Source organism: Armigeres subalbatus, chromosome 2 (genome assembly GCF_024139115.2).
Source record: "Armigeres subalbatus isolate Guangzhou_Male chromosome 2, GZ_Asu_2, whole genome shotgun sequence".
Taxonomy (NCBI): Eukaryota; Metazoa; Arthropoda; class Insecta; order Diptera; family Culicidae; genus Armigeres; species Armigeres subalbatus.
The window spans coordinates 219,093,131-219,381,488 of NC_085140.1; the positions used below are offsets into that span (position 1 = coordinate 219,093,131).

The 288,358-nt window shown below is 39.1% G+C and overlaps 7 protein-coding genes and 4 long non-coding RNA genes across 18 annotated transcripts; 5 read left to right on the forward strand and 6 right to left on the reverse strand.

Moving 5' to 3' along the window:
* Window positions 1–2,491: 2,491 nt before the first annotated feature.
* Window positions 2,492–4,479, reverse strand: LOC134215907 (uncharacterized). Its single transcript, XR_009980356.1, has 3 exons — window positions 4,073–4,479; window positions 3,776–4,010; window positions 2,492–3,318 (listed from the first exon to the last, which is right to left on the reverse strand). It is a non-coding gene; the product is annotated as an uncharacterized LOC134215907 (long non-coding RNA).
* A 1,821-nt stretch (window positions 4,480–6,300) lies between these two features.
* LOC134211677 (lysM and putative peptidoglycan-binding domain-containing protein 3) lies at window positions 6,301–33,919 on the forward strand. 4 transcript variants are annotated; one of them, XM_062688797.1, is made up of 6 exons: window positions 6,301–6,326; window positions 11,711–11,740; window positions 11,816–11,863; window positions 11,925–12,090; window positions 12,416–13,027; window positions 23,808–24,062. In XM_062688797.1, exons 3-6 carry the CDS (start codon window positions 11,850–11,852, stop codon window positions 23,913–23,915), a joined length of 900 nt encoding a protein of 299 aa, XP_062544781.1. In that variant the 5' UTR covers window positions 6,301–6,326; window positions 11,711–11,740; window positions 11,816–11,849; the 3' UTR covers window positions 23,916–24,062. The 4 variants fall into 4 exon arrangements, with proteins under 4 accessions (XP_062544781.1, XP_062544782.1, XP_062544780.1 ...); XM_062688798.1 differs by lacking the exons at window positions 6,301–6,326; window positions 23,808–24,062 and adding an exon at window positions 33,836–33,919 and having other exon boundaries at window positions 11,717–11,863; XM_062688796.1 differs by lacking the exon at window positions 6,301–6,326 and having other exon boundaries at window positions 11,717–11,863.
* On the reverse strand, window positions 33,920–36,660 carry LOC134211676 (protein inturned). 2 transcript variants are annotated; one of them, XM_062688795.1, is made up of 3 exons: window positions 36,591–36,646; window positions 36,410–36,512; window positions 33,920–36,351 (listed from the first exon to the last, which is right to left on the reverse strand). In XM_062688795.1, the coding sequence occupies exons 2-3, from the start codon at window positions 36,494–36,496 to the stop codon at window positions 33,991–33,993; spliced, it is 2,448 nt and encodes an 815-aa protein (XP_062544779.1). In that variant the 5' UTR covers window positions 36,497–36,512; window positions 36,591–36,646; the 3' UTR covers window positions 33,920–33,990. The 2 variants fall into 2 exon arrangements, with proteins under 2 accessions (XP_062544779.1, XP_062544778.1); XM_062688794.1 differs by having other exon boundaries at window positions 36,410–36,660.
* Window positions 36,661–37,969: 1,309 nt separating this feature from the next.
* On the reverse strand, window positions 37,970–39,161 carry LOC134215908 (uncharacterized). Its single transcript, XR_009980357.1, has 3 exons — window positions 38,924–39,161; window positions 38,522–38,864; window positions 37,970–38,447 (listed from the first exon to the last, which is right to left on the reverse strand). It is a non-coding gene; the product is annotated as an uncharacterized LOC134215908 (long non-coding RNA).
* A 2,606-nt stretch (window positions 39,162–41,767) lies between these two features.
* On the reverse strand, window positions 41,768–42,318 carry LOC134215909 (uncharacterized). Its single transcript, XR_009980358.1, has 3 exons — window positions 42,200–42,318; window positions 42,000–42,140; window positions 41,768–41,928 (listed from the first exon to the last, which is right to left on the reverse strand). It is a non-coding gene; the product is annotated as an uncharacterized LOC134215909 (long non-coding RNA).
* A 223-nt stretch (window positions 42,319–42,541) lies between these two features.
* LOC134209554 (uncharacterized) lies at window positions 42,542–46,250 on the forward strand. The gene is made up of 2 exons (XM_062685540.1): window positions 42,542–43,147; window positions 44,117–46,250. Exon 2 carries the CDS (start codon window positions 44,160–44,162, stop codon window positions 46,248–46,250), a length of 2,091 nt encoding a protein of 696 aa, XP_062541524.1. The 5' UTR covers window positions 42,542–43,147; window positions 44,117–44,159.
* Window positions 46,251–57,379: 11,129 nt separating this feature from the next.
* On the forward strand, window positions 57,380–98,820 carry LOC134209555 (uncharacterized). Its single transcript, XM_062685541.1, has 2 exons — window positions 57,380–57,409; window positions 97,462–98,820. Exons 1-2 carry the CDS (start codon window positions 57,380–57,382, stop codon window positions 98,818–98,820), a joined length of 1,389 nt encoding a protein of 462 aa, XP_062541525.1.
* Window positions 57,911–136,321, forward strand: LOC134211681 (heterogeneous nuclear ribonucleoprotein K). Of its 4 annotated transcripts, none has more exons than XM_062688807.1 (10): window positions 57,911–58,068; window positions 109,798–109,945; window positions 110,049–110,105; window positions 111,237–111,280; window positions 112,380–112,452; window positions 113,212–113,310; window positions 130,655–131,046; window positions 131,112–131,388; window positions 131,450–131,619; window positions 135,415–136,321. In XM_062688807.1, the coding sequence occupies exons 2-10, from the start codon at window positions 109,805–109,807 to the stop codon at window positions 135,473–135,475; spliced, it is 1,314 nt and encodes a 437-aa protein (XP_062544791.1). In that variant the 5' UTR covers window positions 57,911–58,068; window positions 109,798–109,804; the 3' UTR covers window positions 135,476–136,321. The 4 variants fall into 4 exon arrangements, with proteins under 4 accessions (XP_062544791.1, XP_062544792.1, XP_062544793.1 ...); XM_062688808.1 differs by having other exon boundaries at window positions 131,115–131,388; XM_062688809.1 differs by lacking the exon at window positions 135,415–136,321 and having other exon boundaries at window positions 131,450–131,623.
* A 4,949-nt stretch (window positions 136,322–141,270) lies between these two features.
* On the reverse strand, window positions 141,271–152,109 carry LOC134215910 (uncharacterized). The gene is made up of 4 exons (XR_009980359.1): window positions 152,050–152,109; window positions 151,660–151,991; window positions 151,459–151,599; window positions 141,271–141,543 (listed from the first exon to the last, which is right to left on the reverse strand). It is a non-coding gene; the product is annotated as an uncharacterized LOC134215910 (long non-coding RNA).
* A 7,833-nt stretch (window positions 152,110–159,942) lies between these two features.
* Window positions 159,943–191,428, forward strand: LOC134211679 (RNA polymerase II-associated protein 3). Its single transcript, XM_062688800.1, has 6 exons — window positions 159,943–160,203; window positions 163,645–164,625; window positions 164,686–165,141; window positions 190,250–190,495; window positions 190,593–190,785; window positions 190,850–191,428. The coding sequence occupies exons 1-6, from the start codon at window positions 160,072–160,074 to the stop codon at window positions 190,933–190,935; spliced, it is 2,094 nt and encodes a 697-aa protein (XP_062544784.1). The 5' UTR covers window positions 159,943–160,071; the 3' UTR covers window positions 190,936–191,428.
* Window positions 191,429–196,989: 5,561 nt separating this feature from the next.
* On the reverse strand, window positions 196,990–202,914 carry LOC134215912 (N-acetylgalactosamine kinase). Its single transcript, XM_062694994.1, has 7 exons — window positions 202,452–202,914; window positions 201,539–201,706; window positions 198,398–198,599; window positions 198,072–198,337; window positions 197,762–198,018; window positions 197,500–197,692; window positions 196,990–197,271 (listed from the first exon to the last, which is right to left on the reverse strand). Exons 1-7 carry the CDS (start codon window positions 202,583–202,585, stop codon window positions 197,076–197,078), a joined length of 1,416 nt encoding a protein of 471 aa, XP_062550978.1. The 5' UTR covers window positions 202,586–202,914; the 3' UTR covers window positions 196,990–197,075.
* Between the last annotated feature and the right edge of the window lie 85,444 nt (window positions 202,915–288,358).

The window sequence follows — 288,358 nt, forward strand, 5'->3', positions numbered from 1 at the left end:
GCAAATACGTGATCCAATTTAAAGGTCACTCGATCATTTTTGATCATAAATGTTCGCTGCTGAGGTAACGATTTCCTGTTCTTAGATAATTGGTAGTAATCACGATAACTTCCCATGACAAAAAATAACTGCTGCCTGCTTTCGGAAGTTCGGAGCGCTTCCCGTGCATTTGCGATAGCTTCTCACAATCCGCTGAAAACATGTTCCTTGGCCCATTTTCACAGTGGAATAATACTGTAAAATGAAAAAGACTTGAAATATTCGCCTGAGTTATATGTAATTATTTAAACTTACATGTGTTTCGGCAGTTTTCACTTCTAGTCTAACAGAAGAAATATTTAGCCTCGAGTAGAGCGCGCGGCGCCATGTTTTTCAACATGAAGAATGCAAAGCTAAATAAATTAACACAATTCCGTTATAGTATAAATTATTATTATTGATAGTATAATTTTTAAACTATGCTCCGTATAACATGGAGAAATGTCAAAAAAGTTTAATTTCAATACTATTTTAGTTTTGTTCTACTTCTGAGTGTACACGACTATTGCGGTTTCAAACAAAACTTCTGGTTTGACTCTGGGTGCTGCGGATAGAACCGCTTTTCTGCGCTCAAGCGAGTAGAGGGATATTTTGAAATCACTCCCATAAACAAAATTATTTTGCAGTTACTCGGCTGTCAAACATTTCCCGCTCTTCGAATTTCTCTTTCCACGCTAAATGAGGGCGCACAAATGCGCTAGACTCTACATGACTTAACGATTGTTTACATACATTCATGCTACAATCAGCTGCTGAATCTCAAGAAATTTCGTAACGAGTGCTTTTTAGTTGCATTCCTACTTATTTTCCACTCGAAATATAATGTGAGAATATATTTTTATTTTTTCACCAAATAATAACAATACTTCTCAATATTAGATCAGAAACGAACATAACCACAATCTTCAATGTTTGGCTCCGGCACAATAGCAAATTTTGGCTTCAGTTTGACAACCAAATCGATTCTATCCGCACCACCCAGGTTTGACTACCCTTTTAAATCTTACATAATAACCAACCTAACAGATAATTCGGATAACTTTGTAGAAGATGGCCACTTTTCAACTCTAACGGATTCAGAAATATTTAACCTAACAGGTAATTTCTCATACACTAGCGCCGCTATGCGTATGAATTCCAAACTAAACTAGTCATAAATGTTATGGATACCCGAACAACTTTGTAGGAGACAAAATCTTTCTAAGTTTTATAGATCTCGAGATATCCACCTCACTAAATTATTGCATATAAGCTAGCGCCACCTAGCAGATGTGTGTCTAGCTAATCTGATAATCACAAAATGCATTACGCACATATTTATATCACCGACGAACCGACGTGTCACTAGCGCTCTCTGATTGTCCCACACTTTTTAACGGCCATTCGCTTTTGCGGGCGATCGCTCCTGTCAAATGAGCTAAGACACAACTCCGCTGCAATGCTAATACACGAAGGTTGGTGGCTGAGCTACGAAAACTTCGCGAGGTATTACGGGGATTGTGGTAGTGTTCGATGATTTTTCATCATGGCGTCGTGGGCAGCAAATTTGAATTATTTTCCATGGGGTGACACGTCGGTTCGTCGGTGTTTATATTACAAAAGTTGGAGCGCGTTCTGAAAGATTTGAAAATAAATAATATTTTTTTCCTGATTTTATTTATTTCCGTGTTTGCCTCAATAGCAACCGGATATTCACCACCGGTTCGAAGAATGATTGCATTTCAACAACCTTGATAGAAACAACCGGTGCGAGAACAAGTGCATAAATAAAATATGAACGCATTTCGTTCCTATACTAGACACTCATTTGGATACACATCGGTGGGGATCGTCTTAGTATAAATATATTTCTGAGTGTAGACTAACGCAAAATGAACTCCCCCAAGAAATTATGACGTTTGAGCGGGTCGCATAATGAACGCAAAATGAACTTTTGTTCGAGAAGACCGCTCAAATGTCAAAATCCATCGGGTGAGTGAATTTCATGAACTCCTGCACAGGTCTATATTAAGAGATGTGCGAATACTTTTCCAGACGATTTAGCAACGCTGTTACTTTCGTAAACAAACGCTGCCAGCACTTGCCGTGGCGCAAAATGTTGGAGCTCGAACATGACTTTGCGTATAATGGCATTTTCAGATTTCGTTAACTCACGTCCAACAGTGCATTATCACTAAAATAAAAGTGCAATACAAATGAACAAAGTACCATGCATACACTGCCAAAAATATCTATACACTGGATTTTGTTTTTACACGATTTATATTTTCTCAATTTTCCACTCATCCTAAATGTTTAAAGCATATCAATTATCATGTGATTTTTCTTTGATTTATTCTGGATTTTTTGAAACATGTTGCGAAGAGTTTGGTGGTAAATTGAAGTCACACGATCAAAAATACGAGCTAAAAAAAATCGTGTAAAAACAAAATCCTGTGTATAAGATATATGTGTCGCCGTTATAAATTTTTGCAATAGCTCCACCCTAATATAATCGATATAGAACCACACATAAATTAAATAATTGCTAATTCGAGACCACACATAAAGTTTATTTGGATATATATTTTATTAGTAGTTCGCGTGGAGAATGGTTATGTGTGCACTGATATACATCATAAGTTAAATCTATGGATTTTTGCCAATAAATATGTGTGGATTTTTAGTAGTGTAAACTAGACTACTTCAACTTGCTAATGTAAAACAAATTGTTTATTCGACAAAACTTTTCGTAAAATCTTTTTCATTACAATCGCAATACCTTTCAATCCGCAACAATAACAATGCTCATTTGGCTCAGATTCTGACAGCTCTCAATGCTCGATTGGCTCAAGATGGCCGCTTTCGCATATCTCTGAATGTAGGATCCCTTGGGATGATGGGACATATGAGGGATGATGGTTGTTGTAAACTCTATTATAGAATAGGTCTCGTCTCTTCGTTCCGAATTAGACATTATAATATCTTATCACACCGGGATAGTTCTGCTTGATGATGAAATGATTCCGGTAAGCATCTTGGAGCATCCCGGACCTTCTCTATTCTCTCTTTCAACACTTTATCGGACTAGGCGGCTGTGTCCACCGTTCCAGCAACTGTTCGGTGTATTTTTTGCCATACAGTTCTTAGTAACGCGCCCTTCCGAGTTTTTTTTTTCGTACGATACTGGAAACGTTCCTTCCACTCATTCTGTTCGTCTGTTCCGTGAGGTTCTCCAGGTAATTTTCACACAATGCATATAATTCCGCCGTGGAGGTGCACGTTATTTCTAATCACGTTCTGTCGATAAAAAAAGAAACGTTTAGGTATTAAGGCCAGTATCGACTTAAAAAGTAGAGAGGTTACGGAATTTTGTTCAATATTACCAAGAGGAATTTTGACAACTGATTTGCATGGAGCAAATTGTCACTTTTACTTACGGAATAATCGAGCAGAATATTTTTCCGAAAGTAAAGTGACAGCTCCCATTACTTTGCGTAGGAACCTTACAAATGCCAATTTTGTTTTTTGTTCTTTTCATGTGGATACTGCTGTAAGAATTTTGTTTCGATTCTTTACTTTTCCGATTCAGTGAACGGAATTTAACATGTGATTGAGATAGAAAAAGAAATTTCTTTTGAACACGATACCAACCTTTAGGTAGGAATCGAAGTATTATAGAGTTAAATCAATCCGATTCAATTATTTTCAAAGGCACATTTAAAACAAAAACAAAAACATATTTAAATTAACGTACCTTCATCCGACATAATAATGTTCTGATGGCTTTCCGTTTGGCAATGTTTTGCATCTCCGAAAGGAATCCACAGGATTCCTTTGATGTGTCTTCATTGTCGCTTCGGTTACTTTGGACGCTATTGTTGATGTCGTCACTGCCATAGCTGGGCTTGTTTTCCACCATGTCATTTCCATCCTCAGATGCAGGTTCTTTCTCACTGGGGTGGATGTCCCTAGACTCAAATGAGTCAATTCTACAAAGAGTGGCTACATATAAGAAAATCACCCTAATAAGCTGGATAAGCCGTTTCCTTACCTTTTTTGTTGTAGCGGTTGGATTATTTTGCGTTGGAGAACTAGACGAAGCCGGTGACACGATCTGTACTCTTCAGCAGTCTTAGCAGCGACGAGCGATGCGACGCGACAGTGCAATTTGACAGCCTTTTGATAATGATTGTTATTCTTTTACGTGAGTCGCGTCGCGTCGCATCGCTCGTCGCGTTTACTCTGGCTTCGCCCTTAGTAGACGATGGCAATCTTCCGCGACGACGTCGTACTACTTAAGTTCTCCGCTCCGGATCAGCACAAGCACGCTATTTTTGAAAATATTCCTGCTAATGGAACGCACAACACGAAAACACGCGATTTTTATTCCGCAAAATTGTGCTCTGTATTTTTCCTTTGTTTTTTTTTTTAATATTTACTGCAAACCTCGCTGTGCCATTTTCGTTATGTGAAACGAAAAGAACTGGAAGAGAAAAAAAACAAAGAAACATTATCAGCATAAAAGCATGAAAATGGCTATCCAGCATTTTACGTGCGGTAATGGCCGCAAAAATTTAGCTCATTTTCTGGTAGGGTGCAATCGATTTGACGTTTGGCTTGTGTCGTTTGACATCGTAGCGATCATCATCATCATGAATTAATCATCATGATGATGGAAACTTATCGTTTTTGTGTCAGTCGACACAACCCAAACTTCAAACTGCGTCCACCCTACCAAAAACTGAGCTTGATTGTGGCGGCCATTAAGGCTGCCTTACACCTCGGGAAAATTTTCCTCTGCACACTTAAAATTATGACCGAACTCGGTTCACATTTCTACACTGAGAAAATTCTTTATATTGGATATATTTGTCGTACACATAAATTTTTGCAATTTGGCGTCCCAAAGATATGCAATTTGTACCCACACATAAATTCAATAACTGCATATTAGAGACCACACATACATTTTATTTGATTATAGATTATATTTGTACTTCGCGTGGGGAGTGGTTATGTGTGCACTAATGAGAATCATGAATTAAATTAATGGATTTTTGCCAATAAAAACGTGTGGAATTTTTGCAGTGTACCGAAACCACTCGGTTATTATTAAAGAACCGAATAGTTCGTTTTAAAATAATTATTAAGTCTCATGTTTCCACATCTAAACCGAACAATCGGTTACACCAGAAAATATTTGACAGAGAACATGTCAAATGAACCGAAATATTCGGTAAACTATTTTTGTGTACTTATTCGGTACGAGATAACCGAGAAAACTCGGTACAATAAACCAATACCGACCAATCCTAGCATTTTTTTTGTAAGCAATGAGGTAACGGATACAGTTAGCCATTTTTGATCGCAAAGTTTCACATATTTCTGAGTTATTCGAATAGTGCAACATATTAATTTATGAACATTGTGTGTAAAAAAATCACGAGAAATGAACAACTAGTTTCATTAAACGATCATTGTTTTTATTTTCAGATTGACAAACCTCGTGAAATCCTCCAGAATACATCCAGTTTATTATTTCATTTGGATAAGAGCTCTTGTAAAACTTCTTGCAACGGATTGGAATAATCGCAAGCCGCTTTAATTTTCTCCTTCCTATTTGAAATAGAACAATGATTCTCGCATAAAAGTTAGTTATCAGTTTTATTTTTCCTCATAAAAAACCTTTTCATGGAGAATGATCGATTTTGAAAAATCGAACCGAACTACGTAATTGTTTTACAGTATGTTCGGTTCATTTGACAGCTCCCGGTAACACTATATAACCGAACTTCGGTTATCCTAGGAAAAGCTAACCGAGTTATTTCGGTTACTTTTGACAGCTGGAGCTTGACAGAATGGTTACCGAGCGCTCGGTTGTTCTTTAATGAACCGAACAGAGAACCGAGCGTTCAGCAGATAAAAACTCGGTTCAAATTCAACCGAGTTCGGTATTTTATTTTAAGTGTGTGGATTTTGGTCCCCGTGCATTTTAAATAGGGCCGGGATTTTGATTTTCCGTACCCAAATCCCGAAAACATCCCATATGTAAAAATACATGAGGAAAAAATCCGCGGACCAAATTCCCGAGGTGTGAGGCTACCTTTAGCCTTCGTAAAATGCTGGATGTTTTTGAATGGTAGCATATCTAACAAATCTAACCGGAGTCTAACATCTCACAAATTGTTTGCTGGGAACTTAGCAGAAGTACTAAATCTGAGAACGTGATACATGCAGTTCTAATTTTCTGTAGTACTAAAACTTTAGTGACGTCGGTCGTTGTCAAAAGCGATGTCACGATCCGAATAGACCAGTGCATGATGACGTAGGATGACAGTTCACAGAGCTTTTTCTCCGGGACTTAAGGGGGAAACGCAATGGAGTGCGGCAACGGAACGGCAACGGCAAGCGGTTTGTCGACGGTTTGTACTAAAAAAATTCCGCATCATTGCCGCAGTTGCAAAACGCAATGCATGCGGATTTGCCGGACAGATTTTATATGACGTTTCAAGTTTTAAAGGAATGCTGATTTTTTCAAAGATGATTTTAATTCTTTCTAGAGACGATGCAATTTAAATTATTTAAATAAACTTTTAATTAAATTCTACTTGATTCAGTGACTGCTTTAAATATATCAGAACTGCTATAAATATATCAGGTATACTATTTTTTGATGTCTTGAACCGCCGGAAGCTCCTGCAGGAATTCCTCCGGAAGCTCAGAAGTGTTGTACATAATTCCGGTATGGAAGCTTCATCACCAATTTCTCCAGAAGATCCACCACAAATCCCTTCGAAAGTTTCTTCAGGAATTGCAACGGAAGCGAGGTCAGAAATTCATCAAGAAACTATTTCGGAAGTTTTAGATGAAATCACCCCGTATGTTCCTCCGGAGAAACCTCCAGGAATTCCTTCGGAAGTTCCTACATGAAGATTCTCCAGAAATTTCTTCGGAAGTTCCTTCAGGAATTCCCCAGGAAGTTTGTCTAGGAATTGCTCCGGAAAATCCTCTAAAAAGTTCTCAGGAAGCTCCGTTTGTTGTACTTAATTGCGATGAAAAAAAAACACTAATTAAAGTACTCCGGAAGGTCCTTCATATTCTACAGAAAGTTCCTCCAGAAATTAATTTGGAAATTTCTCCAGCAATTCCTTCGGAAGTGCCTCCACAAATTCCTTCGGGGTTCCTCCAGCGCTTCTTCCGAAAGTTTCTTCGGAAGTGGCTCCAGAAATTGTTCGAGGAATTCCTACGGAAGTTCCTCCAGAAATTCCTCCATAAGTTCTTCCAAGAATTCCTCTGAAGCTCCTCCATGAATTTCCCAGAAGCTCCTCCAGGAATTCCTTAAGTTTCTTCAGAAATTCCTTCAGAAGCTCCTGCAAAATTCCTTCGGAAGTTCCTCCACGAATTCCTCCGGTAGTTCCTCCAAGAGTTCCTCAAGAAATTCCGCATGGACTTCCACCAGGAATTCCTCCGAAAGCTCCTCCACGAATTCCTACAGGAATTCCACCGGATGTTCCTCAATATTCTGTCGAAAGTTTTTCCAAAACTTCCTTCGGAAATTCCTTTAGGAAATCCTTCGGAAATTCCTCCAAGAGTTTCTCTGGAAATTTCTACAGAAGTTCTTCCGGAAGTTCCTCCAGGAGTTCCTCCGGAAGTTCCTCCAGGAGTTCATCCGGAAATTTCTCCAGGAATTTCTCCGCAAATTCCTGCAAAAATTCCTTCGGAAGTTCCTCCGTAAATTCTTCCAAAAGTTCTTTCGAAAGTTCCTCCAAAAGATCCTCCGGAAGTTCCTCTACCAATTCCTTCGAATGCTTCTCCACGAATTTCTCCAGGAATTCCTCCACAAACTCCTCAAGATTCCTTCGGAAGTTCCTCCAGTAATTCCATCGAACATTCCTTCGAAAGTTCCTCCAGTAATTTCTTCGGAAGTTCCTCCAGTAATTTGTTCGGAAGTTCCTTAAGAAGCTCCTTCAGGAATTCCTTCAGAAGTTCCTGCGAAAATTCCTTCGAAAGTTCCTTCGTAAGTTTCCCCAAGAGTTCCTTTGAAAGTTGCTCCAAGAGTTCCTCTAAGAGTTCTTCGGGAAATTCCTCCAAAAGTTCTTCAAGAAATTCCTAATGGAGTTCCACCAGGACTTCCTCCGAATGCTGCTCCACAAATTTCTCCGCAAGTTGCTCATGATTCCTTCGGAAGTTCCTCCAGTAAATCCTCCAAGAGTTCCTCCGGAAATTCCTACAGAAGTTCTTTCAGAAATTCCTCTGGAAGTTCCTATAGATTCCTTCGCAAGTTCAGGAATTCCTTAAGAAGTTCATCCAGGAATTCCTTCGGAAGTTCCTCCAGAAATTCCCCGAAAAGTTCCTCCTGGATTTCCACCGAAAGTTCCTCCAGGAATTAAGGTAGCCTCACACCTCGGGAATTTGGTTCGCGGATTTTTTCCCCATGCATTTTTGCATATGCGATGTTTTCGGAATTTGGACACGGAAAATCAAAATCCCGGCCCCATTTAAAATACACGGGGCTCAAAATCCGCTGGAAAATTTTCCCGAGGTGTGAGGCAGCCTTTAGCCGGAATTGGTCCTGAAGTTCCTCCCGTAATTCCTCCTGAAGTTCTCCCGTATTTCCTCCGGAAGTTCCTCCAGGAATTTTCCGGAAGTTCCTCCAGGAATTCCCAGAAGTTCCTCCAGGAAATCCCCGGAAGTTCCTCCAGGAATCTTACGAAAGTTCTCCAGGAGTTCCTCCGAAAATTCCTCCAAGATTTAACCTGGAAGGACCTTCCGATATTCCCCCGGAAGCTACTCCTATATATCTTTGGAACGGAAGTTCTCCTTGGAATTCCTGGAGGAACTTCGAGAAGAATTCTAGAGGAACTTCCGGAAAAAACCCTGGAGGAACTTCCGGAGAAACTTCAGGTGAAACTTTCGAAATCCTAGAGAAACTGCCGGATGAATACCTGTAGGTTCTCCCGGAGGAACTCCTGAAATCCTGGGGGAACTTCCGAAAGAATTCCTGGGGGAACTTCCGAGGGAATTCAGGGGGAACTTCCGGAGGAATTCCTGGAGAAACTTCCGGAGGAATTCATGGAGGAACTTCCGGAGGAATTCCTGGAGGAACTTCTGGTGGAAATCCTGGAGGAACTTCCGGAGGAATTCTCGGAGGAATTCCTGGAGAAACTTCCGGAGGAATTCATGGAGGAACTTCCGGAGGAATTCCTGGAGGAACTTCTGGTGGAAATCCTGGAGGAACTTCCGGAGGAATTCTCGGAGGAATTCCCGGAGAAACTTCCGGAGGAATTCATGGAGGAACTTCCGGAGGAATTCCTGGAGGAACTTCCGGAGGAATTCCTGGAGGAACTTCCGGAGGAATTCTCGGAGGAATTTCTGGAGAAACTTCCGGAGGAATTCATGGTGGAACTTCCGGAGGAATTCCTGGAGGAACTTCTGGAGGAATTCCTGGAGGAACTTCCGGAGGAATTCTTAGAGGAACTTCCGGAGGAATTCCTGGAGGAACTTCCGGAGGAATTCCTGGAGGAACTTCCGGAGAAATTCCTGGAGGAACTTCCGGAGAAATTCCTGGAGGAACTTCCGGAGAAATTCCTGGAGGAACTTCCGGAGAAATTCCTGGAGGAACTTCCGGAGAAATTCCTGGAAAAACTTCCGGAGGAATTCCTGGAGGAACTTCCGGAGGAATTCCTGGAGGAACTTCCGGAGGAATTCCTGGAGGAACTTCCGGAGGAATTCCTGGAGGAACTTCCGGAGGAATTCCTGGAGGAACTTCCGGAGGAATTCCTGGAGGAACTTCCGGAGGAATTCCTGGAGGAACTTCCGGAGGAATTCCTGGAGGAACTTCCGGAGGAATTCCTGGAGGAACTTCCGGAGGAATTCCTGGAGGAACTTCCGGAGGAATTCCTGGAGGAACTTCCGGAGGAATTCCTGGAGGAACTTCCGGAGGAATTCCTGGAGGAACTTCCGGAGGAATTCCTGGAGGAACTTCCGGAGGAATTCCTGGAGGAACTTCCGGAGGAATTTCTGGAAGAACTTCCGGAGGAATTCCTGGAGGTATTTCCGAAGGAATTTCTGGAAAAACTTCGGAGGAATTCATGGAGGTACTTCCTGATGAATTCCTGGAGGAACTTCCGGAGGAATTCCTGGAGGAACTTCCGGAGGAATTCCTGGAGGAACTTCCGGAGGAATTCCTGGAGGAACTTCCGGAGGAATTCCTGGAGGAACTTCCGGAGGAATTCCTGGAGGAACTTCCGGAGGAATTCCTGGAGGAACTTCCGAAGGAATTCCTGGAGGAACTTTCGGAGGAATTCCTGGAGGAACTTTCGGAGGAATTCCTGGAGGAACTTCCGGAGGAATTCCTGGAGGAACTTCCGGAGGAATTCCTGGAGGAACTTCCGGAGGAATTCCTGGAGGAACTTCCGGAGGAATTCCTGGAGGAACTTCCGGAGGAATTGCTGGAGGAACTTACTGGAGGAACTTCCGGAGGAATTCCTGGAGAAACTTCCGGAGGAATTCCTGGAGGAACTTCCGGAGGAATTGCTGGAGGAACTTCCGGAGGAATTCCTGGAGGAACTTCGGGAGGATTTCCTGGAGGAACTTTCGGAGGAATTCCTGGAAGAATTTTCGAAGACATTTCTGGAGGAACTTCAGAAGGAATTTCTGGAAAAACTTCCAAAACAATTCCTGTAGGAACTTCCGAAAGAATTCCGGAACTGCCTAATTTATTAGAAACTTTTTTTTCAAATTAATTTGTTTAATTTTCGATTTTCATTTCCATTCAGAGTAAATTCCTTCGGAGTTTCAGGAATATTTGAGAGGAATTCTCTTGGTATTTTTTTGGAATTTCATAGGAATTTTTCATTAAAAATCAGTGGAAATCCCTTGTAGATTCAGAATAATTATCCAACAAAGCTCAAGTTAATTTTCATGGTAAATTAAGAGAAAATTTTACATGCAATTTTTCTCGGAAATACAAAGGATCTGGGAACTCAATCTCACAATTTCAGGGATTTAATTTGGATGAATAGTGGATGTTCTATTGAAATTGGATTTACTTGTTGGATAAAGACAAGTAGAACGACGATTTTATGATTAATAATATAATCATTATTGTTTCTTCGAGGTTTTCACGATTTCCATAAATAATTTTATTCATTTTCAGCAATCCAGTTTAATCAAGTGGTCCTGATTATGCTTTCTCTGAAGTTCTCTGCTACTGAAAATAATACAAATTTGAATAAAATCACTTCATGCTAAAAGTAAACAAATCTTTTCACAATACCGCTGCCGCATTGTGTGTGAAATTTTCAAAAAATATGCGATTTTAGTACATTCCGCATTTGCCGTTCCGCATCATTGCGTGCCGTTCCATATACTGCCGTGTATTCGAAAGTGACAGCTGCCGCATCCTGCCGTTGCCGTTCCGTTGCCGCACTCCATTGCGTTTCCCCCTTTAGCCTCCGGCGCAGCTTCCGATAAAATTGTTTCGTCATTTTATTCGCATGTAGATGTCCATCGCGATTGATTTCATGCTGAATGCAAAGAATAACACTAAAATATACGGATCACAGCAATTTTAAACTTAAAATATGAATTTCAATTTTCTCATCGTCGATTTTTCTTCTAACACCTTGTAAACAAGCTCTGTGAACTGTCAAAATAAGTGAGGTTAAGTTAGAGTTTGCATTGGTCTATAAAGAAAGTGAAAAGCAATCTAAACAGAGTATGAACAGAAATTATTAAACATTTCATTTCCTTATTTAAACTGACTGAAATTCATAATTTTTGCATGTTAAAGGATTTATGTAGATAGTCAAATAGTAGCAGATATAATGAAGCGTCAAAGGTTTGTTGTCAGAACTGTGGTTATGTGGATTTGTAACGTTTCGTTTCTCGCCAATTTTCAGGGTCAAAAATGTTTCTAATCATGTTTACGTGGACCATGAATTTAACTCTCTGGATCCGGGTATCGCTTTAAATGAAACCAAACCCACTTCGCTCGAAAAATGGATGGAAGCAAACATTTTGCCGGGAGATACTCTGCAAGCCATAGCTCTCAGGTTCAACTGCACGGTGAGTTCACGGTTGTGAAAGTGTGATCAAGATTGGAATTTTCCAACAAACTGCAAAAAACACAAAGGAATAACAATGAGAATGTGATGTCAGCTGCGATTTGTTGATTTTTTCCTATCATTGAGGCAGAGGCAAATATGTATAGGTATTTGTTATTATTCCGTTACCAAAAATCGTGTACCTCTGATTTGGATTGCAGGATTATTAAAAATATTTCACATCATTTTTATATGGTGGAAATTGTTTAGCCTTGTGTATTTCTGCTATATTTGATAGGCAGTAAAAAATAAACAATGTTAATTCACACTCTTCTCCATAATTTCAGATTGCGGAATTGAAAAAAATTAACAAGATAGACAAAGATAATGAAATATTTGCCCGGAGGATAATCAGAGTGCCAATTACGCCCCACTCAATTTTATTAGAAACGCTGCCAAAAGTCCACAGTAGTGGCAACAGTAGTCCAAAAAGCGTTCCAAGCTCTTTGCAAAATCCCATTTCCGTTCTAGAGACACAAGCAAATCTGGATGAAAAATTAATTGTAGCTGCCGTCAGCAGTGCTTCTTATAAAGATGACAAAGCGAATCACATTGTTGTGACTACGCCAAACGTAATCAATCACGACCCCCTGGAGGGATCTAGCCGAAGATACGCCGACGTCGACGACTCCAAGCAGCCTTTGCTCAGCGGGGAGTACGACGAGAGTTTGCCGCAGCCCCGGCCGGTTCGACTGCCCGCCAGCGACTTTTCCTGCAATGGCTCCGACTGTGATATTTCCTGGATATGTCTTCTGGTGTGCATCCTGGCGCTCTGTTTCGCCATTCCGCTGATATACGTCGTGTACGTTGCGGAGCATCCTGAAAAATTCCATCACACCTACGACGCGGACCACAGGACAGTGGATTTGAGGAGAGGCAATATTCTCAATGGAAGTAATGTAAGTTCCAGTATGTAGGAATATTTTAGTTTGTTGTTTTGAGTATGTCAAACCATACACGCCACTGCTCAAATATCAGAAACATCACCTACGTAATTTATATGCTAGAGATGGGTGAAAATACCCAATTCGAGCAATAAACTAAAAAAGGATATGACTGTCAGTTGAATGAGAAGAATTATGTTTTTGCAGGATCGTTTATCCTGAAAAGGTATTATTTTAAGAACAAAGTATATACAATTTAGTAGAAACTTTTTGACCTTTTTCAATGCAAACGTTAGAACTCTCTCAAAGACCTGCTAGTGAAGAGCACTTTATTTACAAAACTACGATAAGTAATCTGACGGGCAAGATAACTATATCCCTAAAGCTGGATCATGTGGAACTCTTCTGAAAATGTATTGAATATTTGGTTTTGATTTTTCTTTTAGTCTTTTTGTAAACTTGTATATAAGCTTTTGGGTCGCCATTCGCTATGTATTTCTGCCGGTCATAAATGTACACAACGAGGGAGTGAAGAGTGTGCGCCGAAGTCTGTCTGAGCCTTTTTACATGTTCCCCGCTGAACATTTAATGCTGAGCTGTGATCCGACATGTATCTTATGTCGAACGCAATGCAGTCTTTTTTGCTGTATTCATAAGCCTACACATCAGTGCGAAAAAACTATTTGAAAATTGAAAAATGGAGAAAACACCCAACTTACTAGTGGAACAAAATCCAAATGTTGTTATTCTTCGCATATCGCGGTTCAAATGCATTGAACAGATATCTCTCAATTGTCTTCAAAAATAATTCACTACAGTTTATGAGGCATTGTCTTTATGGTTTAAGTGGTTTAATGGTTAAAGCAATATTGTTTTATCAAATAATCTTTTGTAAATTTTTTATAGTTTGTTTTTCATCGTAATGTTTATCGATTTAAATCTCTACCGACGCTCGAGTCAAGTACGAGACACTGAAGACGGCCTTACTTTTGAGGCCGAAATACGTATCTGTCAAGATACAATTAAGTCAGGGCTGCCCAACGTACGGCCCGCGGGCCGGATGCGGCCCTTGACTCCATTTTTTGTGGCCCGCGGCGTGTAAGAAAATATGCTTCATAACCGGCCCGAAAGCTTTTCTACCTGGCTCAAGAAGCTTCTTCTTATTATTTATTAATAAATACTGTTACAGTAGGTTATTACTGAATAAAAAATAAAATCTGGACAAGCACGGAGTCGAATAATGCAGCACGAGCCAGTTTTGCTGTTAATAAGATTTTGACAATACGGATGAAACCTTTTCCGAATAGAACTTGTTAAAAAACTATAATTGGCTGTTGGTGATATCGTGTGCTTTAAAGAAAAATACTCTTTCAGTAGTATTAGTTTCTTGTAAAGCATGGTGAAGAATTAAAGTTCTTACAGAAGATTTGAAAACTACGTTACGCGAAAAGCGACTTGCTTCTGATTCTAACTGCTCGCAATAGTTGAAAATACTCAATGTAAAAAATAAGGCACATGTACTGCCCATGATCGCATATTTGTAACATTTGCATTTTGGTTGATTTTGTAAATCGTTTGTCAATCCTCCCCACAAACTCAATCATTTCCAGCTTACCACAGATAAGCAAGATAGTAAAGCCTATTTTACTGTTGTGGGATTAGATGCAGTAAATTGAACTTTCTGAACGATTCACAGGCTTTCTACACAATGGACAAAAATGCGAGTGTCACAAATATGCGATCATGGGCAGTGTAGCTGTCTTCATAAGGAGAATTTGTGATCAGCTTCAAATCACAGAGGAATTAGCAGCTTTGATCCCAATGAAGGAAACGACTACCGGTATCGACGTGGGGAAAACTGTTAATACCTGTATGAAGGAGTTTGAACTCTTCTTTGAAAACATAAGGTCTAACAACTGGTGCATCATGATGTAGCTCCTGCAATGGCGGGAAAGAACAATAGCGCTGTGACACTTGACAATAAAATAAATTTGTATTTTCTTTAATCAATTGTTAATCAGCAACAAAAGTTAATTTGTGATATTTATCTGCACTTTGCAGATAAAATTGTGTGTCGAAAACTGATACATTTCTCTAATCCGATAGAAAACAGTTCTGGCAAATCTGTTGAACATGCTGATGAACTCGAAGCTATTCGACACCAGTTTTCAAGCCTATTTGCAGAACACCGTTTACTGATGTAAATAATGCAGCTGGAATGTTTCAAATGGAGCTAAGTGACCTCAAATACAACAACGAGCTCAAATCTAAATTTCAGAAAGACACATCTCTTGTTTTCTTTCTTCAGAAATATATATCTTGGTGAACAACCCTTATCAAGAATGAAAGCAGTAAAAAGTAATTGTTGATCTTCATTATCTGCTTGCAAAATTCGATCACCGATTGTGAAACCAATATGCGCCGAGTATTGGAAAGAAGTCAACAATTCCATGTCCCGTAAAAAGAAAATAAGCACACACAAAAATATTGTTCAAACGCAATAATATCGTGAGACGTTCTGTAAAACTAAATGTCATTCTAAAAAAAAGTATTTTATTTTAGTTATTTTGAAAATGCTTAAAACTATGTACCGAATATTTTCTGGCCCGCCAACAAGTGGTCAATCTGAAAATTGGCCCGTGGCTTGAAAAGGTTGGGCAGGCCTGAATTAAGTGGTGGAATTCAATGGGATTGTATAAACTCGTCTTATGACAGGTGAAAACATTCCACTAAAAAGCTCAACATAATTTTCTTATCTAAATGTTTGTGTTTGGTTCATGAGTTGCGTTTTTGACGTAGGACTGTGGCTGTATTTCCTATACTGGGGTAATGGGTATTCCATTTTTTTACCATTCGATCAAGGAAGAGTCAATGCTTCTTTGTATTGTTCGAAAAATAATGATTTTCAGCTATTTATTATCGTTAGATTGGTGAAACATATTAAAAATAGGCAAATTAATTAATCTCTTAACATGCACCGCAAGCACAGACATCAAAATCAAGCGGATTTGGATCTAATACTAAGTACGAACAAGATTTCATGCAAAACGGGTGCAGTGGAGCGTTCACAGCAGCACGATGGCGCTGGTAGTAGTCTCAACGGAAAACCATCGCATCATTGAAGGTCATCGCAATGGCTGCTGCAGATCATACAACTTCAACGATGGCAGATATTGGTCTTTAATCAGTAGCAGCGTGGTCCATCCAGCAGCACAAAATGAAACTTTAACACAAGGTTCGGACAAATGTTTGGTTGTTGTTAGTAATTAGAAAAGTCCATTGTGGAAAGAGAATTGAATGTTGGAGAAAATTGCTCTCAAATCAACACAAAATCATAACAAATATCATATTTAGAGAACTACCTGTTAGAAACAGTTTTCGGGTCCTTTAAGGGCTTTAAGGACTTGTGAAAAAAGTTATTAGCAAATTAGTCCCTTGACATCGATATCACATTTCCCGTCACTGCTCCAGATACTCGGCTTCGTGGAGATAGCGACAGCATCTGTGATGGGTGTCGGCCCTCAATAGAATATCGAGCATAATCGACGCGTGCACTTGCTAATATCCAATAACATATGCCCGTTAGCCCCGCAGACATGATAAGTGAGAGATTGTCTCACTCTCCTTTGGATTCAAAACCTGACCAAGAGAAATGTTCTGCGAAGGTTTGTCAAACATCGAAAAATCCCGCTCAAACGCCATTACGTCACACTCAACCGTGAGTACAAGAGAATCAGCAACCGATGCTTTCATATTTATCTTTTTTTATTTTTTATTGGTTCAGTGTTTTATTGTCAAATTTTTAACCTAATTGTACATTTTATAAAACTTATAATTTTCAACACTTTGTTGTTCTTTTGGTGTTTCATATATGTATTCAAAGAAAGTACTGATTGCTTTGATATGCATATTTTTTTGCTGTCCTGTACACTGTTTCAACGTTGGGAAAATCCAATCCATTGACTCTAGAACTTGTAACCGCCTGTCTTCATGGATGAACAATTGTCGCTGAAAATGCCATATCCTCCTGCTGGTTGAACACTTGAAGATTTTGTGCTCTATGTCATCGATTTCCATGTTACATTCTTCACAATACGGATCAGGTCTTCGCTGTTGGTTGAAAAGCATGCTGTTGGTCATTATTTTCCCGTGCATTATACGATACCACGTTGAACGTGATTTAGAACTGAGGTTTTTATTATGCAGATTTTTAAATATTATTTTCCATTCTCGCTGTGGATTTTCCAGCATAATTTTCGGGTTTTTCAATCTCTCAATGAAGACACGGTATAGTGATGTCGAGGAAAGGATTTCCATTACTGTTTCAGGCAAGAAAGCTGATTCCTGTACCGTAGTCCTTATGTGAGCAAACTTTTTAGGCACACCAAGAATGAAAGGAGGATTAGCATTGGTTTTGTAGAAGCTGTCGAAAAAGGGTAAACTATCGACTAGTCCTATCATCTTGTTTACCAGCAAGGCTTTTGCTTTCACGGTAGGGGAGTGAAGATTGAGTCCTCCTCTGTTCTTAGGTAATATCAAAGTCTCGAAAGACACTCTCGATGAGTTCTGGCCGAACCAGAGAAATGATCCAATTTTTGATATGAATTTACCACCAAACTTGTTCGGAAGAGGGATAACCGATGCCAGATACCATATTTTTGAGCAAATATATGTATTCAGAAGTATGGTTTTCTGAATCAGATTTAAAGCTCGAGCGTTATTCATCCACAATGCACGTTGAAATTTCAGATAAGCTGAAGACCAATTAATTTCTATTGTTCTTGTGAAGTTGTCGGTGAAGAGTATCCCTAAAATTTTTATCTCATTCTCTATCGCTAACCACTCAGTATCGGCCGTAAGATTGATATCTCCGATCATGATCGCAACAGTCTTAGTAGTATTTAGAGCCGCTCCAGAAATGTTTGTAAAGGCAGCAAAAATTTCTGTTATCGCTATCAATTCTCTCTCAGTTTGCACGAACATTGAAACATCATCCGCGTATGCATTTATTATTGCATTCGGGAAAGCATTTGATAATTTGTCCAAAAGAGGCTGAAGGTAGATTACAAACAAAAACATTGCAAGTGGATCTCCTTGTCTAACAGAACGTTGGATTCGTATTTCTCTTGATAAGGATCCGTTAACAAGTACCCTAGAGAAACAATTTCCCATTATGTTGCTTATAAGCTGAACGAAATTCGGATTAAACTGCATCTCTAACATGGTTTGTTTCAGAAAAGCATGATCCACTCTGTCAAATGCATGGTCAAGGTCGAATGATACAAGTAGCGAACTACCTCGTTTGTCTTCCAGCTCACAGAGTCTATCTACAATTCTAGATGTTGCCTCAAAAATATTTTTCTTGCCGTTGGAACATTTTTGTTTACTGCATAGAACTAGTGGAAGGAGGACTGCCATTCTCTGCTTGAGAATACGAGCCATGATTTTATAATCTACATTGAGTAGAGATATGGGTCGAAATCCGGAAGCATCGTTTTTACCATTTTTCTTCTTAACGAGTATTATAACACCATCCGTGAATTGTTTCGGTATCGTACCATTGATAGCGTCATTTATCACATCCGTTAATTCTTTAGAAATGATTTGCCATGCTTTTGAGTAGAACTCTTTTGGGAGTCCATCCAATCCAGGGGACTTACCCGGCGCGCTTGTCTTGATAGCATTGAATACTTCATCAGTTGTAACCACATCCATAAGCATTCTATTCCAGTAATTGTTGTCCGTAATCTTCCGCGTTGGCTTGAACGTTTCACTGGAATCCAACTCAGCTGCAGCATAGAGGCCCTCGAAGTAGCTTGTAACGTGTTCTCTGATGTCCAGTGGGTCATTTATATTTCGTCCTTCTTCTACTAATTCCGTTATTACCGTTCCTGCTTTTCGCCTTTTCCTCTCAGCAACATGGTATATCGTTGTATTTTCCCCTCCAATAAAAAACTCAGATTGACCGCATTGCTTCGCAGTATGGTTCCGTTGGAGATTTAGCATTTGGGCTTTAATTTTGTTTATATTTTGCAGATGCTCAGGATGTCCAAAGAAGTTATCGTATGCAGATTTCAGTGCGATGTAGTACATTTCCATTGTGTCACTGAAATCTCTTCGAAAAATTGATGATTTCCACTTTAAAAATGAAATTAGTTTCGGCTTTGCGTAAGAAATCCACCAGTTAATCGACGAGGGATAATTTCTGCGTGCTCTTGTCCAGTATGACCATTTACAGTTAGCTCTTGCATTACATCTGGAGCATCGAGGATTTGTGGCTGGAAGCGCCAAATTCCGCGTCCTGTATTAGCTCCAGTTATTGGTAATGACATACGGATTACAAATGCTTTGTGATCAGTGAAAGAAAGAGCTACGAAATGACTGGTGTGCATCCATGGAACCATTGCTTTGCTTATATAAATACGATCGATTCTCGATGATGAATCATGCCTTACAAGAGAGTATTCCACGTTTCGCCCATTGAGTACTTCCCACACGTCTACTATATTTGCTCCTTGAACTAATCTTTTCAGCATGGGGCTATGTGAGTTTGAACCTATTGCATCCTTCTTGTCGATCACCGAGTTGAAATCCCCTCCTACCACAACTGTGTCAGTTGCCTGGTAGAAGTAGCTGGCAAGAGTGCTGTTGAAAAACGTCTCACGGTTGCTCCGTTGGTTTGCTCCGGATGGTGCGTACACGTTGATAAATGTAACTTTTTCCACTCGAAGACATATTAACCGGGCGTCCAAACTTCGACGAACATCGTGGCATTTGAATTCGTTTTTTACTGCTATTGCTGTACCTCTCTTCCTCTCGTCTATATTGAAAAACAATTGATATCCTATTAGATGTAAACTTGGGCTGGCCACTTCTTGAAGAAATACAACATCCAGTTCAGCAGCACGGCAGAATGTTCGCAGAGCTTCCACTTTAGTTGGGCTTGTAATAGCGTTCAGGTTGATAGTTGCTATCTTAAAGTTTCTTAGTTCCATCAGTCGACAAATAATGTGTGAACCTTGACAATGATGATCAAACTTCAGACGGATATTGGATGATTTTCCGAAACTTGGCGGTTGGCAGGATCCATGTGGCGTGTGGAGGATGGAGAGAATATGGTTGAGTGTGGTAGAATCTAATGTAGCTTTGGCTGGACATATACAAGCTCTTACCTATAACAAACAGCATTTTATTTGTAGCGATTTCTTGGACGTGATGGTCGTTTGGGTTCAATTTTTGATGTTTCTGCCAATTTCGGAGATCCCATCCTTTTTGGACGAACTTCTCGCTGTTGATCTACCATGGTCTCACGAATATCCATACTGCTAGCAACACTGCCATCTGTTCTCTCGGTTCTCTCATCTGCAACACGTTGGTTTGAGATTGGTGGGTGCACTTGTGGTAGTCCATGTAAACTGTTATAATTTTCGCCGTTGTCGCTGTCCGAAATGTCAAAGTTTTCCTGAGTTAGAGTTTTCCTCCCCGGCGCAGCAGTTTTATTGTTTCCAGTGTATATCTCAGTATCGGCAAGCATCGAGTCATCTTCCAACAATAGGTTCGTCGTGGACCCGAGAGGTGTACTGTTTCTCTTTAGTGATGCCCCGCGGATGGGAGCTTCATCGAGTGCTGAGGTATTTGTTTCTGTTGATGCTGGTATTTTTGGATTGACCCCTTGAACAATACTTGCCAGAGACAATCGTTCATTGACGCTTTCGGCTAGCGCTTTTCTCACGTCCGCACATTTCGAACCCACATGAAGATTTCGGGAGCAATATCTGCAGGTGGGTACCTGATTACGGTAGCGAATGTATGCAGTTTCGTCTTCGATCGACAGATATGATGGAATTGCTTTTTGAATTCGCATACGAACAGTTCTGTTTCCATTTGGCAGTCCTGGAAAATAATCTCGCCAGACATCATTCTTGATAGATATGACTTCGCCGTAGATGGTCAATTGTTTGACGATAGTAGCGTTGGGCATATGAGGTGGTAAGTCGTGAACTTTAACTTCCACCCCGCCGTCCACGATGAACATCGGAATATCGTATTCACCTTCTTCTGTTTTGATGGAAAATTTCCGATTGTTTTCTGCAACTAGTTTTTCCGCTAGAGCTGCCGACTCCATTTCCAGGTAGGCATAGGATTTCGTGATGCTAAGTTGTATGCTCTTGATGGAAGCCATTGTTATTTTGAGGCATTCGAACACGAAATTATGGATTTCTGAAACTGTCGGTCGAGTTGGAACTACGCTGAAGTCGATGATCATCGAATTTTTCCGATAATCAGGCATCTTGTCTTGCTTTGTATTTCCACCAAACGGTGAAAAGAGTGCCTGCCGGACGAGTCCGTAGGCTAAACAATTTAATTTTTAACAGACTTTACTTCACACGTCTTATACGACCGAAAGCTTGACGTCAACTAAAGTAGAATATTCACCGTAAATTTCGATCGCAACCTACGCAGTTTTGGAAATATTTGTGATGGAACAGCGTAAGGAGTCTAGACACACTCCGCGTCTGGGTCAACCACTCAGCATTATAAATGTCGATGGAATGTTAATAGTCAGAGTCTCTCCAAAGCGAAAATCGGACGTCTTTCAACCCAGATGCTGACAGTTTTCCCTCCGTTTTCCTAAGACACATTGATTATTCATCCGCTGTGTATTCTTCGTGGGTCTATGACAAGTGACATTTTTCCTTTCTGTTGAAAGTCAGCGAACATGTTTCGGATCTACAAGCGCTGTTTCGAAACTATTCGAACTTGTAGTCATGGCGCCACTACATGCCCATTGTAAGCAAAAGCAGTGGCCAAAATCCTATAAAACGGAAAGTAAGGTCAGTCATGCTCAAACTGACGTCATTTACAGCGACCTGTCAGCTGCTTTCGACATGGTAAACCACGATTTTATAGCAATTTCAAAAATGGAAATAATGGTTTTGTCCGTACATGTCAGGTCAATAGCTAAGTGTTATCATTGGAGATGATCAAGCATCTCCCGTTCATTTCCATATCAGGTATTCCGCAAGGCAGCCATTTGAGACCTTCGGATTTTTCTCCTGTATTTCAACGATGTGCACCTCCTTCTTAGAACGCCACGACTATGTTACGCTGATGGCCAGAAGTTTGACTCAATCGAAGACAATCTTGCTTCAGCGACAGCTACTATTTTCTGGCGAATGACCCGAATCAACCCGAAAAAAGCTCGATGATCTCTTTCTTACAGAAGAAAGATTAGATCCCAACCAATTCAGCTACCGACCTAGGAGTAACGTTTAACGTTAAAACAACATATCTCCTATATTGTGGACAAGGCTTCCCTTACGTATGGGTGTATCCCGAGCAAAGCTTCACACATTTCTGAACAAAAAAAATTATGTTTTTGCCAGAATACGTATTTTTGGACAAATCTCATTTTGGCCAAAAATGTTACATATGCAGTTTCTCAAACAAACGGTTCATATGCTTTCATTATATTTTCAGACTTTGCTCGGGTACTGCCAGAAATCGTTGTACTGCTCGCTATTCCGATCGATCTTAGAATATTGCTTGAAAGTATGGAGTCCGAACTATAACAATGGTATTGAGAGAATTGAATCTGTGCAGCGACTTTTTTCATGCATTGCAGTCCGTAGATTCCCATGAAGAAATCCTTTCCGACTTCCATTTTACGTTATGCTCTACGTACGAAGGAACGGGACAACGGCTTCGTTTGTTGTCGATGTTCAAGGTTGCGTAGACTGCCCAAGAATCCTGGACCAAATTACAATAAATGTCGCACCTCGAGCGTTACGCAACATCATAATGCTTCGTCTACAGTTTCGATGCATAAACTATAGCCTACACGAAGCTGTTACGGGTCTGCAGAGGGTTTTTAAACGGGAGGACTTAACATTTCTCGTAAAACGCTTTGTCGAAGATTCTCCAGTTGTGTATCGATTTAATTTGACAAATAAAATAGAGATAATCGAACAAAGACCAGCTTCTGGATCTGGCTGGTGAACTTCTGGTTCCAACACCGCGGCGATTGCTTCAGCCCATACAGCGACTTCTGCAGCTTGCACACCGTCCCCGGTGCTGCCGTTACACCGTCCGGGGCACTGATGTAGATGGTTTCCTTCAGCTCGCCGTGAAGGAAAGCGGTCTTCACGTCCATCTGGTGGAAGAAGAATCTCTCGTGAACGCCTACCGCCAGGATGATTCTGATTGTCGCTAGTTTGGCCACCGGAGCGTATGTTTCTTCGTAGTCCAGCCCCGGTCTCTGCAGGAAACCTTTCGCTACGAGTCGAGCCTTGCGTCGCACGGCACGTCCGTTCTCGTCCTCCTTGATCCGAAAGACCCATTTCGTTTTCAACGGCTTCACATTGGCAGGACATGGCATTAGCCGCTACACCTGGTTCATGGATTGCAGCTCGTCTTGAATGATTTTTAGCCACTCGTCACGATCGTCTCGATCCAAGACTTCCTGGTAGCTTTCAGGAACATCTAGTGTGGGGGAACATGCGGCAGAGGTTGCTCGGAAACCAGTAAAATAATCAAGCAACTTACCCGGTAGCCTACGCTCCCGTTTGCTGCGCCTCGACGGCTCGCCATGAGCATCGCGTCTATCTGTTGGCGAAGGTTGTTGGTTCGGTTGGCTCGTCCACTTCCGGATCCTCGAAGTCTTCTTCATCGTTGTCCGAACTTTCTTCATCTCCGGCAGGCTCTGGAATCGCAGGCTCGCCAGTGACTTCTTCTTTTTCTGCCTCTTGCTTGTACGATGGTAGCATTACTAACGGTTTCTCATCTCTGCTTTCAGAAGCGAACGGAAAACATGTTTCGTCGCAACGGACATCACGAGCAATCGCCACCTTCCTGCTTTTCTTGTTCCAGAGGCGGTATCCATTGGGAGCGTAGCCGATCATGACACTGCACGGTCGAACCATACTCACGGCCTTGGTCTACGGTAAGCTTCGAGATGCGCAAACCAAAATGCGCGGTCACCAGTGCTTCATACTCTTGGAACTTTTCGAAGACTTCCGACTTCCGCTTCATCATGGCGAAATGCGTCTTGTCGTCGATAAACGATACAAAATATCTTGATCCTTCATAAGCTGGTGGATCGATGGGGCCGCAAACGTCCGAGTGAACTCGCTCGTTAACGAGTTCCATCGAATGGGTCCCGCCCCTGCTTCCCCAGGCGACGATGCCACAGCTCGTTTCGTTCCACCTGGCAAAGGTTAGCAATTGAGCTACTCACCTTAATATCAAGCTCGTACATGTTGCCCTTTATCGGAGCGGTAGCGATGATATTGCCATCCTTCTTTAGCACCGCTTTGCGCTTGAGGAACAGCACTTCAACGCCAGCAGTTGCCAGTTTTTTAACCGAGAGCAGATTGTTGCGAAGGTCCGCGATGTACAGCACCTTTTGCATATTCAAGAGTACGCCGTGGTTGCTGTAACCATTTATCTCGCCCTGTTCCTTTCCCACCAGATCCGCCTCATCGTTGGCCACTTTTTTGACCACCGGGCATGGCAGCCTTTCGACCGAATGGAAAAACGTTTTCTCGTTCACCAAATGGTCACTTGCGCCCGAATCCAGCTTGAAATGGATGACGTCAACGTTTGACGTGGAAGGCTGGTCACGGTTTACCATAAAACTCACCCCTTTCTGGCTCATGGCAGTATGCACTTCCTTGTCCTTCTTCTTTAATGTTTTCCAGCGCCGTTACAAGGGGATCGTACGAGTCCGGTAAACTTAGGAACAGCTGTTACACTAGATCTCCGTCCTTAAGCTTCGCACCGGCCGTTTTGAGTTGTCTTACCAAATCGTCGAACACCAAAAGGTGGGACCGCATCGATGCTCCCTCCTTCATCCGTAGGCGACCAAGCTGTTTCCACAGGAGCGTTTAACTGGCCATAGACTTCTTTGCGAAAACGTTGCTCAAGCTTGACAACATATCCTTCGCGCTGCCTTTGTCCCGGATGACTTCCAGAACCTCATCCGCCAAGAATCCAACGATCATGCTTTTCGCTTTTCGATCTTCGTTGTCGAACTTCACCTCGTCCTCTTCATCTTCTGGCAAATCTTCCGTCAGGATCCGCAGCACTCCAGCCGAATCCAGGAACACCTTCACGCGAAAATACCAGTTTTTAAAACCAGGTCCACCGGAATATTGGGGAATTCAGTGCGCAGTTTCCTTCGGTGTGCGCATAACCTCTTGTAGGTATGACTTGTAGCAGAGAAACACGGATTTAACACGATTAGAACTAGGTTTATTAGGAATAACTTATTACTTGGTTGATATAGAACTGTATTAGCATGGGTGAAAATTTTCCTTCAATACCCTTTGGTTGTTTATTTGTTGATATGGCTACCTTGACGACGACGCTCGGTTGTTTGTTGATATCCTGACAACGACGGTTAACGCGGGTCTCGGTAGTCCCGGGTTACTTTGTTTTTCACATGTTTTCAGAACTGAACCTGAGTTGCGTGCTCTTGCCTACACTGAGGAAAATGGACGTATGGTTTTCAATCAAACGCCTTATGAAAATTTGCCACAAGAAATCGTTATGAATTTCAATATGTTGCTTTATGAATGATGATTTTCATTTGAAAAAAAGTGAAGTGCGGCAGACTGGGTTCGAACCATGGACGTCGGGGTTGGGAGGCCGGTATGTAGACCACACGCCCATCGACGCTTGATTACTCGGGAAGGTAACTGCGTATAAGAAGCACTGCTGGTGGAATAATCAGTCGAAGATTCATAAGGCACCAGTTATGAATTTCGATAGTCCAGTTCGCTGAGTGTACGCAATGTGGTCGGGTATGAGCTTGACGACCGGACCGGCAAATTGCTCACACAACCTCATTTGATCAGTACAGTTGCTGATGAAGAATGTGTGTAGCCGCCAGACATTCTAAATACTCACGCTCCTCTAATGTGCACGTGTACTATACACATGTGGAAGTGATGGCTTGACAAATGGATTGCGAGTGATTTGACTATTGGTCCAATTTGGGAATCTCGAACCCATTCAGTTGCCGCTAGATTGCGAAGGCCGACGGAGGTGAAAGCGCCAGTCTAGCGTACTGAGGGTCGTGGGTTTGAGTCGCATCGAAGGGAATGTGGTTACCTCCAATACATTTTTCAAATGATTATCTTCCACATAATGTACATATTCACATATGAGTTTTCAGAACATTGTAAATAAAAAATGGCAAAGTCGTGCCTCGCGTGAGCGCTCAGTGGTTTCCGATGGTTGTTTCGGCGGCATCGGTGGTTGGCGTGTTAGCGTGGTTGTTGTTAATAATTGAAAAGGCGATTCAGTGGTTAATCATCGAGTGGCATTTCAAAGCGCGAGCAGACCATTTGTTAAATTTTTGCGCATTATTCGGAGTATCGCTTGGTTGCTGTCAGTGATTGGAAAAGCGCTTTGTTAAAATTAAATCGGTTCTTTTCAGAACCACCATTGAATAGAGGAGAAGGATGAACCAAAAGCAAGAGTGCCGATCCCGAGCAACGCAAGATCCGATCTGCTAGCAACAAATCCATTACATACAGCTACGTAGTCCTGCGTCACCTTTGCGCACATTCCCATTGAGCTGGAGCTTTGAGTTTTGTCATATATGCATCACTGATAGGGGTAACGGCTCAAACCTTGGCCCATTATGCCACGGCTGAGCACATTTATCGCTATAAATCTTCATATATTGCATTTCCAACCATAATTATTCCACCAGCCGGCTTGCTTACATTTGGTTTTGATGCCAAATAGCAAAAAACGACGATGAATGTCCGCAATATCTCATTTAAACCAGCGAAAGTCTCGAGAGAAATGGCCAAAATATCGGCATCCGTGTCCCTATCATGTGGATAATTTTTCAGCCCACTTGGGACGACTGATTGTTGATTTCGAACATACGAAAGATAAAGATGGGTTGCTGTTTATAGTGCCAATCATTTTGCTTGCGTTGAATAAAGGCAGCATGCAAACAAATAGAGAAAATCAAATCATCTTATTGAGCGTGAATTCTAATTGGTTGCATGTAAAATACTACTACACTGATTGTGAGAGTGCGTTTTAGATTCCCCCAAAAGCACGATTACCAAGGACATGCTAACGAAAATACTATTATATGTATCATTTATTTCTCAAATATTTACCATATTTGCAAGTGAATAAGTTTAGAAAAATGAAAACTGTATTAAAAACGAACAGTGGATAATGTCTGTGACATAACCGCGAAGTGGACGTAGGACTTGACTTGACCATGCATTTGAAGATGTATAATATATCCAAATCTCTCACGTCACCTAATTTGTATAAAAAATCGGCGATAACAGCCCAAACATTATTATAACAATTTCATGAGCAATATAGGAAAAAATATCTTAAAAAGAAAAGATCTCAATCGATTTTTCATCTAATAGTGGAATTTTTTGTGATTTATTTCATTATATGTCACAGTTCTTGTTATGTAACGGTTATGAAAAAATCTTGAAAATCTGCTATTCGCGTATAACATTTTATCTCTAGAGTATTTTAGAATTTTTAAGAACTCTTTAGTAAGTCTATCAATGGCTCTCAGAAGAACCGTATGCTTTGAAAATAAACATTTTCTATGTCCATGTGTTGCGTCATGTTGCAGTGGATTGTAAAACCAATGTTGGGTGCTCCGGGTGGAGCGCGAAACCAAAGCTGTCTTCATGCAGTGTAGGTATGTGCCGACGTGTGTTGTTTCTCGAAACCAAAACAAACACACGGTTTCTTCAAAAGCATCGCAATTCTTTCTCTTGCTTTTCTTCAGCCTGTCTCGGATCGATTCTGATGCCGGTCGGCCTCGGCTCGACTCTGCTGCTGTTGCCGGTATCTGCTCGGCAATGCTGCGGTGTCGGGTCTGTGGGGTGGACTGCTTCTGGAACTTCTTCTACTGCTGTACTGATGACTATGCTTCGGCTGATGTTGGCCTCGACTCTGCCGGGCCGAAAAAGTGGATAGTATGGACGATGCTGCCTTGGCAGAAGGTGTGAATGCTGTCGAATCGATATTACTGTTACTTGGCTTGTCCCGGTCAGAATGAAAGGACAAAAAATCACGTTGCGCTATGTTATGCCTTCTCGTCAGACCCCAGCAGCAGCTCATTCGCAGCTTCGACTGAAGGGCCTCCGAGTCCATGCGATATCGACTGAATAAGGAAATTATTTAAATCTTTTAGCCTTGAAAAAGGCTGTTTGTTTCGGCTTGGTCCAACTAATAAGAAGGACTGAATGCTCTGTAAGCGAATGCACTTTTCTTTTATACTTAATTTTGAATCGTCTCTGCTTCCCGATTGGTCGGCCAATCAGTGATCGTCTTGTATCCCGTTCCTTTGTCAGCCAAAGCGTTATCATCATCGACGCGTTCGTGATGGGCTTCTTCTTCTTTCTTTTGTTGTTCACTGTTGGCGTCTATTTCCTAACGGGACTTTTCGCACGGTACAGGCCACAAGCCAGGCAATCGAGCTAAGAATTGCTGTTCAGGTGGGAAGTGCGGAAAATTTAGGATTGGTAGCTTGGGAGAACATTCAGTCACGTTGTTTGTGCGCGGACAGTATCAAACAATGTTTTTCTATATAAATCGATTGATAGCTTTTCATTTTGAGATATCTTTTTTAAATTGCTCACGAAAACTGTTATAATGTTTGGGCTGTTATCACCGATTTATTTATCTAAATTAGATTATGTAAGAAATTTGGACATATCAAGTGTCTTTAAAGGCATGGTCAAGTCTAGTTTTTCGTCCACTTCGCGGTCACAGTTCTTGTTATGTCACGGTTATAAAAAATCTTGAAAATCTGCACACTTAATTTTTTTACCGGGATCTCAGCAAAATATTGAACTTTTACCGAGATTCGCACAGCCGTGCCCCAGCAAACATGTTTTTTGCCGAGATTTCTGCTGAGAATCAGTAAATATTTTGCCGAAAATCAGCTAACAAACGCCATTTTTGCTGAAATATCAGTTTTTTATTTTGCTGGCGCACGGCTGTGCGGATTTTTGCCGAGATGCAGAAATAAAAACTGAGTGTGTGCTATTCGCGTATAAGATTTTATCTCTAGAATATTGGATTTGACACCCAAGTACATTTTATAACGCGGAGGGTATTTAAAACTTTGATATTATATATATCAGTGGCTCTCAGAAGAATCGTTTGCTTCAAAGAAATACATTTTCTATCTCCATCTGTTACATCATGTTGCAGCGGACTGTAAGGCTGATGCTGGGTGCTCCTGGGTGGAGCGCAAAACCAAAGCTGTCTTCATGCAGCGTATCCGCTTGACGTGTGCTGTTTCTTCAATGGAACCAGTGGGATGCGAAGTGCCTTAATGCAGCATGCGTCGAACCAGTAACGAATGCCACCCAATTGCGAAAATTATTATTAACTCTCTTGGCCCTGATAAGGGCCGAAAATTAACTCCTTTCGGGGAACTGGTTGACCGAGGGGTTTTTTTTACTCGAAACCAAAACACACACACGCGATTTCTTCAAGAACATTGCAGTTCTTTCTCTTGATTTTCTTCAACTTGTTTCGGCTCGATACCAATGCCGGCCGGTCTCGGCTCAACACTGATGCTGGTCGGCCTCAGCTCTTCATTGATGCCGGCTAGTTTCGGCTCGACTCTGCTGCTGCTGCCGGTATCTCCTCGGCATTGCTGCGGTGTCGGGTCTGTAGAATGGGCTACTTCTGGAACATTTTCTGCGGCTGTACTGGCATGCTTTGGCTGATGCTGGAGAAGAAAAAATTGCGTCACCCTCTTTTATGGCTTATTTTGGTGCGCAGTTGCAGCTTAACCGATAGCGTCTGCACCCATCAAAATCAAGCGAACAAATAACACGAGGAACAAGCGGCACCCATATTTATAGGTTTCAGTGCAGTCAATGTTTTGCTTCGAAAACAGTTTTGGGCCTATTGAAACAAGTTTTTCGGGTCATATCAAGTATGAATATGAAAGGCATACTTAAGATCTGTCGATTAAGGGGTTTTCCGGAAAGATCCGTTCACTGGGACAAACGCTATTATCAGTCAAAATCTTTCAATACAGCGTAACGCGGTCGATATAGAAATATTAAAATTACACCCGGTATAGTGAAGAGAGACGTAAGTCCTACGTCAAAACTGCAATTGCGAAAAGGCTACATGTTCTAGCCCTCATGTTGTGCCTTCAAACAAATTACATACGTTAATTATTGGCTGCCGCATAATTTTGAGATTTACTGCTAGTTGAAACCATGGAAGTTGTGTTGCTCTCGCTCTCGCGATACTCTCAAAGAAACTTTTTTCCAAAACGTAAACAATGCTTTAGGTGGGGATGATGCATAACGCACTACTGAAGAAAGCCAATTGTAAAACTTATTCTAGGCAACTCCTTGCTTTGTACTGTGCATAAACAGTTATAACTGTGCCAACTACCTGATATTATTACACAATTATTCATAAATAGAATTATTGGATGCTTGTTTTTAACTCTGCCTGCATTGAAGTTTCATGATTGGTACGTGCGTTTGATTCCACTCCTCTCTATATCGAACAGCTGTTGTGAATCCTCTCAAAACTCTCACGTGTTTCAACTTCCCGAGTTGAAAGAATACTTCATCGGTATCATTTTACAGATCAAAATACTTTTTGCAAGCAATAATAGATCTAAATTATGATGAAGGTACTTGTCAAGTAATTTGACTTGAAATTATTCACATGAAATGACGTTGAAAGTTTATCTAATGAAACATACGATACATTGTATCTTTCCATTATTAAGTGAAAAAATGTTTGTGGGATTCGTGCGCAAGACGATAAAACTAAATATTCATACACTAATTGAATAATTTATTTGCAAAATTATGAAGAAAATGGTGTATCGAACCTCGAAAGGTTGATGCTTGAATCGCTTTTGCTTGAATCGTGTTTGGAAGCCGTAAGGTAGGCAATTATTTTTGGTATGTTCTGCGAATGAAAGCGATTATATCGTGATTCGAGAAAAGCATCATGAGGGCCCATTCACAAACTACATGACGTTTTAGGTTGTGGGAGGGTACTTGTCTGAGCGTTAAGGACTTTATAAATTTTAGAACTCTACCATATATGAAGCGTTACTAGGGGCTGGGTGTGGGTTGACAATAGTTTAGCGTTATGTAATTTGCGAAAGAAACTTAACGGTTGAGTGGATTAACCTGTTTTTACAAAAATTCTCAGCAACCTAATCGCAAGCATCGGATATTCTATCTGCAGCTTTCGGTTATTTTCTCCAGTACGGGTTATTGGTGAGAATGTTTTGATTTTAGAGTTTCACCTATACTAGCGTAGTGCTACAAATCGAAAGCGCATGCCACCATTTGGCTATGGGTGCCCGCAGTATTGTCCAAAAAAGTTTTGGTTAATTCTGTCGCTATACTAATGGAAATTGTGAAATAAAAATGATGGCTGACATAGTGTGGTTGTTATCCATTCATCTGATGTGCGAAAGCAGGTATGTTCATTCAGAAAACTCTTTTATTTGGTAAATGAAACACTCTAGCACGGCCTGCCTGCATAAGTCAACGAAACATGGTTGCTAAAAACCGAGTCAAAATGATTTTTCACGCCAGATAATTGCTTTTAATAGTTTAAGAAGTGTATAAATCTAGAGTTATGAAGCAGCTATATGTTTGATACACTTTTCTAAAGAAGCAGTGGTTAATATCTCCCTACAAATCGACGTATTATCGCTGAAATTTTGATTTATTTGCCTGATGAGCCAATGTTACATCCAGGGCCAACATTACCGCCGGTTACCTTATTTAAAATCTTGCTCTTTTCTGTAGGAGGGTTTGATGATTGAGATTTGAGAATGGTTTTACCAACACTAGTCGTCGACGTCGACACTACTATTTCGACGAATTCAGGTGATGTTAATCTCATTCATTTTCAGCTACTGAATCAATTTGCTTGCTAGTAACAAGTTCTCAATGAGAAATCCCGCCCATTGTTTCCTATTGACATTTTTTACATTTTTAGTACGCAAAACGCGTTCGGGAAACTCACTTTAATTCACTTATGCTTAACCGATTTTCTTGCAACAAGTTGCATTCGACGTGGGATCCTATTATTTATTATTGGTCAGAACGGACAATGGGCTCAAAACTGATGACCAAAATACTATTTTTTATAATTCACAAGAGAAGCATTATGATTTCTTGGTGAATTTTTTATACAACAATCGCAAGGCAGCAGCCAACCGTCGTTAATGTTCAACGTCACATCAATCAAGCGCAAGCAATCATCGAATATAGAGTTAATTTGGCTTTACATAATAAATTTAAATTAATATCTCTAAACTCATTCCATTTGATTATACGCGTTATAGGTGATTGTTCTCGTGTGAAAATTACACAAAACAAGTTGTTTTAAATGTTCCAGGAAATGGGTCATTCTGTTTTTATTTTTGGAAATGGTGCCGAAAACGTTTCTCTGGAGAACGAGTTTTTTTTAAAGAATTCAATTATGGGAAATTTCATTCTGCGAATTGACTGTCTGGCAAATAGTGTTCAAAGAGGTCAACAGCTCTAAGCTCTTCTAAGTATTGGTCCTAGTAGAAGCAAAACTTCCGTTCGGGTTCAGTCTTTATATAATTTAAGCTACCAGCTAGCTCCAGCTCCTCATGAATCCATTCTGCGGATATATTGTCTGGCCAATTATTCGTAAAATTCGTGTGAAATAAATGTGTAGCACCGACGAATGTGTAGTTCAGCTTATTTTATGAGTCAACTATTTCCTTTTCTTTACTTTTCACGCTTTCGTCCCAACTTCTAGCTATAAATTACTTGAAAGACTTCCATAAGATAATACATTTTTTTAAGGTCTATATTTCTATTATCGTCGAAGCAATGATATTATGGTGGATATGCAATCAATGCAATAATTAGTCTGCTTTTCGATGATAATTGAATGAATGTGCCCAAATCATCAGTTATCCTATAATTAATTGATATTGGCATACAATTTGTGATTACAGATTACCTATAAGGTGTTTCCAAGTTTATTTTTTATTTTGTTGTTTCATATAGTCAGGCATAACTTTAAGTGTAAATGAAGTATAGCATTGCAACAGAATCTGCCGAATAAAAAAATTAAAATAAGATTCTGATTCAAATGTTTTCAAAGAGCTGATTTGGATCTGGCCACAAATAACGTAACGCTGAGTTTTGCATTTTGAAAACTCTCCTCTCATTACAGTTTGTATGAGCCATTACGTTCGGGTTATCCCAAACCACCATGCAAACCGCTATCTACAGCGTTACGTAATTTGTGAGTAGAGCCTTTCTCGATTGTCTTGGTTATTGAAAGTATATGCTGCTTTGATCAATCTTAGATTTTTCTCAATCATCATAGCAGGAATCGTAGGCAAAGCACTGACTAATGTTACAGGTCTTATATACTACTGAGCATTCGTGCCTTTATACCGTTAAAGAATGTAAATTATGCGTGGATTTCTCTACCAACGCTTGAGCCTTAATCCAGGTTATAGAAGCAACTGTAAGTATCGCGTAAGAAGAATTAAACCTCAAAGTGGCTAGGTTTCGAAGCTGTTGTAATTTTCAATAAGACATCGATCCCAAAATAATACAGATATTATTTTTTTAACTTTTGGCCTTCGATTGTTTTACCTCGGTTTTAAGAGTAAGGCGATGGTTGAGAAATTTGGTATTATGTGAAATAAATCTAACTAATAATGTTATAATTCTCAGATACACATCAGATTTACCTATCCGAAATGCCTTGAACAAAATTTAATTTTGAACTAAATGAATCTACAATCTATTGTTTCAGAAGTTATATCGTCAAAAGCATGTACGACCTGTTCGCAAAGCACTTCAGAATTATTTGAAAAGGAGGTGATAACACATTGAAAACTTGTATTAGGAGCTTGTAAAAATATATATTTTCTCATATGCTTGTTTCGTCGTTCCATCAGTCATATCCATTCATCCAGCACACGTAAGACAAATGCGGAATGCCAACTCGACCATATTCTGCGGGGCATCCGCCCGGTGACAGACATACAGTTCTCGGGGTGGGGAATTGAACAGCCGACCAAGAACCCAAAATTCCACTCGTTCACCATTTGGACTCTCCTTCGGGACGGACATTAGCATGCCTTGCTCTTTGACGGCCACCAAAGAGCGATGCGTGTTGGCAATCTTGTTCGCTTCGTTCGCCAGTATATCGCGAAACTTTTTCGTATTCTGCAACGTGTTGTGGATAATGGTGCAAGTTTTCCGAAATGTGTTCAAAATTAAATCGTGCTTTGAGTTTGAAAAATTCATGGCCGGTGCCAAAAAGATTCCATCGCCCATCTCCAGCTGCACAAAGTAGTACAAAAGGTTTTCGCTCCCAAATGTGAGCGTACTGGGAATTAATTCAGAGAATTCTTTGCAACGGTTTTCTGACAGCTCGGTAATATCAAAAGTGCTACTCCTCTGACTACTATCCAGGCTTTGGCCCCAATCTGAATCGTCATCGTCGTCATGTTCGTTAGCCCCATCATCTTTGAGTGCGTGATTTTTGATCGAACTTGATGCGTTGGATTCCTCGTCATGATTTCTAGTCGCAATGGGACGTTGTTCATCCATCGAAGATTCTTGCTTGGTGATTGATGTTGAAATACACTGAGGGCGCCGATTTGAATCGATCCATATTCTCACGAGATTTTCGATTCCCGTGGATTTGAAGTAATCCAACATATCTTGTATTTCCTCGATGTAACGCGAGAGGCTTTTATTATGATTTGTATCAACTGGGGCCTCCAGAATGACTACCAACAGAAGGTGTCCAATTGAAACCAGCATAAGATAAACATCGTTATTTTTATGTAAATTGAGGTCGCAATACTCTTCAGGGTAAATTTTCTTCCAAAAGGCAAGATTCTTTATGTTGGTGGTCGAAATGACTTCAAATATTCCTAAATTTTTCAAAATAGCTTCAATTTCAATCAAATATGAGCCACCCAAATGTGAGCACACCAAGTACTGATTATAATACAAACAACACCCAATTATCGTCAAATCACAAAACAGATCCACCAGCTCGTCATTCCAATTCCGGTAGTCCATTGCTTCCAGTTCTCCCAAGGCATCGTCTATTCGCAGTTGTATTTCCTTCGGTAGAGGCACGAAATGAGGCTGATGGAATGTCTTTTCAAATTTATCCATACTTCTGTTGGTTTTGATGGAGTGGCGAATCAGTTCGCATAGCTGCATCAATTCAGTTTGCTGTTCAATCGGCTTGTTGAACATGGAAGAACAGTCAAAATAAAGACTACGCAGCAGTCGACAGATCTGGTCACTTTTTTGCTTCACTGAAAACAATGCAGAATACTTTGAGTTGAATCCTAGCAAAAGTATGCCATCCTCAAAGAAATTATAAGTGGTGTAATAGATGATGTTCCGTATTTTCAAATTTGTCATGAGAGCTTTTGTCTTAAAAGAAGAGCTAAAAATGGAATGTAGCGTTACAAAGCTGCCCTTCGAGTTGTAAATTATATTGTTTTCCTTCGTGGGGTAGCAAAATTTGATGTCCAGTTCATCGTTTTGTGTATATTCCTTGGATATGTAAATCATGCTGAAAACCAGATCGTTGCTACTCATAGTTTGAATATCATCCTTGTTGAACAACGTTTCCTGGCTTTGAATGAGATCCATCAAATTGGTTATTTTAATTTCTATAGAATTTGAAATGTCGTGTTCAATCATTTCAAAAAAAGTTATCCTTATTATGGTTGGAATCTTCGTACACCCCTCCAATAGGGACTCCAAGTTGTCGACAGTTACCGTCTCCGAATCAATAGATTTAATCCAATCCTTTGATTTGACTAACTTTCCTTTGTTAAACATGGAATAGTCCTTGACCTTATCTACCATAAGCTTCCTTCCATCCGGAAACAGTGAGGTTGTTATTCCAAGTATTGTTTCTGTCAGTGGAATGACATCCTTTAAGATAATATTTTTTTTCGGAGCGATGCTAATGATAACTTCCTTGTTGATTCCATTCAAATGCTCCTTCTTTGAAGAATCTATGATATTCACCTTAAAAAGCTTATGCTTGTTCTTGTCGCGCTGGCCAAATTTTGAAAGAATATTTTCCTTCTTACGTATCGACAGTCTTTTGTACTCATTGCGGAAAAACAAATCATCGTCGAATATAATTGGCTTTGCATTGTAAACCAAATCAAATTTCATATAAAACAAAAAGTTGTCTATTATATATGGACTCCATTCGTGTGTTCTCGAGTCACAACTGCTGTGACTGCAGTCAGATGAGATGTTAGATTGGTCATCGGTCCAGACCTTGAAAATAGATTAGAATAAAGCGAAAAACGTTTATTGTGAGAATGATTTCACTAACCTGATCATCTCGATCGTCTTGCTCCGGAGTTCGATTAGAAGGATTTGCCATCGTACTATTGTAGATCGTACGTTGATTGGCATTCATTTTTCTACCAAAGAAACTATTCTTCAATGGCGCAATTATGACATGTTTAACAGATTATCTGAGGATTGTTCATTTCAATATTCTATAAAAATACCTTATAAAAAATGTGGAAATTGTAAATAAAAACTTAAGACTTAAGTTAACATTAAACCAGCCCGGTGGCATCCCTATCTTACACAATAGGTTTGTTTTGCAACCAACATTGCGCGGCCGTATCCCACTGACAGTTCTGTATCCTAATGAGAATCAAATGTGATGTTTGTAAACAAAACACATACTATCATACTATCAATTTAACACTGTGATGTTCACGGTTAGATCAGACAACCCAAAATGAAGTTCAAACAACTCAAAATTAAGTTCATTTCACTTAATTTGGACCGTTGGTGGGGGAAGCCAATTTTGAGTTGGATGGCTCAACTTGGATTTGAGTAGTTTGCGTTTGATCCCGTGTGAAAATATTAAGTTATTTCCACCTAATGTTCAAATAGGTTTAAACAACCTAAATTTGAGTTCAACCCCTTTAACCTATAGATAGTGGAATATATAGATGAGCGAAGATAAATCCTCTGTCTCCAAACGAACTGTCAAACGTGTCTCCAAACGAGCATGACGTCACGATTTCAATGGAAACGTTAAGGGCTGTGACGTCATATGCGCGTGTGCACGGGCAAAAAAATTGACTCAGCCATGCTTTCGCTCATCTATAGATTCTACTATCTATACTTTAACCTAGCGTTGGCTTCCCCCATCGAACTGCTATCGTTGGGTGGTTTTCTTTCTCTGTTTTTGACATCAAAGGATGGAATGAAAGAGATGCCAGATCGAAAACAACTCAAAATTTGGGTTGTTTGATCTACCCGTGTTGGCTGCAAAAACATGGCGTCGTGCCACCCACCTGGTTTTTTGGCTTGGGGAGCATGTGTTTGTGTGGTGTGGATGATGCATCCGCCCTTGTAGCATTTTTAAATTTCAAGCAGTTTCGAACACGCTAACCTGAATCTACCCAGAATAAGGCACCTTTACACGTATCAATAAAACTGATCAATCCAAATCCATCAGTTCCCCGCATAATCAAAAACGATCTGCGTATAGATAGTAGAATCTATAGATGAGCGAAAGCATGGCTGAGTCGATTTTTTTGCCCGTGCACACGCGCATATGACGTCACAGCCCTTAACGTTTCCATTGAAATCGTGACGTCATGCTCGTTTGGAGACACGTTTGACAGTTCGTTTGGAGACAGTGGATTTATCTTCGCTCATCTATATATTCCACTATCTATAGATCTGCGGTATTGTTGTTACTGATCAGATGGAATAAGTATTACACTCAGAAATAAATTTATACCAAATAGGTTAAAAGTCATACTAAATGGCTATTCGCCTGGTTGACCCCAAACTCGTTTTCGATGCAACAATACCGGGATAGTATAAATTCAAGAAATCATGAAATAGTATAAGTGGGCTTTATTATTTTTTAGATTATACTTCCGTGTAAATTATGATCCAAAATATTTAGGTTATGTTGTTTTTTTCTTTTTTCGTTTTCAAAATGATATAAATAAAAGAATACTTATTTAAAAAAATCTCATTATTATATAATCTTGGTGGAGTAATATACAATCAAAAGTGCGATAGAATAACAGGCGGTAGTTATTTTTTGTGGTTCGAATCGTCCTGGTCACATCACCATCAAGCACTGCACTTTCCTCGGCACTTCCTAGGAACCGTATTTCGTTTCGCAGATCCTTATGAATTCGTCTTCACTGCCGAGGGTAGCCATGAAAAGTGTCTCGACGCCGAATCGGCAGCGATGAAATTCCAAAGCGGGATGTAATTCTTCACTGGGAAACAGCTCTCGCACATCCGACACATTCGAAGAAACGTCGCTGTGAAGAAAAATCACTGAAATGGAGACCGGCGTTGGTCGGTTTGACTCTGCCGTAGAGCTGAAAACAATTTTGACGATTTAACGTTAGATATCTATTTTCATTCAAAGATAGCACTTCGATTCATTACTTACATAGAATCATTTGTAGTACGTAGTCCAGAGATAAATTGCGTCAACCCAAATCTTCATTATTTGAGAACGCCGGAGGGGGCAGCGAGACTTGATTTGGTACTCGCTTCTGACGCGTTTGATAAACGGTGTAGCTGGGCGGCTAAGGAAGAGGTATTGTGCTAGTTTCAGAATTGGTTTGGTTTGGTTCGATGGAAGAAGTTTTTTTACATTCCGGTTGACAGGGGCAACCAGGCAACCAAGATGGCAAAGATCAATGTCGAGCGCTGTGATTTTCCTCCGGAAAGGCGTGCTTTTACACATTGCACAACAATTTAACTTATATGCATATAAACGAATAGCGGATCTAGAAAAAGAAAATTAATATGAATCTCGACGTTTTTAACCATATGCTCAGTTTCTTACTTTTAAGTCGTCTTTAGTCGGTTTATTGAGAAAAGTATTAAATTGATCGAAATCACCACGCGTATGAAGAAAATATCAAAATCTGCAAAAGACAGAATGCTAACAAACATATTTTAACGTTATTCTTGCTTAGTATAAATCATAATGACAGGTAGTATACATTTTAATCTGAAGCAAGTATAATTCATAGAAATGACAAATAAGTATAATTTCAAAACATTCTTGGATTAATATTATTTCTGAGTGTACTTTTATTATTTACATTGCTGTCGGTTTACAATCTTATTGTATGTTGACCTCAAATCAATATTATACAACATCTTTAATCTACGGTACCATATGCATTAATTTCAAACTTTATTGCTTATTATGTTTATTGTTTATTATGTCTAACGTTTAGCAGAGAAGAGCACTCAGCGAACTGGACTAGCGAAATTCATAACTGGCGCCTTATGAAGCTTCGACTGAACATTCCACCAACAGTGCTTTTTATACGCAGTTACCTTCACAAGTCTTCAAGTGTCCATGGGCGTGTGGTCTACATACCGGCTTCCCGGTCCCGACGTCCTTGGTTCGAACCCAGTCTGCCGAACTTTAATTTTTTTTAAATGTAAATCATCATTCATAAGGCAACATATTGAAATTCATACCGATTCCTTGTGGCAAATTTTCATAAGGCGTTTGATTGGAAACCATACGCCCAGTTTCCTCAGTGAGGATTTTTGATTATTGAACGGATATCCTATCGTAAAAAGGTCACCCCAAATTACTATTTAGTAATTTGCATAGGGCACCCGTAACCTGAAGGGTTCTTATTGATACTTCCCATTATTATACACATATGTGTCTACTAGTTTGGATGTAATTATGCAATTATACCAATATAAATTTGCATTGACTTTCTCGAATCAATAGTGAATCTACTTTTATCTCAATTGGGTCCTAAAACCCTTCCTTGTTTATGGCTGCAAACGATAGTGCATCGGTCAAGAATACTTGTACCGTTGTTATAAAAATTCTGATAAAATTCTAAGGGTCTGTCTCAATTGGATAATTAAACTGAAATTAAACTTAAAAGTGACATTTCAATAATTATCGAATAACCCTAGATATGATTAATGATTAATGATAATGAATAATCAAATTAAATGATTTGCATTGTGATCAATAATAAAGTATCCTTTCTACCAAACTGTGTTATTGAAAGGTATAAAAATGTTATGATTATGATTAAAGATTAATGAATAAAAGCGATGTATGCAATGATTAAAATAAATGATTAATGAATAAACTCAAAACAATCATGAATAAGATTAGTGATTAATGATTAAATGTGAAAATCTATGATTAACGATTAGTGATTAATGATTGAATCGTATTTTTTGTATGATTATGATTAATGAATAATTATTAAATCAACCATTATTCATTAATCATGATTAAATCTATGATTAATCACTAATGCATCGCGCTACCAAATTTGATCACCTGTCCGCTGCGCTATAGCTGTTTTAGCAGCGCGTTTAGTAGTGACCGGAAAAGTGTCAAGTAATGATACTACACTGCCAAATGGCTTATACTCACCACCGGCAATCTTGCTCTAAGCTAATGTATTGAAACTGTATATTTTAATAACCAACGAGAAAAACTAATATTTTCTTTTCTCAATCCATTAATACTTCCAGTATAGGAATCGGTACCCTAGCAGGATAAACTCTGATGCTTATAGAGGCAATGAATATATGCCCAATTCGATGATTTATAATTGTATGTATCTTGTCACATGCTATGTGTATTGATGGTGCTGTGGTGTAGTAGCCGCTTCCCGTTCCAGAGATCACAAGTTTGAATCCAGGTTGGAGCATTTTGCTTTTTTTTTTGCACGTATAAACAGTTTTTTGGCCATAATTCCGAAACGCAAAGTTCGATCGATTCGATAATGGGACTGCATTCCGCGTCGAATGCAACTTGTTGCGAGCAAATCGGATAATGATAAATACCCAAAAACGTGTCTCACATTTTTGTACACATACACACACATAGATACACACATACAGACATCACCTCAATTTGTCGAGCTGAGTCGATTGGTATAGGGAAAAAACACCCAATAGTGGACCCCCTAGTAGTGGAATTTCGTTCTTCCTCTCATAAGGAGTAGAAATTTTCAACATAATAATTCTGCTTGATATCTAATAACAAGTTCTACATCTCCTCTTCACGATACATACATAAAACACTCTAATACATAACGTTATTCGTTGAAATTAACATTTTAAAGTCTGACTGAATTCGCCCTATAGTAGACCGGGGGTCCATAATAGGAAATTGCTTCCCTATAGTCGACACTTCTTTTGATTTTCATGTTTCGTTTCGGGACGTTCTTCTTCCATATTGTGGACCCCCCAAAATATTCCTATAATGGACACTCTTGTGTTTATTTTTTTATGGAGTTGTAAAAAATCATCTCATTTTACTTTCCAAAGCATTTCCACACTGAACGAAAGGTTCTGCCAGTATCTGTATGATTTTTGCTTTACCCCAGCCCCATGCCTTAAATCAGATGATTTCTGAAACACCATCATTCGATTGACTACATGCCGAATTTGAAACAAGTTGTATGAATATCATACTTGAACCGATGCATAATCATTCAAATGATAATAAAAACAAATTTGTTAGGAGATGATCATCATTCAAACATTAACCGAATAAACAGACATTAGCGAAATGAATGTTATTTAAAATGCGATTGCATTTGATATAGTTAATGGGACTTTTCTCACTCAAAACATGTATGAGAAATGAAGCAGATAACCAACCGTTTTTGTTTTAGGTGAATTTTATTGTACCATCGTCCCACACAGTAATAACAGATATTCAGGAATGGAATTGATTAATCTGGAAGTCAATTGCATCACGATTCCGTCACTTCCTTTAGCTGCCAGATACCGCAAATCCTGTATCGGGTTTCGATCCATCAGTGGATCGTTTCCGGTGACTGCCTAGGAAAGGACAACATGTGTAATTCCTTGGCTTAAAGCTGTGGATTCAATTTCAATAGTCATGAACTTACCATCTGTATGAACAAAATAATCGAATCTTCATCATTGAAATAGAACAACAGTATGTTACGTTTCTGCAAAAGATGTTTGACATGCCATCATGACGGTTTCGTAGAAAAATGGTTAACAATGGTAATGTAACGGCGATAAACCTGCAAAGATAAATGTTACTTTAGTTGAGACGGAACCCTTTTTAAACTACATATATCACCTGCATAATTTATGGAAAACGTAGTCACTTACCATTGGATTATTGATTGCGATGCCGCGAGCTTGCCACCTTTACAAATAGCACAACATGACCTATGAATATCTACTAGATGATTTTCCGTATAATGAGGATTCAACGCAGTATCATGCTGTTTGTGAATGATATTTGTTATGGGATGGGAGTGAATAGAAACAGGGTTATTATTATTGTATATTGTAAATACATTTCTGATTAGTTTAAACTAAGAGTGCATAACAGCAGTGAGCGCTGCGCGCAACACTGCTGTCAGCTTTTGATTAACGAATAAACATGACCAGAAGGTCTTTCCATTCGATCACTCAACGAAGATACACGCATTTCTTATTTCTCCCGCGAAAACCCCCAATAGTGATCTGGTGCTTTTCGGCAGTACTTTCTTGTATTTAATAGTGGCGACGAGGAAAATATTGGTTACGGTGCAATAGCATCAATTAAAGTGATTTTTACACGAATTACCGTCGGAGACACCATTCGCTACCAACATCGGTTAGGCAGCCTCGCGTTCCGGAAGAAAAAGGTGTAATTAAAGTGCTAATTGGTTGGCGTCATATCGGTGGTGGCAAGAGTTCTTTTGCCAGCCGAACTGCCATTTGGGTTTTGGCGTGGTTTTTCCCGCAACAAAAGAAAACAAAAGCTATATAAAACATTTTCATTCTTCAGGAATTGTGTGGAATATTACAGTTGTCCGATAAGCTGTTAAGAGTGTTTCTTTTCTACTTCAAACAGAAATTTTTCTTCATTCTACACGGCGGAAGAATTGTGCCGAAAAAATTCAATTCTATTACGGGTGCGCTCCCTTCATTGGACGCACTACGGACAGCGAGAGAAGTTGGACAGCAGCCAAACCATTGTTGCTGCAGTTTTTGTTTCGCCCCGTCCGGAAGGTTAGATTTTTGTTCGTGGCATCAGGTAAGAGTAGCGGATCAAAAGGGTGAGTGAAAATTTGTTTTGGTTTGTGCCAAGATTATAGTAATTGAAATTAATTGAGAAAAGTATTTCCGTGATGTTTTGATGATCGAATTTTTATTATTCATTATTTTGGTTATTGCTGATTTTACTTTTCGCTATTGCCAAAGAATAAGCGCGTAATCAAAGTACAAAAGAAAAAAGTAATTTTATTAAATGGTTGATTGGTGATTTTATTTTTCGCTATTGTCAAAACAGGCGCGTAATCAAAGCTAATGAAAAAAATAAAAAAATTGACGAAAGCGAAGTGGCGTGTCAATTGATAAAATTTAATGAATTTTGCTTAAGTGATTCTATCGTTTGCTTTTAAAAGAAAAGTTGAGCAATTGCATTAAAACTAAAGAAATTCATGTTCATTCATGTTGAAGCATAGTGCGTGAACAATACATTGCTGGCTTTATATCCTAATACCTTGGAAAAAAAAAAGAAGACTCGACAATAGAACAATAATCCCCATTTTAGTATTTAGTTTGCAACATCAATTGTGTTGTGTGTGTTTGTTCCTATTGCAAGCGCAATTGTGTATTATTTTTGCTTCAACGATTTGACAAATATGTCTTACATGATAACTCCCAATATTGAACCCTACCGTAAGAGTCAATCATTTGCTTCTTGGATTAAACGTTTATCGTGCCATTTCCGAGTAAACAAAATCCAGCATAATGAAAGAAAGTACCAGATGTTTATTTTGGGAGGTGACTTTTTATTCAATATTGCAAATGAGCTTTTCCCTACAGATAAATTGTTGGATAACGTTTCTTATGAAATATTAGTTCAAAAACTCAAGGAAAGACTTGATAAAAACAATGTTGACTTTATGGCTTCAATAAAAACCAAATATCCATTTTTTGATTCGGCAAATAATGATTATCCACATAATACGCAAAGTTGTTTTCTTTCTCAACAATTTAGGTACCAAGACGCATCTGCTTGTTCATCGCATCGACAATTTGGAATGGACAGCAACCAAAGGACGGTAGACCAGCGTACCTGTGACTACTGCGGACAACAAGGACACGTGCGAAAAAGGTGCCGTGAACTAAATCCTAGAAGGAGCGATGAAGTTGAGCATGTCGACATGCAAGAATCTTCTCTGGCTCCAGATAACTTGTCCGAGCGTCTGGATAATTTAAAAGAAATTAGTTGTGAATTGGATAACAATGAGCCAAGTGATTCCGTATTGGAGTGTATGGATGTTTCTTCCATCGATAATTTTAGTAGTTCTTGTTTGTTGAATGTCTCTATTGAGAATAATTTGACAAAATTGGAGATTGACAGTGGATTTAGGACAGCTGCTCCAAATTTCAACCAAACATTAAGTAAGAGGTATAATAAATTATTTGAGATAAATAGTTCCAGGGTGACAATTTCTGGTCAACATGATGTTACGGTTGAATTGAATAGGACAAAAGCAATATTTAATCTGCTAGTGCTTGATTGCTATTATCACTTTACTCCATTACAGGGAAAAACGTGGTTGGATGAATTCTTTCCCAACTTTAGAATTTTTTTTGGCGTTTCTTTGCCAGGAAATAATATTCGCCCAAAACAACATAAAGCACTTACTGCAAATATTAAGATTAAATGTGCTGATGTATTGGTCAGAAATTCATGTAATTCTATAGCTAATTGTGAAGCAGATGTGGTTTTAAAAAGTAATTTACCAATTTCAAAACAAGACAATGACTTTCCTTATGATATGAGGCAGAATAATTTTAAAATTTTTGTATTCAATTTCAAAACTCCTAATATATTTTCGTCACAATCTTTATTTGCGAGTTTTATTTCGCAGTTGGTTTTGAATGTGTCAGTTCCAATACAATGTGATAAATTTGTGAAAAGTAATATTATAACTGATGATTCTTTGGTAATTTCCATAGAGACTATAAATGATATATTTCAAAAAAACAGAATTTATTTTACACGCTATTTGTGGCCTAAGAAAACTGACAAACATGGTTTTAAAATGTTTAGAACTAAACCAGATCTCTATGATCTTGACGTGTGTTTATTATTCCAGGACGAAGTGAACATTACGCAGAAATTTCAAGGAGAAATGATTAAACTTGAACGTGTCATTCACAATGGCATCATTGATATGATAAAATCTGTAGAACAAGCGGTTCACTTGTTTGGTTTTGACACGAATTTTGTTGCTGTTTGTGGCGTCTGTTCCAATTTGGCAATCATTCCAAAACATAATATTAATTCAAAATTTTCAAACAGTATACCTACTAAGAAACCATCGGTAGGAAATGATTTCTCTAAAAGGGTGGAGGTAAAGCGAATGTTTAAAATTGACAACTATTTGGTAGTTATAGCTAAATTGGTTATACATTTTGCGAGTTTTTTATTGGACAACGCCACAATGTATGACAATGGTTTCTTACATAAAAGTTGTAAGTTGTACTTGGAAATCCAGATTAGTTTACGTTTAAGCTTTAATGATACGACAATGGTTGGAAATTTTCCTTCTGAAAAAGTCTTCACTTATACATTTAAGGCGTTAATATATTTACTCAAAACGAGAAAGTATAATAAGCATAAATATGGAAAATTGATCGAAGCATATTTTCTAAAAAGTTTTTCTATAAATATTTCACAGATCATGGTTGGAAACGAGGTGACAACCGCTCATTCCACTCAGATCAGAGTCTCCAAAGACGGACACGGAGTTAAGGGTCTGTCGAAGCGGGTAATGCGAGTGGTCGAGACTGGTCGTCCGCTATCGACTGTCAAGATTCCCGAGAATGGTCGACCGTTGCAGACTGCAGCTAAACGCATGATGGAACCCGAACTGAATGAGAGCGATATCTGGCAATTACCGGATCATAGCAACAGTAGCGCCTCGAATCAATACAAGTTAATGAAGAATAAGAATAAGAAAAGAAAATTCTCGTCAGAGCCGGTAGAGCTTTCTGGCCTACCTAGGCGTTCAATAGGATTTGAAAAAGCTAAAGCTGCAAGTGAAATTTATTGTTACTTTATTATTGAATATTTGTTCATTCTGAACTTCTGTTCTTTCCTAAGGGGGAAGAGCTATTGAGATTCTCACGTCCGAATGTGTGAGTGGCGATAAAAGGAAAACAAACACTCCTAGATGGTGCTACTCAGCGAAGTTTGGGTAAAAATGAGTATATTTTCATATATTTTTTGACTCCTTCGCAACCATCGTGATGACTCGATCAATTTTGAGGTTATGAGCAGAAGGAAAACAAACATGTATTTACACATGCCGAATTGCACATCAGTGTGCGAGCGTTAAACGTCACTCATCTCTATTGTATATTGTAAATACATTTCTGATTAGTTTAAACTAAGAGTGCATAACAGCAGTGAGCGCTGCGCGCAACACTGCTGTCAGCTTTCGATTAACGAATAAACATGACCAGAAGGTCTTTCCATTCGATCACTCAACGAAGATACACGCATTTCTTATTTCTCCCGCGAAAACCCCCAATAGTGATCTGGTGCTTTTCGGCAGTACTTTCTTGTATTTAATAATTATTTGGCATGTTAACATTTAACAACTGCATTAAAATACATCAGGTTGAGGTAGAGAATCATCCAAATGGATATTTCATTCAATATTAGGAAACATGAAAATGATAGATCCATGAATGATTTTTCATTCATTACATGGCGGGTGATTTGGCTCAGTGCAATGCCTGTAATCAATAATCATAGGACTGTAAGGTAGGTTCTCCCAATGGAATTTCATAGCAAAATATTTACATTGTGCTGTAATAATGCAAAAACGGCTGGAGGGTCCACTATTGGTTGGGGGTCCACTATTGGGCATTTTACCCTATAACACTATATGGGTCTCCGAGCCTCCTATAAAAAGTTCGGTTTTGGAGCAGTTCTATAGCCTTTCCGTATACTTAGTATACGAGAAATGCAAAACCCAGTTGGAAAATCTCGCTTAACTTTTCAAAAGAACCTAAGCAACATTTTTTTCATCATTTAATTTGAGTATTGCAATTAAAAGCTTTCATGCTGTTCTGTTGATTGCGCTATTCAAATTAATTCATGAAATCAATGTTACTTAGGTCCTTTTGAAAAGTTAAGCGAGAAATGTTTACAACACTCAGGAAAATCGACACATACTTTATGGCAAAAATCCATGTATTTTGAAATATGCATATCATGCGTCGACACATACTTATTTGCATACAAATTCACACATGGATACTATGACCCACATGGAAAGTATGTGTGAACGTACATGCAATGCATGTGGGCACATGGAATATATGTGTCGAAAATATGGAATTCATTTCGCTACCCCCATTGCAAAAATCCATGTGTAAACTCATGAATATAATGCGGAGTTTTTTGTGAGTGAACTGTTTTTTCACCAATGAATGGGTGGAAAAATACACAATTTTTATCCCCAAATAAAATTTGAACATGGGTATTTTTTCACCCATTTGTCAATTTAAAAAGTTACTCCTTTTTGGACAGATCAATAGAACCATAAAACAAGACAACATTTTCAAAACGACTTATCTGCTTTTGTAAACAAAGATTCAAACGACGATTTGACGAATCTGATAGCTCTCCCACGCAAACCAACACCATCAATAGTTAGGTGAAGGATTCCGCTTCCTATTGATGGTGCTGGTTTGCGTGGGAAAGCTATTAGATTCGTCAAATGGTCGTTTGAATCTGTGACCGTTCATTTTCGGGTCACAATAGAATACTTGGTGGCAAGGCCAGTTAGTGGTTTAGCCCAAATAAAACATTGTTATGAATGTCTTGTGTTGTTGTAAATGTCTGAATATTCAATAAATGTCTGTCTCCACTTTTTGTAGTGTTTGAGTGATATTTATTTTGTGTTCAGTAGCTTTTGGTTGATGTCTTCAGATTTGTTATTTATTTTGTTCGTTTCTTTTACTACGACTTTAGTTTATTTATTTATTTAATCAGTTATTTATTCATTTATTTATTTATTTTATTTATTTATATATCAATTTTTCTGTTCACATAGTTTTCTTTATTTACTTATTTTGTGCATTTAATTATTTCTTTACTTATTTATTCATCCATATTTTGTTTATTTTTATTAATTATTGTGCGGAAACAAGTGTTAGGTATTTTAAATTGTTAAGGCTTAGCATGCAGCCAGTGTCAGAGTAAACATGTAAATTAGTATAGGATATCAACCAAAATATTTTGTAGTGTAAGGTTCCTGTTAGTGTTCGTGCATTCATCATCGCAACTACAACCATGATCTATTTCGTGGCCGCCATCATCGTCGTCTGGGGATTGCCTAGTCATCGAATGATAATGAGTAATCGGGAAGGATATAAAAGGATTCCCAGATAGGGATGGTCTCTAGTAAATTTGGTCCGGAGGAGCGAAGAGTGAGTGTCGGTAGACGTGTTAATCCGTTACCATATTAACCGTCTTAAGTTCCGTGTAAGTGAGTAGGACTATCACACAGTGAACAATTAAATCTACTGTAAATCTTACAATAATTGTTAATTATTTAAGAGGTGTATGACTTAAATTAAACCGCAGCCAAGAAAACCGTTGAAATTTAAAACACACCGAAGTTGATAAAAAGTGCATGTCATATGGGAAAATTACCACGAACGGTTAGATTAGTGCACCATTAGTTATCTCTAACTGAACCAATCTCCCGTTTTGGATATACGCATTCGAACAAGTATCAATTGGCGCTCAACGTTAAAATTTATGAGTAAAAAAAGTGTTTTCTTTCAAGGCCTGAAATAAAACCCTTTTTTTAATCGGTCTCCCGGAGAATTTCAATTAATTAAATTAATTTCAATAATCGCGTGGTCGTCAGGTGAAATAAGTGGACAAAAATTTGTTCTCAAAGATTGAAAAATTGAGGATTGTTGCGAGTGATGATAACCAAATACGTAAATGCTGCATGTTTCAAGTGTTGAGTTGAGTTGCAAATTAAAAATTCAAGCCACTTTATTGTTGAGTACTTTATCTGGAACTTCGTCAATTTCAAGTGTTACAAGTTGTCAATTAGCAATAAATTCTTATTTTTTCTATTTTCAATGTAAATAGTGTGTTAAATCATATTATTTTCGTATTTATCAAAAGGAAACAACAGTGTTAGTCTACTTTATTTTTGTTTTTTTTTGTGTGTTTCCTGTGATATATTTATTCAGATGCTTTTATTTAATTATTTATTATAGTGTAAACATATTTCTGCATATTTATTTTTGTTGTTTATAGATTTATTTATTTATTAGATACGTTTATTTTCAACTTATTTATTTATTTATTACAGATTTATTTATTTACACTTATTATATATTGCAAAATTTATTTTTTCATATTTAATAAATAAAGCAAAATGGCTTTTGCTTGTCCTACTTTTGACCAAGCTAGCGAACTACTAATTGGATGGTATCATACCATGCGAGTAGACTTTCTTGAAGTTGATGAACTCGATTGGGAGCTTGAATCACGATCAATTGCAATAGACGACAATCTGAGTTTGACTCAGAAAAGAAAATGGCTACGAGACAGTCTCAAGAAAGAGAAGGAAACGTCAGGTACTAGTACAGTAGGTGTTGTAAAAAGGAGGTGAAACAGGAAATCAAGACATGCATGAAGAAATTCACCGAACTGAAAACAAAATGGGGAATGATTAGCAGTGAAAATGATAGGGAGTTGTATCTTGCTCGTTTACTCCACGTGGGAGCTCGTATAGTAGTGATTTTGAGCTCAGCTAAAGACTCACCAAATCTCCATAGCAATCTACAAAATGTGCTGGTAGAGTTGGTGAGTATTCTTCAGCCAGAGTGCACTAAATCACTTCACAATAAGTCAACGATAGTAACTGAGAATTTAGAAGGGAGTGAGGAATGTTTTGATACAACGCAGGTGGGTGAAAAAGATCCAGACGAAACACAAAACACATCGACTCGTCGTATGACTGTTTTAAGTCAAGACGATCTAGACTGGATTCACTCCCTGCAGGCCAGAATCGCAGATCTTGAATTTGAGCTACAGCGCAGGAACGGAAGGGATGTGGGAACTCAAACGTCGCTTGAGAGTGATATGCCTTTAGAACATTCCAGAGGAAATAACCCAAATCCCATCCACCATCTTAGTTCATTCTCCTGGCCTCATTCACACCCTCAAATTCCTTTTCCATCAGTTAATCATTGTGGTCAAAATCATAGGACAGCATCGCTAGAAACTAGCTCTGCCAATACTTTTAACCATGCTCCTATGAACACAACATTCCCGATTTCCAATAATCCAGATCCCAACAGACCAGCAATTAGTTCCTTTCACCCCCAGTTTGCACAAACAACACAAGCTGTTCCTAGCCAACCTCGATTTCCTAATCCCTATCCTGTGCATCAATATTCAGGGCCATACCAAACTCGCCACACTCTGCCAGTTTCCAAGTGGAACATAGCGAAGTACAGTGGGGATGACCAAGGTCTGAAATTGAATGAGTTCCTGGAGCATGTTCAGGCATTATCGCAAGCGGAGTGTATTTCGAGTCTGTTGTTCGAGTCTGCGGTACACTTGTTCACTGGATCAGCGTTGAAATGGTACATGTCCCAGCGTTCCACTGGTCGGCTCATGAACTGGAAACATCTCGTTTTCGAACTACGTAGAACGTACATGCATCCTGATCTTGACGCTCTGATTAAGATGAAAGTCTATCAGAGACGTCAACAGAAATACGAGTCGTTCCACGAATTCTATTTCGAGATGGAGAAGCTATTTCGCACGATGAGTGGGCAAATTTCGGACGTGGAAAAGATGCAAATTCTTCAACAAAATATGAGGATGGATTACAAGCGACAGATGACCTTCCTCCCTATCGCTGACTTGGAGACCCTAGTAGCGGCTGGTCAGAAACTCGACGCTTTGAACTTTTCCGCTTACAACAAAGTCTTCGGCACGGAGAAAACCGTTCAAGCGGTAAGCAACAAAGAAACAGGAGGGAAAAAGAAACAAAAGAGCGTGTCCGGCCAGCCTGAATCTCATGGATCCAGTCAGACAGCGAGCGTCGGGTCTTCGGTACCGTTTAACCCAAACAGGAACAATCGCGGTTCATCCAATCCTCCATATATCTCTACCACCAAGCCCCAACGTCCAAACAATCAGCACGCTGAGTCTTCAAATGCTCAAATGCGGAATATCGCTTCTAGCTCCCCCGTAGCAGGATCGTCCAGGGCACAGCAACGTCCATCACTTACTCTGGAGGAGGTAGTGAATAACCATTCTCCTCCACCGGATAACACCTGCTACAATTGTGGTAGATTCGGCCATCATACGGTTATGTGTAGACAACCCCGTGGAACTTTCTGTAGTACGTGTGGTCTTCGAGGTTTCCCTACGGACTTCTGCCCGTATTGTTTAAAAAACGGGCCGGCCGCGAACCAAAATCGCCGTCCGCAAGGTCCACAAGCGTAAATCTTCCCCATTCTAACCATGCGCGTACTCCACCGTTTTTCTGGGAGCCCGCTCCACCCAATCTGTACGCAGATTCCACCGATGTTTGCCAAATCACATACCCATACGAAGGCGATAGCCGTCCGCATGTGTCAGTCAGAATCTATGGTCTCCACATCCACGCACTGCTTGATAGCGGTAGCAATTTCACGATAATAAGTGAGAAAGTCTACACGAAATTGAATGTCAAGCGTCTTCATAAACCCCCTCGCAGCATTTCGCTTCGATCCGCAAGCGGAGACCAACTGCAAATCCTCGGTCAAGTGAACCTCCCATTTTTTGTTCATGGAAAGACCCGGATTGTCCCTACCCTCGTGGTCGCAAATCTTTCCGTCGACTGCATATGTGGAATGGACTTCTGGAGGAAGTTCCATATCCAACCCACCATGCTGTCGAACGAACAAGATGCGATTGTTTCCACCCTTGAACATTGTTCAGATGACCCCATTCTGTCTAATGAGGAGAAGAGGTTAATCGAAGAAGTAAAGATGAAATTTCTCCCTGCTCGAGAAGGCAGTCTAACTCTCACTCCACTAGCTCAACACACAATAGTTCTGAAAGAGGAATGGAAAAATCAACCACCCGTTCGGCAGTTTCCATATTGCATGTCGCCTAAAACCCAAGAGCTGGTGGCGGTCGAACTGCAAAGGCTGCTAGACATTGGGATCCTCGAGAGGAGCAATTCGGATTGGTCCCTCAATTGCGTTCCAGTAATCAAACCAAACAAGGTAAGGCTTTGCTTAGACGCGCGCAGAATCAATGAGCGAACTGTGCGTGATGCATACCCTTTGCCCCACCCTGGACGTATTCTTGGCCAACTCCCAAAAGCGAAATTCCTTTCGACGATCGATCTTTCCGAGGCCTTTCTACAAGTCCCTCTCGATCCACAATCGAGAAAATACACGGCGTTCAGTGTGCAGGGCAAAGGGTTGTTCCAGTATACCAGAATGCCATTTGGTCTCATAAACAGTCCCGCCACTCTGGCTAGACTAATGGATAGCGTTCTTGGCCATGGTATACTGGAACCTTACGTTTTTGTGTACCTCGACGATATCGTCGTGGTCACAGAAACGTTTGAGCATCACGTACAGCTCCTCACTGAAATTGCACGTCGTCTAAGCCAAGCCAACCTAAGCATCAATCTGGAGAAGTCTCGCTTCGTAGTCTCTGAGGTCCCATTCCTAGGATATCTGTTGAGCACTAACGGTCTGCGAACTAATCCAGACAAAATACGCCCCATTGTCGAATATGAGCGGCCAACAACAATCACTAAGCTCCGGAGATTCCTAGGAATGGTGAACTACTACCGGAGATTCATCGCGGACTTCAGCGGAGTAACTTCTCCATTGAGTGATTTACTCAAAACCAAATCAAAGGTGATTCATTGGAACGAGGCCGCCGAAGAAGCCTTTTGCAAAATCAAAGAGCTCCTTATCTCCTCACCGATTCTGGGAAGTCCGGATTTTACGAAGGAGTTTGTTATACAAACCGACGCAAGTGACGTCGCTGTAGCGGGAATTCTTACGCAGCAACATGACGGCAGCGAGCGAGTCATCGCATACTTCTCGCACAAACTCACAACGCCGCAAAAGAATTACCATGCCGCCGAAAAGGAAGCACTTGCCGCGATCCTGGCAATTGATGCGTTCCGCGGCTATATCGAGGGGTACCATTTCACCTTAGTCACGGATTCTTCTGCGCTGACTCACATTTTGAAAACCAAATGGAAAGTAGGGTCCAGATGCAGTCGATGGTCGTTGAATCTGCAACAGTTCGATATGACTGTAATACATCGCAAAGGCAAAGACAATGTCGTTGCTGACGCGTTATCCAGAAGTCTAATTGCCGCAGTAGATTCCATCGATTCGCTCTGGTACTCCACCATGGTGGACAAAGTGTTGAGTCAGCCAGAAGATTACGTGGACTTCAAGGTTGAAAACGATCGTTTATTTAAGTTCGTCTCCGTGTGCGATTACCCGTGCGATTCCTGTTTCGAGTGGAAAATAGTTCCCCAAAAGTCGGAAATTCCCGGAATACTAAACGACTGCCACGACTCTTGTTTTCATCCAGGATATGAGCGCACCCTTTCCAGAATCCGTCAAAGGTACTATTGGCCAAAGATGGCTGGAGAAATTCGTTCCTACGTCCAGCAGTGCGGGATTTGCAAGGAGGTAAAACCCTCTTCACGACCGCTTGCACCCGAGATGGGCAATATGAGAATGGCTAGTCGTCCGTGGCAGATCATTTCCGCTGATTATGTCGGTCCACTCCCGCGAAGTCGCAAAGGAAATCAGCACATCCTTGTAGTGGCCGACTATTTTTCAAAGTGGGTGCTGATCCAACCAGTCCGAAGCATCAGCAGTTCGAGTCTCTGCACTATCCTCAAAGAGCAGTGGATCCTCCGAAACTCGGCGCCGGAGATAATAATCACCGATAACGGTAGCTGTTTTACCTCTAAGGAGTTCAAAGAGCTCCTGGACCAGTTCCAAATCACGCATTGGCTCAATTCCAGGTACCATTCCCAGGCGAACCCTGTGGAAAGAGTCAACCGCACGATTAACGGGGCCATTCGCACCTACGTGAAAGAGGACCAACGGCTCTGGGATACTCGAACTGCTGAAATAGAGATGCTGCTCAACACAAGTGTGCATGCTTCGACTGGGTTCACACCTTTCTTCGTAACGCACGGACACGAACTTTCGGAGTCTGGAATGGATCATAAAAGGACACGACACGAAAACAATCTCACGTCCGACGAGCATGACGAACGCAGAAAAAAAGTTCTCTAGAATCTACGAATTAGTCTGCAAAAATTTAGAAAAAGCTCATAAAACGTCTCAACAACACTATAATTTACGTCATCGTTCGTTTGCAAAGTCGTTCGTGGATGGTCAACTCGTGTACCGCCGAAACATGAAAAACTCCAATGCTGCAGAGCACTACAACTCGAAATACGGACCACAATTTCTTCCTTGCCGTGTTAAGAAAAAGATTGGCTCGTCCTCATACGAATTAGAGGATGCGAATGGCAAAAGTCTTGGAGTCTGGCCTGCAGTCCATCTGAAACCCGGATAAATAGTCGCTGTTGTGTAGAGTAAATAAACCCTCCCATTCACCAAATTGTGTCCTGTTTGTTATGAGCACTAAAAGTGAGTCAAACGATTATCGTTTTGTGGTCTGCATTATTCGATTTACACTAGTCATTTCCAAATAACCATGTCAAAGTACCTAAAATAGAAAAGGAAAGCAATTAATAGATAAATAAAAAACCAAAAAAAATAGAAAAATATCCATAAGCATTAGTGTCGTCTCGTCAGTTGTCTCGTTTGTCTAGCCATCGTCATAGTTATTGAGTTCATCGACAATAGTCAAACGTAAACACACGAACAATAGGTATATACGGTAAATGCGTATAAGCCGGTATCCATGTCGGACTTTTTCAGTGGATACACCTTAATAGGAATTATACCATTCTTCGTAATTTCTACCCTTTATCACTTGCGGAAGCAAGCGAGTACTCAGAAATTACGATTTGAGTGGGTATAATTCCTTTCCAAATAAGTAGTCATAGTCACTCTATCCTAGGAGAGTGACGATATGACAAACTAATTATAGGGCGCCCTACCATCGTAAGATAGTTTATAATGCTAGATAATAAGGCAAGCTTGAATGAAAACTTGAGTGAATGAATGAGAGAGTGTGAATGAGTTGGTGGAGTATGAATGGGATGACTGAATGAATTTGAATGAATGAGGTAGTGTAATAAGTGTTTATTGTCCAAGGCGAAGCTTGTGACGGAAAATTTTGAAAGAGACGTTGCTGAAAGTTTGGTCTCTACAGTAATTTAAAATCAGCAAAAAGTTGAGGTGAGAATGTTTAGTTTGTAGTTGAACTCAACAACTGGGACGGTAGCCTATAAACGCATTTAATCTGACGCACAATAGAACAATCACTCCATTCAATCGAAGCAACTCAAATCCACTTTTCCTCTGACTTTGACAATTCCCTGGTGCTACCCGCGAAAACGGTGGACAGACTCACTCTACTAGATTCATGCAATTTTGTTGAAAAGAGTTCCTCTGGATTCCACGACAAATCATTCAACTAATTGAATCTGAATCTGGTAGAGCAGTAGTCGCATCCGATGGACAGGCTCACTGTACTAGAATCAAATAATTCATCGAACAGAGCTCCTCTGCCCCGCACGAAAAATCATTCGATGAATTGTAACTGATTCTGGTAGAGCAGTAGTCGCATCTCGTGAGGATAGCCCAGGAAGAAAAAAAAACACTTTGTTTTTTTTTTACCCCGACTCCGGGAAGATTGTGACCGTTCATTTTCGGGTCACAATAGAATACTTGGTGGCAAGGCCAGTTAGTGGTTTAGCCCAAATAAAACATTGTTATGAATGTCTTGTGTTGTTGTAAATGTCTGAATATTCAATAAATGTCTGTCTCCACTTTTTGTAGTGTTTGAGTGATATTTATTTTGTGTTCAGTAGCTTTTGGTTGATGTCTTCAGATTTGTTATTTATTTTGTTCGTTTCTTTTACTCCGACTTTAGTTTATTTATTTATTTATTTATTTATTTATTTTTTCATTAATTTATTTATTTATTTTTATTTATTTATATATCAATTTTTCTGTTCACATAGTTTTCTTTATTTACTTATTTTGTGCATTTAATTATTTCTTTACTTATTTATTCATCCATATTTTGTTTATTTTTATTAATTATTGTGCGGAAACAAGTGTTAGGGTATTTTAAATTGTTAAGGCTTAGCATGCAGCCAGTGTCGGAGTAAACATGTAAATTAGTATAGGATATCAACCAAAATATTTTGTAGTGTAAGGTTCCTGTTAGTGTTCGTGCATTCATCATCGCAACTACAACCATGATCTATTTCGTGGCCGCCATCATCGTCGTCTGGGGATTGCCTAGTCATCGAATGATAATGAGTAATCGGCAAGGATATAAAAAGGGATTCCCCAGATAGGGATGGTCTCTAGTAAATTTGGTCCGGAGGAGCGAAGAGTGAGTGTCGGTAGACGTGTTAATCCGTTACCATATTAACCGTCTTAAGTTCCGTGTAAGTGAGTAGGACTATCACACAGTGAACAATTAAATCTACTGTAAATCTTACAATAATTGTTAATTATTTAAGAGGTGTATGACTTAAATTAAACCGCAGCCAAGAAAACCGTTGAAATTTAAAACACACCGAAGTTGATAAAAAGTGCATGTCATATGGGAAAATTACCACGAACGGTTAGATTAGTGCACCATTAGTTATCTCTAACTGAACCAATCTCCCGTTTTGACTATACGCATTCGAACAATGATCAAGCGAGCAACGTGGTATTCTAAAAAACTGCGGTGAAAGAACATTAAGTAACAGTGGTCGAGCAGACACAAAAATTAGCTAGAAGTGCTGAAAACAAATGTTTTAGTGGAGTCTGTGGCTATATAGTCCGTGTCCGTGCATGCTCGCTTGAAGGACCACTCGTAATCGCGCGTGTTAGTGTACCGCTCCCCGGACCTGGAACAATGGCCCACGTTACTATGGCCTTACCGACTGAAGAACAAATTTGCTGGTGAATTGTTAGTAAAGCTAAAGCCCTTCCCAGTGAAAAGAAGAGAAAGAAGGAGAAATGCCCAAGTGTCCCAAGTTCCCCGAGATCCAGATATCGACGACATCAACCTGCAAGCATGCCAACGGTTCCTGCATCGGCCGCAACGGTGAGCTCCCTATGAAGAAAATTTAATGAAATAAAAACCTAAAGTGAAATCGTTGAAATTAGCTTTAATAAAACTGTATGGCCTACTAAACCCTATCTGTTTATTTGTTCCTAAATTTTATTATAAAGAAATCTTGTTCTCCGCCATTTTGTTTTGTATCTTCCGCCTTGCCACCAATTATTAGAAGAAATATCCGGGAGAATCGAGTTGGAAAACGACCCTGAAGTGAAACCGTGTTGAGGACCACTGCTCCTATGGTGATACCATTACAGGGGTTCTCAACCGGTTTCCACAAAGTTTCACTTAGTATCAAATCTTTGCTTACAAAAGCAGATAAGTCGTTTTGAAAGTTTTGTCTTGAAAAAATATATATATTTTTACTCATTAATGGGGCTTAGCCAGTAACCGTGTATATACATGGTGGCACCCTGTAGTAAATTTTACTTCGAATTTAATCATAAACTGAGACGTAAATAACTTGCTAGACCGGCTACATGCGCAGTGCTTGAAATCGTTTGACTGACCGCCGAATTCGAGTAATCACTGATCTAGAGTTGAAGTTCATTGTGTTTGGAAGCCACGCCAAGTTTTGTTTGTCGCGAAAAAGTTATAAAACAGTGCAAAATAATCTAATAAACAGTTTCGGCTACTATCAATTGGTAAGTACATTATTTTACTAAATGTAGTCGGCGGGAATTTCAACCCGAAATTGGGTATTAAGCGAGAAAAGCTTACACCGGTTGGAATACAAAATTGCTTCTTCATCGTCACGATTATGAATGGCGAAATCGCAAAAAAAAAAACGTGCACTTGAGAAAGGTCGCTTCGAAATTGGGCGGTCTGGTTTGAGTAATATATAGTTTGAAAGTTTGCGGCTCGATATAGTAACCGAATAAGACAAATTAAAATATTAGAATAAGCATTGCAAACAAAAACATACAAAACCCGATTGAGTTAGCTGACCGTGCGGCGTTTGCCTGTTTTAAAATGGCGTATTGCATACATAGTTGGATTAACTGCTTAGAACTTGAAGGTCAGTGATAATGGTAGCTCCTGTGGGATATGTAACACGAGTGAGCCTTACAATATTTTATTCATATTTTTTTTGTTTGCGTACAAGTTATATAATATAGTAATGTTTTAGAGCGTATTTACTTAAACCAAACAGTGTTGCCGTATAAGAATTAACATATACAAAATACAGGTGTACTCAAATTTTATAAACGTAGCAAACTTGATGACTAATACTGCAGCGTACGTTCGCTTATTGGGTTTTCTTTAGTTGGGGACCGCTTCTCGACTATTCATCACATTCAAAGTAATTGTTACTTTATTTTCACTAATGAATTTAAAATTAGGCATTTTCATCGGCCGTACTCGATTCGTATTTTTACCCTAACTTTTGAGTCCATAGTCCGCACAGCCAAGTTTCAATATGAAATGTGATGGAATGATAAGAAACGATTCCCATTTGAATGCAACCAATTTGGTTGAGAATAGGTGCCAAAAAATAGCTAGACTATTTACGCGCTTTTTGTATAAAATATAGTATTTTGACCATAATTTGTGAACCCAAAGTTTAATGTCACGTGTGTTTGGGGGAGCATTAATAGGATTTTCCATTAAATGCAGCTACCGTGGAGGCACCATATTTGACGCAGTTAAGAAAATTTTAAAAAGAATCATTATTTAAAAAATAATTCCAATATGGATTCGCTTAATATTCTGCATAACGAGCTTACTACTATTATAGAATGTGTAGAAATAATGAAACTTCGAAATATAAGTTTATTTTTTAGTTTTTTAATCTGTTTTTATGTAGTACTTGAGGTACCCAACTTGACGCACTAATTTTACTATGTTCCTTATTTGACGCAAAGTTGTTCCTAATTTGACGCACTTTAAAACTATGTTAAAACTCAATCAATTAAATGCCTTTTTTTTTATTATATAAAAACAGTGACAGACAGTGTAATAGAATTTGGTACGATATAAAATAAAAAGTTTATTAATTATACAAAGAGGCATTTTTTTTAATTGTTCAGTTGTTCTGCAAGTTATATGCTCTGTGGCATGTAAGTGTTTTGTTAGTTTCATGAACCCTGCACATCATTCAAAATGCTTCTTATTTAGGTGTTAGAATCATGTCAAAATATATATTTACGGGAAAATTAACTTTTACATTTCATTACATAACCAGCCTACCATGGTCTGTTGTATTTATAATAAAAACATAACTTTCTTTGGTAATCTGCAATTTTGAATCTATAAACTGAGAAGTTCATATAGCTTCTGTCTAAACTGAGAAGGATACAGAAATCGCAACTTGTATATGAACGCTTTTAGAACCACATTGAAGCTACCAATCTGCAAGTGTTACGTGACCGGCAGATATATCTAAAAACATATGAGCTGCCCATCTATATACATTTTTTCAATAAACTATTAACATAAACTGAAGCTTATATGAGAAAGGCAGCCATATTTTTGTTTGATTTCATATTCAGGGTTGCACGACTAGTAGCGACAGGAAAGCGACAGAGTAACAAATTGAAAATGTGTTCATTGTTTTGGTTTGTTAGAATTTCGTACAAAGGAAGTAAATTGAATTATATGATACTAATTTATATTAAAATATTGTTTTCCCGCAAGAATTCTAGCATATAAAAACAGCATAATTACCAAATACCTGTAAGAAACGAGTCAAATAAACGCATCAAAATCGAAGGCAGCATAAGGCATACTATCATGGGCTGGACACTTAGTGGAATGATCCATTGTTGATATTTAAAGTAGTTGAGAGTTAGTTAAAACTTAATGAATACATATTGCTTTTCCTAATACTATTATTGAGGTTTATTAGCACTGCCTTGTCTATTCGTATGATAAAATTAATTAGGAACATCACAATGCATTGTGAGCCTAATTTGACGCAGAACATTTTGGGTTGAAAAATGCGTTCGAATGTTGCAATGTTCAACGTAAAAGGTAAAGCTTACTCATAATGCTCAGCTGTTTGTAGGTAGTGGTAAAAGATTCTCACAAAAGTTATTTTGCGTGGAAAAATGATCATTCGATCCTTAGCATTGTGGCTAAGAAAGAAAAAAATTGACGCATTTTGAGTATGACTTCCATATATTTTATTCGGGTACGTGGATTCTTCATCAATAATATGCTTTTTATGCCATATATGCAAAGAAGAAGAGCAAATAAAGCCATCTAGCTTGATTCGTTGATATATTTTTGGCGAAAATAGGTTTTCTGCATCATTTGATTTGAGAGTGCGCCAAGTTTGGACCTGCGTCAAATATGGTGCTTCCACGGTAGTTGCGAACAAATTGGATAAGGATAAGTGCCAAAAATGAGTTAGATTTTGTGCACTCAAACACATATACAGCACCCCAATTTGCCGACCATAGACGATCGGTATATAATAATATGGACCTCTGAGCCATCTTAAATATGTTTGTTTTTGGAGCGAACATATAGCCTTTCGGTACACTTCGTGTCCGATAGAGACAAAAAGACAAACGGACTTCCACGGAAAAGTTCTTGAAGCGAGAAGTTTGTGAACATGTTCTAGTAAAAATAATTGATTCCCCCGTAACGCTGGGTAGACACCTTTGCGTGGTGTGTTACGGTGTAAGATCTACCACGGTCACATTGTCAGCTACAGGCAAATCCTGACCCAACGAATACCTTCCCCAATATCCAACTCCGCGGTACTTATGAGGGTGTCGCTGAGTCGGGGGCCTCTCGTTAAGTAAGTACTACACAAACACTTCCTTCCCCTCCCAAGTTACGGTGAAGATGAGCGTGGCCTGGAGTAGTAATCCTCATGCTTTTGTGATTTTAATCCTAGATTGAAATCAAGGACCACACCCACCTTTATTTCTGATAGCAATCTGAATAAGGATTTCAAAAGAAAAACATGAGTATCACTAGTATCCAATCTACGAACTGCCGTTATACGCATAACTGTCCCATGTAAATAGGGAAACCCAGCAAACATGGGACAAATATGCGTATGACGGCAGCGAAGTACACCGTAACTATGCTATGCTATGCTATGTTCTAGAGAAAATAATTGACACATGGAAATAAGATTGAATATATAGTACAACCCTATTTCAGTCCTTCCCATTCCAGGTACGTTCATGTTTCTCCAAATAATCATATTTTGTATGAATATGACACTAATATATTAATTTGAATTCATATAAGCCTATGATAAAATTTCAATATACAAAAAAAGTAAAAGGTTGTATCAGAGACACGACCGTAAAATCAGCGTAGAATAACGTATTAGAGTGCAGTTACTCAGTACAGTAATTACAGGTTCCTTGCCTTTAATCATTTTTTGAATTTGATTTTTAACATTTATCAATTCACGCGCCAGATGACTATTAGCCTAAGTAAAGGCAATTAACTGTGTATAACAAGTTTTCAACAGTGCCTGACGAAATTTAATTTTCAATAGTTAAGCGCCTATATTCAATTGTTTTTAATACTTGTGCAAAATCTGACAGACTTGTGCAAAATCGGTTGGAAGATGGCTGAGTTTTAGCCCATACTTCCTGACCACTTTTCGTGACGGTCTCAAATTTGATTCTGCAAAATGACCCCCCTATGTTTTCCGGAACGACGTATTCTACGTCAAAAACCCATTTTAAACCCCCTCCCACAACCTAGATACGTCCCATATTGTTAAAATAATCATATTGTAAATTATATTATGCATCGAAAAAAAAATTGATGAAAAAAAAAACTCCGGATAATCGAGTCTAAAATTCCGGATAGTCGAACCCCGGATAATCGCGTCCGACCTGTAGGTAAAATTGGAGATCGACAAATTCGGATCAATACTGTATAACGTAGAAATCAAAATCTATGTACTTTTCTGGTGAATTCCACTTGAAATAAAGGTAGGGTTAGGCGGGGCAAGATGGGTCACGGGGTAAGATGGGTCACGGGGTAAGATGGGTCAGGGCCGTTTTTAAGCATCGTATACATTTTAATGTGGAGATTATGACTTTGTAGAAGGAATTATTTGGTTCTACTTTATTGCACTCGATTTGATGATAAAATTTCATTTTGGAAGAGCATGACAAGGTAAATTATTTTTCAGCATTGTTTCTTATGTGAAACACATTTTCTATAGAACGTGTAATCTCGTCGAGTAATCCAAAATTAAAACATTTTTAGTAATATAGTGAAAGTATTATAAGTAATGTAGGCGATGTTGTACTAACTGCATTGAAATACATAAATTTGATCGAAAATTAGACATTCTAACACGAACTTGCAAATGGGGCAAGATGGGTCAACACATACTAAAGGACATAGTTCGTATTCAAAACATATATTTCATTGCTGATGTAATCATTTTAAGGTTACTTTTGAGCATAATGATGTTGATTTGTTAATTAAAAATGTATATTTTTGTCTTTAAAAAAGCAATACTCGGACGGCTTGTTTTCATAAGAAATTACAGACATTTTTAAATGTAGTACCATTTCTTAATCCGAGGCTTTAGAATCCTTTTTTATTCAATGACATCATTGGCATTAAACTCATCTATCTGTGTGTAATTTAATATTGTGAATAAAGACAATATTAATTGCAGAATTTAAAGATGACCCATCTTGCCCCGCTGTTTGACCCATCTTGCCCCGGCATTTTTTGATTGACAGAAAAATAGACCTCTACTTTAATGACTCAAAATTAAATAAAAAGTAGAATTTTTGTTATTTCATAACGCTGGCTTACAGATTATGAGCTATTCTTATAGATCCACGTTGAAAAGCTACATTAAAATGTTTCTATTTTGAGCCATTGAGAGTTCGCCTTGGGTGAGCCATCTTGCCCCATCCTACCCTATGGAAAATATTATATGAGTGGGGTACTTTGCTGAGCGGATATTTATCACCACTCGCTAATGAAGAGTTATGCTCTGTTTGATGCGTTCATATGGTTCACATGCTGTTTGATTGTAATTTACCATTGACCACCTTTTTAAGAAGATTGTAATCTTTCATATAGTTATTTAAATATTTCTTATACCGTGACCTGCCCTAATTCCGCGCATTGCCTAATACCGTGGTTGTCATCCTAACTGGTGAATATGGAGACAGTGTAAAATAATCGAAATTTTTTATTGAAGTCCAATTTTCTTCATTTGTCAGTTCACTTCCGACACATTCATAGTCGGCTCTGGACAGTCAATATTCAGTTGAATATTAGTCATTGAATATTTATGCACATTTTACAATCTGATAAATTATCTGAAATCTGAACACGTTTCAAATGAGTAAAGTGATTTATCACACAGGAGTGAATCCGATTTTCATCCGCGAGGCACTTTCAGCGGTAAACATCAACATAAACAATGCTAATTATAGTGGTGTCCAATGAGCAGCTCGAAGTAGCTCGAAGTTGTTCCCGTCCTGCTCGTTCTTTTTTGTCAACAAATGCGCATGAGCAGGACAGGGATAAACTTCGAGCTACTTCAAGCTCTCATTGGACAGCATTTATGTTTTTTTCTGCACGTAGTAAACACATTCAGTGACAGTCGAATGAATGAGTTCATGGAGTAGTCGTCTGACTACGTCATTCTATGTTTTGAATATTCATGCGATGTTTGTCAAAATTCGGACCGAAGTTGCTTCATGAAGATGAATATTTTAAGCTCTGTATGGAGATACTGTCTATCATACACATCACATTATTTGATTAAATGCACAACAAATATATTGCAGAAAATGGTAGGTAAATACCGGTTTGTTTTGCTTTTTCTCCTGATGAATATAAATCAAAAACAATTCAGCATCAACAACAACAATTGTGGGCCCTCCTTAGCCGTGCGGTAAGACGCGCGGCTACAAAGCAAGACCATGCTGAGGGTGGCTGGGTTCGATTCCCGGTGCCGGTCTAGGCAATTTTCGGATTGGAAATTGTCTCGTCTTCCCTGGGCATAAAAGTATAATTGTGTTAGCCTCATGATATACGAATGCAAAAATGGTAACTTGGCTTAGAAACCATAACTGTGGAAGTGCTTACTAAGCTGCAAGGCGGCTCTGTCCCAGTGTGGGGATGTAATGCCAATAAGAAGAAGAAGAAGAAGAAGAAGAACAACAATTAATTAATGTTCGAGTTTTGAGAAGCAGTCTCTTTTCGTGATTTTTTACGAATAATCAAAATCAATCAATATTAGATATCAGCTAAACATAGAGAAAAAGGTATATTTGCCGATTGTAGGTACGACATTTCGCGGTAAAACATTCCGCGGTTAACCATTTCGCGGTGTACCAGTTCGCGGTCTACCACTTCACGTTCAGTATCATATCGCGGTATAACATTTCGCGGTTTATACAGTTTGGCGGTACACCTGATTCTTTTTTTACACGGGTGGGTTTTAGTTGATTATGACCTTTAGCGTTGATGAAACTATGAGTTAACTCCATGCAAAAATTCACAAAAAATCAAAGAAAATTCAGGTGGTATTTAAAAAGCTGTGAAAAATCAGGTTAACCGGGAAATTAAAGAATACCAACCGTGTAAAAAATATATTGGGTGTATACCATTCCGCGGTTAGTACTATTCCGCGGTGAAACTTTTCGCGGTCAATACCAATTTGCAGGTTTCATTTTACTAATGTTACGTAGTTCAATAATGTGTTTTTTAGCTTTGTAAAGCCTCAAAATTCACCTAATTATTATGTAAAGCGAATAATCATTGACAATAGACTCATATAAATTCAAATCCCAACAAAAAAATGTTTTGAAGCAAAACATATTTGCAAATACGACTACCGCCACCGCACCGGGGGTGACAATTGGTCTGGGGGTGAGAATGGGTCATCGCTTTCACCAGCAGTCTGGAAGTCGAAGAGCAAAATCATCCAAAAAGGTCTCTTATATTTTATAGTCTTCTTGCCCTCAGATGCATTCAATCCAATCTACAAGCATTCTAAGTGGTTGAAACAGTGACCCATTCTCACCCCCATTTGACCCATTGTCACCCCCGACGACGGTATGTAAAGAATGCGAAACAACACACTTCGCCTTATACCGGGCAAATGCAAACATTTAAGGAAAGCAAAACATAACATTTTGCTTTATACCAGGCAAATGCAAACATTTAAAGAAGGCAAAACAACATATTTTGCCTTATACCGGACAAATGCAAATATTTGAAGAAAACAAAACAACACATTTTGCCTTATACCTGGCAAATGCAAATATTTAAAGAAGGCAAAACATCACAATTTGCCTTATACCGGGCAAATGCGAACATTTAAAGAAGACGAAACAACACATTTTGTCTTATACCGGGAAAATGCGAACATTTGAAGAAGACAGCACATGATATTTCGCCTAATACCGGTTAACATTTAAGGAAGATACATTTTGCCTTATGAATAATTTTCAGTCATTCTATCTTCTGAGATGTACCAGAATACCATAGCCTTTTAAGGCAGCGGTTCTCAACCTTTTTCTTAAGAGGTACCCCTTCGAACTTTTGCATAAATTGAGGTACCCCATCTTAAAAGTAAGCTTCTGCCTTTCTTCATAAGAGGCTTATGAGCGTCTTGAATGCCAGCTTTCGAGCCACTTAAACGAAGGTTTTCTTTGCATATTGAAAGGACGTTTCTGAGACTCATGAAAAAATGCTTCCAAGCCTCTTGAAAGAAGAAATCCGAGCTCCTTGAAGCGAGGCTTTCGAGCTAGTTGTAAGCAGGCTTCCGAGCCTCTTAAAAGGAGACTTACGGAGCCTCTTACAAGCTTACAGGCCTCTTGGAAGAAACCTTCCGAGCCTCTTGAAAGGAGCGCTCCGAGCTTTTTGGAAGAAGACTTCCGACTCTTTTAAAAGGAGGCTGCCGAGCATCTTGAAATGAGGCTTTCGGGCCTCTTAAAATGAAGCTTCTGGGTCTCTTGAAAGCATCTTGAAAAAAGGCTTTCAAGCCTCTTGAAAGCAGACTTCCGAGCTTCTTAAAAGAAGGCTTACGATCCTCTTGAAAGAAGGCTTCCGAGCCTCTTGAAAGGAGGCTGCCGAGCCTCTTAAAAGAAGGCTTCCAATCCTCTTGAAAAGAGCTTTTCGAGCATTTTAAAAAGAACTTTCCGAGCCTCTTGAAAGGGGCCTTCCGACCTTTTTGAAAGAAGCCTTCCGACCTTTTTGAAAGAAGCCTTCCGACTCTCTTAAAAGGAGCCGTCCAAGCCTTTTGAAACAAGTCATCCAGGCCTCTTGCAAGGAGGTTTCCGAGTCTTGAAAGCAGGCTTGCAGGTTTTTTTAAAAGAGTCTTCTGAGCTTCTTAAAAGGAGCTGTTTGGAAGAAGACTTCCGAGAAGCGTAGAAGGATGCTTCTAATACTCTTGCAACGAAGCAACCGAGCTTTGTTTAAAAAAAAAAAAAATCTGCGTGCCTCTTAAACGAAGGCTTCCAAACCTTTAGATCCTAAATTTTAGTTCAGAAGCATATTCTTAGCATATTATTCATAACTTTGTTTCGATCAGGAAGATTGCATTGAAGATTTTGACGTAGGATTTACGTCTCTCTTCACCATACCGGGTGTCATTTCAATATTTCAAAATCGACCGCGTTACGCTGTGTTGAAAGATTTTGAATGATAATAGCGTTTGTCCCAGTGAACGGATCTCTTCGGAAAACCCATATTCATATTCATACTTGATATGACCCGAAAAACTTGTTTCAATAGACCTAAAACTGTTTTCGAAGCAAAACATTGACTGCACTGAAACCTATAAATATGGGTGCCGCTTGTTCCTCGCGTCATTTGTTCGCTTGATTCTGATGGGTGCAGACGCTAGCGGATAAGCTGCAACTGCGCACCAAAATAAGCCATAAAAGAGGGTGACGCAATTTTTGCTTCTCATTCTGTTCAGAACTTCCAACGGGATATTTTTCTTTCATTCTAACCGAGACAAGCAAAGCCACAGCAGCATCGATTCGACAGCACTCGCAACTTTTTGAAAAACAGCATCGTCCGCATCATCCGCTTTTCGGCCCGGCAGCGCTGTGGCCACCATCAGCCAAAGTATGCCAGTACAGCCGCAGAAAATGTTCCAGAAGCAGCCCATTCTACAGACCCGACACCGCAGCAATGCCGAGGAGATACCGGCAGCAGCAGCAGAGTCGAGCCGACACTAGCCGGCATTAATGAAGAGCTGAGGCCGACCGGCATCAGTGTTGAGCCGAGACCGGCCGGCATTGGTATCGAGCCGGAACAAGTTGAAGAAAATCAAGAGAAAGAACTGCAATGTTCTTGAAGAAATCGCGTGTGTGTGTGTTTTGGTTTCGAGTAAAGAAACCCCCTCGGTCAACCAGTTCCCCGAAAGGAGTTAATTTTCGGCCCTTATCAGGGCCAAGAGAGTTAATAATAATTTTCGCAATTGGGTGGCATTCATCCCTGGTTCGTCGCATGCTCCATTAAGGCAATTTGCATCCCGCTGGTTCCATTGAAGAAACAGCACACGTCAAGCGGATACGCTGCAAGAAGACAGCTTATACAACTTGCGCTCCACCCAGGAGCACCCAGCATCAGCCTTACAGTCCGCTGCAACTTGACGCAACAGATGGAGATAGAAAATGTATTTCTTTGAAGCAAACGGTTCTTCTGAGAGCCACTGATATATATAATATCAAAGTTTTAAATACCCTCCGCGTTAGAAAATGTACTTGGGTGTCAAATCCAATATTCCAGAGATAAAATGTTATATACGAATAGCAGATTTTCAAGATTTTTTATAACAGTGACATAACAAGAACTGTGACCGCGAAGTGGACGAAAAACTAGATTTGACCATGCCTTTAAAGACACATAATATGTCCAAATTTCTCACATAATCTAATTTAGATAAATAAATCGGTGATAACAGCCCAAACATTATTATATAACAGTTTTCGTGAGCAATTTAAAAAAGATATCTCAAAATGAAAAGCTATCAATCGATTTATATAGAAAAACATTGTTTGATACTGTTCGCGCACAAAGCGAACGTGACTGAATGTTCTCCCAAGCTACCGAATGTTCTCCCACGCTAGCAATTCTTAGCTCGATTGCCTGGCTTGTGGCCTGTACCGTGCGAAAAGTCCCGTTAGGAAATAGACGCCAGCAGCGAGCAACAAAAGAAAGAAGAAGAAGCCCATCACGAACGCGTCGATGATGATGACGCTTTGGCTGACAAAGGAACGGGATACAAGACGCTCACTGATTGGCCGACCAATCGGGAAGCAGAGACGATTCAAAATTAAATATAAAAGAAAAGTGCATTCGCTTACAGAACATTCAGTCCTTCTTATTAGTTGGACCAAGCCGAAACAAACAGCCTTTTTCAAGGCTATAAGAGTTAAATAATTTCCTTATTCAGTCGATATCGCATGGACTCGGAGGCTCTTCAGTCGAAGCTGCGAATGAGCTGCTGCTGGGTCTGACGAGAAGGCATAAAATAGCGCAACGTGATTTTTTTTCCTTTCATTCTGAACGGGACAAGCCAAGTAACAGTAATATCGATTCGACAGCATTCACACCTTTTAGCAAGGTGGCATCGTCCATACTATCCACTTTTTCGGCCCGGCAGAGTCGAGGCCAACATCAGCCGAAGCATAGCCATCAGTACAGCAGTAGAAGAAGTTCCAGAAGCAGTCCACCCTACAGACTCGACACCGCAGCAATGCCGAGCAGATACCGGCAACAGCAGCAGAGTCGGCTGGCATCAGTATCGATCCGAGACAGGCTGAAGAAAAGCAAGAGAAAGAATTGCGATGCTTTTGAAGAAACCGTGTGTGTGTTTTGGTTTCGAACAAGAAACTCTTTCGGTCAACCAATTGTCCATGAAAAAGTTAATTTCCGGCCCTTATCAGGGCCAAGAAAGATAATGATAATGCTCGCAATTGGTCACCGGTTCATTGGTCGGTAGTTCGTACCATCTGGAGAAACAACACACGTCGGCACATACCTACACTGTAATTGTCATGTCCGCAGACTGCGTGGTTGGCGAAGTGCAGCCATGGACCGAGCTGAATGGAGAAGTCTTTTATGTGCAGCACAGGAAAAGATATTTTAGTTACTAGATAAAGATTGTCGCTTCGGTTCCCTTTGTTCTACTGTCCGAAACATGTGTGGTACATACCTGTCAAATCGTATGGATTTTCCTTCTTTGACATTTAGCTCCCCTATCCTCGCCAGCAAAAGATGTTCCGGACAGCGACGACAGCGACAATCTTTATCTAGTAACTAAAATATCTTTTAGCACAGGCCACTCCGGCCTTAGTCTGATAATAAAAATAAAAAGTATCCCGCAATGTCCTCATACGCCGATTTTTTATACAAATTTGGTGACGTGAGAGATTTGGATATATTATACATCTTCAAAGGCACGGTCAAGTCAAGTCCTACGTCCACTTCGCGGTTATGTCACAGACATTACCCACTGTTCGTTTTTTCATTCGACGTTTTGTCCGTTAGATCTTTTGTTCCGCAGCCCTTCATACATAGTGCTGGTTGTGGAAGCTATAGTTTACTGATCGCCTTGCATATTATGTACAAGACAAAGGTTTGAAATTAAAAACACACAATTAATAAAACTTCATAATTATTTATTTCAATTAGAATTGAATCATTTGTTTGATAAACTGCCTATATTCATTTTACACAATTTCAAGAAAATAACAAAAAAACTGTTTTTTAACAAATGGGCTTCAAATTTTTCAATTTCTTTGATACAGATATTTTTTTTTGTAGAACTTAACACCCTGGGTGTTCCAGTGCAAAAACTGTAACTGTAGAGTAGAGTGGGGCAAGAGTGCGCGTGGGGTAAGAGTACGTTTTCGATTTTTTGAAGTAATAAAAAAAGATAAACTAGCAGCACTGCATCAGTTTGACAGGTATTCTGGCCAACTATTATCATGTGTAATTGTAAACGATTTGAATAAACAACAAGGGAGATATGGAGTTAGATAACTTTTTGGTCATTTTGCTAAAAATAATTGGATTTCCGCAACTAGTATTTCATTGCCATATATACGTTCAATCAGGTGAACATTATACCATTTCGATAACCTATTGTATAGAGTACTTTATGGTACACAACACCAATCCGGTTGGTTTTCCAAGAAGTCAAAACCATTACTTGAATAATTTTTGGGACTGTGGGGTAAAAGTACGCAGGAACCGGTGAGGCAAGAGTACGCATATAAATCTTCAAGTTATGATGTCAAACCCGTATCTCCGGCCGAAATAAGACTTCTTCCAAAGCGCAAAAACCCACAACTAAGAAAAAAGAACAGAATTCGCAATTATCACAAGTTTTTAGGATAAGTTGAAGTAATTCGGTGTTAGAAAGGTCTTAGCGAACAAAGCACTGAAGCGAAATAATGCAATTGTATTAGGACTTGTTGTACACCTAAACATAGCACGAAAACACAATTTCATCTAAATGATAATTTCATTTAATCAAAAGGAACAAAAATTACGCAACGTTTAGCTGGGAGGGGTTATGAGATGTGTGACGATCCATATAATTTTTGTAGGATTCACACAAATAGTGTAAGATAGGGGGGGAGGGGTGATGAAATAGCCAAATTTTTCGTTACATGATTGGTGGACTTTCTTTAAGGAAAATGCCTTTGTATACGCCACGCGAAACCTGATATATATATTTTACCTCTGTAGTTTTTTGTATATATAAAAAACAATGGTTTTTCGTATGAAAGTGCACATTTTTAGGACCCCCTCCCCCTTTAAGAGTTACGTAATCTTTAAATATTCCCTAATATATGCTCATTAAACATCAATTAAATGTTATTAACTCTTATTTGTGTTAATATATACTTAAAGCACATGATTGGATAAATGCGTACTCTTACCCCACCCGATGCGCACTTTTACCCCACCGGTGGGGTAAGAGTGCGTTTTTCACTTGTCTTGCAATAAGGGTTCTACTAAAACGAATCTCAATAATTTCAATATTTTTTCCACTGGGTAACATAAAGAAAGAGTATATGAATCATCGACACTGATTTGATATGCAGAAGCTTGCTTCATACGGGCTACATGATCGATTGAAAACTAAGTGCGTACTCATGCCCCACTCTACTCTACTGTAACTGTAAAACTGTAAAAGCAGTACTTCATAATTGCTCTTTAAAGTACGTGCACATATGTAGTTTCTCGAACAAACGAAAAAAAATTATACATTCCCGAACAAATTTTTTTCTCGTAGGGGGAAAGACGGCTTTGGCAGGTTTTGTTCTATTATTGACAGGGGGGTTTTTGCCGACCAAATTTTATGAAATTTGGCCAGAATATTCTTTGATATGCAAAGGATGTTTAGGCCAAATTTGAGCCTAGTCAGTCATAAAAAAACCCCTGCCAATAATAGAACAAAACCTGCCAAAGCCGTCATTCCCCCTATTTCTTTCTTGAATATGTATATTTATGGAGGAGAATTCAGAACATATAAAATTATCATTTTGGCCAAAAATGTTACATATGCAGTTTCTCAAACAAACGGTTTAATTGTAGTACTTCCGCCATTATGCATTTTGTCCGAGGCACCCCCTAGGGCCAGCGAAGGTACCCCCAGGGGTACATGTACCCCAGGTTGAGAACCGCTGTTTTAAGGTATTAAGACAGCGACCTTTATCATATGATATAGTGTATCTTGATGACAAAGTTCACACATCTAATTATCATATTGACAATAATATATATGTCTTCTGGAAATAACATAAAATAATGCGTAAAAGAAAAGGGAACAATTCTTGAAAGGGAAACGCAATAAAAGAAACGGTCATATAAAGAAGAGAAAATTAACAGTTGGTAGAAAAGAATGGCAAACTCTTAAAAATACAAAAAAAGTTAAAATAGATAAGCTAATCTTGAATACCGCGAAACGGAGCACCGCGAAATAATATGTACCGCGAAGCGGAATACCGCCAAATCGTATAAACCGCGAAACAGATTACCGCCAAATGATACAGACCGCGAAATGGTGCACCGCGAAATGGTTTACCGCGGAATGTTTTACCGCGAAATGTCGGATTTGGGTAAGTTGTACAAATTTGGTTTGAAATCACTTAGCTTGATGTATATTTTTTTTAGCAGAATGGTGGAACAGGTGATCTAGAAATCCACGAGACGCCCTTGGACAAACATTGTTAGTTAAACCCCTGAATCCATATAAAAAATGATAAAGATCGGTGTAACAGAAAAAAAATATCCTAAAAAATAGGATGAACCTATTAATGTGGGACAGCGTGTATTGCTACGTAAAATTAATTCAGTTAGTATAAGTTGAAAACATTGTAATTCCCACGTGTTTCAATTTAACTAATGGAAAAAATCTGCCAGAGACATGTCACAAACCAGAGATATAACATGTTCAAATAGTGTTTTAATAGAAATATTGCTACCTGTTAATTTTTCCAATCTTCTCCCTATGAAGAAATCTGAAGAATTTAAATATTCACAGATATTATCGGTAGTTAATATCTGATGCACGGAGCAAATATGTTCTGAAATACAAAGTTGGCTAAAATAATATTGTGTGTGTGTGTGTGTGTGGAAATGCTTTGGCGCTTTTGCCTGGCATTACTTCATAGTCAACTGATAGAAAAAAATTATAGGTCACGTGCTTACTGATTGGATTGCGATCATCAATTTAATTTGATGGAAATGTTTAGCAGGCTTCACATATTGACAATTGAGGATGACTACAAAAGAAAACTAATCGCTCTGTTGTCCTGAATGTAATATTGATTGAGATAGGAAAGATTATTCATTTATTATTCCATTTTATTTTTTGTCGGCCTATTTCGCATCAACGCCAACAAGACGACTCATTTTATATCTGTACTCTACTGCCGCGATTCGCATAAGAGTCCCATGACGATTTTTGAAGATTTTGATTTTCTTTCAGAAATAAGCTTAAAATAAACTCATCTTTTAGAAAACTGATGAAATAATAGGATTTGTTCTATAAATTTGAAAAACAAAACCCATTTATGTTGTCCCATCTTGCTATTTATTCGCAGAACAGTCACATTCCAGATTTTGATACACTTTTGCAGAAAAAATAAATATAATTATGGTCCATTTAATAGTTCCATAGCAATGCATACAGATAAAGAATATTATGCCAAATTTTCAGATAGATTGCTGGTTTTATCGATTTATTAGAATTTTTTGAATTTCTTCATGTTAAACAAGTTTGAAAAATTCAACAACATATTTCTCAAGTTGATGAAAACTGCCATGGAACGCTTATGCGAATAGGGGCAGTCTACATATTCCAAATAACAAACTTGGAATACTTGTGATAGCTTTTTAAAGTTCTATGATGGTAATCTCCAAAACTAATATTTTGATTTTGATTTAATGTAGTTGTCATTGAGTCAAATCCGTGACAACATTGTTTCGATTTCCAATATAAAGTAGCTTGTAAAAACATGCGTCGCTATTGATTTTTTTCTACTACAAAAGTACACCGAAAAGGGTGCACTAAAAACTGTGTTGCGGTTAGCATTACCATTCTAATGATTGATAATAAAAACCCAACTTGATTCACCGAGTGGTTATACAGTTAAACCTCCATTAGTCGATGTTCTATGACTCGATATCAACTCATGGAAGCAAATTATGCCATATTAAAAAATATTATATGGGTTACTGTGATGGTCCCTTCAAACAGGTTTCCAAAGTTTTGCTATTCCTCATATCGATATTTCGATATCGATGGTCCCTTCAATATCGACTCATGGAGGTTTGACTGTACTGCCTTTCTCGCATTTAGCCAAGACACCAACCTTATATGGCGTTTATATAATTCGATTTTTTTTTTTGGGATGAACTACTGCGTCCATTACATTAAATTTTTGTAGTATACCCGTGTCATTTGTTTAGTGCATGTCTTTCTGCTCCATTTCTATTGAGAAGAAATGAAGATATTTCTCAAACTTTATGCCTCTTTAGATTGAGGTACCGCTATTTATACCCTTTGAGAGGTGGCAACTTTCAAAGGCGCGCCCCTTAGTCAGTTTCGGCTTCAACAAAAAGTGGGATAATACTGATTTGACCATGCATCGGTACTGAAGTTCAAACATATTTTCGCTTCTTCTTATGATTTTGACATTTGATTTTTGACATTTCGAAATCTCACCTTTACACAGAGCTCTAATCAGTCAGAGGGTTCATCCACCAAATTCGTATTCGCTTCTTTCCTAATTAATGAGCGCTCTGTAGCTTGGAGATTCATGTCGTCGGCTTAAAAACCAGCCTAAGATTGAGTTTCGTTTTTATAATTTACTCCATTGACTCCATCCAAAAGGAGCAAAAGGTGGGTCATCTAAAAGCAAATAGTCGTTCCATACTTTTCCGACCATCACTCATAAGTATCAACAATAATAGTAATAACTAGAGCACATTGTGGTAGATCTTACTCCGTAATGCACCACGTAAAGGTGTCTATCCAGCATTACGGGAAAGGGTAATAGCTTTTAAACGCAATGGTCGATCGTTATCAAATTCAATAGTGATCAACAAGGCTTTGTCCCCTGTCGAATGCAACTTGTTGCAGAAAATCGGTTCAGAAGTAATATATGAAAAAGTGGCTAATGTTTTTTGGTTTTCGTGTGCACAAACACATGGACAGACAGACATTTGTTCAGATCGATTGATATAAAACATCATGGGTCTCCGAGACTTCTATCTTTTTCTTCTTCTTATTGGCATTACATCCCCACACTGGGACAGAGCCGCCTCACAGCTTAGTGTTCATTATGCACTTCCACAGTTATTCACTGCGAGGTTTCTAAGCCAAGTTTACCATTTTTGCATTCGTATATCATGAGGCTAGCACGATGATACTTTTATGCCCAGGGAAGTCGAGACAATTTCCAATCCGAAAATTGCCTAGACCGGCACCGGGAATCGAACCCAGCCACCCTCAGCATGGTCTTGCTTTGTAGCCGCGCATCTTACCGCACGGCCAAGGAGGGCCGAATGTTTTTATAGAAGTCGATTTGAAAGCGAGCGGAGGGCAATATTTGTGATGGCACATATCTATAAAAACATCAAATATTACGAAGCCCTGTTTTTAAAATGACGTGCTGATTGTGATGATTCTACTGATCACAGAGTTGATTTTTTGAAAATTTTAATAGGGTTTCCTACCCCATTCCCGGCCTAACATACGTACGATTGCATTATTTAATGCAGTGGTCCCCAGCCTGCTTGCTATCGAGGGCCACACAGCAATTTTGAACTGTTGAAGCGGGCCGCGGTATATTTGCAATATATGTTTATCATTTCGAAATGAATTTTGAAGTATAATACAAAGTAATCAAAAAATCTGTTTAAAAAACGCACTTGTAAGGGCATTACATACTACAGCGTAGCTGAGTTTTAGTTCATATTGTTACACACGTCTGCGATAGTAGACTTAGCGTAAAATTTTACTTTCCTAACAAAATCTCCTCGGCTTTGTTGGCAAAACTATTTTACCAAATAAACATCTGTCGACCGATTCTAAGTGTTTTTTTTTTATCCTCGATGATTATTGTTCAATGAAAGTCGTTGCAAATAACGACAGCATGTTTGAAACGTGTTTTTGAAGCCAGGTGCCATGTACTTATTTTCTGACTTTTTCGATCTGAGATATACAAACAGGATTATACCTGCATTGCCCGACGTGTCGACTCGTTTATTTGATCTTTTTTCAAAGAAAATGCTCATCAGGAAAAAGACTCAATAACGGGCCGAAACTTCGGACTCTGCAAACATAAACCCGTTTGAATATCTCAAACTAACAAATTCAGAAAATAAGAACAATTATCCCAGTCGAACTACAACCACTTACCAGAATTATTGAATAGAACATTGAGTAAATCTTTACTCTGAACTGTTTACCGTGTTTTTTATTATTTTCAAGTAATTAAATTTTTTGGAAACCTTTTCTTCATCATCCCAACTAATCGCAGCATGACAAAATCTTGATTTCGTTGAACATTCTTCTTATTGTGAAGTACGTTAACATGACGCATTTTCAGGAATTATAAATCAAGAAATTTTCAATCGAATTTTGCCACAACTTACCTTATTTATAAGAATGAAAGAAGTCATATAAGGGTGCATTAGGGTACATTATTTTTACCTAAGAACGTTATATATTCAGCTTGGTTAAAGCGCCAAAAATACCATCAAAGTATGTTGCCATTAGACTACATAGCATGTATGAAGTGAGAAATTTATTTAATCTTGATGATAAAAAGATACTTGGTTTATATGTTTCTTGAATATCAAAATAATGTGAACTAGACATACACACTCAGTTTTTATTTCTGCAGCTCGTCAAAATCCGCACAGCCGTGTGCCCATCAAAATAAAAAAAACTGATATCTCGTCAAAAGGTGAGGTGAGGTTTGTTAGCTGGGTTTCGGCAAATTATTCGCTGATTTTAAGCAACTTTGACCGATATCTCGGCGAAAAACATGTTTGCTGGGGCTCGGCCGTGTGAATCCCGGTAAAAGTTGAACAAATTGCTGAGATCCCGGTAAAAAAATTAAGTATGTATGCCCAGCCAGAATCCAACGAAAAACTGGACACGATGAAAGCTTTTCCTGGATGTGATATTTGTCAATGGGCCACATGTAGTGTATATTCTGAAACCATTCGCGGGCCGCAGGAAAAGGCTTCGAGGGCCGCATGCGGCCCGCGGGCCGCACTTTGGGGATCACTGATTTAATGGATATTTATGACAGGAAGCAAAAAATAAAAAATAGCTATTCGTGCTAAATATCGTTCAAAAAAGCTTCAACGTATTAGACAGTTTTCCTATTAACGATGAAGGATCATTTTCATACTCCTGGCCTTTTGGCAGCACGGTGCGGCTAGAAGTTTTTGGGCCGAGGTGAATTTTTGTTCGGTTTGAGAATATTTTTTAAAATGTATTCTAATATGTTTATATAAGTTGTAGTGATACGTTCTAGTGATAAGTTTGAAGTGCGTGTGTTTAGCATTATAGTGTGGTGATTAAAAGCTTAAAGCAATGATTGTATCGAGCACTGTGACGATTTTCAGGTAGGTGTTTATTTAATGATACCGTTTTGTAAAAGTGGAAAGAATCACTCCGGCTAGTGGTGTGGCATCGGAGAGCGGAATTTTGAAATCTACATTTTTATTTTATACAATTGGATCAATTAGGAGTAAAATAAGTGATTAAAAAGTATTGAGTACTGTGAAAAATAAATGGGAGACTTTTTAAAAATTATCAATCATGAACCTATGGCTTCCAATCAGTATAAATCATTATGGAAACTCATATGTGAATATGTACGTTATGTGGAAGATATTGATTTGAAAAATGTATTGGAGGTAACCACTTTCCCTTCGATGGGACTCGAACCCATGACCCTACAGTACGCTAGACTGGTGCTTTAACCTACTAAGCTACGAAGGACCTCCGTCGGCCTTCGCAACCTAGCGGCTACTGAACGAGCTCGAGATTCCCAAATTGGACGCATAGTCAAATCACTCGCAATCCATTTCTCAAGCCAATACTTCCACATGTGTATTGTACACGTCCACATTAGAGGAGCGTGAGTATTTAGAATGTCTGGCGGCTATACACATTCTTCATCAGCAACGGTACTGATCAAGTGAGGTTGTGTAAGCATTTGCCAGTCGGTCGTCAAGCTCAGACCCGACCGCATTGCGTAGGCAAGAGCACGCAACTCAGGTTCAGTTCAATCAAAGTTAATTGCCTATTTCCGGGGATTAAACCACCCGACTTGGACGTTAATTTACAATGTTATGGAAACTCATATGTGAATATGTACGTTATGTGGAAGATATTGATTTGAAAAATGTATTGGAGGTAACCACTTTCCCTTCGATGGGACTCGAACCCATGACCCTACAGTACGCTAGACTGGTGCTTTAACCTACTAAGCTACGAAGGACCTCCGTCGGCCTTCGCAACCTAGCGGCACAATACACATGTGGAAGTATTGGCTTGAGAAATGGATTGCGAGTGATTTGACTATGCGTCCAATTTGGGAATCTCGAGCTCGTTCAGTAGCCGCTGTCATGGGTTCGAGTCCCATCGAAGGGAAAGTGGTTACCTCCAATACATTTTTCAAATCAATATCTTCCACATAACGTACATATTCACATATGAGTTTCCATAACATTGTAAATTAACGTCCAAGTCGGGTGGTTTAATCCCCGGAAATAGGCAATTAACTTTGATTGAACTGAACCTGAGTTGCGTGCTCTTGCCTACGCAATGCGGTCGGGTCTGAGCTTGACGACCGACTGGCAAATGCTTACACAACCTCACTTGATCAGTACCGTTGCTGATGAAGAATGTGTATAGCCGCAAGACATTCTAAATACTCACGCTCCTCTAATGTGGACGTGTACAATACACATGTGGAAGTATTGGCTTGAGAAATGGATTGCGAGTGATTTGACTATGCGTCCAATTTGGGAATCTCGAGCTCGTTCAGTAGCCGCTAGGTTGCGAAGGCCGACGGAGGTCCTTCGTAGCTTAGTAGGTTAAAGCACCAGTCTAGCGTACTGTAGGGTCATGGGTTCGAGTCCCATCGAAGGGAAAGTGGTTACCTCCAATACATTTTTCAAATCAATATCTTCCACATAACGTACATATTCACATATGAGTTTCCATAACATTGTAAATTAACGTCCAAGTCGGGTGGTTTAATCCCCGGAAATAGGCAATTAACTTTGATTGAACCAAAATAAATCATTAGTTTTCTGTGCAGTGAGCCGGGAACCGGGTCCATAGGCCCAAGTAGTGATTTACCCTATAAGAAGCCATTCTAATGCGAAGCATCCTTATGAACAAATCTCGCTTAACTTTTCAAAAGGACCTAAGTAACATTTTTTTCATGATTTAATTTAAGTATTGCAATCAAAAGCTTTCACGCTGTTCTGTTGATTGCGCTATTCAAATTAATTCATGAAAAAAATGTTACTTAGGTCGTTTTGAAAAGTTAAGCGAGAAATAATAGTTCAAATCAAACATAGGTCAAATCACTCCTTGGGCCTATTCGCCTATGGACCCGATTCCCGGCTCACAGCACAGAAAACTAATGATTTATACTGATTGGAAGCCGAAGGTTTATGATTGATAATTTTAAAAGGTCTCCCATTTATCTCGCATAAAATTTAATATTTTTAACCATTTATTTTACTCCTAATTGAGCTTTTACTTACTTACTTATGGATCCTGTACACCTCCGGTGGTGCAAAGGGCCATTGAGCAATTGAGCAATTGAGCCAATTATAGAAAATAAAAATGTAGATATCAAACATTCGCTCTTCGTTGCAACACCACTGAGCCGGAGTGAATCTTTCCACTTTTACAAAACGGTATCATCAAATAAACACCTACCTAAAAATCGTCACAGTGCTCGATACAATTATTGCTTGAAGTTGTTAATCACCACACAATAATGCTAAACTCACGCACTTTATTTACTTGATACTTGATGGGCTACAGCTTCTCGATGAACCTACGCCGAATGAAGTATCCTCCTCCACTGGACTCGATCCTGGGCCAATCGCTTCCAGTCGCCCTGAACATTGAGCGCCCTAAGGTCCTCTTCAACTGCAAAAAGCCATCGTGTACGCGGACTTCCACGAAGCCTGCGGCCTCTTTCGGGTTCTCTATTAAATATTATCTTCGCTTGATGCTCTTCCGGCATACGAACAACGTGATCAGCCCACCGTAGTCTGCCGTGTTGTATAAGCTTAATAATATCCACCCCTTTATACCCCTGGTACAATTCGTGATTCTGTTCTCCGCTTACCGTTCTCCGGTTTACCGCCGAGTATTGGCCGCAGCACCTTACGCTCAAACACTCCGAAAGCTCTCCGATCAGCCTCCTTTAGCGTCCATGTCTCATGGCCGTATAAAGCCACCGGAAGAATCAGAGAAGTATACAGCGCGAGTTTTGTTTTCGTTTGCAGACTACAAGACTTAAGCTGGTTACGAAGTCCGTAATAAGCCCTATTTGCACTAATGTTCCAAGATACACAAATTCTTCTACCACTTCAAATTTTTCACCATCCAGCACCATTTCGCTACCACCACCACTAATGAACCCACGTTGATTGCCAGCGACCATGTACTTCGTTTTGCTGGTATTGATCGTGAGTCCAATCCTCGCTGTCTCCCTCTTAAAAGGCATAAAAGCCTCTTCCACGGCACGGCGATCAATTCCGATAATATCGATATCGTCCGCAAATCCCAGGAGCATATACGATTTTGTGATAATGGTATCGCTTCTTTGCACAACAGCTCTCATAATCGCTCCCTCGAGCGCTATATTGAACAGTAGATTTGAGAGTGCATCACCCTGCTTTAATCCATCTAAGGTAACAAATGACGTCGATATTTCATCCGCAACCCTTACACTTGATTTCGATCCGTCCAACGTTATACGACTCAGCCGTATCAGTTTCGCCGGAAAACCATGTTCAAGCATAATTTGCCATAATTCATTCCGTTTCACTGAATCGTACGCCGCCTTGAAATCAATAAACAGATGATGTGTCTGCAAGTTGTACTCCCGGAATTTATCAAGGATTTGTCTCAGGGTAAACATTTGATCCGTCGTTGATCGGACCTCACGAAAACCTGCTTGGTATTCGCCGACGAAGGACTCTTCAAGCGGTCTCAATCTGTTGAACAGAATACAGGACCTAATTTTGTACGCCGAATTAAGGAGGGTTATTCCTCGGTAATTGGCGCACTCCAGTCTGCGCCCTTTCTTAAAGAGAGGGCAAATGAGGCCGTCCAACCAGCTGGCAGGCATTTCCTCGTCTTCCCATATTTTCGACATAATATGGTGCAAAATTTCGTAAAGCTGCTCACTGCCATGTTTGAGAAGTTTAGCCGGGAGCTGGTCCTTCCCCGCAACCTTATTGTTTTTCAGCTCTTTAACTACTTTTGTGTAGGGGACTGCACAGCTTGTTCATCGTCGATAATATTTATTCTGTTCACCGATGCACCGTCACTTCCACTATTCAACAAAGTCTCGAAGTGTTGCTTCCACCTGGCAGCCACTTCGGTTTTATCTGTCAGCAAATTCCCTTGTTGATCGTTGCACATGACGGGAGATGGCGCTGTCTTTCTCCGCACGCCATTGACAGACTCATAAAACCTCCGCATATCGTTCTGCTCCATTTTTTCCTGCGCCTCACTAATAACTCTTTTTTCTTCCTGCCTGCGGTGGGTTCGTTTTTTTGCTGCTCTTGCTTCCTTGTACCGATCTCTATTCGATCGGGTACCCGACACCAACATCCGGCTTCTGGCAATGTTCTTCTCGTTTGTCACTCTCTGACACTCCACATCGAACCAACCCGTCCTGGGTCGCCTCTGTGCAGTGCCTACCACTTTTCGTGCTGTTGTGCTCACCGCTCCATGGATCGACTCTCATAGTTCGTTGATGTTGTTGCAAGTTTCACCATTAGGGTGTCTTCAGGTGTGCTTTCGGATGTTCTTTCGTGCAAAGTAGGTGCTACTGATGGCCATCCTTCTGGCAGCAGCAAAATTTACTAGCCGTAGGCCGTTGTCATTGGTAGCGGAGTGAAGGCTCTCCCTACCGATTATGGAACGGAAAAAGTCCTCTCTACAGACCTGGGCGTTAGCGTCTCCGATAACAATTTTCACGTCATGCTTTGGGCACTCTCCCTGGGCTTTATCAAGACATTCATAAAACGTGTCCTTCACGTCGTCGGATTTATCGTTTGTCGGTGCGTAAATATTGATTAGGCTGTAATTGAAGAATTTGCCCCGTATCCTCAACACACAGATTCGTTCGCTAATGGGTTCCACCGCATCACTCGCTTCATCTGCTTGTCCATCACTACGAAACCAACTCCATGCTCTGCTTTTCCGCCGCCGCTGTGATAGATGTTATACTTGAATGCAGTGTTGGTCGTGTCGGATCTGGGCCATCGGACTTCTTGAATAGCGGCCACGTTCACTCCAGCCTTCTGCAGTTCGCGAGAAAGAAGGCTCACTCGTCCAGGTTCATTTAGGGTCCTGACATTCCAGGTACCGAGTTTCCAATCATAGTCCTTATTTCGTTGCCGGGTCGGTTGCCAAAAATAACGTTCTCTTTTTCTTCTATCTCCATTTTTCGTGGTATTTGAGAGGCTTCAGTAAGCTACCTTACCGGGGTTGCGTTACCTACATCGCGATGATGGGGCTGCCACCTTAGGTATAGCTGACGCGATACAGCATTTTGTTAATCAGCCGCTGGGTACCAGGCAAACGCTGTTTGAGCCGCACCTCCTGGTGAACAGACGCTCGAGGCGTACCTTCTCACTCTAGCTGATGTCAGAAGGACAACAGTGCCCAGGCTGCACTACCAGCTAAGTACACAACCCTTAGCTGGCGGTCTTTTGTCATCGGACGACCCGTGGAAGCGTGAGATAGGGACTTGTGGGGACCAGAGCTCTGTTGGGCGCTCCTTCCTTGATGTCAACCCACCATTTTGCAGCCCGGACGTGTACTATACACATGTGGAAGTGTTGGCTTGAGAAATGGATTGCGAGTGATTTGGCTATGCGTCCAATTTGGGAATCTCGAACTTGTTCAGTAGCCGCTAGGTTGCGAAGGCCGACGGAGGTCCTTCGTAGCTTAGTTGATTAAAGCACCAGTCTAGCGTACTGTAGGGTCATGGGTTCGAGTCCCATCGAAGGGAAAGTGGTTACCTCCAATACATTTTCCAAATCAATATCTTCCACATAATCTACATATTTACATATGAGTTTTCATAACATTGTAAATTAACGTCCAAGTCGGGTGGTTCAATCCCCGGAAATGGGCAATTAACTTTGATTGAACTGAATTTGGTATTGCCATCATGACTGCTTGTAATGTGAAAGTGGACTGTTGCAACTGTTTTTGCTTTTACATGACGGTCACGAAAACTACCAGTACCGGTGTGCCATCTCACACGGATTCGACTTTTTTTTTCAAATAGTACAGTCCGTTTTTTTGTTTTGCAAATGACTTCTACACGTAGGATCCCTAAACTATCAAAAACAATAAGTAGAGTTTTAATATAACGTATTGTTTCGGATAAATATCGATTTTGAAATCTCACCCAGATTTATCCTACATGTCAATGGTTGTTATTGCGTAATTGATCAGGTGTAAATTGCACCAAGTGAATAGAGTTTGAGATTAACCTCCTATTCTTAAAGTACGAGATATCCTCTGGATCCCCACAATACCACGGAAAGGAAGTTTTTGTTAATTGGGTAGGGTTGATAAACAGAAGCATAGATCGAGGATTTACCTAGAGAAGTGATGCTCTATGCCACATTTTTTGTATTGGAGCCAGTGTTGGTAAAAACTCAAATTCTAAAATCTCATCCACGATTTAAATCAAGCACGAAGCACACCCAACCCGACTCATGGCCCAGATAATCGTTCATAATTCGACTCGCGATTGCTTTCATTAGTTAAAACAATGGATATAAAATCCATACGTAAACATAAAATACGCTTCGATTGGGTTTTGACACTTTGCGAAACGAAGCGATTCTGCGCGAAAAACTTATGCGCGATGCTCTCCCTGCAGAATCGCAAGCGAGTCAGCTCGCGCATGAAGCTTCGGTGAGATTTGAGCATTCTATCAACACTGATTGGAGCAAGCCTGGGATTAAACCCACGACCTATTAATGGTGCAAATCATCTTTCACTATTTTTTCATAATTTTTGACTGATTTAAATCAAGGCACCTGTCGAATGTTTTACATACATTTTGTACACACATACAGACAGACGGACATTTGTTCGGTTCATCGATCTGAGTCAATTGGTATATAACACCGTAACACTATGGGTCTACGAGCATTCTATAAAAAGTTCGTTCTGGGAGTGAAATGACAGCCCTGCGGTACAACTTTGTTGATCGAGATAGCAAAAAGTGTAATTTTGTCCATAGAATGCAACCCACACATTATAATTTTTAACAACATTTTCCAACTTGGAAACTTTTGTGACGAAAGATACTTGTTGTATTCATTGCCTAATGTAAGGCGTTTTACGAAGTGGATTATTCATGTATGTACACTATTTGAAAAAGTCAAAAAACGATCAGCTTTCTGTCCGATGGTAAAATAATTTTTCGGAACAGCTTTCACATCCATTAAAATGTGTGATATGTGACAGTAGTCCTGATGCCCGTATGAAGTAATACGGGGTGTAATTTGTATTATTATATGGTTCATCATATAAGTTCGGGTGTACCAAGGATGTATGTAATGCAGTGTCCAATAAAAGCTACATACGAGGTTCATGTTTGTTCATGTATGTTTATGCATGTCCAGTCTATCTATAAACTTCCCCTTCTGTAACCACAGAAAGATACAAAAGGGTCATCAGTTGAACATATCGATAGTGGGCGACAATTTCTCCATGGCAACCATTTGTTTGGGTTTCATAGGATAAATGTCAAACATTTCAAATGATCTATTCCACAACACATGCTTATCAATTGCGTTGAGAAACACATAATGCATCGGTACATGAAAGTTTAGCTCCTATTATTATCTGTACTTTCTGCTTTTAGTGTTTCATAATACAATCGGTTCTAGGTAAAATGTCTTTCATTTGAACGCTCATGCAAATGTTGCCTCAAATTAAGAAGAAGCGGTATGCATGTAGGGAAATTATGAATATTGCACTATGGTGAAATTAACTCTTTTGCTTGCAAAGTAGATCTGTAGACTGCCTCGTACCGTGTAGAATTTGTGGCGCCTTTCGTTGTTCAATAATGCATTCCATTTTTTCGCAACAATGAAGCGCTTGGGAAATTTTGCAAATGATGCGACTATGATATGCGTCGAATGCTTTTTAAAAATTTAGATATTCGACAGGTATTGGATTGTTTATTAGGGGTATCGCAGTTTTCACATACTCTGTTAGGGAGCAATTTCGCTGTAGATTTTGCACACTCCCACCTAAAATAAAATTTTATTACTACAACGTAAATTCTCGAGACGGAAAAATAATATTGATTTTTCGACGGGTCATCCTTCTTATTTTCTGCCTTTCTCGACCGAGTTTTATACAGCAAGTTGTATTCGACTAGGGCAAAGCCAAGTTGATCATTATTAAATTTGCCTAAAATTTGGTATCCAATTAAAAACAGGTCGATGCATTGGCTAAATACGATAATTGCAGTAAATATAACAATGGGGGACCCATATAACAAACCATATAACAACATTACAAAAGCCTAATATGTATGCTACGGTATGTGTGATGGACAATTTACAACATAGTTTTATCAAAGGGTTACCTAAAATACATTACCGTTGAAATAATTGATACAAAGCCAATTTTTCTAGAATTGAGGTGTGCATATGTGTGTATGCATAAAATTATTAGCCAACTTTTCATTAATTAATCCTTAACCTATTTTTTCGCAAAAAGTTTCATTCGACAGGAGGTAAAGCTTTGCTGTTCATTAACCACTTTTCTTTGCGAAGTTTCTAAAGGCTGCCTTACACCTCGGGAAAATTTTCCGCCGGAATTTGGTCCCCGTGTATTTTAAAGGGAGCCGGGATTTTGATTTTCCGTGTCCAAATCCCGAAAACATCGCATATGCAAAAATGCATGGGGAAAAAATCCGAGGATCAAATTCCCGAGGTGTGAGGCTACCTTAAACAAGTTAAACTAAAATACGGCTTTAGCAATATGCGACTATTATTAGCAGTCCTAACAATATTTGCGTAATCTAACAAATATGCACTACCTTCGCGGATTATTATAATTCATGTAAACAACTAAAAGTAAACGCTTTCATTTATAAATGTAATATTTGATTAATTGGTTGCAAAAAATGTTCACGGTGCCTCTGTGGGAAACTATTATTTCATAAAAATAAGTTGAAATATTAACTACGCAAAAATGTGGACTCTCTTTTTTCATGTCATGGGTTAATTAAAATGTTGATTATCATGTTCTGTTCGTTGTCTTATGCTAGGTGTTTACTGTTCAGTCTGCACGACCTCTGGTCGGAGACGATGTTCCTGTACATATTTAAAAAATAACAGATTAACAAAGAAAGCTTTTTCACTCCTAACAATTGAAGTTGCATTGCTAACAGAGGAAGCTAACGTATAAGCCCGGCTTCCCCTCTTGAAGGAGGCGCATCTTATGGAACTCTCACCTCCCCGATCGGCTAGTGTAACAATAGGACCAAGCGGATATTGGTTAATCTGCGCTACTGACTAACAAATAACTTGTAGGATTGTTGTTTTGCCTTTCTCGTATACTAAGGATCATTCCAAAACCTTTTGATAGTAAGCTCGGAAACCCATAGTGTTATACACCCAGTTCTTTTTTTACACGGGTGGGTTTTAGTCGTTGACCTTTAGCATCAATGAAACTATGAGTCGACCCCACGAAAAAAATCACAATCAAAGAAAATTCAGGTGGTTTTTAAAAAGCTGTGAAAGTCCAGATTAACCGTGAAATTAATGAATACCAACCGTGTAAAAAATATTGGGTGTATACCAATCGACTCAGCTCGACGAATTGATGTGATGTCTGTATGTGTGTATGTGCAAAAATGCGAAACAAACTTTGTACACACCATTATTGCAACAAGTTGCATTCAACGTGGATTGTTGGAAAAAAAACCATGATTGATCTACCTAGCGGTGTTTGTGCCGTCCTCGTACATTAGATATATTTAATTGACTGTTTATTGACTGAGTTAATTGACTGAGAATATCTTAGCGTGTTTTTTGTATATACATCGTATTTTTGCCATAACTTTTGATCCCATAGTCCGATATGGCCAGTTTTCAATAGGAAACAATAGGTCGTATGAATAAAAAGTAGTAAGTTCAACTTTACTACATTTTCATTAGTAAATGTCACTTGTGGAACATGTTCGTATGAATAAAAGAGACTTTACTACACTACACATTTCGAACATACTACAAACAACTGATTCGGTATGAATAAAACAAGAGTTTACTACTGATTTCTTGTAGTCTGCTCAATACGTTGCTACTCATGTTTCAAATGCAGATTATTCATCAGAATCGAAGCGAATCGGCTTTGTTTTTAAAATCCAATTTAGGGAAAACAAACAAAACAAACATGTCTATTGTTGATTAGCCGCCAAAAAAAGATGAAATCATGATCGTCAACATGGGGTCTATTTTGTTTTGACGTTTCTCCGTGTACTAAATGGTAGTAAACTCAAGACAAAATTTTCAAAACGACCTATCTGCTTTTGTAAACAAAGATTCAAACGAAGATTTGACGAATCTGATAGCTCTCCCACGCAAACCAACACCATCAACAGGTAGCGGAATCCTTTACCTACCTATTGATGGTGTTGGTGTGCGTGGGAGAGCTATCAGATTCGTCAAATCGTCGTTTCAATCTTTGTTTACAAAAGCAGATAAGTCGTTTTGAAAATTTTGTCTCGAACTGTTCGAAAATGTTTTTATTCATAACAAACATGTAGTTTTCTCTGTGGACTTTATTTTTGAGTAGATACTACAAACGTTGAGTTTTGCTACTTTTTATTCATACGACCCAATGGGACAGGATTCCCCGTCGAATGCAATTTATTGCAAACAAATCGGATCAAGATAAGTGCCTAAAAGATGAGTGAGTTTTATTTTGCGCACATACATACACACACGCACACACATACACACATACATACATCATCTCAATTCGTCGAGCTGAGTCGATTGGTATATAACACTATGGGTTTCCGGACCTTCTATCACAAAATCGTCTTGGAAGTGAATATATAGCCTTTTCGTGTACGTTGGTGTATGAGAAAGGCAAAAATCATTTCATTTGCTTTCATCGTGCTGACCGTTTTATTAACTGACTATTTAATATTTTAATATTAGCCATGATTCAGCGCTTATAGCCCCTCGATTGCTAATAATAGAAAGTTTGACATGCTACTAGATTAAAATTACAAAGTAGGTCAAATAAGAGGTCAAATATTTAGTGAATGAGGAAGAAATACTGGTAGAGATGTAGGAAAATATTCAATTGACTAGATGGACATAACCTGACAGCGCTCTGAAACTTTGCTTTTTGTGGTTCAAATGTCACAATGATCTGATTGCAGGAGCGCACTCTAGATCAATTTCAATGCAATTGTTTTGGTTTTACTTCATCGTACATATATCTAGTTTTTCATATTAATTTTTTGTTGATTTTTATCGTTCAATATGACAAAGACAAAGATCTTATATTGCCAACATTTGGTATTTTCCCCTACAATTTTTGTATTAATAAGATAAATTATCTAATGCTCAGGGTTTGCAGAAATCGCTCTCAATGGATGACGAACAACGATAACAGAAAGGCAAAAACTGTTCCGAATCATAGCAAGCCAAGATAACAAATTTATCAAACTTGAATACAAGAGCGAAAAAAACAGAATCGGATAGGGAGCCTCCACAGAGAAGTGATGATTTTCGGTTTGTTTTGGCTCATTTTTTGTTGAAGACCGTGCAGCTGTGTAGAACAAGTTGAAATGCATCATCAGAACCAGTGGTCCCCGCGTCTGGAGCTTTATAAAATAAATGTATAATGAAAATCATGACAGCTTGCGAAAAAAGTTTCTCGCGGTGTGCTAAATATCTTTTGAATTCAATCCCTGCTAATGCTCAGGGAACTTTTGGATGGCGGAGCTCTGTAGCCACGTAACTTTTCGGTATGCTAAGGAAGGTGTCGCAGTTTTTTTTTATCGAAGTGGTATCCATTTCGCTATTATCGGTCATTGTCCTATGCAGTATTCTTATCTTCTTCTATATAATAAAAATGAGTTGAGATTTCCTTCCTGACGATTTAACTCGCGAACGGGTTGACCGATTTGTAAAACTTTTTCCCTAATCGATTCGTTTTGGGATCCGCAAGGTTTGTATATATAAACAGGGACATGCAAAAAAAATCATTTGAATACAATTTTGAGTCAGCTGTTGAGGAAAACAAAACAAACGCGCTGGAATTAATCTAGCGTGTGGTGCTGCAAATAGTTCATTGTGACATTTGCAACACCCGGCAAAGCTGGGTCTCTTTCTCTAGTCTATCTTCTATATAATAAAAATGAGTTGAGGTTTCCTTCCTGACGATTTAACTCGCGAACGGGTTGACCAATTTGCAAAATTTTCTACTTAATCGATTCGTTCTGGGATCCGCAAAGGTTTGTATATATAAACAGTTGGTGAACTAAACGGGGACATGCAAAAAAAATCATTTGAATACAATTTTAGGTCAGCTGTTGAGGTAAACAAAACAAACCCACCGAAATTGAGTGTGGACTGGAAACGCTGGATAACAACAAATTATTATTATTTATTTATTCAGACTAAAGGCCGAAGTATCCTGTGCGGAATAACAACAAAACACGGCAAAAATTGAGCCTAAATTTTCTGTTTTGCGAATGTTGTTGATATATGAGCATGTTATTAATAATAAAACAGATACCCTATATTTTTTAAAACTCAGTTTGCATCACTTTAAGCGTGTAATGAAAATATAGATTCTCAGAGCAAACGTCAAAACTTTAATTCTGAATACAAACAAAAAAGCGCTGACTTAAACATTTAAGGCGAGACGGAGTTCCACGAGTCAGCTACCACTACTTACATGGGAACACGGCTTTTCGAGACACTCATGCTCGCGCAGTCGCGCTATATTGGTACTTTCTAATACAGAGCGAGTCATCGAAGGTTGACAACGGAACAGATCAGCTTTATCTTATCATAATGATGCTAATATTTGGTTGCAAAAAAAAAAAAATCGTAATTTTATACGAATATCCAAATATCAATATGTATCTGAATTCTCGCAGACAATTCAATTCGATTGCCAGCCACATAGTATGTATCACAATGTATTATTTATTTATTTATCCAGACTAAGGCCGAAGTGGCCTGTGCAGTACATAAGAGTCTTCTCCACGTCTACACGTCGCCATGTATCACAATGTGCCACTATAATATTCCCAGGACACTGAGTTGTGCCCAGGCGAATGAGAGTAGCAAGAAGTCTAGGGTAGGCGCCAATCGCTCCAGGGGCGATGCCCTAGTCATCACGGCGGACGAGGCTAAGTACTCGGATGTTTTGAAGGCGATGAGGAGTGACGTCAAGCTCGGTGAACTCGGCGCCGACGTACGTCGAATAAGACGTACCCGGATGGGCGAGATGATACTCGAGCTGAAGCGGGGCGTCTCGCAAAAGGGCGCCGCCTACAAGAAGTTGGCGGAGGAGGTCCTAGGCGAGACGGTCAAGGTGAGGGCACCACGACGGAGGCAGAGATGGCATACTCCCCAGTGCGTATCAAGAGAAAGAGATTTCGCGCACAGCACACATTTACTTTCAGTGAGAGAGGGAGTGTGCGCTGTTATGTTTCTCCACTCAAACGATACGCACGATCCCGGCTATTCCACACAGTTCGCATCGAATGTGTGCGAAAGCAAAAGTGAGAAGAGCCAAAAATCCACGCACAACAGATAAAATAAAATAAGAGCACAGTTAAGCGCGCAGTGCTGAGTGCGCAGAGCAGCGTACGCAGATCACACTGCCCTTAAGTCACTGCGATAATGAAATGTTAAATGAATGGAAATCAAATAAGCTACAAAACGGTTGATTTGGTGTTACACGGTGAGAAGACTTTAACCATTAGGAGCTGTTCACAAATTACGTAACGGGGATAGGGGATAAGGGTAGAGATCACACCGAGCATGACGATTCATACAAAAAAATGAAACCACTTACACAAAAAGTATTACGAAGGGTGGTCAAAAATTGCTAAATTTAGCGTTACGTAATTTGTGGCAAACCCATACGAACCATTAGAGGTTCAAGCTCATGTCGAAAGTATAATAATATAAATTTGAGTTGATAAAACCTTGTGGTGAGCAAAGTTGGTACTTTCCGTTTTTGTGCATTTTACCTAAATTTGGCTTCTTCCATTGTGAAGGCAGATTCAAATGAAATGAACCCTTTATTGAGTTGATTTGCGGTTCCGTTAGGGAATAATAATTCCCAAAAGAATCAAGTAAATGGGGTGCAGAAAGCGTTGCGTGATATTTTGATTTTTTTTAAACTTTATTATTGTGTATTTAATTCTAGATTAAGCTCAATACCGCATGATATTTTGAGCGAATAAGACATTACCGCAGAAGTACCTTATTCTGCGCACACAGGGCCTGATTCTGTGAACTTTTTTTTATAAACTCATATAAAGGAAAATATTTCAAATACACCCAGGTTTTTATTTACACGGTTGGAATTCATTAATTTCTCGGTAAATATTTTTTTTAAATAAAGTTGGTTTTTCAAAAATGGTTGAAATATTATTTTTACGTTTTTATCAATTCGATTTTATGAAAGTAGTTAAATTTCCAATGGAAAAGGTGTATGTCAATTTTTTTCTAAGTGCAGCCGTTTCTGGGATACAACGGTTTGAAGATAAAACAAATCGATTTTTCAAATTTCCAGTCTTTTTCGAATGTTTTTGAAATCTTTTTAACATAGAAACAAATGTTACTGGAATCATCGATATTTATTGTCCAAGATGCTAGTAATGGTGCAGTGGTTGGTCATTTTCATGGTAAGAGGCCCTCCTACAAAGCAAGACCATGCTGAGGGTGACTGGGTTCGATTCCTGGTGCCAGTCTAGCCAATTTTCGGATTGGAAATTGTCTCGACTTCCCTGGGCATAAAGTATCATCGTGCTAGCCTCATGATATACGAATGCAAAAATGGTAACCTGGTTTAGAAACCTCGCAGTTAATAACTGTGGAAGTGCTTAATGAACACTAAGCTGCGAGGCGGCTCTGTCCCAGTGTGGGGATGTAATGCCAATAAGAAGAAGAAGAATAAGAATGTTATGGGAGACAATCTTAAATAATTTATTCTACGAAATACAACCTCAGGGTCAACTATTTTGGGAAAGAATCTTTCAACCATACTAATATTTGACATATGTTACAGCGGAAGGCTTTTATTCAATATTGACCATCAGGATGGACAAATATTGAAAATAAATTCAAATTTTTTTTTTACCGAACCAATAGTAGAGGACACGGTATTGGTTGTAGTATGTGAACTTGTATTTACTATGTTTTGGGCTTACATGAACTAAGAAATAAAGCCATGAGTTACAGGTTTTTAGTTCTAACAGCGAGTTTTCTTGAAAACTCCAGCCGATTTTGTTTTTCTCAAATCTAACTTTTGATTTCAACACGTCTAAAGTTTAAGGAGCAGGGGGTCTAACATTTTGTGACAGTGTGTACATAAGGTATACCTAGACATACTAGAATAAGAGATCGGCGAAGACGCCATCTTGTTTCCAATCGAACGGTTGAAAAACTTTGAAAAGTAGTAGACGTCATAGAATTACCCCTTAGCTCACAAAATTTTCAGGAGTACTGGAGTTTTTTGGAACATTTTAATTTACAATTGATGTTGATTTGAATTTTATTGTCTCCAGCCTATGATTATTCATTCTCTTCCTTTTCTATGCTACTAGCTAACTATAACACGCGATCGTTGCACGAATATTTATTTTTGGTTACAATATTACATATCATTATATGAAATCAATTTTGCTACATTAACAGCACAAACAAAATCAGCAAGATTTTGTTGGATTTCAGCAATAAAATATTAGTGTGAGGAGGTTTTTTTTAAAGTTAAGCGAAAATTGTTGAACGAAATACAGTGTCAAAGAAAATAAATGCGCGTTGTGAACAGCACATACAAAATTTCCATACGAATCAAATTTTTTTCGCAATATTGTCGGTTTTAGCCGTGATTTTCACATGATAAAATAACCTAAGAACCTAAATATCTATCGGAAGTTATAACAGAACAGAAGGAATGAAGAAAATCCATCTAGCCATTTTGCGGATACGAACGCAGATCAACTCATTTCTATATAGAAGAAAAAAGAAGATAATAATTGGGCCTCCACATTATGCTTCCAGGAAATTTAACGGCATTCAACTTTGTTGTCACGTTTGAAATTAAATTAGTTTTAACCAAAAGTCAAAATTATTATTTACGGAAAAACAGTAAAAGCGCAAAAGTTCATTTCTTCAACGTTTAGAATAATTCCCATTTCATTTCTAATTCAAGAAAACAACAAAAAAATGCAAATGTCGTTAACCTGCATTGAATTGCAAAGACATTTCTTAAACTACCCCATATGTGGGACCTTCATCTTCACGAAAATAATCCATTGGCAAGACACAAAACAAGCAAACCAACTTATTGATCGACGCTCATATACTGCACTTAGCATTAGCACGTCGATTAATTAGCTTTTTCTTTAACACTGCGAGAGCACAGAAAAGTGCACGCAGCAGTGTACGCGCAGCGCTGCGGCACTGAGCCATCAGTTGCTCCCGCTCGGATACGACGCAGAACCGAAGGCAGCCATTCGCAACGCAGCAGCTCTCACATAAAATGTTTAGTTGCTCACACAAACCTCACTCTCGCGCAGCGTCATGGAGCTTGCGAGTGAGTGGCTGGTTTTGTTCGCAGTAGTGAGAAACAGCGCTCTACACACAAATTGTTGGAAGATGTGTGCTCTGCGTGGATCGTGCGTGCGTTATGCCAACCCTGGACGGAGGTGCATCTAAGGGTGAAAGACCTGGACGAGATCACTGAAGTCGAAGAGCTCGTCACGGCACTGCGGCGACAGTGTGAAGTGGGGACGACCACCGCAGCCGATCGGCTACGGAAAGGTCCGGCAGGGACGCAGGTAGCATTGGTTCGGCTATCTGCAGCGGACGCCTCCAAGGTAGTCAAGTTAGGGAGCGTCAAGGTGGGATGGTCGGTATGCCCTGTGCGCATATACGAGCAACCCGAAGTTTGCTTCAAGTGCCTGGAACCGGGGCATAAGCAATGGGACTGCAAAGGCCCTGACAGAAGCAATCTCTGCCGACGCTGCGGATTGGAGGGACATAAGGCACAATGCTGCACGAACCCTCCCAATTGTTTGATTTGTTCCAGCAAAGCTGTGAACGGCAAGCACCCCATGGGGGGTTCGATGTGCCCGGCGTTTAAGCGTGCTGCAAAATCACAGTGCAGGTAACGCAGCTGGCTTGCTCGGCCTCGCCCGAGTGTTTGGTGTGCGCAGGTTTAGAGGAAACGGCGGAACACGTGTTGTTCGTGTGCTCACGTTTTCGCGCAATGCATGACCACATGCTTGCCTCATGTGGTCTGGACACTACCCCGGACAACCTAGTTCGGAGGATGTGTAAAGATGAAGTTGGCTGGAACGCCGTTTTATCGGCTATCGCCCAAATCGTCTCGGAGCTACACAGAAGGTGGCGCGTGGACTCAAGGATGGCTAGTTCAGGCGCAAATAAGAGGTGGTCCAAGGGATCGGAGTCGGCTTCATGGGTCATACCGGTGGTCATGCTCTGTGGTCGAACTCGATCCTTTTATCGAACAAAGGGCCGCGCGAAGAACAACATGGTATCGTCGCTTTCGCGGCGTCGGTCAACCGTCCTGTAGTCCTGCCTCCCTCGGTGATCCCTAACCCCGCACTTCCTGGTCAACCCAGGATCTCTGTTGAGCAGATTCCCCCTCCATTGTTTAGGAAGAAAAAAAAAAAAAAAAAAAGGACATTGAGTTGTAAGGACTATCGGAAAATAATTATCTACTGCAGTAGTGGTAAATCTTTAAACTAAATTAATGTGACCACACGCTGCATTTTTCAACTTTGTTTTACAAATTTATTACAATTCATACAGACTTTCTGACCCAACGAATACCTTCCTCATTATCCAACTCCTTGGTACCTTTGAGGGTGTCGCTAAGTCGGGGGCCTCTCGTTAAGACACCTTTGCGTGGTGTGTTACGGTGTAAGATCTACCTCGGTCACATTGTCAACTACAGGCAAATCCTGACCCAACGAATACCTTTCCCAATATCCAACTCCGTGGTACACCCGATTCTTTTTTTACACGTAAAAAAAGTTTTCAGTTCAAAATTTGAAAATCCGTGTAAAAAAAGTTTTATGATTTCTCGACGAATCATGCAAGATGGAGCAACTTTGCAAAAAAATGTGTATGGGATTTTTTTTACACGGTCTTGTAAAAAAAAACGTGTAAAAACAGAATCGAGTTTTCTTATGGGGGTGTCGCTGAGTAGGGGGCCTCTCGATAAGTAAGTACTACACCAACACTTCCTTCCCCTCCCAAGTTACGGTGAAGAAGGGCGTGACCAGGAGTAGTAATCCTCATGCTTTTGTGATTTTTATCCTAGATTGAAATCAAGAACCACACCCGCCTGGATTTCTGATAGCAATCTGAATAAGGGTTTCAAAAGAAAAACATAAGTATCACTAGTGTCCAATCTACGAAGTACACCGTAACTATGCTATGCTATGCTTAGCATTACCCATTGTTTGCTATTAAAAATTGGCCCAATTGGACACCGGGTGAATTTCAAAATTGCTTTTTTTTCAATAATGGTGGCAATGCATAGTAATTAATACAAAATGATAGACAAATGCGATTTATAGCATTAAGATTAACAGTGTTACGATGTAATTCGTAGATTCGACACTAGTGATACTCATGTTTTACTTTTGAGATCCTTATCTAGAATGCTATAAGAAATCAAGAAGGGGAATGGTCCTTGATTCCAGTCTTAAACAAAAATAACAAAAGCATGAGGATTACTACTCCTGGCCACGCTCATCTTCATCGTACCTAGGGAGAGGAAGGAAGTGTTGATGTGGGACTCACTTAACGAGAGGCCCCCGACTTAGCGACACCCTCATAAGTACCAAGGAGTTGGATAATGAGGAAGGTATTCGTTGGGTCAGAAAGTCTGTATGAATTCTCGCTTAACTTTTCAAAAGGACCTAAGTAACATTTTTTTCATGAATTAATTTGAATAGCGCAATCAACAGACCAACATTTAAGCTGTTGATTGCTGTATTCAAATTAATTCATGAAAAAAATGTTACTTAGGACCTTTTGAAAAGTTAAGCGAGAATTGTAATAAATTTGTAAAACAAAGTTGAAAAATGCAGCGTGTGGTCACATTAATTTAGTTTAAAGATTTACCACTACTGCAGTAGATAATTATTTTCCGATAGTCCTTACAACTCAACGTCCTTTTTTTTTTTTCATCCTGGGTTGACCAGGAAGTGCGGGGTTAGGGATCACCGAGGGAGGCAGGACTACATTCCCGACTTGCTAAACCGTTTCCATTGCCGCCAAGCCCATAATCCCTTCGGTACAACCAGAAAGTAATGCTTCAAAGGGGGGCCAGTGCACAACGCACCCTCGAGGTTAGCTGCGTGTCCTTGCAGCACCGAACATCGTAACTCGCTTTTTAGAAGAACACCATGGTATCGTGCCAGCGCGTTGCCGGCTTTTCAGGTGGCCTTACCACACCCTATGTCCTCGGAAGGTGGGCAGGGTCGACTTCGCGCCTGCTTCCCTCTGCACGACTGGTATCAAGAATGATGATGCCGCGTGCACCCCAAATTGACCTTTCTGCGATAGGGCCTATTCGCCAGCACACAGAGGGACTTGCCGACGCGGTGCCTACGCCTGCCCCAGCCTTGACGAGGACCCCTTTCCGTCCTCGGGCTCGGAACCCGCCCGGTTGACCGACGCCGCGAAAGCGACGATACCATGTTGTTATTCGCGCGGCCACTTGTTCGGTAAAAGGATCGATTTCGACCACAGAGAATGACCACCGGTATGACCCATGAAGCCGACTCCGATCCCTTGGACCACCTCTTAGTTGCGCCTGAACTAGCCATCCTTGAGTCCACGCGCCACCTTCTGTGTAGCTCCGAGACGATTTGGGCGATAGCCGATAAAACGGCGTTCCAGCCAACTTCATCTTTACACATCCTCCGAACTAGGTTGTCCGGGGTAGTGTCCAGACCACATGTGGCAAGCATGTGGTCACGCATTGCGCGAAACCGCACACACTCAACCGTGCTATATTGCAGACGCCTACCTCCCAAGCTGACCGTGTATCCATCTACTACCAGTACGTGAGGGGACTGAGGACGAAAATCAACGATTTGTTTCTGGCTGTGGCGGATTGCAACTACGACGTCATAATACTGACCGAGACCGGATTAAACGATTGCATCGATTCTCTGCAAATTTTCGGATCGTCATTCAGTGTGTTTCGCTGTGACCGAAATCGTATAAACAGCAACAAGACAAGTTTCGGCGGAGTCCTGATAGCAGTTAATCATCGTTATTCCTGTGTGCAAGTCCGCACATGTTTTGGTGAAAGACTTGAGCAGATATTTGCTGATATCACCATTGGGTGTCGTCATCTATTGGTTGGTGCCGTCTATATTCCGCCTGATCGTAGCCACAATGTGGAACTGTTTGACGAACATGTAGCCTCCGTCCGTGAACTGTGCGACATTGCTTCCTTTGATGACCATGTGCTGATTTGCGGGGATTATAACCAGCCCCGTCTACAGTGGATTCAGAATGCTGATGATAACGTGCTGATTGCTGACACTTTGTCTGTTCCTGCATCAAGTGCTGCACTGCTGGACGGAATGGATTTCATGAATATGACCCAGATTAATTACCATCGTAATCAATTAGATCGTACACTGGACCTTGTGTTCTGTTCCGATAATTATAAACCAAACGTCAACCCTGCTGTAGTTGCTTTGTTGCCCGTTGGTACGCATCATCCTCCGTTGGAAATATCTATCCCATCGCGACGTGAATTCCCGACTGATTACTCGCACGGTACAGACGATAAGCCAGGCCTGGATTTTGGTAAGGTAGATTATGAGTTACTCTGCAGTGATCTTCAAAATATCGATTGGGATTGTTTAAATGTGAGTCAGAATGTTAACGAAATGGCGAGTAAATTCTGTTTTATCGTTCAACAATGGTTGCAAGCCAATGTTCCTGCTCAGCGGCCCCCAAAGTCACCTGCTTGGAGTACCTCGTTACTTAGAAAGCTGAAACGCGAGAGAAATACCAGTCAACGAAAGCATCGTGCTCAACGGTCTCTGGAGAGCAAACTTCGTTTCCAATGTGCTAGTAATGCTTACTGCAGCTTGAATTCGGATTTGTATAAGGCCCACGTAATGAGAGTGCAAACCAATCTCAAGCGTAATCCCAAAAGCTTTTGGAAGTTCGTCAACAGTAAAAGGAAAAACTCATCTATTCCAAAGAATGTGGTATATGACAACGCTGAAGCGAAAACATCTGCGGAATGTTGTGAACTCTTTGCAAGATTTTTTGAATCCGTATTCAATCAAAGCTCTGCCACCGACGCCGAAGCTGCATCCGCCTCGTTAGACGTTCCATTGGACTTGATAGCCTAACAACATTCGTGATCACCCCGGCAATGGTCATCGCTGCTGCTAAAAAGTTGAAAAGCTCTCTGTCTCCGGGTCCAGATGGGATTCCATCTGTTATATTTTGTCGCTGCTCCACTGTTTTCGCCGAGCCTCTCGCTTCTATTTTCTCCCGCTCACTCGATGATGGCATCTTTCCGGAGATTTGGAAGCAATCCTATATGTTTCCTGTCTTCAAAAATGGTGACAGAAAGGAAGTCAGAAACTACAGGGGAATAACAAGCTTATCAGCTGCGTCCAAGCTATTCGAAATAATCGTCAGTGAGGTGATTCTTAGTAAATCGAAGAACTACATCTCAACCGATCAGCACGGTTTTATGCCAGGAAGATCGGTCACTACGAACTTGTTAGTTTTTACTAACACGTGCGTGAATGCCATGGAAAGCAAGGCTCAAGTAGATGTTATCTACACTGACTTGAAAGCAGCCTTTGATAAGATCGACCATAGTATGCTGCTGATCAAACTTTTTCGTCTCGGTATCTCCACTAAATTTGCATCATGGTTGAGCTCTTACCTAACTGGAAGAAAACTACGAGTGAAAATTGATTCCTGCGTTTCATCGTGCTTCTGCAGTGGTTCTGGTGTGCCCCAGGGAAGCAACTTGGGGCCCTTGTTGTTCACGTTGTACTTCAACGATGTCGCTGCAAAACTAGGACTTGATTGCAAAATCATCTATGCAGATGATCAGAAAATTTTTTTGGTGATACGATCGGCTGATGATTGTCACCGATTACAGAGTTTACTGGATCTGTTCGTTGCCTGGTGCCATCGGAACCGACTTATTATCAGTGTTCCGAAATGTTCCGTGATGACGTTCCATCGATTGAAGGAGCCAATATTGTTCGATTATCGGATAGACGACACGATACTTGATAGAGTTGAGATGGTTTCCGATCTAGGAGTCATGTTGGATCCAAAGCTGACATTCAATTCTCATTATACAGCGATAATCTCCAAAGCAAATCGTCAGCTGGGCTTTATTGCTAAAATTGCCAAAGACTTTACCGATCCATATTGCTTGAAGTCTCTGTATTGTGCGCTTGTACGACCTATCCTTGAGACCGCTTCTGTTATCTGGACGCCAAATGATGTATCATGGTCCTTAAGAATTGAACGTGTTCAGCGGAGGTTCATTTGGTTGGCATTACGTAGTTTGCCCTGGCGTGACCTATTGAATCTTCCAGCTTACCCTGATCGCTGTAAACTGCTTGGTATGGACACCCTTGAAAGAAGAAGAAAAATTCAGCAGGCAACATTCGTTGCCAAGGTACTGAACAACGAAATTGATTCTCCGCAGCTGCTTGCGCTTCTGGACTTCCGCGCAATTCAACGTCCTCTCCGGCAACGATCACTGCTACAGGACAGGTTCCATCGAACGGCGTTCGACTACAATGAGCCACTATCGTCGATGATCCGGACGTTCACGGTAGTTGAGGATCTATTCGATTTTAACCAAACAAGCACACGCTTCAAAAAGAAGATTTATCGTTCGTCATTGCTGTAGGTGTAATTATCGTGTGTTATGACAAGTTATGTAGAGTATTTTATTCATTAAGACATTGTAGTCAGATGGATCAGCACTAAATAAATAAATAAAAACGTGTTCCGCCGTTTCCTCTAAACCTGCGCACACCAAACACTCGGGCGAGGCCGAGCAAGCCAGCTGCGTTACCTGCATTTTGATTTTGCAGCACGCTTAATCGTCGGGCACATCGAACCCCCTATGGGGTGCTTGCTGTTCACAGCTTTGCTGGGACAAATCAAACAATTGGGAGGGTTCGTGCAGCATTGTGCCTTATGTCCCTCTAATCCGCAGCGTCGGCAGAGATTGCTTCTGTCAGGGCCTTTGCAGTCCCATTGCTTGTGCCCCGGTTCCAGGCACTTGAAGCAAACTTCGGGTTGCTCGTATATGCGCACAGGGCATACCGACCATCCCACTTTGACGCTCCCTAACTTGACTACCTTGGAGGCGTCCGCTGCAGATAGCCGAACCAATGCTACCTGCGTCCCTGCCGGACCTTTCCGTAGCCGAACGGCTGCGGTGGGCGTCTCCACTTCACACTGTCGCCGCAGTGCCGTGACGAGCTCTTCGACTTCGGTGATCTCGTCCAGGTCTTCAACCCTTAGATTCACCTCCGTCGTGAGTGCCCTCACCTTGACCGTCTCGTCTAGGACTTCCTCCGCCAACTTCTTGTAGGCGGTTGAAATTTTCACAGTAGCTTCTTGGAACAAAAAACTTTATTTTGAGAGGGTATATCTCTCATAAAATGATTTCGATTTTTTTCATATAAGTATGGTCCACCTTAATACACATATACAGACATCACCTCGGTTCGTCGAACTGAGTCGATCGGTATAAGATACTATGGGTCTCCGGGCCTTCTATCAAAAGTTCCTTTTTGCAGTAATCCTTTAGCCTTTCGGTACAACTTTGTTGTACGATGAAGGCAAAAAAATATATACCGCGAAATTTGATTATTGACGGGGAATTCAATTTTTTAGTAAAATATTGAACTTTCCTAGAAAATTCTCAAAAAATGTTAAGTTCCGAAACTCTTTCATCTTAATGATAATGTTTTTTTATTTCTTTGTCCCTAGTAAGTCCAGTTCAAAAAGAAGAAATCATAAAGGTATTGTTTTATCAAGTTTTATTTAAAACAAATCGTTTCATTTCTATTGCTCATTGCATCAATCGCAACAATGCTGTAACGTCTTTCAGTTTGGAATATTTCATAATCTACTTGCTGATACTGTTATTACGCTTCCAAATATCAATATGAATCTGAATACTCGCAGACAATTCAATTCGATTGCCAGCCACATAGTATGTATCACAATGTGTCACTTTAATATTCCCAGGACACTGAGTTGTAAGGACTATCGGAAAATAATTATCTCCAGCAGTAGTGGTAAATCTTTATACTAAATTCAAGTGTCTATACATAAACTACGCGCTTGGGCGATTTACGTGGTCCAATCGAAACGCGCTAGACACATATAGCTGATAGTGTCTGATAATAGTACATAAAAATATTACCCCCACTACTTTTTTACGTTCCCCTCTCAAACTTAGAATTTATTGATAAATAAGCCCCTGATGTCGGCGCTTTGTCAGTTCTTCATTTCCGGTGCATCCAGTTGGATGTTCCTTTCTCATCGAAGGACCTGTGTTTTGTGGTCATTGTTTAATGTGAAGATTGTCATGGAATATTGTGATTAACTTTAGCGGCATGGATCAATAAAAGAACTGTGATTCCCTGTTTTGTATGAAGCAGAAAAATTGCAACAATCTCATGTTTGATAGTTTTTGCGAAGAATAATCTGTGAACGTGTCGAGCCAAGGTATATGGAAATGCTTACAACTGTTATAATCGAGATACTAGAAGTCATGTCATAAAGTTTTGTACCCTAAATCATATGGACAAATGTGAATATTTTTGCATCTTTATTCAAAATTCGCAAATAAAACTACGTTAATGCAGCACTGTGATAAAAATAGCGATTAATGTTGGTCATTATGTTTATTATTTTTGATTAGAATTTGCAAATAAGATCGTTGCATAGAAAACGAACTGCTAAACCAGGCTTGGGCTATTCAGACAAGCTACTGATATTGATGCTTTGTATGCGCTGTACGTATAATCCTGAACAGCTTTGAGTTCATTCGCAAAATAAGTGACGCATTGCGGGAGGTACCTACATAAAATAATCGTTCATACTAAATGTGTAAAGAATAATAATATGTTGTAGAACTGAATTTTACTTCTATATATATATGAATAAAAATAGTGATCTTGACTCTATCCTTAACTCCGTGTTACTTATGAGAGTTTCGCTAAGGGTCTGTCTCAATTGGATAATTAAACTGAAATTAAACTTAAAAGTAACATTTCAATAATTATCAAATAACCCTGCTCGCAGAGCAAGATTACTTTTGACAGATATCGAATCATTTTCCATCGATGTCCTATTGGAATTGCTGGGTAGCACCAGCCATTCTTATAACGGGGTGATTTTTTAATTTTCGAACTGTCACTTTTAAGGGTCTGTCTCATTTGGAGAATTAAACTTAAAAGTGACAGTTCGAAAATTAAAAAATCACCCCGTTATAAGAATGGCTGGTGCTACCTAAAGACACTATATACAAAGACGCGAAATCTGATCCCTGAGCAAATAATTCGACAGGCAACCTTGAATGCGCAACACTGCTCATATTGCATAAAGTTTTCAAATTGGTGTAAATGATTTTTCTAATTTCAAAAAAAATATTAGTAATGCTTTTACCCACGCAAATCAGGTAGCAAATGAAATACAAACAAGTTGAGAGTCATTTTCTACCATTTGTAGGGGTTTATTAGGCTATATTGACCCAAAAATATTACAACAATAGTTTAAACATGTTTATTTTCGGAAGTTAAATTAGCCCCTACCAAATGTTGTGCGTGATTTTTTGGAATGACAGGTCTTCTGCTCGATTGGAACAGCACTGACAGTTAATGTGGAATTCCAATTGGAACATTTCCCGTCTTTGTTTATAGTGTCTTTAGTGCTACCCAGCAATTCCAATAGGACATCGATGGAAAATGATTCGATATCTCTCGGGTACTTATTCAAAAGGACGTATGTGATTTTGTAAACAAAGATCCGAACGTCGATTTGTCCAATCTGATGGCACTCCCACGCAAACCATCACCACAGGCAGGTAGGAGAAGGCTTCGGCTACCAGTTGGTGTTGTTGGTTTGCGTGGGAGTGCCATCAGATTGGACAAATCGACGTTTGAATCTTTGTTTACAAAATCACATACGTCCTTTTGAATAAGTACCCGAGATCTGTCAAAAGTAATCTTGCTCTGCGAGCAGGGTTATTCGATAATTATTGAAATGTCACTTTTAAGTTTAATTTCAGTTTAATTATCCAATTGAGACAGACCCTAAGTCGGTTGCCATTTTAGGTACCACGTCGATACTTTCTTTCTCTTTTTGCCGAATGCATTTTGTTGCGAGAAAATCGGTATATAAAAAGTTGGATAATGTTATTTTAGCTGTTGTGCACACATACATACGGGCAGATAGACATTTTGTTCAGTATGTGCTGAGTCGATTGGTATATGACAATATGTGTGTCGTAGCGGTAGCCTTCCATGAAACCCAACTTAATTTCACCGGGGACACGGCAGGTATTTTCGTCTGTTTGTCATAGTCTCGAAAACCAATAAAAGAGACGCTTTGTAAAACTCATACGTACCAAATCGTAAGCTCAGGAGAAACGTTCTGCTATAGTGGAGTTCTAGCAAATGTACGTTGCTTTCGTTGGTTTTTCTCTCATTTAGGCAGGACACCAGCCTTATATGGATTGATGCACCATTTACTTAGTAATTTTGAAACGCTACGGCCGATCGTTATCAAATTAAAAAGCGATCAACTAGGCTTTCCCCCTGCCGAATGCAACTTGTTGCGAGAAAATCAATTAAGGTGATTATACAATAAAGCCAGAAATCGGCCATTTTGTAAACCACATGCTTTTCCAATATTTTTTTCAAGAGCACGAGATGAAAGAACCATAACGCGTATGGGGCTGAAATAATGGTAGATCGTTTGCTTAGTTATGCTGAACAATCATAATTAGAGTTTCGGCACTATACGAAAACTATTACGCCAGATTTGGGCTTTTGGGCTGTTGGAATTGTATGTAGATATACGTGTGGTGAATTTGAAATTCGCCACGGGCCTCATTATATAATCACCTTAAGGATTTTTGTATGAAAGTTGATTTTTTTTCAAATTTTGTTTGCACACACATGAATGCGCTACCGCCATTTCTGGATCACCTCAAGTTCGTAAGAAGGTTTCCCTCTATATTTCTACACAAGTCACTCAGTGGGGTATGGCCCTTACTTCTTCTTCTTACTGGCATTATATCCCCACACTGGGACAGAGCCGCCTAGCAGCTTAGTGTTCATTCAGCACTTCCACAGTTATTAACTGCGAGGTTTCTAAGCCAAGTTACCATTTTTGCATTGAGGCTAACACGATGATACTTTTATGCCCAGGGAAGTCGAGACAATTTCCAATCCGAAAATTGCCTAGACCGGCACCGGGAATCGAACCCAGCCACCCTCAGCATGGTCTTGCTTTGTAGCCGCAAGTCTTACCGCACGGCAGAGGAGGGCATGGCCCTTACGTGAACAGTTTAACTTCTCATTCTACTTTCGTGCTCTTCAAGATAAGCTTCTCCGATGGAAGTGTCTTGGGCTATTCTACCATCTTGTAGACGCGGCGTTCGTAATTGATGTGTGTTGTACGAAAACCGATCGTTTCTGCTTGTAGGTAACTGAATGGCGCGTTTCCACTCTGAAAAATCTTCGTCATTTTTAACTGAAAACAAATGTGGTTCTCATCAACCATACTTTTCACGTAAGAATGACCTGAATGACATGTAACATGGACAAAATTTTGCTCCTTTGTGTTACGTGATTTATCAAGTAAATCTGACTAGATTTTCCAGTACTAATGATGTAAAGTTTTAGAGTAGTTACGTGTTTGATCAGGTGAACCTGAGGTGACATCAGGTAACCACTTTGTACATGGTTTGAAATATATTGCAATGTGATTTTGAAATGAATGAAAAATAGATCAGTGACTGCCCGTAAATAGGAGACCTCTTCGCGTTGTTGATGCATTTGATGCAAAATGATGTTTTGATCATTAGACAGGGAAAGCCGTCATTTGGCCATTGCGCTTCTGAGTTATTGCAAAAACACTGTTGGAGAAAAAATCAAAGTTACGACGAATGTTGAATAAAATTTATCAGATTTGTTAAGAAATAATGCCATTAAGGATGAGATTGAAAATTGCTACTATTTCCCCTGTTAAATCGGTGAAATCAATCTAAAAGTAGTCCACTCTTGAAAGTTGAATCATGGAATAGAAATTTTATAATAACGCTACCAAAAAACTGTAGTTCGAGATTTCATGTAGCTTCATCTTCTTCCACAATATTTTTCTTGATATTTTTTTCCAAGCATGGAACGTACAGGTTTGGAAAATCTCCGACTGGTTGCTCCTGAAATATTACTTACCTCTGCGAGGCCTAATTATGTTTAGGTTGTGTCATTCATTCATACGTAAGTGTCAAGTCATTCTTATGTGAAAAGCATGATGGATGAGAACCACATTAGTTTTCAGGTAAACCTGACGTGACCGGACTGCATGCTTTCCGCAAATGCCAAAGCTGCAATCACATTAACACAATTTTACATACATTGTTTACGTGTATGAATATGCAATCATACTCACCAAGATTTCTAGTAAAAGTTACGTGAATTCACTATACTAACATCACGTAACAATCATCGTTTGTTCAAGACAGATCAGCTGCGTGATTTTTCACGTGAATATGACATGATGATTATTTAGAGTGTCAACCTAGTAGAAAAAAAACTCTGTTATAACTTTTTTGTCGTTTGACAAAATCAATCGCGGTTCCCGGGAGCCTCTTTGTAAAAATTTAAATATTGTAAATGTCATTTATGAGCGACACTGAATGACTGCAGCGATTAAATTTGGGTAAGTGTGGTCCTCCTGCTTCGGAAGGATAGCGCATGATCTGCTTCGGTCGTATAATGTTAGAGTAGGACTACCTAAGCTGCATGTAAAAATAGCAGGGCATATAAATGCAATAAAAAAGCAGGGCATATAAATATAAAATTTCCATTAAAAAAAGTCAAAATGTTCCAAAAATTTTCACGAAAAAAATAATAAGGAGCGATAAAAAATATATGAAAATTTCCATAAAGAAATATAAAAGGCAATAAAACTGAGCACTTTTCCATAGATGACCCCTTCGTTAAAAGCGTTTAAAGTTCATAGAAAATTTTATCAATTTTATTGCTTTTTTATATCTTTGTATGGAAATTTTCTTATTTTTTTATTGCTTTTTATTGATTATTTTGTGGAAAATTTTGAAGGGGAACTGTTTCATTTTCCATCTCACTGAACATTTATTCATCTCATCGCAAAACAGAGAAATCTTTTCGCTTATTTTTGCTAACTTACTCACTGCTGAAAAAATCATAAAAATAAAAAACTAATCAAATTCCTTTTCATTGCTTTGTTTTTGATGAGATGGAAATGGGAGCTATGAGATGAAGTGCCCTAATTGTTTAATGCTAATATTGATTTATTTATGGAAATTTTGTATTTTTTTCTGTGGAACATTTTGATTTCTTTATGGAAAATTCTTCTTTTATATTTCATTTGCAATTTTTGCTTATAAAAGTACTCATTTATTTTTGTTTTGTGGAAAATTCTTGATTGTTTTTGCTTTATTTGTGGAAATTTTATATTTATTTATTGCTCATACCCTGATTTTTTTGTTGGCAATTTTCTATTTTTTATGGAAAATTTCTAATTCTTCATGGAAATTTTATTTTGTTGCCGTTTTCAGTAGGTATGTACTGAAAAAAAAATGTCGTCGAAATCGTTTTGTCGACTACTCAACTCACAATTTTACTCGGTCACTGAGTAGATGGGAGTAAGGTAAATGTAGAGGCATACACTGCACAAAAAATTTACACATAGAAGACTTTAATGTATTCTTTTTTGACTGTAAAGCATTCAATTATGACTTCAAAGTACGCTCTTTCGTGGGAGAATGGAAGTAAAAAAATATGCACAATTACCGTGAAGTAGGTTGGAAGTTGGAAGGTTCATAGAAAAACCCTGATTAATTCACCTAGCGGTGATGGTGCCTTTCTCGTGCAAATAAAAATGGTATTTTGGCCATATATTCGGACCTATAGTCCGATCCGCCCAATTTTCTATACTACACATCAAATTAAATATACACTGTCGTCATGCAACAAGTAAATTTTCAATAAGAAAAAAACAATCAACGTAGGCGCTACCTGAAAAGACTAAATTTTGTTTTGTGTGTCATTGTTGTTATATTGCCTTCGAAAATTTGCTTGCCGAGAGTTTCGTTTTCGGTTCACACTGACAACTAGATTTCGGCTCGGCTTGACACACACATTTTTCGAATCTGTTTCTCCCTCCCAGCTTAATATACGAGAAAGGCAAAACATGTAATGCTCATTTGGGAACATTTACTACTGCATCACGAATTAGAATGATTCTAGGTTTAAAAAAAAAAAGTTATTTGCAAATTTTGCTACTATAAAAAATGCGGTATAAATCTGAGACCATCGTATGTTTCTTATTTCACGCATGAATATAGGATGGTTCTTAATTTCGCTCAAAAGTGGTCCTAATTTCGCTTATGTTCGGAATTGAATATCGTTATGCATTGCATTGCTAAAAATATGCAGATGACGGTATTAGACACCCGTCAGTACCCATTATTTAGTCCGAATAACAAGCCACAAGCCCTAATATTTCGACCATGGATCTGGAATATTGCTTTGATTTTGCTTTATGATTTTTAGTTCACACAAGTCATAATTCCTAATATATCGTTTCCTTCTGTAATATGAACCATATTAGGAAAAAAGGCATTGTATGGGCAATGTTTAGCTGGTGTATTAAAAAAAACTTTCGAGACATCATGTAAGAAAGTCTTAAATTCCGCTATGTTTCACATAGGACATCTTCAAATATGTGCATAAGACATCTTCAATATTACTTACCTACATTACATATCAAAAAAGCTGCTATAGTTTTATCCTTGACTAAGATTAACATAATTTTTCACATCGGATTTGATAGCTATTATAGACACTAACCTATAAAATTTGTCAAGTCAACATGTCGGTGGTATCCTCCAGAAAATTAGATTCTAATGGAATGTACTCTTCGGGTTCTATTCAGTGTAAAACTCGATTCCTCTGCATCATATTGCTTTTGTTTTGTTAGAAAGTTGCAAATGAAACTACGATAACTACCGTGACCTGCCCTAATTCCGCGCCTCGCCTAATACCGTGGTTTTCATAAAAAATCAGAACCTGGTTATCATGGACATCACATTATTTGGTGAAATGTTCAAACATGATATGTTTGAACATTTCACCAATTAATACGATGTCTGATTGATGTTCTGATTTTTGAATGAAGACCACGGTATTAGGCGATGCGCGGAATTAGGGCAGGTCACGGTATTGTCTATCCGGAATAAACTTAGAACGCTTTTTATACCGAAGTTGGGGTTTTCACCAGATACGGGCAAATAACCCAACTTTGGAAGTAGTACGCTGGATTCGCCTAAAGATGCGCTAAACAATGCATCAATTAGTTTGACAGATAAAACTTTGGAAGAAAGTTCGGTTCGGAAGTCCCGACTTTCGAATTCCAAGTTGGTGCTACGCCGACAATACAATAAATGAAATTAGGCACCGTAATTACTCTTATATGCCTAATTTCGCGCACAAAGCTAAAGTCTAAATAAATACAAAATACGCAAAATTTCAAATATAGTAATGACAAATAAACATATCCAACAGAGCATAATGAATACATACTTTTTTTTCCAAAAAGTAGCCAATTTTGCACAGTAAAACCATTTGTTTACTTAGGTTATGTTCTTTGTTTCTGTGCTTAGCACAAGCAAATATGGCGGTCGATGGGAGGACCGAATTGAAATTATTTTATTTGGTGTACTAAACCAGGTTCGTTTTTCAAATTCTTTTGTGAAAAACATTCAACAGTAATAATTTGTAAACGTCCCGATTTTTCAATTTTGACTAATACCCAAAAATAAAAAAAAATAAAAAAAAATCATATTGCGGGAAGTTAAGGCGCGCGCGAAATTAGGGCAAATCACTTTGGCTGGCTTAACAGTCACTTCCCTGAAGTATTGATTCATTTAATTGTTTTATGCTAAGAACGCCAATTCAAGATGGAGAACACAAAAATCCTGCGATTATTGAAACGAAACAGTCAACAACTTATTAGCAAATTAAACTAATCGATTTCTATTTTTTAATTTACAGTTTCAATATGAAGCGCGAAAACGATGAAAATCAGGACAATGAACTGCATCAAGATGAAGACGACAATGATGATACAAACGACAAAAAGCCTGCAAACAAACGATCCCGGAAAGACGAGGAGGAAGTTCGTCTTTTAATTCCCAGCAAGGTACTGATCCTGTTCTTATTTTTTAAACACATTGTAGCCTGGTCAAATCAGGCTGCATTTTTAGACATTGCATATTTATAATACAAACACTTATCAATTCAAGATGGCTGGAGCTATTATCGGAAAAGCAGGACATAACATCCAAAAGCTGCGTACAGAGGTATAGTTGACTATTTATTAAGTTATTATTTTTTTGTTTTTAAATTTAATTTAATACGCTTTAAAAACTTGATTAATCCTAAATTTTATAACATTTGCCATATGAATCCATAATCCAAGTTTATTACACCTAAATCAAGTCAGTTTCTTATAGAGTCGTGTCCTTTGTTATGATTCCTTCTATGTATCTTCACAAATAAATTAATACTAAGTTGTCGATAAAATCCCTCCCTTTCTGGTATCTACATTTGATAGACTCCAATTACCGCGTGCCCAAGATACGTCTAAGTTTAGTTTTGCCGGAAATTAAATTAAATTTAAAAAGATACATTCAACGTACAAACAAGCACATCTCCATGTCTACAGAAACTTAACGAATGTTTTTTCTTCTTTTCCCCGTCTCGGTTGATAAATGTTGCAAACGATGCAATCAACTCCATCTACACACTACGAACCACAAATTGTTTGAACTGACCCGTTGCTACTGTCAATCCAATTAAAAAAAATCACTCCTACGATTTGCGGGTCTGGTCCAATCTCTGTATGCTGAACCTGATGTCGGTCGGTATTGACAATCATCTCTCGGGTAAACTTCAACCTTTTTCAACACATGTGTGCCGCTGACCAAACGAAATCTCCATACACCAAATCTCGATTTAACCTGATTTCGTCTACGATATTTCCATCTGCTTGGAACTTGGATTACAACTCCCACATGAAATTGGTCAATCGGGGATAAAACTAACAATCGATACACCATCTAAAATACCTGCACTTGCGTTCAATCCCAATCTACGCAACCGCTCCTGTCTTACTGTGCCATCACAAATAATCTGGTTATATCGTTGTTTGCACTTGATGCAATTTATAATGTACTGAATTATCTATCAATTTGTCTTCGGATTATCTCAACCAATCTCCAAATGAACTGTGTGCTCTAAAAATCCCATAACAAACAATCAACGTACCATCGATGAATCATAACCCGTATGTATCTATGTGCGTGACTCTGACCCGCTCGGACTATCAACTCCACCCTGGCCCAATCGTCGTTTCTGGCAATACAATCCTCCCATGATGCCCAACCACATCGACACTCCAAACATCGTCGAACACTCGATCCCATGAGCAGTACCAAGCCCAAGTGAATGTAGGCGATTGTACAGGCCCCGAACGGTAAACACCTTTATTTCTTTAATTTAATCCTTTACTATACAACCGAATCTTAAGAGTCTACTAGTAATTAAGTTCTTCGACCGTAAGTGTTACTCGCAGTACATCCACATGCAAATTTGTAACCAACTTATCTTAGACGGTGCCCCACAGTTTGACCATACTTTCAGTAAAAATACGATAGTCATAACACTGCGTGACTGTCGCTGTGTGTAATCGTTACTATTGTTTGCGCCTCAGTGAAGCCGTCTCCTACTAATAGTAATATTCTATGTCCCCGTTAAAGTGTTCGCTCTTCATCTGATACTACAAAAAATCTCTAATTAGATTTCGCAAATTCATTCTTAGTTTCTACTTCCAATAAAATCTAATTATCATCTTTACTCGTTTTGTCATACTTGCAAGCCAGCAGTATTCAAAGCCTTTTGTTGTCTCCTCAGAACGTTTTGCTAATGTACGAACATACCAGTTTTGTTTTGCAAAAATCATCGTCCACCTGACACGTGTTTTGTTGTATCTATTCTTTGAGTGCGTGATTCACATTAATATACCTAATTCCTATTATACTTCTAATAGATGTCAAAAGTTAGTAAAAATAATATTACCGTAAATGATAATTTTAATGTTAAAATACACAATCCTCACAAGCAACAATTAAAAAAAACTTATTTGTGTTAACGCTTTTATTGAAATAAAACACGCTGCACTGAATGAAATAGAAAATTTCTAGTAGGTAGTTTTACAGAAGCAATATATTTTGTGAGCAAACGCAAAACATGATTCGGTATGACACTCAAAAGCTCCATTTCCATTCCCGGTAGAGGAAAATTCTTAGTTAATGACTATTTTGATCTCGCGCCAACTTTTCTCTATCACCTTCCCTTTGTTGGTTGAATTCGTCCAATAAAAAGTGCTGCTGGTGGCGCAAGTCAGAACTGGAACAAACTAACATCATAATTTAAAGTCAACTAGAATGTTATTTCTGGAAACTGGGAAATTTAATTTGTTCAAGGCAATAAAAGAAAAACAGTTCTCGCGTAGAGTAACCCAGTGTTGTTTGTCATTCTTGTCGTTAATGGAAGTGTTGGTTGTATTTTTACAGTGTTCTCACCATCGGCGGCGACATGGAAACAATTACCAAGGTGGTTAAGGACGTCATGAAGCATCTGGATAAGGTAGGTGTTTACTTCAAAACTGTATTGTGTTGCATGATTTTGAGCATTCGACTAGCTTGGCAGTAAATAAATTTTCCATGTTCAATACTCCCCAAACGGTATATAAAGAGCACAAATATAGGAGCGTGAATCGCCATCTATTGATATCGCGTGCTTCGTAATTACCAGTTGAAATTTTCATAAAGTGCATGCTGATGATGGCGACTGTATGTCTGTACACATGTGCTATTGTTACGCCCGTTCCACCGTTCATGTTCTTTGCGCTTGTTCTATGCGACGAAGTTTTGTTCATTTCCATGATTTTTTCATGACTTTTCACGATAAAATGTGTAGCTCTAGCGTGCGACAATCAAGCAGCACTATCGTAGCGCCTAGAGTCCTAGGTCAGCTATCATTTGTGTCTGCCTCAGTTGCTCCATATGTGGCTGTTTTTATTCGTAGGCATATTTCTTTGTACTTCTATTAGTAATTTAATACTGACCATCATTATTGATGGAGTCACATATGTGTACAATATGATATATAGAAATAAATATTAGTTTATTATGTGTTTGTATCCTTCAATTTACTAATGATATATGCCCCTATTATGGGCATTAATTTTTAATTAACGCATTTTTTTCAAAGCTGAAAACTGATATATAATAGCTCTCTATAAAATTAAAAATTATTTCAAGAATATAGTTGAATGCCTTTTTGGTAAAAACGCACTGATGAATTAAAAGATTAATAATGTTGAATTTATGTTTTTATTCACAGCCTGGAGAAAATGAGTACGAACTGCGAATTTTGGTTCACCAGAGTTTGGCGGGATGCGTTATCGGTCGAGGTGGCACCAAAATCAAGGAACTGAAAGACGTAAGTATTGCCTTATTTCAATATCGAATCATGGTTTAAACTAATGCCAAATACGTATTAGATATGTTTAACCCATTTTGATATCAATATTTGTGGTTGAAAAAACACTTGAACCGTGACTAGCATACATGTCGCCATTTAATATAAAGTGGTTCACGATGTCAAGGATGTTATCATCGATCATTTAGTAATCTGCGTTCGATCATTTAGTAGGTAGTTTGTTCATTCCAGAGGCTAAATTTCAAAATGTGCCATACAACACATTTTGTAATTGAACCTCTGTAATAAAGTGTTGACAAACTACTAAATGCTCGATCGCAGATTACTAATTGATCGGTAACATCCTTGACGACCGTTATTGTGGGTATAATCAGGAGCCGTACACTAATTACGTAAGCATTTTTTTCTGGGTTTTTCAACCCGAGTAAGATTTTTAGTAGGGGGAATGACGGCTTTGGCAGGTTTTGTTCTATTATTGGCAGGGGGCTTTTTATGACTGACTACGCTCAAATTTGGCCTAAACATTCTTTGCATATCAAAGAATATTGTGGCCAAATTTCATAAAATTTGGTCGACAAAAACCCCCTGCCAATAATAGAACAAAACCAGCCAAAGCCGTCTTTCCCCCTATGTTAGTTGGGAAGGAAATATATTGGAAATCGCCTTGGCAAGCGACTAATTATTTCTTTTGAACGACGCCATATTCATGATGATACAAAAACGGAAAAGCAACGCGTGTTTTACGACGACTAAGGGCCGATGTCCACGTAGCGGTTTTTTACGCTCTCGTGTGCATTACCCATTTGATGCTGGGTACCTCGCGTGATCGCGGCTTGCACGCAGAGTAAAAAACCGCTTCGTGGACATCGACCCTAAAACACGCACTGCACAACGCTTGCTCGATGGCTAATCCGAAAAAACACGCACTGAACTGATTAACTTTATTACCGGCCGCGCAATGCAGAACACAATATTTCGGCAGATCGCGCGATCGTTCTGCTGTCCGAAACAAGAGAAAACACGCACTGAACTCCACACTTTTTGCAACTTAGCATTACCCGATTTACTCGCAACAAGTTGCATTCGATGGGGAATACGGTCCCATTGTTTGCAATTGAAATTTCTCCCAATCGGACATTGCATTTCGGAATTATTGAAAAATCATTGTTTTTTTTCCCAAAGGTCTCCCCCTTAGAAAAAAAAATCAAAATCGATTTTTTTTGACAAAATTGGTGGCAATGCATAGTATTTAATGCAAAAACATGCAAAATGATAGAAAATATGTGATCTATTTTGTGCTTTTTTTTCTATTAAAGTGCTTTTTTGACCTTTCTTATGAAATTTTTCCAATACATTTTAGGATGCACTAGAAAGGCATCATCACCGCTAGGTGGATTAATCTGTTTTTTTTTTCTATATAATAATCTTGACAATCACATTGGTCCATGTAGCAGACAAGCCGAAAACAGCAGAGATAGAAAAAAATAGTTCTACAAAGTTGCTCCTAACAGTAAGGGGCTTAGGGGCTTATTGGGGTTTTCATAAAAGTTAGGGTGGGCCACATTAAAAAAAAAAGAAATAAAAAGCAGAGATACGGGTGTAAAATGTTCGGAAAAGTTGTAGTTCAGCCAGTTTCCAAGAATTTTGTTAAAGAAAATATTTCTCGAGCGCTTAAGGACATAGTTGGAAGAGTACCACGATGACAGTCAATGTGGCACCGGACCTTCCACGGGTCACAAAATGTTTCGGAGTTATAGATGGGAGTACTGGGGTAATTACCCGTCCCGGAAAAGTGGCAACTGCCTGATGGAGCCAAAAACACATCTTTCGACGTGTCAAACTTCATGATTTTGCAAAAAAGTCTAAAGGAATGTCTCCTGATGGTATTTAGTCCATCTGGTCACATTCCGGGACACCCTAGAAGGCTGGTTCACTGAGGGAAGTGGCCGCTTTCTGATCACTTCTAAAACCTGGCTTGCGACGTGTTAAACTTCATGATTTTGCAATTCAAGTCTGGAATGTGTTCTGAGGGTATTTGGTTACGGAGTTTCGACAACGGCAACGTCAACGGACACGAGTGGGAATCTAGATGAATGTAATGCATCAAGCTCAAAGTTGTGTCATTCCACTCTTTGAGTAAAACCGGATGACAACATCCTGCAATGGGTGGGCTAATGTATTCCGTTTAAAAAAACCGTGACAGGTCTCAGGGCACGCCGTCCCAATCCAGCCATCTGACTCACCCAAACCAGATGGGAGCAGGACCAGTTGATTTCTTCTTGGCTTACACCGATCCAACACCCGCATGGCCTCAATGCATCAGCTAAGATAACAATGGCATCAAATAGGCTGCTATTCCAACTGGGTTCGCGGGCAGCCCTAAGCGGGACCCAACTTGAATAAAACTTAACCAATCAACAAAGCAACGGAAATGAACCCCTTCTCAAGAAAAGCTTTGTAGAGGTTTTCATACAAAGCATCATGTGTGAAAAAGATGTAGCTGAAGGAGACGGGTGTGCCAGAAGCCAGCATGCAGCAACACAATACGGTGGAGATAGGATCGATCGACCTCCTGCCGAGATTGACTGTCGCTATAGTGCAACTCGATGACATTAATGACTTCACCAATGGATGGGGCAATATGATCAAAATTAGTAAACGGAAAGTTGGCTGGACAATACCAACCAACGGTAATCGTCACACAGTGGTGCGTGAACTTTCGTGAAATTTATCGTGAACTTTTTTTTACCACTTTAGTGTTGTTTTTTAAAATCGGTGTCCTCGGGAATAAATTTTACAAAAATAAGTCGAATAGAATGACGAAAAGTTATAGTTCCAATTTTTGACACAGGTGGCTTTGCAAAATGTAACTTCTTCAATAAACGATTTTTAAATAAGGTGTATTTGGCAAAATTGTAGTGTAACCTATTATTTATTTTTAGGCTGGAGACACCGAGCCGAGTGTCTATCTATCATCATTTTTGAAAGAGGGAAGCCCATATGGCATATTGTGTTGGGTACCTCGAGGCCATTTGGCAAAATCATTGAAAAGATGTATCAAGTACAGTAACGACCGTTTTGCATAATGCCCACAACAAAAAAAAACATATTAATCCACCTAGCGGCGCTGGTGCATAATAATACTGAAAATATGAATGAGTGTTTTTTAGCTTGTTTTGTGCATAAAAAATAGTATTTTGGCCATAACTTCTGATCCCATTGTCCGATCTGACCAATTTCCAATAGCAAAAAATGGGACAGGATTCCCCGTCGAAAGTTGCTAGTAATTCGGACAATGCTGAGTTCCAAAAGTGTGTCTCCAAAATTTTGTACACATATAAACACACACACACATAACAGACATCACCTCAATTCGTCCAGCTAAGTCTATTGGTATATAACACTATGTATGGGACTCCGAGCCTTCTATCAAAAGTTCGGTTTTGGAGCTATCATTAGCTTTTACGTATACTTAGCATGAGAGGAAGCTATATATATTTTTCTGAGTTTGAATATGTTTTTAAAATGCAAGTTGTTTCTAAAATGCATTCAGTATATTTTCTTGTGGATGGACGTCACCTAAGACGAACCCTCCTCCCTCCCCCTGTCACAAACTGTCACAAAACTCGGACCCCCTCCCCACCCTCAAACCTTGGACGTAATTTTTGAACGGGCCCCCTTCTTTAAAAGTACGCATTTGCGCGGAATATAGCAAAATAGTAGATACCCTGTTTTTAAAGTGGGCAAAGAATGCATTCGGCAGGGAAAAGTCGAAGCGTATATGATTTTTTTTACGCATGCGATCGGAATAAGACAAATAAGCAGGTGATTCCATCTTTTAAAGCACACAATTCTTCCTTATAACGCAAAAGACCACACGCATTTGCTTGGAAGTATTCTAATGAGTAGATCATTCCTCCATTCGAAGCACGCATTTGCCCGTAAAATGGCAAGAGTCAGTGACTACTTCTTTAAATCACCATTTGTCAGGAATAGAGCAAAGTAGTAGATTATTTCTTCATTTAAATCACGAATTTACTCAAAATTGGGCGAAAAAAGAAAATTACCGTGGAAGCACCATATTTGACGCAGGTCCAAACTTGGTGCACTTTCATATCAAATGATTCATAAAACTTATTTTCGCCAAAAATATATCAACGAATCAAGATAGATGGCTTTATTTGGGGCCCTCCTTAGCCGTGCGGTAAGACGCGCGGCTACAAAGCAAGACCATGCTGAGGGTGGCTGGGTTCGATTCCCGGTGCCGGTCTAGGCAATTTTCGGATTGGAAATTGTCTCGACTTCCCTGGGCATAAAAGTATCATCGTGTTAGCCTCATGATATACGAATGCAAAAATGGTAACTTGGCTTAGAAACCTCGCAGTTAATAACTGTGGAAGTGCAGAATGAACACTAAGCTGCGAGGCGGCTCTGTCCCAGTGTGGGGATGTAATGCCAGTAAGAAGAAGAAGAAGAAGAAGGCTTTATTTGCTCTTCTTCTTTGCATATATGGCATGAAAAGCATATTATTGATGAAGAATCAACGTATTCGAATAACATATATGGAGGTCATACTCACAATGCGTCAAATTCTCGCTTTCTTAGCCACAATGCTAAGGACCACATTATCATTTTTTCGCTTAAATTTACTTTTGTGAGAATCTTTGACTTTGACTACAAACAGCTGAGCATAATGAGTAAGCTTTCTCTTTTAAGCTAAACATTCCAATATTTGAACGCATTTTTCATCCCAGAATGTTCTGCGTCAAATTAGCCTCACAATGCATTGTGATGTTCCTAATTAGTCTTATCAGACGCATAGACAAGGCAGTACTTATAAGCCTCAATAATACTCTTAGGAAAAACAATATGCATTCATTTAGTTTTAACTAACTCTCTATCACTTGGAATATTAGTCAACATTGGATTATCCCACTAAGTGGCCAGCCCATGATAGTATGCCTTATACTGTCTTCGATTTTGATGCGTTTATAAGTTTATTGATAAAATTTATATAGACGGGCAGCTCATATTTTTGAGATATATCTGCCGGTCACGTAACATTTGCATATTGGTAGCTTCATTGTGGTTCTAATAGGGTTCATATACAGGTTGCGTTTTTTGTATCCTCATCAGTTTATAGATTCAAAATTGCAGATTATCAAAGAAAGTGATGTTTTTATTACAAATACAAGAGACCATGGTAGGCTGGTTACGTAATGAAATGTCAAAATTAATTCTCCCGTGAATATATGTTTCGACATTACACCTAATTGAAAAGCATTTTGTTGATGTGCAGGGTACATGAAACTAACAAAACACTTACATACCACATAGCATAACTTGCACAACAACTGAACAAAAATACATAAAATGCCGCTTTGTGAAATGAATTAACTTGATATTTTATACCGTGCAAAGTTCTATTACACTGTCATTATGTAATAAAAAATATGGCGTTTAATTGATTGAGTTTTTATGAAGTTTCAAAGTGCGTCAAGTTAGGAACAACTTTGCGTCAAATAAGGAACATGGTAAAATTAGTGCGTCAAGTTGGGCACCTCAAGTACTTTTTTTTTTATTTCTTTATTTGAGTGATGCACCTCAAGTACCGCATAAAACAGATTGAAAAACTTAGAAATAAACTTATATTTCGAAGTTTCATTATTTGTACACATTCTATAATAGTAGAAAGCTCGTTATGCAGAATATTCGAATCCATTTCGCAATTATTTTTTAAATAATGTTTATTTTTGAAATTTTCTTAACTGCATCAAATATGGTGCCTCCACGGTACTCCTTAATAGCACGCATATGCCTGTAGTTTTCACAATTCTTTTAATTTTTATGCCAAATGTTCATTATGTCAAATGACCGTTATCCAAATGGCCCTTGAGTAATTATGCCTAGACAATTTTATAGTGTGCAGTGTATGGAGTACCTAATGAATTAAAAGTGTTTCAACACGCGCATGTTTGTGCAAGCTCTTGCTAATAATTTGAGGCTATGTGGTTGCACAAACATGTTCAGCGTCAGGATACGGTGAAAAAATGGTAAGCCGTTCTTGATAACCTACACACAATAAATCGCAGATTTCTGTGAAATTTCACCGAAATCTCAACAGCAGAACTGTTCGGTGAATAATTTTACAGATTTTCGGTAGTTTTGACAGTTGAACAAAGGGAAAATCGCAGAAAATTTGGTGAAATAATTACCGAACAATTCTGCTGTTGAGATTTCGGTTTAATTAATTCGATTTAATTTGGTTCGATTAATTTTGAGCACCCCTAAATCATGTCACATTCAGCTCAAATTTTGCATAGAGGGATATTTTCGGCTACGAAAACGTTTGCGTATCGTCCGGTCTTAAAATTCAATGAAATTCTGAAAAATTCCAAAAATGTTCTAAGAAAAAAATAGTAGTTTGTGCAACAAGTCGCAAAAAGATGATTTTTTCAGCACGAGTTGTACGTTTATCAAACGAGGCTTGCCGAGTTGGATAAATACTACGAGTGCTGAAAAAATCGAGTTTTGCAACGAGTTGCACACGCTATTTTTTGCAATGACGAAAAAAGGGCTTTAATGTGATAAATCTGTTCCAAAATGGTACAATTGTAATTACTTCACATGATCAATGTTGCCAAAATGTCATGCTGCTGTAGAAAACAAGCAAATCCAATGTTATCATGCCACATTGTATGCTCGACAGACCATAAAGCGATTGGTAAACCTGCTTTTAGAGAATTTGATGTCATGTCCATTAAATTATTTCATTAATTACGAGACACGGAGAATACACTGTTTGAACACTCACCCAAGTTAATTGAGCTTAATCTGGTCATAGGATTATTGTTCTTATGCTGGTCTTTCATTATAGCACCCAATTGAGTGCTATAATGGACATTATGCAACCCATTTGAGTTGCATAATGTTCATTAAAGTACCCATTTCATCGGTATGGAAAAGTAGGCCATTCTATCACTCAAACGCCAACTGTAAACCAGATATTATGATCAGGAATTGCAAAAAAGATTTTTTTTTAAATTTTTTTGTTTGAAGTAACATCAGATCTCGATGTTTAATGCATTTTTAAGTAATTTGGCATCAAAAACAAAAATTTTATTTTCGACTTTTCCTTTGGGCCTCCCCTTGGAAAAGTTTTGATGGGTATAAATTTTAAAACTTTAAAACTAAAACAAAGCTGGGGTCATATTTTGGGGTAATGAAACTTGTGAGCAATGTCGTTTTTTGAAATTCGAAAACGTTTTTTTTTTATTGGCACCAGAGAGGCGAGGATAGAAAGCCGGGGAGCTACTCCTACAACCCGAGCGTAAAAGGACGCCCAGTTTGAGAGTGTGTGACCATCTGTGAGGCTAAGGGTCTAGAGTAAAACATGGGAAGTCTGTGCGGTGACGAACCGGTTGCAATTCTTTCATGAGCGTGTGACGGTACTATGCCGAGGAAGGCTTGACTGCGGAATTGCAGGCCACAGATATACTAGTGGAGCGAGCAATTTTGCAACCTTAGATCAACTTGCCTCAGGGCTAGAAGAAGACTGCAAAATGCACACACAGCGGAAGTAAGAGAGAAACGCATCGAGCTATTAGGCTATCCATGAGGACAATCACTGATGGGACTGACAATTGAAATAAAAAAAAGTGTGTATGCAGCTGAAGGTAACTCACTGGTAGTGTTAATCGCACCTAACTTTTTTTTTTGGATCGTTGTGTCACTCCGGTCTAAAGCTGTCAGAGAATCCAAGTCAACAAAAATCATCAGCTGATCGCAGCTGTCTTATGGATTGTCAAAGAGAGTAAGGAAACCTGCTTCGACAAACTGTGCCAGAGCGCCATCCCATGGAGAGACGCTATTGGGTGGTGATGGCCAAAACAAGAAGAGCATTGGCTCCTCCCTTGCGATGTCCAATTAGGCTATCCATGAGGACATTCAGCGATGGGACTGACAATCGAAATCAAAACAAAGTGTGTATGCAGTTGAACGGAACTCACTTCTGGTGTGAACCGCGCTTAACAATTTCCTTTTGGTTTGTTCTGTGAGTCCGGTCAGAATCTGTCAAAAAATCTATTATGTTCTTGTATAACCGTCTACTAAAAGGTTAAACTATTTGACTCCGTGGGTATTCTGTCTTCAATAGTAAAAGCAAACACGACTATTCTCTTTGCAGTCACAGATCGAACTGAATACTTTATTACATCTTCTCACTTTGAAACACAGATGGGTTTTTCTGTTCACTCGAGAGCATTAGTTCAACTAATCGAATGCGTATTGCGTAGTACGCTACAAAATCAAGGTAAACAAAAATCGTCAGCTGATCGCAGCTGTCTTATGGATTGCCTTATGGGGCTGAATACGGTAATTTAAGTATTATTCCCGCACCACGGCCCAACCCGTTGGCCGCCAGCAGCGAGGGTAGGTGCAGACGACGAAGACGGTGGCAAAGTCTCTCAATGTGAATCAGCCGTGGTTGTTCTCGTTTGTCAGCTTGGAGCACTAAACTATTCAATAGTAGTCGATTCAAACTCATTCTTTTGGCCAACCTGAGCACTCATATCTACATTGAGATCTCTTTCAAAGTTTTTTCAGTAGTTACACCAAAGTCGTTTTTTACGCCGGTAGATTTTATCAATTTCTCGGTCCCATTTAATTTCCACAACACTTTGAATAAAATCATATTTCTTTCGATTTTTTGTTGTTTTACATTAATTTTATGTAAAATTTTTATGATTATTTTAGTTTTCTCCATCTATTGCATCACTGGGGCAATAACAAGCCTGTTTAATAGTAAACAAATCTAAAGACAAGATACTAGCAAAAATAAACCGCGTAAAAAGCGACTCAGGTGTTAGCTCTGGACCTTGTGCAATTATTGTGTGACTTTCAAAGCAGCCTAATATTGATTGAGCTGCATATTTTTACAATCCTCTACATGAATATCTACACAAATGAATGTGTATTGTAGATGGATCATTTAAAGACAAATTATATTCGTTTCATTCTTTTACGGAAATTCTCAAAAGCGTAATTAGTAGGAGCTAGCGTATAGTGTGTTACTGATAAATCTTACTACAGCGCCCATCGAAATGTCTAAGTTCCTAAAGTTATAAGCACGAGCACATATTGAAAATGCCTCGGACTGAAAATTTCGTTGATGAAGAGTTAAAAAACACATATTGAAAATGATAACAAAATGTAATTTGGTTTCAAATCAATAGGTTGCTCTATATGTAATATCGTGAAATATTAAATACTACTACATAGTTGGATTATAGTTGAGAATTTGCACAATTAAATTTTTGCAACAACAACTGTTTGAAAGGATTTGAAAACATAGCTGTGCAAACAAGTGAATGTAAATTACGATAACATTTTCCGCTTTAATCATTTGCATCCGTGTAGCCATTGGCGTGCAAGCCATAGTCAACGGACTGCTGCACGAGTAATAAATACATGTTCTCATGCATGCAACATCTGTAGGCTTCGTCGATCAAACGCTCCTGCACAGTTATTCGTTGGTTACGCTGTAATTATACCAATTGTGTCCTAAATTCCAGGAAGGAAGCAATTATGTCAACCACAAAGTCGACTCTTTTTTTATTAGGTAAAAGTTTTTTCTTTCTTTTTTGTGATAGAGACTCACAGAAGTGTTTAAAAATAGTATAACACATTTTGTCAAGCATCTTCAGGGTGTCCTTGTTGTAACAGCGTTGAAAAAGTGGCATTTGCTGCGATCGTCTCGATTCGTTGATCAAGAAAACACCCGGCCTAATGATAGCTGATACAGCTGCATCTGTTCATCATCGTATTGCATTGTACAGACACAGATGATGATACCATCTAGTGATGACGATCTCAGAATTTAAAAGAATCAATCCAGCTATTGTTGGCCTGTACTTTTCTAGCAATCAATAACATCGCCTAATGCCTAATTGAAAGCAAAAATATCGCAGGATAAAATTAATTAGTAAAATCATACTTTTTATTAAATACGAATATTAAATATTAAATCTCAATAACATGTATGTTATTCTTATAATACTTTTCCATATAAAAGTAGTAGATATGATATTAAATCGTTTCTTACCATGATAGTTTTCAAGCTTGTGTTAGTCTCATTTTTCTGTATCCTCTCTTGCTGTATAGAAAAGGGGACCTAATGATCAGGCTTGTATAGCAGTGTGCAAAGGAAGTCAGCAGGAACATGAGTGTGAGAGCGAACGCATTTCGAGTTTGCGCACCCGCTTTCATCATGCTGTACACCTTTTTCCTTATTCAGTTTTCATGTGGCTTTGATCCTTGTTACATAGTGTTGAATCCTAAAAGCCACTCTTCGGCTCTTATAATTATTACTACAGAGATGTGGATAGTGAAAAATTTTCTACGAAAATTGTTAAGTTTTCCCGATGTGGTATTATAGGCAAAAGCTCGTTTATATTCCCTGAATTGTGCAGAATGATTGTCAAGGAGGAGAGTGAGAATAGTGCAGTCGAACACTTTTCAATAATTGATTGGATAAGCAGTGAATATCCTTTCGAGACAAAGAAAAATCGAATTTTCTCATCAAAAGGAAATTTTGCATAGGCAAATGGATTCTAATATCTACAGGTAACGTTTACAACGCTAATTTATTAGTATTGCATTTAATTGAAAAGTCGTTAAGAAATTATTTTTCTAATGCAAATATGCAAAAAGACATATTATTTCATTTATTTTCTAAATTTTGATTAATTACCTTAAGATTTTCATCGATATCGAGTCGTAGTTCTTACTGTGAAAATAAAAGTGACTGTGACGTCATTTTATATATTTCATACGTGCTCAAAAAATATTCAGCGGAAGCATTTGATGTTTTCTGGCTTAGTACCTATTTCAGATGTATTTTTATTTGTCACCACCAATGAGACAAAAGGTACAAGTTATCAGCTGCTGTTTTTTGAAACCCGCTTTACACTCGTCTCCGTTGTCTCGTACGATTCCTCAATATGTCGAAATCTTCTTCGCTTCATAGTGGTTTTATTTTTACGTTGGTATTCTTTATGGTGGCTGACTGCTTTCGATAATTATTTCTTCGCTCGGTTTGCTCCGTTACCTTACGTCCTTCTTTGCTACTCACATGTCCCTAGTCTTTCATGTAGCCCAACTCAACGGCACAGGATGTTTCTATGTACATGTATAAGTAGTTGCCTATATGAGGGCATGTGCATGCTGCTGTGTGACTTTTCATGTGAAGATCTGTCGGTGAATGGAGCTAAACGCACGTAAATTCCTCAAAAGCTACAAACCTAAAACGAGGAGCAATAATCATTAAAATAAACTGAAACATATGCTCGTTCATCTTTTTGTCCGTTCATAAATTCTTCTTTCCCTATGCTTTACCTCGCCAACACACATCATCTGTTCCGCTATCAACCTCTTTTTAATGGAAGCGAAAGCTGCAGGCTGCAGCATTCATCCTTCGAACCATTCAATTTCTTCTTCGCGCTTCTCGGTCATTCTTTCACAGGCGGCGAATGAAATGTAAAATAAAAGCGTGGTTCTTGTTGCATTGTTTTTTTTTCAGGCACATTTTTGCTCGTGTAGATATTTGGCGCGATTTTGTTTAATTTTCACTCGATTGGTATTTAATTGTTAATAAATTATGTACTGGCCCATATGAATATTCACACTTAACTACAAATCATGTAGTATTCACTACTTTTGTAGCAAAACGGTATGAATAAAAGCAATACTTTACTACAATTTTGAAACTTGTTTGGCAGTTGGTATGAATAAAAGCAGTACATACTACAAATTAATTGTAGTCTGCTCAGGAGCTTGCTACAAAGTTATTCCATCGTCTAAATTTGAATTTGCCTAAATGGTAACATGTGTTTAGGAGTTAAAATTACCGCTGCAAATAAAATTATGCGATACGTTTAGTGATATTAAAGTTTATTATATATTAAAGTTTATACGCTGTGGTCGGTTTTTACGCCTGGTCGTTTTTACGCGACGAATTATTTTCGAAATTTTGAGACATACGCGGGTTTTTACACAGATTTTCTTGACGTTTTTTACGCAGTTGTTTAAAATGATTGGGAGATACGTAAAAATTGATTTTCGTTAAAGTCGTTTTTTACGCGATATTTGGAATTATCGCGGTACGTTTTCCCACGTAAAAACCGACTTCAGTGTATCGATTTTTGGAATTGGACGTAAAATGTTTGACGAAACATTTGTTAAGGAGGAAGTAAAATTGGCAACCAACAACCACGTGTTTCAAGTGAGTGTTTGTGCTGCACTACCACAGTTATAATTTTGCGGCAGACGAAAAAAGGCAAACGACACACCACCTGGTTCGATCGGAAACCTCTTTCCATTGTCAAATTGCTTCTTGAACCTTAACTGAACCGAATCACGAGGAGCGGCGAACGGCCATACGAACATTCCTCCGCTGTAAATCCATACATCCGCATAACAAAACAGCAGATTCCAAAAATCGCGGTCAAAATGACTATTCAACTATAATCCTTCGCGGTTTTCGCGTACCCCTGACTACAGTGTCGACCCGATTTAGTCACTCCCCGATTTTGTCACACCAAAAAATTTTGAAAATTTTAGTCGTTATTTTTATTTATGTAAATATTACCGCAAACAACATTGATTTTTATGAAAAAACTTTCACCGCCTGTGGTCTATTATAAATTATTTCTGGCTGCCTGTCAACGACCTAAGCCGACAAGAAATAACGGGTGCCAATCACGCATTTTACCTTTCCAAGGCATAAGCTGATTCATATTTGTGAAATGAATTAAAAAATTGAAAATATTTTTTTTTCCGATTTTGTCACATTTCCTATTTTACCACCCCAAAATTCACCAGGGGTGATAAAATCGGGATATTACTGTATTAATAACAAGACCAATACATTGGAGTCGGTTTTTATGCGTAACAAACGGAGATCTCAAAATCCACGTTAAAACAGCGTTTAAAGCGACCCCGGTGTACATCAAACCATTCTTCAGGGTTTACAGAAATCGCTCTCAAAAGATAACGAACAACAACGAAAAACCTCTTTGAATCATAACAAGCCATGAAAACAAAACTATCGCACTTGTATACAAGTTGAAAAAAAACTGATTCGGATAGGCGGCCCCCACCGATGGGGTTTGATAAAACGCTTTGGGGCCGTACACTAATTACGTAAGCATTTTTTCTGGGTTTTTCAAACCCCCCTCCACTCATGTAAGATTTTTCCCATACAAATATTTTCCATTTATATGGAACGTAAGAAAATGGCCGACCCCCCTCCCCCTATGAGTGCTTACGTAATTAGTGTACGACCCCTTTGTTCTCGCTCATTTCATGTTGGGGACCATATTTTTTTCGCACAGCTGTGTAAAACAAGTTGAAATGCATCATCAGAACCGGTGCCCCCCGCAATTGGGGCTTATTGATAGAAATGTATCATGGGTTGTTGTTCATTATTGTAACAGCAACCGAAAAACGTCTCTCACTGTATGCTACATATCGAGAGTGTATACAGACATGATAAGTAAGAGATTTATCATTCTCCTTTGGATTCAAACCCAAATGCATATTTTTCATTTTCTCTAAGGCTTTGGTCCGATTCGCGAATTAAATTAAAATTAAACTTAAAAGTGACAGTTCGGAAATTATGAAATCCCCCGCTCATAAGAATGGCTGGTGCTATCCAGCAAGACCAACAAAACATCTATCAAAAATGATTCAATATCTGTCAAAAGTTATCTTGCTCTGCGAGCAGGGTTATTTGAAAATTTTCAAACTGTCACTTTTAAGTTTAATTCGATTTTAATTCACGAATCGGACCAAAGCCTAATAATGTTTCTCGAATTATCACAGTTTTCACCTCTCCTTTACAGCATTAAGTGTACGTAAAGGCTATAGGAACATTCGAAAATATAAACTTTTGATAGAAGACTCAGGGAAACCCATAGGGTTATATATCAATTGACTCAGCTGAGTTGGGGTGATGTCTGTATGTGCGTGTGTATAAAAAATGTGAGGCACTTTGTACTTGATATTTTCCGACAGGTAGCATTCGACGGAAGATGTCCCCTCTTGAAAAACAGAAAATTCAAAATCGAACAAAATTTCGAAAACGTAAAAAATATGCTAACAGATGTGTATAATGACAACCTAAGCTAAAAGACAAATGTTTGTCATTTTGTAAAGAAACACGTGGTCGCCTGACGGATAGAAAATCAAGTCCTAATTTGGGGTCCTCCAGTAGTCTTCGGGTGGGAAGCATTCGCTCGACTCTTTGAGCATCTTCTTCCCGAGATGAGCCAGCCTAGGGCTCCAAGTCTCGTTAATAAGACATAAAAAAGCATCCTCTTCCCTTTCTTCTTCTTTAATGGCTCTACATTCCAACTGGAACTTGACCTGCTTTTCAACTTGGAAACATCCTGGGCTTGACCGAGGATTGAACTTGCCATCTCCGGATCGCAACGCTGAAGACCCTTTGAATATAGTGAATCCATTGTGGTTGATACACAGGATATGGTATTTGTTCCATTATTAATATCATATTCCTATATTAATAATATTCGCAAAACAAAAAAATTGGTCACATTTGTGTCGTTTTTATTGCTATCCTGTGTGCTAAGGTCGGAAAAAATATCATTTACTTTTTCTGTCTCTGGCCCTTAGATTTTTTGTGGCTAAATAATATAATTGAGGAAGAGAATTCAAAATTTTATTGAAAAATAATAAATGATTGAATTTCCCCAGAACAAAAGGACAGGACAAAAGATGGAATAATTCATACTTGGAATTATTCCTTAATACTTGGAATTAAGCCTTCAATTGAAATTATTCGTATTTATTTCGGCCTAATAGCTGAAAAAAAAATCACAAAATTGAGAAACAGAATAAATTGCGCTCTAATTTTTTGTTTCCGATCGCTATTGCTTTGGGTCAATGCTATGAATTAAAATATCTTCTTCTTCTTCTTCTTCCATATACATAAAAATGAATTTCTGCCTGTCTGAACCTTATAGACTCGGAAACTACTGAATCGATCGGCGTGAAAATTTGTATGCAGAGGTTTTTATGGCCCGAAAAGGTTCTTAAGATGATTTGAGACCCCTCCCCGCTTTGGAAAGGGGGGCTCCCTATCAAATGAAACACAAATTTCTTCAGACCTCGAGATCTAATCAGAGCAGTGGCGTAGCCACGGGGGTGGTTTTGGACATAACCCCCCCCCTCCCAGAGACAAACATTTTAGAAGAAAATTTTTTTTCGAACCTTCTCGAAATTAAAAAATGTTCAGAAAACCACCCCCAGACCAATTTTCTGGCTACGCCACTGAATCAGAGAATAAATCAATTTTAGGCGAAACGAAGTTCGTCGGGTCTGCTAGTAATAAATAAATGCGAAGATGATAATTAAAATCTGATTTATCTACTTAGCAGTATTGGTGCTTTTCTCCAACGCGTAAAAAAGCATGTTAAAAAAGGCAAAAGGGGCCGTTCGTACGAAAAAGCTGGACAGAGGGAGGGGAGGAGGCTTAAAAATCTCAATAAATTGTGGACGTCATATTTGAATCGTCCATACCAATCTGTACGTAAATCGACAATTTAAAAGAGACTAAAGTAGCTCTATTAAATGAATATGTGCCTTTATTCTCATTCAATTATACTCATTGAAAAATCCCCGTCGACCGCAATTTGTTGCGAGCAAATCGAATGAGCATGAGTGCCAAAAACGATTTCTCCTGATTGCGCCTTTCTCAGTGGCTCATTCGCCTACTCAGTCCTGTAAACTGATAACACTGTAATCTAACAATTGAACCACGTGGCTCATGAAAGAATAGTAGTTGGAAATCGATAAAATGTATGAAAAAATCTGGCGTTATCCAAATTTATGGGAAGTGAAGCTGTTTTAGAGGGAGTGTTCATAAGAAATGAAGTATAAGGTGTAAATATCTCCTTTACTTGGCTTGTACTGATTAGTGGTTCACGTTCATGTAGTACTGTGATCGCATATTTGTCCCATATTAATAGAAAATCCAGCAAAGAGGGGACAGATATGCGATATACAGCAGTGTAGTACTGTAAAGCTATAAATAAATAGATGGAATGGTTCAATTATTTGCGGGTCACCCCGTCAGGTGTGTAAGTGGCTAAAACTTAGTTTTGAGAAAAATGAGTGCAAAGTTTTCCAATAGTTTTTCGTGTTATACAAATTGTTTGGAATTCAAAAAATACTAACTTTCTGTATTTTATTACATTTGATATATTAATTTGATAATCATTAACTCTTTCTTATATTATCTCTGGGGCTGAGCAATATATTTTAAGTACCAGACCTCATTCGCCTTCGGAAAAACGTTCTAAACGTTTATGTTGCCAGAATCCAATGTTTTTTTTTTGTTTTTCTCCGCATTGCTTCATTTATTGTGATACTTAAGCAGCTTTTTTACGTGGTTTTCATTGATCAAATGGTCGGGGTTCAGCCAAAACACACCAAGCGCCAACGAAACATTTCCGATTTTTCTGCTCAAATTTTCGTTTAGCAGATTTAGTTGATAGCAAACCGTATAGGATATCCCTCAACCCCATAACTGAGGATATCTTACTGCAAATACACACTTGAATTGATATGAAACTATAAATTATAATCCAATCGACCTCGATAACCGAAGTTGGTTTGAACATCCTAGGTTTGAACTTGGTGTGCATAAGAGGTAAAATCTCGCTTTTAGAATTACAGGATCGTAGCGGCATTGATCGATTTCTCTTCGTGAATGCTTTATTTTTAATAATGTGGCGAATTGTGATAGATTGCCGAAGATTGAATGGTTTGGTGTAATAAAGGATGGTTGCATGTTGCCCCAGAATCAACAATCACGGCTGTACCTATTATTGAGTTATTAACAACGTATAAACTCGATTAAGATTAATCGATCAATACAATTACGCCCTTATGATTCTAAGCGCGGCAAATACCAAAAAAAAACTGAAAATAAATGTACAAAATACTTTAGGCATAACATGCTTAGGTATTTCAATACTAAACGAATAATAATTTGTTATGCGTTTGGTATTGTAATAACAGAGTATGTTATGCCTGAAGTATTTTGCATATTATTTTTTGGTATTAGTATTGGGTCTCCGATCCTTCTATCAAAAGTTCGGTTTTGGAGTGATCCTTAGTATACGCGAAAGGCAAAAATAAATTATTGATTAAACATTGAACATTGAACGATCATTGACGCAGAGACCAACAAAATGTTCGATATCCACGTTGTTTATTTATGAACCTAAATTCATATCTTTATCTGTTTTTTTCTCCTTCACAGCAAATTGGATGTAGGCTGAAGATTTTCTCCAACATCGCTCCCCAGAGTACTGATCGAATCGCGCAAGTGATTGGAACTGAAGAGCAATGCCTTACGGCACTGAACGACATCATCGGATTGATCCAGGGAACGCCAATTAAGGGCCCAGTTCACAACTACGATCCTCACAACTATGATGATATGTACGCCGAAGAATACGGTGGTTATGGAATCGGCGGAGGTGGCGGTGGAAACTTTCGGAACGGTCGTGGTAATAATGCGGGAGGAAATTCGGGCGGAAACGCTGGTGGGTTCGATCGTCGCGAACGCTTCAATGAGCGAGGAGGCGGCGGTGGTGGTGGCGGCGGACGTGGCTATGATCGTGGGAACGATCGTAACCGTGGCGGCATGAGGTGAGTTGCTTCGAATACCAATAATAGCATCAGGAATGTGCTCTAACGACATGGTTACTCTATAGCAGAGATCGAGAATTCATCAATCCGTGGGCCCAGAACGTGAACGGGAATCAAATGGGAGGCAATGCCTTCGGAGGAGGTGCCGGGCTTGGAATGGGCGGTATGGGAGCAATGAATCAAGGTGGCTTAGGAGGAAACATGGGTAGCATGCCTAACATGGGAAACATGGGAAATATGGGCAATTTAGGAAATATGGGCAATGGAAACATGGGAAATTTTGGAGCTCAAAATACAAGTATGGATAACAAAACATCTACCCAGGTTACAATCCCAAAAGATGTGAGTAAAAATCGTAACGCATTAGGGTTTTAAATATATGAAACAATCATCTCATTCTCAGTTGGCTGGTGCAATTATCGGAAAGGGCGGTGGTCGTATTCGTAGGATTCGGAATGAGTCAAACGCTTTTATCCAAATAGACGAAGCTTTACCGGGTTCAACTGATCGCATCATCACAATCACCGGATCCCAAAAGGAAATTCAAGCGGCCCAGTACATGTTACAACAAAGGTGAGTCAAATATTCCTAAAAAAACCAAAACAGTCCACCTACCGGTGACGATGCCTTTCTCGATTTTATCGTTTGGTTTCGCCTTAGTGTGATACATATAATAAATAATTGTCTACATTACGGCTCTTGCAAACGCTGTGTAGCAAATCAACCATCACTATTTTCTTCTAAAGCACCACTTTTTCCATAAATTTCCCCATACATTTAATCGATCTCCAACTATCATTCTTCCATAAGCTCATGGTAAAAATTTCAAAACATAGGCTTAACAAAACAGATAGAAACGCCGGTATCGCCACTCAGTGACGAGTACCGTGAACATGGCGTACGGAAGGTTGTTGTCTACACTTTTTACTGCTGCTGCCAACTGGGAGTAAATTTTATCGAAGTCGGTCCTTGATTACTATATTGAAAAAGTGGCTCATGTTTTTCGGTTTTCGTCTGCACACACACACGCATACACACGGACATACAGACATTTGTTCAGCTCGACGAGCTGAGTCCATTGGTATATAACATCATGGGTCTCCGAGACTTTTATAAAAAGTTTCATTTTGGACTTAAATGGTAGCTTTTTGGTACAGAGAGTTTAAAAATAATAGAGGATCATCAAATTCTACTAGGGGGAACATGGGGCAAGATTACTCACCTAAGTAGCATCGCTTGTGCTTGTGCCTCCGAATACTGCAGATTTAACACTGACCCATCTGCATAATGCTTTTTCTTTTATATTACTATTCAAAACCTGATAATTAAGGTTTTAATATAATTGCCATTGCGCTACTCCTGAATTGTCACAGAATGGCCCAAAATTTTGCCAGGACTTCTATATTATCAAAAGTATTCTGGGGTATTTGTTCCATTATCAATAATATGCTCCTATATTAATAATATTCACTAAAGGGACTATTTTTACTTGTTATGTATCTTTTTGCCTTTCTTGTTGTAGTACCGGTACTACGACAATACTGAAAAGTCTAGTACCGGTAGTTCCGGGAAAATACCAGTACTGAAGATTTGTTTTTATTGATGTCAGAATTTGAGCTGTATTTTATAAAACAGTGTAAATTTTAGCGTTGTTCAACATACAACTTCTATTACAGAACATTACCTTCTTCCTGACGAACATGTGCCATTTTGGTAATTTTTTCAGTTGTCTTCACCATTTTGAAATACTTTAATTTTGACTGGAGTTAAATATCTTTTGCCTAATAATCAAAATTGTAATTAGCTCAAGGTTGCTTATCATTAGATACGTTACTGATATTAATAATAAGCTCTGGTACTGATTTTTAAGGAATTTGTTATTTGAATTACGATCAAATTGCCAATGAATTATTATAATATTATTTAAAGAAGAATATTCAATAATACCGGAAAATGTTTTGTTTGGAACAAAACACATTATTTATTTTAAAAATATCTTTGTTAAACATTTCCGGTACTGTTAATCGACGGTATTCTCGGGATTTTTAGTACCGGTACCACAACCCTAATCGAAAAGCTATATAAAAAGACAGGATCACTGTCTCCGACCTGAGATCGCCCAAACTGAATACTTAACACCTAGCATTAGACAATGTACAGGATATTTATCAACAACCAATGGACTAGTGGAGGATTTTTCGGTCTACGAAAAGTTTTCTCCTTAACTATGGCAGGAATCGAACCCACACCCATCAGCACGTAAATACGCCCAGACGACTGACGCCGCTGACCTTACGGCCGTGAAGCCCACATGTTCGCTTTAAAAACAACCTTTTTATGGAAAGCCCTGAGACCCATAGTGTTGTATATCGATCGACACAGATCGGTGAACTGAGGTAATGTGTATGCGCAAAATAAAAACTCACTAATTTTTAAGGCACTTTCCTATCAGAAATTGGCTAGATCGGTCGATGCGTTTCGAAAAATCATTTTTAGTAATTCGCGTTCGATCATTTAGTAGTTTGTCAATAACTCATCCCAGAAGCTGAATTTCAAAATGTGTTGTATGGTGGACTTCTAGTGCGAGTTTTCTGCAACTCTGTCTTATGGTTCGTTGTTTGAATTCCACTAGTGATGGATTTATAGTTTCTATAGTTTCAGTAACTTAGACTAAATGACAACAAAATTCCAATCATTTAGTTTAAGTTAATGCAACTAGCGCTATAACTCCGTTATTAGTTGAATTTTAACAACGAACCATTAGGCAGAGTTGTAGAAAAAACCTTCGCGATAGAAGTCCACCAAACAACACTACATGACAAACTACTAAGTGATCGAACGCAAATTACTAAATTATCGATAACATTCTTGCAAAACACTGCCTTAAAAAATTCAAAATCGAAAAAAAAATTCGTTTGTAAATGTGTAGCAATGAATGCAAACAAATGGGTTTTTGGTGGAAACAATTAGATCTATTTTCCCAAAGTACTATTTTGACCTATCTTATTTACTTTTCTTATTATGCGTGTTTTATACTACTGAAAAAAATCTAAAAACAACACAAAACAAGTTGGGTTTCCAACTATTATTTGTTTTTAAAAGTTATATCAGTAAATATTCTGAATCCAAAAAGCAGTAACCCTAACAGACATGTTTAGGAGTTGGAATTATCGATTTTTTTTTAAATTGGAACTACTCTTGCGTACAAATATGCAAAGTTATTGTAAGAGAAAAAGGCGGCTTACCAGCGATAAAAAGGGAGTGTCATCTTGCCCGTCTGGCGATCGTGCCTTGTCCTCCTCATGCTCCTGTATTAAGGTCAATAATGCACGAATCATCAACTAATAAATAATTTAGATAGTACATCTAACTACCCCATAAGTAAAAGTGCTAATAATGGGAGAAAATCGTGCATAAAAATGTCAGCATTTTGAATCATGTCCTACATCGCTATGATTAACAACTCATCGCAACATTTTGTGTGGAAGACTAGTGATTTTGTTGTTTTGCTTATGATAATAACAATAAATCTCAAGTCTTTCTACAAAGGTTGCTGCTTTCATCAAATAACAAAACGGAATAGTAGTGGTCATATAAAAAAGTGCAAAAAAATCCATACCGTAAAACGCGCACATTTCACGTGACTTTCTAACTTCGCTCTTTGCTTGTCAGATCATATTTTTAAAAATAAATAAAAAATAACTTTGTGAAATTGAAAGCAGTAATGTATCACAATAATAGCCTATTAAGACTACAGCTTGATTACTTGATAAATAGTAGGTATCTCGTAGAAAAATATTAAGCTCTGCTCTTTTAGTGGAATGTATTCACCTGAGTGTAGTACTATTCCATTTAATTCCAACACGTTGTAATTTTTACATACACGTATTTGCATCTCAACGGCAGTGTAAGGCCGTCTTCAATTTCTCGCACTTGACTCGATTTTATAAAAATAATCTCAGCATACACTGTTTATACTACGCAAGGTAAACTGCGATTTGGTTTATTCAAGTCGAGTCAAGTACGAGACACTGGAGATGGCAATACAGTTAAGGTCGAAATACGTATCTGTAAAGCTTACAACATGGTGGAATTAAATGTAATCGTGTTAAACTCGTCTTATGACAAATAGGATTATCTTGATGTAATAGTTTACCGTTTTGATTTTCACTGGGATTAAAGTGTAAAACGTTTGATCAAGTGATAAACATATTAGTGTTTTTGTCAGTCAGGATTCAATAATAGTATAACGTCATGAGCGAAGTTAAAAGTTTGCGTGAAATGTGGGTACTTCGCGGTAGGAAGTTGAAGGTTTTTTTTACTCTATTTGTTATTTAAAATGCATTTTTTTTTCTTCTCTCGTTACAGCGTGCGTGAAAATCTTGCTGGTGGAGGCGGCAACGGTGGCGGTGGATTCAATCGCAACTAAACGCATTTAATTTGCTATTCGCATACAAAAACCATTTAGTCTGTATGAGACACATATTAGTAATAAGTACATCAATACAGTGGCGAAACATTCATTCACATCAGCATACAGATCTACCCTCGTTCTGATTAGTAATTCCGATTAACTTCAGTGTGAAATTATGATGATGTAGACAGGTTATTTTTCGCCACTGTAACGTGACCAAGCAAAGCCACCGGCTCAGTAACAAATCCAAGAAATAACTGAGCTAAACAATACGTGTATAATGTCATCATGAGATCGTTCTGCGACCTTTTCAACTATAATAACAGCAGTCGATCCATTCTTCTGTTCAAAGATATCTACCCAATTTTAATTATACTGAATAATTTTGAAATGTAAGAGAACAGAAGTAAAGTATTATTTTACCATGTTTTTATACACCATTTTGGCGACACAAAGTTGAATATTTCTAATAAAACGACCGATTATTCCCCTGAAGCTATATGTTTCACTATGGCCAGTTAAAAATGTGAATAAATAAGTTGCATCGTTTATTTGTAATACAAATGTCTCAAGAAAATTATATAGAAGTGCAACCACGTTTGTCCAGTACAAAGTTAAAAATACCTATCTGTTTTAAGGAACGCAACGTGTGCGTTGCATAAAGTACCAAAGGGCAGACACGGGAAACATTGGAATTATAAACTACATACGACATTGATTCAAAAACCTATAAGCAACTAGAAGAAGTCGTTTGAACTGAGGATGAATGTTGCCGCGAAAAAAATGAGTTGATTATGGAACTGATCTATAAAATATTATGCCTTGAGTTCATTGAGGAAATAAAAAATAAATATGAATGTATTAGCTTTTTGTTAATTTATTTTCAATCCGAACTTTATCTGCACTTATTGCCTATTTAGACTACAAGCTATATTCGATATTTTTTTTTATAATTTGATGTTAATACACATCTAAGTTACTAAATGTGCGTCATATACATTCATGCCAAGATACTCACCCATATTGGCGATTAAAGGTTGCATGAAGAAGAAGAAGTCGAAGGATGATATTTGAAAAAATTGCATGGGTAAGCATACGGGAAATTTTTTAAAACTCTTCCCAAAAATTCTGGAAGCAATTTAATTAAAAACGGAAAGCAGTACGGGGTTGGACTTTGCTTGTACTGTGTTGAATTTGAAATCGAAAAATTGCGTTTATTATGCAGTAGAAGGAAAGTCCAACCCCGTACTGCTAACCGTTTTTAATTAAATTACTCCTAGAATTTTTGAGAAGAGTTTTAAAAAACTTCCCGTATGCTTCCCCGTGCAATTTTTTTCAAATATCATCTTTCGACTTCTTCTTCTTCGTGCAACTTTTATTTGCCAATTCATGTTTATGCATATGAACGCGCTTGCGCTCTACAGGTTCATGGGAGAGGTTCCTTCATCAGTGCTGCCACCTGGAAAAGTTTAGAGAAAAAGTTGAACCATGGAAATTTGACATGGCGTGATATAGAAAATGAGAATTAAAATGTCTCTAGAACGTTATAGAAATTTTTTCGTCAAACAATTTTTAGTTTGTGGGGTTAGAAATTCAACAATCTTAAGCAAAAACTGCTTATTCAAAAAAAAAAAAATAAAAATCGAGGTATCATGTCTATTTTGTGTGCTTTTTAAATTCTAACCCCGTCAACCAAGATTTTTTTGAAATGTCCCTAATTTTTGTTTTATAACAAAAATATACTTCATTTCCTTTTACCACACCGTGTGAAATTTCAATCATTCCACTTTTTCTCTCGATGACAGCTGGTGGTCTTCTCCTCCCCTATTATTTAAGCGGTGCCGAAATTCATTTTGAATGAGCTCGATGTATTAGGTTCTGCAGCGTCTGTATCTAACCTCAAACTGATGACTGATTAGTAGTACTTCGCGTTGGACTCGGGAACAGCCAACCAATCACGAACTCGATCCTTGTCGGAGTCAGTGGAAAGTACTACTGAACTGTCAAAAGAGGTCATTCGACGAGGACCGAATTCATTCGTGACGTCATGCTGCAGAACCTAATGAAAGAGTGTTCATTTTTAGTAAACAGCGCACCGCTCAAACGTCAAAGAGTTCATTCGGCGCACTGCCCCATTAGTGCCCCTATGCTGCATGGGCTAACTGTCATTCTATGAAGGTGATATGGTCCAATGCACCGAATGAACACAATGACGTTTGAGACGGGCGCTGTTTACTAAAAATGAACACTTGCATGAACTCGATGAATGAAAAAGTATTCATTCTTAGTAAACAGCGCCCGTCTCAAACGTCAATGATGAACTCGGTGCATTGGACCATTAGCTAAAGACAAGGGCCTCATACGCCTGTCACTGGCGAACAAAGCTCGTGTACTCTGCATCGAAGCTTAGAACCGGTGTTAGGGCGCAATCGTTAATGTGAACATTTTTATATTCGGTTAGTTACTGCAAATAAATTCTTTTTCGAGTCCCTATAGTCAAGCAGGTATCTCAAGCATACACTGCCAAAAATATCTATATAAGATATATGTGTCGCCGTTATAAATTTTTGCAATAGCTCCACCCTAATATAATCGATATAGAACCACACATAAATTAAATAATTGTTAATTCGAGACCACACATAAAGCTTATTTGGATATAAATTTTATTAGTAGTTCGCGTGGAGAATGGTTATGTGTGCGCTGATATACATCATAAGTTAAATCTATGTATTTTTGCCAATAAATATGTGTGGATTTTTAGTAGTGTACCATATCGTTATAGACGAATCCAAGTAAAAATAAGAAGAAGACACACGACGGTGTTAACTTTGACAGATCCTACAGCACAGCATAGGAAGATCATTTCAAAATGCTTATAATAAATTCTAGACAAAATGTAATTAAAATCTGATTGAAGTATGATACGGAAAAAGTTCCGAACTGTATGATAGATACATTTTTGGAAAATATTCAAAAAATTGAGATAAGCTTCCGAATATGTAATTCAGAACTTTTTCCGTATCCTACATCAATCAGTTTTTAATTACAATTTGTCTAGAATTTATTATAAGCATTTTAAAATGATCTTCCTATGCTGTGCTGTAGGATCTGTCAAAGTTAACACCGTCGAGTGTCTTCTTCTTATTTTTACTTGGATTCGTCTATATTGCTGCATGATTGAGTGTTAAATTTTGATAAAATATCGAAAACAAAAGTGTGCATAAAAATTTTCCTCGCCATAACAAAACGGTGGTAGAGAATTAACACTGTTGTTTACAGTTTAGAACCAAATCCAGATGTCGCACATGTTGGGGTAGGGATTCAGTGCTCCACCTTCTCCCCCTGGCTAAAGAGGCTGCACAAAAGATATTTTAGTTACCAGATAAAGATTGTCGCTGTCGTTGCTGTCCGGAACATCTTTTGCTGGCGAGGATAGGGGAGCTAAATGTCAAAGAAGGAAAATCCATACGATTTGACAGCTTGGTACCCAACATGTTCCGGACAGCAGAACAAAGGGAACCGAAGCGACAATCTTTATCTAGTAACTAAAATATCTTTTGGCTGCACGCATAACAAAGCAGTGTCAAAATTGGAACAGCGCACTTGCTGTCAAACCGGTTGTTCCAATCGAGCACAAGGTTGTTAAAGGTAGGAGTATTGCGTCTCTTTGTTTTTAACCAGGCTCGTTAATATTAGCAATTCCATTAGGGTCTCGCTAGTAGACGTTCGATAACATCAAATCACTTAGGGGCCATCCACAAAGTACGTCACGCTCCTAGGGGGGAGGGGGGTTTCCGAGCAGCGTGACGACTCTTACAAAAATGTTAGAGTTTTAATACAAAAAGTGTGACGAAGGGGGGAGGGGGGATTGAAAATTGCCGATTTTTGCGTGACGTACTTTATGGATCTTCCCTTAACTGCAATGCTTTTTAACTGCAATTCGATAGTTGCAACAGTTTTGCAGTTATCGGACCGCTAAACTTCAAACTGGTGTCAAACTCATTGACAGCTGCATTGCGCTGCACATTTAGATGCACTTTTATTGCATCTGACGTCGATTGGCAACCGTTTGACAATGATATCCCGACCAACCATTTCTTCAAGTTTCTTAAAAATTCTTCATATCAATCTTTAAAGATTCTCTTACCAAACATCGATAGCGATCGATGCCATTTCCTGAAGAATCTCAAATTAGACAGGAGTTAAAACACGACAAATTTATAACGATCTTTTTCAAAATATCGATACCAATTGATGCCGTTCAAAAGATACGATTTTTCGCCGGTCTACTTTATCGACCTACCAAAAATTCGACAAAAATAAAAATCTTCAGAGGTACTTCGAGAGTCTTTTTCACATACAGATTTTTTTTTATTTGTTCGCTTATTTGAGAATCGAACCTGAAGAATCAATGGTGTTGATTTGCGCAGTGAACTTAATCACTAAACCAAACTATGTTTTTCAATGCGAGTACAGTTAAATTGCAATAACATTCTTCGCCATGTAAATTATTTGAAATACTACTTCTATGTATGGGCATTATTTTTCACCTTATAACATTCTCCTTTTCATTTTACTTTACTTCCATGCAATACATTTGAAACATTTTTACATAAAATGGTTCTTCAACACGGAATCGTTCTCTTGCGATTATTGAAAAACAACACAGCAAAAAAAGTTGTTGAATATTACATCGAAATCGCTGCAACCAGTTGAATCCATCGCTTGTTGAATATTACATTGCACGATGTACTTGAGAGCTTGCTGTGTAATAAACAAGAGCGATGTAATTTCTTACGATGTAATATATAATATGATGTAATCTATGCGATGTAAATGAATGTGATGTAAAACTGTGCGCAATTAGAGATGTCGCAAATTAATCGATTACTTCGATTAATCGATTCATCGTTGTGATAATCGATTAATTTTGAATCGATTATTACCCAACGACTAATCGATTCAATAATCGAGATGAATCGTGAGTAATCGATTAGTTACTAATCGATTAATCATAATTTTACGACATCATAAGGATGTCGAAAATTAATTGATTATTTCGATTAATCGATTCATCGTTGTGATAATCGATTAATTTTGAATCGATTACTATACAATGATTAATCGATTCAATAATCGACAAGAACCAAGAGTAATCGATTAGTAACTAATCGAATAATCGGGATTTTACGACATCTCTATGCGCAATGCGTCGTGCTGAATAAATTTATTTTGGTGAAATAATTTTCTTAGCATGGTATTTTCGGTTTTTTTTTAATTTATTTTCATTGAATGTCCATAAAATGTTATTGTTCTCATATTTCTTTTATCTATTGCATAGAAAATTAAACCAGAATAATAAATATAATACAGATCGGGATTTTTATACATCCGGCACAGTGCAATTCAGCAGATTTTCTTAGGCTTTGGTCCGATTCGTGAATCAAAATCGAATTAAACTTAAAAGTGACATTTCAAAAATTTCCAAATAACCCTGCTCGCAGAGCAAGATTACTTTTGACAGATATTGAATCATTTTTGATAGATGTTTTGTTGGTCTTGCTGGGTAGCACCAGCCATTCTTATGAGCGGGGGATTTCATAATTTCCGAACTGTCATTTTTAAGTTTAATTCGATTTTAATTCACGAATTGGACCAAAGCCTTAGGTGCCCGCCAGAGTAAACGCGACGAGCGATGCGACGCGACGCGACTCACGTAAAAGAATAACAATCATTATCAACAGGCTGTCAAATTGCACTGTCGCGTCGCGTCGCATCGCACGTCGCGTTTACTCTGGCTTCGCCCTTAGAATGCTTGAGTTCACTGACCATTGACCAATAATACACCGGTGACAATATTCGCCGACTCTACTTTGATTCTATATGTCTTGACCTGATCGGTCTATCCGCAGCTCTTAAATGTCATGGCAATGCCAGCTATGGCAGAGAGTCATCGTGAACATCCGGCGAGAGGTGAGGGGCTTCTCACTCGAAACTCGCAGGTTTCAGATGAGTTACCACTGGGGAAAACTACATAGCCGAGCAGCTCGGAAGTCGGTGTCCTTGGACGACGTCAAAGCCTGAAAACGAGAAAAAAAAGTTCAGTAGGGCTAGTGATGAGCGATGATAGATATTTATGTTCCGAAGAACATCTTTCTGGGGATTCTGAAAGGCAACTTTCTGGAATTTTGAAAGGCACATCCTTCTGTAATTTCGATAGAAATTCTGCTGGGATTCGGCAAAGCATCCTGAGATTCTGAGAAGAATCCTGGGATTTTGAAACGAATCCCTCTGGTATTCAGAATGCAATCCTTCTGAAATTTTAAAAGGTATACTCCTGAAATTCGAAAAGATATCCTCAGGATTCCAAAGAGAATCATTCTGTTATTCCAAAGGGCATCCTTCTAAGTATTCCGGATTCGAAGGGAACCGTAATGATATTTCAAAGTGAGTTCTTATGGGATTCAGAAGGGAGTCTTTATGGGATTTTGAAGGCGATGCAAATGAGATTCCAGAGGGAGTCCTTATGGGACTCGGAAGGAAGTCTTTATGGGATTTTATGGGAATCTTCAGGGATTCCAAGATGAGTCCTTTTGGGATTCCAAATCGAATTCTTTTGCAATTTCGTTAAGAATCGTTTTGAGAATACGAAATGATTTTGTTGGAAATCCGAGGGGAATCCTTTTGGAATTCGAGGAAAAGCCTTAAAATATTTCTAAAGGAATAGAGGCATTCCAAATGAAATCGTTTCTGGATAACAAAAAAACCTTTGGTGATTCCAAAGAAAATCTTTCCGGGATCCGAGAAAAATTCATTAGCATTCTAAAAAGGAATTCTTTGGGAGCTCCTGAAGGATTCCCTTTGGATTCCAAAGAGAATTGTTTTGAGACTTAGAAGGGAATCTTTTTTTTTAAGAGGGATTTCCTTCCGAATCCCCCCCTCATAGAAATGTGTTCTGAGGGTATTTGGTCCATCTGGTCACATTCCAGGATGCCCTGGAATGCTGGTTCCCCGGGGGAAGTGGCCACTTTTTGATCATTACTGAAACCTGGCTTGCGACATGTCAAACTTCATGATTTTGCAAAACAAGCTCGGCGGAAAGTGTTCTAAGGGTATTTTGTCCATCTGGTCACATTCCGGGATGCCCTGGGCCTGGAATGCTGGTTCCCTGGAAGGAGTGACCACTTTTTGATCATTACTGAAACCTTGCTTGCGACGAATCAAACTTCATGATTTTGCAAAACAAGTTCATAGAAATGTGTTCTGAGGGTATTTGGTCCATCTGGTCACATTCCGGGATGCCCTGGAATGCTGGTTCCCTGGAAGGAGTGGCCACTTTTTGATCATTACTGAAACCTGACTTGCGACGTATCAAACTTCATGATTTTGCAAAACAAGTTCATAGAAATATGTTCTCAGGGTATTTGGTCCATCTGGTCACATTCCGGAATGCCTTGGAATGCTGGTTCCCGGGAGGAAGTGGCCACTTTCTGATCATTACTGAAACCTGGGTTGCGACGTATCAAACTTCATGATTTTGAAAAACAAGCTCGGTGGAAAGTGTTGTAATGGTATTTGATCCATCTGGTCACATTCCGAGATGCCCTGGAATACTGGTTCCTTGGGGGAAGTGGCCACTTTTTGATCATTACTGAAACCTGGCTTGCGACATGTCAAACTTCATGGTTTTGCAAAACAAGCTCGTGTGTTCTGAAAGTGTTCTAAGGGTACTTTGTCCATCTGGTCACATTCCGGGATGCCCTGGAATGCTGGTTCCCTAGGGGAAGTGGCCAATTTTTTTTTATCAATTCCGAAACCTGGCTTACGACATGTCAAACTTTATAATTTTGCAAAACAAGCTCAGCAAAATGTGTTCTGAGGTTATTTGGTCCGCTTGGTCACATTCCGGAAAACCATGGAATGCTGGTTCCCAGGGGAGAGTGGCAAAATTTTGATCAAAATTTAAACCTGGCTTGCGTCGTATAAAACTTCATGATTTTGCCAAGGGGAAGTGGCCTATTTATGATCAATTAAGAAAACTGTCTTGCGATGTATCATACTTCATGATTTTGCAAAACAATCTTAGCGGAATGTGTTTTGAGGGTATTTGGTCATTCTGGTCACATTCCGGGACACCCTGGAATGTTAGTTCCCTGGCGGAGATGGCCGCTTTTCAATCATTACTAAAACCCTGCTTGCGACGTATCCAACTTCATGATTTTTCAAAACAAGTTCAAAGAAATATGTTCTGAGGCTATTTGGTCCATCTGGTCACATTCCGAAAAGCTCTGGAATGCTGGTTCCCTGGGGGAAGTGATCATTACTGAAACCAGGCTTGCAACGTATACTAGTTTATGATTTTGCAAGCCAAGTCAACAGAAATTTGTTCTCAGGGTATTTAGTTATTATGGTCACTTTCCGAGGTGTCCTGTAATGTTGGTTCCCCGGGGGAAGTGGCCAATTTTTGATCATTACTGAAACCTGGCTTGCGACGGCTTTTATGGTTTTGTGAAACAAGTCAATAGGAATTTATTCTGAAAACATTCTGAAAAGCTATGGAATGCTTGTTCCCTGGGGGAAGAGGCCACTTTTTGATCCCCCAGGGAACCAGCATTCCAGGACATCCCGGAATGTGACCAAATGTATTAAATATCCTCAGAACAAATTTCTATTGGCTTGTTCAGCAAAATCATGAAGTTTGATCCGTCACAAGCCAGGTTTCAGTAATGATCGAAAAGTGAGCACTTCCCCTAGGGAACCAGCATTCCAGGGTGTTTTGACATGTGACGAAAATCACCAAATACCCTCAGAAAAAATTCCTATGGTTGTTTTGCAAAATCATGATGTTTGATACGTCGCCTGTCAGGTTTCAGTAATGATCAAAAAGTAGCCACATCCCCCAGGGAACCAACATTCCAGGGCATCCCGGAATGTTACCAGATGGTCCAAATACCCTCAGAACACATTCCTCTGGACTTGTGAAGTTTGATACGCCGCAAGCCAGGTTTCTATAATGATCAAAAATTGGCCAATTCCACCAGGGAACCAGCATTCCAAGGTGTTCTGGAATGTGACCAGAATGACCATATAACAACAGAACACATTCCGCTGAGCTTGTTTCGCAAAATCATGAAATTTGACTCGCCCAAGCCAGGTTTCTGAATTGATAAAAAAAACGAACAGTGGGTAATGTCTATGACATAACCGCTAAGTGGACGTAGGACTTGACCATGCCTTTAAGATACATAATATGTCAAAATTTCTCACATCAACTATTTTGGATAAATAATCGGCGTTGCATACCATTCCTTAACAAAATCTTTTCATCAAACCGACACAGAAATCAAATCTACCTCGAACAAGAATCATCAAAAAAAAATCAGGAAGTATCTGTCCGGTCACGAAATATTAACCTCGACAGTGGCAACCTTCCCACTGAAGGACTGCCTGAAATGAACCACAAGTTGGCTCAGCAGGGGATGTAGACTGTATCTCAGCCCTTCCACTGAAGGGCCTTCTAATCCGTGCGATAGCGACTGAAGGAGAACATTATTTTTAACTCTTAGAGCCTTGAAAAAGGCTGTTTGCTTCGGCTAAGTGCAAAAAGTAAGAAAACGATCTTTTCAAATAACCGCGAATTTCTAGTGATGGTATAAAAAAGACTGAATGCTCTGCGAGTGAATGCACTTTTCTTTTATACCTTATTTTGAATCTTCACTGCTTCCCAATTGGTGGGCCAATCAGCTAGTGTCTTATATCCCGCTTCTTTGTCAGCCAAAGCGTCATCATCATCAACGCGTTCGAGAAGGGTTTCTTCTTTTTTACGCTTGTTGCTCGCTGCTGGCGTATATTTCCTAACGGGACCTTTCGCTAGATACAGGCCAATAAGCCGGGCAAGCGAGCTTAGAATAGCAGTTCAGGTGGGAAGTACGTGTTCTTTTCTGAGACAACATTGTTAGTAATAGAAGGAAGGAAACACCCGGACATGGGATTTCGGGTGATAAGATTTAGAATTGGTAACATGGGACGATCATTCAGTCACGTTCGCTTTGTGTGCGGTCAGTAGCAAACAATGTTTATCTAGATATTTTTTGATCAATGCCAAAAAACCCAACATTTGATGAAAAATCGATTGATAGTTTTTTAATGTTTTAGCTGTAATCGGTGTTTTCTTTATCCAAATAAGATTAAGTGAGAGATTTGGACATCTTATGAATCTTTAAAGGCATGGTCAAGCGAAGTCCTTCGTCCACTTCGCGGTTAAATCAGAAAAAAATATCTACTGTTAGTTTTGACGCTATTTATGAAAATCACGCATAAAATTTTATCTCTAGAATATTGGATTTGGCACCCAAGTACAATTTCTATCCCGAAGGGTATTGAAAGCATTGATATTGATCTCTATTATTGGCTCTCGGAAGAACCGTTTGTTTTTTGGACATACATGCTGCATCATGTGGCTTTTCTTCAGCCTGTCTCGGCTCAGCACCGATGCCGGCCGGTCTCGGCTCGACTCTGCTGCTGCTGCCGGTATCTGCTCAGCATTGCTGCTTTGTCGGGTCTGTAGGGTGGACTGCTGATGTGCTGGCTAGGTTTCGGATGATGATGGTCGCTTCGATGGTGACGAGCCGAAAAAGCGGTCGGTGCAGACTTCATTCCCTACTAAAAGTGCTGTTCCATCGATGATGCAGTTGCTTCGCTTGTCCCGGTCAGAATGAAAGGAAAAATCGCGTTGCGCTATTTTATGGCTTCTCGGCAGACCCAGCGGCTGCTCATTCGCTGGTGTCTGCACCAATCAGAACGTGGTAATGGAATGATGCAAGAATTATGCGGTGCCCATATTTATAGGTTCCCTTGAGCTCAATGTTTTTCATTGAAAACAGTTTAATGCCTATTGAAACAAGTTTTTCGGGTCTTATCAAGCATGGACATGGAAGGCATACTTGAAATCTGTCGATTGAGGGGCTTACCGCAGAAATTCGTCCACTGAGACGAACGCTATTAACGTTTAAAATCTTTCAACACAGCGTAACGCGGTCGATTTGAATATTTTGAAATGACACCCGGTATAGTAAAGAGAGACGTAAGTCCTACGTCAAAATTTCGTTGAGATCTTAGAATAAGAAACGCATTTTCTTTTGTCGTGAGCGAGGAAGACAGAATTTTGTAACAATTCATCGCCATGAACGCGAATTAATAAAATTGTCACGCAAACGTTCTCTAATTAGTTGATTGTACTACATTTTCAAAATAATTCTATTGCGAAAAACTCTTTAGTAAGTATATTAGTGGTTCTGAAAAGATCCATTCACAATGTTAGATGTAAATTTCCTCTTGAGCGGTTCAACTGGGAGTTTATGATTGTTTAAAACATTATGAATGGATGTCTGCAGGAATACCAAACGCTTAACCGCTGCTGCCATCGGCCGAGAAAACTTGATCAGTAGTGTTGTCGTCGACACTCTATCGTCACACACCGCCATGCCGCGCTTACTGTTGGCTTCTCGACAATGCCGGGCTGAAAATGCCGATGATGCTGACCTGAGAATGCTGGCGATTCTGCCTTGCTCTTAAAAAGGCTTAGGGTTGCGAATTCGTGGCTGAGACGATGATGCAACCGTTCAAAAATGCCGACGATGCGCTGCTGTTATTGCTTTGCCTGTTTCGGTCAGATTGAGAGGAAAAATTCGCGCTGCGCTATTTTATGCCTTCTTAGCAGACCTAGCGTGAGCTCATTCGTTGACGTCTGCACCAATCAGAACGTGGTAATGGAATGATGCAAGAATGATGCGGTACCCATATTTATAGGTTTTCGTGAATTCAATGCTTTGCTTTGAAAACAGTTTTAGGCCTATTGAAACAAGTTTTTGGATATTATCAAGCATTAATATGAAAGGCATACTTGAAAGCTGTCGATTGAGGGGTTAACTGCAGAAATCTGTTCACTAGGGTAAAAGCTATTAACGTTTGAAATCTTTCAACACAGCGTAACGCGGCCGATTTAGAAATTTTTAAATGACACCCGGTATAGTAAAGAGAGACGTAAGTCCTACGTCAAAATGGCCACTTCCCCCAGGGAACCAACATTCCAGGGCATCGCGGAATGTGACCAGATGGACCAAATAACCTCAATACATTCCTGTTGACTTGTTTTGCAAAATCATGAAGTTTGATACGCCGCAAGCCAGGTTTCTCTATTGATCCAAATTTGGTCACTTTCCTCGGGGAACCAGCATTCCAGGGTGTTCCGGTATGTGACCAGGCGAACCAAATACCCTCAGAACCCATTCCGCTGAGCTTGTTTTGCAAAATCATGAAGTTTGATATGACGCAAGCCAGGTTTCGGAATTGATCGGAATTGATCCCCCAGGAACTAGCATTCCAGATTGTCCCGGAATATGACCAGAATGACCAAATACCCTCAGAACACATTTCGCTGAGCTTGTTTTGCAAAATAATAAAGTATGATACGTCGCAAGACAGGTTTCGGAATTGATCGAAAATTGGCCACTTCCCCCAGGGAACCATCATTCCAGAGCTTTTCGGAATGTGACCAGATGGACCACATGCCCTCAGAACACATTTCTATGAATTTGTTTTGCAAAATCATGAAGTTTGATATGTCGCGAGCCAGGTTTCAGTAATGATCAAAAAGTGGCCACTTCCCCCAGGGAGCCAGTAATCCAGGGCGTCCCGGAATGTGACCAGATGGACCACATGCCCTCAGAACACATTTCTATGAACTTGTTTTGCAAAATCATGAAGTATGATACGTCGCAAGTCAGGTTTCAGTAATGATCAAAAAGTGGCCACTTCCCCCTGCAGGAAACCAATATTCTAGGGCATTCCGGGATGTGACAAGATGGATCAAATACCCTTAGAACACTTTCCGCCGAGCTTGTTTTGCAAAATCATGAAGTTTGATACGTCGCAAGCCAGGTTTCAGTAATAATCAGAAAGTGGCCACTTCCTTCCGGGAACCAGCATTCCAGGGCATCCCGGAATGTGACCAGATGGACAAAATACCCTTAGAACACTTTCCGCCGAGCTTGTTTTGCAAAATCATGAAGTTTGACATGTCGCAAGCCAGGTTTCAGTAATGATCAAAAAGTGGCCACTTCTCCCAGGGAACCAGCATTCCAGGGCATCCTGGAATGTGACCAGATGGACCAAATACTTTCAGAACACATTTCTATGAACTTGTTTTGCAAAATCATAAAGTTTGATACGTCGCAAGCCAGGTTTCAGTAATGATCAAAAAGTGGCCACTCCTTCCAGTGAACCAGCATTCCAGGGCATCCCGGAAATCATGACGGCATGCAAAATCATGAAGTTTGATACGTCGCAACCCAGGTTTCAGTAATGATCAAAAAGTGGCCACTTCCCCCAGGGAACCAGCATTCCAGGGCATCCCAGAATGTGACCAGATGGACCAAATACCCTCTGAACACATTTCTATGAACTTGTTTTGCAAAATCATGAAGTTTGATTCGTCGCAAGCCAGGTTTCAGTAATGATCAAAAAGTGGTCACTCCTTCCAGGGAACCAGCATTCCAGGGCATCCCGGAATGTGACCAAATGGACAAAATACCCAAAGAACACTTTCCGCCGAGCTTGTTTTGCAAAATCATGAAGTTTGACACGTCGAAAGACGTGTTTCCGGCTTGATCAGGCAGTGGCCATTTTCCGGAGCAAGAGGTTACCCCAGTACTCCCATCAATATCTCCGGAACCATGTTCATTTTCCAAACGATGAAAACCAATGTCCCTGAAACTATAGGAATTTTGTGATCGATTGCAGAAAACAGAACCAAATTCCGATGCAAGACTGCTAAGAACCATCATTTTGAAAATTAAGTTTTATGTGAAATTGGGGGGCAGGTACGTAAGTGTTAATCCCACAAGGAATCCCGTCAGGAATACCTCCAAAATCCCGTCAGAATTCCCTTAGGAATCCCATCAGAATTCCTTTCAGAATATTGTCAGGATTTCCTTCGGAATCCCTTAGAGATTCTTTTTGAAATCCCATCAGGATTCCCTTTGGCATCGCGTCAGGATTTCCTTCGGAATCTCATCAGGATTTCCTTCAGAATCCCGTCAGGATTTCCTTCAGAATCTCGTCAGGATTTCCTTCGGAATCCCGTCAGGATTTTCTTCAGAATCCCGTCAGAATTTCCTTTGGAATCCCGTCAGGATTCCCTGAGCAATCCCATCAGGATTCCCTGAGAAATCCCATCAGGATTCCCTCAGGAACCGCGCAAGGATTCCCTCAGGAATCGCGCAAGGATTCCCTCAGGGATACCGTAAGGATTCTATCCGAAATCCCGTAAATATTCCCTTCAGGAATCCCGTCAAGATTCCCTCAGGAATCCCGTCAAGATTCCCTCAGGAATCCCGTCAAGATTCCCACAGGACTCCCGTAAGAATTCCCGTTAAGATTTCCTCAGATTTCCTCATCCTGTACCGAAAAGATTCCCTTCAAAATCTCATGAGGATTCCTCATGGAATCCCGTGAGGATTTCCCTCGAAATCCCGTTAGGACTCCCTTTGGAATTCCGTTACGATTCCCCTTGGTATCCCGTAAGTATTTTCTTCAGAATCCCGTAAGGATTTTCTTCAGAATCTCGTAAGGATTCACATCGAAATCCTGTAATGATTCCCATCGGATTTCGTTTTTTATCCCACAAGGAATCCCGTCAGGAATTCCTTCAGAATCCCGTCAGAATTCCCTTAGAAATCCCATCAGGATTCCTTTCGGAATATCGTTAGGATTACCTTCAGAATCCCTTAGGAATTCTTTTGGAAACCCCGTCAGGATTCCCTTCAAAATTTTGTCAGAATTTCTTTTAGAATCCCGTCAGTATTCCCTTCGGAATGCCGTCAGTATTCCCTTCGGAATCCCGTCAGGATTCCCTTCGAAATCTCGTCAGGATTCCCTTCAAAATTTTGTCAGGATTCCATTTAGAATTCCGTCAGTATTCCCTTCGGAATCCCGTCAGAATTCCTTTCGGAATCACGTCAGGATTCCCTTCGGAACCTATCAGGATTCCTTTCAGAATCTCGTCAGGATTTCCTTCGGAATCCTTTAGGGATTCTTTTGGAAACTCCGTCAAGATTCCCTTCGTAATCCCATCAGGATTCCCTTTGGAATTCCGTCAGAATATCCTTCGGAATCCCGTCAGGATTTCCTTCGGAGTCCCGTCAAGATTTTCTGCGGAGTCCCGTCAGGATTTCCTTCAGGATTTTCTTCGGAATCCCGTCAGGATTTCCTTCGGACTTCCAACTTCAAGCGTTTTTCACAAACATCCTGTAGATCGGCCAACACCTTGGGAGTTACAACTCCTCGGTGGTCACAATAACGTTCTGCCTCAGATTCTGTTCTACTACAGAAAATTTAAAGATATGTCATTCGTTCCACAGCAAGATTCTGCCGCGAGCAAAACATTCCTTCTCATTTATATACCTATTTGCATACAATACAATACTCTCCTTGCACAGATGTTTATAGATTGTGCCCCGACTTAATCAAGATGTTGTACAAACTTAGTTGCGTCGGTTGTAACCCTGTTTGGAAGGTTTCATTACCAGGACGACAATGTTGTTGAAGTCCAACTGCTCATTGACTGCCGTGAGATTGGACAAAATTTTAATATGCGATTCACGGCAGTTGATCTCGGATCAAATTTGATAATGTCCTGCTCCAGAGCGGACACTTCCGGAAACTGGTGGGTGTGCTTCACAAGATGTGAAGCACACCGGCAGGGGCCTGGTAGGAATGGTAACGATGGGCGTAGGGCATGGAGATCTCTTCCGCCGAGTGTTATTTCTCACAAATTACCTTCTTGACGGTCTTAGAACGACGGCGACCCATTTGGACTTAAAGCTTCACTTAAAATCGTTCATTATCAAAGTGAGAAAATTGTGCGTATTACTCAGAACGGTAAAGACGCCGTTGTTTGCGCAAATTCCGGACTAGTTTCAAAAAAACAATATTACCTAGTGCTGGACTAGATGAATGGTAAAATAGTCACCAACCGATCCTCCATCTCGCAGATGTAAAGATTGTGCCACCAATCGTACGACCGGTGCCATCCTTGTGATACTGTCCCGAGTCCAACAAATCGTGCTGGGTGTTTTCTAGAAAGTTGTTGAGGATGAGAAATAAAAAAACATCAACAAAAACCAAAAGATTATTACCTAATTTTCTAGACGAATGCATGCTCAACGGGATTACGGAAGGAATGAAATTTTCCGGCGAACGAGAACAAAGCCACCCGAGGATAAACCATTTTCTCCAGATTGCAACGGGGTGGAATCCGGCCTCATCTCATCTTTGCAGCACCGCAGTTGGGTGCCGCAAGGCTGGGCATCGGTTAAATACAGGAACAGGACGGCCTGGACATGTTTGCTTCTTCCTATTTGGCCCAATTTGGGAAACCTTCCGTTCAAATGTTTCCACAAAAGAACTCCCATATCGATGATTCCGAATTTTTAATTTTCGTGGGGGATTCCAGATTTTTTTAATAATGCTGCAAACAAAAATACATTAGAAAACATCTTAAGAACAAAAAATAAATTATATATTACCAGTAAACCCGCGAAAAATCATTTCGAAGAAATATATTTACTGCGCTGCGAAAGATGGCGCCTGTCAGATGATTTTTTCGTAAATCTGTATTGGCATGCGTTAAAAATCTGTATTGTCTGTATTTGAAGGAAAATAGATTTTTTTTAAATTATTTAGCAAAATAGCGTTTTTGATGATTGCAATGATATGTACTTAGATACATTCTTATTGAATTATTTAAAATCAGCTAAACAAAATTGGAAATCCCAGAAATTCGTTGAAATCTTTTGCTCCCTCTGCTCCTTGAAATAATGTAGAAGCATCACTTAAATTTTTCTTAGTTGTTATGATTAACATTAAAAGTTGAATCTTTTCCGAAATTCATGTCGTTTTTTGACAATTTTTATTCGATCTCTGTAAAAACTTTTTTACAATTATTATTCGATCTCTGTAAAAACTTTATCATGATTCTACAAGTGATGTTTTCGCTAGCTTTTTCAATACCGAAATTCGGAAACAATTTTTGTCAATGTTTAAATAATGATTACTAAATTCGATTGCGCAACAATTGCTATATTTTGTTATTTATGCATACCCAATCAACTGATGCTCATGATACAGGTAGGAATAAATTTCTCATGTATTCCATAAATATGTTCTAAACCTTTCCATTTACTTCTACCAATTGCCACAATCATGAATTAAGAATATATCACAATGGCAATAGAATTTTCCAATGTGACTGTGAAACATCTTAAATTGTTTGATAATAAAAAAATTGACCTTTGTATCTATCAGTCAATTCGATATACATGGACTGATATGGTGACGGAATATACTCAAGAAACATTTAACTAGCTTAAAAGCTCAAATATCCGAATCCTTTTTAAAACATGTTTGGTGCTCTTTTTTGAGACTCAATCAATTTCATTAGAAATAACAGTACTTTATCTGAAACTCAACTGAGTTTTCCAAGTACGCAGAAAGCAGTCACAACTCTTATTATTATTGCGCATAAGCCCCAAAATTTTATTCCCACCTTTGGGTTTCCGCGCCGAGCACTCAGCGCCAGACTCGGCGACAAGAAGATAGTCGTCAAGTTGGTACTCCTGATTTTTTGACAACTGATGTCGATTGGTTGTGTGAGTGCACCGGTGTCAAAAAATAGAGCTTTTAGCTGAAAATTTAATTGTCAAATGCTCATTTTGACAGCAATATAGATGTATGTGTGAATAAAATGTGTAAATGCTCTATCGCGGAAGCAGTCGCTAAAGACAAGTGTCAATGATTTCAGTGACGAATCGAAAAGTTTCAATGCAAAAAGCAATATTATTACTATTATTAATCTCAATTATGGTTTAAGCACAGACAAACAGACATAACACTTGTGAAATCCTCATCGTTCACTGCTTTACTGGTCAATTTAAAATATCATTAGTTGGCCAATCGATCACTCGTGGCGCCAGCATCGGATTTGCTCGAGTTTGACGTTTGCTCACTACCGCCATCTGGTTTGTGGTTTGTCTAACTTAGTGAAAACAACAGATGTAGTTAGGGTGTATACGACGATGAATTTCATGAGTGAATATTCAATGTGTTAAGTCTGTTTGTCTGTGGTTTAAGCGTAAAAGTGAAATGGTACTGGGTTTGAATTATGGAAAGGCAATATCCAATAGATTTGAAAGCATCGAAGTAGACTTTATATGAAGCAAAACGAAGAGCCACCAAAATATTAATCAAAGCAATCGTGGCGATTCGTTAGTCAAATACGTGTGGTGAACCATCGCAGACAGTAAATAGTGATAGTTTTCCAGCAAACCCTGATAGCCTATTCTTACAATAAGCTCCATAGTTTAGACTTTATGATTTTATTTAGAATTATAAAATATTTATTTAAATCTCGTATGTATTTTTTTAGGGACGATAACATTTAAAATAACAAAAAATCTGTATAAATCTGTACTCTATTTAAAAAATCTGTATAAAATCTGTAATCTGTATCATATCTGTATTGACGTTAAAAAATCTGTAAAATACAGATAAATCTGTATATATGGCAGCCCTGTGGCGGACTGGCGTTGTGAAACTTCCAACTTCGGAAACTTCTTGACGGAACATTCATGCGCAAAGCGGATGAACAGTGTTGCTAGATTTAAATTTGCATAATCGTTTTATGTGATCTTACATTCTTTTTGTGTAATTTCGCACATTGTTATTATAATCGATGGGTTGCACTTTTATCTATGTAATATTCATGTTATTTTTATGTAAAGATACACACAAAACAACGTATTCAAGAAAGCGAATTTATTTATGTGTAATTTGAAGAGCGATGTAATATTGTGTTGAAATGAATGCTAAGATACATCTGAAAAATCCTATTACATAGAAATTTAGGTACATAGCATGAATTACATTGGAGTACATTACATTTCTTTTTGCTGTGAAGTGTCGTTTCACAAGTGTTATTTCGGAGGAAGTAAACAAAAGCCAAAATATCAATCGATTTTTCGATGTCCAGCGATGTGAATCGATGAACTTAAAAGTGATAACGAGGCAGTGGTGTTCATCGATGAAATTCTTTGTCAAAATATATCATTGCCTTGAGATCAAGGGGTGTCTCACAGCTATCGATCGCAGCGAATATCAATCGAAATAAAGTCGATTTAAAGTAAAGTACTGTTTGATAAATATTGCAACACACCTTCTATGACATTGAACGGAAATTTTTGTCCAAGCAAGCGTGGATTTTCACGTTACCAATGACATCAAAAAGTTGTTTATTGATCCTTGAACAACAACAAAAAATGGGTAGATCTTCTGAATTCACAATTGTTCATTACATATCAACTAATAATATATTTCCTTCTTATTTCAGACATTATTGTAACTGGAATAACCAGTAATCAAATGCGGTCTTTCGTAGCTCATTGGTTCACCAGATTCGTATTATTTACAAAGACTGTTAAAGCATGCACTAAAGGATAACATAATCCCATGCGAAGATGATTCACAATAAAAACCCACTAAAGCTGGGGTGTTGGCCTTTCATCGGAGATTAAACTCTTGCAAATGAGTCACTTGCAAATGTGATATTATTTTATTGTCGGAGAATTTAATAAATATAGCACAAATTTTGTATTCGAGACTCAAGTTATTTATAAGTTATCTAACATTGGTGAAAACTCTTGGGTGTTGTCTTTCCATGAGCCAAATCGTCTTTATTCGAAAATACATCTTCATTTTTTGAGTTCTCCTTTAAAATTTGCTTACACAGCTTTGATACTAAATGTATGGCATATAACGTGTGACGTAGTTTTGGATGCTAACTAACAAGAAACTAGGACACATTCCTGCTACTGAAATCTGATTTAAACTACTGAAAATGTATAGGTATAATATGCCGCAAATTTCAATATTTTCTCTTTTTCGGTGTACCTAGTTGATCTATGTTTCTTGAATAGGCAGCGATGGATACACAGCTACAAGTTAAGCGACGACTGTTTTATGTATGTCTTTGTTCAAAATAAATGCTCTCTCAAAACACAAACTCGGGAATTCTAAGGAACTATTTATAAAGAGTAGGCAACCATCAATACTAATTTATATAAAATATGCAATGTAGGTACTTCTCAAGTTTAACTTGGGTTACCAAATGATTTTCTTGTAAGCATTATCTATAAATGAAACGTGTTTACTATAAAACTGTCAACGTTCGATTTGACAGATAATGACGTTACGTTGCTAAAATCAGCAATAGCACTTTTAATTGGTTTTGATTTACATCGAAATAAAGTCGCTTTGGTTACTTGGTTAATTTTCAGCAGATATATTCAATTTAATCTATGTGAGACACCCCTTGCTTGAGATCGTACTTTATCAAAAATCAGATAACGTTTCATGAATATTCATAACGTTATTACGATGAATTCAGTGGTAAAGATGTATCGGTGTTTATCTTTGAAATGCTATATCAAAGTATATCATACGGTTGATAACATTCTTTACATGATTAAAGATAACGATTCATTAAGATTCATATCGTTTTAGGAAATATTTTAGGGTAAAGAGATACCGACAAAATTATTCAATTTTCTTTAAAGAACTTTGAAGTAGCTTGACGAATGGTTGGTCGGGATGGAAATGCTAATATCATCTTCCAAACTTAGACGTATATTTTCATGATAGAATTAGAGGCGAAAGTATAGAATTGATAGTTCCGTTACACGCAAAAAATTTCTATCATTAAATGTATGTGCAGATACGCATACGTTGCTCAAATAACCAAACTCATGAATTCCATTGAATTCATATACCTACTGAGATAGCATCCATATTTTGTATTTCTGACATCCATGAACATCATATTTCGAAACGTATAGAATGCATGTGCCATCTTTATGCATTGGTATCTGAGTGAGAAAATGGCGTCGACCACAAGTTTCCAGACCGAGGTTAAAAAAGTCTTCGTTCGTTCTTCAAACGCGTGTTCTGTAAATTTCATGTAAGTAAAACGATAATGTTTGAGTATTCGATTATTCGATTGTGTATTGTGTAAGGTTCCAGCAATAAGCTTTTCAGGATTTCCCGTGTTTTTCAGAAGGTGAAAAAAGAATATCAACGTTTGCTAGAGATGGGTCATTTTTCTAATTCGTATGTATGTTTTCCGTATTAACTGAAGTGCAAGTGCTAATATAATAAAATATTCGACACAGGTACAGCAAGCGGAAATAAGAAAAGTTCTGCGGATACACTCAACAGAATATACGGATCATCGTATTCGTTCTCCGATTCCCGCGATCTCGATGCCAAAAACGCAGCAGCCATACACTACTTCTGTTCCCGGAAAATGCCACTGCTCCCCCGAGTCAGATCACATGATTCCGACGATGTTTTAGAGGAACTGCCGATAGCAATTATATGTAGCCTTGAGAAACCGGCCGGCTGCTGCTGCCATAGAACTTGAAATTTACTTACAATTCAATCGATTATGGACTAGTTCCAGTAGTATGTTCAACGATCTCCGTGATCTTGCATCTATTAACATCAATAAATGTGTTTCTTGCTCAATATATTTCACAATGTTTTATTTTGATGGGGGAAAACAAATCCAGAATAAGCATAAAATCCAGCAATATAAATTATTGTCCATTCGCATATGTTTCATTGAATAATCTAATCAAAAGTATGTGTGAGCCTTATGGATTATATATGAATCAAGCATGCATTTTATGAAAATAAACTTTGGAGGAAATTTATTGATTTCACACATACCATTCATTGGGCAAACCCCATTGCAAAAATCCATGTGGGTTGGCACATGATTCAAAGCAAGGGGTGTCTCACATAGATTAAATTGAATATATCTGCTGAAAATTAACCAAGTAACCAAAGCGACTTTATTTCGATGTAAATCAAAACCAATTAAAAGTGCTATTGCTGATTTTAGCAACGTAACGTCATTATCTGTCAAATCGAACGTTGACAGTTTTATAGTAAACACGTTTCATTTATAGATAATGCTTACAAGAAAATCATTTGGTAACCCAAGTTAAACTTGTACCTACATTGCATATTTTATATAAATTAGTATTGATGGTTGCCTACTCTTTAAAAATAGTTCCTTAGAATTCTCGAATTTGTGTTTTGAGAGAGCATTTATTTTGAACAAAGACATACATAAAACAGTCGTCGCTTAACTTAGTAAAAGCTGTGTATCCATCGCTGCTTATTCAAGAAACATAGATCAACTAGGTACACCGAAAAAGAGAAAATATTGAAATTTGCGGCATATTATACCTATACATTTTCAGTAGTTTAAATCAGATTTCAGTAGCAGGAATGTGTCCTAGTTTCTTGTTAGTTAGCATCCAAAACTACGTCACACGTTATATGCCATACATTTAGTATCAAAGCTGTGTAAGCAAATTTTAAAGGAGAACTCAAAAAATGAAGATGTATTTTCGAATAAAGACGATTTGGCTCATGGAAAGACAACACCCAAGAGTTTTCACCAATGTTAGATAACTTATAAATAACTTGAGTCTCGAATACAAAATTTGTGCTATATTTATTAAATTCTCCGACAATAAAATAATATCACATTTGCAAGTGACTCATTTGCAAGAGTTTAATCTCCGATGAAAGGCCAACACCCCAGCTTTAGTGGGTTTTTATTGTGAATCATCTTCGCATGGGATTATGTTATCCTTTAGTGCATGCTTTAACAGTCTTTGTAAATAATACGAATCTGGTGAACCAATGAGCTACGAAAGACCGCATTTGATTACTGGTTATTCCAGTTACAATAATGTCTGAAATAAGAAGGAAATCTATTATTAGTTGATATGTAATGAACAATTGTGAATTCAGAAGATCTACCCATTTTTTGTTGTTGTTGAAGGATCAATAAACAACTTTTTGATGTCATTGGTAACGTGAAAATCCACGCTTGCTTGGACAAAAATTTCAGTTCAATGTCATAGAAGGTGTGTTGCAATATTTATCAAACAGTACTTTACTTTAAATCGACTTTATTTCGATTGATATTCGCTGCGATCGATAGCTGTGAGACACCCCTTGATTCAAAGGGGCTTTTTCATTTGAGTGTAGGATACTGCAGGCATGAAGAATGTTTTTATAGAAGTCGATTTAAAAGCGAGCGGAGGGCAATATTTGTGATGGCACATATCGCACGACCTTCCTTCTGCCAAGTTCCCGTATGAAGGGGGAGGGAAGAATATCAGTGTGGAAGCTGATATATCTCCACTGGCAAAAGGAAGGTGGTTTGATTTGCTCATATGCCATCGTGTGCGAAAGGATTTTCTATCGACGAGTATACAGTATACAGTATACAGTATACTGTCTCCAAATTTCTAATATGACATCAGCATTTAGTCGACAAGAATACTTGAACCGATGTTATAAAAATTCTGGTAAAAATCTAAATCAGTAAAAATAATATTTTTGTGTTTAAGACATTTTAAGGCAAATTTTGGGCTGTGCAACATTTCAGAACGAATCAACCATCAGCCCAAATCGTCAGGCCCATGAACTAAACCATGATGACGTCTCGCGTCAACTTTCAGTAAGAAGAAAACCTCATCTGAGGGCAAAGTTTACAAAAAATGAACATCAACGTGAACATCCGGTGAACTAAAAGCTCCGAATTCACGCAAATGTTCATCGGCCCGCAGCGGATGTCATTTTTTCGAGCGAAAAGAAGAAGAATCGTGAACAAAGAAGACGCTCGTGGTTAAGTCCATTAACTGTCAAAGGCTGAGTCAAGTGCCCTGTGGTGTCTTACTAGTGCGTTTGAATCATATTATTCCGTACGTCAAACAAGACCGAAAATGTCGAGGAAGCATTTTTCATCTATTTTTAAATTTCAAATTAATCAATGTTCCTTCCGATTTCTGAGTCAAAAGAAAAACTGACGCGTTCAGGATGATAAACTTCATCGTTCCATGAAAGAAAATCGAATATCGATTCTTCATTTTAGGACCCAATTGACGGTAAAATCAGCTGATTTTAAACGTCTCGTGAAAAGGCCTATAGGCGTCCGCATTGAATTGTATCCAGCTTTCCACGCTCGGTAATGGCGGCTTTTCGGTGTGTAAAAATCAATCGGGCACTGTACTTTTTGACACTAGCTGGAGGAAAACTCACTGGCGAAAAGGCCTTTTTTCCCTTCCCCTCTTCCAGGAACGCCAGTGAGTTTTCCTCCAGCTAGTGTCAACCTTTCCTGAAGGGTACGCCGCGTGCAATTTTGAGAAAATTAGGCAATATCTTTCTTTGCTAGCAACCCTATTATACTCAGTCGCTGAGTAGATAAAAGCTAGAGTGCGTGTCAACATGATGACATAATTTTGGGTAGGTTCATGTCAGCGTGTACAATATTTTGTTTATTTATCTACCTGTCAAAAGTATGCAGTTCGTTGTTAGCTTTGTAGCGTTTTCGCAGTGATTTGATACATTTTGGAGATTTTCGATAATTTTGCATTATTCTTCATTAGGAAAGGTTTTAAAAAAATATCACCAACATGTCGGAGGCCATCAAAGCTCAGCTGGAAGTAAAATCCAAATGCGAGCAAATGCAGCAATCCCTGAAAGAGCTTCATGATTGGGAGCAGGACATGAAGCGAAAAGAGGCCCAGTCCAGACAGCAAAAGGAGGTTAGTAATCTGTCTAGAGAATGTACCTGCCTTGTTTTACAACTCGGCAGGGATTTGCTCGATCCGGTTGACCGTAGTGCTTCGTGGATGGTAGAATGTAGCATTGTTTGTATATAGATTGTATTTTAGTGTTATTTGTCCACTGTACTAATTGTAGTTTGTTACTAATGATTAATGTTGTAGCAGGTGTATCTGTTAGTCACCCCTATTCTTTTTTTTACGGACGAATGAAACTTTCGTATGACTCTGACTTGCTTGAATTGTTTCTCCATTTGATTTTGTTCGTTTGAAGGCGCGCTTCCAAGTCAATAAGAATATGGGTGATAATTACCCCAACACTCAACAAGAAATACAAAAATGCCAACTAATAATGGGAGACGAAGATTTACATTGGCTCCACCCCGATTCTTGAGGGAATGTTACTTATGGGGTTTTGTAGTTACCGTTTCTTCAAGTCATATGGCTACGAAGCAACTGATACCGAACGCGGGATCTAGTCGTGCTACCTAAATATATATTAGTTTAGTAAAGCTTCAACCAACGGACACCCTGCTTGCGGAATCTGAATCAAATGGGGGAACTATTCCATTGATTCGGATTCGTTCGAAATTGTCAGTCCGCCCCCTTCGTGACAAAGTAAAATAGAGATTCATATGCTTCATGAATTGAATAGATGACAATTCACATGATACCTATAATGTCTCACTATTTGAAATAGATTAGATAGAATATTTTGCGAAAAATTGCAGTGAATATCAATTTGTTGAAGGGCGGCCTAATTTATACTCTCCGTATTTTCAAATTTAATTAAATTTTCAAATGTAGGTTTCTCTCGATGTATTTAAATAATCTCTCAATCTATATGTATACAAATAGTTAGAGATAATTTTCTCTAGAAAATAATTTTAATAAAATTAAAATTAAAACTATTGGTGTCTCCAGTTAGCCTTGTGATCAAAGGCGTAGGATTGCCAACCCGGAGATAGCGAGTTCGATTCTCGATTTAGTCTAGGATGTTTTCGGGTTGGAGCAAGACAAAAGTTAAAAAGCAAGACAAGTTCCAGTGGGGATGTAGGGCAATTGAAGAAGAAGAGGAAAACATTTTAATACCATTATTAACAAATTTTATACTGAGTAATACATAGGGTAAGACACCCAGAAATCGCCCTCCCCCCAGTTTTCGCCCACCTATTTTAAAACTTTAATTTCTCGTAAACTAGTTGTTGAAAACAGTTACAGTTAAAGTTTTTCCATACAAGCATCAATCAATTATGAAAAAACCTGAACTTTAACTGTTTCCAACAACTAGTTTTCGAGAAATTAAAGTTTTAAAATAGGTGGGCGAAAACTGGGGGGAGGGCGATTTCTGGGCGTCTTCCCCTATCTGAATTTTGACAAAAATCTTAGTTTTCATATTTTTAACATATAGGGGGAATGACGGCTTTGGCAGGTTTTGTTCTATTATTGGCAGAAGGGTTTTTTATGACTGATTATGCTCAAATTGGGCCTAAAGATTCTTTGCATATCAAAGAATATTGTGGCCAAATTTCATAAAATTTAGTCGACAAAAACCCCCCTGCCAATAATAGAACAAAACCTGCCAAAGCCGTATTTTCCCCTATATCATTTTTGTCCAAAGCTTTACTGCCGTCCCAAGCATATCTGTCCCATGTCGATTTTTATCATTTTTGAGTTTTATGCACCAAACGTTCTAAATTAATGTATATTTTATTGTGAACAAATAAATACATATAGTTTGTTCGAAAACTTGGCGAAAAAATATCGGGTCATTTTGTCCCATTGTAGAATTTCCAAGCATAACTGTCCCATTGAAACAAATTTCATATAACATGTATTAAATTACTTCGAAGAGGCCCATTTTCATTATCAAATCATTCAGAGAAAGAATATGGGTTGTGGTATGGTTTCAATGGGAAAACACATCGTTGATGCCTTTCTTGTGCATTATGAAAATTGAAAAGTAATAATTGAAGCATATTAAGATGATTTGTATTAAAATTTGAGTGAGAATAGTCTCTCATTTTTATTCGCATTCTATGTATTCATTTAGACTTTTCTTCTTTTCTTGTTGGCATTACCATTTTTGCATTCGTATATGATGAGGCTAACACGATAATACTTTTATGCCTAATTGCACCCGAAAATTCCTTTGACCGTGAGTCCAACCAAGCCACCTAAGCATCATCGCTTTGTAGTCGTGCTTCTAATCGCATGGCTATAAGGTAGGCCCAATTAATTTACATATATACATAATTTTCCAATAGCTTCGAAAGTGACTAATCGATTTTCAATAGCAAACAATGGGGCCGAATTTCCCGTCGAGTACAACTTATTACGAATAAATGGTCCTTAACATGTGTTTACAAATGTTCACACACGCACCACACACAGGTGGAAGTTTCCACTCGACACATCAGATGCTAATCTGAAATAAATTTTATAGGAATCATCAAACACCTTCGCAGTATTGCGGTATTGAGTTACCACGTAATCTGATTTTGATGCTTCTTCCAAAATCCATCTGCGCTGAAACATAATTCACCTGAACCAGTGGCGTTGCCAGAAAATGAGGGGGGTAGTTTTCCGAACTTTTTCTACGAAAAAAATCTTCTAAAAATTTTGTCTCTGAGGGGGGTTCATGTCCAAAACCACCCCATGGCTACGCCACTGACCAGAATTTATTTCAGGATTAAATTATGTATAGGAACCAATTCTCACTGTCCTTATACTTATGTAATATCTCTGGGGTTTTCAGACACACTCGTCCCCATGTCAGCTTTTTAATACATATTTTTTTCTATGGAGCGTAAGCCCCCTCCCCCAAAAGCTTACGTTATTAGTGTACGGCCCTTTACTACAATACGCTTTGAAAAGATTTAATGCATCTAATTTGAAACAGGTTGTTATCCAGACCCAACTAAACTTTTGCTAAGCGCAAAGTAATCTGATGATACTTTAGCACTGGGACAAATATGCTTGGAATTATCAATTTTGTCTTCAATTTCGCAGCATAAATGTCCCACTGAATAAATTCCACTAAAAACAGTGTTTATCTTTTGAAACATACTAAGTCATTAGAAATACACTATTTTCATCGATATACGTTTATTAATCAAAATTTCATGGGGCAATTTAGCTACAAACTAAAAAATATCTTTCCAACTTCAATCGCATTTTTCTCAGTTGCATATTTTTTGACATGGGACAGATATGCTTGACACGGCAGTTTAGGACATCCAATAAAATGGAATAAGAGAGCCACGTTGGAGGCATTATAAATTTTATGAATTTCATCGTTAACAGTTTGCAGTAGTGTTGTAGATCCCTATTTTTCTTCATGTGTGTGTAGCTGGGCGTATCTATGTGTTGCTCAATGAATTGCAGCATAATTGAAATGTGGTTTTCGGGTACGTTTCACAGGAAAGGAATGCGACACCGATCAGAAGCAATGTTGACAAAATGAACAAATTCGCCGAAGATCAGCTAGCTTCTGAGAAACTTCAACTATTCAATGGCTCGATTATGTCTGGAGATATGGATGAAGCGGAGCATTACAACAACAGAGGTAACGAATTGTGTAAAATGGCGAAAGGCGGTGCAGATGCGAGTTCGTGCAATGAAAAGATTGATCTGGAGGCTATTGATATGTACTCGCGTGCTATCGATCTCAATAATCAAAAACCGGAATATTATGTTAATCGAGCGCACCGTTACTTCAAATTGGAGCGATATGAAGAATGCATTTCTGATTGTAATTCTGCGATCGAAATTGATAATTCGTTCGTCAAAGCGTACTATCGTCGAATGTTGGCATATGAATACATTGGCAATAGCGCGACGGCCTATTTGGAATGTCAAAGTATTATGAAAATGGCAAAAGATTCCGGTGATCTCGCTAGAACAAAACAAGACATGCAGAGAATAGAGGCGCGTTTGAGGACAGCAGCAGATAAGCACAAGACATTGGGAAATAAACATTTGGCGAGTAAGGATTATCAGCAAGCATCTGATTGTTTCTCGAAAGCAATCTCCACTTTTCCATATGAACCAATTTATTACAACAATCGTGGCTTGGCTTATTATCATCTGAAAGATTATGACGGGTGCATGAAAGATTGCAACGAAGCCATCAAACTAGATGAAAACTATTTTCGTCCTTATTATCGTCGTGCATTAATCCATGAACTACATCAGGACTATCAAGCAGCTATAAAAGATTTGGAAAAGTTCCTCCAATTGGCAAAAGACGAGAAGCAAAGCCAGACTGCTAAACGAGACGTGGAACGTATCCAGCGGCTTCTACAGAAGCAACAAACAGTGGAAACGCATGATTGGAATAATTTGCGCAAAAATGCATCCGTAATAAATTTTGTCCAAAAAGCTCCCCATCTTCGCTCTAAGGTAAGTGATCTACGCAACTGATAAATAACGTTTATAAAACAAACAATTATATCTTTCCAGAAACCGTTGAATCGTATTGCCATTTCCGAGGTCTCATCTACAGATGCAAAATCCAATCCTTCCAACTATGTCAACGCGTCGGATTACGAAGCGATTCCTGACTCAGTTATTGATAAGATATTCAATAATAACACCGGAGAACGAGTTGTAGAACCTAAAGTGGAGAATAACTTGGAAAATTTGTTCCCATCATCCTCCATGTCCAAATTAAAACAATTGTTTTCGCCAGTATCAACACCGTCAAGCCCTCCCAGCGATACGATCGGTGAATCAGTAGCGAGCTGTAAAACCAGTGCTCCAATTGATAACAAAAGTAACAAAGCGTCCATTAACTCATCGAAGCAAGTTGATGAAACTAAGTCTACCAAATCCAATGTGAATACTCAGGACCGTGCGAGTCCATTGCAGCAAGCGGAGCAGACGAAAAAAGAGAAAGAAAAGACTAACCAAGGAAACGTAAGTTTGCTAAACCCTTGCACTATTGTTTGATTTGTTTTCTTGTGTTGCTTTATATTAGTATTTAAGTAACATATTGCTGTTTGTAAATATATGTTGCTTGTTGTCAATTTGTACATAGAAGCGCATTGGATGAAGTGAGATATTTACGAATAAGAAAATACCTGCTTATTGCCAATCGGGGTGGTTAAAAAATATTTCTCCACCATGCTCATCTGTTTCTGTTCTGAGTATCTTATGAAAATTTGAGCTGTTTTGGATAAAAACTGATTTAGCACGTTAGTCAGTCGCTAGTCGTTTCAAGTTTGCATGATATTAGTAGGGTAGGATGGGGCAAGATGAGCACCCTAAAGATGATCCTTAATACTTTCTCAGCAAGCATGCCTTTCTACATTACAATGTTGCATCTTGATCTTATCATCCATCATATCTACCAGAACGCGAATTTCAAAGAGAACGACAATCCCGATAAATGTGACTTAAATAAAACTCTGCTTTTAACTGGTGCAAATATACTACGACGCAAGATGACCCAACTAACATTTAATGTCAATTTAAATGTTATTTCAACTCGTTTATACGGCTTCAAGCTGAATATGTGTGCTATACATATGATCAATAACTTCTATTCAATTCCTTTACCAGCAAATCTGGCGAATCTATTCAGCTATTTTCGACGTGCCGGCACAACTACTTTACAGCATGTTACACAATTTTTTCTCAATCTTTACTAAACCATTTAGTAATATAATTCGCTTCAATTGCGCTTATTCAGATTTTTTGAATCTGTTAAATAAGTTTTATACAGCCACTTAATTCAATTTGATTAAATATTATTTGAGAGGAGAGTAAATTTCGGAGTTTATTTAATGTTTTTTTTGTGAAAACTACAATATCAATTTTGTTGCTACCTAGATTCGAACTCCTGATCTCCTGATTCAATGGCCGCTGCTCTGTCATCACCGTCACTTTGACATATGTAAATAACAAAGAAAATTATGGATGTGCTTCTTCGCATACCCTATAAGTTATTTTGCTAACGCTATTTTTGGATTCATGCTGTATAAACGTTAGAAAGAGGTCTACATGCTGCTTTTAGCACATAAGATTAAAAATTATGCTTTCAGCATTATTTCAACCATTATTCAAACATTTATCAGCATGTTCTTTTGGGTAACTTTAATGCATCATCAATCGTTGAAATTGTTTTTAGGCAACATTTTCTCGATCTGTATGATGCTACTCTGCTGCTAATCGTTTAACAGCAGCCGTCAACAGAAATATCGCTTCTAAATGGCTTGTTTTCTTACACTATCTTTTTTTTTTTTTTTTCTTGAGCAAGGGTAAACGGAAATCTGTAACCAGACACCTGAGGAGGTACTCAGGTAGTGTGGGGATGGGTATGTCATGTAACTCTTACCCGACCCACTAAAACCAAAACCCTTTCGCCAGTCCGTAACCCCGGCCCGCAATTAAGCAATACATCAGGGGGGGACTATTGAGAACGCTCACGCCTATGCTAACGCACTTGACGTCAATACACACAACATCGACTTCAAGGGTGGCTACCTCACCACCCGTCGATCGCAAGCTATGATAGTAACCTAACGGTCCGTATCATAATCTCACGTTGGAGACGAGCACCCCGACAACAACCACCGCGCGTGAACCGCAATGACCTCTATATCTACATACTGAGGTCCCCGCAGCCCACCCGCGACATGTTGGTTGTCGGGGTGAGCAAGGTGTTCACTGCATCACAGGCGCCCTTACTGCACTCGTTGGTTTTGTTCAAGACGCCACCACCGCTGCAGTTTCGACATGATCTGTTGAGATGCTGTGTTCACCGCATTCCATATAGCTTCTTCCCGGCACATCCTCTCGACGAGGTTGTCCGGGGTTGTATCCATACCACTAATAAGCAGCATGGTATTGCGTTCTACCTCGAATCGCGGGCATGCGAACATCACATGCTCTGCCGATTCTACCTCACCTACACATTCAGGACACTCCGCAGAATCTGCGAAGCCAAACCTGTGTAGGAATTTCTTAAAGCAGCCATGTTCAGACAACACCTGTGTTAGGTGGAAGTTGACTTGACCATGCTTCCTATCAATCCAGTTGGACACGTCTGGAATCAGTCTGTGGGTCCAACGACCTTTGACTGCGGTGTCCCATGCTCTTTGCCATTTGAGCAACGAAGCTGCTCTCTTGACACGTCGCACTTGCACCGAGTCCCTTTCGTTGTAGCACTCCACATCCTCCTCTAGGAGTGTGTCAATCGGCATCATTCCAGCTATAACGCACACCGCCTCATATGATATGGTGCGATATGCGCTCGCGACACGTAAGCACATCAGCCGGTGTACTCTGATCAATTTCTTTACATTGTACTCGGCTTTTAGTGCTACGGCCCATGCCGGCACGCCATAACGGATGATAGACAATGCTACGCCAGCTATCAGCCTACGCACTTGACTATGCACCGCCGATCTGTTGGACATCATTCGTGATAAAGATTTTATCGCCAATGAAGCCCGCTGACATGCATAATCGACGTGGCTCGTAAAATTGAGCTTATCATCGATCATCACGCCCAGATGCTTGAGAGACCTCACGGAGTTAACTGTGCAGGTCCCTACTCTTATCCTAGCCTGTTGCAACCCATGACGGTTATGCACTACCACGACTTCCGTCTTTTGGTGTGCAAGGGATAACCGTCTCGAGTTGAGCCATTCCTCCACTCTGCCAATCGCGTATGAAGCCTTCAGTTCGACTTCGTCGAGAGTGTCACCTGCTACTTCTAGCATTACGTCATCCGCGAAGCCTTCTATCTTTACTCCGGCCGGGAGACTTAAGCGCAATACTCCGTCGTACATAATATTCCACAGAACCGGTCCGAGGATCGATCCCTGTGGAACACCCCCCGACACTACGATCGACTTTTGCCCAGAATCAGTCTCGTCTTGCAACGCCCTAGTCTGAAAATAGCTTTTCAGTATCCTGCACAGGTAATCCGGAACTCTCAATCGGTGCAGGAGTCAGCAATTGCTGCCCAGCTAGCATTGTTAAACGCGTTTTTACATCAAGTGTAATCAACGCGCAGTACCTAATACCTCTTCTGTTTAAACCTCTCGCTATCTTTGCCGTATCCGTTACCGCTCGAATTGCTTCGATGGTAGAACGGCCCTTACGGAAGCCATACTGGTTGCTAGATAAGCCACCAGCACACTCTGTATAGGCCGACAATCTATTCAGAATGACCCTCTCTAGCAGCTTTCCAGCTGTGTCGAGTAGGCAAATTGGTCTGTATGCCGAAGGATCCCCGGCTGTTTGCCAGGCTTCGGTAATAGCACCAATTTCTGCCGTTTCCATCGATCTGGGAAGTTTCCTTCGTCCATGCATCTCTGGAGGCAGCTCCTGAACATATCTGGATTGGCAAGAATGGCGTGTTTAAGGGCCAGGTTTGGAATACCATCCGGGCCTGGCGCCTTATTGAGCTTAAGTTTTCTTGCTGCTACGATAAGCTCTTCGTTAGTCACTAACGGTACCACGTCAGCTGACTCGTATGGAGTAGCGGGCCAGTTCGATGATTCATGCCTCGGAAACAACCCGTCTACTATTTTGGCCAACATCCCGGAGATTTCTCAGGTGGCGTGCTATTAGTCCTAGCCATCACCATCCTGTATGCATCTCCCCATGGATTATCGTTTGCCATCCTGCACAGCCGCTCGAAGCAGGCTCTCTTACTACATTTAATCTCGTAGTTCAGAGCTCTGCTCGCTGTCTGGAACACCCTGCGTCTCTCGACCTTTTCAGCGTCTGTTCTGGCACGTCGCAGCCTTCTCTTTGCTCTAAGGCAGGTTCTACGAAGGTCCGCAATTGTGTCAGTCCACCAGTACGCAGGTTGCCGATTTCCGGGGTTTGGTCCTCCTAGGCATCGTCACATCGCATGCACGGGTTAGTACATCGATTAACTCGTCGCCACTTAATCCCGTTGTTCGCGTCTCCCATCGTAGTGATTCTTCCATGAGTTCTGGGTTGAACTGCGAGGTGCGCCATCCTAGATCGGCTTTGCCGATCCGCCTTGTGGTTGCTACGGGGTATACCGGATCATAAAACGGATTTCCTGATGATCGCTGGAGGTATGCCCCTCATGAACCTCCCATTCTGGCTCCACCGTCCATCCCGCGCTGCAGAAGGTCACATCGATGCATGAATCACCGCTGGGTCCCCTGAACGTTGGCACTTGGCCTTCGTTCAGCAGGACTACGTTTAGTACCGCTAGCGACTCTAGCAGGGTATGACCTCTAGCGTTTGTGAACCGGGATCCCCAGTCCACTGCCCACGCATTGAAGTCGCCTGCTACAACTAACGGTTTTAAGCCAGTTAGTCTTGCTGCAAGAATATCTACTACCCTAGTAAACTGCACTATACTCCACCTGGGAGGACAGTAGCAGCTACAAAAGTAAACACCGTTTACCTTTGCTATAACGAAACCCTCATCGTCAGGTGATGATATTATCTCCTGGATGGGATATCGCCCGCAAGTCCAGATGGCCACCATCTGGGACTTATCCGCAATCCAACTACCGTTACCGGCAGGGATGCGGTAAGAATCGGACAGCAAGGCTACATCAGCTTTACACTCAGTAACCGACTGTTGTAGCAGCAATTGGGCCGCCTCGCAGTGGTTCAGGTTAAGCTGTGTTACCTGCGTGTCTGGATCCTTCTAGAGGCCGGACAAGCCTGGACACCGGTGAGGTGTCTGTTGTCTGTACCCGGGGGACAGATCAGACACCTTGGTGCAGCCTGACAGGTGCGAGCTTGGTGGCCTTCGGCTCCACACCTACGGCATAGCTTACTGCGATCAGGTCCTTTACAGTCATAAGACTTATGACCGTTGCCAAGACACCTGAAACAGGTCTGAAGTGGTTGGCTTATACTTAGCGGACATACCGACCAACCCACTTTCAGTTTAGCCTTATCCATTACCTTTTGGCCTCAGCCTGAGGTACTTGGAATGAGGCAACCTGCATTCCCGCGAAGCTTTTGCGTAACCGAACCGTAGATTCCTGGATCTCGACATTGCACTGATCTCTCAGTGCGTCGACCAGGTCTCGAGCCTCGGTTACTTCATCCAGGCCCTTGCACTGGATGTTCGAAACTGGACATAGGGCTCTTACTTGAACCCCATCGCCCAGGACTTCCTCTGTCAACTTTTTGTACTCAGAACTCTTCTGAGCAGCATCCCGCTTCAAGACGAGAATCATCTCGCCTCTCCGCGTCCTTCGGATGCAGTTGACATCCTCTCCTAGGCCAGTGAGTTTGTCATTAACTCTCATGGCCTTCAAGACTTCGGCGTAGCTCTTGTCGTCAGTACTGACGATAATCGCCTCACCTCTATCTTTACGCCTACCACCGACATTGGAAGGTTCACCCGTCGTCTTCTGGGCTCTACCCTTCTTAACGGTGGCGCGTATCGCTCCGCCTGCCGCTTTCTCTGCGGTCTGCTGTCGTTGTCGTCTCGCCTTCTTGGGGTTCACGACTTCCCTCCAGGGTAAGTCTTCCTCCCGGCGAGCTTCAGTGGTCCTCACTGGTGGAGGCACTGGGTTCAACGGCTTGAGATGGCCATCCTTTCGCTCGACCTTCTTCCTTCTCGCTGACTTCGGGGCTGCGGAATTCTCGACAGCTGTTTTCAGGTTCGCCTCCTGCGTAACCTTACTCAGCTTCGGGGTCGCTCCCGTTACAGCCATCCTCTTGCGGAGTTCCTCGACCTGGCTCTCCGCCAGTCGTTTACCCTCGGACAAGAGACGAATTTTCAATTCCGCCTCCTCTTTATCCTTATCCGCCTGCTTCCGCTCCTTGACGAGTTTGCGGAGCTCTTTCTCTGCACTCTTACTGGCCTCTAGTAGGGACCTCCACTCCGTTTTGGCCTCAACTACTAGGGCACAGAGTGCCTGTACAGCAAGTTTCAAGTCCTTGCTGTAGTTAACCCAGTTGTCTAGGAAGGACATAATCACGTCGGATACTTCCGTGACTACTTCCATCGTGTGACCACCGCGTTCTTCGTGGTTCGCCATCACAGATTTGATGACGCGGGTCAGGGTAGGGCCGTCCATCTTTACTTCAACCGGCACCTCCTCAGACCCTCCACGGGCTTCACCGTCGCCTTCCCCCGGCGATCTTTGGGGCGACCTTTCCAGGCCGCTGCGTCTGGTGAAAGGGTTCTCCTTACCACCATTCGCTTCACCTCCTTCCTTCGTCATTTTTATTTTTATGGGATTACTCATGTCTGATGGGTCCCCCTTGCGGCTGCTGTCGAATCCTGCTGGTGTAGTCGCCTTCACGATCCCATGGTTATCTATGCATACCTTGCGGCATGCAGGGAGGCCATGCGAGGGTTGACACTTTCGTGTTCAGAGCCAGATCAGCGCTAGTCAGGGAAAAGCATCTGAGCCTACTCCCACTCAGCTGCCAGCTGAGCGACAGGATTGTACCGCGTGCTACAAGGCCCGCCACGGTTTTAGGGGACGGAAGACAGCCTGGCCATTAGCCCATTCGCCGTTTCAGGTCGGTGTCACCCGGCCTTACTAAGAGAATAGAATAACCAGACTACCAGCCCTCGCGTTCACAATATCTCAATATCCAAAACAAGACCAATAACATGCAACCAGTATACCATAATCAGGATCTTACTGGGATCAATCCTGATGTGCCAATGGCACTCCCTGGGCTTGTGCTTTTGAAGCGGCACACAGTCGCTTTGATAGAGTTTGCTTACGGGCACTTGTGGTTTTTTGGGAGGGATTTTAGCAGAGCCCACTGCTAAATCCCACCACGCCCTAGGCAGTTCTCCCTGACTCACAGACAGCTGGGGAGGGGTCGTCAAGCCCTTGGACATGGTCCATGCTGTCCCTACTGTCCCTGCTGCCCCTGCTGCCCCTACACTATCTGCTAGCATTAATGACAGCGCTTTGTCAGTTGCTATAAAAGCAGGTGAAAACCTTTGTAGCTGCATTACAAAAATCAATGGCTCATACACAGCTCCGGCAACAAAAATCAAATGTAAACATTGCGGTTTTGACGTTCCATGCTGATAAGCTATTAAAAGAAGCAGTATAAGGTTTACTTAAACGTTGTGTAATCTTCAAAGATACAGAAGTTGACTAAAAGCTTCGTTAGTTCATTTATAGCGCCATTACGCTATATTGTTAGTGCTATAACAACAGCGAAAATGTTTTCATTGTGAATGCTACTCACCGTAATATGGGAAGTTGCTAACAAGCAACTCAATTACATACATGAGCTCTTAACCGATGAGCTTTGTTGCTAATTCAGACAGAGCTGTTTTATGAATATATGAAAGCTGCATAAACGATAAAAGATTAAATATATTCGGTACAAACTGACTAGCTGATAGATATTTGGGTAATAGTCGAGTTGAAGTTTAATGGATTATTTGCGGAGGCTTTTCTTTTATTCAGCATTGGCTTCTTTTATTCAAATATTATACAGCCAAAGGCTAGAAGTTGAAGCTTTTAGCACCAAAATTGTTAGTTGGGGAGCTCTCCTACGGGGCAAGAGAAGCACCCTTCTAAAATTAAATGTTTTCAACTGAAATTGATTAGAGCAGCAATATTAACCAGAAATAAAAGCATTAAATGCGCACTGGTCATATAAAGAAGTTTTTGTAGATCGATAAGTTATTATTTTTAATTGATACCGTGAAAATTTCATAAAATAACATAAATGAGCTTAAAATTTCAGTAAATTATAATGTACGATACTGAACAGATTCAATGAATAGTAAATCCTAATTGTAGGTTGCACAAAACAGTTTTACTATTTTGTTTATTAATTAATTGTTGGAGTGCTCATCTTGCCCCGTTCTAGATAAATTATAAATCTTATTAGGCATGGTCAATCATTTGAAAATATGGCCTTAAAATATTCTCTAAAGACTTAGGGTTACTGCTCCTGGACTTCATCTCATAGCTCCGATATTGGTCTTACGAAAAACAAAGCAATGAAAAGGTATTTGCACAGACAAACAGACATAACACTCGTCAAATTTCCATCGTTCACTGATTTACTGGTCAATTTAAATTATCGTTAGTTGGCCAATCGATCACTTGTGGCGCCCGCATCGGATTTGCTCGAGTTTGACGTTTGCTCACTACCGCCATCTGGTTCGTGATTTGCCCAACTAACTGAAATCAACAGATGTCTTTAGTGTTTGAACGACGATGAATTTGATAAGTGAATGATCAATGTGTTATGTCTGTTTGTCTGTGGTATTTGGTTTGTTTATTATTTTTCTGATTTTTTTCAGCAGTGAGCACGCATGTTAGTAAAAAGAAGCGACGAAATTCGTGCCGTATTTCTTTGTTTCGCGATGAGATGAATATATGTTCAGTGAGATGGAAAATGGAACAGTTCCCCTATACTATCTGTACTTGGTCAAGACTTTCATTAAAACATGTTGATATTTTTTACACTTTATTTTCTAATGCTGGTTTCTTACAAAAAAACCTCAATTTTGATCAATGTGTGGTGATTTATCTATATTTTAGATTCATTTTATTTTTATAATATTTTTTTAGTGTCAAGTCTTTTATTAGACATTAGTTTTATACAGAGCGTATGTAATTAAGAGTGGCGACATGTGTCGCATTTGACAGGTCTCCTGTTCGTTTGGAACACGATTATGTATGGGAATGACAGATAAATTTTGTTCCAATTCTGACAGTGTCGCCACTCTTAATTACATACACTCTGGTTTTATACTGTTCGAGTTATTTAGAACGAAAAAGACATAATAGCGGTAAAATTAAGCGGTGCTCATCTTGTCCCGTCCTCCCGTACGGGTAATTTTTTAGTTTATTATACTGATTATAGCGCTTCCCCATTAAAGCGCAGGATAAAAAAACTACAACCGCATCTTGAATAATGGCTCCAATAATTGATAATTGGTTTTAACAAAGGTAGAAAATCTTTAGACATCATTAAAATTCTCTGCGGCCGTCACTAAAACGTGCAGTGCAGCATATTAACCTGAATTTGGCTGAGCTGCTATCTTCCGCGTCAGAAGTAGTAATTTTGAGTAGTTACGCAATTAGCTCCAGAAAACTAACGATATAGAATAGATTAAATTCGACAACTTATTATTAGAACGATTAATTAAGATGCGGGTTTTGTTGAGTCAAAGTGATTTCTTTCCTTTGTTTTTTCGCTTTTCTTGGCTAAGACTCGTTTCACGAGTCCTGGAGCCTTGCATGGTAGTCAGGCAGATGCCTCCTTTATCAGCGATAATGATGTGAATTCTCCTCTTTTAGGAACTAATTTTCTAACGCGTTCACTGATCAATAAGACAGTTATCTCGCGCTTTTAGTGGAATGTCTTCAATTATCATAAGACGAGTTCGTACTATCCCATTTAATTCCACCTCTTGATAACTTTAACAGATACGTATTTTGACCTAAGTAAGACTGGGCCCTTCTTAGCCGTGCGGTGCTGAGGGTGGCTGGGTTCGATTCCCGGTGCCGGTCTACGCAGTTTACGGATTGGAAATTGTTTCGACTTCTCTGGGCATAAAAGATCATGGTGTTAGCCCCATGGTATACGAATGCAAAAATGGTAACTTGGCTTAGAAACTTCACAGTTAATAACTGTGGAAAAGCTTAATGAACACTAAGCTGCGAGGAGGCTCTTTCCCAGTGTGGGGATGTAAAGCCAATAAGAAGAAGAAGAAGAAGAAGACTTCAGAGTCTTTTGAATCTAAACTTTCACACTGGTTTTTCATTTAGGTGGAGGCGACCCTTATAGATTGATGTCAGACGAATAAAAAAGAGACAAAGAACTAACAGTTGACGCAACATAATCTGCAATGAGTATAGACTTGAACTGAATAAAGTAACATGAAATAACTAAGACTGACAAAGAGATAGATGAATTCAATAAGGTAAGACGAAATGACATCATACGAAACGTTCGACGTAGTTGGAAGTAAACTTTTCAAATCTTTGTGTTGGGTACTATTGCTTGTAACACCAGACATTAGTGCAATTGGTAAAGCTAAAATATTTACAATGTTCTTAAAACTCATATGTGAATATGTGCACTATATGGAAGATATTGATTTGATAAATGTATTAGAGGTAACCAATTTCCTTTCGATGGAACTCGAACTCACGACCTCATTAATAAGCTAAGCTACGAAGGACCTCCGTCGGCCTTCGCAACCTAGCGGCTACTGAATGAGCTCGAGATTCCCAAATGGGACGCATAGTCAAATCACTCGCAATCCAATTGTCAAACCAACACTTCCATATGTGTATAGTACACGTTCACATTACCCTAGAAGCACACATGTTCCACATAGGTAATTAAAACACATATGTGATCGAATTCAGTCACAATCAAGTTGCTGCAACCATTTTTGTCTGACTTGTGCTGCTCGGGTAGGCAGGCCTGGTAGCGGGTCACTTTTTAGTGATTTGGTCACTTTTTTCGGGTTAGTCACTAAAAAGTCTCTTTTTTTGACCTCAAGTCACTAAAGTCACTTTTTCTCGCAAAAAGTCACTATTTTCTACTATTTTGAAACTATTGACTAAGATTTTTTTTATTTTTAAGGCTTTATGTATCCATCGGAAGATGCTTTGTTCATGGCGGAAATGAAATTACGGACCATGGAAAAATGATCGCTCTGTAACTTCGCCAGCCATTTAACTGACTGCACTTATTGGCATTTCACCATTAGCTAATTGAAGGTGTTTTACGTCACAATTTATAAATTGGTATACAGTCATGCAAGCAGGAGACCTGTAGATTTCGATTTTAACTCAAACTTTATGCAGTAGAGGATGGTGGGGAGACTTGATTCTTCCCTGTTTTACCAAGAACTAAACTGCCGTCCCAAGCATATCTGTCCCATGTCGATTTTTATCATTTTTGAGTTTTATGCACCAAACGTTCTAAATTAATGTATATTTTATTGTGAACAAATAAATACATATAGTTTGTTCGAAAACTTGGCGAAAAAATATCGGGTCATTTTGTCCCATTGTAGAATTTCCAAGCATAACTGTCCCATTGAAACAAATTTCATATAACATGTATTAAATTACTTCGAAGAGGCCCATTTTCATTATCAAATCATTCAGAGAAAGAATATGGGTTGTGGTATGGTTTCAATGGGAAAAAACATCGTTGATGCCTTTCTTGTGCATTATGAAAATTGAAAAGTAATAATTGAAGCATATTAAGATGATTTATATTAAAATTTGAGTGAGAATAGTCTCTCATTTTTATTCGCATTCTTTGTATTCATTTAGACTTTTTCTTCTTTTCTTGTTGGCATTACCATTTTTGCATTCGTATATGATGAGGCTAACACGATAATACTTTTATGCCTAATTGCACCCGAAAATTCCTTTGACCGTGAGTCCAACCAAGCCACCTAAGCATCATCGCTTTGTAGTCGTGCTTCTAATCGCATGGCTATAAGGTAGGCCCAATTAATTTACATATATACATAATTTTCCAATAGCTTCGAAAGTGACTAATCGATTTTCAATAGCAAACAATGGGGCCGAATTTCCCGTCGAGTACAACTTATTACGAATAAATGGTCCTTAACATGTGTTTACAAATGTTCACACGCACCACACACAGGTGGAAGTTTCCACTCGACACATCAGATGCTAATCTGAAATAAATTTTATAGGAATCATCAAACACCTTCGCAGTATTGCGGTATTGAGTTACCACGTAATCTGATTTTGATGCTTCTTCCAAAAATCCATCTGCGCTGAAACATAATTCACCTGAACCAGTGGCGTTGCCAGAAAATGAGGGGGGGGGGGGTAGTTTTCCGAACTTTTTTTCTACGAAAAAAAAAATCTTCTAAAAATTTTGTCTCTGAGGGGGGGGGGTTCATGTCCAAAACCACCCCCATGGCTACGCCACTGACCAGAATTTATTTCAGGATTAAATTATGTATAGGAACCAATTCTCACTGTCCTTATACTTATGTAATATCTCTGGGGTTTTCAGACACACTCGTCCCCATGTCAGCTTTTTAATACATATTTTTTTCTATGGAGCGTAAGCCCCCTCCCCCAAAAGCTTACGTTATTAGTGTACGGCCCTTTACTACAATACGCTTTGAAAAGATTTAATGCATCTAATTTGAAACAGGTTGTTATCCAGACCAACTAAACTTTTGCTAAGCGCAAAGTAATCTGATGATACTTTAGCACTGGGACAAATATGCTTGGAATTATCAATTTTGTCTTCAATTTCGCAGCATAAATGTCCCACTGAATAAATTCCACTAAAAACAGTGTTTATCTTTTGAAACATACTAAGTCATTAGAAATACACTATTTTCATCGATATACGTTTATTAATCAAAATTTCATGGGGCAATTTAGCTACAAACTAAAAAATATCTTTCCAACTTCAATCGCATTTTTCTCAGTTGCATATTTTTTGACATGGGACAGATATGCTTGACACGGCAGTAAAGTAGTGTTATAGCGTATTTTTATGATAGATCCTCTAGACATATTTATTTATTTATTTATTTATTATTTTTAAATCCATCTGACATCTTCTGTCTTAATGAATATCTTAAAACTATTGACCAAATCTCACACATCAGAATCAAATAACATTTTTACAAACACACAGCCAAATTACATTACAAGAAAGGCAAAAAATCTACATCAATACCAAATTAAACCTAAAAACACTGCCTAATAGTAATTAACACCATTCACAAACGCAGACACAACTCAAATATTGATTCCAGCAAAACTAAATGACAATGAAACACGAATCACATTAGAGTAGCAGACTACTGATCACATTTCAAGGTTTCCATATAATGTTACGGCGACTAACATATTCACGGAATTTGAGATCTCTGGGCCATGTAGCTGCGCTCATAGCTTTTTCTTTCCATTTACAATTCAAAATTACTTTGAATGAGATATAATCCAAGTAACTACAATCTAAATTTTTCGGCACAAGTTTAACAATTCTAACGCGATCGCTCTTACAAACACCCAGGCAACGATTAACCATAGCATTTATATCACTCTCAGTTGTCGCATTATATATGTGTGTAAGAAACATTGAAAAATAACAGTCACTCGACGATTGAATCTGTTGTTGCGGTTGAGTTTGTATTCCATCTTTCTCGCAGCTGTCGTTCGTTCCACTTGTTGGCTCAGAATATACGTTTGGAGTTGAGTGGAGTGAATTCACAATAGATGCAGGTGAATCAATTGGAGTAATCCGTTGTAGAGCGTCCGCAATCAAAGATACTTGCATTCTCAAATCTGCTATTTCGGACTGCATAAAGCGTGTATCGTCGGGTGTAGGTGATGAAGATGATTTCTTCAAAGCAGTTTTCCAGTCATTGAATGATAGCAGACATTGACTACACATCCACATCATGCCACGGGATAGAGCTCGAAGTTCTCCCCTACTAACACCAGCACATGCGAGATGGAACACACTGCCGCACGGTCCAGCACATATAGCATACAACCTCAAATCGGTATGAATACATTGCGTGCATTCTTTGCAAATCACCGGCTCACAATTTCTAGATACTTCTTCGACCATAATATCAGCTAAATATCGGCAAACTTGCGTTTTTTATGACAAATTCGTTGCAACACGAGATTATTTACAAACGAGCAACAATTTCGTTAATATTTTCCCAGAATACACGGCAGAATTAGCAGAAATACACAACGGAGAAAAGTCTGTCTTATAACAATGACGACAACAACGATATGATCGTTAAGTTGCGATTTTTTTTTTTAAATTGACAACCTTATTTACTGTGTTTTATTCCTCCTTAAGATGTTCTTAGTGGCCACGCAAAATTAGAATAACTTCTCCCAATAATGACCAAATGCTATCATTTTTTCATAGCACAAATCCATAAATATGCTTAATTACCTTCATTGATAAAAATGCCATAATTCCACCACAATTTTAGGATATTTGGATTTTAAGTTGTTGCCTCAATTAGAGCAGACTTCCCTCATAGGGCATCCATATAAAAAAATGTCTAAAAATTCAAGAAAGTTTAATTTGTTCTCAAGCGGCTATTTTTTTGTAGATTTGACAGATGGGTTTGCTCTAAAAAAAATATTTATTGAGTATCATAGATATCATAGAAAGGCGATCATCAAGTCTCCCCAATTTTGAAGATTGCATGCGCTGTCGAATTCCATAGCAAAAATCATTCATGAATACGCACAGCAAGTTGGAAAACCAGCGTATTTTGGTGTAAACATATTTAAAAGTTCAGAGAGCATGGTCCTCATTACAAGCAGGAGGTCGAGGGTTCAATCCCAGGCTCGTTGTACATGAATCTCCATAATACTGTTGTTCCTGTCGCACTAAAAATTAAAAAAAACATCCGTTTCACCTATGACAAATCGTAGAGTTCTCTGCATCTTTCTTAAGTAGGTGTTCAGCTAATCCAATGATCGAAATTTTCACTCATTCTCACGAGAAGAGAATGCTCATTCACGCAGATTTTCGCCGAGATATAATTTTCAGAAAAGAAAAACAGGTGTTAAGAGTGATAACCATATTTCGCACACTTCCATTGGCGTAAAAATTTGATTTGCTTGCAGACTACTCATAGTTTTGAATTGTCCTGCTTTTTAAAAATATTGAGTAAAATTTCTGTTTGGTTAAAAGAGAGGGCAATACAAATTTACTTAGTCACAAAGTAAATAAAAGTTAGCGAGTACGATTTTCGTTTCTCTTCTGAGTTCGTTCTAAGAGAAAAGAGTGGTGAGTGAAAGATGTTTTCCGCCACAAATTACGAAAAAAATATTCTCATTCGAACCAAAAACGCCTGATTTCGTCTCATCGAACTTGCAACTGAAATTGGAAGTCACTATTTGGTCACTTTTGCTGCAACTGAAAGTCACTATTTGGTTCCTTTTTTCGTTAGCTTTGGTCACTAAAGTCACTATTTTGGGTGGCTTCAGTCGCTACCAGTCCTGGGAACGTGAGTAAAAAAATACTCACGCTCCTCTACCCGAGCAGCACAAGTCAGACAAAAATGGTTGGTTAAAAAAATTCCCCGGAATATAGGCAATTAACTTTGATTGAACTGAACCTGAGTTGCGTGCGCTCTTGCCTAGGCAATGCGGTCGGGTCTGAGTTTGACGATCGACTGGCAAATAGCTCACACAAACATCACTTGATCAGTACAACAGCTGATGAAGAATGTGTGTAGCCGCCAGACATTCTAAATACTCACGGTCCTCTGTATTGTATTTTTGTTTACTGAAAAGGCACGTTTAAGTTTTACATGGAGCCCCATACAAGTGGAGTGACTTATAATTATTTCCAACTGAAGCGTGCCTTTTCATTAAACATATGCATACACTACACTAATTACGTAAGCACTTATGGGGGAGGGGGTCTGTCATTTCCCTACTCTCCATATAAACAAAAAATAAATTGTATGGGAAAAATCTTAAACCCAGAAAAAATGCATACCTTATTAGTGTACGACTCCTTAATTGAAAATTTAAGTCATTTTAAGCTGGGATGCCAAATATATCCTCAATCTAATTGCTATAAATCGAGAATTTGGGCCTCAAACATGACCATTTTGTATGAAAATCAGGCAATGTCTTATAATTGTATTTCTGGGGGAGTATTCTTGATAGCGCTCAACTTCCGAGCAAATCAGACGTATTTTTGCGTCATATCGTCGCGGAAGCCGATTGATTTTTTTTCAAATTGTAGGTACGTAAAAACATTTTTTTCGTCGCGGTTTTTCGTTGTCAACGTGAAGTGATGTCCACTAAGAAGCGTCGCGAAAACACATTCCGCATCGATTATGCGAATGTGCCGAAAAAGCCATCGTCAGAAGAGGTTCACCAATTTGTTGGTGTCACGCTGGGCCTTAAACGAGAAGAGCTCATGCGAATTCAATACAGCCGCAATCTTGGAGTTGCTTTTGTCAAGGCTGCTTCTCTAGTGATAGCACAAAAGGTTGTCGAGGAAAATGACAATACACACGAGCTCACTGTGGATGGAAAGATATACAAAATACGCTTGGTGATGGAGGATGGACCCGAGCAGGAGAAATTGGCTCAATAATACCTAATTTTGTTATTGATACCATACTCTGTTATGAACTAGTCCTGCATAAGAGGTAAAATACCAAAAAATAATACCAAAAATTTATATGCACAATACTTCAGCTATAACATACTCTGTTATTAAGTTCCATTTTAACACCAAATGCATAACAAATTATTATTCGTTTGGTATTGAAATACCTAAGCATGTTATGCCTCAAGTATTCTGCATATATATTTTTGATATTATTTTTTAGTATTTTACTTCTTATGCAAGGCTAGTTCATACCAATTTCTGTTATCGAAGTCGTCGCTCCTGCTCGGGGAGCAGTGAAAGTAAAGCTCTTCAACCTCTCCGAGGACGTCACGAACGACAAAATCGCCAGATTCCTAATAGCGTACGGAGAGATGCTCTCAATCAGAGAAGAGCTGTGGGATGAGAAGCATCATTTCGCTGGGCTCCCGTCTGGCGTTCGAGTGGCACGGATGATAGTAAAAAAGAACATACCATCCTATGTCTCTATCGATTGCGAAACCACTCAAGTGGCGTACTATGGACAGCAGCAAAGTTGCAGGCACTGTAGCAAATCCGTGCATAATGGCATCTCGGGTGTCCAGTATAAAAAAACTGTTGCTGCAAAAGCTGGCGGCATGCAACACGTCCTATGCAGATGTCGCCAAAAACACGCAAAACACACGATTAAAAATTGCTCCTCCGAAGCAAACTCGACCGACCGCTCATCCGAACCCAACGACAAATACAGCACCATCCTCCAGTGATTTAATGCCTCCACCGGCGATTCCAGTGCGGAGTGTCACTGATGTGGAGCTGAGCGTCCCTCGGTAAAATGAGAATGAGCCATGGACCAGAGTAACGCGCAGATCAGCGAAGAAGAACGACAGGAATAAGACCGACTACTCGACTACTCGAGTGCACTTATAAGTGGCCGCTTGGGAAAAAAATGCGCTGCGACGAATTCAGTGACCCTCATGACGCGGACATGCAACTTCACTAGCTACAACATTGCGACAACGTGACAATGTGACAACGTGAACATCATCACGAATAATAACAAGATTAACGCGCTACGCATGTTTGTCCAAACGATGGAGTTGGATATTGTTTTCATTCAAGAGGTTGAAAATGAGCGTCTCACACTACCTGGTTTTAACGTTATTGCAAACGTCGACCATGCTAGAAGAAGTACTGCAATCGCACTAAAAGCACAGAGACCAACCCATTTGAGTTGCATAATGTTCATTAAGGACCCATTTCGTTGGTATGGAAAAGTAGGCTGTTTTACCACTCGAAGACGAACTGCAAACCAGATATTATGATCAGGAATTGCAAAAATGTTTTTATATGAAAATGTTTCTTAAAGCATCAGGAAAAAAATAGTGTTTGGATTTTAAATAACTTGTTTTAAAAAAATTAAAAAAAATCCGGGAAGGTTTTAGTTTAAAAATAGTTTAAAAATAATACATTAAGGGCCGATTTCTTCACCTCCGCTTAGTGCGTAAACCAGGTTTAAGCGTATGGGTAAGCATCGCTTAAGAGTTAAGCGGAGGTGAAGAAAAAAGCAATAAATAGTAAATAAGTCAAAAGTCACCGATGAAATATTTTAATCGACACATATCCTTAAACTATGATCTAACGGCTTAACATCAGAGGTGCATCCACTTTGCATAATAGTTGCCTTTAAACATAGCGTGCGCCACCGTACTGAGCATGTGATTCTAGCCGGAGACTTCAATTGTGTGATACGACAACGAGATTCAACAGGGTATAATATGAGCCCCTCACTGCAAGCCACCGTTCAGCAGCTTCAGCTTCATGACGTGTTGCTAAAACTTCGTTCCCGTGATTGATGGCCATACCTATATAACAGCGAATTCGTCATCCCGGCTTGATCGACTGTATGTTAGCAACGGCTTGTGTGGACAATTACGGACAGTACAACATCATGTCTGTTCGTTCAGTGATCATATGGCTGTTACGCTGAGAATGTGTCTACCTAATCTAGGACAACACCCGGGGCGTGGTTTTTGGTCACTTCGCCCTCATCTCCTCACTGCAGAAAACATAGCGGACTTGCAAGTGCGATGGCAGTACTGGACCCGCCAGAGGCAGAACTACCCTAATGGACCCGCCAGAGACAGAACTACCCTGGTGGCTGGGTCACGCAAAACCAAGAATCGTCAGCTTCTTCCGTTGGAAATCCAAAATTGTCTATGAGGAATTTCACTACGCGTATTAGCATCTCTACTGCCAGCTCCGCCGGGCATACGATGGATACTACCAAAATCCAACTATGCTGACTACCATCAATCGCCTAAAAGGTGAATTACTCAAACTGCAACGAGGCTTCACACACGCCTTCGTTCGAGCAAATGAGCCTCTGGTGGCGGGAGAACCTCTCTCCATTTTTCAACTCGGCGACCGCAGAAGGAAACGTACAACGATAACCCGGATTGAGAATGAACAAGGAGAAACCATTGACGACTCACAAGACATTCAACGAGAACTGCTGCAATATTTTTCAGCCTTGTATTCTGAGCCAAATAGAGAAAACGAACCAGCTGGAGAATTTCAGAGCGACCAGATCGTCCCGAGAGATTATGCTACAAATGAGGCGTGTATGGCGGAGATCACCACTGCAGATATATGGACTGCAATCAAATCTAGTGCATCAAAAAAATTCACCAAGGCCGGATGGTATACCCAAAGAGTTTTGCCATCGTGTTTTTAAAGTGATTCACCGTGAACTAAATCTAGTGTTGAACGAGGCGCTCACTTCAAACTTTTCTCGACGAAGTGAAGAAGAAAGGAACTGGTAACACTGTTGGCTCCTACCGGCCAATATCACTACTCAACTTTGACTATAAGCTCCTATCACGAATATTAAAGGTACGTCACGAAAGTGTGATGGAAGCTCACCACATACTTAGAAACGCACAGAAATGCTTAAATGCGTGTAACAATATCTTCCAAGTAACGCTGTCCCTAAAAGATAGAATCGCTCAGCTGCGTGCAAATCACTGTTTTTGAATGTTTCTGCATACATGTTTGCATATAAACTTCCAACCAGTTTAGCACCGCCTAATCGTTGACTGATTTGGCTGAAATTTTATCCCGAGCATCAGGGCATCAAATAGAACCGAATAAGAGAGCGGCCCATAAAAATATTGAAAAAAAGTTTTTTCCATACTAATTTGAGCCACCCTGTCCGTGCGTGTATATGAGTGTGTGTGTGTGCACATGAAAACCAAAAAACATTAGCCACTTTTTCATATAGTAATTCTTAACCGATTTTCTCGCAACACTTGCATTCGACAGAGGCAATACCATAGTTGATCACTATTGAATATAATCACGATCGGTCATTACGTTCAAAAGTTATGAAGGAAATGGTGTATTGAGCCATATACGGTTGGTGGTTGATTTGCCTTACACACTTAATTTTTTTTACCGGGATCTCAACAAAATGTTGAACTTTTACCGAGATTCGCACAGCCGTGCCCCAGCAAACATGTTTTTTGCCGAGATTTCTGTCAAAGTTGCTGAAAATCAGCAAATAATTTGCCGAAAATCAGCTAACAAAAGTCATTTTTGCTGGAATATCAGTTTTTATTTTGCTGACGCACGGCTGTGCGGATTTTTGCCGAGCTGCAAAAATTAAAACTAAGTGTGTACAACGTTTGCAAGAGCCGTAATGTAGGCAATTAGGGGAAAAGGGGGCAATTTGGCCACCCTAAGGAAATTACTAGCCACAGGTCTTACAAGAACACATTTTTCATCTTTGATTCATTAAATCCATAGTGTGGAGTATTACAATTCATGTCCCATTTATTACTTTAAAAAAATAATTGATTTTAGTTCATTTTAGACGTATCAACCATTCGAAATTTCAGCAAATTTGACTTATTGCGCCTTTACTAAGGTAATTTAATCGCTGCAACATCGATACGTTGCTGGTTCCAAACCTCATTGAAGTGTCTTGTTTACTGTTGAACTGTTTTAAATTTACGATGTATGTCCTCCAATTATTCGAAATATATGCGAAAGTGCAATGCTTGTTACGTCAACTATGAAATCATGGGCAGTTATAGCTGACTCATAACTTATCATCATTACATTAGAAATAATAACAGTTAGTTTAGAAACGATTTAGCTACTTAATAATAGTCTTAGAATATCATGACAAAGGAATAACAATAAAACAGACTAAATGCACGAACAGTTTCCACTTTTTACAAGACATAAATTACATTGAGTTTGATAGTATTGTCACAGAACAAAAACTATGAAGAACCAATAACTTAGGCAAACAAAGTAATTCAACGAACACATACTTCATACCTTCTGACCATAAAGACAAAAATGACATCGTATACAGATCAATCTATATAATTAAGAATGAGATAATGGGAGAGAATATCTATTAAAGTTGTAAATATAATGTCTTTTAAGCCAGTTCAACAGTATCTTAATGGACGACATGATCCTTGTACGGCTGGAAAATTGCTTCAAAAGTTATTAACTTGTCATTTTTATAAATCGGGGATTGAATAATTTCTTATATTTGATAAAAAAAACTTTCGACTCAGTTTCTACGATGAAGCATTGGGCAACATGTTCTATGTGGGTCGAACTGCTTCGGTCGATTTTGAGCGCGTATAATGACAATAGACATCTAAATAGCATAACAACTCTAAAATGATTTGACTCTGTCAAGAAAATGACTTAACCGCCATTTTACAATATGCATGTTTTCCATTTTTTGTTAAAGAGCTTGATGAGTGGTACTCGTTAACACCATTTTTGGATAATGGCGTATACGTCACATTTTCAGATTATGGCAGTGTAGTGCGTAATTCGCCCTTTGCAGTGATGGTCGAACATTCAAATCTATGGGCTCATTCACAAATTACATAACGCAAAAAAACACAGATTTGAACCCCCACCCACTCCTCCGTGACTTGTTTGTAACATTTCCGTCATACCCACCCACCCCGACCTGTGACGCATCACGTCTTATTACAATTTCACAAAAATGATAAATTGGTATTTTTAGTGAACTCTTCCTTAACTTCCTTCATAGTACATAATAATACTGACAAATTTGAATTTAATTTAAAATTTCTTTTTTTTATTATTTTATTATCATAAATGTTACCCGTAACAGAACTAAACAAACCCACCCACCTCCTAGACAAACCGTATCATTTTGTAACGCAATATTATGTACCCACCCACCCCTTAATGCGTTATGTAATTTGTGAATGAGCCCTATCTGCTGTTGCTGGATTATAGGACGACTTGAGTTTTGTTGCGGCCCTGGATATAGCGTCAACGTCGACATCTAACGCGCCTAATGTTTGGCAGCTTTATGTAACGTGGCCAGCGCCGGTATTTATGGTGGAGCCTGACGTACTGATCTCGCAGTGATAGTGTTCGATACTTGGTAAATTGCCTCAGAGCAACTCTATTAAGCGTCTTCAATTTTTATAGTGCGCTTGTCTGCCAGGGATGTCGCCAAAAGTTATTCAGAACTCTCTTTGGAACGTGCCTATCGATGACGACATTTCGCGGTAAAACATTCCGTGGTTAACCATTTCGCGGGGTACCAGTTCGCGGTTTACCACTTCGCGGTCATTACCATTTTGAAGCAAAATATATTTTACAGGGCAAATGCGAACATTTAAAGAAGACGAAACAACACACTTCGCCTCATGCCGGTAAAATGCCAGAGACCGGCGGAGTGAAAAACTATAGAAATGACAACGTATGAAAGTTCAATCGTGAAAATAATAGTGGCAGCACTTGAACTTTTTGCTTGCTTCTTATGGATGATGCAAGAGTGAATGTTGTCAAAATCAGGGATGATCATTTCTCACACTTCGTCTTGAAACGTGCAGAGATTTTACAAATAAAGATAAGTGTATTGATTGACACTCGAGAGCGTTCCCACGGGCCCTCCTCTGCCGTGCGGTAAGACGCGGCTAGAAAGCAAGACCATGCTGAGGGTGGCTGGGTTCGATTCCCGGTGCCGGTCTAGACAATTTTCGGATTGGACTTCCTTGGGCCTAAAATTATCATCGTGTTAGCCTCATGATATACGAATGCAAATATGATAACTTGGCTTAGAAACCTCGCAGTTAATAACTGTGGAAGTGCTTAATGAACACTAAGCTGCGAGGCGGCTCTGCCCCAGTGTGGGGATGTAATGCCAATAAGAAGAAGAAGAAGAAGCGTTCCCACGTGCGTGTGAATAGGGGAGTAGTGTAACTTATTTACATGGAAGATTTAGAACACAGCCTAAATGTATGCATTTTTGTAAACAGCAAATTGTCATTTTTCTGTTGGCTTGTGTGATGATGATGAAGAGTGGGTATCATATATGCATTCTGAACAGAACATGAGCTAATAGCGTTTTTTGGTGTTTTTAGTTTTGAACTCTGCACAGCGTTGGTACGTAAGCAAAAACGATCATAGTAACTAAGGTTCGCTAGATTTGGAACTATGCAAAAACAAATACGAGCATGTTTGATTTCTATCCGTTAGATGCTAACGTCCCAGTCAACACAAGCTCGTATATGATGCCTAAGATGCTTAAGATGTTAAAGTGGAGGCGATACAGGTACTTTCCCATACAATATGTCCCCGTTTTAGCATATTATGTAGTATTATATACGATTTTGTGTTGTCAGGGGTGTTTCATTCCTAAGCGAAAAATGTGTAGCATGTCGTCAAATTTGTTTTCCTCGTTTTCCTAGGATATTCATCATTTATTTAGTTTACCTCTAAACAGATAACACTGAACTAACTATTTGACGCTACAATACACGGTTCGAGACCGCATCTCTCCATCCTCGAATCCATCCCCACGCTCGCCAAGTCGTTTTGCACCTGGTCTGCCCACCTAGCTCGCTGTGCTCCACGCCGTCTCGTTCCTAGGATACTATGCTATGTATATTAGATCAGTGCTTTTGAATATTGAGCTGTGTTCAGATTGTTTTGAACACAAACACGCGTTATCTGGTGGGTATGACGCACGCTCTTTCATCCAAAGAGAAAGTGTATTTCTGCACGATACACTTGAATAACAGATCTAGAAAGAGAATTGTTTACACCTTCTCTTGAATGCTCCTCTATGCGATACAACTCTGGCCAAAATCGAATGATGTCAAGTGACTCTTGTGAGAAAATATGGCAGATGAGAACCATACTTTACATCAATTTGTAATCCTAACTCATTCTCACGAGCAGAGAATACTCACTCACGCAGATTTTCACCAAGAACTCGTTTTGGAGGAAAGAGAAGAAAGATCACCAATGAATTAGAAAGGAGCAAATTTTATTAGTGCTGTCCAATGAGAGCTTGAAGTAGCTCGAAGTTTCTCACTGTCCTGCTCATGCCCATTTGTTGACAAAAAAGAACGAGCAGGACGGGAACAACTTCGAGCTACTTCGAGCTGCTCATTGGACAGCACTATTATCTTATCGATCCGCCCCCTCAAAATTTAGTTGTCAAATTAAATATTTTGAGGGGCGCGGTCAATAAAATTTTTAACAGCAAAACAATAAATAATGAATTTTATCAATTTATTCATTTATTTTTCATTTCCCAATCCCTCCATTATCGAACTATTGGGACAAAAGAAGAAATTAATATTTTTTCGGCCTTACCCACTTTGAGGGTGGTTGAAGCGGCACACTATTAGTTAACTTTTTGAAATCAGTAAGGCATTTCAAGTTGAATTTCCTAAAATTAAACACCTCAACCGAAAAAAAATATATGCGGTAAGCGTAGTAGCGGACACCTTCCTGCATAACTGGAATAAAATATTTTTCTCGAAAAAAATCCTCCTATATGTATGTATGTGCTAACCCGGGTTAGATGTCGCAAATTTACAAATTTCTGGCGGTTAACTCTTGCTGATTTTTGCGCATATACGTGAGGGTCTGAATGCTAATTGCTGACAGCGTCAGGTAGGAAACCAGCTACGCTACTGCTCTGCTAATAATTCACTGCAAAAAGAGAAGCCCTTATAGATTAAATAACCTAACTCTTGCTTAAGTCGACGTGGTGGTATGGCTATAGTTACCGCATCCCTTCGCCATTTTTGTTGATGCTCTAGATTCGAATCCCGATCACCCCTAATTCTGCTAAATATTTCAGCGCATTTAAGTAACATTTTCAGTATGGCCCTTTAAAATGGGAAAATATCAAAATCATAGTTACATAGCCAAACATAAGCTAAAAAAAACTTTCGCATTTTTTATGGGCCATACTGCACGCTTACATGATAATGTTGGGTATCCTTCGAAAGTCAGAAACACATGAGGTCCGATTCCCGCGTAGCGTGAGTTTTTTCAACCCCGCGTGCACGGAGCGTTTAACGGACCGTGCACGTGGCTTTGAATAAACGCGACGTGGGCATCGGCCCTAAGGCGGAACAGCATAAAACCAGAAACACGAATATCAGAATTACACAAGGTGGATTGAACTTAGGCAAACGGCCGGCTGTTTTATCTGCTGCAGAAATTGAAGCCAGAGAAAAATATAACAATGTCTCACTTATCATCTCTGCATAGGTACTCACGATATGTAGCTGTAGCACACGATCTCTTCAAACTGTACCTAACGATAATAAACTGTCTTGTCTTTTGTGATTGCGCCTTCCAAGTTTTTGTGTCTCACTTGTGAGATTTTTCATATGAGCAGAAAGTATAGTTTAGGTTTCAGGTTTCAGAAAGCCACAGAAATAAAATGAATTTGACTTTAAAAATGTGGGAATGTGTAGTAGGATATAAAAACTTTAGCTGTAGTGTCAAAAAGCTATTCTAACATATTTTAATGTCTATGTAAATAATCATGTGATGCTTCACACATACCAGGGGAACCTTGGAATCGCCTTCGGTCGGTATAAAACAGTTGATTTAAAAATTTCAATCGATCTATTTTCAGTGCTCTTCGGAAACTACGCAGGAATTCGAACGGAAACTTGGAGACTCATCTCAGGCTGATCAAGCAGCTACGAATTCAGAAGGAAAGATGACAACTATGGAGAAACCAAACCAAACATCAAGCGCTTTAACACGTGGTGTGTCCGGTACTGAAAACCCCACCCCTCCTATACCATCATCTAGCGTGAAGTTCTATCATTCTTGGTGTAATTTGAAAACGTCTGAAGAAAAATATCATTATTTGAAGGTAAATATTTTTTCATTATCTTCTTCTAGTAATCTGAAGAATTTTGCTTGAGAATTTGAAACATTAGTTGGTGAAACTTTAATGATTTTTCCCTTAGACTCTTGAAAACGCTTCACTACACAAATTGTTGGGGGTAAATATTGGCTGCGATATGCTGTCGGATATTCTTCAAGTACTTAAACAGTTTTGTCTGCAAGACAAAACTTCGCCACTGAAAATTCTGAGCGAAGTAGCCAAAAACGAAGAATCCGGAATACTGATCATGATGCTCGGTGAGAAAGACAAATATGGTAAGTGTGCCTTTGCTTCCATTTTGAATGATACATTTTTAATTCGTGCATTTACATTTGTTAGCATTAATTCAACTGCTGGATCTCATGGACGAATTGAACGATGACAAAGAACAAGTTCTTCTGATCAGGAAAACTCTAATCGTGTAATATCTAACTGTACTAGTGAGACAGTTACATTTTTAAGTTTGTCGATTTTAACTGAACTAAAATTCCTTTCACACATTGATTGGTTCAAGAAAAACCTCTGTTTTTTTTTAATCAACGCCGTATGTGATGTATCACTCGATAAACAAGTCCCTTGCATTTGTTTTGAAGTTTATTATTTTTATCTATTCTTTTGATCGGTTGCCTTTTTCTTGTTGCCTTACTTTGCAGGTTCAAGAAGAATGACTTCTTGCTTAAATTTCTAAGTTAGATTTTAACAAAAATCACTTACATCCTTTATAATTTTAACAAATATTTTAAATAATTAACTTATTTCAACCAAAAAATACTATTTTTTATAACTACTCTGAACCACAAACGGCCGGCTTTTTTTTTCTATTTATAGCAACGTTGTTTGGCCGGAACAGTATTAATTTCTTCTTTAGTCCTGTTGGATATTTAGATAAAATAAAAAAAAACCCTGATTTATCCACCTAGCGGTGTTTGTGCTTTTCTCGTTCATTATATATACTAAAAAGACTTGAGTGAGATTTTCTTAGCGTGTTTTTTGTATAGAAATCGTATTTTGGCCGTAACTTTTGATCCCATAGTCCGATCTGGCCAATTTTCAATAGGAGACAATGGGACAAGATTCCCTGTCGAATGCAACAAATCGGATCAAGATAAGTGCCTAAAAGATAAGTGGCCCACTGGGGCAAGTAGAAAAGGAAAAACCGATAGTGCATGTTGGAATTAGTGTAAAACCAGTTTAAATGATCTGAATGCATTCAATCAAAATAAGCTATTAAAAACAGTCAATTTTGCACCAACTGTGCAGTAATTCATACCATTTTGGTCGCTTGAAATTTGTGGAAAAAGATTTAAAAATTAGGAGTTGTTTTCCACTTACCCCAGTTTGATGGGGTAAGTGGAAAACCCATGTTACCTTGACCTTCAATTGTGATGAGTAGTTACATATAACTAAAATCAAAACGATAATGAACTAAACCACGATGACGTCACGCGTCGATTTTCAGTAAGAAGAAAGCCTCATCTGAGGGCGAAGTTTACAAAAAATGAACATCAACGTTAACATCCGGTGAACTAAAAGCTCGGAATTCACTCAAATGTTCATCGGCCCGCAGCGGATGTCATTTTTTCGAGCGAAAATAAAAAGAATCGTGAATAAAGAAGACGCTCGTGGTTAAGTCCATTGCTCTAAGTATCTTTTGTTGAATAATTTCATTGGCTTGACAGAATAGGTCCCCAAGGAATTCTCGTAATAGCTAGTGGAGGGCTGGTTTTTGCCTTCTCGAACACAAAGTGTACGTAAAATCTATATGTTCGCCCCAACGATAAACTTTTTGATTTGATGTCTGTGTTTGCGTGTTTGTATGTTTGTGTGTGCGCAAAACACATACAAAATTATCACCTATTTTTAAGCACTTAACCAATTTGTTCGAAAAAAAATTTCATTCAAGGCGAAACTTGTTATGAATATAAATGAATGTGAATACATTTTTTCATATGTAAAACATGTGAAAGGTATCAATACAATTAGTCCAATCACTACTGAAATCACAATGATAACAAAAAGAACATATTAAGATTCACAAATATCGAAATAAATCCTGGAGGGGAGGAAAATTTTGCGCGATCAGAACATTATCCACTTCCCCCATAGTGTTTGATACCAGGGGTAAGTATAAAATCTTTAAATTATTTGCTTTCATGGTACAAACCACTACAAATTGAATGTTAGTTCAAGCGTTAACAGAGATGCAGTATAGTCCCAGAATTAAGCTCCAGGTATTAGTTTGGGCCCTCCTTAGCCGTGCGGTAAGACGCGCGGCTACAAAGCAAGACCATTATTTGTAGTTCGGTTCGATTCGGGTTCGATTCCCGGTGCCGGTCTAGGTAATTTTTGGATTGGAAATTGTCTCGACTTTCCTGGGCATCAAATTATCATCATGTTAGCCTCATGATATACGAATGCAAAAATGGTAAATTGGCTTAGAAACCTCGCAGTTAATAACTGTGGAAGTGCTTAAGTAAACACAAAGCTGCGAGACGGCTCTGTCCCAGTGTGGGAATGTAATGCCAATAAGAAGAAGAAGATTAGTTTGATGGAGTATTGTTTTGTTAATAACGGTCAGGGGAGCACCGTGGCAACCACACTAACACCATATCACCTAAATTGTGCACGTGAATATACAATCATAAATATCAAGATTTATAGTAGCGAATTTTGGGTGTTTATTAACGTCACGTAACAATCTTCGCTTGTGCAAAACAGATCAGTTTCGTGATTTTTACGTGAATATAACGTGATGATTTTTAGAGTATTTTAGAGGTATACTGCCTATAAATTTATAACAGTCCCATGTAGATGGGACTGATATGAATACATGGGTAGTATAGGATATCAACGGAGACGAGCTCGGTGGTCTAGTGGCTACCGCTTCTGCCTTATAAGCAGGAGGTCGTGGGTGCAATTCCAGGCTCGTCCCTTTCCTACTTTGTATTTCTATCTTAGCTCTTTCTGTGTTTCACGTTCTAGCAAAACGAAACCTCCCGTGGCACCTATGAGAGGTCGTAGAGTTCTCTGCATCTTTCTTCAGTAGGTGTCCAACTAACCATCCTTCCCTTTTCTCAGCATTCGCAAGGACGTGGCCTGGACATATCTCGACTTATTGGAGAGTGTATTCTTTCATCTAAGAGATAATAGGGGGATTCAGTTAACGGCGTAGGTTGCTGTGTATCTGTTTATGGAAATGTTTCATAGGCGATTTGAAATATGTCCCTAGTGATTGAGTGTGAAACATTTCTATAATCAGATACGCAGCAACCTAAGCCGTTAAGTGTATACCCCTAATGATTAGTCCCAAATGATTATCTGTGATAACGATTGAAAGTGATGCTACTCTCATACAACAGTCTTATGGCTTGTACCACCTACGAATTTGTACGAATTGCTCAATGATAATGCTAGTATAGGATAACAACGGACAGACCAGAGCGATGTCTAGAAAGCTGTTACGTCGGCCTCGATAGCTACATTTGGACCTACATTTGAAAAGGACGTAACAACCAAAATTTATTATTTCCAGTGATATGTATTATAATGTGGGGCCCTCCTTAGCGGTGCGGTAAGACGCGCGATTATAAAGCAAGACCATGCTGAGGGTGGCTGGGTTCGATTCCCGGTGCCGGTCTAGGCAATTTTCGGATTGAAAATTGTCTCGACTTCCCTGGGCATAAAAGTATCATCGTGCTAGCCTCATTATATACGAATGCAAAAATGGTAACCTGGCTTAGAAACCTCGCAGTTAATAACTGTGGAAGTGCTTAGTGAACACTAATCTGTGAGGCGGCTCGGTCCCAGTGTGGGGATGTAATGCTAATAAGAAGAGGAAAAAGAAGATGTATTATAATGTAATATGTATGTAGACAAGGAACGGGAAAAAATAATTTTGGCTGTTACACCCTTTTCAATTGTTAGTCTAGAAAAGTAGTAAAAGTGTATAGTTATAAATTAATTGAATTCAACCGTCTAAGACGAGTTAAGTATTCTCCATTCAATTCCACCAATTATTTCGATATCTTTGCAGATACGTATTTCGACCACAACTGTGTGATCGTATTCAGTGTCTCATACTTGACTCGAGTCAAGATATCAAAATAATTGGCGGAATTAAATGGAGAATACTTAACTCGTCTTAGACGGTTGAATACATTCCACTAAAAAGAGCTTAAAATATTTTTTCTGTTAATTGAATTGTTTATTTAGGACTAGTTATGAAAGTAAAATTATAAGCAATTGTTTTATGGTAACAAAAGATGCACTATCATATTGCTAATGGCGCTGTAAATCTTGTGATCAAGATGTTTGCCTAAAGTGGTACTTGCTAAAGTACCAGTTTTTCATCACAGTATCTCATTTTTAAGGTACCAAACAAACTCGTTATGCAAAATCTGTGTTACTATGGTTGAATCATGATGATCACAATAGCTATAAAAAAGCGGCGCCTCTAGCGTCCTAATGGTAACTGAAATCTTTGTGGTACGAAAATTATGCTTTGCTCAAAGCAGGCGCATTTCGTTTATTTAGGTAAGAAATCAACAGGTATTTCTGGCAGGTTACTGCGCTTTGACACATCTCTCTAACACGGTCATAATACCGTAAAGTTTTGCTTTAACTAGCTGCATTATATACTACTGAGTCATCTAATTACTGTGAAATTTAGGCAAGATAATATTGCTTTCCTTGGGTTGAGAAATTGTGCCGGGATCTAATCCATGGCCGAAATACTTGTCGTTACCATATTACATTTGTGTAAAAAAATAGTTGTTGAGGTCACTTATAAACGTTAGGGGCTGTCCACAAACCACGTAGACCGAAATTTCACTTTTTCAAATCCCCCCGTCCCCCCTAGTAGACTTTCGTAGACTTTTTCAAAATCAAATTGAAACGAAATCAAATTTAATGCTCTGTTCATAACTCCTGAAATCAAATCTCAAAGCCAATTAATTTAATTACTTTTGAATTCAATCCCTCCTAAAGGTGTGCCACCACCATCGCCAACATTTTTGCATCGGCGCGCCACTGATAAAATCTGTCACGCATCTGACCTATAATTCTCAAAGCCGGTTCAAAATTGTAAAAACCGTGAATTGTAAGAATTTAGAAAAAGTTGAAATTTCGAGAATGTCAAGTCTACATTCCAATAAGTTTTGCGTGGAAATTTCGTAAAATTTCCCATTTGATAACCTTGAAATACTCCAAAGAACTCTCCGTGATAATACCGATGCTTTTCTTGAAAATTCCATGCAATATCCCGCTGAATAATCATCTGTTGAATAAATCCCAAGATTTTTCTTTTAAATTCCAAAAGTTTCCCCGTTAAAAAACCCGGGTAATTTTCCGTGAAAATTTAGAATTATTTCCCGAGGTAATTTTTAGTTTAAACGGACATTCCGAAATATTTCCCGTGGAAATTTAGAATGGTTTCCTACGATATTTTTTAATTTCTCTTGCAAATTTGGAGCAATTTCTTGAGGAAATTTAAATAAATCTTATGAGCATTCCAAAAAATATTTTCTGAATAATTTTCGGTGGAAATTATGGAGAATTTTCAATTGAAATCAGGTGAACTTCTCGTAAAAAATTCGAATAAATTTTCATGAAAATTTGAAAGGCGTTTTTACAAAAATTGCATTTTTTTTGTGGAAACTCAAACTGTTTTTGGTGGGAAATTCAAATAATTTCTCGTGAAAGTTTTCAACAATTTATTTAGAAATTTCGAAAATTTTCCACCGATAATTCCAAAGAATTTGCATTAGAACTGCCGAAGAAATTTACGAAGGAGAAGTTTGCTTAATTTGCAATGAATTCCTCGCAAATATTCCGAAGAATTTCCGAAATTAAGCAAAAAATTTCGGGGACTTCCCAGAAAATCTCCAAAAAATATTCTGAAGGGTTTCTCGCGGAAATTTCGGAGAATTCCCCTTACATGTTCCAAAAAATATCTTTTAGACATTCCAAAGGCTTTTTTTGTGGATATTCCAAAATGCTTTTTTTTTTAAATTCCAAACAAATTCGTTGGAGTACGACATAATTTCAATAGTTCTCAAAGAAGTTCCTGCCGAAACGAAATTCTAGTAGAATCTGCAGTAAAATCCTAGTAAAGATTTTGAAAAAAAAAATCGAAAATTTTATAGAATACTTTGGAGAAGTTTCCTGCTCAACACAGAAGAATTTCCTGGTGTGAAATCCATGATAGTTTTAAGCCATAGCTTAGACTTTTACTTTAGTGAAATTCATTAAATTTTTAAGGAGAAACGCAAGAGATTATTTGGTAAAGTTTTGCAAAAAAACGGAACATCCTAAACAAATCAAACAAGTGAACTTCACACGAAGCTGCTGTATAAATCGCTTTAAAAAAATAAAATCAAAAAGTCTACGTAGACTTTTGGTATACCCCCCCGTCCCCCTTCGTAGACTATCGTAGACTTTTTCGAAACCCCTCCCCCCCTCTCAAAAGTCTACGTGGTTTATGGACAGCCCCTTATCTAGAATTATTTTTAAAACTATAAAAAATGCACAAATTTAGCCTTTGAGTGCGCATTAGTAAAAAAATTCGCTATTCAATAAAATTATTTGTACTATCCATCAAATATATTTCGGCACCACGTTGTGGACTGGTAGCGAACACAAGTTCATCCAAGTTTTTGCCCAAAGCATTCTCCAAGTCAGCGTAGTAAGACTGTTTCAGATGGTTTATGTATTCAACACTCTGGTCCACTCCATCGCAGAGAGCCACAATGCAGCCGCCCCATCTGTAACAAATAAAAATTAAGGCATATGTAGCTTCCATTTGGCAAATTCTGAAAAGAAAATTAATTCCACTACTTAATTGTATTGTTTCTTTGACAGATACGTATTCGATCTCAAAAGTAAGGTCGTCTTCAGTTTCTCGTACTTGACTAGACTCGACAAGTCGTGAAATTAAGATTCGCAGAACTGGCAAATGATTATGTATACTGTTGTTGTAAGTTGTCACTTACCCAGCACCTGTTAATCTAGCGCCTACGTTAAGTGAGTTTGAAATTTGTATAAGCTTGTCCAAATTTCCATGAGAACATTCGTATAACGTTTTCAAACTTTCATGGGATTGTCTCATGAGCTGCTTCATCAAATGAATCGAGTCCGCTGATTGTTGTTTAGCAACTTCCACAAACGTTTTAACCCGAATTGACTCTAAAATAACATTAGGACACAATTACCATAATACCTTCCAAATATGCTTTTTATTATATGTATAGAAACCTTGAAACACATGTAACGATCGTTGACGTAATTTGAAAACTTGTGCATCTCGTGTATTCGGAGTGAGCAGGTTTTCTACAAAATCATCGTTGCCTATTTCAAAAAAATGTAGCAGTTCATCTTTTGTGTAGGCAAGCTGAGTCAAATAGGTATTGATTAGAGTTTCCATTTCCTCCAACGAATAGTTGAGAACTTTCTGCAAAGATGAAAAGCGCCATATTTCACGCCAGTTTATCTGCATCTTTTTTGCTAGAAATCTGTAAATAGTTTCGTGAAAAATAATTTCCTTAATGTAAGTTATATGCATTACCTGCAAGCCAGTCGACATTCCACAACTCTCTGATTGAAATCTGAAGTAGCAGCTTTGTTGGCTTCCGTCAGACTGTTTGCAATCACAAAAACTGCATTGCCAGGAAGATCAATTGATGTGGCTCTAAGTGGGTCCCATTCAATGAATTGGGCGCAGCCCTGCTTCGCAAGGTACGCAATAGCTTGGTCCATGCCTCCTCCCTGGGTACCGATAAATCTTTCACAATCTGCGGAAATTGTTGCTAAGGCTTGTTTATCCAGAGGTATCTGTGCAAGAGAAAGATGTATGTGTAGTGCATTTTGGGAGCTTAAGACAAAAAATCCTACCTTATGGATGTAAGCAGATCCAAGTACGGATGCGCACACTAATGCACTTGAGCTAGACAAGCCGGAAGCTGGAGGAATGTTGCCTGATAGAACCACCATCATTCCTTTCGGATAGGCCGGTTTTGCGAACTCTAGAATTCCTTTTACGCCACATAAAAAGTATTTGTACCACTCTGGTCCGGTTGAGTCGAGTAAATCGATGCTATGGATATTATGATGAAAAATTTATGACATCATTTGAAGAACAGATGGAATTGAGGTTGTCGGTAAGTAGGTATCAAAAATAGAACACGCAAAATTAAACAACAAGTCGATAAATTTTTTAAAAATATGCAAATTTTCATATAAATAACAAATAACTTCTACTACAAAAGTATATGACGCGAGCAATATTGTGAAATATCACAGAAATGTCATGGGATTGCTATTACTTATTTAGGGTCTGTCTCAATTGGATAACTGGATAAACTGAAATTGGATAAACTGAAATTAAACTTAAAAGTGACATTTCAATAATTATCAAATAACCCTGCTCGCAGAGCAGGATTACTTTTGACAGATATCGAATCATTTTCCATCGATGTCCTATTGGAATTCCTGGGTAGCACCAGCCATTCTTATAACGGGGTGATTTTTTAATTTTCGAACTGTCACTTTTAAGTTTAATTCTCCAAATGAGACAGACCCTTAGGGTCTGTCTCAATTGGATGATTAAACTCAAATTAAACTTAAAAGTGACAGTTCAATAATTATCGAATAACCCTGCTGGATGAGCAGGATTACTTTTGACAGATATCGAATCATTCTTGATCGATGTCTTATTGGAATTGCTGGGTAGCACGCAGCCATTCTTATGGCCGGGTGATTTTTAAATTTTCGAACTGTCAGTTTTAAGTAAAATTAAATTTGATTCGGGAAATGAGACAGAGCCTTAACGATAAGTTTTTTTTTTCAAAAATAATCATAACTCAGAATTTTTGATGAGCATGTATTGCTTAAACCTAACAGATCATTGTCCTATTCGCGAAGTCGAAGCAAATTCTGCTCTTCCCTCCTATGGGAAATCCCATTGCTATCTGTCAGAGTTTGAGTGAAACATGGCCGCCATCTCCTCCTCTCTGTTGCTCTACTGTAAAAACCCGTAAAGAACTGTCATGGTTTGTGTGAAGAATTTTGTTTCGACTTCGCGAATAAATACAAAGTGTGAGGCACGAGAGCATAAATACAACAATGCCACGAAATGTCATGTCGTTTGACACTAATTCGGCTCTTGTGCCACCAATTTGTGAACTAAATTATTGGCAAACTAGTGTCACGGATGCGAGTTCGAGTTAGCAGTTTAGCTCCTTCAGAAAATACTTTTTCAGAGGAAATATGAAGTTTTCGACACTTCTGGGTTAACTGCATGCGCAGTCTTCAGATATATCGTAGGGGAACGGATCGGCACTTCATCTCAAAGCTCCCTTTTCCATCCCATCAAAAACAAAGCAATGAAAAGTTATTTTATTTATTATTTATTTTTGTGAGCAGTCAGCACGCATGTTAGAAAAAGAAGCGACAAGATTGATGCTGTATTTCTCTGTTTTGCGATGAGATGCATATATGTTCAGTGAGATGGAAAACGGAACAGTTCCCCTACTTTCAAATTAACATGAAAAAAAGGGTTTGTTCGGGAGAAATTTGAAAAACAAATATCAAACCAAGTTTGTCCCATATTGAATGAACCTGCACACTAGACTGGCCCAGGATACAAAAAGTCGTCGGATTCTACGGGGCACCCTCCAGGATTTTGCCTTTAGGTAAGAAAATCATTCTCTGAAAATTTCAGCCTGATCGGTTATTGCATAAGCTGGCGCAATTGATTTGAAGTTAATATGGGGGTTTCAGGCGAAATATATGGGAAAATACACCTCTTTTACTATTTCGTACCGGAAATTGGATGGAAAATCCCGATTGAGCCCAGATTTGCAGGAAATGAAGTTAACATGCCAATGAACAATTCGGCATAAAATTCTACTATGATTAAATAAACTTTAAATTAGTTTTTAGCTGATTTAATTTGGAGTTTGGTTGAGCACTTTGAAATTCATTAATTGCCTTGAAAACAAGCGCATGTAATCGAAGGTAGCTGCGATATGTGTTGTGGTGCGCGTGCAGTTACTTATGTTTCAGTGCGCGCGAAATCGCAGGCACCTTTGATTGCATGCGTATGTTTTCATGGCAATTAATGAATTTCAAAGTGCCCAACCCAACTCCAAATAAATTAGCCAAAAACTGATTTAAAGTTTATTTAGTAATAGTAGAATTTTATGTCGAAATGTTCATGGGCATGTTAACTTCATTTTCTGCAAATCTGGGCTCAATCGGGCTCTTCCATCCAATTTCCTGTACGAAATAGTAATAGAGGTGTATTTTCCCATATATTTCGGCTGAAACCCCCATAGTAACTTCAAATCAATTGCGCCAGCTTATGCAATAACCGATCAGGCTGAAATTTTCAGAGAATGATTTTCTTACCTAAAGGCAAAATCCTGGAGGGTGCCCCGTAGAATCCGACGACTTTTTTTTCTCCCCATACTAGGCTGGGCCACTCTACTGCACACCATACTTATGAGAGTGTCGCGGTGAAGAGTTACGGTGAAGATGGCCGTGGCCAGGAGTAGTAATCCTCATGCTTTTGTGATTTTTATCCTAGATTGAAATCAAGGATCACACCCACCTTGATTTCTGATTAGCAATCTGAATAAGGATTTGCAAAAGAAATCATGAGTATCACTAGTGTCCAATCTACGAGTACACCGTAACTATTGTATGCTATGCTATTGAATGAACCTGCACACCAGTCCCATTAAGAATTTACATAAGGTGGTTGCTCTAGATTTAATCATTTTTCCAATCATCTAAATATTTCACGTCAATTCATTGAATGTGGAACAACTCAGCGAAAATTCAACAAGATCGCAAAATGTTTGGATTATTTAGATGGAAAATGTGATTTGGATCTTCTTCGCTATTACCTCAGTATATTGCGCACTGGGACTGACTTAAAAGTACCAGCACATTATTGCCATTATATTCTAACTCAAATACCCACAGGCGTGGGTAACGAAATATGTAAAATTTATTTTTTATATTACTTACCTAAATGTGTTTATATTACACTTGAATGATTTGTATTTTGGGTCTACATTTTTCAAATGAACTAGATTATCCTCTGACGGTGCCATAGCTAAAAGAATGGTCTGCTCAATTGCCATTGGTAGCACAGGGTATCCGCAATAGTCCACATGCTCTCCGATAATGTTCACTCTGGAAGCAATAGAATCATTATGGATGTACATATCGGTGTTTCTGCTTGGTATAATATAAAGTATTTCAGTATTTCTTCCCTAATATAAGATTATATGGGTGCAGGCTGTTCGGATACGTCGCAAGTGCGTTTCTTCTGCTTCGTATAGCAGAATTAGTTAATTAATTAGTGCGTGCTGGAAAGTATTTTGTTTTTCTACTTTAATCAGCAGTAATCACACATTCACATATGTATGATGATGTATGATATGAAGTAAAGCCCTTGGTCACGGCTCGGGTGTTAGGTAGATTATTGTTCTGCGTATAATCACATATCAGGGCCATGCTTGATGGATTTTTCGTGTACTAATTTTTCAGACGCACGCACCCACACACGCACACACGCATAGATGCACACAAGCATACACGTGCACACGTATATACGCACACACGCGCACACGAACACACGCACACACACATGCACACACGCATACACGCATACACGTACACACGCGTACACGGACATACGCGCACACGAACACACACATACACACACGCGCGCACCTGAAAATAATGACTCCAAAAACACATTAATTAGTACATTTAGTACATAGTGTTTTATTGATCGGCTGAAAACATTTAATAATAACATAACTGGTAGAAACATAATAACGCGAATTATTCGCTATTGGGTGCATCACATTGACTTAATATTTATTAAAATAACAACCTATCAACCGAAACGGTGTTTCATTCGTATGCCTACCTTCCACTGCACCGTACGAAAAAGCTTGGGTTTCGATTGAAAGCATCTACGAAGAGTGCTTTGAGCTGCGATACGCGCTCGCTATCTGGAATTGATTCCAGTACGTGCACAAAGGTGTCGTTGTTGTTATCCATTCTTGACGTGGATTTCGAGCAGTAAAGAGAAACGAAAACGTAAACAAAATTATCGACAAATAATAATCAATTCTCTCAGCAATGTTAACGCTGCCTTTGAAGATCACTCCGCACAACCGGTCGCCGCGAACAGAACTAAATTGAATTTATAATTCCCCTTTACAATGGGTGGTCAAACTCTTATCACACTAACACCCACTGATTCCCACAATAGCACAATAAAAACTGATTGATAACACCAACAGGCCACGCGTTAGAGCCGATCCAGAGTGTGAACCATAGCAGAGAGTTTTATCAACTGGTTTCTCTGCTGTGGGATAACCAACTAACTGCCACTAATGTGCACTTGCTGTGCGAAAAAGAAAGATGAGTAAGAATAGGGGAATGCTTTCTCTCGTGAAATTCTTCTAAGGTGTATGCATTGTTCACCTGAATACATTTTGATGCTTTGCTCTAAATTAAGGTTGTAACTATTCTGAACATCATAACTTTCAGATTAAGGACGTGTTAAATTCAAGTGAGTTCAATGGAGGTGTGTTGATCTCTAATTTGCGTTCAAGTCCAACCTTCCAAAAAAAGCCCACGATGATCGCATAATTGTATCATTAGCACTTCTGTTGATTTTGTTAACTGTCTCCCACGAATTCAAATTCTGTCAGCATACCATGTAAGCAAGATAGTATTGCCCAGAGACGATGGTATTATATAGAGACACGCGGAGAGAATAAAAGCAATTCTGGCTTCACGGCCAGCAGACAAAAAAAATCTGTGCGATCGGCAACATAAATATTTGTGAGAACTTGAAGTGACTCTCAGTGTGAGCAGTTATTTCGTTTGCTCCAACTATATATTTTGTATTCGTTAGCACCATTCCCTTATATTCAACAATAAATATGATTAACTATCATATATAAATTTGCAATGAGAACTATGAAAACATCTTCATTTACTGAACTTTTCAAACTTTTTCAAAATTTCTTTAATGTTGATTACAATACCTATCTTGCATTTAGTACCGATAGGTAATGTTTGTTTACTTTGCTATAAACAACGTCTATAAACAACGTCTCTGGTATTGCCTATTTTGCTTGCCTGGCGTGAGCAAAGGATCGTGAAATGTTTTGAACTGTTAACAGGCGTAACACTAAATCTACAAAAATATTAAATGGTATAAATACGCAATCATGGGCAGTGCATGAGTGTACGTAGATTTAAACGAACTTTTGATAGTCGGCATAGATACTTAAAATGTAAGATATCAATCGACTGTGCACGATTCGAAGTAAGGTTTGTTACGGAGAATTAAGTATTTTTTCACACTATTGCATTGAATCGATGAGCTTTGTACGCCTATTTGTATCAAGTACTTGGCCTTGAAATTTTAAACGACCAAAGGGCCGTCCAGAAACCACGTGGTCATTAAAAGGGGGGGGGGGTGGTTGGTTGGTTTGGAAAATGACCACGATAAGCCACATGGGGGGAGGGGGGTGTTGCTCTCGAACCACATGGTTTTATTTTACACGAAAAGCTTTTGGGGAATAACAATAGCGGTGTAAAAATACAAATCAATAAAATATAATGACTTAATCATTGAACGCGAAGCGCATTTTAAGGTCGATGCCCACGTAGGGCCTTAGAAGCACTGGGTTCATGGACTTAAATGATTAGTTAGTTCAAACATTACGACTTCCAGGACGTTTTGTATAACCTAAAATGCCTGTAATAGCTTGTATAAATAATAATTGAAATCATATCAACCCAATGGACCTACTAGAATATTATATCAAAAGTTGGTTAATTGGATAAATCGAATGATCCGAACTCAAAAATAATAATTGGTCTATAATACATTCATTCCTCTATGAGTTGCTTATGTATTGACTGAAGCATATATGAGATGTGGAATAGATGTTCCTTGGAAAATTATTCGAAAGAACCATCAGAGTGACCGAGAGAATACTTTTAGTATTGCATCATCGGCTTCCACTAGTCGATATCAAAATAAAATTTCAATGACGAATTTAAAATAAAGAATAATAATAAAGAAAAAAAATGTATAAATTTTCCATAATAAAATAGAAAATTGCCAATAAAGAAATCAGGGTATGAGTAATAAATAAATATAAAATTCCATAAATATTTAAAAAAATTCCACAAAACAATAATAAATTAGCACTTGTAAAAGCAAAAATTGCAATTATGAAATAATAATTTTCCATAAAAAAATCAAAATGTTCCACGCAAAAATTACAAAATTTTCATGAATAAATCAATACTAGCAATAAACAATTACAATTTTTTTCACAAAATAAATATTTTTTTCCACAATCTATATAATAAAAATTATAGACACTATTGGTTCCATAGACGAGCGCAGGCACGGTTGGGTTATTTCAAAAGATATTTTAGTTACTAGATAAAGATTGTCGCTTCGGTTCCCTTTGTTCTGCTGTCCGAAACATGTGTGGTACATACCTGTCAAATCGTATGGATTTTCCTTCTTTGACATTTAGCTCCCCTATCCTCGCCAGCAAAAGATGTTCCGGACAGCGACGACAGCGACAATCTTTATCTAGTAACTAAAATATCTTTTGTTATTTCGATTAAGTGTGTTTTTCCACTTTTTCACAGTGTACCACGCGAATTTGACGTTGGGTTGCAATAGTGACGTCATGCTCGTTTGGCTACACTAACTGACAGTTCGTTTGGCTACACTCGCCTTCGCCTAAGCTATAGTGTCTATAATAAAAATGAGTTGAGATTTCCTTCCGGACAATTTAACTCGCGAACGGGTTGACCGATTTGCAAGATTTTTCCCTAATCGATTCTTTCGCAAGGTTTGTATATACAAAAAGTTGGTGAACTTAACGGGGAAATGTAAAAAGTCATTAACCTTCTTCGGATATTAGAAAAAACTTACGAATAAGATGTTGGGGTCATATTGACCCAGAAATGTAAATGCTTATAAAACAGTCAAATTATAACCGAATTGCAAAGTTTATATACCGTTCGAAAGATATACTCATCAATTTTGTGGCTATGTGGTGATATGCCGGTTCTGGAGACAATGGCCATCGGAAAACGACTTCCACGGGGACCTTGTCGGTCATATAAGGGGAACATAAAAATCGCTCCATATATGCCATTCGATCGCTAATTCTTCATAGATTCTCTTAAAACGGTAATGTATGGTCCATGAGAGGGCTTCCGATGAAAGTGGCCACTCCTGGTACATACAAGGTGCCCCCGGGGAACCCGCAGGAGGGGACATTTCCGTTTTAGCACCAAAATATGCCGTGCGGCGGCTCTTTCGTCATGATTTTCCACCAAACAGAAGGTTATGCGCTTGAAATCGATAAGTGACCACATTGGCCACTCCTGGTACATGCAAGGTTCCCCCGGGGAACCGGAGGAAGGGACATTTCCGTTTTAGCACCAAAATATACCGTGCGGCGGCTCTGTCGTCATGATTTTCCACAAAATATATGATAATGCGCTTGAAATCGCTAAGTGACCACATTGGCCACTCTTGGAGCCTATGAGGTGCCGCCGTGGAACCCGAATATGTCGTGCGAATATGGAATATGTCGTGCGATAGCTCTTTCGTCATGATTTTCCACAAAATAGATGATTATGTGCTCGAAATCGATGATTGACCACATTGGCCACTCTTGGAACCTATGAGGTGCCCTTGGGGAACCCGTAGAAAGGAATATTTCCGTTTAAACTCCAAAATATGCCATGCGGTGGCTCATCCGTCATGATTTTCCACAAAATAGATGATTATGCGCTCGAAATCGATAATTGGCCACATTGGCCACTCTTGGAGCCTATGAGGTGCCCTCGGGAAACCCGTAAAAGGGACATTTCCGTTTTAACACCAAAATATGTCGTGTGGCGGCTCTTTTATCATGATTTTCCACCAAACAGATGGTCATGCGCTTGAAATCGATAAATGATCACATTGGCCACTCCTTGTATATGCAAGGTGCCCCCGGGGAACCCGTAGGAGAGGACATTTCCGTTCTGGCACCAAAATGTGCGATGCTGCGGCTCTTTCATCATGATTTTCCACAAAATAGATGATTATGATGATGATGATGATGATACTACCATCTATTGTAGCAAGGCACCTGCCGATAGCACTGGCCATATCTGACAAACGATTTGATCACGATTATACTACCGTTTGTATTTCATCAGACTCCTGTATGAAGGGCCAAAAATGGGTGGGGTGATTCCATAAGCAAAGACACTTATGCGAATCCACGGGATGAATAGAGAATCTCCTTCCAGAAGAAAGTTCGTACATACAATATTATAATTTAGCCCTCGTTTCCCAGATTGACCCAATAGATGGGGAGAAGAGCCCGCCCTCTATCCACGAGATGTTAACAACAGGAAGTTGGCGATTCCACTCTTCCTATCCAAATCGCTTCAATCGGGTGCCCTGATGGTTTTTTTTATGGTATATAATCATATAGTTTCAATATAATTTGGTAAATATATGTATAATGGAATTCTCTCACCAAGTTTTAATTCCATGTCCTGGACCTTTCTTCAACGCCAGCTCGTTTTTGTTTAATGCCCGCAGAGATCGAAGACCAATAGCTCTTCAAGAGATGTTCTGGTTTAGATCGGGAAATATGCTTTATTCTGGTTCAAAGATCGAGAAATAGACTTCTTGATTTCTGAAAAGATGAAATAAAAAGACGGATGGCAGTATCATACATAATAACATAATTGTTTTGATTAATATGAATCTGTATTCTGACTTTTTTCAAAAACATTTTTTTTATATCGTTGTAATCGGAAGATTTATAAACGTGATAAGTACAAAACAACTTTATTTTGGACTGTGGTGAGCTGGTCATTCAACAAAAATTGGCAATAACTCTGCAGTGAGCTAATAGATGATAGAATACGTGACGCGCATTACATTACAAATACATTTCTTCTCTACACATAATATGAAATGACAAAATATGAAAAGTGTTTGCTTATATGTGCACCATTTGTTTGACCATGTGTGACATTTTTGTGCAAAATGAGATTTTTATATTTTTTGAATCCTCGTCCAAAAATACGTATTCTGGCAAAAAAACGTAAAATTAGTTCGGAAATGTATGATTTTTTTTTCGTTTGCTTGAGAAATTACATATGTACACGCACTTTGAAGATTACGGAGATTATGTAGCACTGCTTGCCATTTCCGAACTGAAAGTGTGCCAGTGCGTTGAGTATTACCAACAACTATTGATCTGTATCGAAGAAATTGAAAGATTCGGTGCCAATTTGTTCAAAAACAATTTTTTGTCGTTTTCTAGGAATTGTGAGAAAATAAATATGTTCCAAATAACCCAAAAATCAGTTCATATTTTCATATAGCGCAAACGCAAGTTTATAATCAAAAAAAAAAAAATAAAAAAAATCTGGAGGTTCATTGGCACAGTTTTGAAACAGTTTTAATATTTCCCACGGAAACACAATAAATCCAATATGTTTTGTTGCACATAACATGTCGCCCTCCATTTGATTTTTTTTAATAAAACAAATGATAGAAAAAAAGGAAAGGCATTTGAAAAGTATATATACTTCCTGAAAACTAATGGAAAATAGTACTTCAAAAAAGGGAGATTTTGTGATACTTTACGAATTCCACATGTCGTATATCAACGGCGCTAATATGAATGCTAGAAGCAGTAAGATTTGCATGGTAAAATTCTTCTCCTTTCGATTTCAAATATATTTGTGTCTTCAATCACCAATTCTCCCATGTTTCAGATATGTAGGCGCAATGTCGTGTTGGTTATGCAGCAAGTTGATAGATTTAATTGTTGCCACGCAAGACCTTTTTATTTCCTGAAACAGCTACCTGATTTGCCGCCAAATTCTGCTACCATCGATACCAAGTCCTCCGTTGAAGGTGACGAAGGTGCTACATGATTAATTACGTGTGAAAGTTGGTATCCTTTAGATTTCTACGGACACAGGGACACAGCCATAGATGTTACAGTCTCAGTTACTGACAAAATTTCATTTCTGAGGTAGTCCAGCATAGAATCATCCAATCATGCAAACATTTGATGAACTTGAATGCTTTTTCTTCTCAGCTTTTTGGTTCAAATATGCCACATTTTTGACATAACGATTTTTTTCCGCATCCGTCAGCTACCACAGCACTCTACGATCTCCACAAAATAGATGATTATGCGCTCGAAATCGATAAGTGACCACATTGGCCACTCTTGGAGCCTATGAGGTGCCCACGGGGAATCCGTAAAAGAGGACATTTCCGTTTTAACACCAAAATATGCGGTGCGGCAGCTCTTTCTTCATGATTTTCCACAAAATAGATGATTATGCGCTTGAAATCGATAATTGACCACATTGGCCGCTCTTGGAATCTACCAGGGGCCCCAGGGAACCTGTAGAATTGGATATTTCCGTTTTAACACCGAAATATGCCGAGCGGCGACTCTTTCGGTGTGTTTTCCCACAGGAGATAGTTATTCGCTCGAAATCAATAAGTGATCACATTGGCCACTCTTGAACCACATTGGCTACATTTGAAACCTATGAGGCTCCCTCGGTGAACACGTAGAAGATGACATTTCCGTTTAACACCGAAATATGTCGTGCGGCGGCTCTTTCGTCATGATTTTCCACAAAATAGATGATTATGCGCTTGAAATCGATAAGTGACCACATTGGCCACTCTTGGAACCGATGAGATGCCCACGGGGAACCCGTAGATGGTAACATTTCCGTTTTTATACCGAAATGAATAAGTGACCACATTTTCCATTTTGGAACCTATGAAGTACCGCCGTAGAGCTCATAGTAGAGGACATTTCCGTTCTTACTCTTACTCTTACTTAGGGCCGATGCCCACGTAGCGTGTTTTCAAGCGGCAACCGATTTTTTTTTGTTCAGTATGAACCACTGCGGCCATTTCATTGAACTTTTGTAGTATACCCGTGTCATTTGTTTAGTACATGTCTTTCTGCTCCATTTCTATTGAGAAGAAATGAAGTAGTCATTTTCTATTCATATATTTATCAAGCTTAAGGCCTCTTTAGATTAAGGTACAGCTATTTATACCCTTCGAAAAATGGCTTATACCAACTCTCAAAGGCGCGCCCCTTAATCAGTTTTGGCTCAACAATAAGTGACTGATTTTGACCATGCATCGGTACTGAAGTTCAAAACATATTTTTGCTTCTTCTTATGAGTTCCGAATTCGTTTTTGTACAGAGATCTGATTTCATTGCGTTTGGCATTTACGAGTCTCACCTTTACACCTTTACACAGAGCTCTAATCAGTAAGAGGGTTCAGCAGATCCACCAAATTCGTATCAGCTTCTTTCCTAAATAAGCGCTCTGGAGCTTGGAGATTCATGTCGTCGGCTTCGAAAACCAGCCTAAGGTTGAGTTACGTTTTTACAATTTACTCCATTGACTCCATCCAAAAGGAGCAAAAAATGGGTCATCTAAAAGCAAATTATAGTCGTTCTATACTCTTCCGACCATCACTCATAAGTATTAACAAGAATAGTAAGAACTAGAGCACAGTGTGGTAGATCTTAATCCGTAATGCAACACGAAGAGTGTCTACCCAGCATTACAGGCTCCGTTAACTGCCTGGCTAATTGTTTCACCCCCAGGCCATTCATCCCCTCAGCACGGGTCGCCTGACACCTTTGGATTCGGGGTTAGGGACGTCATATTGTCAGCTTCGGTGTTGTACCGAGCCTGGCGATATGACCGGCCTTACACCGTTACGCACTATTTCAGAGTATCCATATCCCAGCGTAACGGGACCGAATTGCTCGCAGTAAATAGCATTCGAAGAAAATCCTGCTCTATTGTTTCCTATTGAAAATTGGCCAGATCGGACTATGGGCTCCGAAGTTATGGCCAAAATACTAATTTCAGCAGCTACATGGGAAAATCACTTTTCTGGCACTTATGCTCATTCGATTGGCTTGCAATGAGTTGCGTTCAGCAGAAAGTTTTAGAATGCAAATAAACAAATATGAAAAATAAGAGCTATCTACCTATTAGTGTTATATTAGACTTTTCTTATATATTTCTCAACCCTTTTGAACGAACGATAAAGGCACCATCACCACTAGGTAGATTAATCTTGTTTTTTTTTTCTATCAAATAGGTCATTCATTCTGAACTTAATATCTACAACCTACAAGGTACCCGCAGGAGTCTCACAGAAAGAGAGTTTTTTTATATCAAAATGTTGCGTTTTCATATCATTGTCCACGGCGATCGGTGAAAACTTCAAACTTCTATGAGTCGATATTGAATCGACTAATGGTAATATCGAGATGCGGAATAGAAAATCCTTGGAGAGCTGTTCGAAGGAATCATCACAGTAGCCCAGAAACTATTTTTTAATTTGACTCAGTATACACAATTTCAAATGAAGAACAATTTCAAGCGCATAACCAACTTTTTGAAGACTTGTGGCCAGGGTAGGCAATGATAGACGAAGATAGAGCTGCCGCAAGCGGCACAGTACATTTGATATAACCATAAAAATGTCCTCTCCTACGGGTTCGCAGGGCATCTCAAAGGTTCCAAGAGTAGACAATATCACTAATCAACTCCAAACACATGACCTTCTGTTTGGTAGAAAATAACAAAGAAAGAGCCACCGCACGGCATAGTTTGGTGTTAAAATGGAAATGTACTCTTCTACGGGCTCCCGGGGGCACCTCATAGGTTCTAAGGGTGGACAATATGTCAATAATCGATTTCGAGGCACCTATTTGGAGAAAAATCACGACAAAAGAGCCGCCGCATGACACATGTTGGTGTAAAAATGTAAATGCCATATTCTAGGTGTTCTCCGAGGGAGCCTCATAGGTTTCAAATGTAGCCAATGTGGTCACTTATCGATTTCGAGCGCACGTCCATCTGTTCGATGGGAAAACGCCAAAAGAGCCGCCGCACGGCTTATATTGGTGTAAAAATGGAAACGTCCCCTTCTACGGGTTCCCTGGGGCCCCCTCATAGGTTCCAGGCGTTGCCAATGTGGTCACTTATCGATTTCAAGCGCATAATCATCTATTTTGTGGAAAATCATGACGAAGGAGACGCCGCACGGCATATTTTGGTGCTAAAACGGAAATGTCCTTTCATACGGAATACCCGGGGGCACCTTGCTTGTACCAGGAGTGGCCAATGTGGTCATTTATCGATTTCAAGCGCATAACCATCTGTTTGGTGGAAAATCATGACAAAAGAGCCGCCGCACGGCATATTTTGGTGCTAAAACGGAAATGTCCCCTCCTGCGGGTTCCCCGGGGGCACCTTGTATGTACCAGGAGTGGAAAATGTGGTCTTTGATCGATTTCAAGCGCATTATCATCTATTTTGTGGAAAATCATGACGACAAAGCCGCCGCACGGTATATTTTGGTGCTAAAACGGAAATGTCCCCTCCTGCGGGTTCCCTGGGGCGGCTTGCATGCACCAGGAGTGGCCAATGTGGTCATTTATCGATTTCAAGCGCATAACCATCTGTTTGGTGGAAAATCATGACAAAAGAGCCGCCGCACGGCATATTTTGGTGTTAAAACGGAAATGTCCCCTCCTGCGGGTTCCCCGGGGGCACCTTGTATGTACCAGGAGTGGTCAATGTGGTCACTTATCGATTTCAAGCGCATAACCATCTGATTGGTGGAAAATCATGACAAAAGAACCGCCGTACGGCATATTTTGGTGCTAAAACGGAAATGTCCCCTCCTTCGGGTTCCCCGGGGGCACCTTGCATGTACCAGGAGTGGCCACTTTCGTCGGAAGCCCTCTCGTGGACTATACATTACCGTTTTAAGAGAATATATGAAGAATTAGCGATCGAATGGCATATATGGAGCGATTTTTATGCTCCCCTTATATGACCGACAAGGTCCCCGTGGAAGTCGTTTCCCGGTGGCCATTGTCTCCAGAACCAGCATATCACCACACAGTCACAAAATTGATGAGTTTATCTTTAGAACGGTATATAAACTTTGTAATTCGGTTAAAATTTGACTGTTTTATAAGCATTTACATTTCTGGGTCAATATGACCCTAACATCTTATTCGTAACTTTTTTTGTGGGGTCGTTCCTGTTGCACTTTAAAATACTTTTTTCATGTCAGATGCTTCATTTCCAGAAAATATTAAAAGTCAAGAAATTTCAGAACGATCGGATTATCAGGTAAAAAGTTATTCTACTTTGAAGTTTCGTTTTGGGTCATATTGACCCCAACATCTTACTAAGGTTAAAATACAATTTTGGATCAGCTGTTGAGGAAAATAAAAGCAATAAAAAATAAGAAAATTTCCATTAAAAAAAAACTAAAAAGCAATCAAATTGATAAAATTTTCCATGAACTTCAAACGCTTTTAAAGGAGGGATAATCTATGGAAAAATGCTCATTGCCTTTTTATATTCTTTAATGGAAAATTTCCTTTTTTTCAATGCTCTTTATTGATTTTTCGTGGAAAAGTTTTAATCTTTGGTAGAAAAAACAATTATTTTGTGGACAATTTTGTAATTATTTATTTCTAATATTGATTTATTTATGGAATGTTTGTATTTTTTCCGTGGAACATTTTGATTTCTTTATGGATAATTCTTCTTTTATGTATGCAATTTTTGGTTTAAAAAGTCTTAATTTATTTTTGTTCTGTGGAAAATTCCTAATTTTTTATGGAAATTTTGCATTATTTGAAGAAAATTTAATATTTTTTTATTGCTCATACCATGATTTCTTTATTGGGAATTTCCTAACAGTTAAGGAATTTTATTAAATTTTTTAGGCTGAGTTTTTATTTCAGACGATATTGTATCATAGATCATCGACTCATGAAAGGTGGCTTGTGAAAGTAATAAATGAAATCGCATCGGCTCAATGGACCTGCTTGGATGCTTAGCAATGCACGGATACATCGTTTAGGACTTGGTTGATCGGGTCGTTTCATAACATTTTGTTTCTTGACATGATTTTTGATACTTTCGAGGATATGTACTTCAGAGCAGTTTGGCCTATGCCATCCGAAAAAAGTACGACTTTTCTGTTCTTTTTATACTAGTTTTGGCAAGATCGAGTGGAAAACCCTAAATATGTACGTTAAATCCACGTAAAAAAATCTTCCTGAAAGGGTTAAATACCAAAATATAACAATAAATTCCAGAATAGCAAAAGGAACCCAAAGATATTAAAGACTGTAGATTTAAAATGAAAACTTACATTTTAAGCCAAAACTGTATAATTCAGGCAAAGGAGTATAAAGGACATTGTGTTATAGTGCTGATTAGAATCATAGAATCTTGGCATAATGAAAAGAGTTTTGAGATTCTGAATAAAACTTGTATGCCCTTAGAAAAACCTTTAAACATTGGAAGGTAAACTAATTTGATGATTCTGAAAACAAAACTGGAATTTCTACAGGACTGCTACACAAAAGAAACAACAGTAGGAGGTTTTATTTGCATCTCTAAGATTACATATTAACTTTGTGAATCTCTGATAAACTTTTTGTTGCAAGAGTTCAGTTCAGATGCTTCGCTGAGGTTAATATATTTTAAGAATTTCCAGTACCGCCAGAGCTACGGAAGGTCCCAAATACTCTTAGGAATCTATAGGGATATTCAGTGATGAACTTCATAATTATTTAAAAAAAATCATGAATAAAGAAATTAAAAAAAAAAATGAAAGGTATAGGGATATTTTGGAAAATTTCTAAACCATTACAAATTTTTCTCGAAATTTTTATAACATATTCGTGAGTCCACATTTTTTTGTATCCTCCTGATGCATCGAAAGTGTGCGAATTCTAGATATCCTAATACCTGATACACATTACAACATTACACAGATAGAAAAATCCACTGAAATTTACGCCAAAAATCATGCACATAAATGGAACGTCATTATTAGCGTAATTCCACAACGGATATAGCCTAAATGTATACAATATTTGATGTGAGTCGTCTGTATTGCATGCAAGTTGTAAGCAATCTTGTTAGGAAGAGGGCCATTTCAGCGAAGAATATCGTAAATTCTTGCATGGCAAGTTCTACGCGCTGTTTACTTTTCATTACTTTTTTCTGTGTATAACATCATCAAAATGTTTGAATTCATGAAAATTTATAATTTCCATGCTGGGTTTAGTTTGATTTTGAATCAGTTGAATTTCCTGTTTAGGTATTTTTTTTAAATTTTTTTGACGTAAACTATGTCTAAGGGGAAGACTCGGATACAGGGTGTAAAATGAAAATTTCAAAATTGGGGCCGTCACGAAATCATGTAAGATTTGTAACATCAATAGGTCATTTATCTTTTAATGGATTTTAAAGATTTATATATCAATCGATTCGCAAACTTTCCACCAATTTGCCAGTACTATTTGAGTATCAACGTTAATTATTGAAAATTTCAGTTCTTTAATGCATCATGCATTCCCTATGCAGTGCGTTCCAATCCTTGGTAATTGCCTACTTTTAGGGTATTATCAATTGTTGAACTGGGGTGTTCAACGGTCCCATGAATAGGGTGGCCCAGCTACTAGACAGTGGGGTCCCTACTTCCTCCGCAGTGGGAGATGCTGCTAAAGCTGGGTAGTAGCTGGGTAGTAGAGCGGAATAATTGATTCAGTGTACTATATTTGGTTTTACGTAGTTTACGTCGAGCGGTCGTGTCTTGTATACAACCCCAAACATTTTTGTACTTGAAAAAAAAAACCACGTGGTCAAAGGGGGGGGAGGTGTGGTCTGCCAGATAACCACGATAAACCACATGGGTGAGGGGAGGGGTTGAAAATCTTTAAAAATATGACCACGTGGTTTCTGGATGGCCCCCAATACTCTCCTTATTCATTCTATTTCATTCAACTGACGAAACGGAATAATTCTTTGTTTTGGCCACATCAGTGGTACCATCTCAACACTACTAAAAATTCACAAATATTTATTGGCAAAAATCCATAGATTTAACTCATGATGTATATCAGCGCACACATAACCATTCTTCACGCGAATCACTAATAAAATATATATCCAAATAAACTTTATGTGTGGTCTCGTATTAGCAATTATTTAATTTATGTGTGGTTCTATATCGATTATATTAGGGTGGAGCTATTGCAAAAATTTATAACGGCGACACATATATCTTATATAGATATTTTTGGCAGTGAATGAGGTACCGACAGTTTATTTCGATTAGATTTAGTGAATAGATTATATCTTTCACTTAGTTTGCGCTGATTCTCCAATCGACTCAGTTCGATCTGAGCAAATATCGGTCTGTCCATGAGTGCATGCTTGTGTGCATATGTGTATGTGTGTAGTAATTATTATTTTATTTTATTTCGTCAACCAACGTAGGCTAGTACATATGCATATACATTAGAGTGGGGCGCAGTTGTATGGAAAAACGCAAACTTCGTCCGATCAAGTGAGATCAAGGTTTTTCTGAATCGTTTTGGGACCCCAATTAACTGTGTAAAATATGGGCTCGATTGGTTGCAACATCGCATGCCGCATCGCGTTTTAAATTTACATGGAGATTAGTATGGGAAAACGTACTTTTTTACATTTTTGCTCTTAGCGGCTTCAATTTATCATCAATCACGTGACTCAATAAGTTAGCATCTAATCTGGAAGATGCTGAAAGACTTTGCCGAAGAAGGTACGAAGCTGGAAGGTCTACAAAAAATGTTATTACGTTTCGAAAATTGATTGTGTAAACCATATGCAAGAAATCAATGTTTCTGCCAGCACTACCGGTTAACGTATGGTTCTCGAAGGGCAAAACCCATCTTCCTTCTCGTCTGATTTTTTCTTTGTCAAATGATTCCGGATAGCTCCCATTAGCTCTAAAGCCCTATAAGATCAATTATTTTGAAATAACACTCAATTAAATTATTGGTCTACGTAGTACGGCAGTGCTGGCAGAATAAACGATTTTTTGCATATGGTTTGAACACTCAATGTTTTAAGCGTTATAACTTTTTTCGTGGACGTTCCGGCAACGTGCCTTCTTCAGCAAAGTTTTTCGGCATCCTTTGGGTTATACTTTAACGCAATGTGCCACTTGGTTTACGATGAACTGAAGCCTTTAGTAGTAGAAATGCAAAAATATACGTTCTCCCATACTAATTTCCACACAAACTTCAAACGCGATGCGGAAAGCGAGGAAGCAACCAATCGGTCCCAAATTCTGCACAGTTGTTCAGGACCCAGAATGGCTTCGAAAAACCATTGATTTGAAAAAATGATCATGACGCCCCACTCTAATATACATGTTTGTTTTTTGTAATGTTATATCTAGACCAACATTTGAAAAGGGCGTAACAGCCAAAATTTATTACTTCTGATTCTTTGTCCACATATATAGATATATATGTAGACGAAGAATAAAATGGAATAAATTTTGGCTGTAACGCCCTTTTCAAATGTTGGTTTAGATATGTACTGCTGTGAATCGCAAGTGAGGCCCATCAGTATATGGCGTCCATATACAGATGGGACTGACTTGCGATTCACGGCAGTATAGTAAGATTAAAAATTGGGTTTTCTTAGTAAAGAAATATATAATTTTTATTTTGAATTTATATTAATTGTCTTATTTTTTGTTGCTGACAAAAAAAAATCGGATCTTTGTTATTATTATCTCCGACAAAAACGAAGCTTTGTCGTTGGTTCTCTTTTGTCACTTGTTTCGCATGCGCATCCAAGAAAAATTGATTCCCTGCGAGACATTGTTAAGTCAATAGCTTCGCAGTGTTGATAGTAAACATCCATCATTCAGTTGAGAGGCCTTGGCATAATTCATTCGGCGGTTGTTGGTTAGAAACAGGGCCGGATTTAGCCAGAAGGGGGCCCCAAAATGTACAAAAAAGGTTGGTTTTGGTACATAAGATTTGCGCTTTTGAAGAGTGTCCACTCCTGATAATCGACATCGGCTTTCGTAGGGCGCTGGCGTTACGCTACAGCACTGACCGCAAAGCGTATTCAATGAATATATGTAGATTGAGAAAAAATATTAGGCTCTTCTAGTGGAATGTCTTCACGTGTTATAAGAAAAGTTTAGTACTTCTCCATCCATTAAGGACGTCTTAGCGCCAACCCTAATTTCCCCCCCGGGTCAGCTTTCCAGCATTAAGGTTCCCCCAAACACACGCGACGCGACAGTCGCGACGCGATTCTATCGCTTGGCGACAGCGATTCTGTCGCCATTGGTATGGAAGCGTAAATAGAACATTGCCTGCAGCGACCCAATGATAGAATCGCGGCGGCTAGTTGTTGCCGTCGCGGCGATCAAATCGCTTAGGTCTGGGGGAGCCTTTACTTCTGGAGAATAGGCACTCACACTTAGACTTAGACTAGAGACTTACTTGGATGCTCATTCTAACACTCCACTACCATGCCTCGGGGAGTCAATAGCGGTAACTGCCTGGGCCAACAGATACTGCGCTAAGACACTCCTACATCAGCATGTGTAGTCTATACAGCCATGTCACGGGGTGACTATAGCGATTACCCGCTACGACACTCCTTCCTCAGCACAGGCCGATCACTCACTCTTCTGCCGAAGCAGACCACGCGCTACCCTACCGAAGTAGGGGCACTCTACGTGCACCACTTGTGCCTCACTGTGGGTGTATTGATTCAACCCACTTCCACCCTGCCGCCGAAGCAGCTCTCCAAATGTCACTCGGCCCATGTGAGTCTTATTTGGGTGCTCGCTCACCCTAACACTCCACTGGCAAGCCTAGAGGTGTCAATAGCGGTATGTAGGGACCAATCAACGATACTACGCTAGGACAGTCCTGCCTCAGCATGCGCAGTCCATGCATCAACACAAGCAGATCACTCGCTCACGCACTACCCTACTTGAGTAGGGACTTACCCCATGCCGATTGGCACTCACTGGGCTCCTGTCCCTGTGCGCTTTCAGCCGCACACGGTCGCTTTGATAGGGCCTGCTTGCGGACACATGTAGCTTTTTGTAGAGGTTTCAGCCCACTGCCAAACTCCACCACGTCCTAGTCAGGACCTCTAACTCGCAAAGGCCGTGAGGAGGGGTCGTAAAGCCCTTGGACATAGTCCCCGCTGCCTACCCCGCTTCCCCCCTTCCCACCCATAAATACAATGCGGTTGAAATAAATCGAATAGTACTAAACTCGTCTTATAACAGATAAGTTTGACAAGATCTCCTAATTACGGCAGCTGCTTCTAACATCGACCGAACTGGTCTTTTATATTGGAAAATGAATTAGAGTTTATTCGCCTTACTGATTACGTAACTAAAAAAACAGACGTCATTGAAGAACAAGAGCTGTTGCAAAATTAATCAGATTCAGTAGTGCCGATCCGCCGAGAATCAGTTGACGACCAGTTAGGTACAACTAAAACTGTGTAGGAAAACATAGGAAACTCCAATAGAACTCTCCAACATAGGAAAATACAAATCAGTCACTCCTGTGATCAGGAAATTGGTTTGGTATGCTCGATTAAGCTCAGGATTGCAACAAAGGCAGTTGATATGTTAAAGATTGATTCCACAGAACATTATACGATAATTAAATAAACTTTTTTATAGTTTTCGGCCAATCTATTAGGGGTTAGGTTGTGCACTTTGGAATATTCATTGATTGCGATGAAAAACATACGCATGCCATCAAAGATGCCTGCGATGTGTGGTTTCGCGCGCGCTCAAACATATCGATACCAACATTTCAAAAGGGCGAAACTGCTTTTGTAAACAAAAGCTTCTCACGTACCTGGTAGGCTAATTTGTGCCCTTCCACGCAATCTAGCGCATTATAATGAAAGAAGAGGAATCGCTGCTTCCATCGTTGTTGTTGAATTGCGTAAATGGGCTAACGACGTTAAAAGCTCTTGTTTACAAAAGCAGTTTCGCCCTTATGAAATGTTGGTGCCGATATGTACAGGAACGCGTGCCACAACACATATCTAAGCCACCTTTGATAACATGCACACGTTTTTCATGACAATCAACGAATTCCAAAGCCCAACTCCTAAGAAATCATCCGAAACTTTATAAAAAGTCTTTTAATCATTGTATAATGTTCTCTGGAATTGATATTTAACTCAATCGGGCATACCGAACCAATTTCCTATACCGAACCAAAGAGCGGCGTAGGACGTTCCGATACTTCCGATATATCGGAATATCGATATTTTTGTTTCGATATCCGATATTTTTGTATCGATATTTTGCTTTCAATATATCGGTCATATCGATATTTTTGCTTTCGATGTCGATATATTGAATCAGAACAAAGTAACAAAGAACAAATACAACATTTGCAATGTATTTTCTGAAAGAAAATACTTCAACATGATGATGGCTATGACAATTTCTCGGTAGTGTGAGGTGTGCGCTGCCATCACAAATAGTTTTGGCAACTTGACACTTTGCATGGACCGCCGTTGTGCAACATCTGATCCTTGAATCCTTACGTGAATTCAATTAAATTTTTGAGTTGTTCCTATGATAAATTAGATAAATTACCTTTAGAAATTAGAAATTAGAATTAGAAATTTAGAACAGATCTGTAAAAATGAGAATTTCAAATAATTTGAAAACAGGAAAATTTTCTTCCGTTATTTAAAATTAGGAAATTAGCCCCTTAGGAATTAAAGAGAATTTCTTTAAAATATTTCTACGGAATTTCTGATGAAATTTTTGATTTTTTTCTGATTGAAATATTTGCGTAAATTTTGAAGAATGTCCTTAAAATTGTAGAGTATTTCCTGCCGAAATTCCAGGGAATTACATGTGAAACAACGATGAAAGATTAAAAGAATTGAATTTTCTTCTTTAGTTAAGAATATTCCAATGGATTTTTCCGTAAATGTTCTGAATTTTCTTTGAAAACTAAAATAAAAAAAACTTTCGTGGAAATTCTGAAGTAAGAATTTTCTGTTTTTAAGAGTCAGAATAACCCGAGGAGAAATACAGAAAACTTGTCAGTGGAATTTCAGCAAATTTGTCAATACTTCAGTTGATTTTTCCGAGCGAACGGAAAATAGCGAGTATCATGCCGAAAATGCTGCCGCTACCGGTTAAAACTACGACGAACGCCACCGCCGATGATTGTTAGACTGGCACACTGTAGAAGCAGATTGGATTAAGTAATAGAAAAAAAAGTAATTTCCAATCAGTATTGTAAAGGGGTAATACGGTAATACGATAGTAATTGAATAAGTACAAAAAATAAATTCCAAATATTCTCATTTCTGAAATATCATATGATTTTCCGATATATCGATATTTTCATTCCAATATATCGGTGATATCGATACTTTGATTCGATTATCATATCGAATCAAATATCGATATTTTGAAGTATCGGAACGTCCCTAGCGTAGATGTATTTTCCTATGCATTTTGACTGAAACCACCATACAAACTTCAAATCAAATGCGCCAGCTTATGCAGCAAACGATTGTGCTGAAATTTTCAGAGATTGATTTTCTTACCCAAAGTAATCAGAAGGATTTTTTTTGGCTGTTACGCCCTTTTCAAATGTTGGTCTAGTATTAATAACATGCTCCTATATCAATAACATTCGCAAAACAGGCAATATAGGCTCAATTTGTGCCGTGGTTTGTTGTTATCCGACGTGCTCACTTCTGAAAAAAATCATCAAAATGAGAAATAAAACAATTTACGCACAAATTTTTGTTTTCGAATGGTATTGATTTGGGGACATGGTATGAATTCAAGGAGCAGTTTCCCTATGTGCTGTTATGATTTTGTTTCTTCCAGCATCTTACCACTAAGACGACCCTTTTAATGGTGTAGGACAAAAGAAGCTGGAAGCTTTTATTCCATGAGAGCTAAAGCTGACCTCTTGTAGTTACCTAAGTATTGAAAAAAAACTTTGCCTTTTTTGGGGCTTTTAAAATTCTCGTCCCATAACGCATAAGCGGAACGTATTTCAAGTGGGAATATTCTAGGTGATAATTGTTTAACTGGTATAGCATCACATTGCTAAGTTTCCATTTGAATAATTGGTTTGAGAAACTACGTTTCTCATTTCAGTGACAACAATTGGGATGTTATTCTATTACATATGATCGGAACATTTCCTTTTCAAATGCATTAATGGTACACGGCTTTGAAGCTTGGTTGTTAATAACAGTGGAAGTGCTTAATGAACACAAACCTGCGTGGTGACAATGTTTCGGTTCAGGAATGCGTCGCTAGTTAAAAGAAGGTATTTAGCCTTTACCCTTTACCCCACGTACTCCTGCCTTTCTGCAAACTGATAGCGTAACAATCAATCAAATGTTATTTTACTGCATGTTCTCGCTTCTGCTGCATGTATTTATTTTACTCCGCCCCAGTTTAGCGTAGCATGTTTTGTAGCGGAAGTGGGTTGTACTACGTGGTCACGTGATCCCTCTTGTAAAACTACAATTATGGCTGGTGAAAGAGCAAAAACATGGCACATGCATAGCACCTTCAGTTTTCGCTTTTGCTGGATACCTTATCGACCTTTCCACTGGCAATGTGATTACAAAAACAGGCAAGTAAGTTAGGTATATGGTTCCGTCACGCATGGTGGAATTTCTCCCCTTGTTTTTTTCTCGGCCATTGTAGAAGGTTTGGTGGATAAATATGCTGTAACACTAAATGCTGCAGTGTTATTCTTATGTATGGTATCTATTTATGATTGAAATCATAAAACTGGGACCTAAGAATATTTTTATACATCTGAGTACATTGAACGCTCGCTAATTGTTTTTTTTAGTTGGGGGTTCGCTGATTGGGGCGAAACCCAATTAAAAAGCAGCTAAACGACAACATGTGATGTCAAAATCGCGTTGACGTTTTGCTTCCGTGTTTGGCGGGATCGATACTTTTGGATTCTGGATTCTGGTCCCCGTGTATTTAAAAGGGGGCCGGGATTTTGATTTTCCGTTCCCAAATCCCGAAAACATCGTATATACAAAAATACGTTGGAAAAAATATCTGCGGACCACATTCCCGAGGTGTGAGGCTACCTTATTACCCCCTGCTGAAAAATTCATCTCATGGCTCCGATATTCATCCCATCAAAAACAAAGCAAAGGAAAGCAATTTGATTAGTTTCTTATTTTTGTGATTTTTTCAGCAGTAAGCACGCATTTGACAAATAGAAGCGAAAAAAATTGGTGCTGTATTTCTTTGTTACGCGATGAGATGAATATTATATTATATTATATATACACAGAAACTTGGTAACACTTGCTTCCAGGTAGGTATAACCAGGTACATATATGTACATCATGTGTCTCATTTGGACAATAAAATGTTGTTTTTTTTTTCAGAAAACATTGTAGCGTTTGCTACAATCTGCGAAAATAGGATAGAGGATTAGGATAGAACATAATTATAACACATAGCTTTCTCCATACGCTAATTTGTTTCACGTACGCCAAATGGTAGGCCAGCAAAAGTGAAACGACACTGATCGATTACCATAAAACGATAGGTCGCGATTTCCGCCGCGTTCGATTTCGCGAGATCAAGGTCGGGTCCAAGGAAGTTTTCGGGAAGATTGGGAAAGAGAGAGTCGTGGCTGCACCCGAAATTGCACGAAGAGCCAGCGGTCAAATTAATATCTCGCAATTGTCCAATCGGTCGAAAAGATTCGCGGGAAAACCGAATTGAATTCGGCGAGGTCACGTTCCTTAATCTGAGGATCACGGTTTCGCTCACTTTCGTCCGAACCGCAGTAACAGTGGAAGTGTCTTGCTTTGTTCGTGTGTCGTTTTTCAATTTGTAAGCTTTGAAAGTAACGTGGTTAAACTTAATTACTTGTATTTAATTATATTCTCCTCGTTTAGTTCTAGTTGAATTGTGCAAGTCAATATAGTGTGCGTCGTAGGCTAGATTTGTGTGCTTAAAATCGATCTAGGCCAGGTAATTAGTTAATTTGTGCTATGTGTAGAAATATGTGCATTGTTGTAATTGTTTCGAATAGCCGACGGCTATATTTCCTTCAAACGCCAGGTCAGCGGAATCCCCCGGACGAAAGACCCCGGCAACCGTCATCTTGTCCGGTGGGAAGCGATTCGTCCTTATATCGCTTCAGTGGGGAGTGTGGTTGTCCATTGCCACCATCGACCAAGCCGCCATTCGAGACACGTGGAAGTCGCCAACTGCCATTCATTGGCCCACGTGGTGGCCCTCAATCGTCAACCGCCAGCGGCGGTAACAGCAGCGCAGGATACAGAAGCAGTAACCATCTGGTGAGTCCGGCCCAATTATTCTTGCGTGAAGTGTGGCGTCCGCTGAGGACGCCACGGAGAAGTTTTTTGTGCCAACCGTAGGTTGAAGAGCATGACTTGCTAAAAAGTTCAAACATTGTGATGAATTGAGGTTGGGTGTCGGCGAGATACAAAACGTGCGCACGTACCGTAATTTATGGCCGCCCACCCAACCCAATCAGATTAGACACCCGGGTGCAACAGCATTAGCCGTTTCGTTGCTGCATCGATGTCGCACCGCTGGGAATGATGAAACAAGCACAACAGCACAGATAGAGTAGTTAAAACGCACACAGATAGAATAGGATAGGTTAAAGAGGAGAGGAAGAAATCTACAAAATTATAAGCATGCCCTGTTAATAAACACTTACCGTTAAAATGTGGAATAAACCATTATTTGCTAGACCCTCAGTAATGTAATAAATGTTATTATATTATCCTATTCGTTAAATACATGTTTTGAGTGTTTCTACGTTGCTTCGGAATCGTTTTAGTTTGATTATTTTTGTCTTGAGTTTGAATTTATGTTGCGCGACCCTTCAGCTACCATCGCGACTCTGGTGGAGGATAGCGTAAACTACCGATGATGATGAAATGACGTCTTGTTGCGTCGTCATAAGTATGCGTGACCTCTTACCGTGAATTTTGAGGTTGATTGATGTTGCGAGAGTTATGCTGATGCGTCAATAGGGGTTTCTACCTGTCCCATTTTGGGAAAGTAGTCGCACTGGATCGATCTCTTTCTTCTTTGAAGATTATACTTGGACTCGCCTTGATTGAGTCTCATCCGGGCAAACAAACTTGGTGTGCGGTCTCCTTTATTGGAGTGGCGCTTAAGCCGCATATTTTAATAAGATCTCCAGTGCCAGCTACAACATGTTCCAATTCACATTCTTTTACGTGAAATTTTATTTTCGCACTCATTCGCACTCAGATCTCATTATTTTAATATTTTCAATGGCACATCATTCCAACTTGAACTTGTCCTGCTTTTCAACATAGTGTTCTAATGGCATTTTATTTAATTAATTTAATTGAAAACTTTTCTTTGTCTGCCAATACATGAGGGGAACTGTTCCGATCTCCATCTTACTGAATATATATTCATCTCATCGCGAAACAAGAAATACAGCACCAATTTCGTCGCTTCTTTTTGTCAACATGCGTGCTCACTGCTGAAAAAAAATTACAAATATTAGAAACAAATAAAATTGCTTTCCATTGCTTTGTTTTTGATGAGATGAATATCGGAACAATGAGATGAATTCCAGGAGCAGTTCCCCTATGTATTATACAGTAGAGAAGTTTGTCAAGACGCAATAGCATGCCGTTTTCCTATGATCTCATTATGCTACAAAAATTCGCTCTAGAACTATCCACCGCATGTGGATTATTATGGTCATCTACCATAAATCATGCCATCATTCATCACAGGGTTCATCTATAACATGACGCTTCAACTGGAATCTCTTCGGCGGCTGCAGTATGATAAATATCGCCTTGAACTATGAATACAAAAAGTATGTCAATCATATAACATTTGTTCAATCAACGATAAATATAATGTAAAACAATAGAATCTTAATATATGCTACCCTACCTATCTTGCCTTTTAAGATAAAAGACGTTATAAGGAATTTAATCGAACGCTATTTCTTTTTAATCAAATTCTACCTCTATAAAGAAAGGAAGCAAAAGGTATTTCATATGAGCATTGTTGGGACAACTTTGTTGAATAAAAAGGCGCTAGTAGTATGCAGTGAAATGTGCTATCATCATATGTTGAAAATGTGCCCTGAGCTGGTGTGATTTAAGGCCACCCAGAACTTTTATGAGTGTGGCTTTGTGCTCGGACGGTATCCACGGGTGCCGTAAAAACTGGAACTTGATTAGGGATAATTTGTTACCTCATCTGTTTGGTTTAAAATTTCCAGCGAGAGTGAGTTGCTAAATGCCGCAGATCGCTGTATGCCATTAAAGATGTTGTTTCAAAAGGATCGGCTTTTGAAACTGTAATAATCGTAAACTGCAATTCTTCTGCTTTTGTTCTGTGTTCTGCAAAACAGAAATCATCAATTCAGCGGTATATGTATCGTTCGTTTATACAATAATTTCCCCATTTGATTTTGCTGGTGTAAATGAGAATGAGCTTCAACTTTCGTTCGTTCGAAAGAAGATTCGGACGTACCGTCATCGGGGGTGACAATCGGTCTAGGGGTGGGAATAGGTTACGCTATATTCGCCCTTACCGGCAGTCTGGAGGTCGGATAACAAAATCGTTTAAAAAGATCTCTTATAATTTAGTTGTTATGTCATTAGATACATTCAATCTATCCTACAAGTATTCTAAGTAGTCATAAACGTTGACCCATTGTCAACCCCGTTGTCGGTAAACAAGAATTTGGGAAGAAGGTATTTAAAAAATGCTTGATATGCTGATGCCACTAATGCCAACAGAAATTCAAAAGCTGAGAAATTTCGAGAAATTTCGAATTTTTGAGAAAATTCGATTTTCTGTCGTTATTTCTGTCTTAGGGGCAAGCCAGAGTAGACGCGACGAGCGATGCGACGCGACGCGACTCACGTAAAGGAATAACAATCATTACCAACAGGCTGTCAAATTGCACTGTCGCGTCGCGTCGCATCGCACGTCGCGTTTACTCTGGCTTGCCCCTTAGGTGCCCGCCACAGTAAACGCGACGAGCGATGCGACGCGACGCGACTCACGTAAAAGAAAAACAATCATTATCAACAGGCTGTCAAATTGCACTGTCGCGTCGCGTCGCATCGCACGTCGCGTTTACTCTGGCTTCGCCCTTAGTTAGGTTAGGTCATTTGGCCGAAAAGTTAAAATTTGGTTCCTGACTAAGTGAAGTGACATGTTCGAAGTGAATAGAGAAAAGTGAGACGTTTGAAGTGAATAGAGAAAAGTTAGAACTGAGAAGTAAGAAATGAGATGCTCGAAGTGAGTACAGAGTAGTGAGAAGTGAGTATGTACTGCGAAATGGAATTGAGTATCGAAGTGAGATGTGACAGTAAGAACCCAACAAACAATTTAAGCTGAACAAGCTAGTTTTTTAGCTGAAGAAGTTTATTTGCCACGAAACAAGCTCTTCTTCAGCTTCCAATGTTTGTTGGGAAGTGAGAAGTAAGAGGGGGTAGTGAGAAAAATATGAGAAGTGCGAGGTGAATATTAAGAAGTGAGAATCGAGATGCTGAGGAATGAAGAGTTAGTAGTGGGATATAGGACAAAGAAGAAGGAAGAAGCGAAGAGAAAGATTAATGAAGAAGTACCAAGAAAAGAGACTAAATATACGAAAAAATAAGGATGAAGAAGAAAGTGATTGAGCCTGTCTGAAGTAGAGAGCGAATTGAGTGACCAAAACATGTTCCACACGGTCGCGACACTATTTGTCTTTTTTCCTCTCTCTATTACTCTTGGCCCGTTTCATTTTTGTTGATAAAGTTTGTCAGTTGTGTTGTCTATTATTGCTAGTATTTACCGCCGATCGCCTCTCGATCGGAAATCAGCTGGTTAGGTACATAACAGGCCTTGGCAAAACGTCCAGTACGTAATAAACCTCCGTCGCGGTAACAAATATATGTCGTCGTTTTTGTTAACCAAAATTGTTCGTTTCTCTGTCCGCGTAATAAATGTAGTTTTTGAATCCAAGCCCGTCGTGTGTGAAACTATGTTCTGAAGTGTCCGAAAACCAGAATTTGTGTCGCGCGAATAGAAAGAAAGAATGAAAAACGAAAACAGAAAAAAAAGAAGCTGGAAGAAGCAAAATGGATGGAGGAAGAGGGAAGAATTAAGAATAAGTAAAAAAAGGAATGAGAAATAAGCAAGAAGGAAAAATGAAGAAGAAATAAAGAAGAATGAAGAAGGAAGAAAGTAGAAGGAAGATGGAAAATTAAGGAAGAAAGAAAAAATAAGGAAGACGGAAGAAGAAAGAAGTAAGAATGAAGAAATAAGGGGGAAAAAAGATTAATGAGAATGGAAGACGGAAAAAAAGAAGAAAAAAGAGAAGAAAGAAGAAGGGAGAAAGGAAAAAGAAGATAGAAGGAAGAAGGATAAATGGAACAGGAATAATGCAGAAGTGGTAATGAAGATGGAAGAGGGAAGAAGGAAGAAGAAAAAAGAAAATGTAAAATAAGAGTGAAAATAGAAGAAAACAAAAGGTAGATTCAGGGAGGTAGAAGGACGAAGAAAGAAAAAAGAAGTAAGAAAGAAGAAAGAAGCAGAATGAAGGAAAAGAAAGAAGGAATTAAGAAGGAGGAAGAAATAAAGAAGAAGGAACAACGAAAAAAGAAAGAAGGAAGATGTAAGACGGATGAAGGAAGAAGAAAGAAGGAAGAAAAAACGAAAAAAGAATAAAGAAAAGGAAGAAAGAAGAGGAAGAAGGAAAAAGAAAGAAGGAAGAAAAAAGAGGAAAGATGGAAGGAGGAAGAAGGAAGAAGGAAGAAGGAAGGAGGAAGAAGGAATTCTTCTTTGAGTGGAGAACTGATCCAAATATCATAATTCACATGAATAGAGACAAACGAGGATGAAGGAAGAAAATAAAATAAAGAAAAGAAAAGGAAGTAGGAAGAAAAAAGAAATACGGAAGAAGGGAGAAGGAAGATGGAATACGGAAAAAGGGAAAGGGAATAAAAAAATAGGAAAAAAGAAGAAGGATGAAATAATAAAGAAGGATTAGGGAAGAAGGACGAAGAAAAATAAGTAAAAGAAAAATGAAAATCACTTTTTCACTTGTCATAAGACGAGTTTGTACTATCCCATGTATTTCCACCACTTGACAATGGGATAATACGAACTTGTCTTAGGACCAATGTTGATAATAACTCAAAATCTCAAAACTCATGGATGATTCAAATCAAGCGTGAGTTGAAACGCACCCAACTCAGTACCTAAAAACTCATGGATGAGTTGGATCATCCATTTGAATCATCGTAGGTTTTCTTTTGTTCTCCTTCGTTAAAAACAGTGAATTGACGTTTGTCACATAAAATATTAGACACTCTTTTATGTATAAGCAATAAATTGCCCCCAAATTGATTTCAAATGCGTTTTAGACCAAATGATTTTTTGGCAAATGAGTGAAATGATGCGTTTTAGCATGAAAAATTCAAGCGTGATGCATTCCTTTAAAATTGCAGACGATTTCGTTCGCACGGGAGCGCTCGTTGATTGAGATTAATGAGTGATTTTACCAACACTGCTTAGGACAAGTGAAGACATTCCACTAAAAGCTCAAAATAATTTTCTTATCAATTCACTTCTTACTTTTCACTTTTTACTTCTGAATTATCTTTTATCACTTCTCATTTCTAATCTCTCCCTTCCTCCTTATCACTTAGCATTTCTCACTTGTTTTGAGCTTTTTAGTGGAATGTCTTCACTTGTCATAGGACGAGTTTGTACCTTCCCATTTAATTCCACCACTTGATTGTACCTTGACAGATACGTATTTCGACCTCAACAGTAAGGTCGTCTTCAGTGTCTCGCACTTGACTCGACTCGAGGGGCTTGAGGGGCTTAGCCGTGCGGTAAGATGCGCGGCTACAAAGCAAGACCATGCTGAGAGTGGCTGGGTTCAATTCCCGGCGCCGGTCTACGTTCGGTTTGGAAATTGTCTCAACTTCCTTGGGCGTAAAAGTATCATCGTCTTAGCCTCATGATATACGAATGCAGAAATGGTAACTTGGCTTAAAAACCTCGCAGTTAATAACTGTGGAAGTGCTTAATGAACACTAAGCTGCGAAGCGGCAATGTCCCAATGGGGGATGTAATGCCAATGAAGAAGAAGAAGAAGACAAGCTCGTTTTATGACAAGTGATTTCTTACCTATCACGTCTCACTTCTCACCTCTCATTTTCAACTTTTCACTTTATACTTTCACTTTTCACTCCTCACTTCTCATCTCTCTCTCTTCGCATAGAAGTGAGAAACTTCTTAATCCTCACTCCGCATTCCTCACTTATAATTTCTTACATCTCATTTGTCATTTCTCACTTTTCGCTTGTCACTTCTCGTTCTCTCTCAATTCATCTCAGTTTTCATTTTTCACTTCTCACGTCTTATTTCTTATGAGATGTGAAAATTGTCTTATTTTTCACCTCTCGCTGTACGCTTCATTCAATTCTCACTACTCTTTTGTCATTACTCACATTGCTTTACACGCAATCTGAGGGTTTTTTCAACTCTTCGGGAAAACGGCATTCAGCCAAATGACCTGTACGGCAAAACGACATTTGGTCAAATGGCGTTCGGCCAAATGGCATTCGGCACTGGCCCGACACCGTTTATCCCATAGCGCCACACTTAGATTTATGGGAAGTGTGTATGCATGTTATCATCTATCAATTGATGTTCTGATCAATTATAATTACCGTAATCCGGGGGAACTTAAAATGCCAGGGCGACACGCACATAGTTCAAAGTGATCTTTCCCAGTAATGCACTGACCGATTTTCATAACCTCGGACTTTTCTCTCATCCTGCACCAAGTTTCTAACAAATTTTGTTATAACATATGTTGACATAATTTTGATATGACCTTCTATTCGGGATAGAATATCACTATGGGGAAGATCGAAAAATGTCGCATGCATCATTTGATGCCTGTCAACAGCGCAGGATAAACTCAGCATATTTTTATACGGTTTTCTTCAAGATTACAAGTACAAGTATCGATTGATCATACACGCCACTCGATTCTCCATTAACCACATTCAATTGAACAACAAAATCTCCATGCTCCGTCAATATATGTATTTTTAGACGAATTGTGGGCGAGTTGAACCGAGTCCTTTCTTCACTAAAATTACACCTCACTGTAATGGGAATATTTATTATGAAAACGGTACTCTTTCAAGGGTTTCACACATCAGGTATATGCCAATTTATCAAAAAACTGCAAAAGAAAAACTTGTTTATCGCCTGGATAGCTTTATTGGTGAAATACGAATTCATTATCCGTATTTTTCTCTACGGGCTACATCAAAAAGAAATTTCTAAGAAAACAGCTGATAAAATAGTTTGCGATCTTCATTATATTAAATCTTATGACAAATGGTATTTTTTTTTAAATTTAAACTCAATGTACATAGAAATCTAACAATACTTACATTCTCATGGTAGTATGGTACAAATTATAAAGAAAGATCTATCCTTCAAATTTATATTTTTTACCTTAGCCATTTTAATTTATCAAAATTACCGCATGGCCGCACGCGCTGAAATTTCACCATAGTGTAGGCACGCCAGTGTATTTAGATTTGCGCACTCCGTGCGGCGTACAGTATTTTGTCAGATTTAAATAATGTTCAGATTATTCCTCTACATATATGTTGAATTTACTGAAATAAAATTTTACAATTGTTCGAATGATGCATAATCAAGGAGCTGAAGTTTTTGCAAAAAGTGTATTATTCCAGACGGTCAAAAAGAAAAACAAATGTCAATGCCCTTTTGCCCTTTTTTTATTTCTGATCATTAATGTCCATACAAAACATATGTATTTTGAGGATATTTTTTTTAAATATGCGTAATTGTCTTTGAACTTGAAATTTATAATGATTGAACTATTGCAATACAGCATATTTCGTTTAACTGACGTTATTGCTTGAAAGCTGGGAATATATTCTTTCTCTTGGGCGCAATAGTTGACCAAACTAATTTGAATAAATAATTCATTTGAAAAAATGTTTCTAGATTTAGTAAGTATATTTTACTCAGTACATTTCAACAATAGAGACAGGTAATACATAGATATACATTTGCAGATAGTAGTTACTGTAGGATATTCTTTGCAGGGTTCCACAGCTTCGTCACAGCTTCAAAAGTCGCAAACAATATTATTTGACTCCCTTTGAAAGAATTTATTATCACCAACTGATTTTAATAGTACACAGACACCAATCTCACTCAAGCTTATCGAAGCACCACACTTTTAAGGAAACGTCTTCAAGCTTCCATAAAGCTCCGAATGTCTAACTTTATTACCACATTAAAACTTTTTTAAAGTTATGTGAAATTTGGGAATTTACTAACGAACATATTTGTACATAGTAATGTATCAACCTTCACACTTCGAGGTACCACCAGAAACTGTTCATTCTCACTTATTTTTGCAGGAACTGACAGAAATCCCGCTCCAAATAAGAAGAATTTTAATCAATGCCTGTTTTACGGATTAAGTCGCTATCTTTGCGAATAAACATGTTGGGAGGCTCATTTACCACTTATCCATATAGCAGTCATGCTCCGCTGGGCGAAATTACAAGCTTTGGTGGCGTTTGGTGCGCAGTGCTAAATTAGCATCGTTATAATATTATTTCGTTAGATTTCCAGCACCCGGACAGGGCTGTTATTAAAATGTGCGAATTTCAACCAAAACAGAGCAAATGCAAACACTTTCAGACCCACAGGGTCCCTCAATGCGTCGCGAGGCGAAGGCTCTCTAACAGTGAACGTGCAACCGTTTGTTCTTCGGGTTTCTTGTTGTCGGCCGCTTTTCTGGCACCATAGGTAGGAAAATAAAAAGTGAGACGAAACATGCTCCAACTGACCAACATAATTTGATTTATGCGCAAGCGAATGGAAACGTGTTCCTTTTTGTTGTTTGGTGTATTTAGACACGGTTGTTCGTACGTATGCGTCTTAAGTTCTTAACAAGTTCGATTAGGATTCAATTATCAAGAATAGCAGCGGAAAACGAGAACAAGTTGAATGTTTCCGCTGTTGCTGTTTTGGGATGGACCTTGTTCGTCAAAATTTATTGATTGAAATCATATGTGCGCTGATACTTTGTAGATAGGCAACGGTTTATTGATTTATATGGTACTTTAATTTTCCAAGTACATGGAAACATGACAACTGGATGAATTATTTAATATCAGAATGCACCGGTTCTGAACATTACGTTGCGGTCAACGGCTTTGAGCCGTTACTACATGAAGGCGGACAAAGGAAACGCAGTGGTGATAATGGACAAAGAGGACTACGATGAACAGATGACGACAAAAATCAACGGAGGACCATACAGGCATTTGAGAGTGGACCCACTACCCGGACTAATCCGACTTACGGATAAAACGATAAAGGAATGCAAGACGATCATCGGAGAAGCCCGCGTTAAAATGACGAACCCTGTTTTACCAAGGATCAAAGGACTACCAAAGATACATAAGCCAGGTACAGAGATGCGAGAAATAGTTCCATCAGTGGGATCCCCTACACAAAACTTGGCCAAGTGGTTAGTCAAGGAGTTCCAGAGTATGCCGAAGCCGTTCCCCAGCAGATCAGTTGTAAACACCCAGGAGTTCACCAAGAGGATATTGGAATCAGGAAACATCGGAGAAGAGGACATCATGGTATCATTCGACGTAGCGGCATTGTTCCCAAGCGTTCCAGTGAAGGATGCTCTGAACCTTTTGGAGGATTGGCTACTAGGACAACGGACGGATACAACATGGCGAGGAAAGGTAAAGATGTATCTCAAGCTTGCAAGATTATGCATGAATGAGAACTACTTTACATTCCGTGGAAGCTTCTACAAACAAACGAAGGGTGCACCTATGGAAATCCGCTATCACCGTTTTTGTGCGAATTATTCATGGCGAATTTGGAGGACAACCTAGAGGAACAAGGAGTACTACCTGAGAAGTGGTGGAGATACGTGGACGACATTTTCAGCATCATCAACCGGAAAGATCTACCCAGGATTTTGGAAGCGATAAACAACGTGCATAAAGACATCAAATTCACCCACGAGGAGGAAAAGGAAGGTAAATTACCTTTCTTGGATCTACTGGTTATCAAGGAACAAATGCAACATTAGACTTCGAAATCTACAGGAAGCCCACCAACACCATGAGAGTCATCCCATACACATCAAATCATTCGTATCAGCACAAAATGGCAGCTTTTCATCACATGATCCACAGGATGCAGACGATTCCCTGAGCGAAGAAGGAAAACGAAGGAGCTACAACACATCTTGGAAACAGCGAGGATCAATGGATACAAGGAAAGAACAATACAAGCAATCATCAACAAGAAGCAGAGGAACCTACGGAAAAACGAACTGACAACACTAACACCGATCGATGAACCGCTGAAGAGGGTATCGGTCCCCTATGATCGACACATCACCCACCAGCTACGCCATCGACTGAGGAAATTCGGCATCGATTTAGTATTCTCCAGCAGAAGCAATCAACTGAAGACACTGTTGGGCTCCACAAAGGATAGAGTAGAAATGTTAAATAAGGCCGGGGTTTACCAAATTAATTGTTCACAGTGTGATAAAGTATATGTAGGTCAAACAAAAAGATCGTTAGATGTAAGGTTCAAAGAACATATTGCAGAAGTAAGTAAGGCTAAGAGGGAAACTGATAAGGGATTAAATTATGAGTTTAGGTCTAAGGTAGCTGAACATGTATATCAGGAAAATCATTCAATTACGACATCAAACATTAAAATTTTAAGAAATGTCTCTTCTCCGTGGAAGCTTGATGTTGCTGAGAGCTTGGAAATCTACCGACAGGTAAAAATGCGGTTGTTGAATAAAGATCAAGGAAATGGTAGCTCCTGGCTCTTCAAGTTTATACCTAAGCATTAAGCGCATCAAGCGAGTAGAAATAAGCACCGTAGTAAGATAAGTACCTAGATAAATTATTATACCTACGCATAGTATAAATAGTGTAAGCTGCGATCATTTTCTTCAAGTCGAGTCAAGTACAAGACACTGAAGACGGCCTTACTGTTGAGGTCGAAATACGTATCTGTCAGGATACAATTAAGTGGTGGAATTCAATGGGATTGTTCAAACTCGTCTTATGACAGGCTTTGACTTTTTTTTTGATATATGAACCCAAAAAAATTTCACTTGATGTTAAAGGAAATATCAGGAACCCGAGCTATCTTTTCATAACCTGAAAAATTGCCTTCGGTAACTGATAAGGGGGAAGTTTTTGAATTGACCTTAATTAAATTATAACTGGTCCAACTGTTGTAATTATTTAAATATGCAAAATACTCCTACTAGGTTTTCAAATGATAAATTAACAACATGGAGGAATCATCCGACATAACTTTGATGTTCTCACAAGTCCTCGAATGATGACAAAAGACCGCAAGCTCTACGAAGTGTTTTTGTTTTCCATGCTAGAGAAGGCCCAAATCTGCATGTGATCTGCGGAATATAAGGTACACTGGGGGAAGTGGAAGAGGAAAAGTCGATAGTTCATCACTTGTCATAAGACGAGTTTGTACAATCCCATTGAATTCCACCACTTAATTGTATCTTGACAGATACGTATTTCGACCTCAACAGTAAGGCCGTCTTCGGCGTCTTGTACTTGACTCGACAAGACACTGAAGACGGCCTTACTGTTGAGGTCGAAATACGTATCTGTCAAGATACAATTAAGTGGTGGAATTCAATGGGATTGTACAAACTCGTCTTATGACAAGTGAAGACATTCCACTAAAAAGCTCAAAATAATTTTCTTAACGATAGTTCATGTTTAAATTATTGTAAAACCAGTTTGTATGTTCTAAATGCAATGAATCATTATGGTCAATTTTGTACCAGCTGTGTGGTAATTCATATTATTTTGGTTGTTTGAAATTCATGGAAATAGATTTGAAAATTAGGAATTGCTTTTCCACTTATCGTAGTGGAATGGGGTAAGTGGAAACCCCAATTTATCTTGACCTTCAATTGTGATGAGTAGTGACATATAATTAAAATCAAAAAGGTAATTAATCTGAGTACCTTTTCTTGAATAATTTCGTTAGAATCATAGAATAGATCTCAAGGATTTCTTGTAATAGCTAGGGGAGGGCCGATTTTGCCTTCTCGAACACTAGGTGTATGTAAAGTCTATAAGTTCGCCCCAAAGATGAACTTTTTAGAGGAAGAATTAAACTTTCAGTGTTATAAACTTATCGACTCAGTTTAACGAATTGAGATGATGTCTGTGTGTGCGTGTTTGTATGTATGTGTGTGCGCAAAACACGTACAAAATTATCACCTATTTGCATGCACTTGTCCCTAACCGATTTGTTCGCAACAAATTGCATTCAACGGCGAAACTTGTTATGAATATAAATGAATGTGTATAATGGAATCTATTCACCTATCAGTGCTATTTTTATCTTTCTTATACGTTTTTTAGTATATCTAAAACACGAGAAAGGCATCAATGCCGATAGGTGGATTAAGCAACCGTTTTCTTATTTATATTAGTCCAATCACCACTGAAATCATCATGATAACAAAGAAGAAACATATTAAGATTAACAGCTGTTTAAATCAACCCTGAAGGGAAGGGAAAATTTGCGTGATCAGAGCATTACCCACTTCCCCCGCAGTTTTTTATACCAGGGGTAAGTGTAAAATCTTTCACTTATTTGCTATCATGGTACAAACCACTACAAATTGAATGTGATTAGTTTAATTGTATTATAATGGTCACCTGTGACATAAATTCACTGGAAAAAGGGACAATTTGTGTAAATTAGAATTGATTTTATTAATGCAAATATTAACTTTTCTCGAAACCTCAAATGACAGCTCCAGCGTTAACTGTGTTAGTGTATGTATAACACAGATTTTAACATAGTATTAGTGAGAACATTAAAGTATAATTTTGCACAATGTTATGGTGTGCTAAAAACTGTAAAATATGTACAATTCCAATTTTTCGAGTCGATTTTTACACTTACCCCCTTTTTCCACTTCCCCCAGTGTACCTTACAGTGTAAAAACTTAACAGTGTGAGAAGTATGACACTCCATATGAAACTTGTAGATGTTCCATACAATAAGTGTGGCAATAATAAAGGTTAGGGTAGGCTTAGGGTAGGTTCTACGGATGGGTAAAAAGGAGTACGTATGAAATTTTTTTTAAAACTTTATTGAGGTGTTTTTTATGGAAAAGTATGATTTGTACTTTTTGGTTTTGTTTAAAATATTAAACAAAACTTATAAATTATATTTTTGTATTTCTTGCCATATGGTGTAACATATGTTTGTCAGATTGTCCGAATTGATTCAACAACAGCAATGCGATGCCTTTAATTCCTTCCTTGGTCCTATCATTGAATGTCCTCATAGATAGCTTTATATACAATTTTTGAAGACAAATCATTTTTAAATATCGGAATGACCTGAAAATCCTAGAAATTTGGTTTATATTATTGCAAATGAAATACCGACAACAACAAAATGCGTGAAGTAATATAAAAATTTACCAACAAGCCCGCGCACATTGCCAGCTTGCGCATGCCCATCGCGATGCCGAGAAAGAATGCTGGCTGTGATACCAAAGTTAAAAAATAAGCTATACAGTGATAGTTGCTAGTTGGCACATGATTTCGCCTCAACTACCGTTCGCTAATTGGGGCATTTTGACAGGCGTCAATGTTGTTTATTTTTTTCATTAAACAAAGGAAAATTTTACGCTCCATAAAAGTATCGATTTATCTAAAAACGCATACAAAACGTCAACGCGGTTTTGACATCACATTTCGACGTTTGGCTGCTTTTTACTTGGATTTCACAGGGCCGGATTTAGGGGGGTCCGTGGGGATCACTCCTCAGGCCAAATACAAGCTGTGGTGCCTGCCTAGGATGTGATGGGGTTAGACAGTGGGCTTTGTTTAACTTCTAAAAAAATCTGCGTGTATCTGCAAGCAGGCTCCACCAAAGCGAACGTGTACCGCTCATAGCGCACAAGCCAAAGTCCTGGTGTTAGGTGGGACGCTAAACAGACCTGATACGGCGGTCCTCCGACGAGACAGGAGGTTTGCGCAGGCCCAATAAGTCGCCCTTTAAAACCAATCATTACGAACAACATAAAAGACGACCGGTAGTCCTCTACGGACACGAGACCTGGACGATGATTGTGGAGGACCAACGCATACTTGGAATTTTCGAAAGGAAAGTTCTGCGTATCATCTATGGTGGGGTGCAAATGGCGGACGGTACGTGGAGGAGGCGAATGAACCACGAGTTGCATCAGCTGTTGGGAGATACATCCATCGTTCACACCGCGAAAATCGGACGACTGTGGCAGGCCGGGCACGTAGCCAGAAGTTTTAGTGAAAATGGTTCTCGACAACGATCCGACGGGCACAAGAAGGCGAGGTGCGCAGCGAGCAAGGGTTTATCTATCAGTTGGAGGACGATTCGTGGACCCTCCGCAGACTGCGTGGTTGGCGACGTAAAGCCATGAGCCGAGCCGAATGGAGAAGACTTTTATGTACTGCACTGGCCACTCCGGCCTTTGTCTGAGCAAATAATAAATAAATAATAATGGATCATGACTCAAGTTGAATAATGACCGCTCTCAAATGTTCTCATTATGTTTTATAATGTAGAAACGAGAAAGTCACCATCTCCGCCGAGTAGATTAATCTTGATTTTTAAATCCAAATCAAGCTTATGAACATAAGACACAATTGAATTTTCAAACGGTAGTTCAAATTATTTGGAATCTGTTGTACAGCTGGAAATATGTCATCAGTCATTCGTGCTTATCTCGAAACCGGGTCGTCGTTAGATTTCAACAATTGTATAAAGTCATGCATAAGTACGTGATGCAGAGCAGATTGCATTGCACACTATGGAATTAGTATAACAGTAAAATAGCATTGTACGTTAATACAAGCGCTACAACAACGTAGATTTGTTGATACTTGTAGCACAGAGAACTGACGTTTATCCTACCTTGACTCGTTGTGTATTATTTGATCATTTTACTGCATGTCATTATGTCTCTACTTGGTTTATGTAGTGCTTCGCCTACCGATATTTCTCAATATTCCAATTGGTATATTTAAGTTGTATGCCGGAAAGTCTCCGTTGGCGGTATCAATAAATATCGGATTCAACTTTTTTGTTAAAAATCTGTGTCATGGATATGATCAAAATTCTCACTCATATGAATAAAAACCCAGCATGGATCTAAACACCGAAATGCAATTTTTCAATGTTCTCCTGTGAGCAAGTAGGGTAGAACAGTTCATAATGCACCCTTGAGGTAGAATGGCCCACACAATGCGTAGTTACGCAATCAGCTCCTGAAAACTACGACATAGATTAAATTCGATTACTAATTATTGAAGCGATCAATCAAGACGCGAGTTTCGTTGAATAAAAGCTCTTTAGTATTCCTTTTAGCTATGCAGGTTTTTTTAAACTGCGCCTAATAATGGCAACATAATCAGTATAATGAAAAATTAAATTTTCCCCATACTGATTTGCATGCAAACATCGGCTTCAAAGCGGCTCGATACAAAATCAGATGAGCGTTATGGAGCAACATCGATTTTTGTTTCCACCCTACCCACAACTCGTGAAATCGTTTATTTTAAAACTGCATTTCTGGAGGAATATTATTATCAATTAGGGTAAATGATCCAATAGTGGAGGAACTAAGCGCGTTCCAACACTATTCATTTCCCCAGAAAAATAACAAATCTAATTCCACTTACCTTTGATATGTATCCGAAGGCTCTTCGCTTCTATTTCAATAAAAAAATGCTTCCATTTGAAAAGTTATCACAATTTTAACCTAAAATCAAAACTCCAATTATTGGCACAGTGTTCCAATAGTTGCGATATTTTTTTTATCTTTGTTCCTATAGTTGCGAATCCCATTGTTTTCTTACGAGACTCGCAACTATAGGAACACTACCGCAACTATTGGTGCACATACGGAAAAATATTAAGGTATTTTGAGGATATTTACCAATTTAAAAGAGCTAACCAAGATGTTTTGGTTCGGTTCGGGTACTGACTGATTAACTAGTTGATTGACAATGTGGGTTGCTGCGTTTGATTTGTAAATTTTGAGTATACCATACTACCGCAACTATAGGAACACCCACAACTAAGGGAACTTTTACCCTATCCACCTTATCGGATTTGAACTCGTCGCAAAGCAAATTGCCGCCGGCGCGTTTTGTTACCAAGGAAACAGTCAATACCATTACAACTCAATATTGTTTATTCATTGTCGTGCTGCAACGAAAGGACTGAGAAAAATCATCTCATTCCTCCTTAAATTTAATAAATTTCGCTTCGTTCACCACACTCGTGAACTTTTTGTTCGAACCGCTAAGATAAATAAACAATCATGCGTTCACTATTTATTTCACATGTAATTGTAATTTTACACCTTGTTTTGAGTGCAAGATCATTGTGTAATGAAGCTGGTTCTGTAAATTTTGCATTTGCACGTTGAAATGGTTCGCTATTCTGGTATATTGGTAAAAACAGCAAAAAAGCTTTAGGGGAGCATATTGGACTGATCTCCCCTATTCCTACACAATATTCTCCAGATGGAATGTCTCACGGCTCACCTTATAATTTAATTTTGCATCTTCAAATTCTCCTTTTTGTCACTTCTCCGGATAATTTCTACAAGCATATTCACAAAAAAATTAGGACCAATACGGGATTCAAACCCAAAACAATTGAAAAACGTTTAAAGCGTCTACTATAACCATGCCACCACACGTACTGATTGAAAGCAAAGAGAAATACTGCTGTATTGAACCTAAGGTATTCAAAAATGGTTTGAGCTAGTTCAAAAGCGTATAATGGTTTCAACCATTTTGAAATCAGTCGATGTTGCCATCTCATTGGCAAGAACCTAAAACAGTAGGAATGTGAAACTACTTTTCCTTAATCGTCAACAAGCAGTACCTAGATCAGACCATGAAACAAGAGACTCCGGCAATCTCAGGGTCGGCGAACTACTGAGTAATCAAGGGTTTTTCGTGGTAAACAAAAACTATCACCAAAGAAACTTTCACTTTTCCAATATATATATTTTTTGATTTCTAATTGTGGCTTATTGTGTGTTGTTCTGTGTAAATAATTTGTGTAAATGTTATGTGTGAGCTAGTTATAGTTCTTGTACCGGTACATACCCCTGCTGCTTAGGTTGTTGGGACTGGAATAGCCGGCACAGCGACTCCAGTCCAGCTGTGCGGCCAAAATTCTCACAAAATTAACAAGGCAAGCGGTGAACGGACGATGGTGTGCAGGCGTCTTTCCTCGTAGGCGTAATCGGCCGGCCGTGGCAGGCCAAGTGTTTCTTTCGCGAATTTCAGCTACGCTATTCTTTGGAGGCTGCTTTTCTTTTGGGTCGGCAACCTTCTCCTTACGTTCTGCAGTCACATTCCGTTGCACATGTGACTGCCATTCGTCGACACAACTCCTCGATGTGGCTTTCCGTCAGCTGTTTTTCTTCTGTAGGGATATGGATCTTAGATTAGATAAGTAAGGATCTTACGTTCTGCCTCCTTAGTAACCTTCTGAGCTTGGCTCCCTGCCAACTCCCTTTCGTCGGTAAGACGGAATTTTCCCTCCGGCTACTTACTGGACTCCATTACTGACTTTAACTCCTGTTTAACCTTGTGACAAATCATAAAAATTGCTCAGAAATACAATAAAATACCTTTGTGCCAGATGATTCGAATTACAGATAACGTGTCAATAAAAATCATCAATCTAGGCTAGGCCACAATTATTTAATTTTTGATGCAGTTGATGATATTGAAAATCAGTGGACTTTTTCGCTAATCTTGTAATGTGAACATTAATACTAAGTAGCTATTTTTGTATATTGTCACACATGATCTACAGCAATTACATATTTGAAAATAACAGCGAAGCCGTCAGCTTCCCTTTGTTAATTCTTCAAGCAGCTATAGCTGATCTGCCAATGTTCAAAAACATGCGATTACGAGCAATTATTATGTAGGGGAGAACGGTCCAAAATGCACCCCTTAAGCTTTTTCGATGTTTTCGCCCATATAAACAAAAATACCCAACCATTTCAACGTACAGGTGCAAACTTTACAAACCCAGCTACATTTCACTATGATCTCCTATTCAAAACAATAAGGTTTTCATGACTTTCTAACGTATTTAAAAAATGTTTTAAAAATAGGCCTGGGCAAAACGCCCGAATAGTGGTCTAAAATGACTCAATTGCATTTAAAATGATGGTGAACGCATGGTTCTTTGTTTGCTCTTAATGGATTGAACTACAATCTTACGGATGTGGTGGAAGAATAGCAAATCTTAACGATTTGAGAACGATGGAGAAATTTTGCTATTTTTTTTCCAATGGAGCTCAATGATGGATAACTAATTATGAATTGTAATGGTAATATTCGTTCATAAATGTATTACAACAGATTATATGAGTGATTTTATGAGTGAGGCCATTTTGACCCAGGGGTGCATTTTGGATCGTTCTCCCCCATGTTCTCTTTCATTTTCTGAAAATCTTTTGAAAAACATCTAAAAACGTAAGAATCTATTTTCTCCACAATCTAACTAACATTTTTTTAATTAGTCGGCTATATTGATTTAAAATTCAAAACTAGATTTGAAAGCTCAACAAGCATATGCGAAAAATGCAAGCACTGAAAACACTCAACTCAATGTTATTTGTGCTACTCGAATTGGCTGGCAAATTTCTATCTCGCAGAAATAAACACCGTAACAGCGCAAAGCTACCACAAATTGATTTGTGACCATTTCCAAATTAAACAACAGAAGACTGGAAAAACTATACAGACAATGAAGTTTCGATATAAAAATGCCATATATTGCTTTTTTGGGGGGACTTCGGCGTTTGCTCAAATTGTTCTGTTTTTCTAACTAGCGTCACACGAATATTAATTGCATAAATTAAAAATACAAGCGAGCTACATAAATAACGTTTAATATAACAAAAGTTTGTTATTTATTTAGCAAACCCGTCATTTTATTCATTCCCTTTCCCTGCACAAAAAGGACCATTTAGTTATGCCTTGTCCGGGTGTATAGTTTATTCAACCGCCACAACGGAGTGGAGAATTTTTGTTCCTGAAATTTGCACGCAATTTGTTTCATTCGCTTCGAATGTAAATCTAAATCAATTTCTACAGCCGGAAAAGGGAGAGAGGAATTTCTGACTGGTCGCTGCGCTCTAACACTAGCGTTTCCTTTGTTTATATCAAATCAATAAACTGCCTTCAAAACATGACCGGTTGAACCAGGCCGAACTAATTTATTAAGTGCAAAAACACGCAACGGTCTGCATTTGTCGGAAATAAGGAAGGACCCGTTTCGCGAAAACTTCAATATCCTAGAAAATCATGCTGGTTATGTCTTTTTGATATTCTTCCTAATTGGAGGGATGGAAATTAAATCAACTTCTCCCACTGTTGTGTTTTTTGTGACGGCTTCATTTCGAGATCGTCCTACCTACTGATAGGGTAGCGATCTAACTTTCGTACAGTGACTGATTGTGTTATCTAAAAGATATTTTAGTTACTAGATAAAGATTGTCGCTGTCGTCGCTGTCCTGAACATATTTTGCTGGCGAGGATAGGGGATCTAAATGTCAATGAAGGAAAAATACATACGATTTGACAGTTTGATACCACACATGTTTCGGACAGCAGAACAAAGAGAACCAAAGCGACAATCTTAATCTAGTAACTAAAATATCGTTTTGTTATCTAAGCAAAAAATTACAACTTATTTTAGGCTGATACAAATATTTAAAAACAATTAAGTCTCCCCCCCCTCAGATTTTTTTTGCTCAAAAATAATATTTTGAGGGGGCAACAAAAAAAATCGGGTAGTTTCGAAGATTTTCAAAACATTCTTTAACAAATCCGAGGAGTTTTTTGATTTTTTTCATTTAAATATTTATTTTTTATTGCCCCCCCCCTGACCTTGCGGAGACTACTAGGACATAATTTGAATTAAATATTTGTAACGGTCTTTGCACTTCTTCCTGTAACGCGAGGAAATTTCCAACATATTAATTTCGTTGCTGTACTGTGAAGTATGGGTTAGATTCCCGTCCTAGTGAAGTATCCTTCACAAACTACGTAACGCTGTAGGGGGAGGGAGAGGGTAAGACTGAGTATTACGGTTCATACAAATAATTTAAATCTACCATATAAAAAGTGTTATGAGGAGGGGGGCTAAAATTTCCCAAACTTAAGTTACGTAATCTGTGAACCCCTAAGGAGACAACTTTTCGTAAAACGGAAATAATTGGGAGTTGTGTAAATGTCCTGTCCCTTGTCTAATGCTACGTGTTAAGTATTCAGTCTGTACGACCTATGGTCGAAGACGGTGGTCCTGTCTTATATAACACTCAACTACACGACGTTATTCGATGAAATTGAAGTCTGAATGAATTTTCCCTGTAGTAAACCCCCTGGGAGTCAATAATAGGAAATTTCTTCCCTATAGTCGATACTCCATTTAAAATTCATGTTTCGTTTCGGGATGTTCTTTTTCTATATTATGGAATTTTCCAATCATGTCTTTTAAATATATATTAACACAGATAAGAATAAATTACATTTAAATTGATGTTTATTGAAGTCCTTATGGAATGAAAGGAAGTCCTACAAATGTGAACTATCATACAAAAACCCAACTTATTTCACCGAGTAGTGATAATGCCTTTCTCGCATTTAGCCAAGACACCAACCATATATGGTGCTAATATGGATCGATGTACCATTTTCTATATAACTTTTAAACGCAATGATCGATCGTTATCAATTCAATAGTAATCAGCTAGGCCTTACCCCCTGTCGAATGAAACTTGTTGCGAGAAAATCGGTTGAGGATTACTATATGAAAAGTTGTCTAATGTTTTTCTTAGCTTTTGTGCACACACATACACACATACATACACACGGACAGACAGACATTTGCTCAGCTCGTCGAGCTGAGTCGATTGGTATATAAAACTTTGGGTCTCCGAGGCTTCTATAAAAACCCAGATTAATCCACCTACAGTGAGATTTTGACCCTTCCTTAGTTATAAGGAAATTATTTCCAGACTGCAGTATTTAAAACGAGATAAAACTTCCCACGGCGATTTACCGTGATAGTGACAAAATAATTGCCTACCCAAAGGCGGATGTCATGGGTTGAGTGACAACTCAACGAATGATATTGTAGTTCCAGTTGAAAACCGAAGTGAGCTTTCGCGACAATCGAGTTTTTTCCCATTTCCTTTTGTCGCAACTGCGTCGCGACTAGTGCGCATGATGGCGCACGGCGATGGCATAGATGCGCACTAGTCGCGATGCAGTTGCGACATCAGGAAATAAGGGAAAACTCAATCGTCACGAGAGCTCACTTCGATTTTCAACTGGAAGTACAATAACGTACTGTACTTCATGCTGCCTATCTATAAGGCGCTCGTCTGATTGAATAACTATTGTGACATGGTTAGTAACTATCGTAACGCTGGTTGCATATATTGTACTCGTAATTTCCAGAGACCTCGATATTAATTAATCCAGAACTAACTAAATCAGTCATTGATCTGAGCGAAACTCAATAGCGTTCAATAGTAACATATATTTCGCCTTATGGATGCCTAATTTGGTAAAACTAAACTTGTTCAATACCTTAAAAATGAGCGAGATTTTTATGGTAGTAAATTATAGAATTTGCACACATACGCACATATACATGCATACAAGTGATCTATTAGTGTCTCAAAACATGCTCACATTTGCTATCTAGCTTCCACTGAAGACATTTTTGAAATCCCTTTAAATTTTTACGTTTTTGCTTTTCTGAGAATATTTTTTTGTACATGCTTCTATATGATCCCCAATTAAAATCATTTGTTTCTTTGAAACAAATCAGAAAAATAGGCATAATTCCATGTCATATCATTTGTTATAATTATATTTCCAATGTAAAAGTGAATTTGTTTAAAATACCATACATTTTATTTAATAATTCACGAGATTTCTTGATAGATTAAAACGTAACACACCTGCGTAACGCATACAAAGTGAAATTATAGACACTTCCGAAGGAAGGGTCAAAAATCGTTTTCGTAGTGAAATGATAGCCTTTCGGTACAACTTTGTTGTACAAGAAAGGCGAAAAACATATTCAGAAAAAATATTTTAAGCTCTTTTAGTGGAATGTAATCAATTGTCTAAGACGAGTTAAGTAACTCCATTTAATTCCACCAATTATTTCGATATCTTTGCAGATACGTATTTCGACCACAACTGTGTGGTCGTCTTCAGTGTCTCGTACTTAGTCGTCGAGTAAGTCGAGTCAAGTACGAGACACTGAAGATACGTATGGAGTTACTTAACTCGTCTTAGACAGTTGAAAAAAACATTGTTTTTATAGCTTACTCAAGTAACATCAAGCATTATAATATTGCACATGTATCAATTCCAAATCGGCATGCTAAATGCTAATAGCATTAGATCAGTTTTAACTATGTGAAGTTGCATTTATTTATCAACTGTCAGACAACGATACTCTAAGGTTTGGTCCGATTCGTGAATCAAAATCGAATTAAACTTAAAAGTGACAGTTCAAAAATTCCCAAATAACCCTGCTCGCAGAGCAAGATTACTTTTGACAGATATTGAATCATTTTTGGTAGATGTTTTGTTGGTCTTGCTGGGTAGCACCAGCCATTCTTATGAGCGGGGGATTTCATAATTTCCGAACTGTCACTTTTAAGTTTAATTCGATTTTAATTCACGAATCGGACCAAAGCCTAAATCAGCATAACGAATGCAGCGATGCATTACTGATGCTTTATTTCAACATGTCAAAGTAATGAACCATTAATTCGGTCTTGTAATTGCCCTTTTTCACTTTAAGTCAACTTTTAGGGCTGTGTTTTTTACAAGCATATATGGCCGGGGTTCTGCCAAATCCCACCAAGCGTCATTAAAAAAACACCCATTTTTCAGTCCAATCTTGCTCGCCTCGACCAGTAATTTTATCGAATCGAATGTTTACTCATTAATGGGTGAAAATCTTCTTGTTTGGATGCTTGACGTGATAAAGTGAACAAAATCCGGTGCAATACATGGCGATAAAACGTAAGAATAAAAGTATTCTGCTGCTATTATCAATTATTTCAACATTCCTTTATTCCAGCTCAATGTGAAAACGAAAGAATCTCGTTGTTCAACCACCGGAGATATCAATTAAAAGCTATCAAAAATTGAGAGCCTGGATACGTAAATCTGATCCGGATGTGGATCCAACGAATTGTTTCATCTGCTGTTGTCACTGCTCCAATATGTAACAAGCATCCAACATATGATGTCGCCATTTCATCTTGGAAATACAGAAAATCTAATGGTCAAATAAGGTAAAACCTTTTATTTTCATAATTTATTTTATAAATAAAAAATCAATACATTTTACTAATTTCAGCAAACGATCATGATCGAGCGTCAGCGAAACTTTTCATCCAAAATGCAGGGATCGGGTGCCGGGAGATGTGGTTAACTTAAAATTCAGCATTTAGCAGATGGAGAAAGTGAACCGATATTCATTAGGACAATGTGAAGGACGACGGAAGATGATCGCAGCACCGCGCAGCATAGATTGTTCACGATTTTAGGCAGTGCTTCGGTGTTTTCTTCTATGTCTTCTATGTATACATGCATGTAAATATTCCATTGAAGTTGACAAATAAAAACTAAATGCCTTTAAACATAAAAAATAAACAAATCAATTAATTGAAATACACTTATCTTTCAAAACAAATTATTGTACGAAACAAGAGTAAATTTTACACATTTTGAGAAAAAAATTCATTCCGATAATGGGTAAAAATTACTTTTTTTATTACTTCAACTTGACGTACAGGCCATTTACCCATTAATGAGTAAACGGTGTTTACTCTTTTAATGAGTTGAACTATTTAACTTCATAATGGGTGTTTTTTTACCCATTAAAGAGTACTTTGACGGCACAGTGTAAGTGCACGTTCCAGCAGCTCTCGAATTTGGATCAATAACGGCGCCGGCCAAGTTATAACAGTCACCTGGGAAAGGAAGGGAAGGTTAGTTTGTGGTTATAGTTGCTACTAGAGACCGAGAGTACCTCTGCATCTCCCCAATTACCAAGGAAAGGAATTTGTGCTAGTTGGGTGGGGTAATCAGTAACATGATCGGGATTTACCATGGAAAGTGATGTGATCTATGCAACTCCTATTTTACCAGTTGGTACGGATATTTCTATATGCAACGGCATTAGCAATATCTTATAAGATCTTTTGAAATACGTGTTGAATTGTTCATCAAAATGAGCGAATCTTCAATTGGACTAAAACGTCAATTGGAGGGGTCTTGAGAAAAGTTCACTGATTAGTGCTGTCCAATGAGCAGCTCGAAGTAGCTCGAAGTTGTTCCCGTTCCGCTCACGCCCATTTGTTGACAAAACGAACAAGTAGGACGGGAATAACTTCGAGTTACTTCGAGCTGCTCATAGTTGGGTATTTCTGGAGAGATAGAAAAAGCTGAAAATCCAAAATTCATACTATTTCCTAGGTTAGCCAAGATATTAATCTCTGCTGTTTGTTAATCCATTCCTGCTACAAGTCGCTAATCTTAAGCCAAACTTAATCAAGTTCAATAGCGGTCAAATCTTGTAGAATGCTTCTTGACGACAATGAAACTGTTTCAAATGGAAGTATATCTACAGTATGTACCTGACAGCAAACTCCACTCCCTACCACTCAGACGTTGCCCAACAAAACAGTCAACATTGTTGTACACTACTAGAAACCTACGGGTACTAATCATATGCCAAAAACGACCGACTTCATAACCTCGGGCCGAGCATAGCATAGCATAGTTACGGTGTACTTCGTAGATTGGACACCAGTGATACGCATGTTTTTCTTTTGAAATCCTTATTCAGATTGCTATCAGAAATCAAGGTAGGCGTGATCCTTTATTTCAATCTAGAATAAAAATCACAAAAGCTTGAGGATCACTACTCTTGGGCACGCTAATCTTCACCGTAACTTGGGAGGGGAAGGAAGCGTTGATGTAGCACTTACTTAATAAGAGGCTCCCGACTCAGCGACACCCTCATAAGTACCACGGAGTTGGTTATTGGGGAAGGTATTCGTTGGGTCAGGATTTTCCTGTAGCTGACAATGTGACTATAGTAGATCTTTCACGGTAACACACCACGCAAAGGTGTCTACCCAGCGTTACGGGTCAACTTCATAACCTCGACCGAGTCGACAAAATAATACTTTACGGAATGTTTATTACTTACGTCCAAGCTTACGCCTTACTACAATAAGAGGTCCAATACGAAAAACTTATAATTCAGGAGACGATCTTCTATTACAATTCTATTTTTTTAATTAGCACTAATAGAAAGAATAACAAACTACATAGGTATAATGGAATAATACTTCCGCGAATAAGGGTTTTGCACTTATTTTCCTTGTTTACTTTTTTACAAACTTCTTCAATGAAACACAATTTAATTTAGGAAGTATATCTCGCTTAACTTTTCAAAAGGACCTAAGTAAATTTTTTTTTCATGAATTAATTTGAGTACTGCAATCAAAAGCTTTCATGTTGTTCTGTTGATTGCGCTATTCAGATTAATTCATGAAAAAAAAAAAAAATTGAAAAAAATAATTTTGAACATCTTAGGGGCAAATGTTACAAGGTTAAAATACTTAAAACTTCCATTTACTTCCGCTATATTCACTTATATATCATCAGATACATATTTCGTTTTCTACTTGAAAACTTCTTCAGTGTTTTGTTATCGAGTCGATAACAAAACACTGATGAAGTTTTCAAGTAGAAAACGAAATACGTATCTAATGATACATAAGTGAATATAGCGGAAGTAAATGGAAGTTTTAAGTGTTTTAAAAAAAATGTTACTTAGGTTCTTTTGAAAAGTTAAGCGAGATATAATCATCTGAGCGGCGTAAGCCATCTCCTAGCCGAAACTATGCAAACCGCTTATATGGTTGCATAAGAAAAAAATCGATCAGAGAAAAAAGACGTTTGTCTTCGCGCACAGTACACTACGATCTTCTGTATTCATACAAAAAACATTGTTTTTATATACTAAAAAACGACAGAGGTAAAAAATATACTAGATTTCGCATGGCGGATACAAAGGAATTTTCCTTAAAGAACTAATAACGTAACGCAAAATTTGGCCATTTATTCACCTCTCCTCCTATCTTACACATTTTGTATGAATCCTTTTAAAACTTGTATGGATCGTTATACATCTCGCAAACCCCTTCCCAGCTAAGCGTTATTTTTGGATATTTTTTATTCATTTATTTAGTTTTTTAACAGATAACACTGAATCAACAATTTGACACCACAATACACAGTTTGAGGTCGCATCACTCCATCCTCGAATGCGCCCCACGCTCGCCTAGTCGTTTTGCACCTGATCTGTCCACCTCGCTCGCTGCGCTCCACGCTGTCTGAACGAGCTCGTGGTTCATTCTTCGCCGCCACACACCGTCTTCTTGCACCCCGCCAAAGATGGTCCTAAGCACCCGTCTCTCGAATACTCCAAGTGCTTGCAAGTCCTCCTAGAGCATTGTCCATGTTTCATGTCTGTAGAGGACAACCGGTCTTATCAGCGTCGTGTATATGACACATTTGGTGCGGTGGTGAATCTTTTTTGACCGCAGTTATTTCTGGAGCCCGTAGCTCGACTTCCACAGAAGATGCGCCTTCGAATTTCATGACTAACATTGTTATCATCCGTTAGCAAGGAATCCAAAGTAGACCCTCCACAAGCATGTACTTTGTCTTTGGCGCATTCACCACCAGTCCAACTTTTGTTTCTTCACGTTTCAGGCGGGTGTACAGTTCTGCCACCTTTGCAAATGTTCGGCCGAAAATATCCATGTCATCCGTGAAACAAATAAATTGACTGGATCTGTTGAAAATCGTACCCCGTCTGTTACACCCGGTTATCCGCATGACACCTTCTAGCGCAATGTTGAAATGATGAAAATAATGAAATCTATTTCCCTAAAGTGCTATTTTGACCTATCTAATGTGTTTTTCTTATTTAATTTAATAACGCACGAGAAAGGCATCACCATCGCTAGGTGGATTAATCTGGGGTTTTTTTTTGTTGTGGATCTCCCACTCTACTATATTGATAATATGCTAACAGTTTAGCAATTGGTAAATCAACGAATCCCATACCTGCATCGCAACATAGACGTGCAACAACAGGTTCAGTTCTAATCCTCAGTTTGATCAATATTAAAAAAAAGCAGAAACGGCAGCGCAGCAACGGTAAACTACCTGTATCGATGATGGTCATCGGCAATGATTTGTGTGGTGATATCAGTTGCGTTTATCGGCGGTGGATCCTGCAAACTTTTTTTTTAGCATCGGTAAAGTTTGCAGAGATAGTTGGTGAAAAACTAATTGCAATAAGTAGATTCGCAACGATCGCATCGATAACGGTTCCAGAAGAAATCTATTTGTACCGTTGACTTCAGTACCACACAAGTAAAACTCTTTGCTGCAGAAAATGTAATTGCATCGGTGGCAGCAATTGGTTGGTGGAAAATTATTGGTGGCCGTCGTCGGCGACAGCAGCGCTCAAACGAAAGTTTCTCGCAAGGTAAAGATTTTCGTTTGATCGTTGTTTGATAGACACATTGAAACTAAATTGGACCTTTTCAGAACTAGCATTTTATATAAGGGGCCATCCACAAAGTACGTCACGCTCCTAGTTAATTTAAGAGACATTTCCTGCAAACAAAACACCGAATATTTCTGCAACGCTTTTCGGTGAGATGATTTTCAGTGGTTGAAATCAGCGAATTTAAAATAAATTTGTAGTTGATAACCATTTGACATTTCCTTTTGTTTAAATGACGCATATGTCCAATATATCCCAACGAGTGAATGTTGACTGTATAGGACAATGACGATATCATAGTGCCAAACGAGATTTGCAACTTAAGTTTACTTTAAGTCAAGTTAAGATTAGGCAAATGAATTAAGCATTTCGCTTCATGTAACTTATTCGAACAAAAATAAATTTGAACATGTTCGACTTTTGGCAAGTCAATTGAATTCAACTGAGTTGATCAATTATGGATGCCAACGCAGAGCAAACCGACATTTCAACACCTGCTCTCAAAATCCATACGTAATTGGACATGGGCTCTATCAAGAGAAAAGTTTGGCGCGCAACCCTATGGCCGATACAACAAACAGGTTGGATTTGGCTGACTGTGTGTTTGCTGAGTGCGAATTCGATTCGTTTCGTGTTCTCGCTACCGAATGACACGTTTGTTAATTTTGGAATGAGGAGTAATTCGACGTCTGCTTTATGGAATAATATTTCAAGATTTGCTCAGGGAAAAATGGGGCAACAGCTGAGAATATTATATTTGCGTTAATTTCGGCGAAGGAACTCGAATGGTAGCATTTTTAAAGCTTGAGGAATATAAAACTTCCCTTAAACACGTACGTCCCCAACCCCCATTTTACGACAAAACTCAAAATTTAAAACCACACAGCTCAGCCACTTTCTAACGGATTTTCAAGCAATCTTCTGGAATCGATCACAAAATTCCTATAGTTTTAGGAACCGAAGTCAATTTTTGTCCAATGGCCATGGTTCCGGATATATTCCGGGGAGTACTGGGGTTACCTCCCTCCCGGAAAAAATGGTCACTGGCAGATCGGCTTCGAAAGCCATCGTGCGACATATCAAACTTCATGATTTTGCAAAACAAGTACACTGGAGTACATTTAGGCGATTTTCGATCGAAATGGCCACCCTCCAGGTACTTCCAGGGCCTGGTTCCCTTGGGGAAGTGGCCAATTTTCATTCGCTCTTGGAACCCATCTTGCGACATATCAAACTTCATGATTTTGCAAAACAAGTACACTGGAGTACATTTCGGTGATTTTCGATCGAATTGGCCACCATCCGGGTACTTCCAGGGCCTGGTTCCCTTGGAGAAGTGGCCAATTTTCGTTCAATCTTGGAATGCATCTTGCGACATATCAAACTTCATGATTTTGCAAAACAAGTACACTGGAGTACATTTAGGCGATTTTCGATCGAATTGGCCACCCTCCAGGTACTTCCAGGGCCTGGTTCCCTTGGGGAAGTGGCCAATTTTCGTTCAATTTTGGAACCCATCTTGCGACATGTCAAACTTCATGATTTTGCAAAACAAGTACACTGGAGTACATTTAGGCGATTTTCGATCGAATTGACCACCCTCCGGGTACTTCCAGGGCCTGGTTCCCTTGGAGAAGTGGCCAATTTTCATTCGCTCTTGGAACCCATCTTGCGACATATCAAACTTCATGATTTTGCAAAACAAGTACACTGGAGTACATTTAGGCGATTTTCGATCGAATTGGCCACCCTCCAGGTACTTCCAGGGCCTGGTTCCCTTGGGGAAATGGCCAATTTTCGTTCAATTTTGGAACCCATCTTGCGACATGTCAAACTTCATGATTTTGCAAAACAAGTACACTGGAGTACATTTAGGCGATTTTCGATCGAATTGACCACCCTCCGGGTACTTCCAGGGCCTGGTTCCCTTGGAGAAGTGGCCAATTTTCGTTCAATCTTGGAACCCATCTTGCGACATATCAAACTTCATGATTTTGCAAAACAAGTACACTGGAGTACATTTAGGCGATTTTCGATCGAATTGGCCACCCTCCGGGTACTTCCAGGGCCTGGTTCCCTTGGGGAAGTGGTCAATTTTCGTTAAATCTTGGAACCCATCTTGCGACATGTCAAACTTCATGATTTTGCAAAACAAGTACACTGGAGTACATTTAGGCGATTTTCGATCGAATTGGCCACCCTCCAGGTACTTCCAGGGCCTGGTTCCCTTGGGGAAGTGGCCAATTTTCATTCGCTCTTGGAACCCATCTTGCGGCATATCAAACTTCATGATTTTGCAAAACAAGTACACTGGAGTACATTCGGCGACTTTCGATCAAATTGGCCACCATGCGGGTACTGCCAGGGCCTGTTCCCTTGGGAAAGTGGCCAATTTTCGTTCAATCTTGGAACCCATCTTGTGACATGTCAAACTTCATGATTTTGCAAAACAAGTACACTGAAGCACATTTAGGCGATTTTCGATCGAACTGACCACCTCCGGGTACTTCCAGGGCCTGGTTCCCTTTGGGGAAGTGGCCAATTCATTCTGCTCTGGAACCCATCTTGCGACATATCAAACTTCATGATTTTGCAAAACAAGTATACTGGAGTACATTTCGGCGACTTTCGATCGAATTGGCCACCCTCCGGTACTTCCAGGGCCTGGTTCCCTTGGGGAAGTGGCCAATTTTCGTTCAATCTTGGAACCCATCTTGCGACATGTCAAACTTTATGATTTTGCAAAACAAGTACACTGAAGTACATTTCGGTGACTTCCAATCGAATTGGCCACCCTCCGGGTACTTCCAGAGCCTGGTTCCCTTGGAGAAGTGGCCAATTTTCGTTCAATCTTGAATCCATCTTGCGGCATGTGAAACTTCATGATTTTGCAAATCAAGTACACTGGAGTACATTTCGGCGACTTTCGATCGAATTGGCCACCTCCGGGTACTTCCAGGCCTGGGTCTCTTAAGTGGGCCAATTTTTTCATTCGCTCTTGAACCCATCTTCAGACATATCAAACTTCATGATTTTGCAAAACAAGTACACTGGAGTACATTTCGGCGATTTTCGATCGAATTCACACCTCCGGGTACTTCCAGGGCCTGGTTTCTTGGGAAAGTGGCCAATTTTCGTTCTATCTTGGAACCCATCTTGCGACATGTCAAACTTCATGATTTTGCAAAACAAGTACACTGTCAAGCACATTTCAGTGATTTTTCTATCGAATTGGCCACCATCCGGTGTACTTCCAGGGCCTGGTACCCTTTGGAGAAGTGGCGAATTTTCGTTCAATCTTGGAATCCATCTTGCGACATATCAAACTTCATGATTTTGCAAAACAAGTACACTGGGTACAGAAATTTTTCGTTCGAATTGGCCACCCTCCGGGTACTTCCAGGGCCAGTTTGAAAGTGGCCAATTTTCGTTCCGATCTTGGAACCCATCTGCGACATGTCAAACTTCATGATTTTGCAAAACAAGTACACTGAGTACATTTCGGTGATTTTTCGATCGAATTGGCCACCATCCGGGTACTTCAGGCCTGGTTTCATGAGGGAAGTGGCCAATTTTCGTTCAATCTTGGAACCCATCTTGCGACATATCAAACTCCATGATTTAACAAAAGAAGTACACTGAGGTACATTTCAGTGATTTTCGATCACACTGGCCTGTCCGGTACTTCCAGTTCCCTTGGAGAAGTGGGCCAATTTTCGTTCAATCTTGGAATCCATCTTGCGACATATCAAACTTCATGATTTTAAAAACAAGCACACTGGAGTACATTTCGGCGATTTTGATCGAATTGGCCACCCTCCGGAACTTCAGGGCCTGGTTTTTGGGAAGTGGCCAATTTTCGTTCAATCTTGGAACCCATCTTGCGACATGTCAAACTTCATGATTTTGCAAAACAAGTACACTGGAGTACATTTCGGCGATTTTTGATCGAATTGGCTACCACGGGTACTTCCAGGGCCTGGTTTCTGGGGAAGTGGCCAATTTTCGTTCAATCTTGAACCCATCTTGCGACATGTCAAACTTCCGGAGGAATTTAGAGGAACTTTCGAAGAACTTCCGGAGGAACTTCCGAGGAATCCTTGAGGAATTTCCGGAGGAATTCCTGGAGGAACTTCCGAAAAGTTCTGGAGTAATTTGAGAAGCTTCCTGAAGGAACTTTCATACGAAATCCGGGAGGAGTATTCTAAAGAATTTCCCAGAGGCACTTATAGAGGAATATCTGGAGGAATATCCAAAGGAATTTCTTGACGATCTTTTAAAAAAACTCGTGGAGGAACTTCTGGATGAATTTCTGGAGGAACTTCTGAATAAATTTTGGCGCTTGAAACTGGTTCACGCCGATCCACGCCGCCGCAAATCACCAACGGCGTGACGCCGCTGGCTGAAAATGATCTATCACGCCACCGCCGGTTAAATTTCAATCAGCGCATTATTACCTAGTACCCTGAAAGGTGGCCACTTCAAGGAACCAGGCCCTGCTTCCTTCGGGTACTTTCGGAGGGTGGTCAAACCGATCAAAAATCGTCGAAACGTACTCCAGTGTATTTGTTTTGCAAAATCATGAAGTTTGACATGTCGCAAGATGGGTTCCAAGATTGAACGAAAATTGGCCACTTCCTCAAGGAAACCAGTCCCTGGAAGTACCCGGAGGGTGGCCAATTCGATCAAAAATCGCCGAAATGTACTCCAGTGTACTTGTTTTGCAAAATCATGAAGTTTGACATGTCGCAAGATGGGTTCCAAGATTGAACGAAAATTGGCCACTTTCCCAAGGGAACCAGGCCCTGGAAGTACCCGGAGGGTGACCAATTCGATCGAAAATCGCCGAAATGTACTCCAGTGTACTTGTTTTGCAAAATCATGAAGTTTGACATGTCGCAAGATGGGTTCCAAGATTGAACGAAAATTGGCCACTTTCCCAATGGAAACCAGGCCTGGAAGTACCCGGAGGGTGGCCAATTCTGATCGAAAATCGCCGAAATGTACTCCAGTGTACTTGTTTTGCAAAATCATGAAGTTTGATATGTCGCAAGATGGGTTCCAAGATTGAACGAAAATTGGCCACTTCCCAAGGGAACCAGGCCCTGAAGTACCCGGAGGTGGTCAATTCGATCGAAAATCGCCGAAATGTACTCCAGTGTACTTGTTTTGCAAAATCATGAAGTTTGACATGTCGCAAGATGGGTTCCAAGATTGAACGAAAATTGGCCACTTTCCCAAGGGAACCAGGCCCTGGAAGTACCCGGAGGGTGGCCAATTCGATCGAAAATCGCCGAAATGTACTCCAGTGTACTTGTTTTGCAAAATCATGAAGTTTGATATGTCGCAAGATGGGTTCCAAGAGCGAATGAAAATTGGCCACTTCCCCAAGGGAACCAGGCCCTGGAAGTACCCGGAGGGTGGTCAATTCGATCGAAAATCGCCTAAATGTACTCCAGTGTACTTGTTTTGCAAAATCATGAAGTTTGATATGTCGCAAGATGGGTTCCAAGATTGAACGAAAATTGGCCACTTCCCCAAGGGAACCAGGCCCTGGAAGTACCCGGAGGGTGGTCAATTCGATCGAAAATCGCCTAAATGTACTCCAGTGTACTTGTTTTGCAAAATCATGAAGTTTGATATGTCGCAAGATGGGTTCCAAGATTGAACAAAAATTGGCCACTTCTCCAAGGGAACCAGGCCCTGGAAGTACCCGGATGGTGGTCAATTCGATCGAAAATCGCCGAAATGTACCCAGTGTACTTGTTTTGCAAAATCATGAAGTTTGACATGTCGCAAGATGGGTTCCAAGATTGAACGAAAATTGGCCACTTTCCCTAAGGGAACCAGGCCCTGAAGTACCTGGAGGGTGGCCAATCTCGATCGAAAATCGCCGAAATGTACCCAGTGTACTTGTTTTGCAAAATCATGAAGTTTGATATGTCGCAAGATGGGTTCCAAGAGCGAATGAAAAATTGGCCACTTCCCCAAGGGAACCAGGCCCTGGAAGTACCCTGGAGGGTGGTCAATTCGATCGAAAATCGCCTAAATGTACTCCAGTGTACTTGTTTTGCAAAAATCATGAAGCTTGACATGTCGCAAGATGGGTTCCAAGATTGAACGAAAATTGGCCACTTTCCCAAGGGAACCAGGCCCTGGAAGTACCTGGAGGGTGGCCAATTCGATCGAAAATCGCCGAAATGTACTCCAGTGTACTTGTTTTGCAAAATCATGAAGTTTGATATGTCGCAAGATGGGTTCCAAGAGCGAATGAAAATTGGCCACTTCCCCAAGGGAACCAGGCCCCTGGAAGTACCCGAGGTGGTCAATTCGATCGAAAATCGCCTAAATGTACTCCAGTGTACTTGTTTTGCAAAATCATGGAGTTTGATATGTCGCAAGATGGGTTCCAAGATTGAACGAAAATTGGCCACTTTCCCAAGGGAACCAGGCCCTGGAAGTACCCGGAGGGTGGTCAATTCGACCGAAATCGCCTAAATGTACTCCAGTGTACTTGTTTTGCAAAATCATGAAGTTTGACATGTCGCAAGATGGGTTCCAAGATTGAACGAAATTGGCCACTTCCCAAGGGAACCAGGCCCCTGGAAGTACCCGGATGGTGGTCAATTCGATCGAAAATCGCCAAATGTACCCAGTGTACTTGTTTTGCAAAATCATGACGTTTGACATGACGCAAGATGGGTTCCAAGCTTGGATGAATATTGGCCACTTTCCCAAGGGAACCAGGCCCTGGAAGTACCCGGAGGGTGGCCAATTCGATCGAAAATCGCCGAAATGTACTCCAGTGTACTTGTTTTGCAAAATCATGAAGTTTGACATGTCGCAAGATGGGTTCCAAGATTGAACAAAAATTGGCCACTTCCCCAAAGAAACCAGGCCCTGGAAGTACCCGGAGGGTGGCCAGTTCGATCGAAAATCATCGAAATGTACTCCAGTGTACTTGTTTTGCAAAATCATGAAGTTTGACATGTCGCAAGATGGGTTCCAAGATTGAACGAAAATTGGCCACTTTCCCAAGGGAACCAGGCCCTGGAAGTACCCGGAGGGTGGCCAATTCGATCGAAAATCGCCGAAATGTACTCCAGTGTACTTGTTTTGCAAAATCATGAAGTTTGATATGTCGCAAGATGGGTTCCAAGAGCGAATGAAAATTGGCCACTTCCCCAAGGGAACCAGGCCCTGGAAGTACCTGGAGGGTGGCCAATTCGATCGAAAATCGCCTAAATGTACTCCAGTGTACTTGTTTTGCAAAATCATGAAGTTTGATATGTCGCACGATGGTTTTCGAAGCCGATCTGCCAGTGACCATTTTTTCCGGGAGGGAGGTAACCCCAGTACTCCCCGGAATATATCCGGAACCATGGCCATTGGACAAAAATTGACTTCGGTTCCTAAAACTATAGGAATTTTGTGATCGATTCCAGAAGATTGCTTGAAAATCCGTTAGAAATTGGCTGAGCTGTGTGGTTTTGAATTTTGAGTTTTGTCGTAAAATGGGGGTTGGGGACGTACGTGTTAAAATAAAGTTTTCCAAATATTGGTGTTTCATAGAAACATAAATCTTGCTCGACTATCATGCACGATCCAAATGCATTGCATGATACTCCGTTCGACGCCTATCAATATGGCGCACACATTGGCATTTTTTGGATTATCATCGCTCTTTTTAATATTGATTTGATTTGTTTAATTTTTTTTCAACTGTTCAGATGAAAAAAAAAATCAGACCGTTAACCGTCTAACTTCCATATGAATTTATCCGCTTGAAATGTTTACTGTTTCCTTCGAATATCGATTCGTTTACAATAATCGTTCGATAGACATGTTTCTTACTTTATAGGAGAGATTTGAGCCAACCCGACCCAGTATGGTATGCTTCATGGTATGTAGTAAAATATCACATAAGAGGAGGAGGGTTGCCTTTCAATTTTTGAATGCTTATTAAATATTCATTTCGACAGTTTTCTGTAATATGTCGTCACATTATTCATTACTGCTATAATCTGTTATCACGAGAAACGCAATAAAACTATTGTTCAACGTGAAGTTTGCTCCCTCGTTGATCCTATCGAGCATTCGCCACGTGTTCGGGATTATGCGTCGAAGTTTATCCGTAGGTAGGTACGTGCGTCGTTTGTTTGCTGCGTGTCGTGAACGATTGACTTTGCGTCGGGTAAGATTTTCCCAGCCGGACCTAATGTGGAGGGTGTGATAGCTTGATTGCTGACATGTCCTCACAATTGCACGTGACAGTAGCAAATTCAACATGCGACATTACAACCCAACGAATTAATTTTGCTTTCTCATCAACGTCAAAGGTGACGTATATGCCTTCACTGGGCACTGAAGTATAGTTCATCGTCAATGCTAATCCGGTACAATACCAGCCAAGTTGTGGTAAGTTATGGAATTGTTCATCCTATGATAAGGATGGGTGATGAAGCACTTCCCAATGAATGGGTGGCAAATTTACTTGAATTTCAATTGATTGATGAGGAGAGCAACATGAATTTTTAGAATGTAAGTGTCGCAAAGTACATGTGTTGTGTTATGTCATCGGGACTGTGCAAGTGTCAAGTCAAGTGAGTAAATTAATATCGCGACATATCGTATTCGCGACTTTCTCCCGTTTCGAAGCTGTGCATGTAAGTATGGATTTATACAATTTCGCTTTAAAGAAAGCGAAGCAGCATGTGACAATTTTAAAATTAATATCAGCACCAACTGACACCCCGTACGTAACAAATTAGCGGATCGAAATGGTTCTTGTTCCTAGCTTGTGGAGCAGAGTGCAAAGGGTTTTCAATCGCTTCCTTTCGGCCAACATAGGGTGACAGATCTTATTTTTATCTACCGAAAACAAATCATTACTCTTCGTGTAACAGTACCTTAATATGTACGTACATTATTAACAATTAATGAATCACTTTTATTCCACAAACGGTTCAAATAGTAGATTTCTGGTTCTGTATTGCACCCGTTGCCTTATATCGTTTGCTCGCGCCAGGCACGAAAAGTGAAAGGGTTCTGATTTTCGCGACTGCTTGCCTCAGTGTGTTAACAAGATTTTGTCGCATTAGCAAGATAATGTGCGCCACAGGTTTCGCCTATCGAGACAATTGCTAAAACGTTGCATGGAGCGCGACGTGAAAATTGCTTCATGTTCGTTATGTTGTAGGCTAGTTATAAAGTATAAAATTTTATAGGAGTTCATAGCCCTTTCATTGGATTTCACTGCAAAGTTCAAGGTGGTAAACACATTAAAAACACTTGTTATTATGTTTTACAGGGTGGGAGTACTTTACAAAGTAGCACATGATTGAAAGAAAAAACCAAAATAAAACATTCAATATGTTGTAACCTTCCTGCTATTAAACGCAACGATGTAGCATAATTCTGACGATGGCTGTGGAACCATCATAACAACAACTATTTATGATAATCATTTATGTGCTCTACGCCTGAGAGATTTGCTTGGATTTTTCCGTTAACAATCGGGTATCCTATTATGTATATGGATTTCCACAACACCTGCTCCAAGGCATGAATAAAAAATCTTTTGTGCTTCTACAACGTGGATTCTCCAACTTACCTCTTTCGAGCGTGTTATAGAATACTAGAGCTGTGGTAAATAATATTTCATCATAGTTTTCCGGCAATATTGTTTGGGCTAACACGTGTAATACTAGATGGAAGTGTCAGCCTCGCTTGTGATCATAGATGGATTGAAGCAGGGAGGCGTTTTTAAATTTATTTTTCAATATTGCTTTTAAGGCTCTATGGCTCTACATTCCAACTGGAACTTGGCCTGCTTTTCAACTTAGTATTCTATTAGCATTTCCTTAGTTATTAATTGAAAGCTTTTCTATGTCCGCCATTGCATGAGTATGTATCTTGTGTGGCAAGTACAATGGATACACTATGCTCCGGGTGTCGAGAAAGTTTCGAACTCGAAAACGTCCTTGACCGGACCAAGAATTGAACTCGCCATCTCCACATTGGCAATCCTACTCCTTTGCTCACAAGGCTACTGGAGACCCCAGACGAATGCAAACGAATAGCACTATCTTAACATGGTTGCATATGCAAATGGGTTTTGAGGACGACTTTATTGATTTAATTTGGACTGCTTGTAATATGAGCCAATTTGGTATAAGGCACAAAACATATATTTTGCTATAGTTAACAAACGACAGTCATCAGAACGACAGTATCTGTTTTTTGTCAAAAGTTACGTTGAGGTGAGACAACCGAACCCCTTTCGATCGAACCCCTAGGGTCTAGTTTAATGTGTGAATCGGTCGCTGAAAAAAGCAAATAATTCCATACTATTTCCGAAATAACGAAGACCAGATTCAAAATTTGGTTGCGACGATCCATTACGTTAGTATCAGCTGGAATCACTAGTACGTATTATGATGAAGTTTTTTTTTAAAGTCACTGTTTTTTTCAGCCATCTTTCCTGGAATACTTATCGTAACTCCACCTGTTGAATTTTTCAATTATTTACTTAGAAGCTGCCAGACAGTTATCATTTTATAGAAATACATTTACTAGAGCAGGGCGTCGCATGTATTTATTGGTTTATACTAAAAAAACAATATCTGTGTGAATATGCATCGATATTCAGAAATTGTAAAATAGAAAACTGTGCAAAAAATATGTCCCTGCAAGCAACTGAACAGATGTTCTCGATTTTTCCGTCGACCATAAAATCCTTGGATTGCACATAACGTCACCCCCGTATATGCAGAGCAAGTTATGATGAGTGCTGAACAGAGAAAAGTGCTTTCCGTTCGCAAAATGACAATGAAATCTGAATGCTCCAGAGCTAATCACGAATTTCTTCATGCTTTGAAAGATAAAAGCAGCTAATGTCGGTGAACCAGTTGGCTTATTGAACATCGGTCCGCATCATGGACGGAGGAGTCCCTTGCAGTATAATAACATGCTCTTGCCAAGTCTCTATGGATATACAAACACTTAGCATTGATTAGGGTTATGACATTGAAATTGAAATCTGTCGAGACGAGAGAAGGATCATTTTGTCTGGCAGTATTACTTACAATTGTTTCATATGTCGCCACTTCCTTTCCTTTAGGACCGCTGTGTATGGTTTAACCGGCACGGATTTCACCCCACACAGATCGACCGTTGGTGGTTGCTACTCCTTCTATTCCGAATGGATTGCGCGTAAAACCTGGGGGTGGGTGGTAGATTTGATAGACAGTGTTTCATTATGCTGCAAATGGGCTCTTTCCGAGTGAAACGACAAATGCACATGAATCATATGCGTTTTAGTATGATTTATGCCACGATAATTGGTATGTAAGTCAACCGCATGAACATGGAATGGTTAATAGATGAATATAAATCTTTTTCTTCGAGCTTTCATAGCATGGTCAGTATGGTCAATTGAATTGCAGAAAAGGTGTTTTAAAGGAATGAATGAATTATGTTCATAGTATAAACTGTGTTAAATTCTTGTGATAAGTATTATAAAAATGTAATTACAAAGAGCGGATACTCTCCATTGATTCCTTTTCTAATTGAGTAATGATTTTTTTTTTGTGCATTGCTCCTACTGTATGATTATTAGGGAATTAACATGCGAAGCGGTTAAAAAAATTCCATGCTTTTGTGAATCTTTTCATTAAGTTTTTATTAGAAAACTGTAGTGAAATTGCCTGAAAACCCGAAACATGGCTAAACTTTGTCCAGTGTTAATGGTTGCTAAAGTTCAGCAAAATTCTGGAGTATGTGGTGCGAGAAGGGTGAAAAGTTTTCAATGGATGCGGCCAAGGAAGAAATTGTTCGGAGACTACCAGGAAGTAGACGCAGGAAGAAAATTTATTTTGATCTGAGCATGGTGCTGATACCAAATTGCAGCAAAGAAAGAACCTTGTCATGTTCCTAGGAGAAACGCCAGCTAGAAGACTTGAACAGCGGTGCTGAAATTCATCAAGAACGGAACAATTTGGTGAGGAATTTCCTGTTTACACTTTCCGGGTTTCCTTTTTTTTCTTCTTTTTTCTACCCATATTGCTGATTGCCTATCGAAATCCACGATCAGTATAATCTATGCAGGACATGTCCCTAGAAATCCGGATTTCACGGTGATCCGAGGGACCGGACCGGTCCAATCCTAAAACAGCATGATAAAGGACAAAATTCTGAATCGAATGAGCCCAAAACTGTTAAAAACGGTTAAAAATTGCCAAAGATATAAGCATTTTATTTTCGTGGGTACCCGGGTACCCTGCCGGCCATTTAAAGGGTAAAAAAAATGTCGGAACCCCTCCCTCCACCCCTCCTTAATCAAAATTTCAGTTAACCCATACAATCGATTTTGGCCGTCATTATTATGGATATGACAGAGTTTCAACCTCCTACTATGAAAATTTATTTAGATATCGCGAATTGAATTCCAAAAAGGTACCCGGGTACCCAGCCGGCCACACAAGGGTTAAGTGATTTTTTAATGCGTTTTCTATTTCTTCTTACTGTCTTCACCCTTGAGAAAGCCGGGAATTTGTTTTCATAAGGAGTGATCGTGTTTGCGGATCGGGATCTCCATTCTTAGCAGTGGCGCCGGGAGTGGGTGGGACAAGTAGGACATGTCCTATGCATGAATTTGCCTGGGTGGGACAGTCAAAGCATTGCGCTACCCATGATTATGAAAAGAACATATGAAGTCATTGGCTGACAGGAATCTATGTGTTGGCAAAAGATGATTTCAAAGTAAATTAGAGTCTAAAAAATAATCATAGAGGTTTCTGGGATCTTTAAGAAATAGACTACTAATTGTTCTTAAGTACTTTAGGTACTTTATAAGACCGATAATCAAAGATGTCTAAATTAATGATTTTTTCGAATATTCAGTAATTTGGGTTCCAATAATTCATTCAATAATCCTTTTAAGAGGCTAAATTCCATAATGGGTTGTATGGCGGACTTCTATTGTGACGGTTTTTCTACGACTCGGCCTAATAAATTGCTGTTTTTATTTTACTAATAAAGGAGTTAAAGCGTTAGTAACAGTATTTTATACTAAATGATAACAAAATTTCAATTATTTATTTTAAATTACTACAGCTAGCGCTTTAGGCCCATTATGGAATTCAAACAACTAAGTATTAGGCAAAGTTGCAGTAAAACTTTCGCACTAGAAATCCTCCATACTATACATTTTAGAAAGCAGCCGATCCGACAACATACTAAACTTTTGTAATTGGTAAAATATCCTTGGTTTTCTCGAGGTGAAAATGGTGGTTAAAATCTGCAAATTGCGATTTTTTAAAGAAGTAATGTTATTTAGCACGTTTAAATGAATTATTGGAACACACACTGTGCATTTGGCACTGGGCGATAATGCTCTCGTGACGATGATTTTGAATGCATTTTGTTCTAAGTGAGAGTCCGTTTCTCTTTGATGAAACCATTGCAGATTTATACAAATTTCTGTGATCTATAATTTCCGCTGAAACCTTGTAAAGATATTCGATAACCTAAGGATTCCAAGATCTATGTCATGCTTCTTTGGAAAATCATAAACCATTATGGAAAAGCAATATTTGTCCAGAAAATTGAAGAGATTTCAAATTATGTGAGTATTCTGTCCACAAAGATTTTCTCAAATTCAGATGATTTTTAGAATTGATTATGTTGTTGTTCACGTTCTACCAAAACGATTCCTACTGTTGTACCTTCCAGACTAACCTTCCGTGGAACCTATGAGAAGTCGTAGAGTTATCTGCGCCTTCCTTTCTTCTCCAGCATTCGCAAGAACGCGACCAGAACCGAAATCGACTGTTGGAAAGTACTTTGCTTCCATCTAAGAGATTAGTCCCAAATCATTATCTATGAACGGCTTGGAATGATGCAACTCGCAAACAATATTCTAGGCTTGTAACACATTCGAATTTGTGCGAATCGTCTAGTGCTAACACTAATATCAGGACTTGTGCCCAAATCGGTATTACCTATTTCGCCTATTTTATTGGCGTAACTGTATTTGACCTTGAAATTTGAAACGATTCATACTCTCTCTATTCAGCATATTTCGTTCAACTGCCGTTACTACCAGATAGATCGCAATCTATTCTTTCTGTTGGGTGCTTCAGTTGACCATAATATTCTGAATTAAGAGCACAATCGCCATTTCAAAAATCAAGGTCAGAATCGATTAGGCCCATTTGAAAAAAGTTCCTAGATTTGTCCTACCCACGACTCGGAACGTGGATGCGCCTCTGATTCTTAGTGTTGTATTTGATTGAAATTTTGTATCACGGTTTCGAAGTGGCCGTGGAAAAGTGCAACAGAAACCTGCATGTTTGTGCAAGCACAAAGTGATCGATTGTTAGCACGGGCAATGCCCTTGCTAATAATATGATCAAGGAATGTAAATGCGCAAACATGTTTAGTGTAAGTATAATGTTAGAAAAATGGTAAGTAATTTATGTTGAATCTTAAATGCATTTCCATTGATAGATTTTATTACTAATACGCGCCAGGATCAAAGAATTGAATTTTGATCATGGAAGTGTGAATGCACTTCAGATATCCTTATGATATGTGGGTGTAATCACGCGGGGCTTATTGTATACGACTATAGCTTCGGAATGCTTGCGTTCTTGAAATGGGCTATAGGAGTTACAATAGAGCTATCACCTTCTAGCTCCCGGATCTAAGATTCTTGCAATTATATAAAATCAAAATGGTTGCACGAATATTCTATCCATAATGCCACTGCCAGACAGTGGGAGTTAGATTGTAATAACAACCACACACATTGCTCCTACTGTATGATAATTGCTGCATTTAAAAATGTCATAAAATGTTTAATGTCTATCTCTATATATAAAAACCAATCTATGTATGTATGTATGTTCGCTAACTACTTTTGAACCACTTGGCCGATTTCAACCAAATATAGAATACAAAAACGGAGGAGGGGTATTCATAAGAAAACGAGTAATTTAGTTTAACTTTTGAACCCCTTGGCCGATTTCCACCAAATTCGAAACAAATAATCTTTGTCTTAAGGAGACTGCGATATGGGGTTATAGATGCTCTTAGAAAAAGGGGGAGGTTATGGGGGGAGGGGTATTGTTTAGTTATCGACCAACTCAGTATAAATTCTGAATCCCTTGGCAGATTTCAACCAAGCTTGGAACACACATTCTTAATCTTAAGGAGACGACGATCGGGGGGTTAGGGATGCGTTATAGTATTCACGGATTTTGTTCTTGATGCCAAAACCGTTTTGTTTCATTATTCTCAAATAATTTTCAGAAATGTCCCTGCTGTCTGTGGTTTACAATATGTTTGTCTTGTTTGAACTTACTATTTTTGTTCAGCCTATAATAGATAATGATGAAGTGTTTGATGATAACAGTCGAGCAAAATCTGAGACCCAAATATCGCTTGTGAACCTGCCTATTCAAAGATCTACAAGATCTGAAAAGACACCAAAGAGATTGGACCTATAGCATAGGGAAAAGTACTAACTTTACTAATTATATGTATCCCACCTTACCTACGTCCATAAAATTATATCACCTTAACCCCGATCCGACCCGAGTATTTGGTCCAACCAATCTTAATCCTATAAAAAGCTGCATGTATCCGCAAGTAGGCCCCACCAAAGCGACCGTGTGCCGAATACGCGCAGCAGCTGGAAGTGGCAGTCCTAACGGAAGAGCAGCTAGGGGCAGCGTCTCTTGAAGATGGCTGGAGAGATATTTGATTCGCCATTGGTAGCACCGCAACCGCTGCACTTGGCACGGTGCCCCCGGATCAGAGAAACGACTGGTATGACGGCGAATGTGAGGAGTTAGTTGAAGAGAAGAATGCAGAAGAAGAAGAGACGGAGCAACTGTACCGTGCTAATAACACACGAAAGTTCTATGAGAAGTTAAACCGTTCACGTAAGGGCCACGTGCCACAGCCTGATATATGTAAGGACATAAACGGGAACCTTCTTACGAACGAGCGTGAGGTGATCGAAAGGTGGCGGCAGCACTACGAAGAGCACCTGAATGGCGATGTGGCAGACGAAGATGGCGGTATGGTGATGGACCTGGGAGCACGCGCGCAGGACATAACTTTACCGGCTCCAGATCTCCAGGAAATCCAGGAGGAGATTGGCCGGCTGAAGAACAACAATACCCCTAGGGTTGACAGACTACCAGGAGAGCTATTTAACTGGGTCTGCACTGGGTCATTACCAAAATTTGGGAGGAGGAAGTTTTGCCGCAGGAGTGGATGGAAGGTGTCGTGTGTCCCATCTACAAAAAGGGCGATAAGCTGGATTGTAGCAACTACCGCGCAATCACATTGCTGAACGCCGCCTACAAGGTACTCTCCCAAATTCTATGCCGTCGACTAGCACCAATTGCAAGGGAGCTCGTGGGGCAGTACCAGGCGGGTTTTATGGGCGAACGCTCCACCACGGACCAGGTGTTCGCCATTCGCCAAGTACTGCAGAAATGCCGCGAATACAACGTGCCCACACATCATCTATTCATCGACTTCAAAGCCGCATATGATACAATCGACCGGAACCAGCTATGGCAGCTAATGCATGAACACGGATTTCCGGATAAACTGACACGGTTGATCAAAGCGACGATGGATCGGGTGATGTGCGTAGTTCGAGTTTCAGGAGCATTCTCGAGTCCCTTCGAAACCCGCTGAGGGTTACGGCAAGGTGATGGTCTTTCGTGTCTGCTATTCAACATCGCTTTGGAAGGGGTAATACGAAGAGCAGGGATTTACACGAGTGGTACAGTTTTAAATAAGTCCGTCCAGCTATTTGGCTTCGCCGACAAAATAGATATTGTGGAACCATCCATCGTTCACACCGCGAAAATCGGACGACTGTGATGGGCAGACGAAGGCGAGGTGCGCAGCGGGCAAGGTGGATCGATCAGGTGGAAGATGACTTGCGGACCCTCCGTAGACTGCGTGGTTGGCGACGTGTAGCCATGGACCGAGCCGAATGGAGAAAACTTTTATATACCGCACAGGCCACTTCGGCCTTAGTCTGAATAAATAAATAAATTGTTCGGTTGAAATTGTTATTATTGTCCGAAAATCTCGCTGGGCCAGTTGAAATTGGGTTTCCCACTGACAACTCGATTTTGTAAACAAACCACTATTCCGAGTTGATTTTTTTTCAAATAGACGTTATTATTTTACATCACGAATAAACAGTTTTTTTACATTTAATATTTTTGCTGGATAGTAATGGAAAGTTAACAAATTTATATCTGTGATGGTAATCAGATCGTTTTTGTTTTGTTTTGCAAATCTGATTAAATTGTTGAAAAATTAAATTCAATTAATTAGGGTAAAGTGCCCAATAGTGGACTCCCAACCAGTAGTGGACCCTCTAGCCATTTTTGCATTATTACTGCACAATGTCAACATTTTGCTATGAAATTCTATCGGGAGAACCTACCTTACAGTCTTATGATTTGATTACATGCATTGGAAATGCTAAGGAAAGTAAAATTAGATGATTTTTTACAATTCTATAAAAAAAAACACGAGAGTGTCCATTATAGGAATATTTTGGGGGGTCCATAATAGGGAAGAAGAACGTCCCGAAACGGGACATGAAAATCAAATGAAGTGTCGACTATAGGGAAGCAATTTCCTATTATGGACCCCAAGGGGTCTACTATAGGGCGAATTCAGTTACACTTCAAAATGTTAATTTCAATGAATGACGTCGTGTATTTTGGTGTTTTATGTATGTATCGTGAAGAGGGGGTGTAGAGCTTGTTATTAGATATCAAGCAGAGTTAGTATGTTGAAAATTTCTAAGCCTTATGACAGGAAGAGCAAAATTCCGCTACTAGGGGGTCCACTATTGGGTATTTTACCCTATCTTAAAGATAAATCGTCTTGCTCAAACCTTTGTAGGGGTATGTAGCGGGACCATCATCATCATCATCATCATCATTTTTCGAGAACTTGTGTGAAACTATGAATCCAAAGTGTATTTCAACAAGAATATTGATGCCTTTAATAAATTTTCATATTTCGGCTCCAAGCGCTCTTCTTCAGCAAAATATCATGATATTTAAAACATATTTTCAATGTCAGGTTTTCGACGACTACGATTACGCCTTCGTATTAAATTATTCGATGATTCATCAGAAACATGGCCGCTTCGCAGACCTCTGAGAGAAACTTTTTTTTTCTGAGGCTTCCAGGCTGAGGACCAATTTATGGCATTGTATCGATTTTTGTCATATTTTACAAAACCAACAGAATTTAATCACTTTTTGGCATGCGATAAGTCTGTTTGATACTGGATATATACAAATAAATAAAATACTGATGGCCATAAAAAGGTTTGACGGTATTTTCGTGTCACAGACTAATGGACGCAACACAGAGTTCCAAAAATGATCAAAAAAGCGCATTGAAAATTCACTGAGTACTTATTAAACTAACAAAGGAAGTAGAACATCTCCGAATGACTCAGCTGGCATCGTTATCGGAGGTCACCAGTGAGCCCAAGTACACGAATTCTTCAACCACCTACATTTCGTCACCATCAATACAAACTCGTGGCGGGTGGCTTACGTTGTCCTATCTTGAGCCTCTTCCTATCATGTACTTAGTCTTCAACGTGTTGATGACTAGTCCAATCCGTTTAGCTTCGCTTTTCAGTCTGGTGTAGGCTTCCTCCATCCTCTCAAAGTTACGTGCCATAATAACAATGTCGTCGGCGAAACCAAATAACTGGACGGACTTCGTGAAAATCGTACTACTCATGTCAATCCCAGCTCTTCGTATTACTCCCTTCAAAGCTATGTCGAAGGGAATCTAGAATGCCCCTGAAACTCGAACGCACATCACCCGATCCATTATCGCCGTATCAGTTTATTCGGAAATCCGTTTTCGTGCATTAGCTGACATCGCTGGTCCCTATCGATTGTATCATAAGCGACTTTGAAGTCGATAAATAGATTATAAGTGGGTACGTTGTATTCGCGGCATTTCTGTTCTGCAATACCTGATGTACGGCGAACACCTGATTTGTGGTGGAGTGTTCACCCATAAATCCCGCCTGATACTGCCCCACGAACTCTCTTGCAATTGGTGTTAGTCGGCGGCATAAAATTTGTTAGAGTACCTTTTAGGCGGCGTTCAGCAATGTGATTGCGCGGTTGCTACAATCCAGCTTATCGCCCTTTTTGTAAATGGGATACGATACCTACCATCCACTCCTGCGGCAGAACCTCATCCTCCCAAACCTTGGTAATTACCCAGTGCAGTGCTCTAGCCAGTGCCTCACCACCGTGTTTAAACAGCTCTCCTGGAGGTTGGTCAACTCCAGGGGCTTTGTCGTTTTTCAGCCTGTCGATCTTCTCCTGGGTTTCCTGCAGAAGTGCTTCACCCTTTAATTCGATGGACTTCGACCAGTGGGGCAGAATAAAGTGTAGAAACCTTTATAGGAACGTGTATATTTTTTTGAGTGTAGGAATGAACACAGTCATTTCGTTGCTTTTTCAACGATGTGTCTGTTAAAGGCAAGCTTCCCGGAATCCAGAACTAATTCCACTTATGTTTTCAAGGGCACCGCAATCAATAATCAATACAGAAGCAACGCACAATTGTCATTTTTATTATTCTACGTATGCTGCGACGAAGTTGTGCGTTGCTTCCTTGGTTACTTCCGTATTGAGTGCGGGCCCTTGAAAACGTGAGTGAAATTAGTTTTTCGATTCGGGGATGTTATCTATTTATATTTTTATAGTAGTCTAAATTCCAGCAGCAGTATTGTATTCCGATTGTAAGCTGAGTCAAGGGCAGCAAAAATTGATGCTTTAGAAATCGTCTAATTACAATTATTACCTAGCACGCTAGGAGCACAACACATTTCAAAATTTTTCAACGCCTTCAGCGAGGACTGACAATGCAGAATTTCCATTAGGGTTACTGTATGCGTCTCAAAGAAACCAATGTATTAGCAAACCTTCAATAGCGAAAGCAGATCGCCCAAACGCTTGTGGCGAAACTGTGGAAAATCGGGATGAAAAAATTTCCGCAGCGGCTACACCATTAGCGCTCTGTAATAATGACACAATGGTTATATTTTGCCAACAAATACGCGATGTCGCCAACATTACCCTTGCGATCCTTACGAGTCAATCCGGGTCCCATACTTATGGGCTCGTTAGGCGAGTGGCAACAAAAAAAGGGTGTCAGGATTCAACACTCTTCTCAATAGCGACACGTGATACCGACTTTTTATGGTCGACTGCCACGACTGTTCTGGAGCGTGTGTCCTCCCGACTGCTCCTGACTGTTGCAAAGTGTGACATCGTGAATGAAGAGGAAAAGCCGCCTCCGTTGTTATATGACGCACGTTTTAAAAGGATTTTTAATGAATGATTTTCGGATTAATTTATATAAATAAAATTAAAATTAGCTCAATTTCCTTCGTCCTTAAAATTTGTATTGAAATGTGCCCATGGCTATTTTTTTGTTAGCGCTTTTCCATTTATCATTCTCGTTCATCGTGTTTTTGAGTGGTGCGACGCGAGCGTTTCCACCATCAGGCAAACGGTTGGCGTTTTGTGAGTTTTTTTTATCTTCTTCCTCTTATCGTGGAAGAAAATCCTTTTTGACATCGCGCGAAACAGTCCTTCATGACATTGTCATTGGCGGCGGCATTGAGCTGGTAGGTGGTACTGCTCGATGTGAACGTTGGTGGTTGTAATGATATTTTATACACATTTTATAAACCCCCTCGCTTCCGGTGCCTTTTTACATTGCAGCGTTGCCGAAGAATAGACGAAGGTGACAAAAAGAGGCCAGAAATCCACCAGATCCTTTGTCTTCCGACAGTGCGATGTGTGCAAAAAGGGGTATCAATTAAAATATTTTTTAAATGGTATAGATGACATTTTGTGATAAATATATTTTACACTTCATTTAATGCTATATGTTCTGTTTGCCAAGGTTGTGTTGGTAATTGTTGATCCAAGAGGGTAAATACATTCGGATAATTGATCCAATTAGTAAGGGTAACGATTATCATATTTACTATTCTGTCTGGCTTATTTTAGAATATCATCCATTTAAGTTGAAATTTATTTTGATTAGTTCAATTTAATTTCACTATTGTACGTACTAATAATGATTTGTTTATCAGCTTTATCGGTCAGTCCTACTCAAAGTATGAGGGAGTAAATAATCGAAAGATAATTGAAAATCAACAGAACTAAAAGCTGTCGCTATGACGCAAACAAGTTGGGGAAGTGACGGCTTTGGCAGGTTTTGATCTATTATTGTCAGCGGGGTTTTCTATAACTAATTATGCTCAAATTTGGCCTAAACATTGTTTGCATATCAAAGAATAATACAACTAACTAGGGGGATGACGCCTCCTGGACCCTGGTCAAGAACAAGAGGAAACCGAAGATGTCAAGGGTCGAAAAGAAGGCCCAGGCGAATGAGCAAGAAGGTAGGTAGAAGGTAGCAAGAAGTCAAGGGTAGGCGCCAATCGCTCCAGGGGCGATGCCCTATTCATCAAAACGGTCGAGGCTAAGTACTCGGACGTCTTGAAGGTGATAAGGAGTGACGTCAAGCTCGGTGAACTCGGCGCCGACGTACGTCGAATAAGACGTACCCGGATGGGCGAGATGATCCTCGAGCTGAAGCGGGGCGTCTCGCAAAAGGGCGCCGCCTACAAGAAGTTGATGGAGGAAGTCCTTGGCTAGAAGGTCAAGGTGAGGGCACTCACGACAGAGGTGAATCTAAGGGTTAAAGACCTGGACGAGATCACCGAAGTCGAAGAGCTCGGCACGGCACTGCGGCGACAGTGTGAAGTGGAGACGCCCACCGCAGCCGTTCGGCTACAGAAAGGTCCGGCAGGGACGCAGGTAGTATTGGTTCGGCTATCTGCAGCGGACGCCTCCAAGGTAGTCAAGTTAGGGAGCGTCAAGGTAGGATGGTCGGTGTGGGCATATACGAGCAACCCGAAGTTTGCTTCAAGTGTCTGGACCTGGGCCCAAGCAATGGGACTGCAAAGGCCCTGACAGAAGCAATCTCTGCCGACGCTGCGAATTGGAGGGACATAAGGCACAATGCTGCACGATCCCTCCCAATTGTTGGATTTGATCCAGCAAAGCTGTGAACAGCAAGCAACCCATGGGGGGTTCGATGTGCTCGGCGTTGCAAAAGCGTGTTGCAAAATCACAGTGCAGGTAACGCAGCTGGCTTGCTCGGCCTCGCCCGAGTGTTTGGTGCGCGCAGGTTCAGAGGAAACGGTGGAACACGCGTTGTCCGTGTGCCCACGTTTTCGCGTAATGCGTGACCACATGCTTGCCACATGTGGTCTGGACACTACCCCGGACAACCTAGTTCGGAGGATGTGTATAGATGAAGTTGGCTGGAACGCCGTTTTATCGGCTGTCGCCCAAATCGTCTCTAAGCTACACAGAAGGTGGCGCGTGGACTCAAGGATGGCTAGTTCAGGCGCAAATAAGAGGTGGTCCAAGGGATCGGAGTCGGCTTCATGGGTCCCCAGACAACCACACATCGCATAAGAATGCACGATTAAAATCGTTTACCGATCCAAGTTTCATCAAAATCACATTGCGGTGCAAAGCTTATCAGTTTATTTATAAATTTTCCCGCACAGTAGGCTATTTTACGAGTTTATTTCAGCTTCATTTGTTGACATCGCATATGACTGCAAACAAACTCAAATCAAATCGGATTATCTGTCAAACAGAGTTTGTTATCACAAATTTCATCGCAATGTATAAAGAAAAAACTCGCTTGAAAATCGTGCACATCGCATACACTACCGTACAACGTCGGATAAAAATTACACATATATCGCCTCCACTTTTATACGTAAAAAGCCTTTTCGCGACTAATATGCGATGAAACTTGAGCGCATATGCATCGCATAACAGAAAAACAATTCTATTATGCATGCATTCTGGTTGTCTGGGTCATACCGGTGGTCATGCTCTGTGGTCGAACTTGATCCTTTTATCAAACAAGTGGCCGCGCGAAGAACAACATGGTATCGGCGCTTTCGCGGCGTCGGTCAACCGGGCAGGTTCCGAGTTCCGGGAAGCAGGCGCGAAGTCGACCCTTCCCACCTTCCGAGGACATAGGGCGTGGTAAGGCCATCTGGAAAGCCGGCAATGCGCTGGCACGATACCATGGTGTTCTTCTAAAAAAGCGAGTCACGATGTTCGGTGCTGCAAGGATACGCAGCTAACCTCGAGGGTGCACTGGCCCCCCTTTGAAGCATTACTTTCTGGTTGTTCCGAAGGGACTATGGGCTTGGCGGCAATGGAAACGGTTTAGCGGGTCGGGGATGTAGTCCTGCCTCCCTCGTTTGCTGTTGGAGGTGGTCCCTAACCCCGCACTTCCTGGACAACCCAGGATGTCTGTTGAGCAGATTCCCCTCCATTGCTTAGGAAGAAAAAAAACATACAAAAAAAAAACATATACCTCAATTCGTCGAGCTGAGTTGATTGGTATATAACACTATGGGTCTCCGAGCCTTCTATCAAAAGTTCGGTTTTGGAGTGATCCTATAGCCTTTACGTATACTTTGTATACGAGAAAGGCAAAAATTAAGTGTGTTAGTAAGGTTTAATGGCTTGATAGTCTTGCTGGATGATGGTTGTATACCAAATTTCAGGGGCTCAAGAGCGAGTCGTAAATCGATGTAACGTTCTGCAGCACTAGATCAATGACTTATCCAATATGAGGTATTGGAGAGGTCCATCCCTCTAGTCTAGCGATCATCAATGGGGCCCTTCTTCAGCCGTGCGGTAAGATGAGCGGTCACTAAGCAAAACCATGCTGAAGGTGGCTGGGTGACGATTCTCAGTCCGGTGTAGGAAATTTTCGGGCTGGAAATTTACTCGACTTCTTTTTGGCACAAAAGTATCATCGTATTAGCTTCAAGACATACGAATGCTAATATGGTTACCCGATCAGGAATGCATAACAAAATTATAACTCAATTCTATCAATTTTTGTTAGTTTAAACAACGTGTGTTATAATTAGATAATTCGATAAAACATGTGTTTTCGACCAGTTTTATTTCATATCAAAATTATAACAACATTAGTTCACAAAATAACTTTATAACACACTAGTCGACCCGGTAGAAGTTGTCCTGTATAGTAGGCGAAAATGCGCATTGTAAGTGAGCTCATGTGAAATGTCCATACGAATCTTTATTTTAGTATTATATGATTTACTCAACTTAACTAATGATTATCGACTAAGGAAATATCATATAAACCCGTAGGAAACTATAACGAATGTTAATAAGAATAAAATCTATCCAGCCGTTTTCGAGTTATGCGGATACGAACACAGACCATTTCATTTTTATTAAATAGATTTTGTTACAATATATTTCTGAAATAAATAACTCCCCTTGTTATAATTTTGTTAGTGAAATTATTGATAGGGTATTAGGCTTAGAAACTTCGCAGAAGTTACCACACTAATCAAAGCAATGGTTGAAGGTGTGCAGTGCACAACTGTGAGAAGATTTCGGGCGAAAACTTCAGCTCGTTCGAATCGCACCGGAGACTGAGGTGATGAACTTTCATGCCTGTTGTCCAACATTGCGCTAGAAGGTGTCATGCGGAGAGCCAGGTGTAACACCCGGGGTACGATTTTCAACAGATCCAGTCAATTAATATTGCAAAGGTGGCAGAACTGTACACCCGCCTGAAACGTGAAGCAACAAAAATTGGTTTGGTGCAAAGTACATGCTTGTGGGCGAAATGGAGTGTGACAACAATGTTACGATAGACGGGGATACTTTCGATGGGGACGATGAATTCGTCTACCTCGGATGCTTGCTACCGGCTGATAATAATGTTAGTCGTTTAGTCATCTGTGGAAGTTGGGCCTACTACGACCTTCAGAAGAAACTGCGGTCGAAAAGGATTCACACCCGCACCAAATGTGTCATACACAAAACGCTCATAGGACCGGTAGTCCTCTATGGACATGAAACTTGGACCATGCTCGGGGAGGACTTGCAAGCACTTTTTGGCGGTGTGCAAGAAGACGGTGTGAGGCGGCGAAGGATGAACCACAAGCTCGCCCAGCTCTATGGCGAACCCAGCATCCAGGAGGTATCTAAAGCCGGAAGGGTACGATGGGCAGGGCATGTTGCAAGAATGCCGGGCAGCAACCCTGCAAAGATGGTGTTCGCTTCCGATCCGGCAGGTACAAGACGTCGTGAAGCGCAGCGAGCGAAATGACAAGGTACAGAACGACTTGGCGAGCGTGGGGCGCATTCGAGGGTGGAGAGATCAGGTCGGTAGCACGACGCCATGTTGTAGCCAACATCTCAGTATAAAATTCATGATGGTATGTGTTTTGTTTACAAACTTCACTTTAGAATCTCATTAGGATACAGAACTATCAGTGGGATACGATCGCGCAATGTTGGCTGCAAAACCATCACGTGTATCACCATCACGAGTGGTTGACGAAGGCGGTTGTGTGTCGTTGCGCTCCGCAAGTATTTAATTTTATTTTTTTTCTCGTCGTGTAGCCACTCGTATCACGGCGTCTTAACAATTTTTAAACATTTAAACTTGACGTGATAAATATTTTTTATTTTACATACCCGCGCGTTCTCCTCGCGTTCAACTTTACCCTGCCGTGCTTATCTTTCAAATATTTTGACCTGACCCGCGCGCATTTCGCGTTTAATTGTGCCATGAAGTGTGGAATAAGAAATTGTGCGCAAAGTGACAATCACTTTTTATGGCGCTGTTATGGATCCTGCAAACGCACCTTTCATGCAGCATGCATAGGCGTCCAAAGGAATCACGAAGAAGTGCTACGCACTTTTATGCTGCCTCTCTGTAATGATTGCCAAGAAAAATTCGCGCAAGAACTTAATCTAAATAAATTATCAATGTCTCTGAAAAACATTTCTGAGAACATTGAACGCACATTAGTGGCAAATCATAAGGTGCTCACAAATTTTGAGACCTTAAACAACACACACGATGAGGCGATTGCTCACGTCGAAACAATGCTTACCAACATTGAGCGGGGCGTCATCAATGTCACCAACAACAACAGAGCATACGCTACAGAAATTAAAAACAAGCTATCAGCATTTTTGGACACACCTCCTCCGGACGACCTCATAGTAGAAAAGGCGGTTAAATCAGCTACAGCAGCAGCAGTGGAGGCGATGGAAACAACAACAATTTCAATGGGCCTTATTCCACAACTAATAAATGACCTCAGAAGCGACCTGGTGCCTTCCCTAGTCCTCACTGAATCAAAAAAATTGGATGAATTATTGGATGAAGTGAAACATGTTTCTGCAGCTGTTTCCAACTTAAGTAACAATGCAGAAATAAATTCACCTCCTTTACACAACACTTTGGCAGACGAGCTATATGACGTTTCGACTACTGAGCTGTCTCCACATCAACAAGAACTGCATCAACACCAACAACATCAACAACAAGAACAGCAACAACAATCTTTCCAAGACTCTAATGAACGGCAAAAGGCATCAGAACATCTACAACAACAACAAAATCGACAATCCCAGCAAGACGTGACCAATAATGCAATCATGGACCTGTTTGCTGAGCGTCGAGCCAAATTCTCTAAATTGAGCAACGAAGCTCAATCGAAAAAAGACCTTTCCTCCGCTGGTTGGCGAATGCTGGGAAACAAATGGTATTGGAGGCCAGACTGGTCGACATACGACAAGAAGCTGAATAGGCAAAAGCTCCAAGAAAAAGCCGTTGATAAGGCTAGACAACGAAGGAAACGAAGAAAACAACAATCCGTTCGTATTAGCAACAAACCACCTGCAACTTTCAAAGATCATACTCAAGGACACATGGGTAAAGACAAGGAACTACTTGCTATTGCTTAAGTTAAATTTGCCGGTCCACCCTCTATCACCGACCATCCTATCCCTGGTCTATCGGTCCCAAAACTAATTAATTTTAGAAAGGGTGAAACTATCAACCCATATCGAGCAGAACCACCTATTCAAAAAGAACAACATCAACCAGAAAACTATCAACAGTCACAAAGCCAACAACAACAGCAACAGCCAGCACAACTTTCTTGCAGCAGTGAAAGCCGACTTCAAATGGATATCGAGCACCCTCCTCTGCTGGACCCAATGCGACCACCTATAGTAAGACTCACAGAACAATCTGCGTCTGGTGATCGACGTTTTTTAAAAGCACGACTACGGGACCCAAAAATTATGGACATTGTGCGTATGTTCCTGTCATACTTGCACGACCAGCCACCTACAGTATGCATTCGTGGAACCACCAAAACCAGCGCCACTGCAATGCTAGCATCTGAAGGACTACCAACAGACTTACAACTATTGCGTCAAATTTTCCTGGATGTACACGAGGATCTAGGAATATCTCGCAACGACGCCTTGGCAGACCTTCAATCACACCGTTCGTTCCTTTCCAGTGAACGCACTCAACAACTTCAACGCACTAGGGAGGCCGCATATAAATTCTACAGCCCACCAAATTTTCATCGGCAATGACGCACTCTCCGGAAGTAACATTAACAAGTGAAGATAACACGCTACATGAAACAGCAGAAGAGGTAAATATTTCGTCGACCGTCATACTTCCAAAAACTTCTTCGCAGAAACAGAATTCGACTGAAGTTCTAATTTATTGTCAGAATTTCAATCGAATGAAAAGCCCAGCCAAAATGTAGGATATATTTAAAAATTTATTAAGCTCATCCTTTTCGATTATTCTGGCAACTGAAACAAGCTGGGATGAAAGCGTTAGGAGTGAAGAAATTTTTGGAAGTAACTTTAATGTATTTAGAGATGACAGGAGTTTTCTAACGTCTCAGAAAAAGTCCGGTGGTGGTGTTCTAATAGCTATTTCAGCAAACTTTAATTCAGAAATCATCACAACAAATAAATTCAATGAATTTGAGCATGTCTGGGTAAAACCCAAATAGCTGGAGAAATGCATATATTCGCATCGGTATATTTCCCACCTAATCATGCTTGTAAGCACAACTATGAATCTTTTTTTGAGTGCGCTGAACAAATACTATCAGAACATCCACCGGAGGTTAAAGTTCACATCTATGGGGACTTTAACCAACGTAATGCTGACTTTATTCTAGACTCAGAAAACGAATGTATCCTACTGCCAGTCGTTGGGGATAACGAAACTTTGCAATTAATTTTTGACAAGTCTGCAAGTTTAGGATTAAACCAAATTAATCATATAAAAAACCCAGATTAATCCACCTAGCGGTGATGGTGCCTTTCTCGTTCGTTCAAAAGGTTTGGAAAAATCTCAAATAACACCAATATGTGGATTGGTCTTATTTTTCATATTTGTTTATATGCATAAAAAAAATTCTCGCCGAACGCAATTTGTTGCAAACAAATCGGATGAGCATAAGAGCAAAAAATGGCATTTTATTTAGTAGTTTTAAAATTAGTATTTTCACCATAACTTTTGACCCAATTGTACGATCCGGCCAAGTTTCTATAGGAAACAATGGGACAAGATTCTGCGTCGAATGCAATCTGTTGCGAGCGTAGATGAAGTATAAGTGCTAAGAAAGTGAGCTAGACTTTTTTGAACTCTTTTTCACAATAAATAGTAATTTGACCATAACATCTAAGCCCATAGTCCGATCTGGCTAATTTTCAATAAGAAAATATGAGACATTCTGCGTCGAATGCAAATGCGAGCAAATCGGTTGAGGAAAAGTGCCTGAAAAATGAGTGACATTTTTTTAGCGATTTTTTCGTATGAATTTGTATTATGGCCATAACTTTCGATGCCATAGTTCGATCTGGCCAATTTCAAATAGGAAATAATGGGACAGGATTCTGCGTCGAATGCAATTTGTTGCGAGCAAATCGGTTGAGGCTAAGTGCCCGAAAAATTAGTGACATTTTTTACGCGATTTTTTCGTATGAATTTGTATTTTGGCCATAACTTCTGATCCCATAGTTCGATCTGGCCAATTTCAAATAGGAAACAATGGGACAGGATTCTGCATCGAATGTTACTTGTTGCGAGCAAATCGGTTGAGGATAAGTGCCCGGAAAATGAGTGACATTTTTTACGCGATTTTTTCGTATGAATTTGTATTTTGGCCATAAATTCTGATCCCATGATCCGATCTGACCAATTTCAAATAGGAAATAATGAGACAGGATTCTGCGTCGAATGCACTTTGCTGCGAGCAAATCGGTTGAGGATAAGTGCCTGAAAAAAGAGTGACATTTTTTACGCGATTTTTTCGTATGAATTTGTATTTTGGCCATAACTTCTGATCCCATAGTCCGATCTGACCAATTTCAAATAAGAAACAATGAGACAGGATTCTGCGTCGAATGCAACTTGTTGCGAGCAAATCGGTTGAGGATAAGTGCCCGAAAAATGAGTGACATTTTTTACGAGATTTTTTCGTATGAATTTGTATTTTGGCCATAACTTCTGATCCCATAGTCCGATCTGACCAATTTCAAATAGGAAACAATGGGACAGGATTCTGCGTCGAATGCAACTTGTTGCGAGCAAATCGGTTGAGGATAAGTGCCCGAAAAATGAGTGATATTTTTTGAGTAGTTTTGCGCACACACACACACACACATACACACACACACACACACATACACACACACACATACACACACACACATACACACACACACACAGACATCACCTCGATTCGTCGAACTGAGTCGATTGGTATGTAACACTATGGGTCTCCGGGCCTTCTATAAAAAGTTTGTTTTTGGAGTGATCATATAGCCTTTACCGTATACTTAGTGTACGAGAAAGGCAAAAAAGGTATAATTTTCGATCCCATAGTCCGATATGGCCAATTTTCAATAAAAAACAACGAGACAGGATTCTACGTCGAATGCAACTTGTTGTGAGCAAATCGATTGAGGATAAGTGCCCGGAAAATGAGTAACATTTTTTACGCGCTTTTTCGAATGAATTTGTATTATGGCCATAACTTTCGATGCCATAGTTCGATCTGGCCAATTTCAAATAGGAAATAATGGGACAGGATTCTGCGTCGAATGCAATTTGTTGCGAGCAAATCGGTTGAGGCTAAGTGCCCGAAAAATTAGTGACATTTTTTACGCGATTTTTTCGTATGAATTTGTATTTTGGCCATAACTTCTGATCCCATAGTCCGATCTGGCCAATTTCAAATAGGAATCAATGGGACAGGATTCTGCATCGAATGTTACTTGTTGCGAGCAAATCGGTTGAGGATAAGTGCCCGGAAAATGAGTGACATTTTTTACGCGATTTTTTCGTATGAATTTGTATTTTGGCCATAACTTCTGATCCCATGATCCGATCTGACCAATTTCAAATAGGAAATAATGAGACAGGATTCTGCGTCGAATGCAATTTGCTGCGAGCAAATCGGTTGAGGATAAGTGCCTGAAAAAAGAGTGACATTTTTTACGAGATTTTTTCGTATGAATTTGTATTTTGGCCATAACTTCTGATCCCATAGTCCGATCTGACCAATTTCAAATAAGAAACAATGAGACAGGATTCTGCGTCGAATGCAACTTGTTGCGAGCAAATCGGTTGAGGATAAGTGCCCGAAAAATGAGTGACATTTTTTACGAGATTTTTTCGTATGAATTTGTATTTTGGCCATAAATTCTGATCCCATAGTCCGATCTGACCAATTTCAAATAGGAAACAATGGGATAGGATTCTGCGTCGAATGCAACTTGTTGCGAGCAAATCGGTTGAGGGTAAGTGCCCGAAAAATGAGTGACATTTTTTGAGTAGTTTTGCGCACACACACACACTAGACCTCTTCATGTTTTCAAAAAGTATCGAAAATTTAACCGGTCAGCCCAGAATAACAATTCTTATGCTAAAATAAGTCTCCTGTCAAATTTTCAGCTAATTCGGATAAAATTTCGAGGTGGCTCAAGTCGATTTAATGTTTTTGAGCTATTTTCAATTTTGTAAAAAATCTTACAAGAGATATAAACGTCGAAAACTATCGCAACAACCTCTATACGGAAGCTTTTGGTGTGCTCTACAAGTCTTGTGAACATTGCTATTCGTTCCGTTCACGTTTTGTCCATGTAAAAGTGATTTTCATGCTTTTAAGTGCATAAAAATACTGTTTCCCCCAAAAGTCGTTGTTCTACAAAATTCTTGAATGTATGACAAATGATTGCTAATTTATAATATTATTATTCCTCTTTTTTCCCTGAAAATTTGAGTAATATAATTGTTGATGTGCGATTTACCGTTAAATTCTTAAAAATCAGAAGCTGAACATTTGTCATAAATTTGCACGCTGAGATTTCTTCAAACAAGTTGTTCAAACAAAGAAGCTTCGATTTCACTTGTTACTACGATGCACTCAATGTTAAAAGCATGCAGACATATGGTGAAATTAACAAAATTTGGAAGTCGTTTGTTGTAAGCATCAAATATAATATGATTTGATTTATGTTTTGTTCGAACAACTTGTTTGAAGAAACCCTAACGTGCAAATTTGTGACAAATGTTCAGCTTCTGATTTTTAAGAATTTAACGGTAAATCGCACATCGACAATTATAATACTAAAATTTTCAGGGAAAAAAGATGAATAATAATTTAATAAATTAGCAATCATTTGTCATAAATTCAAGAATTTTGTAGAACAACGACTTTTGGGGGAAACAGTATTTTTATGCACTTAAAAGCTTGAAAATCACTTTTACATGGACAAAACGTGAACGGAACGAATAGCATTGTTCACAAGACTTGTAGAGCACACCAAAAGTTTCCGTATAGAGGTTGTTGCGATAGTTTTCGACGTTTATATCTCTTGTTGGATTTTTTCCAAAATTGAAAATAGCTCAAAAACACTAAATCGACTTGAGCCACCACGAAATTTTATCCGAATTAGCTGAAAATTTGACAGGAGGCTTATTTTAGCATAAGAATTGTGATTCTGGGCTGACCGGTTGAATTTTTGATACTTTTTGAAAACATGAAGAGGTCTAACACACACACATACACACACATACACACACATACACACACACACACATACACACACACACACACACACAGACATCACCTCGATTCGTCGAACTGAGTCGATTGGTATATAACACTATGGGTCTCCGGGCCTTCTATAAAAAGTTTGTTTTTGGAGCGATCATATAGCCTTTACCGTATACTTAGTATACGAGAAAGGCAAAAAATGGTATAATTTTCGATCCCATAGTCCGATATGGCCAATTTTCAATAGGAAACAACAGGACAGGATTCTACGTCGAATGCAACTTGTTGTGAGCAAATCGGTTAAGGATATGTGCCCGAAAAATGAGTGACATTTTTTACGCGATTTTTACGTATGAATTTGTATTTTGGCCATAACTTTCGATCCCATAGTTCGATCTGGCCAATTTCAAATAGGAAACAATGGGACAGGATTCTGCGTCGAATGCAATTTGTTGCGAGCAAATCGGTTGAGGATAAGTGCCCGAAAAATGAGTGACATTTTTTGAGTAGTTTTGCGCACACACACACACACATACACACACACATACACATACACACACACACACACACACACACACACAGACATCACCTCAATTCGTCGAACTGAGTCGATTGGTATATAACACTATGGGTCTCCGGGCCTTCTATAAAAAGTTTGTTTTTGGAGCGATCATATAGCCTTTACCGTATACTTAGTATACGAGAAAGGCAAAACAATCAAAATTGCTATTTGGACCTCTTGCTGACAAATATCTATGAAGATTTCTGTGTAACAGAATCTATCAATCCATTGTGGAAAAATGAAGCGTTCCACACTGCAATCGAATACTCGTTATTCATTCATGAACAACAAAGACCCAACGATTGTGAGTATGAGGATGTCTTTGAATACAATTTAGCGAACTATGAAAATATTCGAGGTAGGTTAAGTAGTGGAAAGTGGCAAATAGTTTTAAGAAATGAAGAAAATGTCGAAGCATCTGTTAACACTTTTTACAGATTATTATCTGACATAATCTCGCAAGAAACTCCACTAAAACGAAAACGACGTCATAACAATAATAAAGACCCAATTTGGTATAACCGGCAAATCAAGAATTTAAGAAATCGCAAGCAAAAAGCACACAAAATTTACAAAAGTCATAACAGTAATGAAAATTTAGTATATTACTTGGACGTATGCGATCAATTGAATTACGCTATCAGTAACGCATTGGAAGATTACAATTCAAAACTGAGAGCGAAATAAAGTCCTGTCCAAAGAACTTCTTTAATTACGTAAAAACAAAACTGAAATCTAATAACTTTCCATCAATTATGCATCTAGACGAAAACGCGGGGATAGCTCCGAAAAGAACTGTAATCTTTTGCAGATTTTTTCCAGGAAACCTATTCTACATTTTCTGAAAATGATCGTGACCGCGAATATTTTGCATTTTTTCCAGAGTTTTCAAATGATATTGGAGTGAATCAACTTCATGTCCATGACATTTTGCAGGCACTACGTAATTTAGATGCTTCGAAAGGTCCTGGTCCTGATGGAATCCCTCCTATATTTATGAAAACCCTAGCAGTGGAACTAACCACTCCATTATTTTGGCTATTTAATATGTCACTAGAATCAGGAAAATTCCCAAATATATGGAAAAACTCATTTTTGATACCCATTTTCAAATCTGGAAAAAAATCAGACATACGTAATTATCGTGGAATAGCCATTATCTCTTGCATTCCAAAACTTTTTAAGGCCATAGTAAACGAAAAATAAAGTAAATAATAATAATAAAGTAAAAAACCGAACAACAGACGCACAGCATGGCTTCTATAAAGGGCGTTCAAGTTCAACTAATCTTCTTGAATTTGTTGACTATACCCTGAATGCAATGGATAAAGGAAACCATGTAGATGCTCTTTATACTGACTTCAGTAAAGCATTTGATCGCATAGATATACCCATGCTTCTATTCAAATTGAAAAAAACTGGAATTGAGCCGGGACTACTCAAATGGCTTGAATCCTAATAAACTGATCGCCAATTGATTATAAAATTTAACAACAATAGATCAAAACCCATTCAAGCCACTTCCGGTGTCCCCCAGGGCTCTCATTTGGGGCCTCTATTATTCATAATATATGTAAACGACATTTCCTTCATTTTCGACAAACTTAAAGACCTAATCTATGCAGATGACCTGAAGCCCTTTTGGAGATAGGAATAAAAATGACCTCAACATATTCCAGAACGAAATATGCACATTCTACGAATGCTGCAATAAAAGCCTATTGCAACTGAATGTAAAAAGATGTAACCTTATATCATTCAGCAGAAAAAGAACAGCATCAAATCTCTCAATTACATTAGGAAACCAGGTTGTAGAGAAATGCGATAGAGTTAGGGATTTAGGAATTATCTTAGACTCCAAACTAACATTCATCGACCATTACAACACCATTATTCACAAAGCAAATAATATGATGGGTTTTATAAAACGTTTCTGCTATAACTTTCATGACCCATACACAATTAAAACATTATATATTGCTTATGTAAGGTCGATACTGGAATATTGCAACATTGTATGGTCTCCATTTTCAATAGCACACGAAGAAAGATTAGAATCAGTACAAAAACAATTCCTATTATTTGCTCTTCGTAAATTAGGTTGGACAACATTCCCACTTCCATCATATGAGGCACGCTGCAAGCTTATAAACATCCAATCTTTGAAAGAGCGTCGTGAAACTGCAATGGTTTCATTTATTAACGATATAGTTTCGCAGCGTATTGATTCAACAAACATTTTATCGAAATTAAATTTCTACATACCATCTCGACAACTGCGTCATCGACATACATTTTTAATTAATCACTGCCGTACAAATTATGCAAAATTCGGACCTCTCAATCAGATGATGGCTATCTATAATCAACACTGCGAAACTATTGACTTTACAATGTCTCGGCAGAACCTAAAAAAATATTTTGTCACAATTCGAAACCTACACATCTAAATTTACATTAAATCGCAAAATTAAACACTACTTAACCGAACTATTTTTATTTTTATACACTATAATTTATAGCATTTATAGCACCGTATTTATAGCATTAAGAAAATAAAGAAAAACATGTATTGTGTCGCCAGCACTAAATTGTATTCCGACTTCCGACGTTTTACTTCCGAACTTACTTCCGACATCATGAACGTCAGAACAAAATTTGAATTTGCTACCAAAACATTGTCGGAAGAGCGTTCGGAAGTGTGGAAATCGACTTCCGAACCTCAATTTGGTGCCAGCGACGTTGTCAGCGACAAAACAAGCTCGATTTTGTGACAGATAACACCGGGCAGTGCTGCATATTTATTTTATTTTTCCGTGTGAATCTCGTCGGAAGTGGGCCTTGCTGCCAGTTCATCAGCGTCATATAAACAGTTTTGGTCTAAATGCACAATATATTGTATATGTACTAGTCTACGTCGGTTGACGAAATAAATAAATAAATAAAAAAAAAACAAACCATTGTGTGAGATAGGGATGCCACCGGGCTGGGAGAGATGCGACCTCGAACCGTGTATTGTGGTGTCAAATACTTGATTCAGTGTAATTTATTTAGATATAGGCTAAATAAATGAAAATGAATTACTTCAGACAACCTCATAGAGAGGATATGTCGGGACGTGAACATTTGGAATGTGACGTCTCACACTATTAGATTCTTCCTTTACCTTGCATTTGTAAAGGACGGTCCTATATTGGATTGAAATTGAAACAAATATTTTTATATTCAATGAATCATAATGTAAATTGTAAGAAAATAGAGACTAAAAACTAATGTTTTATCGAGGTAAAATTAAGTTATATCGTTATATCGAGGTTACGTTATATCGAAGTATTACTGTACCGAGAAAAAGAAAAATAACTTATTAGAAGGGACAAATTAGAGATTTTTAAACCGCAACAAAGAGCTTTTTGGCATATGTACTGAACCACTCAGGATTTAGTGTCATGCTTTAAAGGCAAACTAGTCAATATTGAAAGATATTGATTTAAAAAAAGCAAGTTATCATCGCCTGTTGATTACTAAAAATAGTACCTCATCTTTATAAATATCCGTTAAAGATCTAATTACTCTCTACAACTAGTTTATAGTTATAAGTATCCTTATATTTTGAATGTTATATTGATAATCACGCACCTATGCAGGTTCAGAAATATTATATCCTCATAACGTCAAGCTCTTGAATTCCTGGAATGTAATAATCGTGTGTGGTGGTATCCGAATCCACATGAATATTTTTCTTCTGTTTTTTTTTGTGGATTGCTATAATTCCATCAAAACTGACAAGCAGTTATGCGTTGATGAAATTAAACAGATGGAGACGAAAACCAAACAAGTCGAAATCGTTAGGTCACGTGCCATTGACACCATCGTGACAGTGCGGAATTCGATATTATAACTCTCGAATCCGTGACGTAAGCTGAGGGGAGCGATTGCAGTGTGGCGGGAACATACGGATGAGTGTTCTTTTGTTCATATATGGTAGGATTTGATTATGTTATGTCTCAATACAGAACAAATTTCACGTATAATTTAAAATGTATTTATGAAGAAGGGTTCAGTTAAAATGTGAATATTGTGATCTCTTGTAATTATTCAATATGTGAAGAAATTTTTTTTCTTGTTGACCAAAACAAGACCAAAAGAAAAAAAAACAGATTAATCCACTTACAGAAAGGTTTTGACACTTCTTTAATCATGCGGAAATATTTTGGGACTCCAGTACATATTTGAAACGAGATAAAACTACTTAATTTCCCACGGCGATTTAGCGTGTAAAGTGTAAAATGAATAGGCGGATGGGTGAGT

Coding starts and splice junctions, on each gene's coding strand:
- LOC134211679 (XM_062688800.1), top strand. CDS start 160,072: ATGTCGGAGGCCATCAAAGCTCAGCTGGAAGTAAAATCCAAATGCGAG. Junction 160,204..163,644: donor AGTCCAGACAGCAAAAGGAG/GTTAGTAATCTG, acceptor TACGTTTCACAG/GAAAGGAATGCGACACCGAT. Junction 190,496..190,592: donor AAAAATATCATTATTTGAAG/GTAAATATTTTT, acceptor TTTTTCCCTTAG/ACTCTTGAAAACGCTTCACT.
- LOC134211677 (XM_062688797.1), top strand. Junction 12,091..12,415: donor CTCTCAGGTTCAACTGCACG/GTGAGTTCACGG, acceptor CCATAATTTCAG/ATTGCGGAATTGAAAAAAAT. Junction 13,028..23,807: donor ATATTCTCAATGGAAGTAAT/GTAAGTTCCAGT, acceptor CTCTGCTTTCAG/AAGCGAACGGAAAACATGTT.
- LOC134215912 (XM_062694994.1), bottom strand. CDS start 202,585: ATGGATAACAACAACGACACCTTTGTGCACGTACTGGAATCAATTCCA. Junction 197,693..197,761: donor ATCGTTACATGTGTTTCAAG/GTTTCTATACAT, acceptor ATGTTATTTTAG/AGTCAATTCGGGTTAAAACG. Junction 197,272..197,499: donor GCTAGATTAACAGGTGCTGG/GTAAGTGACAAC, acceptor TATTTGTTACAG/ATGGGGCGGCTGCATTGTGG.
- LOC134209555 (XM_062685541.1), top strand. CDS start 57,380: ATGCCAACGGTTCCTGCATCGGCCGCAACG. Junction 57,410..97,461: donor TTCCTGCATCGGCCGCAACG/GTGAGCTCCCTA, acceptor GCTATATTGCAG/ACGCCTACCTCCCAAGCTGA.
- LOC134211676 (XM_062688794.1), bottom strand. CDS start 36,496: ATGAATGCCAATCAACGTACGATCTACAATAGTACGATGGCAAATCCT. Junction 36,352..36,409: donor AAGACGATCGAGATGATCAG/GTTAGTGAAATC, acceptor TCTATTTTCAAG/GTCTGGACCGATGACCAATC.
- LOC134209554 (XM_062685540.1), top strand. CDS start 44,160: ATGGACAGCAACCAAAGGACGGTAGACCAGCGTACCTGTGACTACTGC.
- LOC134211681 (XM_062688807.1), top strand. CDS start 109,805: ATGAAGCGCGAAAACGATGAAAATCAGGACAATGAACTGCATCAAGAT. Junction 131,389..131,449: donor AGGTTACAATCCCAAAAGAT/GTGAGTAAAAAT, acceptor TCTCATTCTCAG/TTGGCTGGTGCAATTATCGG. Junction 131,620..135,414: donor CAGTACATGTTACAACAAAG/GTGAGTCAAATA, acceptor CTCTCGTTACAG/CGTGCGTGAAAATCTTGCTG.